This window comes from Phyllostomus hastatus, unplaced genomic scaffold, assembly GCF_019186645.2.
Source record: "Phyllostomus hastatus isolate PE091 unplaced genomic scaffold, TTU_PhHast_1.1 phas_scaffold_501, whole genome shotgun sequence".
Classification (NCBI taxonomy): Eukaryota; Metazoa; Chordata; class Mammalia; order Chiroptera; family Phyllostomidae; genus Phyllostomus; species Phyllostomus hastatus.
Window position 1 is genome coordinate 70,310,418 of NW_025334033.1, and position 276,125 is coordinate 70,586,542.

At 60.1% G+C, this 276,125-nt stretch overlaps 4 protein-coding genes and 1 pseudogene across 9 annotated transcripts; 3 read left to right on the top strand and 2 right to left on the bottom strand.

The window, feature by feature from the left end:
- The first annotated feature begins 57,827 nt into the window (after window positions 1–57,827).
- Window positions 57,828–162,764, top strand: PPP2R5C (protein phosphatase 2 regulatory subunit B'gamma). Of its 5 annotated transcripts, XM_045822538.1 has the most exons (16): window positions 57,841–58,022; window positions 58,947–59,012; window positions 68,341–68,503; window positions 115,580–115,779; window positions 134,055–134,165; window positions 135,052–135,144; window positions 135,229–135,359; window positions 139,489–139,548; window positions 141,557–141,665; window positions 143,035–143,088; window positions 145,029–145,199; window positions 146,743–146,870; window positions 149,036–149,137; window positions 150,483–150,555; window positions 154,576–154,692; window positions 160,070–162,764. In XM_045822538.1, the coding sequence occupies exons 1-16, from the start codon at window positions 57,996–57,998 to the stop codon at window positions 160,199–160,201; spliced, it is 1,737 nt and encodes a 578-aa protein (XP_045678494.1). In that variant the 5' UTR covers window positions 57,841–57,995; the 3' UTR covers window positions 160,202–162,764. The 5 variants fall into 5 exon arrangements, with proteins under 5 accessions (XP_045678493.1, XP_045678494.1, XP_045678495.1 ...); XM_045822537.1 differs by having other exon boundaries at window positions 57,828–58,022; window positions 135,052–135,359; XM_045822539.1 differs by lacking the exon at window positions 154,576–154,692 and having other exon boundaries at window positions 57,845–58,022.
- Window positions 162,765–173,997: 11,233 nt separating this feature from the next.
- DYNC1H1 (dynein cytoplasmic 1 heavy chain 1) lies at window positions 173,998–232,589 on the top strand. The gene is made up of 77 exons (XM_045822136.1): window positions 173,998–174,452; window positions 182,483–182,570; window positions 184,413–184,586; window positions 184,735–184,990; window positions 185,289–185,475; window positions 186,977–187,248; window positions 187,343–187,570; window positions 188,901–189,977; window positions 190,589–190,768; window positions 191,945–192,094; window positions 193,464–193,610; window positions 195,863–196,003; window positions 196,316–196,492; window positions 196,607–196,717; window positions 196,807–196,926; window positions 197,437–197,676; window positions 199,168–199,323; window positions 199,456–199,569; window positions 200,023–200,133; window positions 200,214–200,423; window positions 200,547–200,693; window positions 200,869–201,035; window positions 201,122–201,295; window positions 202,824–202,989; window positions 203,071–203,259; window positions 203,351–203,545; window positions 204,111–204,393; window positions 204,626–204,726; window positions 205,119–205,278; window positions 206,218–206,461; window positions 206,670–206,853; window positions 207,054–207,266; window positions 207,883–208,121; window positions 208,303–208,459; window positions 210,098–210,325; window positions 210,791–211,021; window positions 211,210–211,350; window positions 211,501–211,734; window positions 211,814–212,020; window positions 212,109–212,230; window positions 212,603–212,768; window positions 213,600–213,763; window positions 215,474–215,603; window positions 216,003–216,136; window positions 216,525–216,639; window positions 216,740–216,901; window positions 216,984–217,198; window positions 217,302–217,506; window positions 218,630–218,803; window positions 219,133–219,252; window positions 219,397–219,517; window positions 220,353–220,548; window positions 220,857–221,190; window positions 221,276–221,488; window positions 221,634–221,761; window positions 221,841–221,994; window positions 222,600–222,746; window positions 222,838–222,988; window positions 223,115–223,368; window positions 223,470–223,604; window positions 223,703–223,797; window positions 224,190–224,364; window positions 224,532–224,607; window positions 225,093–225,253; window positions 225,373–225,484; window positions 225,571–225,631; window positions 225,743–225,866; window positions 225,978–226,091; window positions 226,857–227,027; window positions 227,182–227,399; window positions 227,494–227,597; window positions 230,207–230,418; window positions 230,774–230,927; window positions 231,319–231,461; window positions 231,613–231,781; window positions 231,896–232,023; window positions 232,230–232,589. The coding sequence occupies exons 1-77, from the start codon at window positions 174,191–174,193 to the stop codon at window positions 232,356–232,358; spliced, it is 13,947 nt and encodes a 4,648-aa protein (XP_045678092.1). The 5' UTR covers window positions 173,998–174,190; the 3' UTR covers window positions 232,359–232,589.
- Window positions 232,590–232,702: 113 nt separating this feature from the next.
- LOC123807989 (U1 small nuclear ribonucleoprotein C-like) lies at window positions 232,703–241,934 on the bottom strand. 2 transcript variants are annotated; one of them, XM_045822138.1, is made up of 6 exons: window positions 241,893–241,934; window positions 240,681–240,890; window positions 235,257–235,415; window positions 234,531–234,581; window positions 233,894–234,388; window positions 232,703–233,765 (listed from the first exon to the last, which is right to left on the bottom strand). In XM_045822138.1, exons 3-5 carry the CDS (start codon window positions 235,365–235,367, stop codon window positions 233,900–233,902), a joined length of 651 nt encoding a protein of 216 aa, XP_045678094.1. In that variant the 5' UTR covers window positions 235,368–235,415; window positions 240,681–240,890; window positions 241,893–241,934; the 3' UTR covers window positions 232,703–233,765; window positions 233,894–233,899. The 2 variants fall into 2 exon arrangements, with proteins under 2 accessions (XP_045678094.1, XP_045678093.1); XM_045822137.1 differs by lacking the exon at window positions 241,893–241,934 and adding an exon at window positions 241,693–241,818.
- A 6,792-nt stretch (window positions 241,935–248,726) lies between these two features.
- On the bottom strand, window positions 248,727–254,001 carry HSP90AA1 (heat shock protein 90 alpha family class A member 1). The gene is made up of 11 exons (XM_045823400.1): window positions 253,869–254,001; window positions 253,222–253,383; window positions 252,766–253,132; window positions 252,156–252,289; window positions 251,551–251,871; window positions 251,275–251,440; window positions 251,000–251,190; window positions 250,745–250,892; window positions 250,339–250,607; window positions 249,725–250,058; window positions 248,727–249,429 (listed from the first exon to the last, which is right to left on the bottom strand). The coding sequence occupies exons 2-11, from the start codon at window positions 253,381–253,383 to the stop codon at window positions 249,320–249,322; spliced, it is 2,202 nt and encodes a 733-aa protein (XP_045679356.1). The 5' UTR covers window positions 253,869–254,001; the 3' UTR covers window positions 248,727–249,319.
- On the top strand, window positions 253,498–266,353 carry LOC123807923 (annotated as a pseudogene).
- The last annotated feature ends 9,772 nt before the right edge of the window (window positions 266,354–276,125 follow it).

Here is a 276,125-nt window from a genome sequence, read left to right on the forward strand (position 1 = left end):
CAATAAAAAACAATCTAGAAGTAGCCCTGGCTGGTGTGGTTCAGTGAACTCAGTGCCAGCCTGAGAACCAAAAGGTTGCAGGTTCGATTCCCAGTCACGGCACATGCCTGGGTTTCGGGCCAGGTCCCCAGCTGGGGGTGTGTGAGAGTCAACTGATCCACGTTTCTCTCACACAGTTATGTTTCTCCCCCTTGCTCCCCACTAACAATAAATAAATAAAATCTGAAAAAAAAATCTAGAAACAGATTTTACATCTTTCACAACAAAATTAACTCAAATGGCTCCTAACTCTAAATGTAAAATGCAAAACTGTAAAACTTCTCGAAGAAAACACAGAAAATCTAGGTGACCTTGGATTTGACAGTGCGTTTCACCAAAAGCACAATCTGTTAAGGAAAAAAACTGATGAATTAGACTTTGTGAAATTGAAAACTTCTTTGTAAATGACACTGCTGCAAAGAACGAAAACGCAAGCCATGGGCCGGGAGAAAATATTCACAAAACACATCCATGACAAAGGCCTGGCATTGAAAATATGCAAACAATTCATAAGACTCAACACACAACAAGAAAACAACTCACTTTAAAAATGGGCAAAAAATCTGAACAGACATCTCACCAAAGAAGATCTACAAAGAGATATACAAAGAAGATATGAAAAAAAAAACCCACTCAAAATCTTTTGTCATTGGGAATTACACAAATAACCATGAAATAAAATAAAGCAAGGAGATGCCACTACCCACCTACTAGGACGGCTAAAGGATAAGAAAACCTGACTCTGCGAAACGCCGGTGAGGGTCCGGAGACAGGGTCTGGGTCTGCCGGCCGCGGCCGCGGAACCGCAGGACCACACAGCCGCTCCGAAGACAATGCAGAGGTTCCCCACAAACCTGAGCACGTCTCCCCACGTGATGCAGCCGCCCTCGCAGGCATTCACCCCAGTGGTTCGAAGATTCCGGTCTCCACAAAGGCCTGTATGCAAATGCTCACACCAGCCTCATTCATCATTGCCAACGGCAGGGAGCAGCCAGGGCGTTGCAACAGGTGAACGGATCAATAAACTGCGGTCCATCCAGACAGCAGAATGTCATTCAGCAATAAAAATTTTTTAAAAAATTAGTTATCAAGCCATGAAGATGTAGACAAGACTCAAATATGGATCACTAGGCAGAAGAAGCTGGTCTGAAAAGGCTATGGACCATATGATTCCAATTCTATGACATTCTGGAAAAGGCAACACTATGGACAATGCAAGAGCGGTGGTTGCCAGGGAGATGGGGTGGGGGGGTCCAACAGACACATCCCGGGGACAATGACACTGTGCTGTGTGGTACTGCACTGGGGAATACGTGCCACGATGCATTTGTCAGAGCCACAGAGCTCCGCGGCACAAAGAAAGGACCTGAGCACATGCAAATTTAAAACATCGTCTAGAAAACCGGGGGGTCCCCGAGAGGAACGCAGACTGTGAGAGAGACGCTAACCATGTTCCAACCGCCTGAAACCGCCTGGTGGAGGGGGTGGGGTCGGGGTGGGGGGAGGACGCCGAGCCCAGGAGCTGGGGGCTGCGCGGCGTCTGTGGGACTGACTCAGGAGGAAGTGCCGTCAGCACTGGGCTCTGCCTGGTCATCGTGTCCCGGGGGCGACAGGTTGCTCCCGCTGCCACCGCCAGACGTGCCCGCTGGGCCTGAACGGTGAAGTGCACGGCCGAGGCCGGCAGAATCCGGTCTCTGCCTGCGGGGGCGGGAATGCACACGTGAGCAAGGGCGGGCTGCTAGGATGGCCCGCGAGCTAACCCGCAGGGGCTGGAGACCGCCATGTGAACGCCAGCGTGGCCTGGGGGCAGACAGAGGCGTGCACCGGTGCGTGTCCACAGGTCCCCGTGCACGGTCCCCGCTCAGCCGGCTCAGAGGACCCGGAGGCAACACGGCCCCGAGCCGCCAGCACACCCAGTGCGCAGGTCTGGGCTTTGATACCATGTCCCGGCAAAGGGATCCGCGCTCCTCCAGAGGAAGTGGCTCAGCACTGGGGCAGGAGCGACACCAGAGGAGGGTGGGAGCTGCCAGCGAGGGAGTCCCCGAGGGGAAAAACCCCGCACACCGTGGGGAGAGTTTGAGCAACAAAATAAATCGCACTGGACGGACACCCAAAGGACAGAGTGCATATCCATGAGTCCGAGCTGACACAGATAAACGCGTACATCCAGGGTGTGTCAAAAGCAGCTTTGCCGTGGTCCCTGTGGAAAACACGTCGTGCAGGCGGGGGTATCCGGTGACACAAACACTGTGTTAGCGCTGTGTCTCGCCCACGCACAGCCACAGGCCTCCTTTCTCCCCACCCTGCGCAGAGACATGGGGGGGAGAGACCGGTGGCCCTGGAGGAAGAGTTCCTGGTGGTGTGTACAGACAGTTTGCCCTCGAGAAGGGGGGCAGCTCTCCTCCTTGGGGCAAGTGGCAGAGGGACAGCCGTCTACGAGGTACAGTGTAGAAACCAGGCGAACGCCTCAGCCAGGCAACCGGGGTCCACAGCAGCAGCGATAAGTATGCAGCATTTTCCCCCCAAATTCCACCTCTGCTCCCTTCTGAACAGAGCGCTTCTCCGCCTCGCAGCCCGGAGGGTGTTGTCACGGGGGCTGTGGCGCGGTCCTCGCCTCATTCCGTTCCGTGTGCGTCTCTCCAGTGAACCCTAGTCCCCCAGGGGAGGGTGCCCTGGGAATGGCGCTGCACCTCCGATTCTCACCCCAAAACCCGTAGTTCCAGGGCGACCATCAGAAAAACACCCCGCAGATCCCAGCTGAGGAACGTTCTGCAGAACACCCACCCATACCCCCCAAGGCACCACGGCCATCACCAACAAGGGAAGCCCCAGAAACCCTCGCTGCCCAGGGGAGCCCGCGGAGCCATGGTGAGTGGGCGGCGGAGGATGCTGGGACGGGGGGACACGCTGGGCAGAAGCCTGTGAGGTCTGCGCGGACGGGACTCATTCGTTAATGATAACGCACCGGTTCTCCGGTGGTTCGTGAACAGGGCGACAGAGGACAGAGTCGGTGACCTCAAAACAGACCAGTGGGAAATATCCAGTCTGAAGAACGGAGAGGAACAGAGTTGGAAGGACACGTACAGAGCTCCGAAGACCTGCGGGGCAGTAGCACAGCGCCCACCGTACATGTCACGGGAGCCACAAAAAGAGAAGGAAGAGAAAATGGGGGAGAATGAATATTTAAAGGAATAATCCCCAAGATTGCCCAAACGTGGGAAAAGGTAAAAATGCCAGGATCCGAGCGAGAAGCTCCGCGAACCCCGGAGCAGGACAGAGGCGCCCACGGCAGCCGGACTGCTGGGCACCAGAGGTGAAGGAAGTCAGGAGGGCGGCCGGAGGGACACCACAGCCACCCGGAGTGCAACGGTCGCTCCGACACTGCCGACCGCTCGTCGGGAACTATGGAGACGGGGCGACGGTAGAACCACACCTTTAAAATGCTGAAAGGAAAACCTGTCAACTCAAAACTATAGCCGGTGCAAATATCCTTCCAGAAGGAAGGTGAAATAACATTTCAGTTTTAAAAAAACAACGACGAAGAGAATCGGTACCCAGCACACCTGCACCACAAGAAGTCTGGCAGGGTTTCTCCGTTTGGGCGACGTGGCCGGGCCAGCCCGAGCCGAAGGGTCTGGAAGGCTGAGACCCGCAGCTGGGGCTGCGGGAGGCTGGCGCCCGGCCGGGCGGGAGGCTGCAGGGGGAAACCACCACACACGGCCTGGAAGTCAGGGCCCCGGACCTCGGCGGGGAGGAGGCAGCCCCGGGCCCCTGCATCCTCACTCGGGGGGACAGATCAGGGGACACAGAGAGAGCACAGGGCAGAACCTCGGAGGGAGGGGTGCCCCCGCTGCTTCAGAAGTCCGTGCGCGGCAGCAGTGGGACCTCCCGCGCGGGCCCCGGGGGCATCAGACTGCCCGCTGGGCAGGCAGAGACGCGAGACGGGCACACACTATGTGAGGTCCGGCCTGCAGGGGACACAGCGCCCCTGGAGGTGGGTCTGGGCCTGTTCCCAGCGCCCAGCTCAGGCTCGGCAGTCAGCGGCTGGGCCGCGGGCCCCCGGGGGGGTCGGGGGTGCACGGTACAGGCCCTGCCCAGAGAGATGTTCGTTTGGACCAAAGGGCCCAGGGGCCGCCTAACACACAGCTGTTCCTGCTCACGGCCGAGCGTCTCTGGATGCCCGTGTCCTCCCGGCGAGGACGGCTGTGAGTCAGAGGCAGATGCTGAGGCCAGTTTTGGGGGCCAGGACCGACTTCCAGGGAGCTGGAAACGGGGGAGGCCCAGTAGCCTGAGGCTGGGCCCTGGGGTGTCTGAGGCACAGGAGTCACGCCTCAGGGGTTCACAGGCAAAGACGCAGCTTCTGGGGGAGGCGACGGCTGGGGTCGGGTGACCCCCACAGAGGGTACAGCCCCAGGCCCACCCACAGGCCACACCCTGGGGCTTTGGGCAGCGGGGCCTTGGCCTTCCTCCCAGGTCCCTTCCCCTACCCTCCGGCCCCACACTCTCCTCTGGGTGTTTCTGCTGCTGGGATCCGTCCCAGCCTGGAACGGCGGGAGCCGGCGTGAGTCACCGTGCGCACTGGCCGCGTCCAGGCGACCCCTGAGCCGGGGCTCCAGGCTGGGGGCCCGGGGGGAGCGGCCTCAGAGACAGCTCATCTGCCCCAGCTCTTCTGTCACGCAGCCCTGCCAGCCTCGTCCCCGCGAGGGCCCCAGGGCTGTGCAACGCCCGGGAGGGAGGGACCTGGGGCCCACGAGCCAGAGAGGAGGGGGCAGGGGACCAGGGTGGCCCGGGCCCCCAGGAAGGACACGGAGGGAGAGCTCGTTCCGGCTCCACGCGAACAGCTGAGTGTGCTGTCCACGTGCTCGGCGAGGGGACCGTCCACCCTCGCCTGCAGGAAACGGGCAGGTGGACAGGCCGGAAACCCACAGTGTGACTCTGGCCTCGCTCGGGCCCACTGCTCCCCTCCCCCACCCCACACTGCAGAGGTGTGGGCTGCTCAGACCCCGGATGCATGCCTCCTGAGCCCGTCGGAGTGTTGCACAGGGTCCTGGCCGCCGGCCAGATGGCAGCATCCGGAGTCCAGCCCCCGGCCCCGCCCCCCAGCCCCGGCCGCCCGCCAGGGGTCCCGGTCTCTGGTCCGGGGAGCCTCTGTCCCCAGCTCTGGAAAAGCTTCCGTTTTTCATCACGAGGGTGACACCATCACCCCACCCCTGCTGCAGACTCACGTGGCCACCTGCCTGCCACACACCCCATGGGACAGGGAGTGGGCAGCCCCAGACTGACCTGCCCCCCCCCGCTCCCCATCCCCTCCCAACCCGCTTGGCCTCCCCACCCCCCGTCTCAGCAGACGGCACCACCTTCCCGCCAGGGCTGAGACCCAAACTTGAGGGTCACCTTGCCTTTGTCTTTCACCCCAATATCCAGCCCATCGTGTACTTCTGCTTTCCCCTCCACAGCCAAAGGTCACCCCGAATCCGGCCAGCCCCCACCGGCGCAGCCTCCACTCCGGTGTGAGCCGCCCCTGACCTCGCCCACCACAGCCTGTTCCTCAGCACCCAGGAGCACCCTCAAATCCGCTCAGAACCCACCAGGGACGTCCCCATTTGCTCCACAGTCCCCACCCCAGGGCCGCACCCCAGAAGCAGCCTCTGACCCAGCCCTGCCTCCCTTTCCCCTGCCTGGGCCCCTCCCAGCCCTCACACTCACTCAGCAACACCTGCCGCGGGGCCTTTGCGCGGGCTGTCCCGCGCCCAGCACGTTCCCTCCTGAAACAGCCGGTGCCTTGCCCTCCGCTCGTCCTGTGTGACGGCAGCTCTTGGGCCCCTCAGGGGCCTCTCTTCCCGTTACCCTCGGCCCCGCCCGGTTCCCGCAGCGCCACCCAACCTCACCCGCCACATCACACTGGGCCCTGAGGTCAGGGTCCCGACCTTCTGAGCCCTGCTGGAACCCCGGTGCCTAGAAGGGGCTGGGCACACAGTAGGGCAGAACAGACATCCGTCGAACGAATGAGTGAACACGTGGATGACAGTTGCGCTTCATCTGATGCTCCTGGCGCTCTCCCACCGCAGTCCCGGCGCCCCTCACGGCTGTGGTTTCCCGGGCCAGGATGGCCCTTGGGAAGGGCGGGGCTCAGAGAGGGTGAGAGACCCCCGCAAAGCCGCCCAGCTCCGATTCCACCCCGGGGTCTCTCTGGGCTTTCCCTCCCCCTCTCGTGGGGGTCAGGGTGTGTTGCAGGGGTCCCCGGGCCTGTGGGGGGAGGGGACACACTGTCCCATGCTGGATGGAGGCAGGGAGCCTGCCACTGGGGCTCTTCCAGGACACACACGGGGCAGGAGGGGCCTGCAGAGCGCCAGACGGAGCGTGCCGCGGGCCTGCGTCACCACTGGGCCCCTGCAGGTCGGGCCCCGAGGCCCTGGTCCTCCTCTGTAAAACAGGGTGTCGGTGACAGGACCTGGGCCGAGAAAAGCACACGCACCACTGCAGGGTCGGGAGCACGGGCTCCGGCACCAGGCCGCCCGGCTCAGGTCCCGGACCCCACCTGCGGGTGGGACCCTGGGCCGGTGACAGGGCCGCTCCGTGCCTCGGTGTTCTCGTCTTTAAAGTGGGCACAGCGATTCCCACCCGCCTGGCGGGCTGGTGGGGGATTAAACGAGTGGGTACCGGAGAGGGCTCAGCCTACGGCTGGCCCGTGACACAGTCTCAGAGGGCACTAGCAGCAGCAGCAGTAATAATAACAACAACAACAACAACAATGGAGAGCTCGGGGCCCTTTGGGGACCCCTGGTGAGTTCTCCCTGACTTCAGGACCCCTGAGAATAACCACCACACAGACGTCGGCACAGGGCCGGGCCTCCCGCCAGCCCCTGCCCTGCCTCCGCATCCCCACTGTCCTGCACATCACGGCCTCCCAGGGAGCAGGCACGTCAGGGCCGTTCCCACTGAGGGTCAGAGCAGCGAGCAGGGCGAGAGGCGTGGGGACTCATCCAAGGTCACAGAGAGTGCCAGTGGGGGCCAGGATTCATCCTCCTCAAGAAGGGTCCCCTGACCCCTGCCCCAACTAGCACTGGCTTCTCTGTCATATGCCCCTGTAACAGCCTAACCCCCCACCCGTGCACATGAGTCACACCCCAGGGTCATTTCTTTAAGGCCTGCCTGCCTGCAAGAGCCAGAGCTGTTCGCACAAAGTCCCCACACCGGCCCAAGGCAGAGCTGGTTCTCAGGGAAAAGCTACTGAATGGCTGAGCGGATGGACAGACGGATGAAGGGATGGATGGGTGGATGGATGGATAGATGAAGTGATGGTGGATGGATGGATGGGTGGATGGGTGGATGGGTGGATGGATGGATGGATGGTGGATGGATGGATGGATAGATGAAGGGATGAAACAAGGGATGGGTGGGTGGGTGGAAGGATAAATGGATGGATGATGGATGGATGAAGAGATGAAGCGATTAAGAAATGGGTGGGTATATGAATGGGTGGATTAAGGGGTGGATGAAGAGATGGATGGAAGGATGGATGGATGGGTGGATGGATGGATAGATGAAGTGATGGTGGATGGATGGGTGGGTGGATGGATGGATGGATGGATGGGTGGATGGATGGATGAAGAGAGAGATGGATGGATGGATGGATGGACAGAGAGATGGACGGACGGACGGACAGAGAGACAGAAGGATGGCGGACGATGGGTGGAGAGTGGGTTGGTGGAAGGAGGCTAGGTGGGTAGGTGGGCGTGGGATGAGTTCCCTGCGGAATGAGCGGATGGGTGGGCGGGCTGCTGGAGAGATGGACTCTCGGGACAGCGCTGTCCCTGTGGCGTCATCCCCATTATCTGAAACACAAGGAGGCTCTGCTCTCCCCTGAGGTCTAAGAGAGACTCTAAAATCGTGTGAGGCAAATGAACTTGACCTCAGTGGGCCCCGGTGTCTCCACGTATGCAACAGTGAGACGTATGCAAGCAGCCTTTCGGTATTTCCCGCTTCCCCGGGGGGCGACCCTGTGAACGGAGGAGCAAGGCAGCCCCTGGGCGATGCCGAGTGCTGCCCAGCGCTCGTCAGAAGGTCACGCGGGCCCTGGCGAGGCGCCGGGCGGGCCCCGGGAGCATGCGCAGGCGTGCGCTGCGGCCAGGCGCGCGGGCGGAGGGAGGCAGCAGCCTTCGCGGCCCGGTCCTCGTGCTCTCCGACCAGTCATCCCACTGCTAGGCACGGGCCCTGAGCGGGCAGTCCCGGGTTCGCCCGGGCGGCGGCGCAGTGCCGAGCGCCGCGGGGGAGCTCCCAGCAGGGACGGAGCCCAGCCTCGGCCAGGCGGCCTCTACTGTGGGACGCCCTGCAGCCGTGCAGGCCGGCGCCTGAAGGACGGCTCGGTGGCCCGGGGAAATGCTCCAACCAGACCGTGAGCGAGAAAGTCGGACAGGAAACAGCACGTGGAGGAAGACATCCCATGACGAGGGGACGAGAGTCTCTTCCGGAACACGGGCGTGGAAAAGGTCCTCGGTGGACAGACGCCCAAACGCCCGGTCATCTGGGGAGGGGGCGCTTCCCGGCAGCTCTCCATGTTATGCATCCAGGGGGGCAAACCAGAGGGCTGGCCCTGGGCGGGCCCTGGTCTCTGACCTTGGACAAGCAGGGACAGGCCCCCCGTGCCCTGTCCTCCCAAAAGGAGGGGCACCGAGTTCAGTGAAGCAGGGGAGACAGATGGCGCCCCCTCCGGCCCCCTACACCCTTTCCAGCAAGAGGGTGCGTCACCCCCAGGCCTCCCATGCGCCTCTGGGCAGGAGGGTGTGGAGTCTTACTCACTTGCTTTGCTCTCTCTCTCTCTCTCTCTCTCTCTTTCTAAACTTCCCACATTTTCTAGGAAGAGTGAGGGTAACTTTGCTGATGGGAGAAGCAAAGCCACAGGCAGCCAGCCAGCCAGGGCGACGGCTCGTTCTGGATTTGCCAGGGGTCTGCTACAGCCTACCCTGGGGCAGCAGCAGCAAGAACAGACAGCAGGGGCTGAGGGTCCTTGAGCCCCTCAAGGCCAAGACTCAGTTTCCCCGTGGGTGCACAGAGGGTACTCACACGGCTCAGTGGGTATTTGTCAAAGGAAGGAGCGAGGGAGGGTTGGGGGGGCACGCGCTAAGGAGGGGCCTCCTGCGGACTCGCACTGCACAGTCCGCCGCAGATGCCCGCTGCCCTGCCCGCGGCCAGCCCTGGGGCCCCGGGGAAGGGAGAAGAGGGCGGCAGATGGAGAGGGGGCGGGGGCGCTGTGCCTGCGGGTTACAGGTGGCTGGGCATCCGCGCTCCGGAGTCTGAGGCCCCAGGGCGGCGCCTCCTACCGCCACCTCCCCCCCCTCCAAGTGCCGCCGGCTGGAGGGGCGGGGGAGCAGCTGGTGCGGAGTCAGGCGGGGGGGGGGGGGGGTCCGGACCCCGGATCAGAACCCGGTCCATGCGCGAGTCTCTGTAATTAACACTCTGCTGTCTCAATTTAGGGGAAAACATATAAGGCATGTAATTGCCTTTGTATTTTGGCCACTCATTAGGAGAATAATAAATGTTATTATTTATTAATATGGTGATGAATCATTCAGTTTTCAAAATTAAACACTGAACCGCTCACAAATTAAATGTAAATTACTGGGCCCGGCGTTGATGGAGAAGGCTCCCCAGGGCAGGGCTGCGCAGTTTCTCTGCAGAAAGGAGCCATGTGGCCCTTTAAGGAGGCGCGGGGGTTGGGGGGGCTGGGGGGCTGGAGGCGGCGGGGTGAGGCGAGGACACGGCGGCTCGCAGAGACAGCCTGCCCCCTGCCGGCCGCGCGAGGGAGGGCCGCGGCGCGCGCGCGCGCGCGCGCGCGCGCGGGGGCTGCCGGCGAGCTTGTTTGTTCCGGGGGCCTTTGCAGAAGCAGCCCCCACCCCACACCCGTGCCACACCTGCGCTCCGCAGCACACACCTGTTAGGGCTGGGTGTTTGGACCCCCAAAACTCGGCTCCCCGAGGGGAAAACGACAGCTCCCACCTGCGTCAGACTGGGCCAGGGCTCCTCACTGTGCTGTCTGCCCTCATGCCCGGGCTCAGCGCCCCCGAAGGAAAGGAGTTTTGGCCCCGGTGGGACACAGGTGCGCGGTGGAGCTCAGAGACGTTAGGTGATGGGCTGACGTCGCCCAGCCAGAACCTGGCCGGCCTGGCCTTCCCGCCCGGCCGGCCTGGCCCCCAGGGCCTCCCTCTCTGCTGCTGGACGGCCTCCTCCGTGGCAACTGGGTGCCCAGGCCTGCCTCCCCCCGCCCCCCAGCCCGATCAGGCGCAGGGATGTAAACAAACAGGGCAAGGTTGTGAACGCCCCGGGGCTGACTCTGCGAGCCTCCCCAAGCCTGCGCAGACGCTGCCTGCGGTCCCCGCGAACAGAGGAGACGCGCCCCTGTGCCCACTGCACAGAGGGGAAGACCGCGGCGCAGACCGGCGGCCTGGCTGGCCCGGCTCCCCGGCGAGGACGCGGGGGCGGCGGTGGGAACCAGGCCCCGCAAGGCCAGCCCAGCTCCCTCCGGCGTCTGTGTCGGTGGCTGCGTCTCCGGCCCACGCCGGGCGCACAAACCCGGTGCCTGATCCGGGACTTCTTTCTGGCGGCTGTGCCAACGACGCCACAGCGGCCTCTCGGTTCAGGATCATGTCCCCGGGAAAGATTCCCAGAAGCCAACCTGCAGAAACCAAGGGCCGGGACCCCTTTAGGTTTGGGGTGCATGTTGCTAAGTTGCCTTCTAATAAGTGTGTCCCGACCTGCACACCCTTGGGGAGGGCCTTCCGCCGGGGGCAGGTCCCCAGAGACAGCCTGCGGCAGGAGCCACGTCCCCTCCGACACACTTGGCTAGGGTTCAGCCCCTCTGGGACCGGTCCCCGGTCTTTTGGGATGGGCACTGCACCTCGAACCAGCTCCTTGGGGGTTGGAGGTAGACGGGTACAGCGAGGAGTGCTCCTGGGTCCCCTGACTCTCTCTCGGCCTCATCCCCGAGTAATCCCAGCCCAGTGCCACCCTTTGGTCCTTGAGTGCAGCCCCCCTGCCACGCCAGCCCCCGCCCTGGCCCCCCTCCAGGCTCAGACTTGGCGGGTTCCCTCCCTCACCCCCATCAGACTCTGCCCCTGCCCCTGAGTCTGTTGCCACAGCAACAGCCATGGAGCGCTCACTATCCCCCAGGCCCAGGTCTGAGGCTGTACATCAGTAGCATAACGTGTCACAGGGGAGGAGCCTGCCAGGTGGCCAGGCCCGGATCTGACCCCAGAGCCCATGCTCCGTCCCCCTGGATCTCCACTGTCTGCCCAGGCCAGGCCACAGCCCCTCGGACACGCTTGGGAAGTGTCTGCGGGCAAATCGGGCAGGCTGTGTTGGGAGGTAGCGCTGGGAGCCCCCTGAGGGCCTGTGGGGTCTCACTGTTGGCCCTGCGTCATCCCTGGGCAGAGCTGGGGCTGGGGCTGGGGCGGCTGGGGCCGGGGCTGGGGCGGCTGCGTGCCTGGAGCCGGCCACAGCTCCTCTCCGCACTTGGATTCCCCGCTGGGTTGATTGAGGGATGCGGCCAGCTGCCCCAGCCAGCCGAGCAAACACCACGGGAGCCCAGAGCAGCCGGGGCTGCCCGCCCACGGGCCCTGGGGGCCATCCCAGGTTCCGCCCCCACCGCCCTTGGAAGCTCAGGTCCCCGGTCTTGTCTCCTGCCCCTCCTGCTCCAGTGTCTGGTCTGGGGAACAGTTTCCTCTGCCCTCCTGCCCCCTGCATGCCAACCTTGGATGGAGGAGCCCTCACACCTGCCTCTGGCCACACAGCTCCCGCCACCCGGAGAGGGACAGAGAGAGACTCCTTGCCGTTGCTATTCTCTCTCAGGGCTGCTCAGGCGCCGACTAGTTTGTTTCCATCTTGCCCCCTCCCTCACTGATCAATGCTTTAACCTAGCCGCTGTGTTAAATGACTTGTTCCCATAGCAACCATCTGATACACGCGTGGATGTGACTCGTCTGTTTCCTGAGCCAGAGCGCCTTCTAAGAGCTCATCGGAGGCAACAAACCTCCTTTCATATCCGCTCTGTTTGCTGAAGGCGCAAGGTATTGTTCGGAACAAGTCATTTTTAAAAACAATATTTTAAAAAAAGAACTTAACCAGGTTTCTCAACAGATATAAAGTTGTTTCATAAGGTGCATCACTCCCAAGCAATATGAAATCAGATATAAAAAGGAAGAAAAAAAAACCTTTGGCCACGTTCATCTTTCTTCTGAGACTCTCTCCTTAGCAAAGAAGCTGAAACATGCAAACAGTTTTCTGCATGAAGATGTCAGCTGCCTCGTTTATAAAGAGGAAAATCACAAACAGCCTGAAAGTTCAACAACAGAGGATTCGAATAAAGCGCGGTGCACACACTGCAGGGTATTAGAAGAGATGTTTACAGTGTTACCTAGAAAAGGGAAACGCCTGTGTCAAAAGGTACAAAGTGGATAGAACGGGTTGAAACACTGCCTGCGGGGAGGGGGCGGGGGACGCGATCCTAACCAATGGAAACAAACCTAAACCTTGTGAGGAAAATCTCAGCGAAAACACACGCGCCCAGATGGCGACAGAACTGCCCCTGGGTGGGGGGGGGGGCGCTCACGGTAATTTTTTCCGTGTTTGTTTATTCAACAGATACCCTTGGTGCCCCTCCTGACCCACCCTGTTCAAAGCCCTGGGAACCCAGCAGGCTAGTTGCACTTCCTGTCGTTTCCCAAATGTGTTTAATGAAGATGTTACTTTTCAATGGGAAAAGGAATTATTTTTAAAGCTAGGGTATGTTTCATCTATCACGTTGACAACAAAATAAAGATAACATATTCCCTCGCCTGGGAGAGGCCGTGGGGACACGCCCCCTGCTGGTGGAAGTGTGAACTACAGCTACCAATGAGAGGCATTATTCCTCCCCAAAAGGCCTCTCTCCCCTTCAGGTAATTTGGGGGTGAAGCACCCCCACCTCCACATTCACTTCTCTTCCGGGAGGCCTGAGCCTCGACCACCACCCTCCAACGAGGAGAAGAAAGTGCTGAAAAGCAAGCAGCACCCACAGCAACTCCTGCAGGGAATCTCAGGGTGGGAGGCGCAGGGGGACCTGGGTTCTGGAAAGTTCCCGGTCCAGCCCCGGCTTACCTGGAGGCTCCTGCGCATGTCCCCTCACCTCTCGGGCCTCAGTTTCCTCATGTGCACAACGAGGGCGATGACGCCCGCCTGCCAGGCCCCCCACGCTGATTCCACGGGGCCCAGCACGTGCACCGCCTCCTGAGGTGGGAACGACAATGAGAGCTGACTGACGGGCGGCCTCCAGCAAGCTGCGGACTGCCCGCCCCCTCCCCCCTTCCCGCAGCCCCTCCGGAGTCCGGGAGAGGGGCCTCGAAGTAGGAGGTCTCCGCCCGCCGCCCCAGATAAAAGGCTCCCCTCCTGGGGCAGGGCCGCAGCTCCGGCTCGCGGCGCACACAATGGTGGCACAGCCGGCAAGTAGACAGACGCCTATTCTCCAGCCCAGTGTTCTCCAGCGCCGAGGTGCAGGGTCTCGGGGCAAAGAGCCCCTCGTGTATCCCCAAGGCTGCTGCCTTCTCCAGCCCCAGATTCCAGGCCCGCCAGCCTCCACCACCAGCCCCCGGCCCCCCAAAACCCACCAGCAGGGGCCACCGGGGGCCCCTTTCAGGCTTAGTTCGTGCAGCTGATGCAAGTTACTTGAAAACTTAGAAAACCTTGTCTCTGAAAAAAGCAAGGTCCTGTCTTGAAGGGGAACCCAGTGATTTCTCGGTAGTCCTAACTCAGCAACTCAAGGAATTTTCCAGACTTGAAAAAAGAGGAGAGAAACAAGCAAGAACTGCTCACCTCTGGTTTCTGACGGAACGTGCCTAATCCTGGCGGCGTTCCAGGTCTGGAGTGAGCGGGGCGAGCGGGGCAGGGACAGAGATGGGGAGAGATTCGGGCCTCCGGACCAGCACCCCACCGTGGGACGCTGAGGCCCACCCGGGCAGTGGGGGGGCCTCCATCCAGGCGCCTGAGCCCACCCCCAGCAGAACAGCAGGAGGGTCCTTGGGGAAAGCGGCGGAGAAGGTGGTTCCGTTTGTGTTCCCCGAGTCTGTCCCACCTAAGTGCGTGACCAGGACCCTGTGCGGGTGGGCGGGGTTGCGGCGTGTGCACCTGCCTTTTCACTGCAGGGAGACGCTCAGGAGCGCGTCAGGCGTGCGGGTCCCTCTGCCCTCCCGGGAAGGCTCTGCGCCGACCCAAGCCCCAAACCCAGCGTGGCCTTGGACCCAACAGCGCCACCTCCAGGGGTGGGTCACCGGAAATAAGAAAAGGCCGGATGGACAATTCGGCTCCTCCCACACCCATTGCTACAGTTTGACGTGCCCCATGTGGAACTCGCCTAACTCCTTCTTGGTGGGGCTGAATGAAGCAAACCGTGTCCCGCCCGTACCCGGGAATGGAAACAAAAAAGTCGTTGTGCACGATCCCATGAGCAGGCGGTCTAAGCGAGCAGTTCCCTGAGAAAAGCAGGCGACAGCCCGCTGCGGACGGGATGCGGCGGGCCTAGTCTAACAAGTTTTGTTCATTTCTGGGCAGGGTCTGGGGGCAGGTTGCCCGGGCCCAGCCCCTCCTGTGTGTTTGTGGGCACGTGTCTTAACCTCTCTGTGCTTCCGTGTCCCCGCCTATCCGACGAGGACAGCACCGGCCTCACAGGGAGGGTGGCTGGGGTGAATTCACGCCGAGGGCGCAGCTCGCTGCCTAGGAGGCAAGAAGTGCCCAGCGCTAGCTGTGTTCATTATCTGCTGGTTGTTCTGCGTGTGAGCGCGTCTTTGGTGCCGAGAGGAGGGCGCAAAGCGGAACGCCAGGAGAGAAGGGACTTTCGTGGAGCCTGTGCGTAATTCACCGCGGTCAGAGCGACGCTGCGAGGCACTCGGAGAGCACTCGCTGCGCAGGGGTGCCTGGCTGAGGATTTTGGTCGCTGTCCTCAGAGCGGCGGGGGGCCTGAGAGTGGAGAGTCCCACGCAGGGCGGTGTGGTCGGAAGTGCGTGGCTTAAACACTCGCTGTGTCTCTGCCGTGGACGGGGAGCGGCCCTGGGGAGGGGCCCTCCGAGGAGACCGCTCTGGGAATGTGGGCCGGGGAGGGGCTGCCGCTGGGACTCCGCTGGGGCCTCGGCAGGCGGAGCCAAGTGGCAGAGGTTTGGGAACCTTGGAGAGTCCGGCTCAGGTGCTGCCAAGCCCGGGTGGGGGTGTCCTGGGGGAGAGGCCCTCGAGGCGGCGTCCTCCGCGGTTGCTTCGAACTCAGGACCCCGCCACTGCACCGGGGACGCACCCCAGGTTCTAGGGGTGGTGACTCCCCACAGCTGGAAGGGCAGCGACCCAGAGCCCGTCAGGGCGAGGGGCCCCTGGGATGCCCAGTGGCTCCCAGGGCTGGGCAGGGATGGGCGCCAAGGCCACCACCCGGGGCAGCTGGGTCCCTGCAGGCCTGGGCCTGTGGTGGGGGTGGGGGCGCTGCCTCCCTTGAAGGTGGCACATCCTGACCCTAGGTGGCCCTGAGACCTCCTCCCGGGCCTGGGTCCCCCACCCAGCGCCTCTGGGTCCCCACGAGGAACCCCATCCCTGCCACCTCCCACCCCGCCCCCTCCAGCAACAGGGGCCACGTGCTGCCCCTGACTGCCCGGCACGCCGGCTCCTCAGGACCTCTGCTGGGATGGCTCCCAGAGACCCCGAGGGCTGCCCCCTGCCCCCCCCACCCCCGGCCCCCCCTGCCAGCCCGGCCCCACGCCCAGCAGCACCCCGTCACCCCCCACCGCTGGAAGCCAGGGAGGAGCCACGCCTGGGGCATAGTAGGTGCCCAGGAAGCGCTTGTGGAATAAACAGGAGGGCGACAGATGGAGAGAGGGGGTGGGCGAGACGAGGCCCACGCTGTTTTCGGCACTTCTCCGGGGGAGGGGGAGTGACTGCGCGATCGCCCTGCACAGTCGGCGCTCTCCAGGCCTCCGGGGCCAACCAGCGTCTCTGCTGGAGGCGTGGCTTTTCCCTCAGGTTTCGGGGTGTGTGAGAATACCGACTGGGCACCGGGTGCTCTGGGGGGGCGGGGGAGCTGGCCCAGGTCTCATGGGGGGGGCGAATGGGGATGCTTGCGGGGCCGGTGGTTGCCCCTCCTGGTACTTCCCTGCCCAGAGGCTCCTCCGATGGCCCTCCCCAGCCCCCCCTCCCCCAGGAACAACATCAACAAGGGCCCTCCCCTTCCTGCACCCCAGTTCGTTCCCAGGCGAGACCTGGGCACTTGTGTAAATACCCCGGGAGCCGGCCCGCACCTAGAACACGTAAGCCCCGCCCCCTGCCCTGGTGATGTTTGTCTGTCTGTTACACGCAGTGGGGGAGGGGCTGGCCTCTTCTCTCGCGGTGGCCGGGGGCCCAGCGCGTGACCCCTGGCTGGGAGCAGCGTTGAGTGTGGCCGGTGAGAGCGCGGATTCTGGGTCCGTGGACCGTCCGGCTCTGCCCTCCGGCCCTATCTGCCCTGGCGGCCGGGACGCCCCTCACCTCCCAAGGCTGCTTTCCGTCAAGTGGGACTCCCCACGCGCACCCGCCAGTGTCGGGAAAAGCAAGTGCCAGGAGGAGCCGGGCACAGCGCTGTCAGGGTCACTCTCTCTGAAGCTTTAGAATGAGGTGCGTGGAGTCGCTCCCCCCCGACTCCCCATTGCGGGGCGGCCTCCCCGTCCGGCCTGGCCGGCTCGGAAACCACGGGGGACCGTGAAAGTCCCGCGGAGGGGCGGCTGACCGGCTCGGAGCCGGCGGACGAGGCAGTGAGTTCCGCGGCGGTCGCCCAAGGCGGCGTCCGGGCCGCGCGGCCCGCCGGCCGGCCTGCACGCTGACCTTTAAAGGCGCGCGCTAGTGCCCACTCATCATCACCCAGGGCCTGCCCGAAGGCTCGGGAGGAGAGGAGGAAACCTGTCTGGGAGAAGAGCGGCCGTCCCCGCCCCCACCGCCCCCACACCCAGACACCGCCCCTCCTCTCTGAGTCACGGGGAAACTGCGCGAAGCGGCCGGGCCTCTCCGGAGAGGAGCCCCTGCTGGAAACCAGAGGCCCGTTCTGACGCACCTGCGGGTGAGCGCCCGCCTGACGTCAGTCTCCCGCCAGCTCCCGCACCCGCCACCCCCGGGGCGAGGGGGCTCCGGGCCTCTCTCCATAGCCACAGCTTGTATTTTGACCCCTTAAGAATCCTCTCGTTGCCCCGGCTGCTGTGGCCCCCGGGGACTGAGTGCTGGCCTGCGAACCAAAGGGTCGTTGTTTTGATTCCCAGTTGGGCCACAGGCCTGGGTTACAGGCCAGGTCCCCAGCAGGGGGCGCATGAGAGGCAGCCACACACGGATGTTTCTCTCTTTCTCCCTCCCACCCCTTTCTCTAAAAATAGAAATAATTTTTTTTTTAAAGAATCCTCTCGTTGAACTTCCTACCTACCTAGGTTCAAAGGTTCACTAGTGAACAAAGGTTCACTAGGACCCCTCAGTGTGGATGTCTTTGACTACCAAAAAACAAACAAACCCAGACACCACCAACTCGAGCTAAAACGAGGAGAGCGCGTACTGGGGCGGCCAAAAAGCCTGTTACACTTTTCCCATCCGCCGGCTCTAGCAGCACTCAGTTGCATTTAACTTCATTCGAAACAATTTTGTTAGATTGCATTGCAACAGCTGTCATATTGGGGTGCATTTTTTTTTAAATTTATCAGAATGGGTGGATTTTTCTGCAGCCATTTTAATATTGAAGATGGAAGAAGATAGGCAACATTTTCAGCGTATTATGCTTTATTATTTCAAGAAAGGTAAAGATGCAACTAAAAGGCATCAAAAGATTTGTGCCGTGTGTGGAGAAGGTGACTGATCAAACGTGTCAGAAGTGGTTTGTGAAGCTTCCCGGTACTATTGACATTTGGGCCAAACTATCCTTTGCCGGGGGCTGTCTCAGGCACCAGAAGGTGCTGAGCAGCGCCCCCCCCCCCGGCCTCCCCCCACCAGAAGCCAACAGCGGGAGAGCGCCGGCATGCTCAAAGCATGCAGATCAATAAAGCTATTGGTGGGAATGAAAAAGAGTCTTACTGAATGGAAAAAACCGTACGCACTCCGTGGCCACGCCGATATCATGACTTCACAGGACAGGGCGCCCGGAGGCGCTGTGGGCTGCAGGTGGGCTCCCCCAGCAGGTGGGCGTTGTCCTCAAAGACCAGCTCTTTGCTGGGTCTCCGCTCTGTGTCCCCGCCTCTGCCTCAGCCTCGGTTCTGTCTGCAGACTGGAGCCCAGGTGTCGGCCACCTCCCGGCGCCTTTGGGAGGAATCTAGGCCCAACGGCGACCTCCATAACCTTCCTGGGTTCGGTCGCTGTTACTCTGGCCCCTCGGACTGTGCGTGGAGTGCATTCCCCAGAGGCCGCGCCCAGTGGCGGGAGCCTGGCCTTCCCACCGAGTGCGCGGAGAGTCAGACGGCCACCTCGGTGACCCGCTGTGACCGGTGAAACTCTCTGTCCTGCAAAGATTTTAAAATGTCGACTTGTACTCTTGATTGCTTTTATTTTTCACCATTTAAGTTATACCATCAGAAGTCTCTGTCTTTTTTTTCTTTTTCTTAATGGTGGCGAATTTAGGTATTAGATGTTCCCCATAAAGCATAATTGGCTTTGTTACCTTTCCTGATTGCTACTTCACTTGGTAATTTATTCTTAAAAACAGATTTTACCATTAGCCAAAACCTGATTCTTCATTAAATTTCATAATGAATTATTATTTGGTTTTAGAAATTAAGAAGCAATGCTCACATGTTTAAAAAACGATTTAACGTGCCTTAAGCAAGTCAGTTCTTTTGAGGAGACTGCAGACACTTACAGCACCAGGAAACCTCTTTTCAGAATGTGTTTATGTGGGCTCTGGTCAGGGGGCTCAGTTGGTCGGAGCATCGACCCGTACACCATAAGGTTGCGGGTTCGATTCCTGCTCAGGACACATACCTAGCAACCAATCCATGTTTCTTTCCCATATTGAAGTCTCTCTGTCTCTCTCCCCCTCTGTCCCTCTCTCTGTCTCAAATCCATAAACATATTCTCAGGTAAGTATTTTTTTAAACGTATTTATTATACATTTTGTGTAGGTAATAGTCCTATTTTGTGAATTTTTCAGAAAGCTAATTCCTGAATTCAGTACAAATCCACATTTTACTTCACCCTGTTTCGTTCACCCCGTGCTCGCGTTCATTTTCATTTTTACATGTATATTTTTAACATTTAATAATGCAGGCAACCTTTAAAAAAAAAAACAACAACCTTGAAAACCTGATTCTCAGAAGCTTCAAAGGCCTGAGTTCTCCCTAGGGACTTCGTACCAATACGGACGTGCTTTTCACAGGCATTGCCACTCCTTCCGCCACTGACGACTCCTTCACTGAAGCTAGAAAGTTAGCAGAGTCGCAAAACAAGCAGTAATCCCGCCCCCTCCCCCTCCCCCCTCAAAATAAGTCTGAGTCGGTAATTAGGCAACATAATGAGGACATTGGCACCTGGGCTCCGCCCCGCGCCCTGGAGATCACCCCGCCTCGGCCCGAGGGTCGCGTCCTCGCTGGAAGAATCACCCCGCGCGCAGGGCGCCGCCAGCCCTGGCCAGCACCTGACCGCGCGCCCTGCGCGTTGTACGGGGAAAAGCTGCGACCTGGCGTCAGCCTCCACCTGCACGAACGAAGAAACCCAGTTCCTCGCCGAGATCGACGGCCCTGCTACGCGTCGGGGCCCAGGGAGCCGGTTCCAAGGCGGAGCAATTAAGGGCTGAAGCCGAAATGAGCGGCATATAATTGTGGGATCGCTCGTGGTAACAGCCTGACTGGAAGCTGTCCACACGGCGCCTGGGACTCATGAAGCAAAGGAAACGGAAAAGGTGACGCTCTCGAATTATATTCTTACTGAACGAACTGACGACACGTCACATGACAAAGACAGTTCCGAACCAGGGTTTATTAAGTCCGAAAAAGTTCTCCTTGCAGATTGACGAATTGAGATATTAACGCCTTGCTAATTGGGCTCAGTTAACAGCGCTAATTAGAACCCCTGAAGGAAAGAGACTTGGGAGGCCCTGTCTGCAGTTCAAAATAGTCCCTGAACAAATTACTGGGGACGAAGCATTCAAGCCGGTAAATTAATCCTTGCAGATGCCGAGCTCGGTATGGAGGCCGGGCTGCGCCTCGCACGCGGGCCCGCCAGGTGTGACGGCTGCACCTCCAGGGCAGGCCCCACAAAGCCCTGGGTGTCCAGGAGCGCAGGGCGGGTCGCGCAGCCCCTCCTCGCAAACGTGCGCACGCCGATCTGGCTTCCACGTTGAGTGACAAGATCAAACGGCGACTAAGTCCGGGCCGTGACAGTACCCTCTGTCTCCACGCGATGCGGAGGCGGGCCGGGGGCGGGGGAGGTGGCACCAGAATGGGGGGCTCGGCTGTTCCGTCCCCCCAGGGGCCGTCCAAAGAATGACAGCTGTCGAGAGCTGAGGAGCGGAGAGAGGACTTGGGAAACTGTAAGTGCCTCGCTTAGCGACGACCTCACTTAGCTTGAGTGAATGGGGCACTTACCCTGCCATCCGGCGACGCCTGCGCGAGCGGCGCCCGAGGTTGCAGAGATGATGGGGCCGAGCCAGCCTCCCACCACCCAGGCCGAGGAAAACAGATCCCCGCGCCCCAGGACCCAGGGAGGAGCGTGCTCTCCCGCGCTCCCGCGCTCCCGCGCTCCCGCGGGAGTCTGCAGGGGGGCTGGGGCCGAGGGTCCGGGTGTTGCACTGCGGGCCTGCGAGGATGGCACGTGGGCGGCGTGCGCCCTGGCGCAGCCGGAAGAGCGCGGCTTGACGTGGGAGACGCGAGAGAGACCGGAGACCATGGAATAAACTCACTGAGTGTCCCCTAGGTAATAGGTGGGGGCACAAAGGGCGTCCCTTCACATGGACAGACCAAATGGTATCAGTCAGCACCGTCTGAAATTGCCACCATCTGACCATTTTGGACCCACATGCGCGAGTTCCATAGGACTCGAGCTAAGTAGACATTACAAAAGATACTAGAGTAGAAACAGTCCATCCAACAAAAACACAGACTCACTCCCCTAACTTGCCAAAGAAACGAGAGGGCGGAGGCGCACCGCGGTGTGGAGGAACCCTGAGACCACTCTGCGCGGTCAGGAGAGGCGGAGGAGCAGGTGAGTGCTGTGAGGCTCTGCTGGGCAGGGGTCCGGAGAGGGGCTGGAGGGCGCCAGGGGCTGGGGGGGGGGGGTGCCTGCTTTGTGGGGGCAGAATCTCCGTCTGGGGGGCTGAAGAAGTTTGGGAGACAGTGGTGGTGGCGGCGGCCCAGCATCGCAAAGGAACTCCATGCCACCGCACTGTACTCTTTAAAGTGGTTACAACAATAAATTTTATAGTGTATGTTTTTACCACCATTTTTTTTCAAATTAATAACATAATACACCAGAAACCATTGCACTGCACCCTCACAGCGGGTGAATTCTATGGTCTGTGAACTACATGCCCACGAATCTGTTTACCACGAAAACAAACGACGTTGTTACGCTTTTACAAATAAGAACCAAGAAAACAGCTCACGCAGGGAAAGAGAGCGCATCGATGTAACGCAGCACACGCAGGAAACACCCTGTACACGACAGCGGCGGAGCGGAGGCCGGCACGTCGGTGGCGGCGGGGACGCGAGCAGGCTGAACCCACCGGCTCCGGAGAGAGGTCTCCCACCCCGCGCTCAGAGCGGCCGCCCGCTCAGGCCGGAGCGGCTGCGAAGGACGAAACCCCGTGGGGCCGGCGGAGGGTGCAGCAGGGCCGGAGTCTGACGTCAGAGAAGGGAGAGGGCGGGCCGAGGGCGCTGACCGGGACCCAGACGTCGTGTCGTCGGGCCCACGGGGCGGTGGCCGTCAGGAGTGCGGCCCGCGGCCGCTGTGGAGACAGAACTGCAGGGGACGGAAGGAGAGGAGGAAGAGACGGGGAGGGCGCTCTGCTGGCCGGAGGCCCGCAGCCGCTGCGCTCAGTTGGGCGAACGGGGGGAACCCCGGCGGCTCGGAAAACAGCTCCGTGCGAGCGACGAGGAAGATCTCCCATCACAGCAAAGGAAAACAGTCCTCCCTCCCAAACACACATGAAACGGTCCCCAACACACACACACTCGTGGTCACAATGCTTTGCGTGAAGCCGAAACGACACAGAGCAACCTGGTGATCACAGCAGGCGCTCAAAGTGAGAACGGAAGACAAACTCTCTGGCTGGAGAGGTCACGAGTGCCCCCAACAAGCCTCGGGCGAAAGGCGACCCGTGGAATGGCAATGCCACACACCAGCATCTCGGGGACGGTTTTACGACAGAGACGAAAGTCATGACTCCAAACATGTCCATCAGCAAACACAAGGATGGACATAAGCGACCCAAACTCCCAACTCAAAAGAACTGGAAGATGAGCCCTGGCTGGCGTAGCTCAGTGGATTGAGCTCGGGCTGTGAACCAAAGCATCGCAGGTTCGATTCCCAGTCAGGGTACATGCCTGGGTTGCAGGCCACAGCCCCCAGCAACCGCACATTGATGTTTCTCTCTCTCTTTCTCCCTCCCTTCCCTCTCTAAAAATAAATACATAAAATCTTTTTAAAAATGTTTTTAAAAAGAACTGGAAGGTGAAGAAAGTCACCGAAAGACCTCTCAGTAAAGGGATACCGGAGCAGTGGGAAGTGAGGGGCGACCACGCAGCCACTGGGCAGGTCCTCCAGAGCCACCCTGCGACCGAGCGTTCCCACCCCGGCGCCCACGGGAGAGGAATGGAAATGCACATCCGCCCGGAGGTTTCCAGCAGTGTTTTCCGTACGACGGGACGATGACAGAGTTCGCCACCAGAGAGAGCGGCGTCTGCACACCATGGCGAAGACTGAGTTCCACTGAGTTACACGCTTCGAGGTGCTTAATTGAATGTTACGCCACTTGCACCTCAATGCTTTAAGGAGAGTTAGTGAGGCAGAAAGCAGAAGAAGCTGTGAAACGCATGTGTCTAAATTCTGATCCTTTGGAAAAAAAAGTAGCAAAGTCGAGAAGCCTTCTATTACGAAGAGAAAAGGGACAAGGCGCAGGCGTGGGAATCAGACCTGGGGGAGAGCGGTGGTTAGGAGCCGTCATGGACCACTTTGCCCAACTCTATGAAAATAAATGAAAACTTAGATGAAATGGATATTTTCCTAAGAAAGCACAATTTGCAAAAATTGGTCCCAGCAAAGACAAGAAGTTTAAATAGCCTATTTTCGCAAGAGAAATTGAGAAAATTATGAAGGCCTGCAAAAAGAAATAGAAAGAGAAAAAGCAGAAACCGGTGAAATTGATAAGCCATAAGAGCAAAAAACTTAATATATTTTCAGACGCTCAGATTCACTCATTGTAAGGGAGACTGAGACTTCTCTGAATATGCCCTTTTAAATTAGTTCGACTTTTGACCGTGTTATTATGTAACACATTCATAAAAGTAAGTTAAATCAACAAGATGTGAGGGGAAACCCTGAAATGCAATGCAAACAGAAGCAAGCGGATATGAGTGTGTATGTCGGTTTGATAACATAACCACATAGAAGACAAAAAGCATTAGTCCAAGTACTTTGTAAACACATTAATCTGTTTAAGGATAAGAAGAACTAAAAGAAACCTTGAACTTTACTGAGAAGTTTATTGTTGGCTGCTGCAATTCTTCAGCTGTTTTCTGTGCATTGTAGGATTGAGCAAAAACTGAACACATGGTTATTATTGAAAACCAGGGTTCTTTGTAGGAGAAGGGGAAGCAAACATGCAATCGGAGACGATGGGAAGACCCCCACGGTGTTGGAATGAAATTGGAAGTATCAGTATGAGCTAATTTTTAAATGTTTACTTTTTAGCTCTTCCACTGAATCTCTAAGTTGGTAACAGGCCTGGGACAAAAAGAGCCCTAATTATCTGTGCCAGAGAGTCAGAACGCATTCAAAACAGCCCTGGCTGGTGCGGCTCAGTGGATTGGCACTGTCCTGCAAACCAAAAGGTCGCCAGTTCGACTCCCAGTCAAGGCGCATGCCTGGGCTGAGGGCCAGGTCCCCAGTGGGGGGCATTCAAGAGGTAACAGACCAGTGTCTCTCTCTTGCACATCAGTGTTTCCCTCCCTCTCTTTCTCTCCCTTCCCCTCTCTCTTAAAAAATAAACACATAACATCCTTCAAAAATCTGATGGAGACATGGTCATCTCACAACCACCAGCTTGTGTATTCAGATCACTAACATTTACGGGGACTAAACCCGTAGCTTGGGTGAGGTGTGAACTGACCTTGCTGTTTGTTTTCAATTCCGTCCATTCTCCGTGCTCGTCACCCCCTTTGCCCTGCCCTCTTTGGGGTTACTCGAGTACTTTTCATTCTATCATTTCTCCTCTTTGCCTGATTAGGTCCCTCCATAATTTTTGTGGTGACTTTGAAGATTGTCGATAGCACGCACCTTTCATTCACCGCACTCTACCTTTAATGATGTGCCATTTGTGTACAAGATAAGAAACTTAAAATAGCAGCCTTTCGTGTCTTCGGTCATGGCTTCTGTGCTGCTGTGGCCACACATTTTTCTTTTATAAACGTATAAAATCAACAACGTGTTGTTACGGCCTTTCTCTTTGCAGGGTGTAAGTCATTTTCTAAACCCTCTGTGTTTACCGATGCAATTAGCGCGGCAGAGACCCCTGTGTGCCCGGGAGGGCTGCGTTTCCGCGCGGCCTGCTTCTCCATCATCCGACACTGGCCTCAACACTCCCCGCAGCGCGGCCGGGCGGCGCGTGGAGCTGCTCAGCGTCGGTCCTTCTGCCGAGGTCTTTATCCTGCCGTCATTTTTGAAAGATGTTTTCATTAGCTCTGGAAGTCTAGGCTTTTTCTTTTCACGCTTCCGGCATGTTTCTTTGCTCCACTGTCTTCTTGCTGTGATTGTTTCCGATGAGGAATCCGCTGTCATTTTCAGTTTTGTTTCTCTGGAAATGCCTTTTTTGTTTTTTTTTTCCTCTGGCTGCTTTTCCGAGTTGCTCTCTATCACTTGCTTTTGAGCGGTTTCATTATGAAGTGCTTTCAGGTAGATTGACCCAGGTTTCTGGTGCTGAGAGCGCCTTGAGTTCCTCAGGGGGGCTGAGTTTATCGTTTCCATCCAATTTGGAAACAGTTTTAGCTATTACAGCTTCAGATTTTTGTGTGTGTCTTTTCCCTTCCCCCTCTCCTTCCAGGATTCCGGTGACCCATACATCAGGCCATTCGAAATTGCCTTACAGCTCACTAATAGTGCGTTTCACTTTTTCATTCCCTCTCCCCTGTTTCCTTTTAGATTGTTTCTATTGCTATCGTTTCAAGCTCCTTAATCTTTTCCTCTGCAACGCCCGAACGCCGGCTAACACCGCTCAATGTATTTTTCATCTGACAGATTGTTTCATCTGTGAAAGTTGACCTGCGCCGTTTACATGCTCCGTGTCTGTACTTAGCTTTTGGAACATACGGGGTGCAGTAATAACAACCGCTTTAATGTTTCTGTCTAATTGGAACGTCAGTGTCAGTTTGGGGTTGGTTTCCATTGATTGATTGATTGATTTCTCCATTGTGGGCTGTATTCTTCTGCTTCTTTGCCTGCCTGGTGAAGTTTGCTTAAATAACAGGTGGAAATCTTAACTCGTTGGGTGTGGGATATTGTTGTGCTCCTTAAATAATCTTGAGCTTTGTTCTTGGATGCTGTCCAGGCCTCAGAAATATTGGAATGCTCCTGGGTTTTCCTGTTAAGATTTTTGGTTTTTGTTTTATTTTACATTTCATTTTATTTCATTTTCTTATTGTTGTTCAAGCACAGTTGTCTCTATCCCCCCCATAACTCCCCCCTACCCCAGCCACGCCCACTTCCCACTGGAGTGGACCAGAGCCTGCTCCGCGTGGGGCTGCTTGCTGCCCACGACTGAGGCAGAGCCCTCGCGTGTGTGAGCACGGCCTCGCGAAGGTCCGAGCTCCCCAGTGCGGCTGCTTGGAACAGGCTGTCTCCCCAGCTCTGTGGGCGCACTGAGGCCCGCCCTCGCTTTTCTTCGGGGGACTCTCCCTAGACGCAGGCAGTTTCTCGCATGCGCACGCTAATCACTGCGGAGCTGACCGCGCAGGAGGGGCCCGCGTCCTCTGGGGTCCCCTGTCCCCCGCCCTGAGAACTCTGGGGCCCTGTCCTCCTCACACCCTCCCTCCACGGGGCCACCAGGCTCCACCGTGGAACCCGTGGAGGCAGCGAGCCGCGGCGACACCGCAGCTCACCTCGGTGACTCTCACCACTGCCCTTTGCTGCCTGGTTCTCTGAGTCGTGAAAACCACAGCTTTGCAGAGTTTGCCCATTTGGGGGACACATCTGATCCCCGCCGTTCCATGCTGGTTGGAAACGGAAGCCTCTAGTTCATATATAATGCACTTACTCATATAGTTAGGTTTAAACACACGTGATTACTGAGCTATGTGGGTTTAATAAGTTCCTTACACTATATCCCTTTCTCTTTTACAATCTACTTTCAATGAATTATTTTTTATTATTCCTTTACTCTATGAGCCTGGAAGTTAGGCAGTCTTTTATTATTCTTTGAGGAGTTACCCTAGAGATCGTCACAGGCTTCCTGAGCTTATCAAAATCTCATATTAAGTGACACTTTTATGAGCAATGCAAAACCGCGGAACGCTTTAACTCTCTTATCTACCCGCTCACAAATAATAGGCCGCCGCCGCGCGTCTCCGTGCCGTCCCCGCTGTATCCCCGCAGGGCGCCGCCGCGGCCCGGCTTCCAGCGCTGATTATATGAGCCCACGCAATTCCTGCTTTATTGTCTTAGGCCTCCCCGCGCCTCGGACCGCCCCCCTGAGCCTGCCCTGTTGCCTGTTTTAATATTGTCTTCAGTGCCGGCCTTGTCACGCCAAGCTCTCCCTGCTTCTGTCGGAAAACGTCTTTATTTTACCCTCAGTCTTGAAGGGCATTTTCTCTGCGTAGGAAAACCCTCGTTCGGCGGCTGTTTTTCTTGGAGCATTAGTTTACAGACACCGTTCGAGCGCCTCTGACTCCCCTTATTTCTGTCCAAAATCAGCTGTAAGACTAAGGAAGAAGGGATGGACCCCCGGTGGCTGCGGGAAGGGGAGCCCGGGAGCACCCCAGCCTTTTGGGGCGCAAGGGGGGGAATGCACCTTGGCATCATCTGACTGCCCAGGCTGGGGGAGGGCGCCGTGGAGTTCTGGCGCCCTCTGGTGCCCGCAGGCGGACTTCCACCTCTGCCTGGGAGAACTAAGAAAACAAAACCAATGAGGTCTGTCCTGCAATAATCCTGCAAAGAGACCAAAACGCGTGGGAAAACAAAACAGTTAAAAAGCCCACGGGCACCTAGATATTGAAATGACCGTAAAACCTAAACTGTCACCCACCGGTCTCAAAATAAATCTGTTTAAGGAAATAAGAGGCAAGACAGAATTTTGGCAGAGCTCTGAAAATTCTAAGTAATAGAACTGTAGCCTCGGCCTCTTCCGACCCGACCCGTGCAAACTCGCTCTGCAGAGCCTCCGGCCTCTCGCTCCGGCGCTCACCGTGGTGCCCGGGCGGCGTGGGCTCCGCCGGCCGCTCAGCCCAGGTCCTCCCGGTTGCCCCGGGACTTCACTCACACGGTGCACAAACCTTTGCATGCTAGCCCATCCTGGACACCTGTTGTCAAGTGACGTCAACCCTGAGAGGCTCACGGGAATTCGTTTCCGTTCCTCTTCACCACCGACTCTGCGGTGCTGGGAACAGGGCTTTGGAGCCCGCGGGCCACGCCCGCAGCGCGGGCCTCCGCGGAAACCCGTGCGCCCCCGGCCTGCCGCCCCTCTCCGGATTGCCGGTGAAATGATGGCGCTGTGAATAAATGGCAAGGAGGGGGTTCTTTCTAAAATTATACTAAAAATACTGCAAGAAACGGAAATGTAGACTCCTCAGAAAGTAAGATGGCACTGGCTGGTGTGGCGCAGTTGGGCTGGGCGCCGGCCAGAGAACCAGAAGGTCAGTGGTTCGATTCCCAGTCAGGGCACGTGCCTGAGTTGCAGGCCAGGTCCCCAGTAGGGGGCGTGAGAGGCAACCCGTCGATGTTTCTCTATCTCTCCCTTTCCCCTCTCTTTAAAAATAAATAAATAAAACCTTTTTTAAAAAGTAAAATGATCAACACTTAAGAAAGGCCCCGTGACTCCGTGACATATGTGCAACAAAAGGTGGGGGGCGCGGTCCGTGGAGTGAACCGCCGACCCGACGGAGGGGACTGAGCGCCGACTGCTGAGTAAACTCTTCCCTGGTCCTGCTGGGAACCTGCTGATACTTGGTCACGTTATGGCCCCTGGGGAGACACCGCTGTTGCCGCCGGGAGAGAACACGACCCGCACACTGGTCCCCAGCCCCGCCTCTGTCGCACCTGGCCACCCCAGCCCCGCGCTCTCCCTGCCACCACCCCTGTGGCGCCAAGCCGGCTCATTGTGTCTGGTCTGTGGCCGCCGTAACAAAGCACCACATCCGGGCGGCTGAAACCACAGACATTCTTCCGGCAACTCCGAACGCAGGGGTCCGCCACCCAGCGCCGGCCGGCTGCGCTCCCTCCGGAGCCCCCAGGAGAGCGCCCCCCCTGGGGGGAGATGGAAACTGCGCGAGCTGGCGGGGCGGCCGCTGCGCTGTTGTGTTCATCCTCCCGCCACGTATCTATACGCGTCTCAAAGCGTCACACTGTGCGCCTTAAACTCACATGACCTTACGTGTCAGTTATGTAGAGGGGGTTGCTGAGAGGAATAGAGGACTAAGAAGATCCATCACGTATGGGAACGCCGTCTTCATACATGTAAATACATGTGAAAAGAGGCAAAAGAGTAACGGACAGTAGATATCAGTGGGGCAGAATGGCGAGTGAAGAAATCTTGGCCCAGAATGTGCCCAAATGGACGGAAGGGAGCAAGCACAGAGTCAGGAGATTGTTAAGCAGAAGCAGGAAAAACACAAGGACGCACACGGACTCCTGGACGCGTCCTGGCGCCGCTGCGGACAACGGAGAAGGGAGGAAACATCCAGCATGATCACACTGTAAGGCCGATCACTCGTGGCCCTGGCTGGCGTAGCTCAGTGGGTTGAGCGCAGGCTGCGAACCAAAGCATCGCAGGTTCAATTCCCAGTCAGGGCACATTCCTGGGTTGCGGGCCAGGTCCCCAGTGGGGGCCACATGAGAGGCAACCACACATTGATGTTTCTCTCTCTCTCTCTCTCCCTTCCCCTCTCTAAAAATAAATAAATAAAATCTTTTTTAAAAGAATCTGTTTTTAAGATTTTTTTTTTTTAAAAAAAGGGTTACTCGTAAAGAAGGCATCCTCCAGTCTCTCAGCACCGCCCACCCAGAATTAGCTACCCCCAATGGGGGGGTGGAGGGGGGACAACCCACCTCCCTGGTTGATCGCATCTTCTTCACTGTCTCATTACGTCTCCCACGCCTTCAAGATGACTTGTTAATCCGGGTTTTCTTGCTGTCATCGAAAGCAGAGCTTTTCCAGATTACCTGGGTTTCAGGGTCGCCAGAAGCAACATCCCAGTTTTAAAGTTTAACATGTCTACCTGGCCCTGACCAGTGTGGCTCAGTTGCTTGGGTGTCGTCCCGCAAAGCGAAAGGTCGCCAGTTCGATTCCCGGTCAGGGCACAGGCCTGGGTTGAAGGTTCGATCCCCGGACGGGGTGCGTATGAGAGGCAACTGAACAAGGTTTCTCTCCTATGTCGATGTTTCTCTCTTTCTCCCTCCCTTGTGCGCGCTCCCTAACAACAACAAACAAAGTCTTTGAAAGAAATGTCTGCGTGGTGGCGGGCTCCATGACAGAGCTCCAGGCCCAGGTGGGTCTACAACCGAGCGCGGGCTGACGTTGGACTCAGGGCCAGGTCTGCGCCGGTCAGAGCCGCCCGAGTCCCAGGAAAAGCCGGGGTTTCCTCAGCTCCTTCGGTGAGGGCGATGAACCCCGACACCGGAGCTTTCTGAAGTCACTCTTCAAAGAGAAGCAAATGGACAACCTTTCTTTCTTAAGATGGATGGAAAAGTAAGGAAAGCATGACAAAATTAAACTGACCTTGTATTAAACAAACACGATATGAATTTATTTTTATTTCAGGAAAACAAGGCGGTGCCGATATGAAGTAAAGAGCAGATAGAACGAGTTAAAACAATGAATTTGGAGGATGAGAAACTCAATTGGACTGGAAGGAAACTCCTCAACGGAATAGACTGTTTGGCGAAAGCCAACAGCCAGACTCTGATCACAGGGTGAAATTCTGAAGCCCTTCCTACAAATACCGAGAATCCGGCATCTCCACTGGTACGCAACGGTGTTCTGGAGGCGGCCGCCAAGTTACGAAACGTGAAAACTAAAAACCAAAATTCTGCTTCTGGCTTCACCTCGCAGAACGAACTCTCTGAGGCCTCACGGGCCTCGCACCAAGAGGAGGAGAGGAAATCGCTCTGAAGTGGAGGCTGAGCCTGGACACGAGTGTGGGGGGCGGGGGGGGGGGTTCCCAAGGACGGGGCGTGGCAGCAGCGCCGCAGGGAGGCTCCACTCCGGACGGTCCGCAGCGAGCAGCTCCCCCCGGGCGCCCTGCAGAGGCCGCAGGCCTCCGAGGGAGGTGTGGGTGACCCCGACCTGGCGCCGTCACTTGCCTCCCGAGAGGACGCCTGTCCTCTCAGGAGGAAATCGTCCCCACTTCGGGACAGAGGGTGTCCCCGGAGGGAGGGAGGGCGAGCCACAAGCTCGCAATGGAAGGTCTCCAGGCGCAGGAGGCACACGCGGGTGACGGGAGAGGGGCGAGCCGCCCACGGGGACTCCCAGGAAATCGGTGGGGTTGCGTCGGCAAACACAAAGCACGTGCAGAGTGGCCAGCGGAACCCGGGCGCCCTCGCAGCTAACCCAGATATCACCCCGGGGGCGACCTCGACGAGAGAAGCGGGGGGAAAAGGGGACACGGGAGGACGCCCCCGTGACAGTGAGCACGGAGCGCCCGGTGTTGGCTCTGAGAACGGTCTCCTGCAGGGGGCGCCTCCTCTGAGGAGCGCGGGGCCCGCGGCCGGGGGCGGGGCGCGGCGCGGAGCGGCCCGGAGGGCGGGGCCAGGAGGAAGGCCGCGCTCGAACAGTGTCCGGCTACCGCCCAAAGACAGGCGTCGGCTGGCCCTCCACCGCACGTCCGGAGTAAGTAAAAGTTCAAGTTCACATCCGCGTTCAGAAAAGGAGAGTGAGAGGAGACGGGGTCCCCCGCGGAGGAACCCCAGCTCCTTCGCGCAGCAGAAACGCCGGGTTCAGGCTGTCACACCCTGGAGACCGCCCCCTGCGGGTTAGTAACCGATCGGGTCGTTGGATCGGCAGCGGCAATCACCGGCTGCGCGGGTGGGGGAGTCCGTGGGTAATGAAACCACGAGGTTAAGCAGAGCAGACATCACCTGCCCCGCCCGTTTGCCTGAGAGGTGACCTGTCACTATGTCCCAGGTGACTTTCTACTGCCACTTCTGCCCGCCTGCCCCAGCGGCTCTGGGCCCCGCACGCTGGGGACAGTGGAAGTGCCGGGGTGTTCGCGTGGAGCTGTCCAGAGAAAGAGAACAGTCGGAGCGAGGTGGTAGGTAGACACAGGCAGCTACAGGTGCAGGCGCAGGTGCAGACGGAGACAAGGAAGGGGATTGCTAACGAGGAACTGGACCACGTGACTAGTCCGCCATCCCCAAGCTGGACCCAGAGCAGCCGGTGCGTGATACGGCCCAAATCCCAGAGAAACAGGAAAGGCGAAAATGTAACCATCCGCCAGTCCGCAGGTGGGAGAGGAAGAGCTGAGACGCCTCTGCTCGAGCGGGGGCAAATTCCTGCCTCCTCCGCGCTGCGCCGCCCTCGGCCTCTCCTCGGACTGGATGCCGCCCACCCACCTTTGGGGAGGGGGGCCCTCTAAGTCTCGCCTTTCAAACGACCATCTGTCCTGGAACCACCGTCCCAGACACCCCTGGAAATCGTGTTTGACTTGTAAAAACGCGTGTGCAATACTGTGGCTCCCCACGGCCAGTCGACACACCCACTAACCATCACAAGTCCACCCGTTGCCTCCTAAAACCAGGCCTGATCTCCCAGTAAGGAAATGACAAGGGCACAGTCCTGCCTAACAGTGCACAACGATGCCGCACAGAAACCAAAACCCGGGAGCCCTGACCCGGACGAGGGGGGGAAAGCACTCGAGAGGAGAGACAACGAAGACGCACCCACGCGAGGGGCGGGTCCCACGGCAGACCCCACCTCCAGGCCCCAAACCCCCTGCCGTCCCCGCCCAGCTGCCGTGGGAACAGTTTGTGAGTCAGCCCCGCTGGGGGGCGTCCCCAAGGCTTCAGAGACAGGAGTTAGCGCCAAGGAGTCCAGGACCAGATGGGAGAGAGAAGAATCCTGTCCCGTCGAACCCTCCTGTCCTCTGAGGAGGCTGCGTCCTGCAGGGACCCAGGGGCTGGCATGGGGGGGGAAGGCGGGCAAATGGGCCCAGCAGTCCCCTGGGGGTCCGTAGGCCACAAGTGGACACATACCGACCTGGGCACAACCTGGGGTGTAATGACACGTTTTGACCACCAGATGGCAGACAATGATCATCTTTGCTTTCAGTATCTCAAAATTTACGGAGTATCCAGACGCAGAAGAAAAAAGCAAGAAAGGCTCGTGCTATCAGTCATTGAGTACACGCCAGACACTGTTTCGAGTGCATTCCTTACTCATTTAGTCTTCGCAGCCACCTGGGAGGTATCGGTTGTCATTTTACAGAGGAGGACTCCCAGGCTCAGCCTGAGTGACCGGCCCGAGGTCGGGGCGCCGCGGCTCGGAGCGGCAGGATCAGACCCGGGCCTGTCCGCACTCCGCCTCTGCGCCCACTGCACTGTGTCCCCTTCGCCCGTCGGACTTCCCCTGCCCTCGAGCTCGCGCGCTGGCGAATGCCCTCGCTGGGATGCCAGACCCTCTGGAAATGCCAGCGGCCAGCAGGCTGCATGCAACACGGGGCTTGCGGGGTCCTGACAGCGGAAGGAGGGAGGAAGAGGAGGAGAGAGGAAGAGGGCCAGGCAGGGAGCCTCAGACGGGGCAGCGGAGCCCATCTGGGGACGTGGGAGAGCGTCCAAGGAGCTGGCATGGGGCGAGGGGGCAGTCTGTGGCCCCCACAGGGCCTCCCGGGACGCGATGGGAGAGGCCTGGGGTTTGCCCTGTGGGGGGTGGGGGGTGGGGGGCCTGACCTTGCTCCCAAGAGCTGACTTACAGGCTCAGGAATTTCGTCGTCCGGTTGTTAAGCACAGCCATTGTTAAAAAGTAATATGTAATCTTATTAACCAATGTCACCCCAACAGATTCTATTTCAAATAAGTAACTGATATAAAGGTACAGTTAACTATTAGAAACAAAGGCGATGAACATTTAAAACCACTAGCACTGTGCTGTCACCTCTGCTCTCGAGGTTGTTTCCGTCCGTCCCTGTGTGGAGAGGGGACACCCTGTGACCGTTTGCTGCGTGTCTCTCTTCCCCACCTCGGTGCGGTGCCTGCAGGTTGGCGGCTTGCCACGGGCCACGGCGGGCGTACTTCCACCATGGACGTTGGCACACACTGCCGATCGGGGCCTTTGACCCCGAGAGTGGCAGGTTTACACACCAGCGTGCCACCGCCTGCGGGGTGTGCCTGGTGAGCTTTGCACTCTCCGGAGATCCTCAGGACAGGGGAAGCGGGAGGACGCCTTCCAGGGTCGGGCTAGCAAGCGGGGCTGGGGCACGTCCGTCCGGGGTTCCAGCGCTTTGTGAGGAGCGGCCCACTGACGCCCAGCCTGGGGGCCTACGCCACCCACGTCCCAGAAAATAACGTGTCTACTGTATAATCTTAAACCTCATAGCAAAAAAACACAAACTACTACGGATTCTGGATGGCTGTAAAATACATGTTTTTAAATATGTGTATTTTAAATAAAACACAAAAGTAGTAAAAAGAAAATCGTGGTCAATATTTATATAATCTTGAAATAAAGTTGTTGCGGAGTACCACTCTGAAGGCAAAAACCACAACAGAGTTCTGGCGATACAACGTGCAACCCCTGCCCGGCCAGCGAGGAAAGGGCACAAGCCCTAATGGAGAAAGCAAACAGTTGTCTCGCATTCGCCGTCTTCCAGGCCGTTATACGCATTTCGTTAACTCACTGGATGCCCGTGGCAAGCCTGCCAAGTATCACCCACAATTACAGGTGAGAAAGCAAAGGCTGCGTGGGGTGCAGGAAGGGCCCCGAGCTCCATGGGTAGGAAACGGTGGCCCGTGCCCCTCACCGCACCAGACACACGCCGCCGACGGGGGCACCTGAGGACACTCCGTACACCGTGCGCGAGAAGCATAGAGTAAAACCTTCGTGATGGGCGCTGGCTGGGTGGCTCATTTGGTTACAGCATCGCCCCGTACATCCCCACCCCCAAAATGTTGCAGGTTCGATTCCCCGTCAGGGTGCACATGGGAGGCAGCCAACCGATGTCTCTCTCTCACATCGATGTTTCTCTCTCTCCCCCCTCCCCCACCCTCTGTCTCTAAAATCAATGAGCATGCATCTTCAGGTGAGTATAAAAAATCTTTATGACGGTTTTGTATGTACAGCACATATACACACACACACACCCTTATCAATAAGAACAGCACCTCAACAGTAAAACAGAGAGAGGAAGTGGTTCGAGCAGACGCTCCATGAATGAAGAGACTCAGTCAAAAGGAAAAGAACCAAAGGCCCGGCCTCAGCCCCCAGGGATGGGCGAGGCGCCTGCCCCCAGGCGCCTGCCCGCCCTGGCACACCGGCCATGCCCAGAGGAAGGGGTCTCTCTGGCGGGGGGGGGGTAGGTGGCTGGGTTCTTGGGGAAGCAGCGTCTGACGGACTTAGTGAGCGATGGGGTGTCTTCTGGGGGCTGGCCGTGGGACCCCAGCTGCGGGAGGGAGAGGAGAGAGGCACGGGCTGGGGGGGGCAAGCACCCAGGGACAGCTCCCACGGGGGGAGGGCCTGTGCAGGGGGCTTGTTCTCCGAGGGGCGGCGCTGGCTGACCTTTGGACCCCTAGCCACTCTGGTGCATCATGGGATGAGGCCCCCCGGGGAAGGGTCGTGACCTCGGGCGAGGTGGCTGTGGGCAGCTGAGCAGACCCTGAAGGGGCTGACAGCCGAAGGCGCTCCCGGTAGCCGAGGTGACCAGGCGCTTCCCGGAGGAGGGACCTGGTGACCCGTCACAAAGATACAGAAAAACGCACATTAAAGGTCATTTAAATGGGCCACCCCTTTCTCCGGACTCCATGACAGGAGCGAAGAGGGATGGGAGTTCTCCGCGCCTCCCTCCCCACCCCACCCCCACATCCCTCCAGCTGTCTGCTTTAGAGACCACCAGGACCCAGCGCTTTGCGGCCGGAACCGGCTTGCCCCGGTTTTCCAAGAGCTGACTGGTTCTCGGGCATTCTGCAGGCCAGTCGTTCAACCCTCGGTGCTTGAGTTGAGCCACGGGGGGAGCGTTTACACCATGGAAATGGGCAAGATCCGAGCCAAAAGAGTGTGGTCAACTCAGGCCACCCCGAACCTTCTCCGCCAAAGACGCCTGGGACTCTCAGGTCATCCCTTGGGACCCTGATTCCCATGAGCCTCTGCTCCTCTCCTAATCAAGCCCCCCCCCCCCACCCCCTCCACTCCCAGGGGAACTTGAGACGCACCCACCGCAGTTCGGAGCGTCTCCCCACCGCCCACTCTCTCCACCACCTTCTGGCCCCGCGGGAACCGGCTCCCTGCAGGGCCCTCCTCGGCCCCTCCCTCCCCCGCGGGGACGCCACGGTCCGTCCTTGCAGCCCACGCGCGCGATCTCCAGCTCCCTGGCCTCTCCCTGGCTTCACTGTCTTCACGCGCAGCGAGCGAGCAGCCTTGAACCTGGCTGGCGTAAGCGCCGCGCCAGCACCTGCTGCTGCGTGGAGTGGAGCTGAAGGACACGCCGCTAACAGGGTGGCTGGTCCCACTTCACTTCCCGCCGCGCGGCGGCCTGGCAACCCGACGGCTGCCTGCGAGCTCCCTCCACTCTGCTCGGACCCCCCTCCCGGCTTCCTTCCAGTCCCAGGACGCCGCCCCCGGCCGGCCGGTGAGCGCACGTCCTATTTCACTGGGAACGTCAGCAGGCCCCCAGCGCGGCTCCCAGCACGACTGCCTGCCCCCGCCACCCGCACCGCCGCTGGGCCCGCAGGCTGAATCCACCCTGCCGCACCCCCGCACCCCCACCCCCCGACTCCGGCCGTCCTCCGGCGCCCCTCACCTCCCTCGCTGGCGGCCGAGCCCCACTGCTTTCCTGTCCCGTCAGGAAAAGAATCTCTTCATTCCCCACTCCATGCCCCTCCTCCTCCTCCAGTGAGACTCTGGAAGTATCAATTCTTGGTCTCGAACTTCTCTCTTCCCACCTGCAGTCGGGCTTTTGGCTTCCGCCCACCGCCGGGAAACCGCCCCCGGCTGGTCTGTTTCCCCGGGGATAAGGGCCGACCTGTGCGGCCTGGCCGCCCACTGCCGTGGCCCTCGGCAGCCACCATCCCACGGGGCAGTTACTTGCTGCCCAAATCCGGGCGAACCTGGAGGACAGGTGTGGGCCAGAGGACCCCTTCTTCCTGGCTATCAAGAGGACCCAGAAATCCTACAGCCCACCCCCCAACACACACACACCCCAGCCACAATCTCAGCCGAGTAGGGGGTGGGAACAGTAAGAACTCGGACCGGCCACGCCCTTCAGCCTACGAGCGAGAGCTTCTCAAGGAACTGTTTACATTACTGTGCTCTGGTAAGGTGACCAAGGCTGTGCTCCTTTCCCCTTCCTACCACTCAGCAGATGGCACCTGTCAAGAAAGGCCGGCTTAATTAAGCAGGGAAATAAAGAAGCGCTGCCTCCTTGCACAGCTGATGCGGCGGAGTGACTGGTGACCCTGCTACACGCACACATACGCACAGAGGGAGCGAGAAGATGGCAGGCCAAAAAAAAAAAAAAGAAAAGAACACAGACCAAAAAAATGCTACAGTGGTTAGGAATGAGTGAGGCCATTAGGAGTGACTTCGTGTTCTTCTCTACATTTTTGTTATTTCCTAATTGTTTTATAACAAATGTGAACTAATTTTATCATTGAAAGTGTGTTTTTGATGTCAAAAGAAGACGAAAACTTTCACTCCCAAACAAGATTGAGGAACAGTAACTGGATTTACCCTCCTGCCTGGAACAACCAAAATAAACTGGACTAAACATATGACACAGGCGTTCTCAAACCACGGGGTGTCAGGCAACAAAACACAATAACCCCTGGGAACACGGAAGCAAATCCGTGAACCCCCCGTTGCCCAGCTGACTCCCCTGAGAGCGCCCCCAGGCCTCGGCGTGGGAAACGGTGGCCAGGCGGGAGCTCGCAGACTCCTCGAGTGGAGAAGACAGAGTGGAGAGTCCAGGGAGACCAGGATGGACAGAACTCTCGGGCCGGAACACCGGCAGGCACTGCGGCACAGAGACAGGGCCCAGACTCCCCACCCACAGAGGGCCCCTCCGCATTCAGCGGAGGCTCCGTCCGCCCAGGCCTCCGGGGAAACAGCCCGGGGCTGGGAAAGAACCAGGTGTCGGGGTCAGTGGTGACAGCGCCTGGCACTCTCCAGGGCTGGGGACAGTGCCTGGGGCGGGCAGCCAGGCGGGAAAGCGCGACATTCAGGGGGCACTGGGGAAAGGGCTCGGGAAGGTCTCACCTGTGTAGTGGGCAGAAATCAGTCCTGGAATAAAGGCTGCCAGTCACCCCCCAACACATTGTACAAGCAAACCCAGAGGTGGTCAGACTGTGTACAAGTAGCGCAACTGTTCACCAGACAAAGTCCAGGAATGTTTATAGCAGCAAAGAATATCCAGGACCCAACAGGATAGAATGGACACTATCTGGCATCCAATCCGACATTCCCAGACGTGCGAAAAGGAGAATACTCAGCCAATCAAAACCAACTCAGACCAGAGACAGGTGTTAGCATTCGCACCAACATTAAAAGTTATTAAAACGGTGTATCATATGTTTGAATGTTCTGCAGAGATATGAAAGACACAAAGAAGACCCAAGTCAGCTTTTGGGACATGAAGCTACAGTGTGTGGAATGGAAAGACCACTGGGATGACGTCAATGGCACATTGATATTAAAGAAGAAAAATGTAATTAAGTCTAGACATAGCAATAGAAGTTAGCCAAAATAAAACAAAAAGAGAAAAACAAATTTTTGAAATGTATTTTATTGATTATGCTATTACAGTTGTCCCATTTCCCTTCTTTATTCCCCTCCACCCTGTACACCCCCTCCCACCCACATTCCCCCTCCCTTTAATTTATGTCCATGGTCATACATATAAGATCTTTGGCGTCTACATTTCCCATACTATTCTTGCCCTCCCCCTGTCTATGTTCTACCTACCATCTATGCTACTTATTCTCTGTACCTTTTCCCCCTCTCTCCTCCTCCCACTCCCGTTGCTAACCCTCCATGTGATCTCCATTTCTGTGGTTCTGCTCCTGTTCTAGTTGTTTGCTTAGTTTGTTTTTGGTTTAGGTGTGGTTGTTAATAACTGTGTTTGCTGTCATTTTACTGTTCATATTTTTTATCTTCTTTTTCTTAGATAAATCCGTTTAATATTTCATATAATAAGGGCTGGGTGATGATGAACTCCTTTAACTTGACCTTACCTGAGAAGCACTTTATCTGCCCTTCCATTCTAAATGAGAGCTTTGCTGGATAAAGCAATCTGGGATGTAGGTCCTTGCCTTTCATGACTTGGAATACTTCTTTCCAGACTCTTCTTGCCCATAAGGTCTCTTTTGAGAAATCAGCTGATAGTCTTATGGGAACTCCTTTGTAGCTGTCTCCTTTTCTCTTGGTGCTTCTAAGATTCTCTCTTTATCTTTAATCTTGGGTAATGTAATTATGATGTGCCTTGGTGTGTTCCTCCTTGGGTCCAACTTCTTTGGGACTCTCTGAGCTTTCTGGACTTCCTGGAAGTCTATTTCCTTTGCCAGATTGGGGAAGTTCTTCATTATTTGTTCAAATAAGTTTTCAATTTGTTGCTCTTCCTCTTCTCCTTCTGGCACCCCTATGATTCAGATGTTGGAACATTTAAAAATGTCCTGGAGGATCCTAAGCTTCTCATTTTTTTGAATTCTTGTTTCTTCATTCTTTTGTGGTTGAATGTTTCTTTCTTCCTTCTGGTCCACTCCATTGATCTGAGTCTTGGTTTCCTTCCCATCACTGTTGGTTCCCTGTACATTTTCCTTTATTTCACTTAGTATAGCCTTCATTTTTTCATCTAATTTGTGACCATATTCAACCAATTCTGTGAGCATCCTGATCACCAGTGCTTTGAACTGTGCATCTGATAGGTTGGTTATCTCTTTGAATTTATTCTGGAACTTTGATGTGTTCTTTCACTTGGGCCTTTTTTTTTTTTTTTTTGACGCACCTGTTATGTATGAGGGGCGGAGCCTTAGGCGTTCACCAGGGCGGGGCAACCAGTCTCTGGGTTGTGATGCTGTATGTGGGGAGGGGTCCGAGAGGGAACAACGGCACTTGCTCTACTCTCTGCCAGATTTCAGTCACTTCCCCCGCTTCCCACAAGCAAAGTGGGCCCTTCTGGCGCTGATTCCTGGGTGGGTGGGTTTTGTGTACATTCTAGGACCCTGTGGGTCTCTCCAATGGACTCTCCCGTGGGGTTTGGAGTCTCTTCCAGCACCTCAACCCCCACAGGTGTTTTCACTCAGAGGTTTGAGGCTTTACTTCCGTGCTGGGACCCTGGATTGCATGATCTGTCTCACTCCCCAGTTGTTCCTCCCAGTTTATCTGCATGCAAATGTGAGACCACCTAGTCTGCCAGCCGCTGCCTCACCAGGTCCTCTAGCTGCCACCTTGTCGCGACCCCTGTCCACCCGGCTGCCCGCCTCCACCCCTCCTACCCATCTGGATGAATATTTCTTCTTTAACTCCTTGGTTGTCGGACTTCTACACAGTTCGATTTTTTGTCAGTTCTGGCTGTTTTTTTAAAAAACAAGTCTTTTTTAATGAAAAGAGTGTCAATGAGCTGTGGGACACTTTAAATGGCCTAACACCCCTACAACTTGTGTCTCCAAAAGAGAGGGGTTCAGAAAAATATTTAAAGAAATAATAGCCCCCATCTCCTAAATTTGACAATACCTATAAACCTACAGATCCAGGAATTACAACAAATCCAAAGTCCAAAGAATATGATGAAAACGTCATCCAGGCACAACAGAATTAAATTGCTCAAACCAGCGATGAAGAGGGAACCTTCAGAGCAGCCGGAAGGAAGCACAGCAGGTCGGGAAGAATGGGGGCGGGAGCGGTAGCAGACCCCCGACCACGAACAACCCGTGCGGGGAGACGCTGGTTAAGTACCGAAGGGGAAAACTGCCCGCCGGGAATTCCATACCCAGCAAAAGTGGCTTCTCCATGAAAGCAAAGTTATAACTCCAGACACACGCAGCCTTACAGGGCTCACCAGCGTGTCTGTGCCGCAGCCCTCACTCGGGGGACCGTCCCTGCAGAAGGCAGGTGAGGTGGGGGAAAGGTGCGGGTCTCCACAGAGCAACAAAGAGCGCCGGAAATGTTAACCACGTGGGTGAATAGCTAAGATTTTATTCTTATTTGATTTGTTTAACTATAATTTACTGTCTAAAAAATAAAATACTATGGGATTTCACCATGTAAGTGCAAATAAAATGAAGAACAACAACATAAAGGCTAAGGATGGAGATGTGGTGGTATACTAATTATTACAAGGTTTTTGTACTCTCTGGGAATATACATGATATAACATCACAGGAAGGTAAACTGTTGATGCGGACCCCGGCTCGTGGGGTCCGCGTCATTATGGATGAAATATGAGACAAATGCACACGGACTACTGAGTCCTGTGGAGGAAAAGGGACGTCAGAGTTTTCTCTCAAGGGGAGCAAACGCCTTGGCCCTTGCTCTAATGAGCTTTTACTGTCTTACTGGGCACATTACAAGAAGGTCCTCATTAACTATGCAAAGGCTCAATTTAGGTGGTTACCTCTTACAGAAAACAAAGGAGCCCATGCTGCTAATCACATCACAGAAGAGGGATGTTTGCAAATGAAAAGGCAAAAGTGGTTGGACTTTTACACTCATTCTTGGAAGGTTTAGCATAGTTTTTAGAAAGTTGCTCTGCAGTAAATGTCCTCAATTCAGGGTGAGGGAGTTTTTGCAAAAAGCAAGACTCATAGTGGCCTAGGCACATTGCAGGCCTGATTCCCCATGGGAAAACCTATCTGTGGGCGTGGGTCCTGTGCATCTCCCAGTGAGAGCTGGGCCCACGCCACGCAGAGTGGCCTCCCACAAACTGCGACAAGTTAAAGATGCATGCGGTGAGCCTTAACATGACAAAACAAGGGCTGAGAGCTAAAAGATTAACAACAGAACTAAAACGGAATCATAAAAATTACTCAACATAATAAAAGGAAGAAAAGGAAAAGAGAAACAAAGAACAGATGGACAAACAGAAAAAACAGCAGGATTATAGACTCAAACTACCCATATCAATCCTCACATTATTTGTAAATGGTCAGGCTGGATTAAAAATCTACATCCAACTATTTGCTACCTACACAAAATGTAGTTTCAATACAAAGAAATTAGGAGGCTGAAAGTAAAAGGAAGGAAAAAGACATCCGTGCCTGGTCAAAGAGAGCTGAAGTGATTGAGTTAGTATCAGGCAGGGTGAACAATGTGTCCAGTGATCACAATCATTCCCTAACAATAAAGGAGTTTATTCACCCTAAAATCTGATGCATTTAATAACAGCTTCAAAATGCATGAAGCAAAAAACCATTAGAACTGCAAGAAGAAACACACAAATCTACAATTATAGTTCAAGATTTCAGCAACACTTTCTCAATAATTGATAGAATAAATAGACAGGAAATCAGCAAAAACATATCAGACTTTATCAACCAACTTGAGCTAATTGATATTTATCTAACATTTCACCCAACAAGATGAAAAATGCTCATTGTTTGCAAGTGCGCAGAGAACACTTATCAAAATAAATTATATTTGCCCTGGCTGGTGTGGCTCGGTGGATGAGTCCTGGCCTGCGAACCAAAAGGTCGGCAGTTCAATTCCCAGTCAGAGCGCATGCCTGGGTTGTGGGCCAGGTCCCCAGTGGGGGTCCATGAGCGGCGACCACACACTGATGTTTCTCTCCCTCTTCCTCCCCCCCTGCCCCCTCTCTAAAAATAAATAAATAACGTCTTTAAAAAAAAGAATTATAGAAGGGAGTAGAAAGATTTAAAAGCAAATAAGTGAAATACATTGGAAGGGATTCATATAATTCCAAGTGTGTTCTCTGCTACAACAGAATGAAATGACACGTCAATAACAGGAAGCTGTCTGGAAGATCTCCAAATATTTGGAGAGTAAATAACATACTTCTGAATACCCAGGGATCAGGGGAGAAATCGAAGGGAAATTAGACAATGCTTTGAGCTGAAGGGACATGCAGACACAGCAGATGAGGGTTTGGGGGTGCTGTTTGTAGCTGCCCGACTGGGTTCCTCCAGGGCTGTGTGTTGAACCCCGACCCCCGCGGGGCTGTGGTGGAGACAGAGCCCTCCGGGAGGTGGTTCTGGTGAAATGAGGTCACAGGGTGGGGCCCTAACCTGGCAGGGCTGGCGTCTCTCTCCCTCTTCCTGCCCCTCCCCTCCCCCTCTATCTCCGCCTACAGAGGAAAGGCTGTTGGTCGGCACAGCAAACCGACGGCTAGCCGCCTACAGGCCAGGAAGAGAGCCCTCACCAGAAACCAGCCCCGAGGGCACCTTGGTGGGAATCGGGAGAAAGTCAGTTTCTGGTTTTAAGCCACCCGGTCTGCAGCATCTTGTCAGGGCAGCCTGAGCCGACAAGTGACACAGTGACAGCAGCACCTGGGGGACAGGCGTGCCATCAAACCCCCGTAGCAGAAAAGAACAATTTCAAATCGGTGACCTCAGCATCGACTCTCGGACACCAAAGACACAGAAGCAAATCGAACACAGAAGAAAGGAAGTGATCGTTATCAAAGTGGCAATCATCCAAACAGAAAACAGGGGGAAAAATAGATAAAACCAATGAAACCAAAAGCCGATTCTTTGAGAAGACCAATAAAATGGAGACACCTCTCCCAAGACTGATCCGGAAAAAAAAAAAGAAGAACAAGGAGGAGAAGAAGAGGAAGAAGAGGAAGAAGAAGAAGGAGGAGAAGCCACAAATCAGCAAAATCCGGAACAAGACGGAGGACAGCCGCACACGTGGGAAGGGCTGTCAGGGAGCAGAGGGAACAACGCCGGGGAACAACGCCGTGCCCGGGACACGGATAACGCAGGCCTGACGCGCACACCCAACAGGCACAGGCGGCCACGGTCTCTCAGGGACGCGCAGACACCTGGCGTCGGTGCGCCCCTTACCTATTGATCCATTGACTACCTGTTCGTCACCTTGGTTAAAGAAATGGCGTTGACTTTGCAAAACCTTCCCTTCAGAGAAAGTTCTAGGCCCAATGTCTCCCCTGGTAGACTCCATCAAACATTTAAGAAGAGCGAACACTCATTCTACCAAATAAATAAGTAGAACTTCGGAAAATGGAAAAGGGGTGACTATTTCCCAACCCGTATTGCTTGGACATTACCGAAGAGGATGGAAGGAGGAAGGGCAGGAGGGAGGGGGGAGGGAGGGGGGAGGGAGGGGGAGGGAGGGGGGAAGGGCCGCAGGCCTCCTGCACACAGACACAAAGACTCAAGCAGAACTGTAACCGGTAGAATTCAACAGCATACAAAGAAGGATGGTACCTCTGACCGGGGAGGCTTATCCAGAATTCAGGGCTAAACCGTAGGTCAGGGCTGCCACACGGACGAACCTCAGGGCCACAGTGGCCTGAGAAAGCAGCCGTGAAAGGAGTGCCTGCCGTGTGATTGCGGGTGTAGACCAGCCTCGGAAACTCCACCTAAGGCGCCGCAACAGAAAGCGGGTCTGTGGTTGGTGGGGTGGGGGGCAGGAGAAGCATGGGGAGGACTCCCAACAGACACCAGGAAACTGGGGGTGGGGGGGTCTATTTGTTCTCCGGAAACGGGGAGGGTTTCCTAAGAGTGCGTCTGTGTCTGAGCGCACTGAGTTGTGCTCCTTAAACTTGCGCAGCGGATGGCCCGTGGGTGGGTTAGACCTCAGGAAAGCCGTCCGCCGAGAGAAGACGATGAAAGGTCTCACACGGGAGCAAGGGCTCGCTCCCCTCCGGTCCCCGACCTGCCTCCGGGCGCCCTGCCCCTGGCCGTGGCCTCCCCATACAGGCTGGTGGTGCCGGAGCCGGGGACAAGCTCCCCACCGCAGCCTAGCGCCTGCAAATGGTTGCAAACCCCTCTCTTGGACCTGGGTGCGCAAAACAGTAAGCGCAGCGTTGCCCCTGAGCGCCGGGCGGAATAAACGGGCCACGCGCCCCTGAATCCTCCCCAGTGGAGGCTCAGAGGAGGGGCCCAGGCGGGCAGTGGTCCGCAGCGAAAGGAAGAATTGCTTCCGTGGAGGCCTTTGAGGCGGTGTTATCACCGGGGCGTGGACCGGGACCTATGGGAGGAGGAGGACCGGCTGCCCTGCGCCCCGGGTGCCCGGCAGGGACCGGGCAGCCCTGGCCGGGCGGACAGAGCCTGCTCCTAGTTTCAGAAGGAAGGGAGGCCGCTGCCCAGGCAGAAGCACCGCGTCTCCCCGCGCCCCCTTAGATGCTCTCCAGCATGGGAGGGGGGAGCTGGGGGCTGGACAACGGGGTGGGGGGCAGGCTGGGAGGGAGGGAGGGAGGGGATGCAGAGGGAGCCGCCCCAGGTGGCAGCCACCTTGCTGAGGGCTCCCCACGGTGGGAGTCGGCTCTGGAGACGCGGCGGGCCACCCTGCCCCCTGCCGGGCGCGCAGGGAGCTCCGGACACCGCCCCCTGGCCTGCTGAGGACTGGAGGTCTCCTCGCAGGAGGCCACATCCATAGTTGGTCCCCATCCTACAGGAAGGCCGTCGTGTCACGGAAGGACCTCGGACTTTGGGGCTCCAATGCCAGCGTTATCGTGTCCTGCGTTATCTCATTTCAGGTTCAAAGGTGGATCGACTGGGAGACTGGGAAGCCGACCCAGCTGTCGGGCGGGTCCCCCGCTCCCAGGGTCTCCCCCCACACCTTCACCTCCCTTCCTCTTCTTCTGCTTTTATTTTCTCTCTTAAAAGTAGGAGACAGCTGATATTCTGATGAAGTTCAGACATCCCTTAACTCGGTTCCAGTGAATGGGGGGTGAGGGAGGGATCCTTCGTTCCACATTTTACTCAGCCCTTCGGCCCTGGCCGGCGTTCTCAGCAGACGCCTGGAAAGCAGCTCCCCTTCCCGCCTTGTGCTGGGAGGGGGGGACATGGCTACGTTCAGCCCCCCACGGAGGCAATTTATAGGCCAGTGGGGAAAACCGGCTTCCCACCAGCAAATGTCACTCGGTGAGAGGAATTAACACTTAGAAACATGACTTTTCGGCGTGACCACATAGACAGGAGAAATGCGTTAGAGGAAAGTGCCTCAGTGCTTTCAGAGCTTCCGGTTCAGGAGTGAAACCTGATACACTGTTTCCACAGGAGAGCAGGTTCGTGGGCTAAGCGATTCGTTAATTACCTTTGTCTTCTTGAGTGTGTTCTTTCCCTGCAAGGAGCCTCCCTAATGCGAGGCCTTCCGGGCTCACAGACGGGACCCACACCCCGAGGTCCCCGGGTCCCCATCGCCGGGGTAGCACCGGAATCACCGTCCCGGAGGCTTGTTCTAGGGGTTCGCAGGGGCGTGAGTGGCCACCGTGCACCCAGAAGGCGCCGAGTGCTGGTGCCCGGTGTCTTTCCCGAGCGTGCTGCGTCACCTTGACCAAGAGGCCCTGTGTCATTCGGGTTTCTCTCTAAACCGGGGACTCTGAAAAGAAAGTCATGTCAGTTTGCCAGCACACCTGAACGGCTGTTTGAAGGAAAGTATTTCAAGATTTAGACACTGCGGTTGTCTCGCTGGTGCCAGGGTCCAAACGAGAAAAACTCAGCCTGCAGGGGCCGAAGGCGGGGGACCAGCCCACTGACCGTCTCCCAGACCGCTGCCCGCAGGCGGGCACGCCCAGTGGGGTCCGCTCACCCGATGAACGCCGCGCCGTCTCTGGGGCCCCAGCGCTGCCGGGCTCTGGGTGTCCGTGCCCCCCACGCCCACCCGTCTCTGGGCGCGCTGCTGAGAAGTTCGTTAATAGTCACGTGTCTGAAATGCCATGTGGTGTGCATGTGCTGAAGCATGTCGCCTGTAAACAACAGTGTGCATGTCACAGTAGGTGTTGTGTCCTATCACCCCCCGATTCTGGGGGGGCCGGCTGGGCTCAGCCGGGTGGTCCTCCCTCGGGGTGTCCCACACGGTCCAGCCAGTGGCTGGGGGTGGAGTCATCCGGAGGCTTCCGCACCCACGCGGCTGCTCTCGGCGCCACCAGAACGCCCACACCTGGCCTCCCCCTGGGCACGGGGCTTCTGCACAGCGTGGCGCCTGGGCTCCGTCCTGGGGGGGGGGGCTTTTATGGCCCAGCCTCTGCAGTGACATAGCCTTCCAGCCACCAGAGTCACAGGCCTGCCCAGTTCAAAGTGGGGAGAGCATAAGTCCCACGTCTAGACGCGAGGAACGTCATTGTCGGGTTGTAAAAGAGAGAGTGTGGGATGGGGGACCTCGTTGGGGCCGCCTCTGGCGTGTGGTCTGTCGCACGTGCCGTCCGGGCACAGACTGAATCACTGCAGTTTCCCCTGTGTCGTGTCTGTGAGGTCTGCTGGGCAGTTCTCCGCGAATCTGGGTGTCACTGCTGTCTGAGCTGTGAACTTTTCACTAACGAGCACGCATCTCTTTGACTAACAGCCTTTCTGATTTTCCCTAGGAAAAGCGTTCGGCTACATGCGCAGGCAGGTCCATCCCCAAGTCACTGAGGCTGCTCCTGAGGCCCCCCGACCCTTTCTCCGACCACACTGGGTAGCACTGGGGGCGTGTCTCTGCAAGCAGGGAAGCCGACCACGCGGCTGAAATGCAGACGCAGTGGCCTGGGGCCTTTGCCTGTTTAGAGTCGAATCAGCGGGGATGTGGAAGGATGTGGGGGGGCTCCACCGGCAGAGCCCCCCATCTGCCACAGATGAGAGTAAGCCCACCAAGACGTGATCTGCTTGGGGAGGAAAGGCGGCCGATCTCTCAAACCGTCATTGGCTAACCAGTCATGCACTGGGGGCCAGGAGAAGGACCAGGAGCCTGTTCCTCAGTCGGCTTTTATTGGGTTCATGTCGCACAGGAATGCAGGTGAAGCTCATCAGTCAGTGTCAGGCAGTGAGGATCAAACAATCGATAACACAAAAAGAACTATGAGGGCTTATTCTGAGTCAGGCTCAGTTAGCTAAAGGGCTACGAAATTTTGGGAAACAAACTCATACCCTGCTCAGACCCTTATCAGAAAATTGAGAGAATTCTTAGCAAAGCAGGTTTCACAGGATTTTATGCATTCTTTCTCAGGCCTGATCACACCAGGGAACCTGCCCTTTCCAGCACAGGGCTGCACCGCCCTCCGTCATTGTTTCAGGCTTAAGTCAGGCAGGGGAAGAAAGGCAGCCAAGAGATCAGGAAACTTCTCGCAGACAGAACGAGGACTCAGGCTTTGTCGAAGCTGAGGGGCAAGGGTCCATCACCCTCTTTTGCTATAGCCCCCCAAATCCTTCCCTGGGGGCCCTGTGATCGTGCCTATCTTAGGTCGTCCCTCCCTTGAGGAATCTTACCCATCACTGGCTAACCGATCATGCGTTGGGGGCCAGGCAGGGGGAAGTAAAAGGGGCAGAGGCAGCACCTCTGCCAGGGAGACAAGCTTTGTCTCCTTAGTGGCTTAGGGTCCCAAAGTGACTCACTCAGCCTTAGCCATGGGGGGTTACAGCTTCTGAAACCAGGCAGGGCGGTCCCCAACAGAAGGAAAGGAGGGGGTCCACAGCACGCTCCCGGCACTCTGAGGACACTGCTCGGGCTGCAGCTGCCGTGGGTGACAGGTCCGACATGGCATGGCCCAGAGTGGCAGTTGAGAGTCCTGTAACCAGCCCCAGGTTGAATGCCAAGGCCATTCGCTCCCAAAGGAAACCCATTCAAGATCGTCATTTTAGGCAAGTTTCTAGTCTTCTAGGTTGTGCTAGAAGAGTTTAGCTCAGACCATCCCACTGAGGGTCCACTTCTGGGCAGGCCCTGAGCTGGGCCTGGGGCGGGGGCATGATTCCGACCCAGAGGGGCCGCAGAGCGTGGCAGGCAGTGGGTGGTGGGGGGGGGGGTGGAGGGAAGAACGGGGACCTGGGGAGCCCAGGGAAGCGTGGCAGCCAGGGGTCGGAGGAGAAGGCCCGAAAGGGTCAGCAGAGGGGCCAGAGGAGGTGGGGAAGGCTGGGATGGCCTCCGGTGCGGGCAGGGGCTTGGAGACACCCAGGGCAGAAACCGGGGTGCTGTCATTCAGGCTGGAGTGAGGGGTGCGGTGGGGCGAGGTGGGGTGAGGGGTGAGACTGAGGAAGTCAGCGGAAGCCGATGGCCAAGGGCCTCGGAAGCCACGCCAGGGGTTTGGACTGCGTCTTGAAGGCGCTGGTGAGCTCCCAAAGGACCTGGAATAGGAAAGCAACACGGCCGGCTTTGGGTTTTCCTGGTGGGCCTGGCTGCCGGCTGCCGTGGGGCCGGAGGGGAAGGGAGTGAGTTCAGGGCAGTGTGGCCGGTGCCCAGATGTGGGGAACCTGCCCGATTCCCCGAATGGGGTCAGGCCTGCCCTGTACCTGGGCTGCCCCGAGGCTGGCTGTTTGCTAAAACTCGCCCCCACCCTGGATGGAGGCAGCACATGTTTACTGCACGTCTTCAAAGTAACTTCCCAAAGTCGGTGCTAAACCTCCCAAGTATGGAGTGTAACCAGTTCAACCACTTCTCCCCTTGATCTGCAACATTCTTCTCTTTGATGTAATTAGCAACGTTCTTTCCTTGGTTATCTGTAGAAGGCAATCACCTACAGCGGACCTGTGCGTAGGAAATGAGGACCATCCTCCATGAATGCACCCAGAAAGGCAATAACAGCCTGTCCAGGCGGGGGTCGGGGCCTCTCTCTACAGAGAGTGGCCGTGCTGTCCCTCCTTCTCCACAGGACTTCTGCAGTCCACATGCATTTGTCAGCCACGACACACGGACCCCGTGGGCCGGAGTCCGCGTGACTCGGAAGCAGAGGGGCTCTCAGTGCGAGAAGGGCCCCCCGTGTGCATCGGATGCGTGTTCGAGCACACCCGCCGGCTACACGTGTGTAACCCCATCGTGTGGTCGGATGTGCAGGGGTCCCCCTCAGCCGCTGTTTCGGTTACCCGAGGTCCACCCCGGCCCCAAACTACGAAATGGAACACACCGGAAATAAACAGTGCCTAAGGTGTGAACTGTGCACCGTTCTGAGCAGCGTGATGAAATCTCGCCCCATCCAGCTCCCTCCCCCGCCCAGCACGGGAATCGCCCCCGCACCCAGGGTCTCCGAGCTGTGGACTCGCCCCGCCTTCTGGTCGCTCGGTGCCCTCACGGTGCTTGTGTTCAGGGCACACTTGCTTCGTTTGACGACAGCCCCGAAGTGCAAGGGCCGTGAGGCTGGCAGCTGGGATACGCTGCGGAGAAGCCAGGGCGCGCCCTTCGAGTGAAAAGGTGAAAGTTCTCGACTCAGTAAGGAAAGGAAAAAGGCCACGTGCCGACGTGGCTAAGGGGCAAGGCAAGAACGAACCTTGGGCCCGTGAAACTGCACGAGTACAATGAGGTAACTGGAGAAAGAGAGCGGCCGCATGCACACAACTTCCATTACGGTATATCGTTACGCTTGTCTGGGCTTGTCTGTTGGTCACTGCTGTCTTCTGCTGTCCCCGTTCAAGTCTGTAAGCGAAGCTTTACTGTAGACGTGCACATGCACGGAAAAACGTGTCTAGAAGGTTCGGTTGTACCCACAGTCTCAGGCGCCCACCGGGGGCTGAGAACACCCCCGCCCCCCCCTTGAGTAAGGACGGACTTCTGCGTTTAAAAGATTTTGCAGAAAACTTGCTTTTGAAGTTCGTGGCTGGTGAGTCTCACCGACGCACTGACCACCTCACTGACTCCGGCTGTGACTTGTTGCCCTGCTCCGTGTGCGCCCACAGGCCGGCTCCTCACACTTGGGGCTGGGGCCCAGGAGCCCAGACGGAGACCGGCCCGCGTCCGCCAGGGCTCCGTGCGCACGGCCGCACTCGTCCCGGCCCCCCGGCCACGCCCCGGCCAGCCCGCCCCTTACAGTGTGCCCCCACCCTTCCTTGGGCCTAGGGGTGTGCACCCAGCGGTGTGATTGGCCCTTGGAGGGACCCTGGAAAGAGTCTTAGATCGGGGTTTGGGGACAAGGAATTCCAGGATCCCAAGGACCCCGAGCGCAGTCCAGAGGGGGTAGGGTGGGCTCCCGAGGGGCCCGTGTCCTTGGCCTCCAGAGCCAGGGGGCTCTGCTGAAGGCACTGGGCCAGCAAGGGGCCCTCAGAAGCTCGAGGCCCTGGGCGGGGACCCCCCAAGTGCCCAGGTTCTGGGGTGGTAGTGTGTCCTCAGGGGTCCTCCCAAAGTGGGCAAACCTAACCCAGCAACCAGTTTCAGGACAGTTTTACATTAACACTCAGTTTAATCGACGAATAAAATGGATATCACTTCAACCCACGGCATATAGGTGTTTTTTCTGGTCCCAGACTCTTGTGGAGGCCCCAGAGACCCCCGGCCCTGTCCCCATGGAGGCAGCAGCCTGGATGGGACCCCGGCGGCTGAGAGGCTGCCACGGTTGTCTAGGGGAGGGGCGCGGGCAGGGTTTCACCAAACGGCGCTGAGAACCCCACCGGCCCCTAACCTCCGCCGGCTTCTTTGGGGGCTTGGACTCAAGTCACGGGCAATTTGCTGAGGTGCCGTGTGTCCCCGCTTCTGCGGGCGGCGGCCGGCCTGCCCGGGTGCGGAGAGACGGGCCCCAGGGCGGGGGTGGGCAGGGGCCTCTCCCCAGGCCCAGCTGCTGTCTGGACCCTGGGCCCCCAGCGCAGCCTGCCCCTGCTAGAGCAACGGCCCCAAGGTTCATCCCAGCCGACGCGCTCATCCTTCGGCCTCCTTGCATTGCTCTGGAAAACCTTGCTCAGCTGCCAGGTTGGTGACTTTGAACCCTCCCAGCAGCGCCTGCAGCCCTTGAGATTGAGGGAATGACCTATTTTCTCATAAACTCGCCCCACCTCCACCTTTGGACTCCTGGTCAGTCCCTCCCCACCTTTCTCCCTCACCAAACTGCCCGGTTCTTCTCCCCCAACCCCGCGTCCACACCTTAGGGCCTGACCATGAAGCATTTGATGCCTGACAGATACCATCCCGATGGCCCCAGGCTCAACAGGGGCCAGGGGCCCGCCTCGGCATCTTGGGGGTCTCACGCTGCCCCCACCGCCAGGGCTCCCCTCTCGGAGGGGCACGCTGCCTCCCGGCACCGCCTTCTCCCTGCTCCCCTCTCTCCGTCCCTCGCCTGGTCTGCGTGGAGGGGCCTTACGGGACGGTGGGAAGAGCTCAGGGCCCCAGAGTAAAATGCTCCAAGGCAGGCTCACCCAGTCCTGCGACCCAGAGAAGCTGTACCCCCTCGGGCCTGGGGTCACCAGGTGGCCTCTCCTGCTGTGGGGTGTTCGCTCTGCCCCCGCCCCCACAGCAGGCAGACTGGAGCCCCAGCCCCCAGGCCTCGGGATGGGCCCCCACAGGGTGACCGGGTTAAAGTGAGCTCGTCGGGGTGGGCCCTCACCCAAAGTGACTGGCGTCGTCGTGAGAAGGAGAGACTGGGACGAAGAAACAGACACAGTGAGGAAGAGATGTGAGGACACGGAGAGCAAGCGGCCGCCTGCAAGCCCAGGAGAGAGTCCTGGGCTGGGTCCCCCCTCCCGACCCCTCGGAGGGAAGCGACCCCACGCCTGGATGTCAGACTTCCAGCCTCCAGAACCGCGTGGCACCCGGCTCGTGGCACTTCGTCACAGCAGCCCGAGGACACGGACTCGGCCGCCCTCTGAGTTTCTGAAAGGCAATGACCACGTGGAGGTTGTGCGTGGAGGGCGAGGGCCGGTGACTCACCGTGCCGTGAGCAACCACTGGGCGCCCGCGGCGCGCAGGGGCCACGCCCGAGCGCCGGGGTGGGGACAGCGCGGCCACCTTGTGTCGGGACCTTTATTTGCTTCCTCTACTCCCTCGGCCCCCCTTCGAGTGGAGCCCACCTCCGAGACCACTGCAGTCCTCACGGGCCCTGGTGAGTCACTGAGCACGCAGTAGGTGCACAAGGAATGCCCGCAAAATCGTTTGACGGTGGATCTGTAACAGCGGCAAAGGGTCCCAGTCTGCAACGGACGAGTCTGCACTCGGGGGGCTGAATACTGTCTAGTGGTCAGCAACGCCCAGAGGAACCAGTCACAGTCTGGGCCCCGAGCGGCCTCATTTGTTTCCTGCCACATCTGGCCCGTCTCGCTCTGTGGGGTGCCGGGTGTCGCGCCCTAAGTGGCGGCATCTCCTGGGCTGTCACGACCTCGTCCCTCCGGGCATGGGCGCAGAGCTGCGCTTTGGAGCGAGTTTTGAAGGGAAGTTACATTTTCCGGGTGTGGCCAGAGGAAGTGTGCAGAATCTTAATCCCAATAACCCTGTAAGTCGTGTTACACGGACCTTTTGAGAGCTCTGCTTTAGTCTTCAGTAGGGAAGCAAGGGAGGGAGGGAGCGAGGGAGGGAGGGACGCCCCAACATATTTGGGGCAAAAGCAGTCCCTCGCAGTGTGTGGACGTCAAGTGACGCTGGGCAGGGGTTTCAGCACGCAGAGGGTGCGCATGCCAAGCACACACATCAGAATGCCGTCTTTCCCTGCAAACAGTGAATGATTACAGACGCCGAGGGTCTCAGGGAAAATACGCTGGGCCCGTGGCTTTTGTTCCCCTTCGGGCCATTTTCCTTTGCCTCTGCGGGGCCCAAAGAAACCGGCGTGGATGTGCGGCTGGCGGCTGGCCGCGGCACCCCAACCCGTACGTGCGGACGTGTTTTCAAGTCCCAGGGCACGGGCTCCAGGTTCGGCCCACACACACTTCCTGAGGGGCTGAAACACGCCAGGCGCCGTGGGAACGCACGAGGGGCCCCTCGGGAAAGAAGGGGACAACCTCGCAGGACCCCCCAGTTGCATGACAATAGGTGGAGCGTTAGGGCCTGCCAGGCACGGTGCCCAGCTGGGGGATGGGCGGGAGCGGGAGGGAGCAAGGGAACAGCCCATCCCTACCCCTGAGGCGATCGATTGCAAATTCCTGAGGGGGAGAGGTCACAAGGGCCCCATCTTCTCTTTCCTTCTCGCGGCAGTCCAGAGCGGGGCAGGTCGCCACACCCATTTTATGGATGTGGCAACCGCGGCGTGAAGGTCAGTGCCTTCCCCATAAAACTTCTGGGCGTCAAAGGTCGCGGTCGGCGGAGAGAAAAGGCAGCCCATGGGACAGGAGAAGATGTTCGCAAAAAGTATATGCGGTAAGGGGTTCGCATCCAGAATATATAAGGGACTCCAATGAATCCAGAAAGAAAAAACCCCAAGCCTAATTAAAAAATGGGCAAAAGCTTTGACTAGATATTGCTCCAAAGAGGATAAACAAATACACGGCAAGCTCATGAAAAGATGCTCCCCGTTACTAGTAATGAGAAAAATGCAAATCTAACCACGAAGCGTTGTCACTGCCCACCAGGCAGGCTGGCTAACTCTCAAAAGGGAAAAGCCAGCCCTGGCCGGAGTAGCTCAGTGGATTGGGTGCCGGACTGCCAGCCAGGGGTCACGGGTTCAGGTCCTGGTCGGGGCATGTTCCTGCCTGGGTTGCGGGCCACGTCCCCAGTGTGGGGGGGCGTGAGGGGCAACTACACATTGATGTTTCTCTCCTCTCTCCCTCCCTTCTTCTTTCCGGAAACACATAAAATCTTTAAAAAGAGAGAGAAAGGAAAAACCAAGTGCTGGTGAAGATGCGGAAAAGCGGACCCCCGTGCGCTGTCGGTGGGACGTGGAATGCACACGGACAACAGTGTGGTGGTGAGTGAGGGGGTGCGGGGGTGGAGGCGGAAGAGAGTAGAGTGGAGATAAATAGTCATGGGAAAAGTACAATAAAGATTAATTTAAAATACTTCAAAGGGTTTTTTAGGAAGGCGGCCTCGTTACTTTCTGGTTGTGGCTTGCGTGGCAGTGCCGGCCCAAAGGTGGTCATTTCCCGTCTCCCGAGACCGAGGTTACGGCGGGGGAGGGAGGGGATCCTGCGCGCTTGCGCGGGGACCGGAGCGTTCTGTCGGGGCAGGGCGTTCCTTCCCAAACGAAGCCTACACAGGACACAGTACCGGCCCTCACGCCCATCCCCCTCCGTGAGGCCCACAGCAGCCACAGAGTGGGCAGGGCGGGCCGTGTCACGCCCGTTTACCCGGGTTTAGACCAGGGCTTCTCCACCCGCGCACGGTTGCCATTCGAGGCTGGAGGACTCGTTGTCGTGGGGGCTGTCCTGTGCACCGTGGGACGTTCAGCAGCGCCCTGACTTCTAACCACCAGATGCCAGCAGCACCCCCCCGCCCCCCGAGCTGTGGCAACCAGAATCTCCACAGACCCTGCCGCACGCCCCCTGGGAGGAAGCACCGCCTGCTGGAGAAGCACTGATTCACGGGGTCTGCGCCAAGGTCGCACAGGGTCTGCGTGGAAACCGGACCTTCTCATCCCACGACTCCTGCACTTGAGGTCCCTCGAGACTCACCCCCACCCTTCTCTGCCGTGTCCCATGGCCTGGAGCAGAGCATCCAGGGAACATCACTGGCCTCACGGACCTCTGGCTCCAGGTGGTTGGGCCAGTGGGAGGCACAGGTGAGGGAGGGGGGCAGAGGAAAGGGGTGGGAGTATTCAGCGCCCCTTCACTGCCTCCCTCCCTGCACATGGGCTCTGAGGGGGCCTCAGCCAGCCGGGCCCTGGCGGCACCAGTGCCTCCCTCTCCCCAGTAAGGCACGGGGTGGGGGCGGGTCCAGGCTCAGGGCAAGGACTCAAACTCAACACTCAGCGCGCTGCAGCCGTGCATCAAGACCTGGCCTTCCGCAAGCTTTCCGCCGCCTGCCACCCGCCCCATGTGCCCTCCTCCCTCCCAAGCCCTCTAATCCCGGGTCAGTAATGCTCCTGCGCTGTGCCTCTCCCCACCTCGGGCCGAGTTATTTCTGTCCTGTCTTATCCCCGCCCCCGGGCACAGGGATTCGGGAGGAAAAAAGAAAGGCATTGCATTTCATCCTATACACATGGACATGGAATTATATGAGGGGATACCCCCCAAATCAGAGTTTATTGATTAAAAATTGTGTATTCATTCTTACATGTTTAAACTTCAGTCACCTTTGAAGTACTACTCTCCATTTGATACAAAAATACACCTTTGGAAATGTTCTTGCACTGCTCCAAGCAGTTTTGAACTCAACAATTTTGATGGTTTCTAGTGCTTCTGCTGTTGCGTTGCACCTCTTCCATAGCAAACGTTTCCTTTTGAGGACTTTTTTCATCCAGGAAACGAAACAAAAGTCACTAAGGTGAGATGGGGTGAGTATGGGGGGGGGCACTGGGGGAAGGGTCGTGCATTTTTGGTCAAAAACTGTTAACACTCAGTGCGGTGTGGGCAGGTGAGTTGTGAACTGGACGAACGTGCTGTCTTCCAGAAAAGCTCACTGACGCCCCGGGCAGCCCCTCACAGCCACACCAGCTGGCGCAGGCACAGATGGGCGCCGGAACACGCACCTGGGGGGGAAGCCTGTCCTACAGGGGCCCGCCCTCCAGAAGATCATTCCGGGGTGTTTTTGGTCCCCCCTCGTACTGTGTTTTTCCCATTTTCCTTCAGTACCTGGGTATAAAATTTATTAAAGTAGCTCTTAAACTTTTTTTTTTAGAACTTTCCTGGACTGTCCATCACAGGATCCCTTGCAACCGCGCTTTGCACGTGACCGGCATCCAGCACACGTCTGCCGAATGAACGGATGCCCCGCCACCCCGGCACCGCCGGGGGCTGTGGCGCAAGGGTCCTCCTGGAGGCACGGGCTTATCTGGGAGCGGCTCCCGGTCGCCTCAGAGCTCCGTGGTCACAAACTAATAGCTTCAGAACGACTGCTCCTTGACATGGATTTAAACTGGGTGCATTACACTGACAGCATGCATTTTATTTTTAAAAATGAAACGGTATTAAATTAACTAGGGCAGTGCTCTACACGTCATATTTTTTAACCGCTTGTTTTGGAGAAACCGTTAACCCACTTAAAATACTAATCATCAACCGCTCCGGGCTCCTCCTGCACATAGAGCCTTCTCGATTGTTCAGCAATTATTCTCCTAAAAGCGCACATTTTGACACCTGCAGGCAGAATTTACTTTCAGGGCCTCCCACGACACTCCTCACTTTAGATCTTTTTTTTCCCCCTCCTTCGGTCTTTTCGCTTTCCTTGCGCAGGGCGGCACAGAATAAACCAAAAATGCTTTGCCTGCTAACTTTCAACGAAATGCAAAGCCGGGGCCAGAGAGAACGCAATGATTTGCAAGTGCCGGTCCAGATTCGGCTCCTTGGGCATCACGGCGATGCGCCAGTGCTTCTCACGCGCGAACTGTGTCCACTCCAACGGTCTCCCTCCTGCACCCCTCCAATCCCGGTGCCTGCCACCGGGGCTCCTGCAGGTTTGGGCACTGGACACCCCGGGAAGCAGGATGCATGTCAAAGTTAACCTTCCCCCGGTAAGCTCCTCTCTCCAGAGCGATCAGCGAGGGGACAGAATCACGTGACTAGTGGTGCACATGCAGGGGTTTCCTCCCACGGTTCATGATCAAGCCAAACCAAAGAATACAATAAAAGCCCATTGGAGCCGGTGGAGCCTCGGGATAGGCACCGGTGGGCGGGGTCTCCGCGGGACGGGCCCCCCCGGTGGGCGGGGCCTAGCGGGGCCCGGGGAAACCGCCGCTCCCGCGGCTCGCCGGCTCCCTGGCCGCCCCGCGCACTGGCGCGCGGGTGCTTCCGAGTTTCGCGAGCACCGCGGCGGCGACAGGACGAGGCCGGGAGGCCGCCGTTGGGGCCGGTCGGCGCCGCGCACACGGCACTAGTTGTTGCCATCCGCTTCGGACGTGCCGTTTCCGCGCCTCTTGTGCCCCGTGTTCTCTCCGTCCCTCACCTCCACCGCCGGCACCGGCCGGTCGCCGCACACGCAGCCCCACGCCCGCTCGTCTGCCTCGGCCCGGCTCTCGCGGCCGGACCCTCGTCGCCACCGCCACCCGGCCTCGGACCGACGCGAGCCGGGGAGAGACGCAGGAGGGAGCGAGAGACAGGACCCGCGCGGGTCTGGGGAGCGGGAGAGCGTTAGGGCACGTGACGGCGCGTTGGCCAATGGCAGGGCGTCTGGCGGGAGGCGGGGCGGGGCCTACGGGAGAGCGGGGTGGGCTGCACGGGAGCCGCGGCCCGGGGGCGGGGAGGGAGGGGAGGGGAGGGGAGGGGCGGCCCGGGGAAGGGGTGGGGCGGCCCGGGGGAGGGGCGGAGAGACGCCGCCGCCGCCACCGCCGCCGCCGCCGCCGCGGCTGCCGCAGCCTCTGGGAACCTGGAAAAGGGGAAGCGCGAGCGAGCGAACGGCTCAGTCCCCGGGCGGCGGCGGCGGTGGCGGCGGCGGTGGCGGCGGCCGGGGCGGGGGCGCTGCTGCTGCTGCTGCGGGGGGCCGGCGGCGGGGGCGGCGGCGGTGACGGCCCGCACCAGCCATGCCGAATAAAACCAAGAAGGAGAAAGTGAGTCGGGGCCCGGGCCACGAGACGGACCGGCGGGAAGGGACAGGGAAAGGGGCCGCGCGGAGGGCGGCGGGGAACTGCCCGGGAGCGGGGCGCGGCGGGACTCGGGGTTCTGTGCCCGGACCCCCGGCGCCGGGGTCCGGAGGGCTCTGGGGGCGCCTCTCTGCCCGCTCTCGGGGTGGGGGCGGGGGTGGTTCGCGCCGGGCGGGAGGTGCTCGGGCCGGGGCGGGGGTCCCGACGGCCGGCGTGGGCGCCGGCGGCGGCGCGCCCGGTGGGCGTGAGCGGACAGGTGCGGCGGCGGAGGTGGTTGACCCGGCCTCGCAGACCTGGGCCGGGGCTTCGGGGTGGGGGCTGCAGACGCCTCGGAGGGACGCGGGCGGGGAGCGAGCGGACTCCGCTTAATGCTTAGGAGGGTTTGCTCCCCAGAGGGCCGCCCTAGGGCTCCGAAACACTCCTCTTCGGGGTGACGGCGGCGATGGCTGCGTGTGTTGCGTTTTTACTGGGTGTGGGGCGGGGTGGGGGGGTGGGGGAGAATGTTTCCGCCTCAGGTGGAGCTCTGGAGCGTTTCGGTGTCACCCCAGAAATCCCCGCTCACGGGGCTTAGCTGGGAGCGAAGAAAGGAGTGTGGGGTGCATCCTTCAAAATGCTGACAGTGCTGTATGAATTTGGGTTTGTCTGTTTCTGCTTAAAGTTTTCAACCCCAAACACATAAAACGGGAAACCTGAATTTGAGTGGCCAGGAGGGTGGCGTCGCAGTCTAGTATAGTATAGCTACCCTAAGCAATATGATGGAGAATTTCTTGATGGTATTAATTAAAACTATCACGAGTCCTTGTTAAATCGGTTGTAAAACTGCATTTTGATTTATCTGTTGTTTAGCAACCTCAACTTTGGGAAGCCTAACTAATTCTTGATGTTTCCCAGGAATTACCAAAAGCAGGAAAAAGTGGGAAAAGTTCAAAAGAAGGACAAGACGGAATAGAGCCAGAGGTAAGTATTCTCCAATACTCAAAATGTTCTGCTTTTTCGTGAGCAGCTTCGAACACAGGGCAGAAACATCAAGGCCGATAAAATGTATGGTTTTGTCATGTTTCCTGTACGAGGTTTTTTCCCTAATGTCTTGCGTCACTCTCACTTTTAGTTATTCTGGTTTTCACTATTCTGCTTTGGGTAAACACGAGTGTTGTCGCGCCTCTGCGTGCCGCCAGTGTTTGCAGACTCCCTCCCCTCCCCTCAAAGGGAGCAGCTGGGCGGCTCCGCCCGCTGGAGTTACCCGGGTTCCTTTCCGCTCTCATCCTGCCCCGTCCTCTGCAGGCACCAGGTCCTTCTTCCGGTGGCTCATGCTCCGGCCACCCCCCTTGCTGTGCTGGGTGCTGCTGGTTTCCTGGGCCGGCTCCCTGGTGTGTGGTCCCCTGAGCCTCTGTCCCCCATAGTGTCCGTACGCGTGGGTTTACCTGGTTTGGGCATTTTTGTACAGTGTCCAGTCTTTCACATGTTCTTTCTGTCTGTACTGGCCAGTTCTGACTCCCTTTGCTTCTTGACGTGGGGCTCGTAACGGGACAGCCGGAGTGCGGGGTGAGGACTGCGGCTGCCCAGCGGCGGGGTTCACGTGGCCCCTGGCACGGTTGTGCTTTGAGGGCACGTGCAGAGCCAGCCCCCGGCTTTGCCTCCTCGCTCCAGGCAGAGCTCGCAGGCGCTTCTGAGTCGTGTGCAGAGCGGGGGCCGCCTGGTGTCGCCGTGTCGGGCTCTCCAGAGCCGGGTCATGGGTCCCGCAAATCTGTCGCCCTCCCCAAAGCCAGAAGCAGAAACCCAAAAGGGCTCCTTCACAGCCAGCAGTCAGTGGCTGTTTGTGCCCAGCCTCTCTCGGCCCTTTCTTTATGGCAGACAGTCAAGCTCTGCGGTGGCATTCTTGCGTGCGACTTGCCCACGTCCCTGTCACTCTTTTGACCACACGGACTCACGTGAAGCTCAGTCCCTCCGGGAGGATGTCCGCTCTCTGTTTCTCTTTACTGGTTCGCTGGTCTCCCGTTGAGACTGCGGAGACTCCCTAGCGCGCCCGGGTCGCTCACGGCCAGACTCCGCTCACTGTTCTCGTCGGGAAGGCGTATCGACGGGTTTGGTTCATTCGTGCCTCTTCTGGCGGAGAGAACCCACCTGGCTGTGAGGATGGCCGACCTGAAGCTTGAACCTGGAACACCCATCAGTAACTGGAAGGCACCCAAACCGCCCGTGTGTCAAATGCGTGTGGTTAAGGGGTGCCCGACTGTCAGTTGCTGAGGACCCTCAGGGTGGGGCCTGCGGCGCTGATGCGAGGCCCAGCTGTCTGTGTTTTTCCTGGCGCCGCGGTCCAAGAGCCGGAGCTGCAGAGCTGGAGGTCACCCTGCAGACTCTGACCCGCGGGACCCTCCGCTGCTTCCTCCTGAGGGTGCCCGAGGCGACCTGGCAGCCTCGGCATGACGCGGGCGGGTGGCTGTGTCGGCTCCTCTGCAGGAATACAGATGGAGGCCCTGAGTCCGTCGGAACTCGGAGGCGAGCCTTACTTTTCCATTGCTGTTCTCTTGCCTCCGTCTCCGTCTCGGGTCTTCCTGTCGAGTTCCGCCCACTCGGCAAACGTGGTTGACTCGGGCTATGGCTGCACGCTCTGCCCCTCCCGTCTCTCAGGACCCCTGGGACCCGGGCACGGCCACCTGGACGTGCACGCTGGTTTGCCGTCCCCATGCTGCCTTTCATGTCGCGCCCCCCTCCCGGCCAGCCTTCGCTCAGCCACCCCATGAGCGCGCCTCCATCAGGGCGGCTCCCACGTTCGGCTGCACAGGCCGAGATGCGCAGGCACTGCCTGGCGTGGCCGGCTCTGGGTGTCATCGCCACAGAGAAGGTGTCCCAGAACGTGGCCCGCCTGCAGCCACCTTAGCACACGGCCCCAAGTGTGGGCTGTCCCCGTTGGCTGTGAGCTGGCCGCGCAGAGGATGCAGGTGGCGGCGTGCCTGCGCCGCACGGTGCTCTGGGTTCAGACGAGGACAGGCTGCCTGTCGGGTTTCGGGAAGGAAGGACGTCCATCCAGGGGGCAGAGGGCGAGGGAGTGGAGCGGCGTGGGGAGAGTGTCTGGGCCCCGAGTTTGGGAGTTTGGACGAGGAGACCGCTAGCTCCTGGCGCCCGAAATCCATGACCTGACCCTGTGGCCCTGTTTCCTCGTCTGTAAAGCGATGTGGACAGTTTCAGATTTGGCTGTTTGTAACTCCGTGGGACAGACTAGGGGTGGGCCCCCCAAAAGAAGTTTTCCCTGCAGTATGTCTGGCAGGATTTACCCTCCAGTATAACAAAATACTGGTCACAGTTTTTGCCTTTTCCTTGGAAAGGAAACCTAGAAGTTTCCTAGAAACTTCTGCTCCTTGAATAATGTGTATTGGTGCTTCTTTTTCTTTCCTCCAAGTAGAATGTTTACCCACAGGCGTCCTGGAAACAAAAGTTTCTGCCCAGTCCCTACTGCCGGTTTATTCCATGGCGCACTTTTAAGGAGCGAGGCCGCAAATGGGCCGAAGGGCCAGTTGGAGAGGGACACTCTGGAGGGACAGAGGGAACTCGTCTGGGAGCTGCTGTTCTTGGTATGACACTCACGTCGGTGGAAGCGCGCCCGGGGACATCTCGTGGATATTTAGAATCTTAGTCAGTTGCTCGGCGAGCCCTAAAGGCCACCTGGGGGGCCAGGCCAGGCCACGCAGCGGCGGTTTTGTGTTGTAGTTCCTGCGCTGTGTCTGCAGTGGTTCGTGTTAAGCCCGTGAAAGGTTGTGCAAGAGTCGGCCTCTGGTTGTGCATTTTACGTGTCCTGCCTCGGCTTGGTGTTTGTTTGAAAGTCTCTACAGCAACTCTGACGTAATATTTGTTGCTGTGAAGGAAGCTCAACAATCTGTTCTCCATCTTGGTAGCTCCTTTTGACACCTACCTTTAGGAATAACTTTTCTCTCTCTCTCTCTGTAACCTGTCCCCTTACGTGTCCCTGCCGCTGCCCCGCCCCACCCCTCACCCTCGAGTCTAAGACAAGGAGCCAGGCTTGCTTGGCTCCTTGTACAGGGTGGGTGGAGATTAAAACAGAAATGTTGAAAATATTGATTAACTCATCTAATAGTAACAACGCCCATTACATGGCAACATAAATCACACGCTAATGAAAAATACCCTTTCAAGAAAATCTGCTTGACTTTCTAGCCACTGTCCCCACAGCAGGAGTTTTGGTCGGTTGGAAGGGGACAGGAAGGTCATTTTGTCGGCAGGTGTGTTTCTGGGGTGGCATCCGTGATGAGCACCCCGGGGAGGGGAGTCCCCGACTCCCTGCGCCCAGAGCACCGAGAGCCACTCCGCAGGCCCCGGCCTGGACTCGGGCTTCTGCCGGGGGCCCCCTCAGCACATCCCCCGCGGTCCTCTTCCCAGCTCTGCCCGTGCAGCCCTGGACCGGACTGCAGAGAGACTCAGAGATGACCCAAGGGAATCCTGCTTTAAATTTTTTTTTTTAAAAGATTTTATTTATTTATTTTTAGAGAGGGAAGGGAGGGAGAGAGAGAGAGAGAGAGAGAGAGAGAGAAACATCAATGTGCGGTTGCTGGGGGTTATGGCCTGCAACCCAGGCATGTACCCTGGCTGGGAATCGAACCTGGGACACTTTGGTTCCCAGCCCGCGCTCCATCCACTGAGCTACGCCAGCCAGGGCCCTGCTTTAAATTTTTAAAAAAATTCTTGTGTAATTACCATGTAGGAAATGGAATTCTCCACTTTCAGTTGCCGCCTTTTGGTTCACTCCCCCCCGAGACTCCGCTGGAGAAAGATGAGGGGGGTCAGAAGGCGTCGCTGCCGGGGGAGGAGGGCCAGGAGCCCGCCTCCCCGGGGGTAGTGGGGAAGCAGCTCTTCCACAGCTGTCCCCTTTCTAGCGCCCACTCCTGCCCTACTTACCAGCCCGGCTCTTGGCCGGCCCCGAGAGCCTCCAGTCGGATCCACTGCTCCGGGGGCAGGGGCGCCTCCTCCTGCAGCCTGTGTGGGGCCGGGGCCTCCCCGGGCGGCCCTGTGCTCTGGGGGGAGTTCGCCAGCACCGCCGGCCTCGCCCGGGAGAGGCCGGATGCCTCCTGGAGGGCGGGATGGCCCGCTGCCGAGACCAGCGCTCCGGGAGGTCTCCTCCGAGACGTACGTGCAGCACGCCAGCTCGCAGGTCCTGCCCGCCGGGCACGTGTGCCTGAGAGTAGCCCCGTCGCCCGGAGCAGCAGTGCTGGGGCACCCGGGGCGGGGGCACCGCCCCTGCGCAGTCTTCAGAGCCCGCGAGGGTCCCGGAGAGCTGCGCTGAGTGGTCCGTGGCTGGCTGATAGGTTTCACAGTAGAAATTAAAACGGAAAGCGTTAGGTTACTCGTGAATCCATCTAGAACGACAGCAGCACACCCGTCACACGTTAACACGAGCTGCACGTTTTCATGAGAAGCCATCGCAGAAACGCACCGAGAACGTGGTGGCAGAGCTCCGTTTCCGCAGACCCCTCCGGGTGTCTGATTTAGCGGACGGCAGCTGGCCTCCCAGGTGTGCTTCCGAGTTCAGGCCGTCCGGCCACGTGCCTGTAGCCAGGGAGAGTTGACGTGACGGTGGGCGCAAAGGCAGCCTGTGTCTCAGTGTTGTCACACACCCGGCAGCCCCCGGGAAGGGCCTAAGGGACCCCGCTCTGAGGACCGCCGGGGATCCTCTCCCGGGCCCCCGCACTCCTCCGCTGAACCCCTTCGTCCTTGTGGCTCCAGCTCACGTCCACTTACTCTGAAGTTTAAGGAGGATTGCTGAGCCCATCGTGGGCCACACTTTTTCCATCTTTCACATTTAAGTATTGGCTCTGGTGACTAGCACTCGTCCTGCCTGGGACCACTCCCTTTACCCGGGACCTGCCTCCCTGACTAGACTGAGCCCTCGAGGGCCGCTGTCTAACTCGAGGCTTCTCTGCACTTGCCATTTTTGTCGGAGCCTGGTGTCAGGGAGCGTGCGGGGGCGGAGAGGCGCCCCCCTGCACCTAGGGGAGCTGGGGAGCCGGTCTGCCACCAGCATGAGTCACGGTGACATTTTCCTAAGTCACAGGGAAAATCCGGCTGAACGATTCCGGCTGTAAAACGTCTCCGAGGTTCCCGAGAACACTGGGGGCCCCCCCAGCGCCAGGGCACCGGGGGTGTCTGGTTCAGCACAACCCCGCAGGCGACTGTCTTGCATTTTCTCGCCTGCGGCTCAGTGTCCGCTCCGCGGCCGTCCCGGTCCTGCTTCCTGCCCAGGTCTGGGAGCAGCCTCTGCGGAAGTGCGGCTTCCCCGCCCCAACACGCGCCTTCCCCGCCGCCGCCGCCGGGGGGAGCCAGAGGACGCGCCGGGAGTGCCGCTGCCCGGGGCTGGGCCGTGCCGGTCGGGGGACCTCGGTTTTCCCTTCTTCTTAAAGGTGTGGGTTTTAAAGGCGGGGCTACCCCTGGCTCTCAAGGAACGCTGCTCTGACCTCAGGCCGTGTTTCCCCGCGGGATTCCCAAAGTACCTGGCAGCCCTGGGGTGGTAGACCTGCGCGGTCCAGGAGGTTCGCCTCGGGCCGCTCGCGTCTGTTTAAATCAGTGAAGAGTACATTGAGTTTGGGAGTTCGGTTCCCCGGCCACAGCAGCCACATTTCCAGTCTCATTGGACCATCTCCCACTTGACAGAAAGGTGGGGCAGACAGAGCTGCCCTACTCCCCGGCAGTGTTTTCCAAGATACTTCCAGTGGGAGCACGTTGAACTTCGTCAGCTTCTGCTTTTTAATGTGAAATGTCAAGTTTAAGGTTAAATTTAAAGGAGGAGAAGACGGATTGGCGAAGGGACGGAAGTGGACGAAGCGAGCGGAGGGAGGAAGGGGAGAAGGAAGGGGAGGTCGGTGGCGAGATGGGAGGGAGGCCCTGTTCCCACGTGGCCTGGGACCCTCCTGCGCTCCCAGGGCCTGACCCGCGGGCGGGAGGGCGGGGACCGCCACTCCCTTAGGAGGGGCCTGGAGACCCAGGGAAAGTGCCCTCCTCAGCTTCCTTTTTGGGCGTTTTGTCTTCATTCATCACAACACACACCTCGTTAAAACACAACGTAGTACAGAAGTGTACCTCGGGCTCCGAACGTTCTCAGCTGAGCTCATTTCTCCCCGTGCTTCCCTGCCGTCTCAGCAGCCCGTCCCACTGTCCCCTCCCCGCATCAGCCAGAGGTCTGGGAGGTCTCCCTGACCCCTCGGCCTCTCCATCTGCATTTCCACTCTGTTGGCCAGCGCCTCCATTTCCCCCGGAATTCTCTGCCTTGTGTGGTGCTCTCCCATCGGCCGTGCTCGTCTCTTGTCTGGGCAGCTGTGGCTCCTCTGCTGCCCTGCCCCCCCCCAGCCCACGCCCCCACCGAGGCCTGCGCAGCCGGTCGGGAAGGAAGACGGGCCCCTGGCCCCGTGGGCTAGGGCGTTGTCCTGTAACCCAAAGGTGGCGGGTTGGATTCCCAGTCAGGGGCATCCCTGGGTTGTGGGTTTGACCCCCAACCCCGGTCTGGGTCCTGGGCACCTGCAGCCCCCACCCAGGCGTGCACGGAAGGCAGCCGCTCGATGGCGCGCTCTCACACCGATGTCTCTCTCTCTCCCCGCCCCTCTAAAAGCAACGAGAAAACGTCCCCAGGTGAGGACAAAGAAAAGGAAGATGTATTGGTGTCATTACCACACTCAGACCCTCTCCCTGAGCTTCAGGTTTCCCTAGAGATCAAGGTCAGGTTCTCTAACCTGGGCTGGTGGCTCTGAAGGGTCTGCGGCCACTCCAGGCCCACCCCGTGCCTCCCTGTCTCCCCGCTGTGACCTGTGGCCATGCTGAGCCCTAGGCTCTCGGTGACACCTGCCTGGACATGGCTCCTCGCACGCACACACATGCACACGCACACAGGTTCATGCGCACACTGCTGCCCTCCTGCGGGTGCTCACACCCACCCCCCAGAGGGGCCTCCCTGACCTCGCAGGCCCCTCGGGCTGCTGCCAGGCATTGGGCAGCCTCGTGTTTCTCACAGAGCTGGCAGCCCTCGCTGGGGGAAAGACACGCACCTCATCATCCTCACGAGGTGAGGACAAGGTGACAGCCGCGCTGGGTGCAGAGGGGAGGCGGACTCGGGGCCCCGGGCACAGGGAGCCCCGGCTCCTTGCGAGCAGGAGGGGGCGGGCGGCACAGCAGAACAGAGAGGGTGTCAGCGGGCCCCTGCCTGGCCCCGGGCCTGGGGTGCTTCGCAGACATCCTTTGGCTGGAGGCACTGGGGTGGGACACATGGGGGGGAGAGGGGGAGGGGCCCAGGCCATCTTTTCTGGAGTCCACTCTGCCTGCCCTGAGGGGGCGCGCGCTCAGCAGGGCCCGTGGGCCGAGGCGGCGTGGCCTGGGGAGGGCGTGGCTTTCTCGGACAGGCGCAGCCTGCAGCGGGCTGTGGGGACGGTGGGTCTCCTTCTCTGCTCCGTGGCTCGGCCGGGTCGCCGCTCATACTCGGGCCGTTCCGTCAGGGCGGGGGCGCGGGGTGACCAACATGAGCTCTCCTCTCGCGTGTGGGCCGGGCACCCACGACGGTTGTCAGGTGGGCAGAGCTGGATCCGACGTGTGCACGTCCATCTGCTGGACACCGGTGTGTGAAGCACTTACAACAGGCCGCCTCCCGGGGGCCTGTCTGCGGCTGTGCAGTGAACACACCCACACCAGGCTTCTCTGAGACCGTCAGGAGAGCTGAGCAGAACGCTTCAGCGTGGGGAACCCCGGGGTGGGGGGGGAGTCGTGGTCGGGGCTTTTGAGGAGGAAAGACCCAGGCTGTCGCGGTCAGGTGGGAGGTGGCAGGTGGCAGGGCCGGAGCTCTAGAGAGCCCGTTGGGAGGAAGAAGCCGCAGGCTGTTGGGGGGGTTGGGGCGGGGCGGGCCCAGGAGGCCCTTGCTCCCGGTCAGACTCACCTGCATGCGGTGCTCTGACACCTGGGAAAACCTCCCAGGCACGGTGCTCTGGAGCACCTTATTAAAAAGTAGAGCAGCACTTTTCCTAGTAGAAGTTCTGTTCAACCGTGAGAGTGAATAGTTAGGGGTCTGTCTGCGTCGGCAGGCCTGCTCTCCTCGGCCCTGCAGGACTGGAGGGGGCTCGCGGGTTTGCGTTTCTGGGACGCGTCTGGCCCCCACGGAGCACGTGGGGTGGGTGCGAACCCCACTTCCCTGGGCAGACTGCAGGGCGGGGAGGGGGTCGCCTGGGCTGCACAGAGCACCCGGGTGGCCGACGCCCACCAGGGCCGCTGCCAGCTGGCCCCGCCCCGCCCTGCTGCCGTGCCCCCAGCGCTCACCCACCTCCGCCTGAGCACGTGCGCTGCTCCCCACCTCGAAAGCCGGCTGCGTGTCAAGGGACAGTCCAGGGGTCGTGCGGCCTGGGGACAAGCCCTGAGTCCGGAGCCCAGAGGCGAACCCGAGAGGGAAGCTGGAGCGAGAGTTCCCGAGGCTGGAGGGGCAGTGCTGCTCGGTAGCCGGTGCCGACCCCGGGGGCCGAGCGGTGGTCAGGGAGGGACACTGGTCGTCGTGGGTGCGGCATCCGTCATCCGTCGGTTGTCCTGCTGCTGCTGTGCAAGTGGCTGCAAACTTAGTGCCTTAAAAGAACAGAGACTTTTCATCTTACAGTTCTAGGGCTCAGAAACGGGGCCGAAATTAGGGTGTCGGCATAACCAGTTGCTTCCGGAAGCTCTAGAAGAGAGTGTGTTTCCCTGCCGTTCCCAACCTTCCAGAAGCTGCCCGCGCCCCGTGGTGCGGGCCCCTTCCCCCGTCTCCGCAGCCAGCAGTGGGGCGCGTGCAGGTCTCTGCCGACCCCGCTGTGTCGCCGCGCTGCCCTCTCCCGCCTCGTGAAGCCCTGTGTGGCCACGCGGGGCCCACCCCGCCCGCCCAGGGCCGTCTGCCGCGGCGGGGTTCTGCGCCGCCTCGCGTCTGCCGAGTCCGCTTTGCCGAGTGAGGTCCCGGGGCTTGTGTGTGGGCGTCCTTGCAGGGTCGTCACCATCGGCCTATGCACACACACACACACACACACACACACACACGCGTGTGTGTCAGCCTGCATGGCAGATACCTAAAAGCCCAAAGGGAGACACAGGAACTCAGGTTCGACTGTGAGTCTCTCGACAAGAGGTGGTGGGGCCCCCACGTCCAGAAACCACCGAATCACGTTGTTCGCAGTCGGGTGGAAGGGACGCCCCCAGAGCAAAACTGCCGTGTGCGTTTTCCATGTTCTAAGTGTGCTGTCAAGGCAGACCACCTGACGCGTTTGTTTCGCTTTCATTCCGCGAGCAGGTCCCCAGCAGGAAGAACAGCCTCATCACGGTGCCGTCGGCGGTGTCCGCCAAAGTCAAAGCGCTGACCCCTCAGCCCACGGCGAAGAAGGAAAAACGGCAGAATTCCTCCAGGTTCAGCATCACCTATAACAGGGAACTTCAGAAACTACCGTCTCTAAAAGGTAATTTTTACTATTTGTCTTTCAAAGTGAAATTTTGCCTGTTTAGGGAGGAGGAGTAATGTTTCGGCAGTTTATTAGCTTCTCTTACCTTTGCTGTGTGTTCGGTCTGTAGGGTCCCCTTTTCTTCGTTACTGGCTTTTCTCTTAGATCGAGTGCCATTAACGGATTTACTCAGCTGATACTGTAAACTCCAAGCCCGTTCAGATAGAAATCTACCGTGAATGTATTATAGGTACTACGCACTCAGAAAAATAACAGGAAAGACTTAAAAGCCTCTCACATTAATTGTAATTCTCTGGCCGATTGGTCTTTAAAGCAATTCTTCTCTTCCACGTGTCTCGGAGCTGTGCGCCTCAGAGAGCCGCCACCCCGAGCAGAGCAGCCGGGAGAACTGGGGGGCACCCTGGGCTTTCCTGGGGGTGCAGGGGCGCGGACTGGAACCGCAGTCCTTGGTGGAGTTTTTTCGGCCCGTGAATCATGGGTGACCACTCTACCCGGGGGCTTCCTACTTGAGATGAGTCAGGAAACAGAGCTCCTCGCTTCGAATTTCCCCTGAAATGGCCCAGTTGCCCCTTTCTGCCTGAGGGTGTTCGGTCCCTAAAAGTGGTCCTCTAGGAGGTTTTGAGGTCGAAGTACATAAAATCTTATTAAAGAAAATAGAGCAAGAACCCTGAAGTCAAATGTGAACCTCTGAAAAACTGGGTTTCCTGAAGCTAGCGTAATATATATAAAGACAATGTCAGATATTTTTTGTACCTCAAATGGGTAATAAAGGGGTCTTTTACGATTAACTTTTGTTTTGGGTGAGCGAAGGAGCTCAGTGCGGATGCGTGGGGCAGGGGAGTGCAGGGGCGGCAGAAGGGAGGAGGGGCAGGGCTGGTCAGGGAGGGACTCAGCAAGCTCTCGCGGGCACTTCCCGCCCCTGGGTCTCTAGGAACCCACTCCGTGCCGTTCGCAGAGCTGGTGTCCGACTCGTGTGGGGTTTAGCTTCGTGGGAGACAAGGTGCGCGCCAGGTCGCTTGTGAGGAGCCGGCCCCTCCCAGACAGTCCGTGCCTTTCTGGTGCTGTTCGCCCGTCCGACAGGCACGGTGCTGAGCTGCAGCAACAGGCCCTGTTCTAGGTCCTGGGGCTGCAGCACCAAACAGAACCCAGCTGGAGCCAGCATCCCGTCGTCCTAGGGGGACGCGGCCAGCGAGTGGGGAAAGGAAGGTGTGCCGTGACGCCCTCCGGAGGCTGGCTGCAGGACACAGGCTGTCGCGGGTGGAGAAGCTGTCCCATAGCCATTCTTGAGCTTCTGCGGCTGCCCAGGCCCTGGCACCCATCAGGGGCATCCGGCCTGGCTCCTGCAGTGAGGGCCTGTGCCCGCCCCCAGGGCAGGAGGCAGAGGCCCAGCCCCGCAGGCCCTGCCCGGCTTCCTTCGCCCCCCAAGGACTCGCGGCCCACCCTCTGCCTGCAGGCCTCAGTTTGCAGCTCCCGGCCCCCATTCCCCTCTCTTCACACCGAGAAAGAGCGGCGTGCCGCCTGCCCCGCCTCCCGCCGCCTCTCCCGCTCCGTCTCCCGGACAGCTGCCGGCCGCTGGCGTGGAGGCTGCGGACTAGGTCTCTCACGCCGCTCCCTCACAGACTGCTTTGGGGCCTCCAGGGGTTTCTCCGTTGGTTCTTTGGGGTGCTGCACGTCACCAGTTAGCTCTGCACGTTACGACAACCTCACCTCTTCGTTCCTGATTGTTCTGGCGCCTCTGGTCCCTTTCTCTCGAGTTGGCTGAAGGTTCCAGTAAGAGGCTCTGTGTGGTGGCCAAGTGCACATGTTTGTCTTGTTCCTGATTCTCGTGGAAGGAAATGGTAGCCCGGTTTTTAACAACCATTTATTACCCCGTCCCGTGGGCACCCCAGGGTGTCAGCTGCCGTGAAAGGTAACGCCCTGACCAGTGCGCCTCTGTTGGTCGGATGTCGTCCCGCACGGCGAAAGGTCGCCGGCTCGGTTCCCGGTCGGGGCGCGGGCCCAGGTCGTAGAGTCCCCGGTCAGGACGCGGGCAAGAGGCAGTTTCGATGTGTCTCTCTCACACCAGTGCTCCTCTCCCCGCCTTTCTCCCTCTCCTCTCCCGTCTCAAAATACGAATGAATTTAAAATGTTTTTTAAAACTGTGCCGTGACGTGAAGCTTTTGTCCTTGTCGGTTGCGTCTTTGAGCCTCTCCTGACGCTCAGTTCAAGGGACGGAGGCACGGCCCCCAAGACCGTGCGTTCTCAGGAGTGGGCCGTGCACGCTGTCCGCAGAGGGGCGCCGACCAGCGCGCTCCGCCCGGGGCGTGCGGGATGCCTTCCGTGGCGCCTTCCCGGCCCTGGGTCACCCAGGGGCTTCCCCGATCGCTTGCTAAGCGGAAAAGAGTATTCCTACTTTTATTTGTTTAACAGGCTGCTGAAATAAGTCAGGAAAACACAAATACCCTACGACTTTGCTTACGCATGGAATCTAAAACACAAAGCAGGAGCAGACGCACAGACACCGAGAACAAACTGATGCTGCCGGAGGGGAGGGGCGAGCAGGGCAGGCACAGTGGGTGGGAGGGACTGAAAGGAACAGAACTCCAGCTGTACAGCGAGTCAGTCACGGGCATGTACTGCTCAGCACAGGGAATGTAGCCAATAATATCGTAGTAACTCTGTATGGTGATGGATAACTATTAGACTCGTCTTTGTGATCATTTTGTAAGGCATAAAAATGTCAGATCCCAGCTATACACCTGAAACTCATACTATTGAATGTCAACTGTATTTCAGTAATTTTTTTTTTTTTAAGTAAGGCTGAATATAGTCTCCAAGCCCTGTTCATTCAAAGATTTTTCTGGATTAGTCCCTTTGTTTAGCGTTTCTGGTCTGGAAGCTAGAAGTGTTCAGTGTCGAATGGAGAGCCCTGGCCCGGTCGCTCCGTGGGTTGGAGGGCCGCTCCCGTGCGCCGGGGTGGCCGCTTTGATCCCCGGTCAGGGCACACGCAAACGCCAGTCAGTGAATGCCCGGATGGGGGGACAGCCAACCGGTGCTTCCCGCCCTCCCTCCCTCCTTCCTGAAAATCAATCAATCAGTAGATAAATAAAAAATAAATGTTAAATGAAGAGAGCACTTTTTAAGGGTGACTTATGGGAGGAATAAATTAACTGTGAACTGGAGACCCTGGGGCAGAAATTTAGTTGCGAAGTATTTGGCCTTTTGTGAAAGAAGTTGCCACATTGTTCTTGGGAGAATTTACTGGAATTTTTAAAAGTTGGCTTTCAGATGGCAGTTAAAATTTGTTTCTTGCCCCCCACCCCCCCGAAGTACTGAAAATACAGTACTTCAACCTCACTCAACACAACTTTTTTCCTGATACGGTTGAACCTTTTGCCGCCACCGGGACTGCCCTTCGGCCTACAAATGAGTGCTGCCGCTGCTCAGGGGCACTGGGCCCCTGCCGGTTGGCCGGAGAGGGACGGCGCTGCAGAGGCGTCCCCAGAGCGGGACCCGCCCCCACCAGTCTCGCCTTCCGTGGTCCAGGCGCAGCTCCTGTTGGGTTCTGATTTCCGCGTCTTCTGACACAGCCACGAGAGGAAGCAGCCCGGGGTGATGGGGCAGGTGTCGGTTCCCCGCTGACACCTGGGTTGTGTGGGGCCTGGGGAGGTGGCCAGGACGATGCCAGGACCAAAGATGGCGCCCGTGCCCCAGGAGCGGCCAGACCCGGACGACCCTCCCTTCCGTGGCTCCGGCCCCCCTCGGCCGCACGGGGCCAGCAGCTGGGCGGCAGAGCAGCCCCCGGGGCTGCTGTTGTGAGTCAGTGAGTCAGTGAGCGCTGGGCTCACGTCGGACAGCCTGAGCCCGGCCCCTCCAGGGCCCGCTCCTGCCCACTCTCCTCGGGCCGCAAACCGGGCTGTTACTCCAGCGGTGGGTCTCGGGCCTCTGCTGGCTGTACTTGGGGAGACCCTCTGGGCAGAACCTGGGGTTTGGCTTCAACTGGCAGCTGCAGTCACGCACTGAATGTTTAGCTCGGGCCTTCGCCAGACTCACCCGCATCCCTCCCATCAGCTCGCTCCCTCCCTCCCTCCCCACCCCCGCCTCTTCGCACACGCACACCTGGCTGCTAGGGTGGTCCCTTGGTCCGCCTGGCCCCCCCAGGCCCCACGGGTCTGTGTTTCCTCGGCGCCCCTCCTCCTGCAGAGGCAGCCTCCCCATCCTGCTGGATCCGTCTCCGGTGTCTCCTGAACTGCCCAGACTCGAGCCTGCCTTCTCTTTTTAACTTGTGGCAAACTGTACGTTGCATAGCATTTGTCACTGTAAGCATTCCTCAGTGTGCAGTTCGGTGGCATTAACGACATTTAAAATGCCGGGTGCCCGTCCCCCGCTGTCCCTTCATCCCCCCGGGCTGCTACCTCACCCCCCGGCCCCTGGCAGCCGCCCGCCTGTCTCTGTGAGTCCGGCTCCCCTCGTTCCCTCGTACGTGGGCCGTGCAGTGTGTGCCCTCTGTGACCGGCTTGCTCCGCCCGGCAGGAGGCTTGCACGGCTCACCCACGCCGCGGCATCCGTCGGAGTCCCCGTCCTTCTTAAGGCTGAGGGACGTCCTCTGTGTCGACGGACCGTGGCGGGCCCCCCCATCCGTCGGGGACGCTGGGTTGCAGAGGGCTGTCGCCTCCCCACGCGGGTCGCCGTTGCTGAAGCCCCCTCGCCCGCGGGCAGAGGCTGCCCGCTCGTCTGTCCTGATGCCCAGTGCAGCGCCTGCCAGGGCCCTGGAAGCACGTTTGCCGAAGGGAGGACCAGCACTTCGGGCCTCCTGCCTGGGCTTTCTGCAGAACTGCTGCGGGGTCCCCACCCCTGCCCCAGGCTCTCCTCGAGCCACGGGCTCGCCCCTGGGGGTGACGGGAAGGCACCGTGGCAGAGCATGCGTGTGCCCCGTACGCTCCGTGTGCATTTCCCACCCCCTCAGGCCGAGGGAGGGCGGTGGGGTCCTGTGTGGCCGGAAGGGCCCCCCAGCCGGCTGGGGGGCCGCAGAAGCAAGCTCAGGCCCCCGGCTGCTCTCGGGAAACTCCCGTGTCCACTCCACGGACCTCCGCCGGCCCGTCCTGGGGATCCGCTGGCCCGCCCTTCCCAGTCACTCGCGCTGCTCACTCACATCAACGGGACAACAAACGCGTGTCCCTTTGTCCTTGCTGTTGGCAGCAGGAAATTCCCTGGCAACCTTTGAACGCCGCTGAACACCAGGTATCTTTGATCTGCCTAAGGAGAGAGTCTATTTTAAACCATCAGCAGTGCCAGGTTTTTTAGGTTAGACCCATACCTGATGAAACAGTGGGCGCGATCAGACGGTCTCCAGCTACAGCGGCACCAGCGCCCGCGGTGCCCACGCCAGCTCTCCGGGTCCCGACACGGGTGTCTCCCCGAGAAACGACGTAACCGTCTCCACCGAGAGGCGGGCGAGCGGGCGGGTCTCATTTGCCCGCAGGATGGCCTGGGGATGTGAACACTACAGCCCTTGGCTGAGTTTAGAAATGAGAATGTGGAAGCTTTATCCAGAAATGTTCCCCGGATATAAAATCAGTGGGAGGTATTTATAGGCCCCTTGCTCTTTTTTTTTTTTTATTGTTAAGATTTTATTTATCGAGAAGGGAACATAAGGAGAAAAAGAAGGATCGATGGATGGGTCGCCCCTTGCGTGCCCCCAGCCAGGGGCCAGGCCTGCAACCCAGGCTTGTGCCCTGACCCGGAATCAAACCAGCGACCTCTGGCTCCGTGGGAGGACGCCCACCTGAGCCATGCTGGCCAGGGCAGGCCCTTTGCTTTTAAATAGAGACCAGAGCAAAGTGACAGAGGGACCAGAGGATAAAGGAGAATTCCCTTCTAACCCTTGGTTCTGTGCCGTACAGAGGTGCTCCGTTTGCTGTGTCAGGCGGAGACACGCAGAACTGGCTCTGTGTTGCCCACGGTCTGTTCTGGAAGGCTCACTGCCCTGAGCCCACGAGTGCCGTTCCTCAGAGTGAGCGCGAGCCCTCCCAGCATGCCGCAGCGGCGGGCAGGGGAGCAGCTGCTGTCTCTGACAGGTGGCGAGGCCACCGAAGGCAGGGAGGGCCCGTCGCGGCAGTCCTGACGTGCGTGCGGGGGCTGGACCGGCCCGGGCGGGGTGGGCAGGGAGCGCCGCTCTGGCTCTGCGGGTGGTGAGGTGGCGCGTTGTCTGAGTCCGGTGCCGCGGGGGCGTCTGAGGATGACGGGGGGTTCGCGGGGTCAGAGCTGGGCATCGCTGCTTGACTCGCCCGCTCGCCCAGCGGCGTTGGTCATATGCGGCTGTGCGCGGCGCTGTCGGGGGCTGGGCTGGACGGGAGCCATGGCCCTCCGCACCCCACACTGCCCCCTGCTCCCTGCGTCTCACCTGTCAGGGGTCAGGGCCGGAGTGACAGCGTGTGGTCGGACCACAGCCGCCCTCACCTCAGTAGGGTCGTACACTCCCCCCCCCACCCCCCCCCGTGACGCCTGCGTCTGTCCCCCAGCCAGCGGGGAGGCGGGGCGTGCCCACAAACCCCTTTCACAGGTGAGCAGGCACACCAGCCCCAGGGGTGTTCAGGGCGGCCTCTCCCGGGCAGGTGACACGAACTTGAGTCCCAGCGCCAGTGACACGCCTGCACGGTGAGCCTCTCCTGGGCGGCACTGCGAGTGCTTGCTTCTCCCGGGGAGGCCTGGACCGTGGAAGCCAGCGGGGCACGTGGGCCCCACGCCGCGGGCACAGCCTGGCGGGAAACAGTCGAGCGGTCCCTACTGGGTCCTGCGGGGCAGGGAGCTGGCGCCCTCTCCCTTGCCGGTGCGGTGTGTCTGCCTGACGCAAGGCCAGCGTTCGTTTGTGCTTTTACACACGCGATCTCCTTCGTGTGCTGCAGTGGCCCTCCCGGGTCCCATGTCCCGGGTCCCCATCACAGCCCTCCCCGTTCTTCGCCTGCCCCTGCGAGGGGGCCCTCAGAAAGGGCGTCTCCTGCTGCAACTTCACTATGCAGCTTTTCAGAAGTTGTTACTTTTCATTTTCATGGAAGTATTATATGCTTATTTTACCAATACCAAAAATATAGAGAGGTTTCAGAAAGAAAAACCACTTGTAGCCGTGATACTCAACAGTGACTACTGTCGATATTTGGGGACTATTTATTAATGATTATACTATTTCTGCAAAATTACACCTTTTCACTTACATTGTCATTTTACAAAATTATGAATATTTTTCATGGACGTGTAGTGTTTTACTGTGTGGTATAATCCCTTTGAATTGAGGTATTTTAGAATCATAAATAAAAACATGATGCTGTTGAGGAGAAGAAAATACTTGGTGTTTCCCCGAGGTGAGAGCTTGGACACTGAAACCCACGCAGCGCTGCTGAGGTACGTTGAAGAGGACACAGATGAATACACACCTGTGTCTGCGGATCCGATCTGGAGATCAATGTTGTTCAGATGTCAGTGCTGCCCGGAGGGGTCTGCGGGCTCAGTGCAGTCCCCATCAAAAATGTGGGTTTTTTTTCCAGAAACAGGAAAGTCCGTCCTAAAATTCACATAGACTCTCAAGGGACCCTGATAGCCAAAGCCATCTTGAAAAAGAAAGTTAGAGGTTTTATACTTCCTGATTTCAAAACTCACTGCAAAGCCACAGTAATCAAAACAGCATGGTATCGGGGTGAAGACAGACACGTAGAACAACGGAGTAGCACAGAGAGCCCAGAAATAAACTCACGGTCGAATGGTCTTCAGCAAGGGTGCCCCCGCATGCGCAAGGACGGCCTCTTCGAGAAGTGGTTTGGGGAGAACTGGATGCTCACATGCAAAAGAATAAAGTTGGGCCTGAGCTTACACCACACACAAAAAATGTCTCAAAGGGGACAGGAGACCTAAATATAAGCGCCAAGACCATGAAATCTTAGTGGAAAACATAGAGGTAAAGCTCTGTGGCGCTGGATTCGTCGGTGGCTTCTCGGATGTGACGCCGAAAGCACAGGAGGCGGCGGCAACACGAAAAGGACGAGCTGGACTGCGTCGAAGTGCAGAGCCTCGTGCGTCAGAGGAGACAGTCGGAAAGTGGAAGGCCGCCCACGGGGCAGAGAACATATTTGGAAATCACTTACTGATAAGGGGTCGGTATCCAGAAATTATGAAGAGCTCCTGCAAGTCAACAATGAGAAAACAAGGACGTAATCCTATTTTAAAACGTGCAAAGGGCTCGCATAGACATTTCTCCAAAGAGAGCACACAGGTGGCCAGTAAGCCGGGTGAAATCAGGATCAGCATCGTTCACCGTTAGGAGAACGCAAACCAAAACCACAGTGAGACGCCGCTTCGCTCCCACGAGGTGGCTGCTGCCGGGGAGAGGGGAAAGGAAGAGCAAGCCTCGGCGAGGGCGTGCCGAGACCGAGCCCTTGCGCACTGTTGGGGGGGGCGGCGGGGGGGGGGTGCACGCACAGTGTGCTGCCTCTGCAGAGAGCTGCAGGGCGGCTCGTCGGGAAATCGGAGGCAGCATTGCCGTCTGATTCAGCGCCGCCCCTTCCTGGGACGCGCCCAGAAGAACCGAAAGCAGGGACTTGAACAGGTGTTGGTACACCCGTGATGCAACAGCATCGCTTCCACCAGCCGGAAGGCAGAAGCACAGCAGTGTCCACCGAGGGACGAATGGGATTTTATTCCGGACCTGGAGGACATGCCGTGGAGAGGAGTAACCCTCTCCAAGGAGGGCAGATCCTGTATGATTCCACTTACACGAGGTCCCTGAAAGACCCAACTACGTAAACAGAAAGTAGGGTGGTGGGTGCGGGTGCTGGGGAGGGGATGGGGGTGCGTCTTCGTTGGGAGAGGGTCTGTTTGCGGCAGGAAGAGGGTTCTGCAGGGGGAGGGCGGTGGCGGCTGCGCACCGGTGCGGATGTACTTAGTGCCGCCGGGCTGTGCGCTCAGAAGCGGCTCAGTGACGGGTTTTATGGTGCGTGTATTTTAAAAGTTAAAAAAACGTGATGCTTGCCCTGGCTGCACTGTTTAGTTGGCTGGAGTGTCGTCACGTATACCCAGCGTTGTGAGTTGCAGGTTCAACACCCAGTTAGGGCACATCCCTAGGTTGCAGGTTCGATCCCCAGTTGGGGCACGTATGGGAGACAACTGATCGATATTTTCTCTGACATCGATGTTTCTCTCTCCCTCCCTTTCCCTCTCTTCTAAAATCAATAAACATATACTTGGGTGAGAAATACATACACACACACACCCACACCCACACCCACACACACACACACACACGGTGCTCCCTCATGGCTACTACATTTCTAGAATGGGTTCTCAGAAGGAAAATTACTTGAAGAACCTTGACACACATTACCAAATTATTTTCCAAAAGGATCAGAACAGTTTATGGATTTGTTGGCAGGGTTACAACTTGCCTTTACCAGTATTGAGTAATTATCGTTCTTAAAAATTACTGCTGATGTGATAGGTGAAGAAATACTTTTCATGCAGTTATTGATCAGGTTACAGTTCTTTTTTGAACTGAGTCATTTGAACATTGAGGCCTCAGTTTTTTTCTAATCAGTTGTAGTATATTACTAACTCCTTCAACTTGTAGCATTTACATCGCCTTTTATTTTTCAGAGGGAACATACAGAAATTTGTAAATTTTTTAATGTGAGCAATATACCCCTTAGGGACTCAGTTTTTTTAAATGTACTTTTCTGCTTCAGAGCTGATGTTCACTTCCCTTTTCTTCTAAAGGCTCTGGAAACTTAGGGTTATTGCCTCAATATGTTTTTTATTTTTTAATTTACTTATTAATTTTTATGCATGTATTTTTAGAGAGAGGGAGGAAGGTAGAAAGAGAGGGAGAGAAACATCAATGTATGCGAGAAACACTGATTGCATGCCCCCAACCAGGGACTGGCCTGCAACCCAGGCTTGCGCCCTGACGGGGAATCGAACCAGCGACCTCCTGTTCTGCATGCCAGCGCTCAACCACTGAGCCACACCAGCCAGAGCTCAATCTGTTTTTTAATTAACTGTTTAACCCAGCTCAGATTTTATTTTGGTATGAAGTTAAGACTTAAGCCCTGGCTGGTGTAGCTCAGTGGATTGAGCACAGACCCTCAAACCAAAGGGTCACTGGTTCGATTCCCAGTCAGGGCACAGGCCTGGGTTGCAGGCCAGGTCCCCAGTGGGGGCCATGTGAGAGGCAACCACACATTGATGTTTCTCTCCCTTCCTTTCTCTTTCCCTTCTCCTTTCTCTAAAAATAAATAAATAAAAATCTTAAAAAAAAAAAAAGACTTAAAATGTCCCCACATCTAGCCAACCAGTCACCTAACAATCTTCCCTTCCCTTTGATTTGAGATTCATTCTTTTTTTTTAAGATTTTATTTATTTATTTTTAGAGAGAGAGAGAGAGAGAGAGAGAGAGAGAGAGAGAGAGAGAGAGAAACATCAATGTGGGGTTGCTGGGGGTCATGGCCTGCAACCCAGGCATGTGCCCTGACTGGGAATCGAACCTGTGACGCTTTGGTTCGCAGCCCGCATTCAATCCACTGAGCTACGCCAGCCAGGGCTGAGATTCATTCTTTATCATAATAATATACTTGTGCAAATCTGTCTACTGTTTGGGGGGCTAATGCTTCTGTCCCGTGAGCCTGCCCCTAAGTACGTCACACTGTCATTAGTTCGGATGCTTTGTATTTGATAGGACCGGCCTGTTTTCATCAGAAGTGTTCTCATCCTTTTTCTTATTTTTCCTGCTGAATTTTAGGAGTGTTTTGTGAAGTACTCAGAAAAATGAAGAGACAGAGGTGGTTTTTGACTGTAAACCAGTTTGGGGAAGAATCCACACCAGCCTGCTTATAGGATTTATGCTTCCAGTTCAGAAACACACCGTATCTGTACTTGTTCAAGGGTTTTTTCCTTCTCCATATTATTGATCTGTTTGCTTCTATTTTAGAGTGTGCTCGTGGGTGATTTCCAGATCACAGTCTGTCCATCCTTTAAAGAGCTTCTCTATATGCGTCCGGCTTCTGAAGAGCCTGGGCAGTAGCCACTGAGGAAGTGGAGACCCTTTGGCCTGGGACCGTTAGGAAAAATGCACCAGCAAGCGCCCTCACTGTTCTTTACTTCCAGGCTGGGTTTCGTATAAAGATTCTCCCTCGGAGCTTCTTGGCCTGCTTCCGCATTCCGGTTCATCAGCACAATCTGGGAGAGTTTCCAGCTCGTCTCAGGTGAAAAATGGAAGGGTTTGAGGGCAGGTCTCTATGTTCAAGTACAGACCTGCAGTGAGCATGTGCTTCTGGGCCTGCGACCAGGGACCAGGCCCCTCCAGCCTCGTTCCCCACGCGCTTCGGTCCCAGTTCACCTGGCCGCGCTCCCTGGGTGGGCGGGGAGTCCCGGGAGCCGTCTCACCCGCCTCTGAGGAGCCCATTAGGGGTCAGCGGCCAGAGTCCGAGCTCCCATCCCCTGACTCCACACTCCACGCGCACGCTGTGTTTGTCGGGCCACGTCTGCTGTTCGGATGGCAGAGGAGCCAGGCAGGTGCGAGGGCCCCGCAGGGGCGCCCACCCCCCACGTGCTCGTTGTAATGCCACGGCCAGCTGTGGGCTCCACGGCCTCTCAGCTCTGCGGAAGGAGGGGGCAGGGTGGGATTTGGTGTGCTCTCCTTCACTTGTTTGATTTTTAATGGCCGTTGATACGCATAGTTAAAAGTGCATCCTTCCTAGTGAGTGGGGCCTTCACAAGCACCCCTGAACCGTGGCACGGTGAAACGGGAGCCTGCCCCCACAGGTGTGGCCGCTAGCCCGAGTCTTGTTCCAGGTGCTCCTCCCCGCTGTGAAGTATGTTTAGGAACCACAGGGTTTTTGTCTTGTTAATAACTGAACAAGTGCAGGGGTGGGGTGGGGGGAGTTGTGGGAGAAATTGTGAAAAGAGAAACACGGTTCAGACAAACTTAGTTGCACGTGTGAGGAAGTGATGAATTTCTTCAGTTCTGCCTGCCAGAGAGATTGCTCTTCGAGTTTACTTGTCTTCATTTGGCGCTCACAGTAACATTTCTTTCTGTAAGGCTTCTGTCCAGCCCACCCCTCTCCTCCCACCAGATACTCCAGTTCGGAAATGATCTCTTTCTCCTTGGAACAGCTTCTTCATTAACCTTTATTTATTTTTTTTTAGATTTTATTTATTTATTTTTAGAGAAAAGGAAAGGGAGGGAGAAAAAGAGGAAAAGAACAACGTGTGGTTGCCTCACATACACCCCCTACTGGGGACCTGGCCTGCCATCCAGGCTTGTGCCCTGACCGGGAATCGAACCAGTGACCCTTTGGTTTGCAGGCCGGTACTCAGTCCACTGAGCCACACCAGCTAAGGCTTTTATTAAGCTTTTTTTACAGGTAGGAAATTAAGATCTGAATCATAGCTTTTAATACTAGCCCCATAAAAATAATTGAAATACATTTTTAATTTAAAACTTCTAAATGAAATGTCTAAGATATAAAAGTATCTGATATGTTGACATCTTTGAAATACAAAAATAAACACTGAATTTTATTTTATGACTTTAAAACTTTCTGGCCATTAAATTTAAAGAAGCTTTTATTTTTCATATAATTTTTAAGTTATTTTAAGTTTAATGAATTTTCCCATAAATTAGATCTCAAGAAGAACCAGTGTGTGAGGGTCATAAGTGTATTACCCGGTGGTAGGAGAGGCTGACAAGAGTCTAACCCTAGTAATTGGGACTGTGTCATATTTGAATAGTCATTTGCTTAACAACAACAAAAAAAACACCACATTGCCAAAATGCTAAATAAGATACAGACACCAAAGTCATTACAACCAGAAAATCAAAGGCAGCCAGGTAAGTCTAAAATACCATCGACTCTGGTGCCAGCGAGGGGACTGCTGAAATTTCAGGTTCCGGCGGCGTGCCCACACTCGCCGCGGGGGAGCAGGGGCAGCGCTCAGAATCATCTGTTCGCAGTCTGGCCGGGACTGGGGCCTCAGCCCTGCCCCCGGGAGATGAGCTGGTGCCTGAAAGTTACTGAGAAACGATCGCCGCAGAAAGCCGAAATGCCCAGGCTTCCCGTGCACGCTGACAGCCAAACAGAAGGCTCTTTCCATTTGCAGTTTTTTTTAGTGTCATTTTAAGTTGCAGCTTCCGGCCAATCAGCGGGCTCCCTGCCTGCTGACATCACGCGGCAGCCAGTTCCCTCCAGCTGCAGAGCTTCAGTTTGTCTTTTTTTTTTAAACTAAAATGGAGGCTGCTTTCTTGCCTTAAGGAGCCCATTGCCTTCCCCGCCGAGTCTAGATGTTGACATGTAATAAAGCGGGGGGCAGGATGGTGGTGGATGCGGCCAACTCCAATGGGCCTTTCCAGCCTGTGGCCCTTCTCCATATTCGAGGTAAGTTATTGTGCGTCTCCCTGAGTCGGAGCCTGCCGTGGCTAGTTAATAAATGGCTATTGTGCTTCAGATAAGGCAAGCAGGAAGTGCTTTCCAGCAGAATTCTCGAGTTTCGGTGCAGACTTAGCCACGGGAGGCTGGGCGTGTCCTGCAGTTTGGTATTTTATGAACTACTCACGGAATTTGAGTCTTGAGAGAGGCCTTGCATGCACAGTTCAAAGCTGGTTTTTCTGCTTTCGGCTCGCGCTCCCATCCCCCTCCTCCGAGCTGTGCTGATGTCAAAGGATGTGAAGTCACCGCCGGGGAAGGTGTTGGGTGGGGGGAGGAGGGAGAGGCGGGCGGCCGCGCCGGGCCAAGTTGCCTGTCCGCGGAGTTTCTGTTGCATCTGTGTCGCCTCACACCGCACCGGCTGCACCGGGGGCACGTCTCTGGGCTGGAGATAAGTCGCAGCCAGAAAATGTGCGGAAACCATTAGGAAAAAACTTCCTTTAAAAGGACTGTTTTCATTCTCACTGCGGAGCCTGAAAGAGACACAGGCTGGTGCTGTGAAACGTTCAAATCCATTGCGGGTCATGATTTCTGAAATGTTAGTGCTTCCATGCACTCCTAAGGAAATAGTTTGCATTTAAATTGGGCCTGTATTGCCATTTGACTTTAAAATTGAGCATGCCAACAAGTTTTCTATGTGCATATAGATTACTTTTAATAATTACACTTCACCTCTTATAGTTTATACAAAATCTGGCTTAAAAACACAAGGTTAGCTTAAAAGGCACTTACTGTAGTAATTCATAATAGTAACATTAAAATGAGGGTGGTAGTATACTTATTCTTAGCATTTTAAAATACTTGTTAAGCAAATTTTGTTAAGAATTGGATGACATAGAAAATGGGTGTTAAGCGTCCTCCAAGTACTTAAAAAATTGATCCCACAGCTGCACCTTAGCAAGACGGTCTGGCCGGTCGGTCTCCTTTGAAGCCCACCCAAGGGAGGCCGGGCCCATGTCCAGGGGAGGTGGGAACGCCGGGCAGGGGCTCTCGGATCCCTGGGTGGACCCAGGGACGGGACGCGCACAGGAAGTCCCCCTCCGCTGGAATAAATGGGGGTCGCTCTTCTCTCCGCACCTCTTCACGGAAGCTGACGGACCCCGGTGTCCACAGTGACCAGCCAGCAGGGCGGGCCGAGTGCTCGCGGGTGCGCGGTGCGCCCAGGAAAGCCAGTGCTGCCTGGGCCTGGCGTGTCGGGGGCTCAGCCATGGGAACCACACGGGCAGAAACAAATACAAAATCGGGCTTGGATTTCTAAAGCTAGTTCCGAAACACTGACTACTGAGCAATAAGATGATTGTGTTGTGTATAAAATGTCTTATTTTTATACTCTTAAGGTATCATAAGTAATAGACAAGGGTTTGTGGATTTTCTGCTTTTATTAGACACTCACTGTCCCAGTTATTTTTAACTATGAATTCATTCTGAAATGAAGTCATTTGATTTTACATCTTATACCACAGTATTAATTTTTTTTTTTTAATTCCAAGACCTTGCTGTGGCCGGCTTGTGCTTTCTGCTTTTGGTGGGGGGTTGGGTTGGTGGGTCGCCCTCTGCCCACGGAGGGAGAGGGGAGAAGCGCCTTAACCCGGATGAGGCTGGAGGTGCTCAGAAGGGGTAACCTTTAGGGACCTAAAACTAATTTCTAATTCAAACGATAGGGACACTTTTCTAATTTCAAAACTCGAAGAATACTTGATTTGCTCATAAGGACTTTTTTTAAGAGAAAGCATGTTCATGAGAGGTTTAGCAGAATGTTTTATTTATATTGGCTGTTAGAGTCTTGGTCAATTTCACATCTGGTTAGCGGCTCTGCTGTGAGCCCAGGGCTGAGGCTCACTGCACACAGGGGCCGGGGTTCGGTGGGGAGACCCCGCGGGGGCCTGCTGCAGCAGAGACATGGGGTGGGGGGGGCCGGCTCGGGGCAGGTGCGCCAGGGGGCTGGCTGGTGGCCTGATGCCGGGCCAGAGCCGAGGGCCAGCGCGGAGGTTCCCCCACCGGGGCCCTGCAGAGCTCCCGCGCAGGGGGAGAGGGTCTTCTTCGGGGAGGGAGGAGAGCCTGCCCGGGGCGACACGACCTGTGAGCGGCAGGGCCAGGACCCAAACCAGGGTCTGAGTTGCGTGGCTTTGTTGGACCTTTAAAAAATACCTATTTTTTGAGTGGAAATTGGGGCCGTTTGTCGAACCTTTACTACAGGATTGACAGTGTTTTTTTCTGCCGCTTATCAACGCCCGTCTGTCTCGGTCGCCTCCTTCGTATGACAGTGTCGTGCCCAGGGCCCGCCTCTTCAGTTGTCACAGAAGTGCGTGTCCCGGGCCTACCTCTGTGTGCCCAGGAGGGTCCTAGCCGAGAATGTCAGATGGCCCAGCTTTCCCAGAGGTTATGGTCCCCCGGCCCCTCCCCCCACCAGGGGGCGGGGCCAAGTAGGCAGATGAATGCTATCGCGGCACTGATTAGCAGTTCCTACTGCAGTGCTGGATAGCTCCCTTCTATCAGACAGTGTGACCTTGAGTTTTCCACTCACACGGTGAGGGAGCACCGTGTGCTGAAGGGTTCAGGTGTGACAGGGACGTGCCGTTGAAACTTGGGGTGAACTTTTGCCTGCCGAAGGAGGAAGGAGCCTGGAACTCGGTGGCTGGGAATTTAGCCTGATGACGTAAACCCCCCACTCCCAGCGCCATCCGGGAGGACTGTCTGCGGCCGCGGGACTGTCCCTGGTGCGTCCGTCCACTGCCGTGGCCCCGGGCCACCTGTGACTGTCAAGCACCTAAAAGTGTGGCTAGTGCAACTGGGCGATTGAATTTTAAATTGCATTTTATTTTCCATGTAAACGGGCACAAGCCCGGGGCCGCTGTGTTGGCCAGCACGGCTCTAGGTGGGGACGGACGGTGTGTCCGGTTTCGGGGCAGCCACTATTTCTGGCTGTGACCGACGCAGCCCCGGACAGCAAACAAAGGGCCGAGGGTGCCCTGGCAAAGCCGTATGTACAGAAGCAGGGGCAGGCCAGAGCGGGCCCTGGGCCCGCAGTTCGAGGGCCCTGCTCTGGACTGGGGCTTGGATGTTTTAGTGGCCTCTCAGGAATAGTAAAATGGGCGTCACGCAGCCTTGCCTCTGCTGGGTACCTCTGCTGGGTGCCTCTGCTGGGTGGCTCGGCGGGTGTGGGGAGCTCCAGGCAGGAGCAGCCACGCCCCGAAGACAGTAGTGGCCAGAGGAGGAGAGCTGTCTGACCCTTTCCCAGCTGGCTGCTGTCGGGCCTCCAGAAATGTGTTCCCCTGCCCTGATCTGGTTCTGGTCCTTAGCACGGTCTGTGGTCTGTGGTCTGTGGTCTGAGTCTGCCTCTGGAAGGCCGCTGGGGAGCCATGGCAGCAGGGGGCTCCGTCCGGTGAACCCGCTCTCCCTGCGAAGCGGGGGTCTGATGTTAGAAGAGTTCGTTTTCCCACGAGTGCTCCTGGGTCACCAGTTAGAGCCGGTGAAAACCGAGAGGAGGGCGGACGGGAAAGCCGTGGAGTCACTTCGGGCCGCGCTCCATCCTGGGGCTCAGCCGGCCCTACTGGTCAGACCTGCCCACGCGTGCGTGGGCCCCTGGACCGAGGCCGCGCCTGCGCTGCGGGTGGTCGCTGCACGCCAGCGAGGACGACTCCTGGGGTTGTCCTCCCTCCCGGACTCGGGCAGGAGGAGTGTTTCCGGGAGGACCAGGAGGAACCCAGGGCCCTTCGGAAGATCGGGCCGATGACCCCCTCGCTGAGCGGTGCGGTGCGGCCACTCGGGATCGTTGCGCAGACACCTGCAGGCACCTGCGTGTCCTGTGCCCATCGCTGCGTGTCTGTGAGGCGGCTCCGCAGAAGTGCGCCTGCAGAGCGCACCTGCGGGGACCCTCTGCGTGAGGGTGCTTTTTCGGTGCCCCTGAGGCGCGGAGCCTAACCAAAGTAACCAGGGGGGAGAGGGGTGCACCTTTGTGCAAAGTCTGCCTGCCAGGGTTCCTTGGTCTGCCCTTGACCTTGGGTACAGAGTCTGCCCAGGTTCCTGATCATGATTCCTGCCTTGCACGAAAGCTAAACTCCTAAATTTTTTTCAAGGCAGTGTTACTCGTGTTAAAGCATAAGAGAAAAATAAAGAGGTGAAGTTAGCCAAGAAAAGGGGGAGTGTGTTTAAGCCTGGGAAAAGGACAGGGACGTCACAGGCAGAGTGGTGTGGGGTACACGCTGCTTCTGCCCCCCGTGTCCCGGGTCACGGCAGGGTGGCTCTGCAGCCCCGCAGCGCTCTGACTGGCCTGTCCTCTCAGCATCCCTGCCAGGGAGGCGAGCAGGGTGTGTCCTGGTGTCTCCCCCCAAGGCCACCAGCCTGAAAGGCTGAGCCGAGGGCCCCTGCCCCCGCCCCAAGACTGTCCCAGGAGCAGAGGCAGTGCTGTGCCGGACTGGCCTCGGCCTCCCCCGGCGTGCCCTCGCCGAGTCGCTGGTGCTGGCGCTGAGGGCAGTGTTCTTTGGTCTGTTCCGGAGGAGCGCGGGCAGGCTCTTGCCCGGGGCCACAGGCAGGACCGAGCTGGGAGTCGGCCCAGCCCCTCTGCACCAGGGCGGGTTCGGGGGTGGTGACAGCTCCCGTCGTGTGTGCCTTCCCATGTGTTCTCTGTGCTGGCGTGTGCTTCAGGGCCTGCAGTTCGGACGCGCCGCAGGGCTCAGTGAGAGTCTGTGGAACTCCAGGCGCGCACCCTCGGTGTGGGGGAGAAGTCGAAAGTGTCCTTCCCTGCTGTGCCATTTCACTTACCAAGTGGGCCAGGTGTTCGTCGTCGCCTTAATTCTCTTCCCTCCTCCCTGAATCGGAAGCATCCCAGGGAAGGTCATGGTCAGCTGGGGGTTTCTCACGACGTCCGAGACCACCTCTGCATGTAAGCCCTGCTGGGTGGGAAGTGAAAAGTTACTTCTCTGAATGCCCACTCAGACTCTGGTTCCTTGGTGTATTTCTTAGCCAACTACTTGGTCAGGTCGTTCTGCTCAGGCTCAGGAGAAGCTGTGCGAGGCACCTGGGCACGAAAGCAGACCCAGGCAGCCGTTCTGCCCCAGACCCCTCCTCGCACCCGGTCTCCCTTCCCTGCTGGGTGGGAGTGGTGCCGCTGAGGACCGGGGACGGGATGGGGAGAGCTCGGAGACGGGGGCTCCAGAAGGTGTCGACTCTGGGGCACGAGGAAGACCGCTGGCGCCGCGAGGGTGGCCTGGGGTCGCTCCCGGCCCCTGAATCCCCGCCCGTCAGCCCAACCCTCCAGCGCAGAAAGCAGCACTGACGCGATGCAGCAGTGAGAGACAGTGAGTGCGCCCGTATCGGACCTCTGTTCTGAAAGAACCCCAGCGAGCCGCAGAGGACGGCGTGGGGCGGTTGGGGAATGCTGGTCCTGCTAGCCCCACAGGTGCCGCAGGAGGGGGCGGGGCGTCCACACCTGGGGGGCTGCAGACCGAGTCCACGGGGAGGCCCCCGCGCCGTCCCTGCGAGTGGTCTCTGAAGCGCGAGCGCCGGCTGGGGCCGGGACGCAGCCGCACGGCGGCCCCGCAGCTCTGCGTGCGCCTGAGCTGCTCCCTCACGTCGGAGAGACGTGTCTTTAAGCGTGCTGCCTCGGGGAAAACGTGCAACGGAAGTGCAGGTACTTAGAATTGTTTCCTGGATTGTGGGCAGTGGGTTTTCGTGTTCGAGCTTTGGCTTTTCCTGTGTTTTCCCTTTTACTTCATTGTTGACAGATTAGTGGCCGGCAGCGGAATAACCAGGCTAAGCCATCTGGATGGGGCGAGGGTGAGACCCTGCAGCCGGTGCTGCCCGCTGCCCGCTGCCCGCATGCCGGGGCCGGGCCCCTCGGCGCGGCAGCCTCTCCTCTCGGCAGGGCCGCCCCGTGCCTGCCGGCTCGGCCCCCTCCTTGCGAACTCATCGTGGCTGCGCAGACCGCCGCACCGTCTTACCAAACGGTATTTTGGGGGGTGTGCACCTTTTTTGATGTTTATTGGCATTTTTATTGGTCTTTTAAAGGGCAACAGCCTTTGAGGCACACTCTAGGAGAGCGTGGTTGAGGGCGGGCTCTGAGGCCCTGGCTCTGGTCTCCGGCCAGCGACTCGGCTCTCTGAGCCTGGAGGAAGAGGTGCTGGCTGTGCTGCGAGGCGCCCGGCGTTGGGGGTCGCCACGGCCGTCCCCCGTCTAGGTCACGTGCAGCACCTGGAGCCCGGTGCCTTATCCGCACACACGTGCCTTATTTCTCTCCTGCTGTGTCACCTGCGTTTGTCCCTCTTGCCACCCCGCCTGTGAGGAGACCCGCGCACCCCGTCTCCGGGTGTCGCTGTCCAGAGCGTGCGTGCTGCTCCCTGGCTGGTCCTCCAGGCCCATCGGCTCCGTAAAGTAAGATGCAGGCATTTGCACACACTCCTCCCCTCCCCGGTTTAGCTTTTGAAGAGAAGGGTTTTTGCATAACCTTCACCAGGAATGGTATTTAGAAGTTAGACACATTGTACGTGATTGTCACAAATAGGATGACTTCACCGGCCCCTCCCTTTCCGTTGTTTTTAATGCGATGTTGCTTTTTGTTTGTGGCAGTTTGACTTCCAGAAATTTGCTGTCTTATTGTCAAATTCTGTAATACTAAACTCCTGAGTTCCTTTTTCGTGTTGAGATTTTTTAACAGAGATAGTGGTTTTTCCTTTCAACTGTGTTGTTGTTCAAGTACAGTTGTCTGCATTTCCACCCCACCCCCGCCACCTCCTCCCACCCCTGCTCCCACTCCCCCTTTGCTTTTGTCCGCGTGTCCTTCGTGGATGTTCCTGCAAACCCTCGACCATCACTTTGACGACAGAGTTAAGGGGAGCAGTAACGCGCACCCTGGGGAGCGAGCCCGGCTCTTCGGAGTTGCTGGGGCTTGATTCTGGGCGCGAGGGTGGCACCTCCCTGTGTGTCTGCAGTCGTCCGGTGTCCGCACGGCGACGCCTCGGGACTGGTTTGTTCCCACCTTTATGATGTGATGAGCTGAGGGTGCCGGGGGCAGCCCCGGGTGGCCGTGGTTTCGGGACTTGGAAGCTGTGGGGGTGTCTCCAGTCTTCACACCGGGCGGCGTCTGCAGGTGGAATCCCAGAGACGCCCCACAGGGGTCAGCAAGGCCTCAGCCGCTCTCGCGCCCCGTGGCCCCTCGCCCGCCCGGTTCCACGGCAGCGGTCAGCTCCTGCCGCCGGGCGGGGCGGGGGCGGGGCCGGGGCCTGCAGCCGGTGGCCAGGGCGTCTCCAGCAGGTGCACGCCTGTCTGACCTCAGAGTTTCTCGGTAAAGCCCGAGACGGTTCATTTTTTTGCACCTGAACCCTGCGTGCGTCACTCTTGGGCATCGTGTGATGAGTGCAGAGCCCACGGGAAGCCCTCGGTGAGCCCGGGCACAGGCTGTCTCCGGGAAAACTGAGGAGCTGTTTGTGTCCCAGGCTGAACTAGCCACTTTTTTCAGGAACGTTTTTTACTTGAAAGAACAAAAGGCGGACAAACTGGTTATTAAGACTCGAATATTTAACAGCCATTTCCTGGAAAAGAAACGAAGCGAGCCTGTCACCTCAGGGGAAACCACAGTGACATCACTCGTTGCCCGGGATAAAACTCGAGCTTGCAAGCAGAGACGTGAGTTTCCGAGAGCTTGGATCCGTCGGCGTGAGCGCGGCTGCTGCCCGCTGCCCACGGGGAAGACGAGCGACGTCGACACGCGGGCTCCTTGACAGGGATGGACAGGAAGGCCTGCCTGGTCCCACCTAGCACCTGCCGAGTGCCGCCACAGACACCCGCGGGCGCAGGCGACCTCGGAGTGCAGGCGCGCCCAGGAGCTGCTGGCACCGAAACGCCCCCGGCGCGGCGGCTGCGGGTCGCACGCTGCAACTGCTCTTTAAGAAAACGACCACTTGTCGCATCTCGGTGCAGCGCCAGAGAACACCGCCGTCTATCTCAGCGCCGCTGAGGTGCCTCCCTGTCCCCGCGGAGCACGCCTGCGTGCGGCCGGAACACGCCGCTGCGCAGACCGGGTGCAGAAGCGGGAACACGGGTCCCCGTCTTCTCCCCCCGCGGCACACCTGGAGAGCGGTGCAGAAGAATGCCATCCTTCCCGGTTTTCTACAAGAAAGTTATTTTCGTGGGGGTACTTAGAGTAACATGGAATGATCCCATTCCTGTGACTTGGGATGAGGTAGTAAGGACGTATTTTAAACATTCTCTGACCTGGTAATCCCATAGGTATAACCAGGTTAATCCCACAGGGATAACCCGTGCACCCCAAGCCCTGCAGGCTCCCCCGCACTTTCTTAGGGGTGCATGGGTCCTGACACCAGAACCACTGGCCTAGGAAGTCTCTCTGGCGTGGCCCAGCTGTGCCCCGACCCTGGTTTCGTTAGCCTCTGTGTTTTCTCTCCCTGCCCTCAGAAAAGGGTTCTCTTTCGCACTCACTCGCCAGCTCCGGGTGTGGACAGGCGCCCGGCCTTGCGGGTGGGGGCGGGCGGGGGCGGGGAGTCATGCGGCCGGGCCTCCCTTTCTGCCTTAGTCAGCTGCCCTTGATCGTCTTCTGATCTTTTTTTCAATCCATGTGTGAAGATAGCCGCTTAAAAAAGCATTTTTAAGTCACAAATACACCGAAATTCTCCCTGGCCTCACGCCCCACGTCCCCGCCCTTCCCGGCCGCGGCGCGGGGTGCTCTGGGGTGTGCCCTGCGCCGCCGCAGGCGAGCGAGTGTGCCCGTGTGCTTTCACGCAAGTGCGCAGACGCGCACTCACAGGAAGTGCGCGGCGGCCCTGACCGGCTTCCCTGGGAAGGACGCTGACAAGCAGTTTCAGGAGCTCTCTGCGGCGCCGGGTGTCCTGGCGGTGCTCTGAGGCGGCCGAGGTGCTGGGACTAACCCGTGTCACACTGTGTCGCCCAGTGCTGCCCCTCGCACACAAGCGCACGACGGCGCGGACTCTCCCTGGCCTCCCGAGTCTGCGAACCGGGTTCAAACTCCCAGACCAGGTGGGCGTCTGGGAGGAGGTGGCCAGTGGGGCCCGAGCACCTGCTCTGTGCCCGGGACGGTCCCGGGGCCGTCACAGGTGCCGGACGCCCGCAGCCCGGCAGCAGGGAAGGTCCCCGCGTGTTTTAGGGTTGTCAGGACGCCTGTCCACTCGTGGGCCTGACGAACAGTGAGGGACGGGCCAGGAGCTGCCTGGCACTCCTGCCGCCCCGGGCCGCGGGGGCCGCAGGGGGTCGTTTCCCGTGGGGGGCGGGCCTGGTCCTGGGGGACTTTCTCCCTCGGAGAGCATCGCCGGCGCTCCTGCGCCTGCTCTGAAAGGTGTCCCACGGCTACTGGGGATACAGTCAGTGATAATGTAGTGACCGGGTGCGGTGTCGGGTGGGCGCCAGACCTACCAGGCCGATCGCTTCACAAGGCATGTAAATGTGAAATCACGATGTTGGACACCTGAAAGTAGTATAATGTTGTGCATCAGCTGTAATTGGAAAAAAATGTGTAAAATATATTTTACTAGATTTGAAAACATGGAGGTCGTGTTCCTGTGTGACCTGCTTCCCCCACCCCCTGCACACATAGCCCGCCCTGAACCAGTGCCCAGTTACTCCACAGTCTGGAGCTGTCACAGCCAAGCTGAAGGCAAACAGCGTCCCTTCCAGGGGCCGTTGATTACGTCTCCGTCCCTTGTGGAACCTGTGAGTACGTCAGGTTTCAAATTGCCTCTGGTGGCTCTGGCTGGGTAGTTCCGTTGGCTGGAGTATCTTCCCGGTGCCCCAGGGCTGCCGGTTCGATCCCCGACGGTGCACACGCAGGAGTCAGCCGATGAAAGCGTGGGTGGGTGGGCGAATGAGTCGACCTTTTCCTCTCTCTTTCTCCCCCTCCCTCTCTCTCGAAAATCAGTTGATAAATAAAAACGTTTTAAAGATTACATCTGATTAAATATTTTCCAGAAAGAAAGGAGCTTAGATTCCTGTGTAGTCCGCTGTCCCTGAGGACAGAAAGCAGGATGAGCATGCACGGGTATCTCCTTCTGCTCTGTCCTTAGGTCAGAGAGAGGCTGTGCCTGTAGCGGACACAAGTGAGTGCCCAGCGAGTGAGGGTTTTTTTAAGACTAATAGATTCAGAAGCTTTTTTCTCTATAAATAAAGTCACAAGTGACATACCGACAAAGTGTTATCCATCTTCAACAGAGGTTAACTTAAATTTACACTTGAAGCCAAAGTTAAATATAACAGTGTTTTGAAACTTTTTACTTCCTCCTCCCTACTTCCTCCCCTTAACTTTTTCATCTTATTTTCCAGGTGAGGACTTCAGGTAGTGAAACTGACCTTTTTCTAAGACACATGAACTTTCCTATTGAAATAATATTAGCGGTTATGAGTCCGGCATTTTTTACTAAGTTTTGTGTACTGGTTAAAGGTAAACTTCCACAATGTTAATCTTGAATATTTGTATTTAATTTTGGTAGGAGTTGCAATTATCTATCAGTATCCAGTTAGACGAACACAGACTGTCCTGCCTGCGTGGGGTGGAAAGGTATATGGGGGGGGGGTGCGTGTGCACCTACGTTTACGTGAAGCCGGATGTCAGCTACAAAAGTCAGCCCGGTCTGTGGCCCTGTTTAGTGTGACGGGCGGGCTTCAGCGCGTGTTTGTTGTTTGTTTGGGCCTTTTCTCTGTTTGAAACAGAGGAAAGCCCCCGGGTGGAGCGGGAGCGGACCCGGGAGCCCCTGGAGGGATTCTACACCGGCTTCACGCTCAGGCGTCACAAACAGCACCAACGGGAAGCGGGAGCGGCGCACTGCGTGCAGCGCGCTTCGGCCGGAGACAGGAACTCGCCGGCCGGCGGGCCGGGTGGCGGCCTCGGCCGCGGCCTCCTCGCGACTGCAACCTGCCGTGCAGGAGACGGCCGGCCCAGCCGCGCCCAAGGCCCACGAGCGCGTCCGCGTGGGCGCCCGCCACCTGGCACTGCCGTCGCCGGCCTCTCGCAGAGTGTTTCCCCGTTGCTCGAGGAGAGCAGCTCACGTCCGGGGAGCACCCCGGCACCCCGTCCGCGGCAGCAGGCACCTTGGCGGGGTGCCCGGGGGAGAGCAGAGGGACGTGCCTGTCATTAGCTCCGGGAGCCCTTTTAATCTTCAAAGCTCCTGGCAAGGGCTCATTAGCTGCCCTCTTCCCTGTGAGGCTGCGCACAGGTGTGATTAGTCCCCCTTTCACAGCTGTGGGGCCAGAGCAGAGGCTCCCGACCCGCCTGAGGTCCCAGGAGGAGTGGGTGGCCGAGAGCAGACCCGCGCGGGGGGCCACCCCTGCAGCCCCTCGGTCGCTGAGATCTAGCCACAGAGGACTCGTGCGCTCTCTGCGTGCCGTGGCGTGCAGTGCTCTGCGGCGGGGACCAGCTCAGTCGGTCTGATGGTGTCATCTAGAAAAACAAGAGATGCAGATTCTGGGTCACGGAGGTAAGGCCGCCCCTTGGGGTTTGTGGTTATGGAAGAAACTGACTCAGCTGAGCCCCAGATTGTCCGGCGGCCTGCGGGGCCCCCTTGCCCTTAGGGTAAGGGCCCTTGCCCTTAGCGGGGCCCCCGTGCCCTTAGTGGGGCCTGGCAGCCGGGAAGACGCACGGACCCCGTGACGGCGTCCCACCCGGCGTAGGGACCGTGCGCGTCCTGCGGGGTTCGCACTGACGCTGCGTTTTCAGCACGGCCGCAGACAGTACCTCGGCGCAGGCGTGAACTTGCTGCCACTAAAGGGTCCTCGGGAGCAGTCTCAGAGTCTGGTGAGAGACGTCCCACCGGTGCTGGCGTGGTGCGGAGCTCCTGGAGCTCGTGGGGCGCCGGGGGGGAGAGGGGCTCCTCGTCTGCAGACCGGCTGCTCCGGGACAGGCGCTTGCCCAGGGGGAGCCGGCGCCACACAGGGCCGCTGTGTCCCGAGGCTGTGACAGCCGAGGGGTCGTTCACACCGTAGTGAGAACGTGCAGTCAGCGTCTCTGATCGTGTTCCCGGTCCACGTAAAGCTCCACCACGAATGCCTCCCTCCCGTTCCCCGCGACGCGCCCGGCGTGCGAGCGTTGCCGAATTAAGCCTGGGAAGTGAGTCCAGCAGCCCCCATGCTCTTCGTTGTGCCAGAAAAGGTCACAGTCAGACCAAAAACTTGTAGTTACCTGAGTCCATCTCAAAAGGCAGGAGCGCTTTGGGGAGTACACCGAACACAGAAAGGAGAAGAGTTTCGTTTTCGCCCGCCCCACGGCCGCCTAGAGCCCCGTTCCCTTCCCGCAGCCCGCGTGGACGCTGCCTCCTGGGGGGCTGGCTGTGCTCGGCACTGGGCACCTGCCTCGTCACAGGCGCGGAAGGGACATTCCACGTCTGCCTCACAAGGCACAGGCGTGACCGTGGCTTGTGGGCAGGGGCGGGGACCTCCAGGAGCCCCCTCTATCGGCTCAGTGTGGCCCCAGAAAGCAGTCGGGGAAGAGGCGACTCTCGCACCAGGCCGGGGAGTGTGCAGGGGATGGGGTGCGGTGAGAAGGACCCCGGGGAAGGGTTTGTGTCGAGGAGGCGGCCTCACCTTACAGACTCCTTGTGCAAGCGGCTAAGTGGGGTGTAGGTGCTGAGCAGGGTCGTGATTGGGACTTTGTCTCCGTATACAGGGTGGGGCAAAGTGGGTTTTCAGCTGTGTGTGTGGGAGATGGTACGGAAACTGGTGAATAACAGCACAAGGGTAATCCCGGTCCCGTGCGCTCGCGGCTGCGTTCGCCACACCTGTGTCGCCACGGCAGCCCCCTTACCGTGCGCACAGGTTGCAAACATCTTTCCCAGTCCGCGGGCTGGCTTCTCACTGTCCTGATGGTTTCATTTGCAACACAAACAACTTTAATTGGATGAAATCCAAGTTATCTAATTTGTCTTTTGTTGCTGTGTTTTTAGTGTTATATCTGAGAAACTATTGCCCCATCCAAAGGTTTGCTTTTATGTTTTCTTTGTTTTATTTATTGCTTGAGAGAGAGAAAGAGAGAAACCTTAATTTGTTGTTCCACTTACTGACTCAGTCGTTGACTGATGCTTGGATGTGCCCTGACCGGGGATCAAACCCACAACAACCATGTGAGCTGCCCAGCCAGGGCCTGCTCTTATGTTTTCCTCGAGGAGTTTCCTAATCACAGCTCTTACACTTGGTCTTTAATCCATCTTGAGTCGACTGTGGTGTTAGGTAAGGGTCCAAGTTCATTCTTTTGCCCTTGGATATCCAGTTTTCCCAGCACCGTTTGTTGAAAAGACTGTTCCTTTCACTTTGAATGGACTTACCACCCTCCTTGAAGGTCAGCGCACAGAAACGTGCGGGGTCGTCTCTGGGCCCCCTCCTGTGCCTTGGCCCGCCTGGCTGCGCTCATCTGATTCCTGTGGCTTTGTCAGGACTTCCAAAGTCAGGAAGTGGGACTCCCCCAGCTTCGTTCTCCTTTTCCAGCGTCGTTGTGGCGTTCGGGGCCCCGGCATTTCCACGCGGCCTGGAGGGCCCGTCTGTCAGCACCCCGGGCTTCTCTCCGGAGCCCTGTGCGCCCGCAGATCGGACAGAGCAGCGAGGCGCGGCCCAGACTCCGCGGGCAGAGGCCCTGGCGCCGCAGGGAGGCGCCCGCCGTGGGCAGCCGGGGCCGGGGCCGTGGCCAGGGCGGTCCCCCGAGCACCCCCAGAGGGAGTGTTTCTGGGGTCTCAGGAGTTGTCGTTTACCAGCTGACTGAGTTTTGTGTTCTAGGTCACAACTGGTATGGTTTAATGTAAAAATATTCAGTGTGGTTGAGCTACATGTAAAACCGGTATCCTAGGAAGGGCACCGTGTTTACCTCCCCGCGGCCTCGTGCAGCCCCAGAATGCACGGCCCGGTGTGAAGGCCCCGCCGGGCCGGAGCCCGCCCACAAGAGCCCCGTTTCCGCACGGGCGGCCGCCCTGACCGAGTCCGCCTGCCCTCTGCACCCCCCGGGCCCGCCGGTGTCCACACGGGGCGAGTGTGGTTCCCAGCGCACAGCACGCCACGGGCTCTCGCAAAGCTGCCGTCTTTCCTGTTGGTTCTTGAGATAGATTTAGATCCTGTCAGCCTCGGCTGTCAGAAAGATTTAATGCTTACAGGAGGAAGTCCGTTTATTCCTAAGTTCTGCTTTGGCAAATCAGGCCCTTGGCCAGGGCGCACGCTGCCTGGTTTATCCAGGCTCGGGTGTGCGAAGGGCCGGCCCGGGAGCAGGTGTCCGAACCCCGGAGCCGCTCTGCGGCCAGGCCGGCGCCTGTCCGTGACGGAGGCAGCGCTGGCGCAGCCTGTGCTCTCATGCAGCCGCGTTCACGCAGTTTGTGGGACCGCCGTCTCGTCTGAGATGGCCCTTCCGGGCATTGAAGTATCTCTTCTGCCAGGGTTTGTGAGTTCTCCTCTGCTAATTAGTGTGGTAAACCAGTGTCAGTCTCCAGGATTCCTCACGGCACGTTACTGGTCTGCGGAATCCTAGCTGCAGAACGTCATGTTAAACCACAGACCCCAGACTTTCGCCTTGTTCACGTTTAGAATCACCACACAATATTTTGGGTATTTTAATGTAACTTAAAAGCCCATGTCTTTTTCTTACTTCTGTGTGAGATGTAAATGTAAGCAAATCCACGGACAGAAGGCAGATTAGAGGTGTCGGGGCCTGAGTGGTGGGGCAGCTGGGGAGGGGTCACTCGAAGGGCACAGGGTGCTCTTCTGGGTTAACTGAAGGAAAAGGTGAAACTAGAGAGAGGGCTCGTTGTACAGCGTCGTAAATGCGTTAAATGCCGCTGAGTTGTGCACTCTAAAGCGATGTATTGCACTTTATGTGAACTTCACGTCCGTTTTTCGAGCCCACTCTGTTCACAGGTATAATTCTGTGTCCTCCTCAGGCTCTGCGAATCCAGGTGAGCACGCGGCGTGTGCTCACACACGCACCTACGTGTGCCTCGTCCGTTATTCTCAGCATAACCATTAGAAGCTATTAGGGAGACAGACTTTCTGCTTTGAAGAGGAGAGAGGTTTGTTACAACACTCCACTGAGACTCAGATTTTCCCTGCTCTCAGCCCAGAAACAGTACACATCCACCAGCTCTTTACGGCCTCTCCGCCTGGGAAGGTGAAGTTTTGAGGTCGCCTTCCAGAGGAATCCGTGTCAAGTTTCTCGTCCTTGCTCTGTCTAGTGGCTCGTTCTCCTTGTTCCCTGGGCCGCCGGCCCCCGGGCCGAGGCAGTGAGCCCAGCTCCGTTCTGTGCACCACCAAAGGCAGCCCGAGGTCGGTCCTCCCTCCCCCGGGAAGGAAAGGGAGGGGAGAGAAAAAGACCCTGCGTTCTGTGCAAGAGACTAAGAATCCTCATTACCTCATTACCAGTTCCAGAACAGCACTTTTCAGTCTTTCTCGGTGCTGCTTCCAGAAGGAAAAGGGAAAGGCTGGTTGGGGCCCCCCCTGGACTTGGGGGTCTGGGGCGACCCGAACACCCACTACTGTTCAGGTTTCCAGTTCCCTAAAATAGTGGAGCCTGTCACGTGAACTTCACTTAAAATGCTGATTATGCTTTATTTTTCATTGGGCATCTCTTAGAATATTCCATAATGTTGGGTATTTTTCAAGAAAGATGTTTTTTCCCCTAAACCCGGACTGTGTCTGTGAATGTGTTGCGTGTTGTCGGCGTTCCGATGGCTTTTCCTGCATCGGCCCCGACCGCAGGCCAGCCTCGCCTGCGCTGGTCACACGGGGGACAGGTTCAGACTCTCAGCTCCGCGAGCCGGTGGGTCCTGGCCCCCCGGCCCCTGCCCACCACCCCGAACGGCGTCTTCCTTTTGCGTCTCTCCGGGAGCGAGCAGCTCGGCCCCACTCCCGTTGTTGCTTTCTCGCAGGGCTGAGGCAGCGCCCCTGGGAGCCGAACACGGGCTTAGTGCCCACAGCGACCGGGCAGCTTCCTGCGGCCGCCTCGTCAGGGCCCTGTTGCATCGCAAGAGCTGGAACTGCAGTTGGGACATGCGCGGTGTTATCCGAACCTCAGGGTCTGTGGACAACAGTTTTGTGCAGAACACACTTGCACTTTCAGGCCTGTCGCTGAGGCAGGAGATCCTAGGTAGATGCATTTATGCCCGAGAAACACTGAAGCAGAATTCCTAATGGTGCCAGATTGCTCTCCACTGGCTCGTGAAGGCTCACTGCGCTCAGTCCACAGAAGAGAGAGTTCCCGACTCCGTCACCCGGGTGCTGCCACCAGCTCGTGTTCGCGGCCCCGGCCCACGCAGTCCGTTACGGCGAGGGGAGCTGCGCGGGGCCTGCAGCCCCACGGTGCTCCCTCCGGACGAGCCCAGGGCCACTTCACCTGGCGGGGGACCGTCCCTCAGAACCAGGGCATGGTCTCAGTTGGGCTTTGAAGGTTCTGACCCATTCGGCCCTGCTGTGGGGCCGACCCGGCTGAGGGGAGCCTGGGTCAGTGGGGGTCGGAGCAGCAGGAAGTGCCCGGGGCCGGGACCCCCGACGGGGCGTCTGGAAGGGGCCCGGCAGCAGCGTGTCTGATGAGGGGGGTCACGCTAGCAAAGGCACTTAGGGAAAATTCAACATACTGTGTTAGTCTCCTAAACACGATTTCTGTTAAGTTGGCTGAGATTGTAGGTACTTGAGTTTAAAGGCATAAAAGGAAAATTTAAGACTATAAAGCAAAGAACACAAAGACAAGCCCGCGAGCCCGTCCTCGGGGAGTTTGCAGCCGAAGTGACTAGACGGGCACCGATGTCTGCGCTGGGAAGTCAGCTGACCGCGGCCAGGGGGTGAGAGGCTGGGGGCTGCTCAGTGTCCCCGTGGGGCCAGGGCTGTGGGCAGCCAGGCGAGACACACCGTGCGGACGGACAGGGCCCTGGCAGTGGACGTGTGTGCTCGGCACACGTTCCTGAGCACCGGTGTCCAGCGGCTGTCCCAGGGGAGGGTGTGAGGTCCGTGGTGCACGTGCAGAGGACAGCGTGTGCAAGAGGACGGCATGTGCAAGAGGACAGTGTGTGCAAGAGGACGGTGTGTGCAAGAGGACGGCATGTGCAAGAGGACAGTGTGTGCAAGAGGGCGTGTGCAAGAGGACAGCGTGTGCAAAAGGACAGTGTGTGCAAGCAGGAGAGGCGGCTGTGCTGCTGGAAGTCTGTCTGTCTGTGTCACCACGGACAGGGGGAGCTACTGTTCTCCTGCTCCACGCTCCTGCAGGACATCGTGTATGTCTTAGCTACTTCCAAAAAAACAGTTTTGATATGGCCTAAAATGTTAGAATATATGCAACAGTATATTAAAGGGAAAAAAGCTTAGTCGAAGCCAGTTTTGGGGGCCAATTTAACTTCAAAACGGAGTTTACTCAACAGTCTCAAAAAAAAGTTTATGCTACTCGTGGGCCAGTGGGCACGGCGCCTTTTCAGCTCCCGCCCAGGTGGCGGTGCTGACAGCGCCACAGGTGCACACGGAGAGACGCTCGCCCCCGTCTGGGTTCGGGTTCACGCCGCTCTGTCGTGGTGCGGGCCTTGAGTGAGTAAAAGAATCAGCCTGATGTTTGTCCTGCGTAACGCTGGGTTTCATTTGTCCAAAGATGCTCTTAAGTTAACGGCAACATTATGGTGTAAAAACAAAGGCAAAACAGAAAAGAACCGGTTGGTAGCCTGAGACAGATAGAGTCCGACGCCGGGTTTCTAACCAGCACTTAGCTGACCGAACCAAACACTCGGCAGGGCGTCGGCAGAGGCTGCGAGGAGCTGCCTGTCTGTCTGTCCGTCCGTCCATCCGTCTCCTCGCTGAGAGAAACAGGACGCACACCAGGGGTGGGATGGCCCTCTCGGTCCCCTGTCGGGTGCATAAGGGCCCCTTGTTCTGTCCGCACCTGCGTTCTGCGGGTAGCCCCGGGTTCCTCCGAGCCGGGGGCACACGCCCCACCTGTGGCGCAGGCGATGATTTGCTGATTCAGAGTTGAGCATCATTTTAATAACTATACACTGATGAATATAAAGTACATAATTGGCACGTCAGAACTGTGATTTCTTAGGTTACTATTACTTGGGTCAGAGCTTAGTAAAAAGTGTGTTTGTGGAAGAAAAAGCACCAAGTAAATAAAGGGCATGGCTGCGCAGAGTTGCGGCAGAGAGGGAGGGGCCGCTGGTGGATGCCCGCAGCGCGGGGAGCCCGGGAGCCCCCGGCTCCGAGTCCACTGCTTGGAGACTCTCCGAGGGGCCCTTCGGTCTCCTGCACTTGGCTTCAGGCACGGGAGCCCGGGCGGCTGCACCCGGAGGCGCAGGGCCAGCATCCCGGCGGCACGGCTCCGGCTCCCCTCTCCCTCCCCCCTGCGGCCCCCGCCCTGCTGGCAGCTTCTCTGCCTGCCTCTGCGCCTCTTTCCCAAGTGTCGTGGCCGGAGCCAGGTGTCTAACCTGCTGAGTTACCTGTCCCTCCTTTTGCAGAATGGGGGCGTGACCGTTCTCCCCCAAGGAATAGCTGTGGGTGTTTGATGAGGGAAGGGTGCCAGAGCTGGGCACAGCGTCTGGGGCGCACTCGGGTCAGCGCGGTTAGCGGTGACGAGGACTCTCCCTGCCCAGTTCTTCCCGGGCTCCCAAGTTCAGGCTCCAGTTCGTGACAGCTGGCGGCCGATCGCTTCGGCCAAAACATTGCCCTCTGAAGGCACTGTTCGCTCTTGACCCGAGCAGCCTGGGAGGGGCTCCAGGTGTTGGCAGAACTCTGCGGCCTGGGCCTGCCCCTGAGGTCCACGGTGGGCCGGCGGCTGCTGGCCGCTGCTACTGACTGGCCGGTGTCCAGTTCTCGTTAGCGTGGGTAGGGAGGGGGCTCGGCCCCCAGATGGCCTCCACCCTGGGGGGCGAGCAGTCTTGCCCGGCGTCGTGGCACTGGAGCAGATGTTTAAGAAGGTGGGTTGCTGAGGGTTGGTCTGTCAGCTAAGAGGCCCCTGGACTCAGAAGTTTGGCACAAGTCGTTACAGGGTCACGAAGCTGCCTGACACCTTGATTCAATGTTGCGGTGCTGCCGTGTGGCCTGGTAACCCCGTCCTTCAGTTTGCTTTCTCTCCCAGCTCGCTCGCCCAGCCCCAGGGCCCCTTCCCCCTTCCCTTTGGTGAGGACGCGGTGCGGCGGAGGTGGGGTGGGAGGACCTGAGCCTGAGCTCCGGCTCTCCCGCTGCTGACAAGCGAGTGTCTGCTCCAGAACAGGTGCCGTGCCGGGCCTGTGGGCGTTCCCGCAGATGCGCTCTCTGGTGCTTTGCCCGGTGCTCTGCTCCGGTAGGGACAGTCGTGTCACCGGGAGGGCCACCTCGAGCATCTGAGCAGAGTGGTGCATCGGACCCCACAGGCCTGGCTCTGGGGCTGCACAGCCCTTGACCTCGTCTGATCCCCCTCGACCCCTCACTCGGGCCATGAGGTCCTCTGTGGGGCTGGAAGCAGTGACAGCGACACCTAGGCCGGTGTCAGGAAGACGTGATCTTTCTGAACCGCACAAAAAGTAGTCTCCACAAAAAAGGAGGTGACCAAAGATTATGACACGAAGTGATCCCTGATAAGGCATCGAGGCGTGGCTGCCGATGCCCACCAGCCACCAGTGATGTCACCTGCGTGGGTGCGTTCCTCTGTGGTTCATCCCGGCGGCTGTCCAAGGATGGGTGGCTCGAGGGAAATGCTCTTCCCAGACGCAGCGTCCCGTGGCTGAAGCTTCGGCCCTGGCGCCCGGTCCCTTAGAGTCACGTGGTCGGGGGATGGTTGCTTCAGGCTCCCGGGCCGTCAGGCTGCCTGGGGGCTGGTGCACAGAGGGTGAATGCACTGTGATTCCAGTGTGGCTTTGTCAGAGTCTGCGTGGGCGTGGGCGTCCAGGAGGGCACCTTGGTGGAGTGCTGGGAGCATCAGACCCCAGCCCCCTGACTGACCGTCCCTGGCCTGTCCTCTCCCGGGTGACCTGGCCGGAAGGCCCTGAGGAGAAGTCCTCAAATCGTGGCCCTTCTTTTTGTAAACCCCGCTCCTGAGAGCCCGTGGTTAAAAAAAGCCTCAGAGAAAGGTTAGGTCTGGCAAGATCCTCTGTTTTGCTTCCCGTTCTTGCCAGGTTCCCGGAGGAAGCGTCTCACTCCCAGCAGCGTGTTCCGAGCGTGCGAGCGGCCAGGGAAACACGGCCTTTGTCGTTCGGGCTCGAGGGTCTCGGGTTCTACCCGGCCCATGGGCCGGCGGCCGGGACTGTCCCTCACAGCCCGGGGACCACGGCTCCTTGGCCGGGGCCGTCGGAGGGAGACTGGCGCCTAGAGGAACGGCGGTGTTCCTGGCCCTTTAGGCTAAAACCACGGCCTCTGGGGTCCTGCCCACGTTCGCAGCCAGTTTTTGGGACGTGCAGCCATTCGTGAACGACTCACTCTGCAGTTTGGAAATTTGTATCTCAAGGATCGGAAGGTCTTCTTCAAAATGCTATGTAAAATGGATAAACTTATTTAAATATAATATCTAATTGGATATTAAGTACACTTTTCTAGGCTAGCAAACTAGGGATTGCTTCCATAAATTTAAAAATGACCCTTGGCACCGGCCGGGGGGCTCAGGCGGCCGGAGCGCCGTCCCACACGGCAGAAGGTCGTGGGTCGATTCGTGGTCAGGGCACGTAGGGGGGGTGGGGGGGCAGCCGATTGGTGCTTCTTCTTCTCTCCCTTCCGCTCTCTCTCTCAAATCAGTAAACTTATCCTCAGATGAGGGTTAAAGAAAAAACTTTAAAAATGAAAGTTGTGTTTACCCTTGTACGTACACCCTTGAGTGTGACATGTTGAGCAAGTGTGGTTCTGGTTTCAGCCGTAGACCCTGGAGCGAGATGGTGACACACAGGAGGGCGTTGAAGAGAGCAGAGAAGAAATGGGAAAACGGACCCACGCTAAGCACGCTACCCTAGAAATCAAAGGCCCTTCAAAGTGAGAGGCAGCGAGTGCTCGCTTGAGATCACGAAGAGCCGCCCGGGCGCACCGGCTCCGGCGGAAGGGCCCGCGGTGTTCGGGGAGGGACGGAGGCCGAGGGGGGGGGCAGCCACACCCGTGGGAGGGGCCTGCCTGTCGGTGCAGAGAGGCTGGCACAGAGTGACGCGCCGTCTGAGCGGCCAGTTCTCTGTCCGGCACCCGTCGGTCCCGTAGTCGTGGCCCCTGGCCCTGCTCTCTTGTTCTGCGGGCACCGGGTGCTTTGCCCGCCGCGAACCTCCCCCCTCTGCCCGGCAGCTCGGTTCTGTGTCGCAGCGGCCCTGTCCACGCGGGTTTGGTGCCAGGAAGACGCCGCGGAGAAGCAGGGCCGTGGCCTTCCCTCTGGGCGAAGGTGAGTCCTAGGCAGAGAGGACTCCGGCAGGCAGGACTGCTTCCTCGCGCGGAGCTGCCGTCCACAGGACGGCACGGCCACCGTGAACACACGTGACCTAGTGTTGGAGTGGCCAGAGCTGGGGGCACGCAGTCCGTGAGGCCGGGGGTGCAGGGAGCAGGTGCCGATCTGGAGTCCCAAGAGCGAACCGCGGAGACTTCCGGAAACCGCTGTGTGCCGTGATTTCAAGTTGGACAGACAGCCGTTAGGAGAGAGAGGCCCCGCGGTCTCTCGGGACCTGGGATGAGCGGAAACCACGTTCCCCCGGGTAGTGGGTGAACATGGGGGTCCGTGTGGAGGTGGGCGCTGGCCTCCCCACTGGCGCTGGCCGGCCTGGCCGCAGCGCCCGTGGCCTTGGCCCTGCCCCGTCTGACCCGTCGCTGGGGTTTCTTCTTTCCTAAATTGTCCACTGCTGTTTTGGTTTGTTTTTACTTACCTCTCTCTTCACTCGAGTGAGCCCGCCGTGAAGGCAGGCACCTCGCCCCCTGGGGTGAGAGCTTTACCCTCAGAGTCTGACAGATGGCTGACAGCTAGGGACAGGCGCCAGCGGGCTGCCCGAGGGCTGCCCCGGGCACTGACACTGTTATCACAGTCACCCTTCACCCTTGGGGGGGCGACACGTGGGCTCGGCGAACCACTACAGAGTGGCAGCGGGTGAGGGGGGGCTGCACTCTGGGGGGGGCTGCACTCTGAGCCCGGCTACCCGAGGGCCGCCCTCGGGGGGCTGCGCGCTCAGACCCCAGACCCCCGCGCCTCCAAGAATGGCCCGGTGAAGTTAGGGGGGTTCTCACAGGGGTGATGTGCAAAGACTGTGATTAAATAAGAATAAGAAGAAATTCTTTAAATACTTTTTTTTTCTTTTTTCTTTAAAGATTTTATTCATCCATTTTTAGGGAGGGAAGGCCGGGGGGAGAGAGAGAGAGAGAGAGCGAGAAACATCAATGTGCGGTTGCTGGGGGCCATGGCCTGCAACCCAGGAATGTGCCCTGACTGGGAATCGAACCTGCGACACTTTGGTTCGAAGCCCGCGCTCAATCCACTGAGCTACGCCAGCCAGGGCTAAATACTTTTTTTAAAAGAGAGAAAAGAACCAAAGTAAAAAGATTCCTGTATTCTGTACAGACAATTAGGAAACTGGAAACAAAAACAGGTAAAGCCCACGGCCGCTCTGGAGGGTGGACGGCGGAGGGAGGGGCAGACGGAGGGGGAGGGGTCAGCCGGCCAGAGGTCAGCTGGCCAGAGGTCAAAGGAAAGTGCGTGGGAGCGTCTCCATAAATCTGAAGGTGGCGTTCGGGAAAATTCAACTTCCATTCCTTATCTTTGCGGTATGTTTGTTTTTAACTTTTTGAAATAAGGTCAAATATGTGGGAAGCTGAAGAAAGGTACACAGAACTTTCTTCATCAAGTTTCACCCGTTCGTCCAGGTCCTGCCCCGTTGCCCGTCTCACAGGGCGCCCGGGGTCCAGGCCGCTGCTCCCGCCACGGCGCGGGGGGCGCGGGGGCCTGGGCTCCTGTCCCCCGAGGCCGGGCTCCCCCTGCGGGGCCGTGGTCCTCTCCTCGTGAGCCTGCAAGTCCTCACCGTTTGGTTGATGCCTTTAAGCACAGTGTTTTAAAAAACTGTTTTCTCAAGTTTTCCTTGCTGCAGAGGAGAGGCTTCTGGTTTTGTGGTCACGGGGCAAAGGGGTCTGCCTAGGACGGCTGAGACGGACCTTTCCTTCGGTCTGCCAGCCCTGCCTCTCAGGGCCCGCGGCCACTCTCGCTGGGGCCTTGGGGGCCTTCGGGGTGTCACCGGTGCGTCCCAGGTGGCTCCCCTGCCACGCCACTGCCCTGCCCCGGCTCCCGGCCGCCCAGCCAGCCTCCCGCCCCCACCCGCCCTCCGGCCGGCAGTGCCGTTGCCTTGAAGGTGTGAGCCCTTCACAGAGTTCACCGTCCTTTTCCTAGATAAGTGTGTTCCATCTTCCTCCTGTCATTTCAGAGTAAAGCATTACTTATAGCTTTTTTGCTGCAAAAAGACTGGTTTGCTTGGTTAAATCATAGCACAGAGATACAGTAGAATTCCAAACAATTGCAAATGATGTTGGTCTCTGCATTGATCTACAGGGCATGCCGAGGCGGTCGAGGGCAGCAGAAACGGGAACGTGGGCAGCCCGGCGCCCGGGAGCCCACGGGCGGGGCCGGCGTGTGTCTGCTCTGCGCGGCGACCGGGTGAGGGTGTGTCGGGCGGGTGGCGCTTCTCTCCGTGTTCCCCACTCTGTGCTGTGCGACTTCTCTCGTTTTCATTCCACAGCAAACGTGTGTCATTTTTCTGAAAACAAAATTCTTCAAAAACATCTAATGTGTGTGAATGCATCAAATAATTGGCAGTGCAACACTAAGTTCCAGTTTTGGGTTTTTTTGTAGTTTTATTTTTAGACAGAGGGGAAGGGAGGTGGAAAGAGAAAGAGAGGGAGGGAAACATCACTGTGTGGTTGCCTCTCGCACACCCCCCACTGGGGACCTGGCCTGCCGCCCAGGCCTGCGCCCTGACTGGGAATCGAACCAGCAACAGTTTGGTCCATAGTCCAGCGCTCAGTCCACTGAGCTACACCAGCCAGGGCACGAGCTCCCGTTGTATTTAAAGACCAGTGGTTGACTTACGCAGAGAGAACGATTCCAAGGGTGTATAGGTTCCCACCCTTGGCCCTTTCCACGCCCCCGCCGTGGGGCCCACTTACCGGCTCCCGTCCTGGATTTGAAGAGGAAAAGCCGTGTGCCCTGCCCCGCTCCTGTGTGGAGACCCGGCCGTGCTCGCCGGACTGCCGCACGGTCTCTCAGGGCCAGAGGGAACCCGGTCTTCAGGTGCGGGGACGGGGGCCCGGAGACCTCCCGCAGCCGGGCGCAGCCGGGCGCAGCCGGGTCACCGCAGTGTGCCCCGCCACCCGGGCGTGCTGTCCACTTCCCAGTGTCATACACCATCTGTCCCTGCGAGCTTCTGGCCCCCAGCCCCCAAAAGACAGTTGCACCATAACCCCTTACGAGCCTTAAAGCAGAACTTCAAGGACATTTCCCCACGTAAATCTAGTCGTGTCACGAATCGACGGGACCAAAACGTCCGTGAACCCGCCGGAGAGAGTGGCTCCTCGGTGACCTGGCAGACGCCCGTGCCGTGAGTGGGTCTGGGGTTTGTTCCGCCTCTTCCGGCCCACGTGAGGAGTGCGCCCTTGCGCCGCGCACGGCTCCAGAACCGGAGCAGCGGCGGCTGGAACAGCCCGTGGCTCGCACTGCACACGGCATACGCTGTGTTTTTCCTGTGAGTGCGCTGGTGAAGCCTGACGGGTAAGTCGCGTCGTGAGAGGCGACGGTGACTGCCAGGGCGGAGCCGTTGTAACGGTGTGCTGCAGTAGGTGTGTGGCTGTGTTCTCTTGGAATCCCGTATCGTCCCGCTCTCACCCTTCTTGGGACGGCGTGAGGGGACCGTGTCTGTGCGGTGAGAGGGGTGAGCGAGCGTGGGCCTTGGGACGGGGCGTCCGGCCACTGCGAGGGCGGCTGGAACACGAACGCCGCAACACCACGACAGTCGCTCTGATAACGGAGACAGCTGCGGGCTGACTGCCCGGCGGGCAGCACACACGGGCGAATGCTAGCCCTGTCCGGGGGGCGGGCGGCACACGACTGAGCCGCGCTACTCAGAGTGACGCACAGCGGGAAGCCTGTGAATTGTTTGGTTCCAGGATTTCCCGCTGAATACCTGTGCACCGTGGTCGACGCAGGTGACTGGAACCACGGATGCGGGAGACCACTGCAATGTTCTCGTTGATCTCTGTGGTCAGTGCCCCGACGGTGCCTGGCGTGTGTGCTGGGTACACGTTTTTAAATTAGTTCCCATGACGCAGGCCACGTGGGCGGGTGGAGCCTCTTCTGAGACCTCAGTGTCCATGTCTCAGTGGCTTCGCGCCAGGTGCTTTTAGGTTGATGCCGTGCCCTGGTTATGGTACGCATTTGGGATCACAGTTGCCCACCTTTTCTTAGGGCGGGAGGGGGGGAACTTTATGTAAACAGAAAAAATTAGAGATCGCTTAGAACTTCATTCTGAGCGGGAAATTTTTTTTCCGTTAAAAAAAAAAAAAAGATACCCAGGACCGAACTCTTCAGCAGAAACACTGTCTAGAGGAATGTTCGAGGAAGTGTCGGAGGTGAGTGTGTGCGTGTGTGTGTGTGTGTGTGTGTGTGCGCGTGCGCGCGCACATGCCCCTGAGTGTTTCCGGTCCCGAGTGAATCGAGGTGAGTTTGGGGCCATTCGTTGCTGACTCCCACCCCCACCCCCGCGTGTGGGAGATGCTCACGCAGGTGTGTACGGTCTGCCGGGGCTGCGCGTCGGGGCGGCTCCGGGGACACGCCAGCTGGGGCCATGGCGGCCTGCGGGAGGAGGGAGGGGTTTGTGTGTGTGTGTTTGTCCTGCCGTACGCACACGCTCTGCTTGAGATACTGCTCGCCCACCGAAACCCGTGAGACGAGCGTGATGGGCCGCTGCACGGCTAGTGCTCAGGGACACGCCAGCCGGACCAGCCACCCTCGAGGCCCCGCACGGGTCCAGGGGGCCTGCGGCCACGCGCCGCGTAAACGACGTCGTTCCGAGTCAGTCCGTCACACCCCCCCACACACACACACACACACACTCCCCGGCGCCCCGCACCGTTGGCCCCCTTCGCCTGCAGCTGCGCGTCGCTCGGCTCCGTGGTTCGGGGGCACCGTGCACTGTTCACTCACTGCCGCTGGGCCGTGGGGGGCGGGGGCCGCCACCGACGTTCTCTCCCACACAGTACGTTGCGGTGCCCGTGTGTGAGAGCCTCACTGGCTTACACGCGTGGGCCCGTGTCTGCCCTGCACTCGGCCTCCGCCCCCAGCACTGCGTCCTCAGACCGCCGAGTGGTCATCGGTCTCTTGGGCGTCTCACGGCATCTCGCTGGGGTTTCCACTCACGTTCCTCTGGTTTCGGTGTTGACGAGCGGCAGTCCGCTCCTGCATGTGTGATCCGCCACTTGGGCGTGTTCTGTGAAGCGCCTGCCTGGTCAGGACTCCTGCCTGCTTCCCTGTGGGTGCCCGGGACCTTCCCCGCCGGTCTGCTGGGGGAGTTGGCGTGTCTTCTCCCTCTGGGTGCCCGGGACCTTCCCCGCCGATCTGCTGGGGGAGTTGGCGTGTCTTCTCCCTCTGGGTGCCCGGGACCTTCCCCGCCCATCTGCTGGGGGAGTTGGTGTGTCCTGCACACGAGTCTGTGGCCTGTGTGTGTTCGGGCAGCTCCCCGCTCGGTGGCTTGTCCTTTCATTCCCGGTGGCGCCTCGGTGAAGGGGAGAGTTCGACTCCATGCAGTCCGATTCATCATCTGGAACGACCCCTTGTTCTGTGTCGCAAGTCCTCCTCCCTCTCTCTCTCCCTTCACCTACGACACTTGTCTGTATTTTCTGATAACGTCAGAGCTCCGTCTTTCAGATGCCAGGTCTAAGCCTCTAGGAGCTAATGTTTTATTTTTGTGTGTGACGGGATCCAGCTTCTTTTCTGCTCCCTCCTTCCCTCCTCTCTTTCCTCCTCCTTTCTCCTCCTTTTTTCTCTTCCTTTTTTCTCTGGGTACCTCCGTGTTCCGCACACGCGCACGACGTGGCCTTTCTTCGCTTTCCGTGATCCGGTTGTTGCAAGTCCGGTGTCCGCGTGCGCTCGGGCCGCTTCCGGACTCTGTTCCCTGCGGCACGGCCGGGCTCGGCTGCGTTCGTGACTGAAGTTCTTCCCGGTCATCCTTCCGCAGGGGCCCTGGCCAGTGCTGACCCCTTGCGTGTTGGCGCACATTTCAGAACCCGCTGATCCCGTTGGGTGGTCTCTGTTGGGGTGGGGACCAGGGTAGCCCTGGGCCCGTAGGTCCGTTCCTCAGTCTGGGACGTGTTGCCCACAGAGTCCTGGGCGAGCACCTGGCGCGGTGGCGGGCGGCGAGCGGTCCCTGTGCGGTGGGGAGGCGTGAGGCCGCCCGCGCTGGGAGGGGAGGAGAAGGGCGTTGGCGTCGGCAGGCGAGAGGACGGTGCACCCCGAAAACTGGAGGGATGGGCGGGGAGCCCTTAGAGGTGATGGGTTAAGCAAGCTAGCTGGATAGAAAAATAATACCCAGAAGCATTTTTTTCTGTATCACAGCAGCAGCCAGAAAGTTTTTTTAAAGGTACTCTGTACAATAGCATCAGAACACAACAAACCCCGAAGAATAAGTCTAAAAAAGGATGTGTAACACGTTTCTAGGAGAAAACTGGAAACCTGTGTTGGAAGACTCGGAAGGAGAACTTGTTTGGAGAAACAGGCCGCATGCGCAGACGGGAGGGGTCAGCGCTGCAGAGACGCCGCTTGCCCCAGATGCACGGGGGTGCTGCAAAGCCACGAGTCGTGGAGCCGGGAGCAGAGCCAGGCGAAGGGCCGGCTCTGGCCGACAGGAAGTCTCGGTCTGGGGCCGTGCGGAGCTGCCGAGGCGAGCCTGCGCCCGCGGACGCCGTCTAGGACAGAGGGCGCACGGGAGCGGGGCGAGGGGTCAGGGAATGGTGCGTGGATTCACTCCTTCCAAAGCAGGATAATATCGCTGAACTCCTGTTTCGTTGGTGGGGGAAACTTGCCATCTGCTGAGTTTCCTCATATAGGAAACAGAGCTCAGTGGAACCGAGTACATGCTAATGAAGCGTGCCAAACTTAGGCCAGACTGTTCGTGGTTGGATTGAACCCCACTCCTGCTCACTCGGTGCCAAGAATAACCGCACCCGAAGACAAGGCGACGCCGTGGCTGAGGGTCTGGCCCTGGGCTTTGGAGACATCGCTCGTTTGTTTCCGTTCTGTTCGAGACGCCTCTCGTGGGCTCGCGACCCGCACACTGTGGTAGACCCTCCTGAGCCCCACGCGTGCTCTCCCTGGAAGCCGAGCCGCTCCAGCTGGGCCGTGTGTGGGGCCGGGAAGCGGACTGCGGCCTCTCGAGGGGGCCTCCCGGGCGCCGTCCCCGGACTTGACGTTCTCTGGGCCTGCCGCTTCTGCAGCCCTGTCTCCGTGTGTCGCTGGGGTCGCGGCTACTTGGAAAGAGCCGTCATCTGCGTACCAGGACGGTCTGGTTCTGCTGCCTCTGCACAGCCGTCATGCAGAAGCTCGGTCCTCCTCGTATCTCGGAGTGTTTCTTTTCACCACCGAGACTTGTTACGTAGAGGTGTGCTGGGCTTTTTTTCATCCTTTTTCTGTCGGAGAGTTCACGCGACGCTTCTTCGCGCAGAGCGACAGTTGGCCATTCGGCCTCATCGTACCCTATCCGGCGGTCTGCTGGCTCCGGCGTCTCATGCCACGTCTGTCAGTCCCTCTGCAGGCGCGGCGCACGTTGTGTGCAGGCGCACCCACCTCTGCAGGTGGCTGTGATGGGATTGGCCGCTTCAGGTTCCTGTGGACACGCCACATGGCTCCTTACCACCTCGCGTGGTCTCCAGACTCAGGCGCACACACCTGCCACAGAGCAGGCTCCAGCACCACCTCCAGCGTGTGTCAGTTTGTGCAGTAAATGTTAGCGCGTCTTTTCCATTCTTTACAGCAGAAGAAAATATAAGTAGAAGTGTGTTGTCACCTTGGGAGTCCCCGGGGCTCGTCCCCACCTTGGCGGTCTTGGGCCAGTGGACTGGGTCCACTCTGTGCGCTGCGCTCTGTGCCGCGGACACCATGAGCCCCGGAGCACTTACCGAGACAGAAGTGGCTGTTCCCACCTGCTCTCAGGGTAACCGTCATTATTTACTACCTGCAGGCATCCCTTTAGTAAATCTTTTTAAAAGAGCCCTGGCTGGTGTGGCTCAGTGGACTGAGTGCCGGCCTGAGAACCAAAGGGTCACTGGTTTGATTCCCAGTCAGGGCACACGCCTGGGTTGTGGGCCGGGTCCCCAGTAGGGGGCACATGAGAGGCGACTACACACTTTTTCTCTTTCTCTTCCTCCCTCCCTTCCTGTCTGTCTAAAAATAAATAAAATCTTAAAAAAAAAGAATAATACATATGTTCTTATCTCCATCTTCTGTGTGGTATTTCTGATGCCAAGGTCAATGTCGTCTCCTCCTGCAGGTTTTCCATAGGATGTCCATACATTTTGCCCCAGCTTTCACTAAGGATTGACCTTGAAATAATTGGGTAGTATCCTGAGTTCACCACAGCAAATCAGTGAAAATACCAGGGGACGGGGGAGGACAAAGAGATTTACACAGACATAAGGTGCCTGTGATATTATTTGTGTAGAGGAATGTTACAGCTCTTAACTTCGAAAACAAGGAAAGGAAGTGTGACTGTTCAAACCCTTCCCCTAAACTGTGCCGGCCCCTTTGCTGCTCTCGCTCTCTCTGGTCAGCAGTGTCAGCGTGGTGCTGGACTTTCGGTGCTGTCATGGGACTTTTCCTGGCAGGTGGCCTCTTACAGCCCTTTCTGGTTAAAGAGCCTTGACCTTGGGCAACTCCGACAGGCTGCACTTGAGTTTTGTCTCAGGTCGTGCCGTTTAGCTGGTGCTCTCTTGGGGTCAGCGCTGTCCACTAACACACTGTGAAGCAAGCGTGTCTGCATTATCAGTCTGTGTGCAGTTTAAAATTAAAGTGAGCCATGGTCGTTCGTGGGCAGGACTCAAAATCTGTTGTTTTGTTTATTCTGCTCCAAGAAGTAATTGTAAGATTTGGGTCAAATCTTAGGATCATGATTTCTTTTCTTCAAAGATTAGTAATGCTAGCTTATAAAGACTTTTCTGTTTCATCCTCACCGGAGGACATGCTAATTGATGTTTAGAAAGGGGGGAAGGAGGGAGGAGGAGAGGGAGAGAAACACTGACGTGAGAGAGAAGCAGATCGGCGCCTCCTGTGTGCTCGGTGACCAGGAATCGAACCCGCAGCCTTTTGGTTCACAGGGTGACGCTCCAGCCAAGTGAGCCACACCAGCTAGCGCAAGGCTTTTTGTTTTGTTTTGTTTTGTTTTGATTTTATATTTTTTCCATTACTGTTTATCCCCAAGACTTTATTTTTAATTACAAAAATAACTCCTTTCTACTGTTAAAAACTCAGAATACATAAAGGCCTAAAGCGTATTCTTTCACCACCTCCGCTGGTTTTTATTCCCTGGTGGCACCGTCCTGTTAACACAGCAGGGGGTGGAGATTTTTTCAAACCGTGACCAATAAGAAGCTAAACTAAGTTGCATTGCAAACACAGGTGGAGCCCCGGCTGGTGTGGCTCAGTGGCCTGAGTGCTGGCCTGCGAACCAAAGGGTCACCGGTTCGATTCCCAGTCGGGGCACAAGCCTGGGTTGCGGGCCGGGTCCCCAGTAGGGGGGTGTCAGAGAGACAACCACATATTGATGTTTCTCTCCCTCACTTTCTCCCTCCCTGTCCCTCTTTCTAAAAGTAAATAAATAAAATCTTTAAAAAAAAGAAACATGGAAATATTTTATAGTAACTAGGGATGTAATGTTTTTATTATTGTGTTCAATTTGATTGTTACGATAGAGTGTTTTAAAACAGTGAAATTGTAAAAATAGCCAGACGAGGTTTTAAAAAGTAAAAAGAGTTTATGAGATTATAAGCCCAAACCTTTTGTATAAACTATGAACAGAAACAGTATAGTAACATCTTCACTGTCTGGAACCCTGAAAGAATTGACATAATTTCTACAAAGTTAAGATTTTCTTGCCTCCTAGAGGAAGTTTGGATTGAACTTTTATGGGAGAAAGAGGTTTTCATCTGTTCTTCCTTTTTCATTGTGGTGTGTTTGTCCCGCTGTCTTGGTGACAGCTGAGTCTTTTTCCTGAATGCCGGTCACGGTCACCGTCCTGTCTTTAAAAGGGGCGATGCCTTCAGGGCTTCTGGTTCACGTGGGACTTCTTTGCCGCCCCCTGCAATGACCCCGCACCGACCACCGCACCGCTTTGCGCTCCCACGCCCTTGGGTTGGAGAGAATCGCGCAGCAGTCACGGCTGTGCTGTGCCCCTTAGCGCAGGGGCCGTGTGCTCGTCGCCTCGAAGCGCAGCAGCGGCCCCTGCCTCAGGTGGGTCGTGGGGTGCGCCTCCAGGGCTCACCTGCCACTTCTTAGAAGCCACGCTGGCTGACGAGGGTAGGTCCCGGGCGAGGGGTTTCAGGGGGCCCTTAGGGGTCAACGGGGGTTTCTGAGTTATCTGCAGCGCCGAGGGCCTGAGAATGCCGCCCGTCCCAAATACACGAGCTGTGACTGAGAAAGGGGTTCGTGAGGAGACCCCGCAACCTGGGGGGTGGACGAACAAAGGGTGTGGGAGTGGGGGAGGGTGAAGACAGGTGAGAAGGCCATTCAGAAAATGAAAGCTTGTCGTTGAGAAAGACGGGGTGACTGACTGTTAGGAGACCCAAGCATGGCAACGATGTTATTTAAAATCGTTGAGCCGTCCCGAGTAATGAGTGTTTATGAGTCAAATTTTGGTTCCCATGTCTCCGAAGTACCCTGTGGGCGTACGTCCCAATGCCCTCGCCGTGCCGCCCACAGGGCAGGGACTAGAGGAGCACGGTGGTGCCCCTCGAAGTGGGTCCCTCCGGGTTTGGGCGTCCGGGGACGGGGAGCTGGAAAACCATGCATCGCCTGGCACCTGCCCTCCACACGTGTCCAGGGGGGGAGGGGGCGCCAGGTGGCCAGCTCCGGGCAGTGCGTCTGCCCCCCTGGGAAGGAAGGGGGGCCTGCGGAGGAGCCTGAACGGGAGGGGACAGTCGGGGGGGCGGGGAGGGCGGGGGCTGAACCGGTGGACGCCCTGCAGCGCCAGCACCCTGGGGTGTGGGGTGGGCATGACCTCGGTGGCCCAGGACCCCGCAGAGGTTTGCGGTGTGGGTTTCGCCGTCGGGGTTGGCCACGCTTGAAGTGAAACCACTAAGAAGTGTGAGCGTCATTCATGAACTCGTTACCAAAATGGCAGGCCTACTGCATCCTAGCAGAAGTAACGTACTGCCAAGGAAATAACCGCGTTTTCCGAGACAGAAACGAAGTTAGTGCGAGGGCGGCAGCAGGGTATGTTCTCGCACATCCTTCCCGTCCAGCTCGGGGGAGGTAGCTGGGTCCTCCCCGTGCCCCTGAGTTCCGTCCTCCGCCCTGCTGTGGGGGCGGCGGCGGCGGAGAAAGGCCTGCTGGGGAAGAGGGGGTTCCGATGGCCCGTTCGGATCGCTGCGGATGTTTTCCTTGACGTTGCGCTGACTCAACAACGTGGAGTCGGAAGCCGTGCCAGCAAGCTCTCTGTGCGTCTCATCACACGAAAGCCCGGGGCTCTCCGGCTCTCTGAATGGCTCTTTTGTCCTTGGACGGTTTTGAAGCGCCGTTTATTGATCACTTGGAAAATGCTGGTCACTGAGTTGCACAGATCCTCTAGGCCAGTTTGCAGATAGATCATGGACAAGCTTCAATATCTATCAATAAATCCCATTGTTAGTATCACCCTGATCTCATCCTCACCCCAGCGAAGCTATCAAGCTCACACTGGCAGGCAGGAATTTTCCAAGCTCCCTGGGATTCTGGAAAGTCATGCGGGGCTCCATTGCTTTCCGGCCCTACACGGACCCTCTAGACCTGTTTCTTAATCTTGTGTCGTCGTGAAGATTTCATGACAAAAAAATGTAAATATGTGTGAAGCTTTCAAGACGTTACCTGACCCCGGTAAGCAGGAGTCAGGAGCAGTGGTGGTTACTGGCCGAGCTCCCCCGTGCTGCTGCCGTCGGGTGTGACGCGCGCTGACCGTGGCCCAGAAAGAGGAATGGCAGGTGCGCCGTGGGCGCCGGGCGGACGCTCCAGCCGGCCGGGGAGGGGGGGTGGCAGCTCGTTCAGACCGGCTCCGGGCTTCCCTGGGGGGCCGCGGCCGCAGCAGCAGGCCTGTGGCGGCGTCCTCCTGTGTCTCTCCGTGCCCCGCCCGCTCCTGCGAGCCCAGTTCCCACGCTGGTGTGGGTGTCCGTGCCGCGCACCAGGCCTTCCTGGCCTCGCGCTGCCCTGCCCGCACGGTGCTGGCGTGTGGCGACTGGCGCTCGGGTGCTGTCGGAACGGGTGCGTCCAGAGGGGTTCGTTCCGAACCGTGCTCAGTGTGGCTTCAGGCGTCGGCGTGTGGAAGGAGGCCTGTGGTCTGAGCGGTGACCGGTGGCTTTTTCCTGTTCATTTTCCTTAAGGGGTGTTTAACCTCTGTCCACCCCATCCCATCTCTCTGTTTCTTGAATATCTGTTCATTCAAAATAAAAATAGTGGAAGTCTCTAGAGTGCTTCACAGTAATTTGGGGTTCGGCGTTTTTGCCCTCACTGTGCTCTGCGTTCTGGTTTCAGATGTTCCCCCTGCTGATCAAGAGAAGCTTTTTATCCAGAAGCTACGCCAGTGTTGTGTCCTCTTTGACTTTGTCTCCGACCCCCTGAGCGACCTGAAGTGGAAGGAGGTGAAGCGGGCCGCTCTGAGCGAGATGGTGGAGTACATCACCCACAATCGCAACGTGATCACGGAGCCCATCTACCCGGAGGTGGTCCACATGGTGAGTGCGCGCCGCGGGGCCCCGGCGCTGCCCTTCCCACGAAAACGTTCCCCTGTGCCGGAGTTTGCGCTCATACCTGGGACAACGAAAGCCTCTGAGGCGTGTCCTGGACGGCGGCGACTAAGGAACAGGGAGGGGTCAGGCGCCTTCTGGGGCTGCGCACGGACCTCACCCATTTCACCCTCACGGTTTCCAGGTGGGCGGGAGTGGTAAAGCTCCTGTTTGGACTTGCTACCCACGTTAAGTTTGTTTTGTTTTTTAACACATGTAACATTCATACAGTGATTCCATGCGTAATGTACACGTAGACGTGGTCTACATGCATGTACAGGGAAATTCTGGGGGGGCGCAGCGAAAATAGGGACGGGACCTAGCTGGTGTCCGGACGGGCCATCCCGGTTGGCTGAGCCGGCCTGTCTGTCAATCCGCGTCAAGACCCACCAGCTCTGCGCTGCAGTCGGCCCGCGGTCGGCTTCCGGTGCCCTGGCTTCTCGGTGCCCTGCCGTCTCAGGCTCTGCAGCCTGTCTGCAGGCCCTCTGCAGGGTCGCACTGCGACCTCAGGCAGCACCGTGGGAATCGTCTTATGTGGGGTCTGGACTTACTAAAACTCTTGCTCTTTGAGCTCCAGTTTTCCTTTTTTTCCCTTTTTTTGTTTAAATAAGGAGAATTCTTTCGTATGGAAAGAGTTAGTACGTCGCATATTTGAAAGGAGAAACAGTAGGTATTGCACCAGAAGGAAAGGGCGAAGGGTGAGTGTGGCCCCAGGGCTCGGAGATGCCATTTCCCATCCCAGGTGTACGCGCCCCAGAAACAATGGATGGACGAGCTGCACACTATTACACCTGTAGACCAAACACCTGGTCTACATGAAAAGACAGAGAGGAAAGTCCAAAATAAAAACAACCCTCTAAAACAAACAAAAAAAACAAACTCTCTTTACTATGCAAGGCATGAGGTCAAAGCTTACGGTACGCACCTCCTTGAAACAGTGGGAGAGAGCCGTCCGTCCCCACAGACCCTGGTGGACACGTCCGCGTGGAGGCTTTGTAACAGGCTGCGGACAGGGCCGCGGGACACCCCCACCGCGCGGAGGCCGCCCAGCCCGGGCGGGGGACGGCGAACAGCAGGCCGGACGCGCCTGGGAGGTGACTGGCCAGATACGCGCTGGCGGTCCGCGGGGAGAACGCAGCGGCAGACCCACGGGGTCCGACCCCTGCACTGGGTCGTCTCTGTCCCGGGTGACCTGTGTGTCCTGGTTCCGCCTCATGTTTTCACACAGGAAGCTCTGGCTTTGTGAAATTCACATTTTCCTTTTCTTTTTAACTGTTGATATTTACCTGCCTTTGAAATTAACACTCCCCTGTTACTAGGGAGTCCTTGTTGCTTAATACAAAATTTTTAATACTTATTGTCATTGAACTCCTTAAGTTCAGTTATTTTTCCCCAAAGCTATATATTTCAGAATTTATTAGACTTAACTAGAATATGTTTATTTCTCAAAACGTGTTTGCTTTGGGAGAGAAGATGAAAGTAACGTTCATGCCAGGAGTTGAGGTCCAATTGATTGTTTTAATATGTTACTGTTAACTCCCGAAGTTCCGAGTTGACCAAGTGTCCAGCCAGCCGAGGGCTGCGAGGGCCACTCGGGTTTCCCCCCTTGCCCACTCCTGGAGGACGGTCCCCAGCACATGTGCTGAGCAGTGAGCTCTCGAGACCCTCACCCACTCAGGTTGGGGGAAACTGGGGAATCTTTTTTTGTTGTTTTCTCTTCTTAATTTCAACTCTCGGTCACTGTGGAAGGGTTCCCAAGCCCTAGAATCACAGGAAAAAGAATCACAAGAAAAATCTCTGATATTTTCTCCCAATCCTTTCATATTTTTTTTTTTGGTCACTATTCACTTTATAACCCTCCTAGGATTTTTGAGTGGTACAGGGTAGGGGTATAATTTTATTGCCTTCTAAATGATTGAAAAATCGTTTGTCCCTATACCATGTATTGAATAGTCCATCTTCCCCATTGATTTTAAATGCTTTTTATTATCTATTAAATTTACTTTAAGTTTATTAGTATATTACATATTGAATTTCTAAACACATAACATTTGTTCTGTATTAAGTTACACGTATGGAAGGTTTGACTCTTCTTGAGGAGCCTTGGCTGCCAGCAGCCCCCGAGTCCCACTCTTACCCAGGAGGGAGGGGGGAGTCTGCGGAGAACAAGACCCCGTAGGCCAGGGTGGGTCACGTGCCTGCCCTTGGCCCCGGCGCGGCCGCCTGCTGGCAGCAGTCTCTCACCGCCACTCCACAGTGGCAGTGCACGCTACCGGAACCACTCGGGTGCCGAAGCCCTGAGGACGTGTTAAAGTTTTTAATTTTTTTAAATAATTGTTACTACTTACTTTTTCTTTTTCCTTTTCCCTTTTTCTTTTTTCTTTTTTAGTAGCTGAGTAGTATTCCTCTGCATAAATGTCCCGTAGTTATTTTATTCACTCATCTATGGATGGACACTTGGGCTGCTTCCACACCTTGGCGATTGTAAATAATGCTACAATGAACACAGGGGTGCTTATACTCTTTCAAATTAGTGTTTTGGGTGCTTTTGGATATATTAGCAGAAGTGGGAACGCTGGGTCAAAAGGCAGATCCATTTTTAGTTTTTTGAGGTGTCTCCATCTGCTTCCCACAGCGGCTGTACCAGCCTGCACTCCCACCAACAGAGCACCAGGGTTCCCCTTTCTCCCCATCCTCTCCAGCACTTGTTTGTGGATTTATTGATGATGGTCATTCTGACAGGTGTGAGGTGGGGTCTCATTGTGGTTTTAATACAAACTTCTCTGATGATTAGTGACACGGAACATCTTTCCATATGTCTGTTGGCCATCGGTCTGTCCTCTTTGGAGAAGTGTCTGTTCAGGTTCTTTGCCCATTTTTTTTTTATTACTTTATTGTTCAATTACAGTTGTCTGCATTCCACACCCCACCCCCAGCCAAACCCACCTCCCTCCCTTGCTTCCTCCCTCGCTCTTGGTTTTGTCCCTGTGTCCTTTATAGCAGTTCCTGAAAACCCTTCTCCCCACTCTCCCCTCCCTCCCTCCCCCCTCCCCTCTGGCTATTGTTAGCTTGTTCTTAATTTCATTGTTTTTGGTTATATTTTGTTTGCTTTTTTTCTTTTGTTGATTATGTTCCAGTTAATTACTATTTATTTTTTATTCCCACCTCCACCAAAACTTTCTAGATTAAATGGCCACTGCTTCTCATCGCCCTGTTAGAAGTCCTATCCTAGCTAGGGCCTCTCCCTGCTGTCCTGTGTCCCTGGCTCTGAACCTCGGGTCAGCCTTCCGGGCTGGGCAGTTCGCCCTCGGACACAGCTGCAGGCACCCAGGGAGCATCCACCGAGGGCTGGACAGGTTTTTTGGTGGGAAAACAGAGCAGTGGCCCACATTTCTGCCCGCCCCAAGCTCTCCTCCGCGTGCAGGACGGGCCTCACGAGAACCGACCAGCGGTGTGTCCCTTGAGGTCACGGCTGTGCCGTGGAGGAAAGGAACGGGGGAGGGACACCTGCAAGGCTGCCGTGTGCCCGTGTGGGGGGCGCGGGGTGCAGGGAGAAACCTTGTACGTGGAGAGCTGGGTGGTCCCATGAAGATACATGCTCGTGAGGTGCTTTTCCGTGTCACTGAGAGAGCGGGGACCGTGTGTCTTGCCTCCCTGCTCGGACTAGAGGGCGTGCGGGGTGGAGAGTGGCCTCTCCCTGCCCTCGAGTTTGTCTGGAGCAAAAGGGATGGAGCGGAGGGCCGGGAACCGACACGTCGTGGGGTCTTCCTGCTGGCGGTGCTCTGTGCCGTGAACCCAGGGGGCGTGGGGGAGGGAAGGGAGGAAAGAAAGGTGGGGGCTGCAGGCTCGGTGCAGCCGGTGGAAGGCTTCCGGCCGGCAGGGCCGCCCCGGCCCGGCAGGGGAGACGGGGGCCCCGCGGTTCCCTGGGCGCCCTGGCGTGCTGGCCGCTGACATGGCACTTGGCGGGCCCCCTGGAAGGGTTGTCTGGTGTGCGTGTGTGTGTTTGTGTGTGTTGTTTTGTCGTCGTGTTTTTAGACACTGATTTCCACTGTGAAGGACCCAAAGCTTACACACCATACAGCTCAACCGTCTAAAAGGTACAATTCGGTCATTTTTAACATGGCCCCAGGAATCTGCAGCCGTCGTCACATACAGTGTTGTCCCATTCTCACCCTTTTAAAGGAAACCCCCACCCACTGGCGTCACTGGCTTGTCTGCCCGCCCCGGCCCCCGGCCCCCGGCCCCTGGAGAGCACTCACCTCCTGTGACTCTGTGGACCGGGTGCTCATGAAGGCGGAGTCACGCAGGGTGGGCGGGGCCGCCTCGCCACACAATGTTTCCGAAGTCCGTCCTCCTCGTGGCACGTGTCAGAGCCCCCTGTGGGCACCGAGTGGCGTTCCACAGTGTGGCATCCACCACCCGCTGGCGAGCGTCTGGCGTGTGCGGCGTCTGGGCAGTTCGGAGTAGGGCTGCCGCGGGCGCCGGCCCGTGGGCTTCGTGTGCGGGGGTCGTCGCTCCTCTGGCTCACCCGCCGAGGAGTGGAGCTGCCGGTCACGTGTCCGTCACACGTGGACTCGGCGTCTCACCTTCGGGCACCGCCAGACTGGCCTCCACAGTGGCTGCGCCGCTGGCGCTCCCAGCAGCAGCGGGCGGGGGTCCCCGGGTCTCCGCGTCCTCGCAGCGCTCCCTCCTGTGCCTGCCTTGCCGGGCCATGGCTGTCCTGGTGCGTGGGGAGGGCTGCCTCCCTGCCCTTGACCCTCACAGCTCTGGCCTCACCCTTGCGTTTTCCAAAGGTAAAAACTTAGGCTCAGCCCTGGCCAGTGCAGTTCGCACGGTTGAAACTGTTTCTTTCCTCCCCTCTCCACCCCCCAATTCTGCCTACACCCACCCAGCCAACTTATATGTATTCGTTTTTTCAAAAAGCTGCTGAGAAAGTTTTGGAAACGACAGATGTGTTGATTGTATGGTGGTAACAGTTGTATGCACATGTACCAAATCGTACACTTCAAACGTGTACATTAGTTATATGTCCATTATAATTTAGTGAATCTGAGCGGGAGGGGGGGCGTACTGTTTAAAGCCCCTAAGTGGATGCACATTTCCCCTGGTCTAGGGGTGCAGTGAGGGAGCCGCTGGCCCTGGCTGGGTGGCTCTGCCGGTTCGAGCACCAGCCTGACTTGCCAAGGTCGCAGTTCGGCCCCGGGTCAGGGCACCTTCAGGGTTCAGCCCGGGAGTGCCTGCAGACGCAGCACAGCAAATCAGTGTTTCTCCCTCTCCCTGGAAAACACACACACACACACACACATATTACTTAAACAGTTAAGGACATTGTGCACCAAGAAGGTTTGGGGACTTAATGCCCAGTAAATATCTTTCCATAACATTTTTTTATTGTCATTCAAGTACAGTTGTCTCTGTTGTCCCCCCACCACTGTCCCCCGCCCCACCTACCCCCACCTCCCACCCTCAATCGTGACCCCCTTTGGCTTTGTCCGTGGGTCCCTTATAAATGTCCCTTGATGACCCTTTCCCACCTCTGCCCTGTTACTCCCCTCCCATCTGGTCACTGACAGTTTGTTCTTTATTCCCATGTCTGTGGTTGTATTTTGCTTGTTTCTTTGTTTTGTCGTTTAGGATCCTGTTAAAGGTGAGATCATGTGGTATTTGTCCCTCGCCCCTTGGCTTGTTTCACTCAGCGTAATGCTCTCCAGCTCCATCCACGCTGTTGCAAAGGGTAGGAGCGCCTTCTTTCTTTCTGCTGCATAGAATTCCATTGTGTGAATGTACCGTAGTTTTTTGATCCACTCATTTACTGTTGGGCACTTAGACTGTTTCCAGCACTTGGCTATTGTAAATTGTGCTGCTGTGAACATTGGGGTGCAAAGGTTCTTTTGGATTCGTGTTTCAGGATTCTTAGGGTATAGTTCCAGCAGTGGAATTGCCAGGGCAAAAGGCAGTTCCATTTTTAGTTTTCTGAGGAAGTTCCATAGTTTCCCACAGTGCTGAACCAGTCTGCATTCTCACCAACAGTGCACTAGGGTTCCCTTTCCTCCACATCCTCGCCTGCACTTGTTTGTTGATTTATTAATGATGGCCATTGTGACTGGTGCGAAGTGGTATCTCATCGTGATTTGCATCTCTCTGATGGCTAGTGATGCTGAGCATCCATTCATGTCTCTGGACCCTCGGTATGTCCTCCTTGGAGAAGTGTCTGTTCAGGTCCTTTGCCCATTTTTGTATTGGGTTGTCTATCTTCCTGGAGTGGAGTCGTGTGCATTCCTTACGAATTTTGGAGATTAAACTCTTATCCTAGGTATCATTGGCAAATGTATTTTCCCATATAGTTGGTTCCTTTTTCATTTGCTGATGTTTCTTTAGCTGTGCAAAAGCTTTTTGTTTTGTTGAAGTCCCATTTGTTTATTCTTTCCTTTATGCCCCTTGCTCTAGGGAACATATCGGTGAAAATATTGCTGTGTGGAATCTGAGGTTTTCCTGTCTTTGTTCTCCTTTAGTAAAAATAGCCTCTTCAACAAATGGCATTGGGAGACCTGGACAGCTCCATGACGTTTTTTAAAATTAATGTTTCATTCATATACAGCAAACATCACTTTTTAGTGAGCAGTTCTCTGAGATTCGGTAAATGCATCTCACGTAACCAGCACCACGGCCAAGACCGAGAGCAGCCAGCACGCTCCACAAACGGGGCTCGTGCTGCTGCCCTGCAGCCCGGCCTCCGCGTCCCCGTCATCCCTGGCCGCGGCCGGCCTGTCCTCCGGCGCTGCCCTCTTGTCTTTTCCAGAACGTCGTGGAAATGGGGCTGTACAGTATGTGGGCTTTGAGTCTGGCTTGTGTCACTTGGCATAATGTGTTTGGGAGTCATCAAAGGTGCTGATACATCAGTGGTTTGGTTCCTCTGTTTTCTTTCTTTCAGGGGGGTGGAGGGAGAGACAGGGGGAGAGAGACATCAATCAGTTGCCCCTTGTACACACCGCAACTAGGGACCAAACCTGCAACCCAGGCACATACCCTGACCGGGAATCGAACCTGCAACCCTTTGGTTCCCTGGACAGTGCTCCAAACAACTGAGCCACACCAGCCTAGGCAATAGTTTGTTCCTTTTAATTGCTTAGTAGTATCTCATTTTATCAAAGTACCGCAGTTCATCCATTTCCCATTTGAGGGATAATTGGTTTATTTCAAATTTTGGCAATAAAACTATAAGTTTCTATGTACAAATTTTGGACACAGGTCTTTATTTAACTTGGGTAAACACGTAGGCGTGAGGTGGCTGGGTCGTAGTGCAAATACGTGTGTAACTCTCTGAGCAGCTGCCAGACCGTTGCGCGGAGCGGGCGCCCTGTTGCTGCACTCCTGCTGGCCGTGCGCATGCGCGAGCTCTGGGTGCCCCCGGCCCTCCATCCTCGGCGTCCGGCATCCGTGCCGTCAGGCCTTCCTTCTGTCTGCCTTCAGCTCCAATCCGCACTTCCCTCATTAGCAGTGACGCCGAGCATTTTGTCCCTTGCTTACTTGTCATTTGTATGTCTTCTGAGTAAAGTGTCTGTTCCAGTCCTTCGCCCGTTTTTTAACTGGGTGGTTTTCCTGTTACCGAGTTTGACTGAGACTTCTTTACATATTCTGGATAAAAATTGTTTTGCTGGTTATGTGCTTCACAAATATTTTCTCCATCTGTGACTTGGCTTTTTACTTCAACAGTGCCTTTTACAGAGTTTTTAATTTAACTCAATTTAAATGAAGCCAATTTACGCTTTGTTTCTTCCACAGGTAGTAAATACTTTTGGCATCACATCTGAGAAGTCTTTGCCTCCCAAGGTTACAAAGATTTTCTCCTACGAGTATTAGAGTTTTGCATTTTACATTTGGGTCTGTGATCCACTTTGAGGTTCATTTTCTGGTATGTGGGTGTCCATGCATTCTGTTTGTGGAGAAACATTTATTAAAAAGACTGACCACTCTTCGCTGGATTGCCTTTGCCCCCTCCCAACGGTCGGCGGACCACACCTGCGAATCTCTCCGTTCCGCCCCGTCGGCCGCGGGACCCGCTCACCCGCGCCGCCTCGCAGGGAACACGGAGACGGTGCACTCTCCAGCCCTCTGCTTTGTTCCGGAGTCGTTTGTCTGTTCTAGTTGTTTTAACTTTCCCTATAAACTCCAGAGCCAGCAGCACACCCGTGAGAGGTGTTGATCGGGCTGGACTGAGTGTGTGCATTTGGGGAGCACTGACGGCTCGGCAGCATGAAACCCCCCACCCCACCCCACCCCACCCCCCCGTCCAAGAACACAGTGTGTTTCCTTCCCCGGGGCGCTCTCCTCCGTTCCATGGTTTCCAGCATTCGGGTCCCACATGTGTCTCTTCAGATGCATGAGGAAGGGTTTCACTCTGGCTACTGTTGGAATTGGGGCTGTTTATTTTCTGTCTCCAGTTGTTTATGGTCTGTCTTGTCTTGAAGGTAGTTCTATCAGGTTTTACTTCGTGCATTTGGTACATATATATCAGTATTAATTAGTTGAATAGGCTGCTTTGTCATTATAAAATGATCCTCCTTATTCCGGGCGGCAATGTTACTTGCTTCAGACCCTACTTTGTCTGATGTGAATACAGCGCCCCCCCCCCAGCTGTCACCTGACGGGCGTCGGTGCGGTAGGCCTTCTTCCGCTCTCACGTGGTTGGGTCTCTGCCGTTTGCGTGGGTGTTAAGGCCACCACGTCCCGTGCGAGCACCGCGGTGTCGGGTCGGAACCTCCGGCCTCGCTGTGCTTTCCCGCTCGTCCCGTCTGCCCTCCGCGCCCCTTTTCTCTCCGTCTGCTCTCTTCGGGGTCCGCGGAGTGCTTCTCGTGACTCCATTTTATCTCCTTCGTTGGCTCTCCCCCCGCCCCCCCGGCAACAGCACATGACTCCGCGCAGACACGAGGGGCTCTCGGCGGCGCACCTCCCTCCCGCCCCTCCCGGCCTCGCCACTGCTGCCGGCGTGCACTTTACTTCCTTGTGCGTCATAAACGCCACCGTGTGCTGTCTTTTGTTTTTAACTATCCTTTAAAGAGGTTTTAGTAGTTTTTAAAACGCTCTGCCCTCCCCGGATGCCGGGCACTCCCGGCGTGCTTCCCTCCGTCGGGCAGGCACGGAGTCCGCCCGGCGTCGGGCCCCCTGGGCCGGGAGGACGTCCCTGAACGCCTCCCCAGCACGGTCTGCTGGGGGCTGGGTCGTGCCGTCCCCGTGTGTTCCCAAGGCCTTTCCTGAGCTTCGGCGCGGAGATGCGTGCTCGCAGCCTCCGGAACTCCAGGCCCCGGTTTCGTCTTTTGCGAGTCTTGCTCCACTGTCGTCTCGTTCTCATCGTCCCAGCGAGAAATCTGCCGTCAGTCCTGTCTTCGTTCCTCTGCACAGAACACGTCTTCATTCCCCTCTGGCGACTCATGAAATTTTTTATGACTTTTAAGCAGTTCGATTATGATGTGCCTTGGTGTGGTCCCCCTCTTTGTGTTTGGAGTTCGTGTGTCACTTTCATCGACTTTGGGAAAGTATTTGGTTCTCGTCTCTTTCAATGTTCTTTCTTCCCTTCCTCTGTCCTGCAGAGACTGTGGTCATATGTGCATTAGGTTTTCTCACGTTGTCTTTTTTTTTTTCAGCCTTTTGTTTGTTTCATTTGGTAGTTTCCTTTGCCATCTTCAAGTTCACTGATCTTTCTGCAGTGCTTATCTGACGTTAATTCCCACCTAGAAAAGTTTTATCTCACACATTGTAGGGTTTTTTAAATTTTATTTATTTTTAGAGAGAGAAAGGAAGGGAGGGAGAGAAGGAGAGAAACATCCGTGTGTGGTTGCCTCTCACGCGCCCCCCAGCAGGGACCCGGCCTGCAACCCGGGCGTGTGTCCTGGCTGGGAATCGAACAGGCCTGCGCTCAGTCCACTGAGCCACACCAGCCAAGGCTCACACATCGTAGTTTTAATCTCCAGTAGTTTATTACTGTCTTTTTACATCTCCGTGTCTCCCCCTAACCTTTCTGCACACGCGGAATGCTGTTCTGGTGTCCTTGTCTGCTGATTCTGACGTCACGGCAGCGCTGGGTCGGTTCAGCCGAGTGGTTTTCCTCTCATCACGAGTGGCATCTCCCACTCCCCCGCACGTCTGCTCCTTTCGTGTTGGACACCTGACGCCGAAGCTCGGCTCGTCGACTGCCATCTCCTCACATTTTCTATTCGTGACCTTGAGATTCGTGTTGGGCTGCAGTTACGCTGTTTGCGAATGGTTTGATTCTTCTAGTTCTTGCTTTTAAGATGTGTTAGGAAGGACCGGAGCCACAGCGATTCTGTGGTGTATTTTGCCCACGACTGAACAGGCATCGCTCCCACCCTGAGAAGTACTGACTGGTCCCTCTGGTCTTTCCGGGGGGCTCTTTTCCCAGCCCACCGGGGTTTCCTCACACAGACGCGGGATCCATCCGCTCTCTGCAGGGGGTGGGGGGCTCCACAGTCTCAGTGTTCTCCCTCCGCAGCTCCCTGCTCCTGGAGCCTTTGCCTTCCGTCTAGCCACCGCTGCGGCTGGGCTCCCCGTGCTACAACCTGGGAATGCTGTCTGGGCAGGGACCTGGGCAGCTGTGGGGCTCACCGCCCTGTCTCCCCATTCTCAGGGGCCCTGTCCTCCACTGCCCGGAAGCCAGCGTCTTCAGAGCCATAATTCCATGTATTTTCCCAGTTTCTTGATCAGGAAGTCAGGTGAATCCTATCCATTTTACTCTAAGTGGAAGTCTCTGCTTCACTTATAATAAGAAATTAACACAGCTCTAGCCAGCAAGGATTCTAAACAGAGGTGTGCCCAGGTTATCGGTGTGGTCGGGAGCTCCATCACTGTGCACGCCCAGCTGGTGGCTAGGGGCAGGGCGCGAGAATGGTCGGCTGTACACACATGGCCCTGAGAGGTCCTTTCCAGTGTGCTTACGCCTGCTGGGCTGCAGAGCCCACAGTTCTGCTGTTCTGAAGCATTCCTAAACTCTCTCACATTTTACTGCCAGGAAAAAAAAAAAAACCAGAATATGTGGTAAAGCAATTCTGTTAGAATATAAATGTATTTTCTAGCTGCTGGCTACACAGCTATTCCTTACAATATTAGACTGTTTTTTAATCCCCACCTGAGGACATGTTTTCCTTGCTTTTAGAAAGAGAGGAAGGCGGGGGGGTGGGGGGACAAACAGAGAGAAATATCAATTGGTTGCGTTCTCTATGCACCCAGACCAGGGATCGAACCCATAACTTAGGTATATGCCCTTGCAGGGAATCAAACCTTTGGTCTATGGGACGATGCTCCAACCAACTGAGCCACACCAGCCAGGGCATAAGATTAGACTTTTTGATTGGTATTTTTATAACTAAATATTGGGCAATATACATCATTCAGGATCTATGCGTAACTAAACTTTGGCCCAAAGTAAATCACTTGAGAGAAACTTCCAAATCCAGTGTTATCTTTAAATAACAGTAATTTAATTGAATAATAAGTACAGTAAGTCCTCACTTAATGTCATCAGTGGGTTCTCGGACGCCGTGACTGTAAGTGGAACAAGGTGTAACGAACCAGTTATTCCCTGGGCTAATTGAGGCGAACCAAAGTTAAGTTCTTGCAGCATATTTCTGGTCACAGAAGTATCACCAAGTTTCCAAATGAAGACCCAGAACATTTCTAATTTTAAACATGGAGATAAATGTGAGCTGTGCAGACATCTGAGAAAGATGAATAAAAACGAGATAAGGATGTTCCAGCCCGTTCAGGGTCCCAGGTGGCTGGAGCCTGTCCCGGCTGCTCAGGTGTGAGGTGGGATCATGCCGGACGCCCTGCCCTTGCAGGTGAACTCACACCCACTCACACTCACCGTGGACGGCGTAGACACGCCGTTCCCCTCCATGCACAGCTGTGCGAGGAGGGAGGAAACCGGAGCCCGTGGAGAAAGCCCGCCCAGACGTGGGGACCCCGGGCACACCCCCGCCCCGGACAGCACCCCGGACAGGACACGGTTTTGTTTCCCGAAAAGCATTATAACGAGACGGTGTTGAGCAAAATGACATTGTTGAAGGGACTGCTGTATCATAAATTATTGTTGGTCTTGTACAAATAATATTTTTATTTCCACAATATCTTTAAGAATATATTTGAGGAACTATAAAAATAAGCTTTTCTTTTTAAAAAAAGATTTTATGTAGTTATTTTTATACAGAGGAAAAGGGAGGGAGAAAGAGAGGGAGAGAAACATCAATGTGTGGTTGCCTCTCGAGCGCCCCCTAGTGGGGACCTGGCCTGCAACCCAGGCATGTGCCCTGACTGGGAATCGAACTGGCCACCCTTTGGTTCACAGGCCGGCACTCACTCAATCTACTGAGTCACACCAGCCAGGGCTAAAAAATAAGCTTTTCAGAGTAAGCATTTAACTGTGGTTCTTTTCTTAAATACCACACTGTGGCATCTGTTTGGAGATCAGCTGCGTTCTCCGAGGGCTCTTGCCGTGGAGAAGGTGGGGACGCTGCCGTGGAGGGGGGCCCTGCTCCTCTCCCTGTGTGCTGGCCGCCCGTCTCTGTCAGATGATATGACGGCCTGGGAGGTGGTGCTGGAGAAAGATGTCACCCCAGAGCCACCCAGCCGTCAGTTACGTCAGACAGATGTCGTGAAGAAATCGGACGGCCTGACCCATGAGCTTAAAATGAGGGGCCTGGTGAGGCCGGGGCCCGGGCCACGCCCCCAGCGAGAGCACAGTGCAGCCGAGAGCGCAGGTGCCAGTGCTCGCCCGGCGCTGCCGTCCCCACGGCGACCGGCGGCAGGTGTTTGAGGGCCTCGTCGGTGCGGCCCCGCGGCAGGTGCCGGGGAGGAGGCCGTCAGTGAACTGTGGCGCGTGGGTCCCCAGGATGACGGCTGTGCGGGAAAGCCGATTTGGGCTGACCGTGCAGCTAGGAAAGGGGCGGCCTCTCTCTGTGAGATTGCTGCTAGGACTTTTACTGTCCACCTGCATTTCAGCCCCATCCATCGAGGTAACAAATCCATTGGAATCCTGTTTCCATTGCCGCCAGTGTGCGAACGGCCCTGCGGGGAAGTGACGTCCTCTAGCCCTGGCAACGGCCGGTCCCTGCGCCCACCAGGGACCCGTCAGCCCCTCCATCAGGGCCCGCGTGCCCTGGCCACTGCGGCCGGTCACCGGCAGCGCGTCCCTTGGTCGTTTTCCTGCCTGTGACCCGGGGGGGGTCGTCCTCTCAGTTATGTCTCTGTGTTGCTTGTGCGCGGAGAGGGGGCCGTCAGGTATCACGTTTGGTCTTTGTTGGGTTTTGTACCCGGGGCCAGCTGAGATGGCCTGTCGGTCTTTCCACATACTGTGCGCTATATTATTTACAAGCAGTACGATTTTTTATTTAAAAAGAAAGGTAGATGGGCTCCCACTGCCCCTCCTCCCCAGAAGGGTCACTTAGCAACCTGACCCAGAACCCAGCGCTTCTGTTCCGGGAGGAAGGGTGTCTGGGGAGGGGGGCGTACCTGGGCCTGTGGTGGGCTCACCTTTCTAGACCCTGTGCCGGCACGTAGAACAGCGTCAGCGTCACAGCGGAGCAGCCCTTGCGGTTTTGAACAAAGAACTGAGCAATCAGCCTTTCTTTCTTGTCGTCTCGGAAATGAGATCATTGGCATTACTCCTTGGCGTGAGCCCCTTCATGTCTCGAAGCCCCATGTGCACCCGTGTCCCCTGTGCTGCAGGGGTGTCCGGCACGGGCACTGTATCGCCCCTCTCGGTGGCGACCGCGACAGGGACGGAGGGTTCTCCGTGATGTTGCTTTCTGGGCCACTTTGTGTTACATCTAACTCAACAAACCTAGCGATTTGGTGGCCCGTTTTAAGTCCTGACGGTGGAAATGTCCAGAAAGCTGTGAAAGCAGGTGCCTCCTAGCGTCCCAGGGTCAGAACTGTGGAGGCCACAGGCGCGCCCACACACGTGGTGATGCTCCTCCGTGCCCGGGGCCTCTCCCCTCCTTCCCCCGCGCCCAGGTCCTCTCCCCTCCTTCCCCCGAGCCCGGGGCCTCTCCCCTCCTTCCCCCGTGCCCGGTGCAGACAGGATCCAGGCGAGGAAGCTGAGGCTTGGGCAGAATGTTCAGTGGAGGGTCCTGCTCCTGGATAGAGACAGCCCAGGGAGGCTCCCCCAATGGCCGTGCCGCACTGTGTGACCCAGCTCTCCCCGCGTCCGCCCCGGTCAGCACTCACGTCAGGGGGTTTGGGCCAAGCAGGGTGGCAGACCGGTGTGATCGAGTCCGACCTCTGGCCTCCAGACCACTGGGGGACACGGGCTCCCTTCGGCGTCCGCGGCCTGATGTGACAAGATCACGTTCTGTGTTACTCGCAGACGGAGCCCCACGCATCTAGACGGCACGCTCCCTTGCACGCACACGGACAGCAGCACCACGGTGCTCAGCAGATTTGACCCTTGAACTTCTATGGGCTAAGACGTGTTGCTAGGGCCCCAGCTGGTGTGGCTCAGTGGATTGAGCGCTGGCCTGCGAACCCAAGGGTCGCCGGTTCGATTCCCAGTCAGGGCACATGCCTGCGTTGTGGGCCAGGTTCCCAGTAGGGGGCGTGTGAGAGGCAACCACACACTGATGTCTCTCTCTCTTTCTCCCTCCCTTCCCCTCTCTAAAAATAAATAAATAAAATCTTTAAAAAAAGAAAAAGAAATGTTGCTAGGATGGAGACCCAAGAATAACTTGAGATGGCCTCCTTTTTGCCTTCTCTCCTCTAACCTTCCTTAGACACGAGCATTAGGTTGATGCAGTGCAGCGTGGTGGGGAAGGTGGGTGGGAATTACAGTGCAAGGCTGGCGTGTGCACCTGAAACCTGTGTAGTTTTGCTAACCAGTGTCCCCCAACGAGTTTAATAAAAAGGAGAAAATGCTTGTTGCCTAAAATAAATAACTTCCATCACAGAGAGCCGGCGGACCATAGAGCATTCTGGCTCTAGGGTGGCCGTCCTGCCAGGGCACTGGGGAGGGGGCTTCTGCATTGAAAGCAGCTTGGTCCGTGTCCCCTGCCGCCTCCCGGCTCAACGTCTGGGGCCGGTGCGGGTGCCAGGGGTGGGCTGAGGCCGGCCGGACGCGGCTCGGGGAGCCCGACCAGCCCTGCGGAGTGTCGGTCCCAGCGCCACCGAGAGCAGACCAGCAGGGCAGACGCGGGGGTCGCCAGAGCGGTTGGGGACTGTCCCAGGCCTGCGGAGGCCTCTGGGCGCGGCGGGCCCCATGGGCCCCAGGAGGGCTAGACTAGGGCGGGGTGGGGGGCAGTGGGCAGCCAACCACGGGGCTTCCCTCCACCTTAGGGACCCAGTGTCACTCCTCAGGCTTTCCAGCAGAGTGGGTGGGGCTCGCCCACGGTCCCCAGGGCCGTCTCCTGCACTCAGGTCAGCCACTGGTGGGTGTCAGCCCGGCCGAGTGCCTCACGGCGACCTCACAGCACGGCCCCACTGAACAGCGGGCCCCCGCATGCCAGCCACTGCACCGCGGTGCGCCTGACTCTCTCAGCCGTCACCCGGGACCATGATCTGTGGCCCTTCTCCGCCCCTTCTCCGTCACCCCGGCTGTAGCAGTCCCACCGTGTGGAGCGTTTCAGCTCCAGGCTCAGAGGCTCATTGGCACCCCCTCTGCGGGCAGCCTGGCGAGGCGGGGAGCCTGGGCTGGCCCGGCCCCAGCAGGGGAGGGCGGCCGCTGGGCGTGTGCTGCATGCTCCTGGGGGCCTGGACCCGCATGGCAGTCCTCTCTACGGGGTACCTGTGCTCTGGAGACCCTTCCAGAGGGGCAGCCCTCTGCCCTTCGCCCCAGACCGGCAGTCCCCGTCTGGGTGAGCTGACTGGTAATTTGGCAGGTCCTGGGGGTCCCCACTGCTCCCCCCACTTGCGTGTTCCCCTCCGATGCAGCGCGCCCAGAGTGACAGGCTGCCCCGGCCGTCTGCTTCTGGCGGCTCCGGGAGAGGCAGGCAGTGGGCGTTCGCGGACCCCTCCGCCAGCAGGGACACCGGGCCTGCAGCTGCCATCACCAGGGCCCCCCCCTCCACCTCTTGAAGGTGACCCCAGTCTCCGGGCGACTCTCTTGGAGAGGATAGAACTCCCCAGACCACCAGTGCCACCCTCCCCGTGAAAGCAGTGGCCTCCGACTCTCCTCCCTGCACTTGCATAGCCCCGAGAGGACAGAGGGCTCTGCTCCTGGCGACAGTGGCATCTGCCCGGGTGGCCTTTCCCCAGTGAGGGGCTGTCTGCAGCCCCGTGGTGTCTTGCGTGGGCCTTGGGCTCCGGGTGCCAGGAGGGTGTGCCGTCCACTCGGCCACACCCGTCGCGGCGTCTGGGCGGTGTCGCCCGTTGCCCACACTCAGCCTGTGCCCAGGCGCCGGACCTCACCCTCCTGCCGCCGCACTGAGGAGGCGCTGAGGAGCGGGGCTCGCGTCTGTGCTGCGCGTCTCCCCCTGCCGCTCGCTTCTGGGCTTCCAGACTTCTCTTCCATTCCTTCCACCCCTGCCCCCACCGTCGTTCCCCTGCCCCCGCCCGTCCCCTGGGCGGCACAGGGCAGACTTGATGCTGCGCTGTCGCGGCTGGGCACTTGAGGAGGGGACGTGGCTCTTCGTGAAGAACGCTGTCGAGGTCTGCAGCTCAGCGTCGGAAGCAGTGAAGGCAGGACGGAGCCCCACAGGCCCTGGGCTCTCTCCCTCAGACGCATTCTCGTTCCTGCTACGGAGTCAGGTTGATCCTTCAGGTCGGGCGTTTTGGTTTCGTGCCTTCACTGGGGAGTGAAGGGACCGGGGGCTTCTCCTGACCGCCCGCACAGCCCCGCTCTGTAACCGGCAGATGCTGGGTCCAGACTGGGCAAGGCAGCGGACCCCGTTTGAACCCACTACCAGAGAAGTTGGCCGCAGAGAAAAAGTGAACTTTTTGTTTATGTCACGCATCTGTCCATTATGTTTTGCTTTATTTAGAAAGCGAACTTCATGGTAACCACACGGACGTTAAAACGTGCCTGTGCTTTGCCCTGGCCAGTGTGGTTTGGTTGGAGCGTCGTCCCACAGACGAGAAGGTCGCAGGTTCGGCTCCTGGTCAGGGCGTGGGCCAGCGCTGTGCGCTCAGCCCCCCGTCCGGCGGCCGATGCCGCTCCCCCCCCCCCTTCTCTCTCTAAAATCAGTAAGTGTGTCTTCAGGTGAGGATTTAAAAACAAATGCACCTGTGCTCCAAAGAACCCTGGACTTTGTGTGGAAAACGTCTGTTTAGGAGACACTGAGTTTTAGGGCGCTGAGAGTAAAAGGAGCCTGAGGGGTGGGGGGCTGGTGAAGGGCCATGCGGAGGCAGGGACCAGAGAAACGGGGTTCGGGGTCCTGGGAGGGAGCCGCCCAGACTCCAGGGAACGCCCTTCTCCCCGAGCCACTTCTCCGTGAGTCCAAACATGCTTCAGGAACGCGCAGCTGTCGGGTCCCCAGGCATGCGGCCGTGCCCCGCCGCGGTTCCTTCTGCCGGCGTGCAGCGTGCCCCTGGGAACGCTCCCCGGCCTGCACTCGGAAGGCTCCGTCCTGGCTGCGGCCGGCGTCGCTGACTGCGGCGAACTTGTGCAGCAAGGTCACCCCCCGGGGCGTCCTGCGCAAAGCGGCGTCGGCCGTTCATCACCGCTTTCGGTTCTCAGTCTCTGCTCCTCCTCGGTAACCCCGCCCTTTTCTCACCAGACTCGGAGCGGTTTTCTCGCCCTCGCACTCACTGGGTATAACGAGGGCCTCGGGGGGTGCCGTCACTGCCGTCAGTGTTTGTAGGTGCTGCTGGTGGAGACCGGCAGCTCACAGTCCAGGGGAGCCCTGGCGGTCGCCTGCCCACAGCCGTGCTTCCTGCTGCAGTTCTACTGCGGGCCCACACTGCGGCTGCTTTTTTTTTTTTTGAGGGGGGCAGAGGGCGAGAGAAAGGGAGAGAAGCATCGGTGGGCTGCCTCCTGTGTGGGCCCAGATCAGGGACTGAACCCACCGCCCAGGCATGTGCCCTGACCGGGAACAGAACTGGCGACCGTCCCCTTTGCGGGACGACACCCACCCAACCAAGCCCCACCCGCTGGGGCTGCTTCTGAGTTTTGACAGAAAACCACTGAAATCAGCTCTCGTTAGAATTACTTAAGATCTTTTAAAAATGTTCTTTGTGAATATCTTTGATGTCCTGGTTATAATCATAGCGTATATGGATTTTAGTTTGCAGTCAACATGTTTCGAACGTTACCACCTTCCTCCAACCCCACGGGAGCAGAATTTGACCCAGAGGAAGACGAGCCAACGTTAGAAGCAGCCTGGCCTCACCTACAGGTACTGAACTCGGGGGTGCGCCAGAAACACAGATGTGTGTGTTGGCGGGGCCCCCCCTAACGCGGGTGCACTGGCCCAAGGGCTCACTCCAGCTGGTCACGGGTGGACCTCTGGTCGTTAGGGGCATAGCCCTTGCACACTTGTGTGTACACGGAAGCGCTGTAGCAGAAGAGAGAACATGGGATGGTTTTTGTCCGGGGGGGTGCTGTGTATCAACTACAGCGATACGGGGTTGTCAGTGTGTTTTTTATGGAAACGACCACCGTGCTGATGGCCTGGAGGACTCACACGGACATTGCCGGGTGTGGGGTCTGTAGATTTGATGTGCACCTGTTCTGTGCCCCAGAGCTCAATTAGGAGGTCCGGGTGGTCCTGGGGGGGTGGGTGGATGGGAAGAGGTGAGAACCGGGAGGGAACCAGGGGCAAAACAAACAGAAAAGGAGGGCTGTCTCAGGAGCGGAGCGCCCCCTCCCACGGCCTCTGGGACCTCCTCGCTGACCAGTCCCAGCGTCCTGTCCACCCGGCTCCCCTGACACTTGGAGGTGACAGGCTGCGAGTCCCACCCAGAGTTTGGTCACAGCCCGGCTCATGGCCACTCTGCACAGTGGCCTCCAAGCAGTGTAATGTCAGCGTTGGTGACATCAGCATGGCAGTTACTGGGTTTAAATGCCATTTAAGGAGATAGTCTGTGGTTCTCAGCCAAACCAGACAACTACTGGCATCAGTTATAATTGAATGGGCCATGTAATTTGGCATTAGCTGTGTACGTATACGGCTCTTTTAAGGCTAGTGTTTGTGACAAGACTCAATGCATGGTGTATGTTTAGTCTCCATTTAATAAAATGCCGTGTTTTTTGACTCGGTCTTTTTTTTTTCTCCCTCCTAGCTTGTTTATGAATTTTTCTTAAGATTTTTAGAGTCTCCAGATTTCCAACCTAATATAGCGAAGAAATATATTGACCAGAAGTTTGTATTGCAGGTAAGGTGCAAAACTGCTGAAACTACAAAAGCCCTAATTTACAGGGAGAACCTCCAGTCACTAAGTGTCTTTTTCTTCCTGAAGCTTTTAGAGCTCTTTGACAGCGAAGATCCTCGAGAGAGAGATTTTCTTAAAACTACCCTTCACAGAATCTACGGAAAATTCTTAGGCTTAAGAGCTTACATCAGAAAACAGATAAATAATATATTTTATAGGTAAGTCCGTGCGGGTGGCATTTCTCTCTTCACACGGTGACGGTCATTTCCATACTCCTCCCCCCGCCCCCTTGTTCCCTCGACAAGGGACCGAGGAGCCGCCGGCTGGGCGTGTCCAGCGGCCCTCGTCTGCACCTGCACCCCCGTGCCGGGCTGCAGCTGGCCCCTCCTCCTCCCTGCCCCCGCCCGGGCCCACCCCCAGCACCTCGTCACACACCCCCTTTGTGTCGGTGTGCACCAAAGCCAGGGGTCCGTCCGGGGCGCAGGCAGTGATCTGCCCAAAGCCAGCCCTCCTGTCCTCCTACAGTTCCTCCATCCTCCCCACTGCGTCTCAGTGGGGGGAGGAGGGGGAGGAGAGGACCTCTGGGAAACCTCAGGAGACTCGCGTTGGAGACTTGGAGACTCCCCGGTGCTCCCTGCTGGGAGGCGCACGTAGAGGCCGGGCGGCTTTCAGCGGCCACGGCCGCCCCAGGCCTGCGGGAGCACGGGGCCAAGGCAGGCCGGGCTGGCCGCAGCGCCACAGCTCATTAGAGAACGTTCCACAGCATCCTGAGCGCAGGTCCTGAGCGCAGTGTCCCCCTTGACCCCTGGGCCCCAGCCCTCCCCGTCCCAGCCTCAACACCCCTCTGGCACCCCTTCGTCTCTGCTGCTGCCTCCGGTCACACGACGGATGTCCCTCGGGTGAGCAGGTGTTCAGTCCGGGGTGGGGCCCCCTTACGGCCGCCTCCCTGCTCCGCCCCAGCTCCTGCGAGTCGGTGCCGGCAGTCTGGTTCCGTCTCCTGCGACGTTCCTTTCCGCCAGCCCTTCTCCTCAGCTCCCTAGGCCTCCGGAAGCACCTGCGCGCTGGGAATGCCTCCCCGGCCCGGCGGGCGGGCCCAGCCGCCCTGCCCTGCGAGGGCGGGCTTCATGCCAGCCGCTCTGGTGCCCGTCCCAGTGCCAGCTCGCGCCCCGCCGTGGTGGCACCAGACAGGTGCTGGTAGATGAAACAGCCGCTGTGCTGCGCTGCCCCTGGAAGGCCCACTGAACCCGCAGTGCGTTCTGTGGGCGCTGGCTTCTCGGGAAGGCTTCCCCGCGGCCCCGAGTGCAGAACGGCCCAGGGCAGTGACGGGCCCTCACGGCGACAGGCACGGTGTGCGGGTCCCTCTGTGAGGCGGTGGAGCTGCAGTGCCCGAGGGATGCCCCGACTGAGCAGGGGAGAAGGAAAGGGCCGGGGTGGGCGGGTGGACGGGAAGCAGGATCCCGCAGCCGAGACCGACAGCCTCTCTGGGGAGTCTGTCACCAGTGTCTCGTGCTGTCTGTCACCAGCCTGGCCCGCCCTGGCATGCAGCCCAGTGCGTGAGGTCCCCCTGCCCCGCACTCCTGTGCTCCCAGGGTCTGACCCTCTCCCTTATCCCCACACTGGACGCGGCGTTCCAGGGGCAGAGACTTCCCATCTCTGTGTGAGGGTGGCTTCCCTCTGAACGCCTTCGGGCCCCCACACCCATCTCGCACACTCAGGACAGTGATGCCTCGCTGCCTGTGCCCGGCCCTGGCCGGTGTTCTTGGTGCTGACGAGGCCGCTCCCTGCTCGGCTGGTGTGGCCAGTCACCTGTCAGAACATGGTGTACGTGTAGGTCCTTTAGGCCTAAAATTAAAGCCCCCCCCCCCAAAAGTAGGTGTTTTGTTCCTAAACACAGGTCTCGTTCAGATAACAGAGTCACACATCAACACTGGCATTCAAGAAGCAGAAAGTGTTTCATCCCTTGAGGAACCTGAATCTAGTGACTGAGACACTCTCATAGGTTGCGGCTGAAGAGTTACCGCCGCACAGTTTAGTTCAGCTCGCACTGAAGGGTCAGGGCGAGAGTGGGTGCTTTTCTCTTGTTTTCCAGTGAGCTTTTCTGCAGTGACCATCCCTGACACACACGCTCAGAAGTGAGCACGTCGCGTGGGCCCCACAGCTGGCCGGGTCTCCGCCCTCCGCGGCGCTGCCTCCTCGTTTCCCGCAGTGGGGGCGGGGGGGGGGCACGGTGACGGCGCGAGGCCTCGGGGGGGCACTCAGCTCTCAGGGTTCCTTGTGGCGCAGGCGCGTCTGAGGAGGAGAAGAGCATTTCAGACCTGCTTGCTCCAGTTCACTGTATCTGTAGTTTCTCGTTCCACTCGGCGTCTTCAAGGTGTGGTGTAGAGAGAGCTCTAGATGCCCGTGGTGCCTGTTGTGGCAAACAGTGGGCCCCAACGGTTAGGCGGCTGCGGCGGGCCGGGCTGCAGTACCCTACTGCGCGACAGGCCCGCCCACCTCTGAGTGGCTGAAAGCCGTGTACTCTTGCCCACACTTCTGCGATCCGCCCTGGGCTCGTCCGCGGTTCTGTGGGGCGTCCATGCACCCCGTGTACCGGTCCCAGCCCCTCGGGCTGGGACTCGGGAGGAAGCCGTCTGCCTGTTCAGAGGAGGGCAGCTCGCGCCCCGCTGGGAGGAGAGGGGTCCCGGCCCAGTTTGGGGACCGTCTGCCGAGCATCCTCGGAGCCCAGAGGTTCTCGCTGAGCGAGCCAGCGGCCCTCCGGCCTCCCCGCACCGACCTCCAAGGCTTCTTCCCCACTCCACGCCGGCTCTTTTGTCTCCTGCGGGAACGTGAGGAGGGAAACTGCGCTCATTCTCTTTCTGCACCTACTTCAAGTAGGGTTAAGCTGATTGGAGATTAAGAAAACAGCAAGGCTGACTTGGGAAACCAAGATGGCTTATACAGCTAAAAGCCGTCCTTATTGAAACAGTAAAGCTGGTGGAGATGGATCAGAAGCATGGTGGGGGGTGGGGGCGGCGCTGGTCAGGCTCCTCTGTGTCTGGGGCTCAGAGTCCCCCCAGAGCTCAGTGAGAGGAACCGTAGCAGAAGTTGCTCGGCGGCAGTGTATGCAAAGCTGTGGCTTTGGCCATGTCACGGTTTCGAGCGTCTGAAACAAGTGAGGCACAGGGGAGCCTTGCGGTGGAGTTCCGTGGACTCGAGCGCTCCGTGGAGTGGCTGGCCGCGGGGCGGCGGCCTCCCGTGCAGCGGCGCTCAGGCCCGGCAGGTGTCGCGGGGAGGGTGGTGGCAGCAAAGGGCCGTGCCCGCTGGTGGCTCGGGCACTTCCGTGGGCCTTTGTCCTCCCCCGCGGCCCTGTCCCTCCAGCCTCCACGGGCCGCCTCGCCTGCCCTCCCGCCCCGCCGCCCACCACCTGCCCCGCGTCACAGACCTCTGTTCTGGACGAAGCAGCTCTCTCCCCACTGCGCACCCCCTTGTCTGAAATCCGGGGAGTCCTCCCTCAGGACGCCGTTCGAGCCCCGCCCGTGCGGTGACGGGTCACCTGGAAATACACGTGCCAGCGGCAGACCCGCCCTGCAGGGTTCCTTGGCACCCCGTGGGTGCCCGGCCATTTGGTTTCCAGACACGGACGATGGAGTTCGAGTCCCACTCTCTGTCCATCACCCACTCTCATCGTGGCTGGGGGCGGCTCTCAACTCCATTCCCGCCGAGAGGCGGGGACCCTTTTCTGACACCCTCGCTTCGGGCCGAGTCAGCCCGAGTTGGCTTCGACGCCCCCGGGCGAGCAGGTGTGAGCCGGGCAGGTGGTTCCCCACAGGCCCTTGGGGGAAGGACACGCCTTTCTGTGTCCCACTCGTCGTCCCAGCGCGGGAGCTCGGTCCTCCTCAGCCGGCACGGCGTGGGGGATCCCACAGGGAGGACGTGGGGCGTTCCCAGTGGGGGCGCCGAGATTCAGGCGTCTGCTGCCGACGCTGGAACGCAGCCGGGAAAAGGGTGGACGGACAGAGGGGTGGATGGGTGGATGGGTCTGATAAAGCAAACAGCACGTCGCTCGTTGTCGAGTCTGGGTGGTTGACACACCGGTGCTCACTGTAAAACGCGTCCAACTTGCCTTTTTGTTGGAAAACTTTCTAAATAAAAGGGGGAGCGTTTGAGCGGGCCCCACGCCCTGCCCCCCAGGCCACGCGGAGTGTGTCTGCAGACAAGGGGCGGGCCCCTCGCCGCGCTGTCGCCGCCTGGCTGCGTGCCCTCCCTCCTGACGGCGCGGGTTTTTGTTCGGGGGGGGGGGTGGGGTGCGGGTTTCAGCCTCTCCAGCTGTTTTCCCACTAATTCCAAATGACACCTTGCCTTCTCCAGGTTTATTTATGAAACAGAGCATCACAACGGGATAGCAGAGTTACTGGAAATACTGGGAAGGTAGGTTGTCTCTGTGTGTGTTGGCAGGGATCGGGCGGCCTTGGGTGGGGTTCGGGCCCGGGGGTCCTGTCGCCAAGTTCGGCGGCCCCCTCCGGAGCAAGGAGCAAGGAGCAGGGCGAGCGGCACCGCCCTCGGGAAGAGCCGGCGGGAGACGGGGCGGGGCGGCAAGCCCCTGCATGAGGGTGCGCCCAGGGACAGATGTCGTCCGTCTGTGCGGCTCTATGGGTAGACTCCCTCTCCTCTGCCTCGGGGACATTACTATGGAAACACCAGTTCAATTGTTTTCTCGAGAGCACCGCTAAAAATAGTTACATTAAGAGAGTTTATATTTGACACCTAGAAGAAGAATAGATCATTGTACCTTTGAGGGATTGAATAAAGGCTAATATTTCAAATTGCTTTGATTTTTATAAATTATTTGTATGTGTACTTAAAAAACAACTAACATTTCCAAAATTTTATCTTAATCCAAGTAAGGTTCTTGCTGCTATCATCGCTTTAATTGATGGCTGGAGATTTCGTGTCCGGTCTCCTAGCCCACGGCCTCCCAGGGCCTCCGGGCTCCACCGCCAGACTAGCCCGAAAGGGCTGTCTCTGGGCTCCCTGCTGGGAGGCGCTGTAACATGGGCAGCTAGCGGTTCTGCAGAACCCTGCAGTGGGAGAATCCCGCGTGGTTTTTTAAAGATTTTACTCACTTATTTTTAGAGAGAGGGGAAGGGAAGGAGAAAGAGGGGGAGAGAAGCTTCGATGGGTTGCCTCTCACGGGCCCCCCGACCGGGGACAGAACCCACAACCCAGGCAGGTGCCCTGCCCGGGAATCCAACTGGCGACCTTCACTCCACAGGACGATGCCCGACCCACTGAGCCACGCTGGTCAGGGCAGGCCTGTGCGATTGTGCTTAATGCTTCCCAAAGCTGTGCTTGCTCTTCTAGATGTAATTTGAAAAAAACGTTAGTCCTCACGGAGACCCCTGTTTTGACCAGTGTCAACACACTCAGCGGGTCTCTCTCCTGCACAGTGAGCGGTTAGGTGGGTGCCCCTTGCGGGTGGTGCGACCTTGGGCAAGGTCCTTACACTCGATCTGTTTCCTTTTCCGTGAAGTGGGAAGATAATTATATTCATCAGCTGGGTGAGCTCTTGGCAGTGTCTAGCAAAACATGTCTCTCTCTCTCTCTCACGCACACGCACACGCGCACACACACGCGTGGTCTCCTTCCACGGCTGGGCTTGATCCCTTCGTCTTCCCACAAGAGGGGTCTGATCCTGAGGGTCCCCCCCATGTGAAGGAGCACACTGTCCTTGAGGGCCACTTGGGACTAACCCTGCCCGCAGCGCCCTGTCCCCGAGGTTCACGAAGGGTGGGGGAGCGGTCTAGCGGACGCTTTAACCGCTTCTGCAGCTCTGGGTGACATTATCTGCACCTGCCCGACCCTAAAACCAAGCGAATGAACTGCTTGATGGCACAGGCAGAAACTTCGCTTGGCAGGTTACGGGTAGGGCCCTCAGACCCTCGCCCTTTGCTGAACCAGGAAACAGGTTTCCTGCTGATTCTTACCCGAAGCCGTTCTGCGCACACGCACTCTGCTCTGTCGGCATCCGAGTGAGGAGCCGGGAGTTTCTCCCGGGAAGTGCAGTCCCCCAGACGGGTGCAGGCCGAGGGGAGGTGCTGGGCGCGGCACACGGAGCTGGGACCGCCCCCCCCCCCAGCTGCTCGTGTCTGTGGCCTGAGGGAGGGGCTTCTGCCCCCAGAGACTCCTGTACTGGGTAACACCCTGCAGACCCAGAAATTCAAAATCACCCTGTAGTTCAAAAGGTGCAATTGACCGTGCTTCCTTGACGATACTAATTTTTTTTTTCTGCTGATACGCTCCTTTTATCTCAAACGTATCTTTTGCTTGCTGGTTTTCATGCTAAAAACAAAAATGGAAAGAAAAACAGCAAGATACCTTTTCTTAAGCCTGGAACTTGGAAGTGTTCAAACCTGGCACCCACTCTGCTCTCTCACAGCATAATCAATGGCTTTGCCTTACCCCTCAAAGAAGAGCACAAGATTTTCCTACTGAAGGTGTTGCTGCCTTTGCACAAAGTGAAGTCTCTGAGCGTCTACCACCCCCAGGTAAGGCCCCGGCGCGTCTTCCCGGAACGTTCCTCACGCAGCAGCGGCCCGTCCAGCCGCCGGCCGGGGAGTGCTTCCTTTCTCTGCGTCCTTTCTCGCCGTGTCGTCGGTGACTCGGGTGTCGGGGCTCTGGCGACCAGTGGAAGGGTGAGAGGGCAAAGAGAGGCTCCTTTTTAGGAAAATCAGAAAAACCTCGGGAATGGAGGGTTTCAGACTGAGGTCTCAGCGTAGAGAAGGTGCGAGTGGTGTGGCGGAAGAGCCGAGGGCGACCTTGCAGAGGAGAGCCGTCTGCAGCGGCGTGTAAAGTCCGGTGCCTGGACGGGAGCCTGTGCTGCGTCCGTGGCCAGCGGAAAGGCTCGTTTCTGTCACCTGGACTTCTACGGCTCTGAAAATCTGGCCCCTGAGTGGGGACTGACCACTGCATGTATCCAGGAGACCTGGCGTTGCCTTCGCTTTTGTTCTGAGTTCCACGTAGACAGACCCCAGCGAGGCTGGCGGCAGGCACTGAAGACGGGGGGCTCCCGCCCAGCTGGGGCCCGTGGGCTGGTTCCCGGCAGCCAGCGAGCCGGCGCCCAGGAAGCCCCGCCCTGAAGGCCTCACTGGGGCGTATGCGGCGCCGGGCACACTGGAGAGCACGGCGGACGCCTGTTCCGAACGGGCGTCTGGACGCCTGGGCGGGTCCCCTCGGTGGGGGCGGTCCTCAGCGGGCCCACACGGGCTTCGGGCCGTGCTGTTCAAGGGTCAGCGGGCAGCCAGGGCCCGCCCGTCCTGAAGGCCCGGGCTCCCGGGGGGCTTCCGGCGGCACGGGCAGCGGCCACTGTTCCAGGGCCACCTCCCTCTTCCCCGGACGATCCCAGTGACACCGGCTTCCTGGGACGCGTGTCGCCCAGAGCGTTTTCTCCGACTGCTGTTAACCGGCAAGGTCTTTACTTTACATTCAGCCCCGATGGTATCATATTAGTTGTTCTGTATTGGAAATCAGTAGTTCAGAGGTTTAAGGTGGAGTCAGATTTAATTCCATTTTTCCAAGTTGTCAGATTACTCGTTCGTTAGTTTCAAAAAAAAAAAAAAAACGGCAAGAGAGGCCCCCATCAAACCCGAGCTGATGTATCGGTGTTGGCCCAAACGACAGCCTCCTGGTCTCTCTAGCTCCCCTGGTCCTTCTGCAGCTGATGAGGGAGACGAGTCCGTCCTGGCCTGCGCTGGGGCCTGGTGCAGGGGGGGCGGCCCGCCCCGCCTGGCTGGGGGCACCCCAGGCCACGCCCCCTCTCAGCGGGGCGTGGTGTTCAACAGTGATGCTGGGGTCCTGGAAACCGAGGTGTCACTGTGGTAGAGCAAAACGCTGACACTTTTCTCCTTCCCCTGTCAGCTGGCGTACTGTGTCGTGCAGTTTCTGGAGAAGGACAGCACCCTCACGGAACCAGTAAGTGCCCCCGCCCCGCCCCACCACCGGCCACCTGCAGGCCAGCCTGCCCACAGGGTGCTCACCGCCCACCCCCCCACCCCCGTCTGCTCGGCGCGCAGCCGCGCAGCCCTCCCCCGAAGTCGCAGTCCTGATGAGCACACTGGGTGCACCCGGGCACCGCAGGGGCTCAGGGGCAGCCCGCTGGGTGACAGGGCCCTTGACTGCAGTGACGACGTGTGCCCTGGTCGTCCCCTTGTCCCTCATTGTGCCTGGAACCCAGGGCACCGGCCGTTGTCGCCACGAAGCCGTGTGCAGTTCAGCACGTGCCTTTCTCTCGGTTCATTCAGCAGCACGGGTGGCTGCCCGCAGGCGGGGGGACCGCAGGAGGGGGACCGCAGGCAGTCAGGGCCCCAGGACCGCAGGTGGGGGGACCGCAGGCGGGGGGACCTCAGGCAGGGGGACCGCAGCCAGTGAGGGCTCCGGAACCGCAGGCAGTGAGGGCCCCAGGACCGCAGGCGGGGGGACCGCAGGCGGGGGGACCACAGTGAGGGCCCCAGGACCGCAGGCGGGGGCACCGCAGGGGGGGGGACCACAGTGAGGGCCCCAGGACCGCAGGCGGGGGCACCGCAGGCAGTGAGGCCCCGGGACCGCGGGCCCGAAGAGGCTTTCCTCTCAGGAGAGTCCTGTCCGCACGGGAGCGTGACTGCTCTCCGACCACTGCATCGCAAGTGGACGTTACGTGGCTGCTGCTCTGTGTTTAGATTTGTTGGGGTTTTTGGCATTTTATTTTTATTAAAAATACAAAATTTGCCCTGGCTGGTGTAGCTCAGTGCCGGATTGAGTGCCGGCCTGCAACCTAAAGGGTTGCCAGTTCAGTTCCCAGTCAGGGCACATGTGTGGGTTGCAGGCCAGGTCCCCAGTAGGGGTCGCGTGAGAAGCAACCATTGATGTATCTCTCACACGTCAATGTTTCTTTCCCTCTCTTTCTTTCTCCCTTGTCCTCTGTCTAAGAATAAAATAAATAAACTCTTTAAAAAATAAATAAGAATACAAGAGCTATGGTAGCCTAGATTAACAAGATTGGGCATGTCAGGTGCTGGGGCAAGCATTTAAAGACTTTTTAAAAATCACTTTATTAAGGCATAATTCACACACCACACAATTCACCATTTAATATGAACAGTTCACTGGGTTTTGGTATATTATGCCTTTAACTTTTTTTAATTTCCAGTTTTTATAGAGGACGGACGAGAGGGAGAGACATCAGTTTGTGGCTCCACTTGCTGATGCATCATTCCCTGGTTGATTTCTTCCGTCGTCGTCCCCGTGTCCTTGTTGCTCTCCCCTGCCCCGCCCACCCCGCACCGGCTGACTCTGACACGTTTCCTGACCGGGGAGTGAACCTGCAACCTCGGCGTGTTGGGACGATGCTCTAACGAACTGAGCTACCCGGCCAGGGGTCAGCCTTTTAAACTGTGGTAGAACACACATGACGTGAACTCTGCCTTTCCAGGTGTAGTTTTAGGTGTGCAACTCGTGGACAGTAATGACACTCACAAAGGCGTGCAACCGTGGCCACTGTTTGCAAAGCATCGTCACCGCCCCCGTGGGAAACTGCACCCACTAAACCCGCACTCCAGCTCATTTCATGCCTCTCAGAGGTTGCAGCACCATTGAAAACACTATACACACACATATGTATGTATGTGTGTGTGTCCCCTGGCCCCCTCCCTGAACGCACTGACTGACTGCCTGCCTTCCCTGCCTGTTTAGAGGGCCTGGCCCTGGAACTGGCCGGTCTCGGTGAGTGCGTGGGTCACGCCCATTGAACTTGCTGTTCTAAAGCGTTTAAAACCAGACCGGCCACTTTACAGCCAGCTTCTCTAGCTGTACAGCCCAGGCAGCGAGTGGCGGGGCGCCAGCCCCGGGACGTCACCCGCCGCGTGCTATCCCCCCAGGTGGTGATGGCACTTCTCAAGTACTGGCCCAAGACCCACAGCCCAAAAGAAGTGATGTTCTTGAACGAGTTAGAAGAGATCTTGGACGTGATCGAGCCCTCGGAATTTGTCAAGATCATGGAGCCGCTCTTCCGGCAGCTGGCCAAGTGCGTCTCCAGCCCGCACTTCCAGGTACGGGCACGGGGGTGCGTGGGGGCAGCCAGTGGCTGCGGGGCGAGCTCCCCTGGGGGGGCGGTGACAGGTTCCTGGGTGCGGCCGGTCACGCCGTGCTGCTCGTGTGATTTGAGGGTAAACGTCGAGGTTTTAATTTTAATCGTACTTCAAAATAAGATGCTAAGACTTTAATTCTATGCACCACACTTCAGTATCTTGTGCCCATTACTGGAAACATTTCTTGATAAGAACAGTTAGAAACGACCTCTCTGGGAAGCCGACTCTGTCTGCATGTCCGGCTGCTCCAGAAGGCGTACAGCCCCGTGCTCGACAGCTGACAGGCCGATCGGTGTTCACACAGCCGACGCCACGGCGGCACGGCCTTCCCTCTGACTTCGCGCCCGCGTGAGGCTCGCGGTTCCTGGCGCCGTATAACCCCGCCTCCCTTCACCCTTCAGAAAACCCTTTAGTCCCGGTTTTCGTCACCACGGAACTCTCAGTTGGGCCACTTCCCGCTTCCTTTCCTGGTTTCCTCCTTAAATGCGTCGGGCTTCTTCAGAGATTGTCCCCAGTGGCTCTGCTCTGTTCAGCCCCCCGCCCCACCCTGGCGTTCCCTTGAGCAGACGCCTACTGTAAACCGACCGTGAACAAGGTAAAACCCGAGGCTCAAAGCGAGCACGCCCCCGCGGTCCCCAGGGGGCCGGTGACCCCGCAGAGGGGGAAGCCGGGCCAGCACAGCTGCACGGGACGTGAGCGCACACGCCGCCCTGGCCCTCAGCCCACGAGGGAGGGCCTGGGTTCCTGCCTCGCCCTGCCCCCGCTGCGCCGTGTGTGCGTGGGCAGCGGCCGCTGAACGGGGCCCGTGTGACCGCGTCCTGGGCACGCCGCCCAGGGTCTGGCGTGAGTGTCCGCTGAGTGAGCGGTGCCGCTGCCCTGGCCCTTCAGCGTGACGTCCCGGGCGCCGACGTCCAGCCTTCTTCATCGCGTGGCACACGCGAGCTGCTCGCTAAAACCGTGCAGCACGCCGGAACATGCATTCTGCTTTTTGCCAGTCCGATATAAACGTGTAATTCTGATTGACTTACAGAACAACAATAACAGTAGTAATGACCACCTTTTTGCTCCAAAGTGACTTTTTAAAGAATCAGGTGCCTGCACCTGTACGCAAGGGTTTCTGGTACCAAGAACTAACCAATCAGACGAAACGTTTTTAGGCAGCGTGACCAGTAAGACACAACCACATCATGTGACCTACATGTTTGTGGTTCGAGACGGGGTTCACACTGGGTGGCCGTTGTTGCGCTGGCTGTTGTCAGTTTTTTATTTGACAGTCTACCAGGAGAAGGTCAGTGCCCCTGAATAAATAGCTAAGTATGGCGTGCGCTGAAAATTCTTGCCGCACACCAGCCAGAAATCACTGGCCGAAGGTGTCGTGAGTTTGTGGGAACAAGTTTGCTGACACAGCACACACTTCATCGTCCTGCTCACGGGGGTAGCGGGGAGGGTATCGCGGACGATTCCCGTCACAGCCGGAGTAAAGCGTGCGCTTCCTGTCCGCCAGGTGGCGGAGCGAGCGCTGTACTACTGGAACAACGAGTACATCATGAGCCTCATCAGCGACAACGCCGCCAAGATCCTGCCCATCATGTTCCCGTCCCTGTACCGCAACTCGAAGACCCACTGGAACAAGTGAGCAGGGCCGGCGGTCTCCGCGTCTGCGGGTCTTGTTCTTTGCTGTTTAACTTCTTTTCTGAAGGTTTTATCGATTTACTTTTAGAGAGAGAGGAAGGGGGGGGGAGAAGGAGAGGGCGAGAAACGGCAATGTGCAGGAGGTAATTCCACTGGCTGCCTCTCGCACGCCCCCCAGCCGGGGGCCCGGCCCACAACCCCGGCCTGTGCCCTGACAGGGATCTGTGACCCTTTGGTTCGCAGCCAGTGCTTAACCCACGGAGCCACACCAGCCGGGGCTTTAATTTCATTTTTTAATTACAGTTTGCATTCAGTGTTACGTGTAGTAGTTTCAGCTGTAGCATCTTCTGCTCATGCTTCAAACCGCTTACGGTCGAAATCCAAGTCTGAAATATCTGTTACGAAACAAGACGTTGATTTCTCTGCGGCCTCGTGATTAAGTGGAGGTGCGGTCCGTAACTGGCCTGCCCCACCGCCTTCTGGGCCCACGTGCGTTCACGCCCGCTGTCCCTGGCCACCGTGCGAGCAGCAGTGTCTCGATAAGTTCCCCCCAGAGGACTCGGAGGTCCCTGCAGAGCTCACAGGGCTCTGCCCCTGCGGGAGCACAGTGCCCCCCACCCCGCTCCTGGGGCCTGGAGCCCTGCCGGCCCGCGCCCCGGTGAGCCTCCCTACGTGACCGAGAACCACCCGCTGTGCCCCCCCGTCCGAGAGCAGGGGATGCGGACGAGGCCTGAGGAGCCTCACGCGTGCTCCCCTCCTGTCGGTTCACGGAGGAGGGTGCGTGGGCCGGTTCTCACCACAGTGCTCCCTGAGACCGTCTCAGTGTGGGCGCCGCCGCCGCCCTTTGCATGATAACCGTGGGCACGGGCGGGGCTGTCTGCTCACATTCCCCCCCGTTCTGCGTGCGCAGAGCAGTAAGTGGGGATTTAGAGCAGGGCGGGGAGCTGAGCGGGGACCGCTGCTCCTGCCCCTCGTGCACAAGGGGGCAGTGGGCTTGGGGGCAGCAGCCCGGCCCGCAGTCCGCCAGGGCCCCGGCCGCTCCCTCCCCTGGAGAGCGGGGAATGTCGGCGCCCAGCCTGGTGTGCCGTGAAAGCCAACCGAGACAGCAGTAACGCACAGGCACGCCGCGATTTTTGCGCCTCACACACGTGTTGTTTGTCGGCTGGAGGCGGGAGACCCCGCCAGCGAAGAGGGGCCCGCCCACTCTGGGCTGGCGGTCGGGAAACCCACCCGCTGTGCGGCCTCGCTGTGCCTGGACACACGGCGCTCTGCCTGGCAGTGACCTTCACCTCGCTGTGAAGGGGGATTGGGGAGAGGTCAGCTAGTCCTAACACCCGACGGGCCCCCCCGTAAACACTCACCGCAGTCCTGGGCGCGGGAGCGCCCCCGACTGGCCCAGTCGAGGTTCGCGCGTTCGCTGGGAACCGCCGCTCCAGCGCCTTCCCTCTCCGAGCCCCGCGGTGACGGCCCGTTCCCGTGCGCACCTGAGCGTGACTCCTGCCCCGCGCACAGGAAGAGAGGCTCTTTTAAGTGTTGCCCGCGTATGATGTGGGTTTTTATTATTATAAAGTTAACTAAAAAGTAGTTACGATTTGAAAGTTTAATTTTTTGTTTCGGGTTTTGGTTTGACATCTCTCCGGCTGCTGCTCTCAGATGTGGGGTGGGGGGAGGCTCTGCTGCGCAGCCGTGCTGCCGACCTCACGGGGCCCCGCCCCTCCGAGGTGCCAGAGCCCGCAGCCGGGTGCGACTGCGCTGCCCTGCGGTGATTTCATCCTCCGCCTGCCAAAGCTCTGCAGGCATTACTAAAGTTAGTTGTTTCTGTCCTCAGTGAATGAGGTGGAAAGGAAACTGGCATTTATAGGAAATAAAGTGTTTCCATTATTGTTCTCTGTATAATTAAGTTCGTCTTAGTTATACTTGTTCAAGTTTAACCCAGGGCCGGTGAGCAGGGCCGTGAGGGGGACTCAGGACCGCGAGGCCGGCTGTAGCAAAAGGAATAAGTGAATCCGAAGCCGCAGCCTCTTCATTTTAAAGCTTGAGAACTTTGCAGACTGTTGACGTAGCCTGATAGGTTTGGAGGAGAAATCGGCTGTCACCGCGGATCGGGGGGGCGGGGGTGCAAGTGATGAGGCGTTCTGAATCTCGACACCGAGTTTCACTTCCAGGACAATCCACGGCTTGATATACAACGCCCTGAAACTCTTCATGGAGATGAACCAAAAACTGTTTGACGACTGCACTCAGCAGTTCAAAGCAGAGAAACTGAAGTAAGTTGCTCTTCTCCAAAGTTGCTCTTTCAAGGGCGATTTTTTTCCTTAATCCTGAATAAACTTCTGTTGGTTTGTCCTAATGTCATTCTTCACGTTAAAGCAAAATCAGCCCTTTCATACTTCGAAAGCAAATAAAACGTTTGTTACGATAACCTTATTTTCAGAGAACACACCCTTAAAGTTAGCTGTTTTCTCCACTTAAACGCTCCTAGTTTAAGTGTTTTTGCGGAAGTGCACGTGCGGCCAAGAATTTAACGGCCAGGATTTCTGCACCTTTCAGGGACACTGGGAGGCCTCGGTGCGCCGCGGTGCGCCGTGGCCTCCGTGCTCGCCGGACGGGAGCGGGAGTCAGTCATCGTCCCGTGAGATTCGGGCGGGGGCACGCGCCCTTCCCCTTCCCACAGCTCCGCTCGCGGCGCTGACCCCTGCTCCGCGGGCGCCCCTGGGGTCTGGCCTGTGTCCTTCGCAGAGCCACGCCCCCGTCCACACTGTCTAGGGGCAGTCTGGGTGACAAGGCGCTCTGTATCCTTCATAGTTGTGTGATTAGTCGGGGTTATGAAAACCCCGACTTCAGGGTCAGTGTGAACTGTCGGAGCTCTTGTCCTTTGCTTGTCCCTTGGAACTGGCTACGGTAGATCCCCTTGACTGAAGGTCATTCGTTCAGATCACAGCCTGTGTGACAGCAGTCACATCCACCCTTTGCGCACCGTGAGTGTCTGCCTGTGTGCCAGGCCGTCCTGGCTTCCGGCAACACCGCGGTGACCGGAACCAGCAAAGGCCGGCTTCCCTGGGGCCTGTGTTCTGGGTCGGGGGCGGGGGAGGGGTAGAGCGAGGCAGCCGGCACGCACAGGGGAGCTGTGGAGTGTGGGCCGGTGGTGCGCAGCAGCGGGCTCGGGGAGGCCGCGCCCACACCCTCCGCCCGGCCGCAGCTCAGCTGCTGGGCGCAGGGCTCAGCCACGGTGGCGGGCCCGCTCTCCCAGAGTGTCACAGCTCTCCGAACGGGGCCCTAAAAGTCGTGTTGCCGGTGTCCTGGGCTCACGAGCAAGTTGAGCTCAGCGACGGCCTGGAGGCCGTGTGACTCCCCGGGGGTGGCGTCAGACAAGGCCGCTGCTTTTCAGCGTCAGCCTCGGGGTGGGGGCCGCCGGCTCGCTGCGGCGCTCCAGGTCTCCCCCCTGAGTGAGTGACGGCTGCCTTCTCACCCACCGTGTTTCCCGCGTCCCGCCCTCGCCGCCCCACGGCGAGGAGACGGGGCCGGGGCGCTGCCCCCACAGTGGTCTCCCTGTGGCGGCTCCCTGGGTTTGCTCCCTCTCTCTAACCCCAGTGACCTTTTACTGTTTTCCAGGGAGAAGCTAAAAATGAAAGAACGAGAAGAAGCGTGGGTTAAAATAGAAAACCTAGCCAAAGCAAACCCGCAGGTACTACAACGGAGAGTGACTTGAGATGTCTCGGGCGGGGCCGCATGTTTCTGTGAGACGGGCCGGTGGCGCGTCACGGGTGGGCGGGCGGCCGTGCGCACGGACGCCGTGTGTGAAAACGTCCGCAATAAAAGTGCTTTCAGCTTCCGGACAAGCGCTCGCTTTGCCCCAGGGCGTCGTTGCCGCAGGACTGGCGTTTCCCTCCTGCCCTTTAAGTAAGGCGTGAAAGCGATGGGTGTGCTGTGGTGAAAAGAGGCCGGGACACACAGGCTCCGTCTGGGCCAGCATTGCGATGTGCTTTCCCTTGCAAACGCCGTAGATGCTGTAGCTCAAGCCGTACTTCCGTCTTTTTAATAGCAAATTCTAAAAGAAAAGGAATGAGATTTGGAATCTATCGAGTATAAAGTTTATCGCTTCTTCCCTAAAACCGGGTTTCTATAGGCCGAGCCTTTGTCATTCAAAAATTGCCAGACCCCTGTCCTCGAAGCAGCTGAGCCCGTCCCGCGTCCGAGCGGGGGGGCCTGCGCATCTGGCACGCGGCACCGACGCCCGGTCTCCCGAGCAGCCAGCCTCGGGGCCCTGGGAGCCGTGACTCCCGGGGTGGCTCCGGGGTGGCCGGGCTCCGGGGGCGTGAGTCCTGGTCCTCGGGGCCCCGTCACCGCAGACGGTCCTGCGCCTGCCGCCGCAGTGCCTGCCGCTCCCCGAACGCCGTCCGTGTGGGTCTCTCTGTCACGCTGAGCGTGCTCGGGTGTCCCCGGCGCCCCAGGAAGGAGGAGGCTTGACTTTGCACGGAGGGGCGTCCCCGGAGCCCAGCCAGGCCCCGCGAGCCGTCCGCGCGCCGTGCTGGGGGTGCGCGAGAGGAACTGTCGTCTCAGCTGGTGGGGAGGCTTGCCAGTCTCCGTCAGGTTTCACAAACAGCGAGGCGCGAGTGCGGGGGGAGGAGTACACCTTGCCTCTGTGATAACACTGCTTTGTGCTTCCTCTGCTGAAACTACAATCAGGAGACTTACGCCATGGGGAAGTTGAGTGACATTCTTAAATGCTCCCTTGAGTCCGCCTAAAACGAACAGCCAGCGGTGTCTGTTCCGCCCTGTTCCACCGCAGCGCCATCCTAGGACGCCTGCGGCGCCGCGGGGCGCTGGCCTCGGGCGGCAGCTCGGGCAGCGGCTGCGCAGCCTCGGGCTCCCGTGTCGCAGGGCAGGGCGTCGGCGGCGCGGACGCACAGTAACGCCGCAGGTCCGGGCGGTGGGCGGCGTCTGCACGTGGCGCCGGCAGATGGGGCCCCCGCGAGGGCTGGCGAGAACCCGTCACACGCACTCCAGATCGACCCCCTGGAGAAACACCGGAGACACGGACCAGTCAGTGTGTCGCACTGGTTTTGCCGAGAGCACAGACGGGACCTCACGAGAGGCTGCGCGAGCTGTCACGTGACGGAGGGGAAGTGCTGGGGGGGGCGCACAGGCCCGGCTGGGTTCACCGCGGGGCCGTGACAGCCGTTCCTCCCGAGACGTGGGCCGCTGTGGGCTCCCCTGCGCTGTCTTGTGTTGCGTCTCCGTCCCTCTTGGCCGCTCTCCTTCCTCACCCATGTCTCGGGCGCCGGGGCAGCGTGCAGGGAGTGCCTGCGCCCGGGCGCCGCCCTGCGGGGACCCGCCCTCCATCCGAGCACCGAGCGCCCCCTCAGCCCTGTGTTGACACATCTGTGGCTCCACCCCGGGCGCCTCTCTGTGCGAGCAAGCGGAGCGGACGGAAAGTACTTCGTGGGCGGGGCCCGCCGGCTGGGGGCGGGGTCTGCGGGGCTAGGGGGCGGGGCCTGCGGGGCTGGGGGTGGGGCGGGTGGGGCCCATGCCTGCCCTGGTCCTCTCCAGGGAGCAGCGCTCCGGAACTCGAGCCCCCGCTCGCCGTCCGCCACAGAAAGTCAGCGAGTCGTTTCCTGCCTGTGCGACCGGGACGGCTGGGTGTCTGAAGCTTGGTTCTCGGGCTCAGACCCGCCCTTTTCAGAGTCGATTTAACGGCTTCCCCTTTGGGGGCGGGTGCTCCGGGGTCCGCCCTCTGTCCCCTGACGCGCGTGGAGGGGCCTTCTAGACGGTTCCTCCGGTTGTCTCACGGACCGCGTGTTTCGTGTTCCCACGGCCGTGGGCCCCGGGAAGGGGGCGCCCCCGCGGAGCTGAGTCTGTTTGTTCCGGCGGTGGTGGCAGCTTCGCTGGGCGTTAATGCCGGACGTGACTTAACTTCTACATCGTGAGATGCTGCTCTCCGGCATCGCTTCTCCTAATCAACCAAGTGGGGCCGCGTCACGGTCTACTGCTGCCCTCTCCGGGGACGTTCACGGGGCCGTGTGAAGTGACCACCAGCACTCCCAGGGGCTCTGGGCGGGGCTCCGGCGTGCCGTCCGCCCGGGGCAGCAGGAGGGGAGGGGGCGGCCGCCTGGGCTCCGAGAGACACGGCTGCCTGGGGGCCGTGCGCTCCTCGGCCCTGCTGTGAGCTTGAGCCTGCACGGAGGCGTCTGTTCCCTGGGCGACCCCGCCCTGCCACGTGACGCTCGTTTTGCCGTGAGCGTGCTGTGGCGCCCTCGCTGACCCGTTCTCTGCAGGGGCCCAGCGAGGACCGGGAGCCCGCGCCGCCGCCGTCATAGCCCACCCCCCGGGTCGGGTGGGCGCTCCGTTTCTGCTCAGAGGGGCCAGGTGCCAGCCTGCTGGTTCAGTGTCAGTCCCTGCGCCGCCACAGGAGGGCCGCAGCTGCTGTCCCCTTGGTCTGGCCCAGCGGCCGGGAGCCTCGTGAGGACAAGGCGTTGTGCCGTGTCCCCATCTCCCCCGTGGCCAGTGGGGCACAGCCCCAAGTCATGGCACTTTCCCAGGACAAAGATGGGGGGCGGTCAGACTGCACCCACTGCACACTGGGTGAGGAGGGCTGGAGGCCCGCACCCGCTGTCGAGGGGGGGCCTGGGAGGAAACGGTGCCGCTTTGGGGTCCCGAGGGGCCTCGGCCCAGCAGGAGTCTCAGCCGAGGGACTCGGGCCGTCTGAATTCCCCGGAAGGGGCTCGGGGCAGAGCGAGGACGGCAGGGACGCTGCGTCCTTCCGCGCTGGTGGGCTCCAGACGTGGGGGAGGGCCGGGTGTGCTCTGCACCGGAGGAAGGGGACGGAGGTGTGGGTTTCGCCCGTGTGTGTGCTGAAGTGTCACGAGCAGCCGAGTGACCTCGTCAGCCCTGCGTCTCAGACCGCTCGGGCCGCCAGCAGTGCGGGGGGCACGCAGGGCCTGCCGCGTGGGGGCTGTGCTGAAGAGCGAGTGAGGGTGGGGCTCCAGGGGGCGAGCGGCCTGCAAGGATGGGGTTTGGGGGGTGGGGGGGCACAGGCGAACGGAGCGGGTTCACGGGCGTGAGGCGCAACCCCACGGGACGCGTGAGTTGGACAGGGCCTGTTCTGAGGGGCCGGCAGGAGGTGACGGGGGAAGCCGGGGGCAGGGGGCGTTCTGGCTACAGACAGGCTCAGGAAGCCGCTGGGAGGCCCGTGGGCCCCGGGGACACGCTGTCCCTTCGCTGCAGTGCCAGCTCACCGTGGCAGCTGTGCGGGTGGGTGTGGTCCGTGGTGGGGCCGAAGCGAGTTAGGAAAAAGAGCAAAGGGTCCAGGAAGGAGGATGCGAGAGGAAAGGGAAGGGCCCTGGGTCGGCAGGCGGTGTGTGAAGGCTGGGAGGTTAGAGGCGCAGGCCCCAGTGACCGACCCAGGGCGCGCCCTCGCTGCTCCTGTGGAGCCAGGACACCAGGGACTGCAAGGTGCTGGCACCACCTGTCCCCAGCCCCGGGGGGCTGGGAGGGTAGCGTGACCACTGGGGCCAGCCCTGCCCTCCCACCCGCGTGTGGCCAGAGCTGTGGGGACCACAGTGGTCCGCGGCAGGGCCAGGGCGCTGCCGGAGGAGGCGGTGGAGGGCCCTGGGTGCATTGGAGGGAAGCCGCGTCCCGCCAGGAGGAGACCCTGGCGCCCGGCCCCGGGCGCTGCCGGAGAGTGACCCCACACTTTGCATTGCAGTACACAGTGTATAGTCACACGAGCACCGTGAGCATCCCGGTGGCAATGGAGACAGATGGGCCCTTGTTTGAAGATGTGCAGATGCTGAGAAAGACAGTGAACGAAGAGGCTCGCCAGGTAAAAGTGCGCAGAGCTCCGCTGGGAGGCGCGCGCTCGCTGGAGATGCGCTTCCGAGGTGCACGCCCCCGTGAGGGGTGGCGTGCTGCCCGGCAGGGGCTGCCGTGGGAGCCAGGGTTCAAGTCCAGCTGCAGAGGCTGCACGGGGAACACCTCACCTGCGCATCTCAGGGTCGATTCGCTGGAAACGGTCCTGAAGGGTTAAGCGTGTGCCTGTGGCCTGTCTCTGCCTCCCCGTTAACAGCAACGGCCCCATCCTTACCTGTTCTTTCCATGTTAACTTGAGCCAAAAGTCGAGAGCTTCGCAGTAACTAATGTCTTGCCGCTGTCCTCTCCTTTTGCCTTCCTCCGACTTCCGCACTGGCCCAGCGGGTCTGCGCGAGCCCCCCCCTCCCCACTGCACTCACAGCCCAGCTCAGCCACCCAGACGTTGGGGGGCCCGGGCGGGGCCTGCGCCCCGGTGGGGTGCCCAGGCCTGCCGCATGCAATCCCTTGCTCGTGTGGTTTGCTTCTGCCGTGGTGGGAACACCTGTGGTGGCCCCCACTGGCCCACAGGTAGACCCGTTGCTCAGTTGAGAACACACATGACGTGGGCGCCAGAGAGGGTTGCACAGCAAGCTCCTGCCTGTGCTCGAGGGGCCTTCCCGAGCCGTGCCTCCCTGAGGACGCCCCCCGTTTCTGCTCGTGTAAGCTGATGTCGTGCTGGCCAGGCTGGGGACCTGGCCTCTGACTTCAACCCGGGGAGAGTTTCCAAAGACGCCAGCGCTGGAACTCTGACGTGTGCGAGGCCGGAGTGCCTGGAGTCACGCTGTGTGCCGTCTGCAGACGGCTCACCAGTGCTGGCCTCCTTCAGAGCTCCATTAAGTGGAGGGGCCTTTCGGTCGGCTCGATTTCAGTTCAAGAAAACCGCACTCGCCGCCTGGTCAGACAGGACTGGATGTTTCCCGGAGCGCTGGCCCAAGGGCCATCCAGACCGCGCAGGCCACGCTGTCCGGCCCGCAGCCACAGCTGTGTGGCCGCCAGCAAGAAAAGCACGTGGAAGTGTCTCATTCCGCACTTTCCATTTTTTTTTTTAAGATTTTATTTATTTTTTAGAGAGACGGGAAGGGAGGGAGAAAGAGAGGGAGAGAAACATCAACATGCGGTTGGCTCTCATGAGCTCTTCACTGGGGACCTGGCCCACAACCCAGGCATGTGCCCTGACTGGGAATCGAACCAGCGACCCTTTGTTTCGCAGCCTGTGCTCAGTCCACTGAGCCACACCAGTCAGGGCTCACTTTTAATTCTTGCCCATACATAGAAATGACAATATTTGGGGTATACTGGGACAAAGTAAACATCCAGATTAATTTTGCCTGTTGCTATTGCTTTTCACTTTGTTGACACGGCTACTAGAAAATCTGAAATTACGTATGTGGCCGGCGTGACTTTGGATCGGGCGGCCCTGGTCTGGACCCCTCTCTCGGGGTTGCAGGAGGTGCCCGCTCTGGACATGGCCATGCTGCTCCTGCTGGCCGGCTCCCAGCTGCAGGCTAAAACGGAAAGCAGGCAAACGCACGCTCCGTTGGCCTGTCGAGACTGAAAACACGAGGAGTGCGGTGGGGAGCTCAGCACGCCCCTGGTGAGCGTCAGGAACTCAGTCTTTACGTAGTCCGCGAGTTCCGTGGTTCCCTCACAGTTAGTGATTTTATCAGGGAGACAGACCTAATAAAAACCATAGAAATTCTCATATTTTTCTCTGTTTGTGGGAGCATTGATCTTCCTACTTGATTTTTTTTTAACTTGGAAAGCAATTTGAGGTCCTCGTTTTGCTTACCGTTTTGATCTGACAGCTTAAAGCGTGCTGAGGAGCGGACTGCCAGCCTGTCACCTGCAGACAGGCAGACGAAATCAAACTGTTGCCCTTCCCCGGGGGGCCCGCCTGTGAACTTGTAACCATGTGCTCGTTGTTAATCTGTCCACAGGTGAGGAGGAAATTGATGGTTTGCAAGCCAATGCTTTCACAGTCAGTGTCTTAGGGTTGGAGAATGTTTCTTTCTGGTACATCCTCTGACTTGATGGTCAAAGCCAGGAAGAAAACCAACTGCCCCAAAAGTAATGAGCATCGTACGTAATTGTGTGACCTATGGACATGTGTGTGGCTTAGGGCCTTCTCTGCAGGAGATCACGAACTTGATCAAGAACGCAGGCTAAGCTAGTGTTCTCTTCTGGAGTAAGACCTTTGGAAGCAGCACCAGCCCCGGGGAGACAGCCAGGACCCAGGAACCCTCCCGACCGGGTGATCTTGGCACAGGGCGGCTGTCCTCCCCGGGAGGAGCGCTGCCCGTGTGCTGGGGAGAAGCCCGTCCACCCGTCCAGTCCCAGGTCACGGGCGTGTGGACAGGGTGGTTTCGGGGGGCTCAGAGCAGGTTTGTTTTCACGGCTCTTGACATTAGAGTGCACGACACAGGTTCTTCATGTAGTTGACAGTCTTTCAGGAGTGACGCCCCTTCCCTTCAGATTTCCGCGGGCCACGTTCCAGGGCTGGGAGACTCCGTGCCTTTAAGAAGACACCGCCAGTTCTCCCCAAACGAGCACCGTCTCAGGCGGAGCCCCGGCGGCAAGCTGTCCCCAAAGTCACATGGCACCACAGAGGACCTAGAATAGCCAAAACAATGCCAAAAGAACAAAGTTAGATGGTTCACAACACTCCCCAGCTGCAGGACTTCTTGTGGGTTTCTGTGGATCAGCCTGTCTGGACGAAGACCTTCATGGTGCAGCCTGCTGGGCGTGACATGTGATGTGCGGGAACCCTCTTCACGGGGGACTGTTCGCAGCCACGTCCCGGGAGTCGCAGCGACTCCGCGGTCGGGGCACAGGGGGCACCGGGATGCGGGGGCAGCGCACGTCTGTGGCTGAGGGCCAGCACCGACAGAGGACGCGTCAGCTGAAAATTAAGCCTTTACTGTTTCCAGTGCCCTTTTAGTTTTACTTTCAACTAATTTTACTTCCCAACATAAGTCCACATTTCTTTAAAATGACCCCCGTGCATTGCACTGACTCTGAGGGCCGGGGGGCGGGGGGGGGGGGCGACTGGTTGGAACTGGGTGGAGAGTCTCGGCGGTGCGTTCGCGCGTCGGTGCGTTCGCGCGTCCCAAGTCCGTTGGCGTTTCCTTTGAGGAAGGTGCGCAACCCCATCTAGAACATCCTGGGGACCTTGTGCGAAGGGCGTTTACACCAGACATTTAAAATGTTTGCCGTTCTGGTTTTTAACAGTCGGTTGGGACAAAAGCCGCGGCAGCCGTGCAGGCCAGGAGAGTGGGGCTCAGGCAGAGGAGAGGCGGGGAGCTCGGGGACCTGGGGCTCAGGCAGAGGAGAGGCGGGGAGCTCGGGGACCTGGGGCTCAGCCTGCAGAGTGTGTTGGGGCTCTTGCACCGAGGGAGAGAGTCGACACGCTCGTGTGCCCATGAAGTAGTGTCCCTGTCACCTAGCTCGTTCCTGGTGGTGAGGGTCGTAGTGGCGAGGGCTGGGAAGTCCGCCCCGCTCCGGCAGTGACGCGTGCGCAGGGTCCCTCACTGTGCGGGTGTGGCCTCTCCCTTAGAGCTGCCATCAGCTGCAGAACCGCAGAACCGGCCACCTCCTCCCGGGGGCATCCCGCACAGAGACGTCCCAGTCCTGGCACGCCATCGTCTGTCCGTCTGTCCCGCCCTCCGCCAGCATGCCGGCAGCGCGTCCCCTCCACCGAGCGTTGCCCCCTGAGGGTGGCCATCTGCACGGCGTCTCGTGCTGTCCTGCTCCCGTTCCTCCGAAGTCACTCGCTGCTTCACACAGGGACCGAAAAGGCCCGCGCGCCGGCCCACTTGGGGGTCCGGGGCCTGCGTGTGCTCTCTGACTGCATCTGCCGGTCCAGCGGCGAGGTGCCCGCCGGTGCCTTTTTCTAGCAAAACGCTTCCTCCCTCCTGGGAGTGCTGTCTCCGCGGCCGTCACATCCCTCGGGCAGGACGTGCTGGGTTTGGTCTGACTCGCTTTGCTTCGTTTTATAGCTCGCCCTGCAGTGGGCGTAAAACTCGGGGCGGGGTTTCCCTCTGAGGGTCCTGTGGGCCGCCGGCAAGCCCCCTCACAGACGAAAGCACTGCGACCAGTGCCGCGACTGTGACGGACCCGGCCCCACAGTCCCTGGCATGCGTGGCTTTCGGGAAGCCGCTCACAGGGTGTCCGGGGGAAGACCAAACCCCCTGCCTTCACCGTGAATGACTGTCAATATCCAGTAACGCTTCAGAAATAATCTTGAAGTGATGTCACTCAAAATTGTTTCCAAGCTTCGGTATTATTGCTGTTTGAGGAGGTAGTATGCAGAGAACCCTAAGAAATGCCAGCTCTGCAAAAAATGTGCACTTTCCGTGTACGACCTCTGCAGGTTCTTGAATGTTTTTCATTAAAGCCAAGAGTACTGTTCCGACTGCACCGAGCTAGGCACAGGCTCGAGTTTCTGGGCGGCCTTCTGTGTGCACGCGGCTTCGGTGAGTCCGACGGCTCCCCGTCGTCGCGCCTAGGCAGCGCTCTGTTAGCGCAGCGGCCCCCCCTGCGAGTGGGATGCCTGGTTTGCCGGCCACTCCCGGAGACGGGTGTGCGTGGGTGTCGGCCGCCTGCACTGGGCCCCTTTCCTTTGCAGGCACAGGTCTCCGAATCCTCGTGCAAACGTGAGCTTTATTTATTTTAAGGAAAGCCCGGCTGTTCTAAACTTCAGGAAGAGAATGGGCTGGAAGAGGGAGTCCTTTATTTCTTACAGTTACTGTTGGGAGATCTTACGTAAATAAAAAACACTTTTCTAAGTTTTAGAGGGTTTTTCCCCCCACATGACCCATTTAATACCTCTTAAAGTATCTCTTTTCAAGTTTTATAGAAGTTTGAGACGTTTTAAATTCAGTTTAAAATAATCCCTAAAAAATTTGAGTTCGTTTTTATTTACCTACAAAGGAAATGTCAACGTTATGAAATGTTTCTGGAAGGGCCAGAGCCATAGAATGGCTCTGGGGACATTTCATCAAATAGGAGGGTTTGACGATGTTTGGGGTTGACGAAACACTGATGCATTTGCCCGGGGGAGGCGCCGAGTACTCTGGGTAAAACTGCACGTTTGAGAAGACAGAAACGCCGTGTTGTGCGCACCGTCCTTCTCGCCGGCCATGAGACTATTTTTAACGTGCCGGTCTGGGGTGACTACCGCAAGAGGAGGTGCTTTGCCCCTTTGCACGTCCCTTAGCGCTCAGAGGGGCCGGGTGAGAGCCGCCCCCCACCGCACACTGCCCCGCGCCCTTGAGGCGCGCACGCACGCGCACGCGCGCGCTCCCGCTGGGACAGCGCAGTCCGTAGTCAACGCCCTGCCTTTGTACTTCCAGGCACAGAAGGACCTGAAGAAGGACCGGGCCCTGGTGCGCCGCAAGTCCGAGCTGCCTCAGGACCTCCACACCAAGAACGCCTTGGAGGCTCACTGCAGAGCCGACGAGCTGCTGTCCCAGGACGGCCGCTAGCCGCCCGCCCTGGCCGCTGGCGCGTCCCGGGTCCTGTAGAAAACACACACTTTCGTGCCATACAGATCAGTCACACTCAGAGTCAGAGCTTTCTCGCCCCGTCCTCTAGGCAGTAGCGCGCCCCGCCCCCGCCCCAGAGCAGGAGTTCGAACGACGGTGCCGCGGACGCAGGCAGCGCCACCGCAGCCGCCGCGGCGGTGTCCCCGATTCGGAGCTAAGGCGAGCACCCTGGTCATCACCCTCACCTTCTCCCCGAACGGAACTCGCGATCGTTGAAAATAGGTGGTTCTTTGAGAATATCAATGTTTTTCAAATCAAAGGAACACTTTTAAAAAGTATTTCGTATTTTTAAGATTCTACAACCTTTGAAATTGTTTCCATGTGATTGTTTACACCAGCAGTTTCTTCTTTCTTTTTCTCCCACTGTCATGGAACTGCTTCTTTGCTGTCATTGCTCTAACGTGGACGATGGCACATAACTGTCCCCGGAGCAGGTTTTTCCTGAGTCTCCTTTACTTTGAGTAGCGACAGGGGCACCGTGTCCGACTCCTTTCGTGTCTTTCTAAAGCCATAGCTGCCCGTCTGCCCACACCAGGACTCCAGCAGGGAGCTCGCGGGAGGGGTTTGTTCGACACGGAGCTTTCTGTCTCCCTTGGCTAGAATTGGAATTTTTAAAACAATGTGTTCATCCTGGGGTTTGCCGATGTTTTTTTTTTTTCACTTCTTACACAGTGTGTCCTTTAACAAGGCTCTCGAGTTAGTATTAACATTAGAGTCTTAAGAGCCCTCGCGCTTTGTAGAAAGCCGGGATGAGCGCATTTCGAGAAGCCAGTGCTCGGCCGAGCGCGAACCGCAGCCGCCTCCGGGCCAAGGTAACAAAAGTCACGCCCTGCGCGCCGGGCGCTGGCGCGCGCTCGGGGCTCCGCGGGCGGGCCGGACGGCGAGGGTGGCCGCAGCTGAGTCCTGCTGAGCCGAGCACACGCCCCACACACGCTCGAAAGGAAAACCTAGTGTCTGGCTCTCCTCCAACGCTGCTACCTGTCTCACGCCTTCCTTGCATGTACTGAGCTTTCGTTTCGATGGAATAGCACGAGGAAATATCCTTTAAACTTAGTACTTTGTCTGTTCTTTATTTCTCTCAGGGTGGCCAGTATTTTGACTTATTTTATCCTGCTTGAAAGCTGTTTGAGACGTGCACTGCTATTCTACACAAACGACCCTAGTTTCTTTTGTCTGCGGCATAAGATTGTATAGGCTGATGATGTTAACTGTCTGGATGCACAAAAGATAAAATGTGGCTTCTTTTACGATCCGTCTTCTAGTCGAGGTCTTGGCATCTACTCACGTTGTGCAAGCAGACGTCGTCCCCGCCACCGAAGCCCACGGGCGGGCGGCGCGCGTGTCCTGGGCCTGGGGGCAGGGCCCCGGGGGTGGGGGGAGGGGCCCCTTGCGTGGGGCGCACGCGCCGCCTCGGAGAGAGCCCGGCGCAGGCGCGGAGCCCGCTCGGCGAGCAGACGCACTTCCTGAGACACTTGAGCAGCCTCCGTCCGTTTCACCACGATGAAATTCGCCGTTTTTCACAAGTCTGGATGCCTTCTCCTCTCGAGGGAAAAAGGGTGCTTTCTACTGTATGCAGCAGTGTCCTGCGTGCTCCGACGCACCGTCGTTTGAACCTCGTCCTCGGCCGGCGCGCGCGGACAGCCTGGGCCGCGGTGTTCGGGTGTCTGCCCGCGGGGGGGCCCCCCGGGAAGGCGCTTGGGACCCCCCCCCGGGGGGAGGGGCAGCAAAACGCCGCTGTCCGGGGGCCGGCGGGATGCCCAAGGCATGAGAACGTCCTCCGTCTAGATTTCACTTCTGCTCTTTATCGAAGACAAACATTCACCAAAAAGGGGGAGAAAAGGTTTTGAGAGAAACTAATTTTCTTTGACGAGAGTATTATTTAATATTTTGGCCTATTCGAGTTTTCCTAGTTAGTATTCAGGTTTCCTGTGCTAATTGTTCAACTTATATATATATTATTATATAGATACACTGTTTATTCTGTACCAGACTGATTCCAAAAGTACCACGTCGACAATAAACCGGTGACTGTTTTTCTTCATAAAGCTCGGGTTTGGCATCTCACTCTTTCCGAAACGTGTCTGTACGTCAGGAACGTCGCTGTTCCGAGTGTCCGTTTAGTGTGGCTTTAGTATGGCTTCCTTTTAATATTGTACATACATTGTATCTTTGTTTTATGGTAATAAGTAATAAAATGTAGACTTCATATTTTGTACAAAATGTCCTATGTACAGAATAAAAAAATTCATAGAAACAGCAAAAATAGGTAAGTGGCACAATTATTTTTCTTTAGAAAATATCTGTAACTTTATGCTTTAGTGAAATGTTAAGTACCTACATATTTTTTAACATTTTGTAACTCAAAACTTTTGGTTTTGACATTGTTTATGAAGAGAGACTTCATACACTTGCCATTTAATATGCTCTTTTATCTAATTTTAAAAGACTCTAAAAACGGTGTACTATATGGACTGAATAAAGAACATGTGAGTTTTACTGCTCATCATGGAACTAAATGTGGCCTTGGTGTTGGGCACGCCGGTTCTGGCCATTGCCGAGTCATGGGCAGGGCGGGCAGCCACGCCAGGGACGCCGGCTGCAGGGCGCGGGCGGCACCCGTGTGCAGCCAGGGCGCCCCCTCTCATTCCTCCGAGGGAAAGAGCAGAGGTGTCTTTGCATGGACCACCTCTCGGTTTTGAGTAGGCAGATGTGAATCAGAACAGATTTTGCAGAAATGGAGTTCTTGAGCCCTAATTGTGTTTAAAATGGATCGTGAAAGATGTTAATGTCTTGGAAGTGGAGTCGCAGAGCATATGACTGGGGGGGCCCTAGGGGGCCCACCCCCGCCTCCCGGAGCTGGCCGCCCCCCACCCCCCATGCTGTCACTGAGCAGTCAGTGAGAGGAGGCCTGGGATCAGCATTCCAGCAGGCGGGCTGCGACCCGCGCCCCTCCGTGTCCTTGTGTGTCAGATGGCATCTGCGGCTCCTCCCATGGCGGGAGAAGTCGCTCTTGGGGCTGGGTGCGTGGGAGCGACACAGCCCAGGTAGTGGGTGGCCCTGGGGCGTCCGTGGCTGTCTGAGGCCTGAGCATCTGGGCACCCCGTACAGTATTCTGGAGAACCACACAGTCGCCACGTCCGCCCGGGAATGGGGGCGCTGCTCAGGAGACCTTGGAGTCTGCTGCACCTCCCAGAATCGATCGCTGTTCCCTCGGCCGGGTGTTCGTTGTGCCCCGTCGTGAAACTGGAGGAAGCTGCCGGGTCCAGCAGCCTCCTTCCGCTCGAGATTTCCTGCGAGCACGTGGGTCAGAGGCACGCCACACTCCCTCGAAGTCAGAAGCCGCACTTCCTTCGAGGTAGCCAGGGCCTGAAAGCAAAGTTGAACTGGCTTTGGGTCACCCTCCGTGAGAATTGGTCTGACACTCTCAACAGTGATGACAATAACTAATTTCTTGCCCTGGCCGGTGTGGCTCAGTGGATTGAGTGCCAACCTGTGAACCAAAGGGTCGCCGGTTCCATTCCCAGTCAGGGCACATGCCTGGGTTGTGGACCAGGCCCCCAGTAGGGGGCGCATGAGAGGCAACCACACATTGGTGTTTCTCTCCCTCTCTCTCTCCCTCCCTTCCCCTCTCTAAAAAATAAATCTTTTTAAAAATAATTTCTTACCTTTATGCCACAGGCTATTGTAGGTGTGTTTACCTGCATTAGCTCTCACCACCCACCACAGTATTTGTCCCTGTCACCATCGTGGACACACGAGGAAAGGGACACGCGAAAGTGAAGTCACTGGCCCAGGTCACACAGGTACTGAATGGAGCCAGTTTTAACCCAAGCACTGCAGCCCAGGGGGCCCAGCCCCTCCCCACTACGGAGCACCTGAGAAACCCAAGAGCATTTCAGGGGAAGGCCTGGAGCACACGCACCCTGGGCCCTGCATCCACGAGGGGTGGCCGTGAACTTGTGAGGGCTTCTGCCGCTGCAGCTGTAGAACCAGAGGAACCTCAGAAACCAGCCAGCACAGCGGCCCGTACCCACACTTCGGGGCTGCTTTATGTGAGTTCAGTTCTGTGATATTTTAACTATTGAAAACACTCAACATTACACCAAATTTCAACACTTTAGAGAGCAGAGTACTCACTAGCTTCTGTTTTCATTAATTTTGTTGCCATTACGAACCTGTAAATTTATCGTGTGTGTGGTAGGTGTGGCTTACTTAAGGTCTCGCCGTGGACGGGGGTGGGGCGCAGAATGGGTTCCACTACCAAAAAGTTTGAAATCCACTAAGAGTAACAGTTTTCTGGAGAAATAAATCCAAGTACTTCTGCTCCCGCCCCCCAGGTCTGCCATGCTGTCTCATGTTCTCGTTCTACAAAAGCATTAAGTTAATTCCATAGAATGGAAGCGGAAGCGGGGTAAAGAAACTATCTCTTCTGTCCAGAGCTTTTCCTAATGATGCCCGGCTCCCAGTGGAGGTGGCCTAGGTGACCACCCCCGTGAGCCTTTCCGAAACACTGTTACATACAGGCTGGAGCAGATCCAGGCGCTGCGATGTGTGAGAATCCGATGGCGAGTGAAGGGCAGGAGTTCGCTGACCCACCGCTTCCCCGTGTTACGGATGCAGCAGGCGCACAGCTCTGCGAGGGCGGGGCGGGCCCCAGAGCCCGGGTGCGGGCGCTCGGCTCCGCCAGCATCCAGCAGTCGGGTGCCAAGGACACGCTGGTGAGTGTACTGACTTGGCACACGCACCACGAGGTGATTACTACAGGAAGTTTAGTTAACACCCACCTTGTGTAATTACAAAAACAAAGGATCATTCCTGTAACGAAAGCAGCCAGTAGCAGACACTTTGGGTGAGCTGGGCACAGTTGACATAGAGGAGCAATTTCACCGTGAGGCCACACCCTGGACCTGGGAGCTTCTGGGGACCCCCTGGAATTACACTTGCATTTATTTTCTGCAGGAAACAGCTTTTGTCAGGTGGGTCTGTGCCCCAGAAGTGTCTAAAACAGTCCCTCACCCTGAAAAGCACTTTGTATTTCATATCAGCATTAAGTAAATATAAGAAATGCATGTACACCTGGCTTTATTTTTCCCCCTTCAACTCAGAGTCCGAATGAGGGGAAATACATTCATAGCTCCACTCGTGTTGGTAACGAGTGGTGACATGGGAGTCTTTAGGTAACCATGTGTGCCCGGACTATCTATCAGTGTGAGAGCCCAGGCAGAGCCTCAGGAGTGCACTGGGCGAAGGGGACTTCTTCCTCCATTCGTGACACTGGGCCCGCTGCCGCAACCAGGCAGTCCGGGAACTGGAACTGGCTGGCATCTGCCTCTCTCCAGCCCGAAATCTGCAGGACTTCACAGCTGGCTGCTTCACCAGAGAGGGGCCCCAAGCCCAGATCTCCCACCTCCTGCCCCACTGCTGTGTCGACGAGGTACCAAAGTAGAGACACTAAACCTGAGTGGACAGCACCTGAGTTGACACCAGGGCCCTGCCACCAGGCTGCACTTGGACGCAGCAAAGCACTTCCACCAGAGGCGGGGAGAAGCGCCCCCAGTGCTCTCACCAGTCCTCCCCTGGAGGCTCAGCCATTTGTCAGACTGCATTGTACGGTGAGCACCCTGTGCCTCTACCTGTTCTCCCAGCACCACAGACTGGAAAAGCCTTTAGGTAAAATTAAACTCTGGGATGAAAGAAATAGCATTGCCCTGGCTGGTGTGGCTCAGTGGCCTGAGTGGGCTTGGAACCAAAGGGTCGCCAGTTTGATTCCCAGAAAGTCTCCACACATGCTCAGATTTCTAAGTCCGGCCTGTGCTCAGCTGTTCCCTCTTCCCATCTCTGCCTGACCAACTCCCTCCCCTGCACACGGCAGCCAGAGGGATCAAAAACACCTCATCAGTTTGCACCCTGCCCAGCAATCCCTCAAGGGTCAAAACGTCAGCCCTGCTACTTTCTGTAGTCCCCTGTGACAGACGGAATCTTACCCATGAGCCTTCCAACCTGCTGTCCCCACTCTCGCCCTGACTTGGTTATTAGCTATTTATCCTTCAGTCTTTGTGCCCGGTCCTGACGCTCTCACAGCGTCTCCTCCATCTTCACCTTCACGGATTGCCCTGCTAGGTGTGAGCTCCAGGGAACGGTGCCTGGGCTTGTGTGGTTCCCCGTGCTCTCCAGTGCCTGGCGCGGACCTCCATTCCTCCCCCAACTCATAGGCTCAGGAGGTATTTGATGGGAGGATGAATGAATGAGCCCCAGTAGGGGGGCGTGCCATCAAAAGCTGTGTGCGGGTAATCAAGTATTCCTGCGGGACTACATGAGGTATGCGCAGAAAGTAATAGGGACAAATAAAGTCAGGACGTCTCTCCGGCCTACGACGCACCCCTGTGAACACCTGTGCCAGGCCCTGCGCTGGCAGAGAGCACACGGACCGACAAAGTAGGGCCCTGACGGCCCCGTGGGGGGTGCTCAGCACCTGAATCTCATGAAATCCACTGCCACCCCCAAATCCACAGAAGCACCTACACAACCTATTGTGCACATAATTTGGAGGCGGTCACAGCCCCCGGAAGCCCAGCGAAGGACCACGGCTTAAGCATCCCTGCTCCAGCTGGAACGAGAGCGATCAATTGAGTGCTTGGAGCGCGAGCCAAGCATGACACAGTGAGGAAGGCACCGAGGGCTTCAGAGGTCGCGAGGACAGGGACTTGCGGCAGGGAAGGCTCGGCGGCGGGAGGCCCTTGGGCCTACGTTAAGAAGTTTGTCCTATCCTCCACGCCACAGGAAGCCGTGCCCAGGCTTCCGAGCGAGGAGCGCCGGAAATGCAAGGCCGACTCAGAAAGATGACGATAGCGGTGAGCGAAGCTGCGCCAATAGGCTACGGCCCCGCCCCCGCCCGGTGCCTTGTGGGGCTTAGAGGCTCCCGGCCTCGAGTCTCGCGAGCGAGCGAGATTCACGCGGATGACAGAATTGAGCCGGAAGGCGCTGACGAGGCGGAGGGCTGGGTTGAGCCAATCCCAAGGCCTTCCGGTCCTGACCGCGGGGATTGGTCTCTGGCCGCACAGGCTGGAGTGCGCCGTGCGTCACGTGACCGAGCTGTGGCCAACCCCCAGGCACGTGGCCGAGGTGGTGGCGTCCTTGAACTTTGGTGGTGTCTTCCGCGGGAAAGAGCTGGGGTGACTTAGACCCCGAGCCAGGGCTCGGGACGCCGCAGCTCGCGGGCTGCCCGCGGGTCCCGGCCCCCGCACGCGGCTGTGGGCAGGGCGGGCTCGGGCACGCACTAAAGGCGGAAGCCCGCCTGCTGCGTCCGGGTCTTCCGCTCCCAGTGGTCTGGACCTCACTCGGTTCCCTCGCCCTTAACGTGGGCACGGTGTTGCCCGAAGAGCTAGGCGGTGCGAGGGCGTGCACGGCCCAGCTGCAAGCGGGGGCCCGCGCCGGCAGCTCAGGGGCTGACCGTGAGCCCGGTCGTTGAGTAGAGCAGGGCACCTGGCCTTGGCCGACCCCAGCGACCCGTCGCGGAGAGTAGGTGAAGGGCGGCGCTGCGCCCCGTGGGCGCGGGCCACCAGACAGTTGTAGTCTGGTTAAGTCTACGTCAGCGGGGAGGGTTCAGTAGTCTCCGCGAGGCCCAGAGAAGGGGGGAGACTTTGCGGAGGCCGGTGGTGGACCCTCCGCCGGGTGCTCCTCCACCCTGAGAGGAGATGGCGGGCGAGCCACCTGGGCGCACCACCCCCTTTCTGTACGGAGTCCCCGGAGCCCCCGTGTCCTGCGGAAGGTGTGCGTGGCTGGAGGATGGAGCCGGCGGCTTCCCAGTCCGCCCTCCCCACGGGGCAGAACTGTCTGCGTCTGAGCCCATCGCAGCAGGGGCAGGAGGGTGGCGGGCAGCGACCCGCGGAGAGGAAGGGGACGCAGTGAGGAGCCTGGAAGACAGATCTAGAAAGAGGGGCTGAGAAAGGGGCAGAGGCCCAAAGGGAAACCACCCACAACTTGGTTCAACTCCACAAGGACCTACTCAGCACCTGGGGGGTGCCAGGCGCTTCCCTAGGCCCAGGGGATCTGGCATTGAGCGAGGGAAGCGGAAATACCTGCCCTCATAGAACTGTCAGTGCAGCGAAGAGACAATGAACGAGATAGGGCGCCGGTTCGATTCCTGGTCGGGACTCAAGCCTGGGTTGTGGGCCAGGTCCCTGGTGAGGGGTGCGCGAGACAACCCACCGGTGTCTCCCTCCCTTCCCCTCTCCCTAGATAAATAAAATGTATTTTTTTAAAGAGTGTTCCCCTTGTGGTGGAGAGCAGTCTGCAGGCAGCTCTGGCAGGAGCCCAGGTGACAGCCAGAGGGGTTTGAACCAGGTGGAGAGGAGAGCAGCCGGGTTTGCTGTTGGACCAGACAAAGGTGTGAGGGCACCGGGGGCCTCCTGAGCCGCAGGTGCGGGGCAGCGGGGTTTCCGAAGTGCGGGAAGGGGTCTGAAGGGAACTCACAAAGAACTGTGAACAAAGAAAAAGCGAAGGCAGTGAGGCGCCCAAACATAGCACAAAGGGCTGCTCGAATTTTTGAAAAGTAGGAGCCGGCTGTAAGCTGCCTGTCAGAAGCCAATTTAAATGTAGAGGCCCAAACAGGTGCAAAGTGAAAGGTGGAGACGGCAGCCACACTAACGCCGGACGGAGGAGTTGGAGAGCAGCCACTGCCGGCCTTCTCCATCTCCCGGCACACGCACACTGATGGTTGCCGATCCGACAGGAAACGGGTGTGATCTGGATGCATCCACGCCAGACGGCTGTTGTGCTGGCTGTCGTTTTTATATTCGACCATCTAAGGGAAAAGAGGTCAGTGGCCCTGACTCAATAGTCAGGTATCGCGTGGCTTAAAAATTACTGGGGCACACCATTTGAAAATCATTGTCATGGAGCAAATACTACTACTGGGAGTAAAGAGAGACATTTCAAAATCATAAAGGGGTCAGTTCATGAAAAGGATATAACAACGCCTTGTGTTTATGCATCATGGGACAAAAAGAAGCCTACTGCCAGCTGAGAGAGACAGGGGCTTGATTATAACCCGGGAGTTCGGTGTCTCTTGGTAATGGACAGAACAAGTGGGCAGGCAGTCAGTGAGGATGGGGAGGACTCGAAGGGCACCTTCCACCAGGGTGGTGTGCTGGCGTTTCCTGGAACACCCCACCCGACAGCAGCGGAAGGCCGGCTGAGCTGGCGGTCCCATGGCAGAGATGCACTGAACGCCCCGGGGCCCGAAGCCACCTGGGGCGGGAGTGTTGCTGGAGCACAAACGCCCTTGAAGGCTGAGCGTGGGCCAGAAGCCAGGTGAGGGACTGAAAGGGGGGGTGCCCTCCTCCCCAGTTCACACGCTGGAATTCTTTCCTATTAATCTAGATCTTTCTTAAAGATTTTATTTTTAGAGAGGGGAGAGGGAGCAAAACATCGATATGCGCCCCCTACTGGAGACCTGGCTCACAACCCAGGCATGTGCCCTGCCTGGGAATTGAACTGGTGACCCTTTGGTTTGCAGCCTGTGCTCAGTCCACTGAGCTGCACCAGCCAGGAAGAATTCCAAGCCTCAGTGTGATGGTTAGAAGGTGGGGCCTCTGGGGGGATGTGATTGGGTCATGACGGTGGAGGCGGGTTCGAGCTCGTGTGAAGGGTCCCCTGGAGCCCCCTAGCCCCTCCTGCTGTGTGAGGACGCCAGGAGGGATCTGCAGCAGGGACTTGTCTGGCTGCGTAAGGACTCTTCAGTCCAACCAATCACGTTGACACCCTGATCCTGGTCTTCCAGCCTTCAAAACTGTGGGAAATACATTTTTATTTTTTAAAAGCAAAAACAAAAGCAGGGGCTGGGGGTTGCCCATAACCCTGGTGGGGTAGCTCTGTTGGTTAGAGTGTCCAGATACACCAAGGTTGCAGGTTTGATCCCCGGTCCGGACATAAGTAAGAATCAACCAATGAACGCATCAATAAGTGGAACAACAAATTGATGTTTCTTTCTCTCTCAAATGAATTAAAAGAAAGGACGGGCGGCTCTGCTGTGTCATGCTGTCTGCAAGGCGAGGTCTGGGAGCTGGTGGCTGGATGTGGCCCCAGGGAGGCCAAGGGCGACCCCCACAGGAGTGCTTGCCCAGGAGGGTGGACTGGAGCGCCCATCAGTATGTTCAAGATGGGTGAGAGCACACCCCCCCCCCGCCCATAGACTCATTTTCAAGGCGTTTTGCTGACAAGGGCAGCAAGAGATGGAGAGGGCCTGGCGGTTTGGGCAGGGGTTTCTCTTTATTCTTTAAAGATTTTATTTATTTACTTTTAGAGATGAGGGAGAGGAGTAAGAAAGGGAGAGAAACATCAGTATGTTTCCTCTCACAGACCCCCTACCCAGGGACCCAGCCTGCAACCCAGGTGTGTGCCCTGGACTGGGAACCGAACCGAACCCCCGACCTTTGGGGTCGCCGGCCCGCAATCCACTGAGCCACATCAGCCAGTGCGGCGTTTTTCTCTAAAGGGATGCGCTGGGAGGGGCTGGGCACCACTGGGTAGAATTCAGGAGAGGGACAGCACGTTTGGGAGCAGGGGGAGAATTTCAGAGCAGTGTCCATCCAGGAAGGGAGGGGGTCCAGCACACCCAGGGCGCACCTGCTGGTCTTGGCCGGGGACACAGCGGTACTTACATAAGAGAAGGGGCCAGGGCGCTGTCAGGCATTCAGAGAGCCTTTACAAATGGGCGGGCGCTTGGGATCAGGTTGGGCCCCGGGCTGACATTTCCCTCTGGTCATTGCCACTGCTCGCTCTGGGACCCTGGATGCGTGACTCGGGTGACCTTGGGAAGGTGAGCCGAGTGGCGTCACCGAGATGGTAGGGAAGCGGGCTGGGGTGCGGCCTCCCGCAGCCGGAGGAGGTACCACTGTGTGCGTCCTCCCTTTGCCACCAGAGGGCGCGAAGAAACCACGCTGCTCCTTTGGGGGCGCACCCCTCCAGCTCCGCAACTGCCCGCAGCTGAGCTCAAAGCCTCCAGGAGCCCTGTTGAATCCCTGAGGCTCCCGACTGGGAACCGAGACAGAAAAGGGGGCGGATCCTGGGAGGAGCTTCACCAGAGAGTGCCCGGCATCCCGGTGCCGGGTGATGGATGGATAGGTGGAGCCCCGTGCTGGCAGCAGCTGGAAAGGTCAAAACCCGCAGTGTGCCCTGCGGACCGGCTGCCGCTGCTGCCACCGCCAGCACCCAGCTCCCCGGGCAAGGCATTGGATTCGCAGCCATAACCAGACCCTGCCGGGAAGGAGCCCACGGAATGAAAGTGTGAATGAATGGGCCAGCTCCACGGGGAGGGGATCTCAGGCGCAGAGCCTCAACGTGAGGGGCCAGAGGGATTTCCACCCGGAGAGGAGACTGACCCGTTCAGACTTGAGGAGCCGCCAGCACAACATCTCAAAGGGAGGGGTGCGGAGTGGCTGCGGTCTCCTCCTTGCAGACGGTTTATCGCTCATTTCTGATAAAATGCAGGTGCCTCTTTAGCAGCCACTGTCATTCCACAACAGCTTAGAATGAATTCCGTCTCCAGCACCTGCTGCCCACTGCCGGTTGAAAGATGATTTCACTAGGGACAGGAGGCAGCTGAGATGCCGAATCCAGCAAGCAGTGGGAGCAGCCCGATTTGGGCGAGGGGGCCACCCCACCCAGAGTCAGCTTGGGGCATGACGTGGGGAGGGGCAGAGGTGGGCAGCAGGAGGCCTCGGAACACCTCCCAAGAAGACTCCCTCACCTTTCAGCTCCGGGGCAGCCGAGCCGACCTCCAGGACGGGAGCCGAGCTCGCTCAGCACCTGTGCACAGCAGCATCCCACCTGTGTCAACCACGCTCGTTATTCATTACACGCAACAAACACCTTTAGGAAACAAACACGTGGATCTTTGTAGATTGGTGGATGTAAGGATCCTAGCGATCAATTGTTCAGGTTCCCGGATGTCCAGCCCCTCAGAGATAAACACTTCCAGTCTGGAGCCTGTCGTACGAGGCTGCGCATCCAGGGGCCCCGTGCGGCCCTGTTGTGCTGGCTGGGGGCCAGGCTGCAGGTGTCCGAGTGGCTTGGATGCTGGAGCGGCCGTGTCTCCAAGCCAGTGCTGACTCATGGTGCATCCCTCCAGCTGCCTCTCTCCCTCCACCGAGTCGCTGCTGGATCCCTGGGTCTCAGATGCTGGGTGGTCACTGCAGACTTCACTGACCTGCATGCAGTAGGTTGTCCTCTTTGTCCCTGTTCCTGCCCCGAAGGACATGGGGAAGGGGAGAACTTAGCGGAGAGCCTAGCACAGAGGAGCAGTGTTGGCTGTCGGGAGTGTTAATATTCATTACGGTGGTGATCATGGCACAAACTCATCACAGGTGCTTTTATTGTTCCTGGAAGGTTCCATCTGCTTGGGCATACCCCCCAAGGGTGGCCCACAGGTTAGCAGCATGCGGGGTATTAATCTCTTTCCTCCTCCAGTAGCTATTTAAAGACAAGAACCATCTGATTAGTCTTCAGGTTCCAGCAGCCGCTGGGACCTGGCACCTGGTAATTGAACAAGGATAATTTTATGTGTGGAAGTTTTCCAAAAGATGATTTGGGGAAATCAAATCATCCCATCATCCTTCCACCAATCAGGACTCAGCCCTCTGACTTTGCACTTTGATATAAAACTAACACCTTTGGCTTCCCTCCCTCCATGCAATTTAAGAAGCAAGTCGTGAATTTGAACTATCAAAGGCCAATTGAGAGAAACTATCACCTCTAAACCAAGAATGTGTAAAAAATGAAAAACAAAAATATTAAACCAAGAATGTGGGCCACCTGGATGCTGGCCGGAAAGTCATTTCAGCAGAAGGAAGGAGGGGCAGGTGGGTGGGGGGTGGGAGCTGGGAGCCCTTCGCCGCAGGCCTCTCCGCCCCTGCCTCCTGTGGGCCCAGATGCGAGGCCCACAGATGACGGTGCCAGCCCCAGCTGCGAGCAGGGCGTCACTCTTCTAGGTGGAGGCCCCCACGTGGGTCTCCGTCTCGGTCCTACAGCGTCCTGGAGGGGATTATTTTGTCAGCAGCAGCCCAGGACCCACAAAAGCTTGGCCTCACCCCACTGCTCGGGTGTCACCTCCTAGCTTGACCTAACACTGCACAGCAGTCAGGGCTCCAGCTGCGACCTTCAGACCCTCCGCCGCGGTGGAGGCTCCTTTCTCCTCCCACCGGAACGCCCGTTCCCGACCTGCCCCTTGGCAGCCCGGCCACGTGACCCGTGCCCGGCCACGCCCCTCAGCTCCTCCCCCTCGGATGAAAGTCCTCGCTTTCCCTCCCTATATAACACATTATGTCATGACTAGGTGTTTTAGCCCTTACCGCGTCGTAGTCATTCATTCGTTCAACGGGAGAACACGGGCTAAGTGCTTAGAACAATGTCGGGAACAAGCTCGCGCTCGAAAAACGTTAGCTCTCGACATTGACACGCATTCATTCATTCATTATTTGTGGAGTGTCTCGGCTCCGCGCTGTTCACTGCGGCCACAGCGGTAAACAACACAAAACGTAACCACTGACCACCCCACGCCCACCGACGCGCCAAATTGTCATCTTTAAGGGCTTGGAGTGCGGAGACTCGGAGAGGTCCCGCCCAAAGCTGGGACTACAAGTCCCAGAAGGCCGCGCGGTGGCACCGCCGGGGCCCGCTCGGGCGCATGCGTAACGTCATGACGCCTGGGCCGCGAGCGGGCGCCAGTGGCTGCGGCGGGCGGCCGGCGGGCGGGGCGGGGCCGGCGGGCGGTGGCCTTTAGGGCGGAGCCGGTGCCGCTAGTCTCAGTCCGCCGCGGGTTAGCGGCGGTCGGCGCCCGGCTCTTGTTTCTCCCGTTCGCCGGCTCCTTCCCTTTCGTGCGGAGTCTCGGCTGCCTTCTCAGCGCTGCCTGCAGGTCCTGAGCGCGGCGTCATGTCGGAGCCCGGGGGCGGCGGCGGCGGCGGCGAGGACGGCTCGGCCGGCCTGGAGGTGTCGGCCGTGCAGAACGTGGCCGACGTGTCGGTGCTGCAGAAGCACCTGCGCAAGCTGGTGCCGCTGCTGCTGGAGGACGGAGGCGAGGCCCCGGCCGCGCTGGAGGCGGCGCTGGAGGAGAAGAGCGCGGTGGAGCAGATGCGCAAGTTCCTGTCGGACCCGCAGGTCCACACAGTCCTGGTGGAGCGCTCCACGCTCAAAGGTGCGGCGCCGGGCAGCTGCTGGGCCGCCCGCCTGGCCCCCGCCGCCCCCGGCGCGGCCGGAGCCCCGGGGCGCCCCTTCCGGGTGACGGGAGGACGAGAGTGCCCCTGTCTGGCCGGCACCCGCAACAATGGGCTCGCTTTGTCTGCCGGGCCTCAAGATGGCCGAGCTGGGTGGAGACAGCGTCTCCCGGCCGAGCGCGGCGGGCGGAGGCCGCATCCCGGCCTCCAGTGTCACATGAGCCTTTAGGTTTCGATTTGTGTGCAGGCCAGGTCGGCTCGGAAGGGATGTGTCAGGGCAGACCCGCGGAGCCGGGGCCGCCTGGGTCCCGGCCCTTCGTGGTCTGGGCGGAGGGGGAGGGCCAGGCGGCGGGAGCTGGGGGAGCAGTGGCCGGCGCACATCCTCGCCGCTGCCGTGTGCGGACGCGGATGTCGGGCCCGCGGTGGCAGGGCTGCCAGCCGGGCACCACTTCTGGGTGGACGCAGGCACGCAGGTCTGCCTCTCGGTCCCCACAGCGTCCCTGCCGAGTGGGTGTATCTCCCCCTGCCACTCGCGAGGAAAACTGAGGCTCGGGTGAAGTGAGCCAAGGTCACCAGCTAATCCTCGTCCTTAGAGTCTGCGGCTCGGTTTGCAGCCCACTGCTTGCTTTCGCTGATCATGTCTTCTAATTTGCGTGATGCTTAGATGATCCTCATGGAGACCCTGTGATATTTGAGTCTGTTTTACAGATTTTTTAAAAGATTCGTTTTAGACAACTAGCAGGGAGAGGAAGGCAGATGGTGACCTCCCAGAAGTAAGGCTAGATTGTCTTCAGGGTGGAGCTTGCCTTCAAGGAGGGTGTCCCATGGACTCTTTAAGACCGCTGGGTAGAGGACGGTGCCAGCACACGGATGGGTGTGGCACCGCCCATCTGGGAGCCCAGGGATGATGTGCTGTTTCATTTCAACAGTAGTACCCAAGGGTGTGCATCGCCTGAAAATGTTCCCAAGCACGCTGCATACAGTTTCAGAGAGCGGTGTGGCTCTGTGGCTAAGAGGACCTATGCTGTTGGACTCCCCCGGCACCCTGGATGCTTCCTTCTGATAATTTGTTTCTTCCTGAGCCGCCTCTTCTCCGGAGATGCTTCATTGTAGCCTCTGTTTCTGCAGGAGGGTTGGAGGGTCAGAGAGAGTGAGAGAACACATCTCTTAGATCCACAGGGAGGTTGAAGCAAATAAGCCACTGGGGCTTATTTATAAAATATTACTATAATGTATTAGTGCAATACATTACCATGTATTGATGTTTCAGGGCTGTATTGTGATTGGGTTTATGTTTTTGTGAATGGAAACCCACTAGTGGTTTGTTTTTTAACGCATTTAACTCATCTCCTCTTTTTGGAAAAGGGTACATACATAGTCATGGTAGCAAATGTCAGTCACCTGGAACCCTTCCACCCAGCCACGACCATGGTCAGCATTTTTGGTGTCTGTCTTTCCGGCCTGTTTTCAGTGACTCCACATTATTTTATTACAGTGTGTTTTAACCTAGGTTAAGTTACTGTATTTTGAGTAGTTTGACCTTGGCTAATTCATGATCACATTTTTCATTGCACAGTTCATGTATTGTAGTCAGTGATTTCTGTCTAAGTCTTCAATTTCTTTTTCTTTTTTTTTAAGATTTTATTTATTGATTTTTAGAGAGGGGGAGGGGAGGGAGAAAGAGAGAAAGAGTAGATGACCCTCACGTGGCCCCCACTGGGGACCTAGCCTCAACCCAGGCATGTGCCCTCACTGGGAATTGAACCAGCGACCCTTTGGTTCGCAGCCCACACTCAATCCACTGAGCTACACCAGCCAGGGACAGTTTCTTTTTTTGTTTGTGGTGGGGGGAATGTAGGTGTTGTTCTGTGCTCCTAGAGTGTTCGTAAGCAAGGCACTTTCCTCAAACGTCCTAGAAGTGGACTTGGCTGATGACCGGGTGGAGCCCTGTTACTGCGGTGTGCTTCCCAGCCAGCGCCGACCGCCCACCTGGGACTTGCTGGTGGGCGCGTCCCTTTCGGCGACACGGAGGTCCCGGCGTCCACGTCTTGGCTCCACGATGACTTGCACTTTTGAACGCCGACTAAGGAATGAGGCTGTCTAAAATTGAAATCCGACCTCATTCCTGCATTTGTAAAAACCCCTGAAGTAGTCCACGTAATTCTGCCTACCTGTAACTTACGTTTCACGCACAAGAAACCCAAGGAAAGGCTGTGGTGTCGCCGGTCAGCCTTGCTCCTGGAGAGGGGAGTGCGGGCGCAGGCCCCTGGCCGGGGCTTTCTCCGGGTGGCCTCACCGGGCAGCGTGGGCTTCCATGCCGTTGGACAGATGGGAGCAGCCGGCGGTGGCCGCGGTGCAGGGTGGGCTGGCGTCCTGATACGGAAAACGGCTTCGGCCCGTTTAAACTGGATACAGACCAGCAACGATGAAATCCCATGACTTAGTCAATGAACGAACGAAGTGCTTTTACTTCACCAACCCCCACACACACTTTATGAAGAGAATCTGCCAAACACTGTGATTGATTTGAATACAGAAGCATTTTCATACGAAGATCTCTCTATGCTTCTAACTATCCCAGCTACATATAATTTGCTGTTAAGTACAGCAGTCCTTCAAAGGTAGAATAAATTGAGAATTTAACGGTTTGTTTTGATACACTGTTAAATTTGTGGAGGATTAGAGAGTTGACAGGAAAGGGAAAGTTAGATTGTAGCTCCTCATTAAAAAGAAAGAAATCTGTCTGTAATCCTGACCCATAGAATTGTTTGATTGTTTTAAGGTTTTATGTATTTTTTAGAGAAAGAGGAAGGGAGAGAAACATTCCTAGCCGCCCCCGCGCTGCCCCAGCCGGAACCCGGCCCACAGTGCCGGACGCGGCAGGCCGGGCTCGGCCCGCCCAGACACACCTCCCGGGCCGTTTTTTTAAACCGTTTTCTTCGTAGCGAACTTCTGAAATTATGGCGGACTGGGGCTCGCTACCGAAGAGGCATCTTACAGAGTGAGTGATGTCGTGCAGCCCTTCTTGTTCGGGTGCGTTCCGGGTTGTGCTCCAGCCCCGTGGGGGGCGAGGCGCCGAAGCAGGTGGCCGGTGCCCCGGGTGGCACGGCGGGGCTGGCGGTCCCAGGGCCCGCGTGCCGTCCAGCCTGTGCGTGCCCGGGCTGGGGTCGGGGCTGTGGGTGTGGAACTCGGACTTGGAACTTGAGGACGGGAAATGGAGGGGCTGCTGCTGGCCAGCACTTAGCCCGTACCCAGAACTCCCGCTCTCCCTGAGACACACGCCTGAGGGGGTCCCATGCCGCCCCGCGGGCCGGAGAGGGCTGGGGACGGGTTACGAGGGAGGGCTTGTCTCGCCGGCCCCGGCTCCGGAGAGCTGTGACGCCGCAGGAAGTCGTGGGCGTTTCTGTGTGCGCTGGTTTTTTAAACCATTTGTCTGAGGGCCGAATTTCCCTGAAAGGTGAAGAAACAGAGTGGAGAGATGACTAAAAACCATCTGTTCGTGGCCCCCATGTAGCCCCCGACGACGGCGAACGAACCCGTTAACAGATTAACGGGAGAATTCTCCACGGCGCAGCACCGCCTCGGTGCCCCGGTGCCGTCAGCCTGCGGGCGGGCCCTGCACCCGCGGGACACACCAGCCTGCATGGGGCCGGGGGCGGGGGTCAGATGTGCGCGAGTGTGTATGTGCGCAGATGGGAGACCGTCCCAGCTCCTCTGCAGAGACCGAAGCTGGGTGGGAACTCTGTGCATCAGCCCGTAGGCTGTCGGGCGGGGAGCAGCGTCCGTCCCCGCCTCTGCCCTGCAGGAGGGACCCGAAACCCGGGCCCTTACAACGCACTTGGGGAAAGATGCCTGAAGGGGAGGTCAGCTCCGTGGTGCCCATCAAAACAGGAACCCTTGTTTTCTTTCATATTGATTATTTCTTTTGAATTAGCATTAGCCTTAAAGTATTAAATCTTAAATCCCTTAGGCATTAGTAACTTACTAGTTTTTCAATTCCTTATTTTTTTAATATTTTATTTATTTTTAGAGAGACGGCAAGGGAGGGAGAAAGAGAGGGAGAGAAACATCATTGATTGGTTGCCTCTCACACGCCCCCTACTGGGGACCTGGCCCGCAACCCAGGCATGTGCCTGGACCGGGAATTGAACCAGGGACCTTTCGGTTCACAGGCCAGTGCTCAGTCCACTGAGCCACACCAGCCAGGGCTCTTATTTCTCTTTTTTTCTGGAAATATAACGAACCCCAATTTTACGTTGTGTAGAGGTGCTGTGTGAGGTGCCCCCCCCCCCTTCATGGTCCTAACAGTGTTACAAATGAAAGCCCTGAGGTTGGAGAGAAGCCCAGACTTTCTCGCCAGCCTGTGGCCTTGTCCCAGAGCCGGGGCCGGTCCTGGCGCCGGAGTCAGAGGAGGGCGGCAGGGTGGGCGTCGAGGTGACAGGAGAGAGCACCAGAGACGGGGAAGGGGGAGGCTGGAGCCAGCACCCGCGGGCCGAGGGGGACCGCGTGCATGGCAGCGGCCCGCCAGAACCCCGGAGAGCCTGCGCGTTTCTGTTTGGGGGGGAGGGGGGGAGGAAGAGAACCAGGAACAGGCGCGGGTAGTTTGGTGCTGTGCGCGGGCCTGCGGGAAGAGCCACCTCCGCTCACAGAGCCAGGGAAGCCGGCCCTGTGGCCGGGAGGAAGTGGGGGGCACAGCGAGGGGGTGCCCACCGTGCGGGAGCCAGGCAGCCTTGCCCAGCCCTCCCCTGGCTGGCTTTCCCCCGTGTCCACTTGCTCTCCCACCCGGCGTGGCGGAGGCATCCCCGTCCACCCAGGAGAGGTGGTCCCAGTCCTGCGGTCGCTGAATGTGCGCCCCGTTCGGCCTCGTTAAATGAGGCGTGCTGCCCACCTGGTTGGCGGCGGGAGGATGCGAATCACTTGCAGTTTGAGGTAAACTCGTCCTGCGACAGAAGCACACGCAGGCTGGTGCGAGTGGCAGCACTGGCTCTCCAGATGTGTCCAGAAGGTCGCAGACGCGCAGAAGGGGGCCGAGGCGGCGACCCGGCCCTTCCGTCGTCCTGGCTCTCTGGTCCCTTGTTAACGGGCGGGGCGCTGCCGGCCGGTGCATGTTTATTAACCCGTGATGCTCCGAGCGCCGGGGAGCCGACTCCGACTTGGCTGAGAGGTGCTGCCGGGTGAAACACGCAGTTTGTGTCTGAGTGTAAGCCTCTGACTGCAGCGGGGCCGACAGCCTCTTCGTTACTAAGAGTTAACTGTCAAGTGTCTTTCCTCCTCTGAACAATTTCTCATGTTTCTGCAGAAGGAGAATGTCCAGTTACTGTTATTCAAAAGATGAAATTAATTTGAGAGGCAGAAAGACTGAATTACTTGATGGCAGTCTATGAAATAATGTTACAGATTCTTTAACTCTGTGGAAGTCACACATCTAGTCTGACTTCATTCAGCCTCCGTGTTTATGGGGAACGGGCATTAGGAAATGAATCCAAAGTGTGTTTAGCCAGTGACCACTGGTAACTTCCACTGGTCACCACCGTCAGGAGGAGGCAGCATGTTACAGAGCCGGGGGGGCGCGGTCCGCCGGTCCTTCTCCGGGGACGACGTCATGGGGCGTGCCTCCCGAGCCCCAGCTGCGCTCCGCTGCATTGCAGGGGCCGAGCGGGCGCCGTGCCAGCAGAGCCGTGACTCATCGCCCGGCCTGGGCCTGGCCGGCTGGCTCGCCACCCGGCCCCTCTGGCCCGGGGTGCGCTCGGAAGCGCAGGCAGCACCCTCGGGCGCTGTGTCCCGTCGGCCCCTGTGTGTGTGCAGACGGCGAATCCCGAGCTGGGGGAAGAGAGGACCCTGAGTTAACGTGCCGTATTTTCAGTTATGGCTGTCATTTCCCTCGGAGATTCTAGAATGTTACTTTTACCGTCTGGATGCCATGTGGAGGTTACTTTGATGATGCATCGTGCGTAAATTACAGAGCAGGATGTGGAAAGCTCAGACCATGAAGGGGGAAGATATTCCATGACCGCCCCCCCGGCCTGGCCGCTGTTTCCCGTGGGCCGTTGCCTCGCTCTCTGCACCCGGCCAGCTGCAGTCCGTGTGTGGTCGGTGTCAGGTTCACCTCGCCGGCGCAGACGCACGTTTCGGTGGTTAGAACACTCCACTGATGTGTTTAATAGTTTTTTTAAGGGTTTGCTTCTTTATTTTTAGTGCGGGGGGAAGAGAGGGAGAGAAACATATCTTGTGCCTCGCCCACTGGACGCCTGACCCGCAACCCAGGCCTGTGCCCTGCCCGGGAATCAAACTGGCGACCCCTTGGTTCGCAGGCCGACGCTCAGTCTGCTGAGCCACCCCAGCCAGGGCTGTTGAATAGTTTTGTTTAGTTTTTTATTTAGTCATTTTTTTAAATCAGCTTGGAAGCACCTGGCATAGTAGACCGTTTTGCTCCCCCCTTCCCAGAATTATACCGAAGACACCAGAAGAGTTACTGTCTTTTTGATACAGTAATAACTTCACACTTTAAGTGTGGGTTTTGTCTCCTCTTAAACTAATGAAGCAGATGGGTTTTGCTCGGGCCCCACAGGCCCAGGTTTGCTGGTTTTTTGCGTTTGAAGGGGCCGTGCAGACCCCTGGGTCTGGGCCCCGAGGCAGGGCGTCGGCTGCCCCCCCGGGGTCCCAGCTGAGCCTGCTGCTGCCTGGGGAGGCGAAGGTGGGGGCTAGCCACGAGGGCCTCAGGCGCTCACCCCTCGGGTGCTGGGTGTCGCCAGCGCGGGACATCCGAGTGGCCTGACACTGTGTGACCAGCAGGGACATCCGAGTGGCCTGTCGCCGTGTGACCGCCCGGCAAGCGCAGCTGGGCCTCTGCGGGCTGGTGCCGGCGCTGGCGGTTCGGACCACCTCCCGTTCTTACACGGTGTTTACCTCGGTTTTCCAAGGTTGATTTTGCACTGCTCAGAAACTTTGTCCACACGTGTCTTGGGCTGCTTACGGCTCCACCCGGGGAACGCTGGAGTGGCTCCCGGGCTCCCGCAGGCCCCTGCCCGCCCCTGCCCGCCCCTGCCCGCCCCTGCCCGCCGTGGGGGGGAGCGCGTCCCGGAGTCCGCCCCGCAGGCTCTGCGGTGCTGCGGGGGAGCAGAGGGGGCGGCCCTGCAGACGCCTCTCCGGGGCCCTGGGGGTGTGTCCTGGTAGCAGTTTTTACAATATTTTACTCGTTTGTCTAGAAAGGGGGGAGGGAGGGGGAAAGAGAAGAAGGGAAACACCAACGTGTGAGAGAGCCGTTGGTCAGGCGGCTCCCGCACGCCCCGGGCAGGGGCCCAGCCTGCAGCCCTGGCATGGGCCCTGACCGGGAATTGAACCGGCGATCCCCTGGTTCTCAGGCCGGCACTCAGTCTGCTGAGCCACACCAGCAGGATGATAGCAGTTTTCTTCGTGGGGGCTTGTCCTGGGGGGCCTTGGTGAGGGAGGGGGCTGCCCGTGAGCTGGCGAGGACCCGGCGTTTGAAGTCACGGACTCCTGAACCCCTACTCGGCCCCCCCCCAGCCACGAGTCTGAGGGCGGTTCACTTGCATTGCCCACCCGAAAGGCGAGGATGGTGACAGCGGTGCCAGCCCCTTAGCTTGGTCGTGCGCCTTGAAGGTGTGATGTACCCGAGTACTTGGAAAGGTGCCTGTCCCTCCGCAAGTGCTGAGTCGGCGACTGTGGGGACTGCGCGGGCGGAGGTGGCCTCCGAGCCTGCAGCCCGGGGGGGGCCAGGAGGGGCTGGGAGGACGGGCCAGGAGGCGCGGCACCCTGCACCCAGCGCCGTCGTGCTGCCCACAGCCCAGGTGTGGTGGCCACCCCGTGTGCAGGCACGGAAACGGGGGTGCAGAGAGGTGAGCCTTGTGCCCACAGTCAGGCAGGCGGCAAAGAGGTGCCCAGGTCAGGGGTCGGGGGTCGGGAGAGCGTGGGTCGGGAGGGAGTGGGTGGAGCCACTTCGGAGCTGGCGGTGCCGGCAGGGGCGTGACGCGATGTGTGTTGTGATTTGCAGAGGATGTCGGCGACGAAGGGGAAGAAGAGAAAGAGTTCATCTCCTACAACATCAACATAGACATCCACTACGGAGTCAAGTCCAACAGGTGAGCCGTGCGCGTGCGTGTGACTGTGCCCACTCGGCGTCTGGCCCCGAGCCAGGGCGAGGCGGCGGCCGGCCCTCCCTGGCTCCGACGCAGACAGGAAGGAAGCACTCGGGGTTTCTCCTCCATGCGCCCAGGACCTTCTCTTTGATCCATGAGTCCAGGTCAAGGGGCTCCCCGAATGAGTGCCAATTCTGAAATATTTTCCCTTTAGTCTCTATCTCACGGCACCCGTTTTAGGTGTGACTGCAACGCACTTACCGTGCCCAGTAATCCTGTCAGAGCGTGTCTGGGTCCCCACTGTCATGACTAACTGGTGAGCGCGCGCGGCCGCCGGTGGGTGCGGTTCTTCGCAGGACGGGCCCCGAACGCAGCGGCGCGGGCGTTTCTAGGGCGCGGGGCTGCCCCCCCCCCGCCACCCCCAGAAAGGCCGCGCCAGCTTGTGCTCCAGCAGATATGCCCAGATGCAAACACATGCTGTCGTCACTGGTTCTGCGCTGGCTTTTAACAACTGTTTATTGTAGTAATTTTAAGCCTACAGGTTCCGTGAAAAGTGTGCAGAACTCCCAGCTGTCACTCGCTGACATTGACCCCATTCCCCCCCGAACCGTGTGGGAGTCGCTCACACATGGCCTGCCTCTCCCCCCTGCCCACTGCGGGGCGTCCCGAAGCGCGAGGACAGTCTTGTTCTTGAACTCGGCGCCGTGACCGGGTTCAGGGGGTGCACTGGTGTTGGACCGACGCCGCCCCCCGGGTTGTCCCCCCGGGTTGTCCCGGCAGTGCTCGGACAGGGGTTCTCCCGTGACCCCGAATCCAGCTCTGCGTCTCTCTTCCCATGTCGCCTTTCAGTGTCTCTCGTGACGCTGACGGTTTTGGTCCCTGCAGACCAGGGGTCATGTGGCACGTCCCCATCGGGCTGGTCTGACGTCTGTCTGTGCCTAGACTCAGCCTGCGCCCTTTGGGCAGGGGCAGTCCTGCCGCGACTCTGTGCCTTCTCGCTGTGTCACGGCAGGAAGCTCCGGTAACTTCTTAAATACTAAGTATCAGGAAGCACCGGCCTGGGAGCTGGAAAGTTCAGATATTAGTTTTCTTAAAGGCATTAATCAGCCACCTTCGAGCACTGCTGGATGTAAGCTACGGCAGTAGGCGTGCAGGAAACGAAGGCCTGGGTCCTGCTCCCGAGAAGCCTGGGGTCTTCCGGGAGGGAGGCGGGCCGACCCCCGCAGCCGGCTGTGCCTCGGGTCGGAGCCTGGAGGCGTGAGCGGCCGGTGGACGGAGCCATGCGGGGGCCGGGTCTCGGGCGCCACAGCAGCCGAAGACGGGTTCCTAAGCTGAGGGCCCAGAAGCACATGGGACGCCTGGAGATGGGGACGTGCGGCTGAGCCGTGGCTCGTGGCTTGGGTGGGGGGAAGGGTGCGCGGCAGGGGCGGGGCCTGGGACGCCCACTTTCACTCCGGCCTGGGGCTGACGCTGCTCACGCGGGCCGGCGTGCGACGCGGTGCGGCAGGAGGTGGTGCACGTCGGTGTGAGGTCAGACGTGAGTCTGTGTGGCTTGTGACCTGCCGCCGCCGCCAGGGAGGCTGGTTTCACTGAGGCCAGGGTTATGCGACGGCGAGCTTGGCCTGGGTTCCTGGCCCCCCGCTGTCACCGGGTCCTTGGTTCGATCAGTTCCCACGGGACGCGTGAAGACAGACACGCACTGTGTCTGCTGTGAGCAAAGCCACGGTTAGTCCGTGCTTCCGGGGTTTTTAACCGAAACGTTCGAGTGCGCTCTGACTTGAGTGGGACACGGAGGCCCGTCGGGATGGGGCCCTCCGCCCTGACGGCCCCTCTGCGTCCCCGCAGCCTGGCCTTCATCAAGCGCACGCCGGTGATCGACGCAGACAAGCCGGTGTCGTCCCAGCTGCGAGTGCTCACGCTCAGCGAGGACTCACCCTACGAGACCCTGCACTCCTTCGTCAGCAACGCCGTGGCCCCCTTCTTCAAGTCCTACATCAGGGAGTCCGGCAAGGCCGACAGGTGGGGGCCGGGCGGCTGTGGCGCGGTCAGGGGCTGGGCAGCGCCGCCAGCCACCGGGGGCACGCCCGCTGCGCCCGTGAAACGTGTGGGGTTGGCGTCTGGCAGGCCTGCGGGGCCCTCGGGCCTGAGGTGTTTCTCGTCTCTTTAGGGACGGTGACAAAATGGCTCCTTCGGTCGAAAAGAAGATCGCAGAGCTGGAGATGGGGCTGCTGCACCTGCAGCAGAACATCGAGATCCCGGAGATCAGCCTGCCCATCCACCCCATCATCACGAATGTCGCCAAGCAGTGCTACGAGCGCGGAGAGAAGCCGAAGGTCACGGACTTCGGAGACAAGGTCGAGGACCCGACGTTTCTCAACCAGCTGCAGTCCGGCGTGAACCGCTGGATCCGCGAGATCCAGAAAGTAAGAGCACGGGCTGAGCGTGTGCGCCGGCGCTTCCCCTTTGGGGGCTGGTCCGAAATACCGTCGGTGCGGTGAATTCTGCGGCGGGGCTGCAGGCCCCGGGCAGGGGGAGGCTGCGCGCACCCCCACCCCCAGCACACTGGGCCCAGCTCTCCCACTGGTGAGCTCAGGTCCGTTCGCAGGCGGGACTCCCCTCGACGTGTGGGGATCCCACTGTAGCGTGTGGGTGTGGCCAGTGGCACTCTCTCCGCCCGCCTCCACGCAGCGCCAGCCCCTCAGTGCGCTCTTGTGTTTGAAGGTGACCAAACTGGACCGAGACCCGGCCTCGGGAACCGCCCTGCAGGAGATCAGCTTCTGGCTGAACCTGGAGCGCGCGCTGTACCGCATCCAGGAGAAGCGCGAGAGCCCGGAGGTGCTGCTGACGCTGGACATCCTGAAGCACGGCAAGCGCTTCCACGCCACCGTCAGCTTCGACACCGACACAGGTGAGGGGAGAACGGGGCCGGTCCTCCGACCGGGCATCAGTCTGGCTTCTGTGAAGTCTTGCTTGTCCCCCAGATGAAAATTAACCTGTGCCCCCCACCCCTCCGACCCTGTGTCCCCTCCTGCATCCTGTCTCCCTGTTCGCCCAGCCCCAGCTGCTGGAAGTGGCCTTCCCACACGGCTGCTCTCCCCTTCCCGGGTTTCGGGGACAGGAGCCAGGGTCTCTCCACAGCAGTGCCCACCCCCCCCTCGGTTACTCGGCTCCCTGAGCAGCAGGCTGCACCGCGCCCCCCGCGTGTGGAGTCGGGTGGGCTTCAGCCCTGTGGGCGGGACGGCGGTTCCCACCAAGCAGAAGTGGTCGCCCGCAGGGCTGTGGGCCGAGAGCTGCTGGGCGCTTCCCCTTCCTCCTCCCGCCTGCTCCGCCCAGTTTGGAACGTGGGCGAGCTGCCTCCCGTTTTCTGCGTGGCGGCGGCCGTGTGAGTGGCGTCGCACTGGCCTGCAGTGGGCCCACGGGCGTCGGGGCGGCGGGCGGGCACGGTCAGCAGGCCTGTGCCACCGCGCCCGCCGACTGCTGGAACCAGCAGTGAGGGTGCCGTCCTGGCCGGGCTCCCAGCCGGGCGTGGGGCCCGCGTGTGAACGTAAGGAAACGCCAGGCGGATGTCGTCCCATCGCCTCGGTCGTGCTGCGGGCGTCGCCCGGGCGTTTGTTGAAAAGTGTACCTTGCGCCGTAGCGATGCCTCTGCAGCCGTGGCTTCTTCCTGGCCCGTTTGGTTTGAAAAACAGACTAGCACCCAGGTGCTTCTGTGTCGTGTCAGCAACACACTCGCCTGACTTGAGCTGTGGGCACAAAATTTAAATTTTAGCGATTTTAAAGGTGATAAAATTCTGGTGTTTCTGAGATTAATTTTTATTAGCAAAACATTTAGATAATATAGAAAGCAAAGAAAGGTGACGAGGATGCCCCCGCGGCCTTTAGAGGGTGTTAGCTGACGGATGTGGAAGTGAGCCCACACTGGGTCATTCTGCCGATGACAGAAGTTTTTGGGGGGGGGGTGGATTTTTTAATTTTTTTTATTTTGGGAGAGGGGGAAGGGAGGGAGGGAGAGAGGGGAAGGGGAGGAGAAACAGGGGGAGAGAAACATCAATGTGTGGTTGCCTCTTGCATGCCCTCTACTGGGGACCCAGCCCACAGCCCAGGCATGTGTTCTGACTGGGAATCAAACCTGCGACCCTTTGGTTTCAGGCCTGCGCTCAGCCCACTGAGTCACACCAGCCAGGACATAGCTTTTTTAAAAACCAAACAATTTCTGTGTCACTAAATCTTTTGCAACATTGAAATGCTCCATGGTGAGGACACTTTGTAGGTCACCCACCAGTCATTGAGCCCGCACAGGCCGTCCTTGTAGCTGAGTTCCTTTTCAGTCGAGGTGAAATGGGTGTGTGCCATTGTAGCAGAGTTGTGTTGCTTTGTATGGAAACCATTCGCTCTCTCCCGCAATCTAGGTCTAAAACAGGCTTTGGAAACCGTGAATGACTATAATCCTCTGATGAAAGATTTCCCCCTGAATGACCTGCTGTCTGCCACGGAGCTGGACAAGATACGGCAGGCCCTCGTGGCCATTTTCACCCACCTGAGGAAGATCCGGAACACCAAGTACCCCATCCAGCGGGCCCTGCGCCTGGTGGAGGCCATCTCCAGGGACCTGAGCGCGCAGCTGCTCAAAGTGCTGGGCACCAGAAAGCTGATGCACGTTGCTTATGAGGAGTTTGAGAAGGCAAGTGTCGGCGCGCGGGACACTAACCAGCCTCAGGGCGCCGAGGTAAAACCGCGCTGTGATAACGAGCTCCCTCTCCTGCGTTGCGTCCTAGGTCATGGTGGCATGCTTCGAGGTTTTCCAGACCTGGGACGACGAGTACGAGAAGCTCCAGGTGCTGCTGAGAGACATTGTCAAGAGGAAGAGGGAGGAGAACCTGAAGATGGTGTGGCGGATCAACCCCGCCCACAGGAAGCTCCAGGCCCGCCTGGACCAGATGCGCAAGTTCCGGCGCCAGCACGAGCAGCTGCGGGCTGTCATCGTCCGGGTGCTGCGCCCGCAGGTGCGGCCCCCCTCTGCGCCGCCCGCCTCTGCGCGGCTGGACGAGGCCTCCCGTTCTCAGACTTAGAACTGACTGCTTCGCTCTGTTCTGCGCCGCTCACGCTCCTCCCGCTCCCTCTCCTCGTGTCTCTGCCGCCCTTCGGACCCAGGGACCCGCGGTTACACTGTTTCCGTCCGAATCCCTCCCCTCCCCATCCCTCCACCCTTCCCCTGGGATTGCGTTGAGTGGGGCCAGGCTTCCTGGGCTGCAAACCGCGAGGCACCGTGGAACGAGCTGTGTGACTCGGACACGTGGTTTAGCCTTCGCGCCAGACGCCTGGCCTGCCACGTGCGGACGGCAGTGGCGTGCGCTGGAGACTTACTAAAGTGATCGGCTCCGTTTCGTTGCGCATGCTTTCTTCCTCTTCTCAGTTCAGCTTTCTCCTCAGCGGTGCTTTTCTTCCCTTACGAAGCCCAGCCGCCTGAGACGCGCTGAGACGGGTGCATGGAGAGATTGGTAGACGGTGTGTGACACAGCACGCACCGACTGGCTGGGTGTTAGTGAGACCCTGGGTGGGCTGGTAATTCTTCCCCCCCCTGCAGTTTCACGGTTTGTAATGAAGTGTCAGGGGGTCTAGGAAGCTTCCCTCGCCGGTCGGGGTGCCCGCCGTTCGGGGCTGAGCACGTGTCCACCGTGAGGCCTCGGCGCCTCTCCGCTCGGGTGGTGCTGGCGTGTGGGACATGCGTGCTGTGCTTCGCGCTCACCCCCCACTCCCCGCGGGAGTCCCTCGACCTCGGGTCTCTTTGCCCCTTTTTGCCCTTTGCCTCTCCTCACCTCTGACGTTTTCAAAGAGCGCTGCGTGTCTTCTTTCTGCTCGTGGACTCCGCGGCCACGCCCTTCGGGTCAGCACGGCTTGTGGTGCACATGTGTGCACGTGTGGCCGCCCCACCCATGCAGCAGCGGTCAGCAGAGGGCTGGGTGCGGGCGTCCGGTATCACCACCGCACTGCCACTGGGCCCGGGGGTGAGCTCGCCCGCGGTGACGGCCTAAGGGCCGAAGCACCGGAGAGGAAACGGCCGGGTGCTGAGTCTATGTGTGGCGCCCCCGCGGGTCACCACGCTCTCGTGCGACCCAGGTGTCAATGTGCTGTTGCCACTCAGCTTCCAGGCAGAGAGGCCGCGAGGTGGGAAGGTCCGCACGGTGCAGAGTGAGCGTGCACGCCCCCTGAGCTGCCTGTGCTGCCTGCCTTGCGGTCACGCGCCGACGGCCGATGGGCAGGCATGCACTGCAGCCGCGCCACCGAACACGAGTCTTCGCTGGTAACCGCTGGTCTCAAACCCTTCCCATGCAGGTCACAGCGGTGGCGCAGCAGAACCAGGGGGAGGTCCCTGAGCCCCAAGACATGAAAGTGGCCGAGGTGCTGTTTGACGCCGCGGACGCGAACGCCATCGAGGAGGTGAACCTGGCCTACGAGAACGTCAAGGAGGTGGACGGGCTGGACGTGTCCAAGGAGGGCACGGAGGCCTGGGAGGCCGCGATGAAGCGCTACGACGAGAGGATCGACCGCGTGGAGACGCGCATCACCGCCCGCCTGCGCGACCAGCTGGGCACGGCCAAGAACGCCAACGAGATGTTCAGGATCTTCTCCAGGTTCAACGCGCTGTTCGTCAGGCCCCACATCCGCGGGGCCATCCGCGAGTACCAGACCCAGCTGATCCAGCGCGTGAAGGACGACATCGAGGCGCTGCACGACAAGTTCAAGGTGCAGTACCCCCAGAGCCAGGCCTGCAAGATGAGCCACGTGCGCGACCTGCCGCCCGTGTCGGGCTCCATCATCTGGGCCAAGCAGATCGACCGGCAGCTCACGGCCTACATGAAGCGGGTGGAGGACGTGCTGGGCAAGGGCTGGGAGAACCACGTGGAGGGGCAGAAGCTGAAGCAGGACGGCGACAGCTTCCGCATGAAGCTCAACACCCAGGAGATTTTCGACGACTGGGCCCGCAAGGTGCAGCAGCGCAACCTGGGCGTCTCCGGCCGCATCTTCACCATCGAGAGCACCCGGGTGCGGGGCCGCTCCGGCAACGTCCTCAAGCTCAAGGTCAACTTCCTGCCCGAGATCATCACCCTTTCCAAGGAAGTCCGCAACCTCAAGTGGCTCGGCTTCCGGGTGCCGCTGGCGATCGTGAACAAGGCGCACCAGGCCAACCAGCTCTACCCCTTCGCCATCTCCCTGATCGAGAGCGTGCGCACCTACGAGCGCACCTGCGAGAAGGTGGAGGAGCGCAGCTCCGTCTCGCTGCTGGTGGCCGGCCTGAAGAAGGAGGTGCAGGCCCTGGTCGCGGAGGGCGTCGCGCTGGTGTGGGAGTCCTACAAGCTGGACCCCTACGTGCAGCGCCTGGCGGAGACCGTCTTCAACTTCCAGGAGAAGGTGCGTCCCGGGCCCCGCTCCCCCGGGAGCTGTCCCGTGGCGGGCATAGTCCGTAGCGGCAGAAGACGTGGGAGCCGGGAGGGAGAAGCACCCCTTTTCTCGCGGGGCCGTTTGCCGGGGTCGGGGCTCTCGGGGGCGTCAGGGAGCTCACACCCGAGGTCGGGGGTCAGTGGAGAGACGACGGGCGGGTCCGACAGCAGAACGAGAGCCTGGCGGCCGGCGGGGCCGCCCTCGGAGCTCGGCGCTTGGGCTGCAGCCAGGGCGCCTGCCGTCGCTGCCCCCCAGGCGGGGGTGGGCCCCCGCCCCCGGCTCCCGCACACTGGACGGCGGCGCCTGCACGCCCGGCCCGCCCGTGCGCACTGGCCCCTGGGGCAGAGAAGGCTCCGCCGAGCGGAGCGTGTGTCCTTTCTGCTCCCGGACCGGACGGTCAGCGGCCCTCCTCCCTGAGCAGGAGGGGCCGGGGCGGGCGATCATTTCGTGCAGTTCCCTCCCTCCCTCCCCAGGAGGGTTGGCTGTTTATGGGAGACGCCCTCTGCCTCGAGCACCAGCCAATCAGGTGAGGAGAGTGTACATCAGAACCAAAGGGTTTTAAATATTAAACTTTCCTTCAGGTGGACGATCTACTCATTATCGAAGAGAAGATAGACCTGGAAGTCCGCTCCCTGGAAACGTGCATGTACGACCACAAGACCTTCTCCGAGATCCTGAACCGGGTCCAGAAGGCCGTGGACGACCTGAACCTGCACTCCTACTCCAACCTGCCCCTGTGGGTCAGCAAGCTGGACCTGCAGGTGAGGCCGGCTCCTGGGCCGCGCTGCCCACGCAGGCCTGGGTCCTGCTTCGGACGGACGCTGGGTGGGTCAGTCACCGAAAAGCCTTCCTCCATAGGCGTGACTGCTGACAGTCGGTTTCCCTCCGGAAATCTCCGCTGACTCACGACATCTCACGACAGAGCCGAAGTGTGGCGGCGGGTGGGGTGCTGTGCGGGGATGGGGGGCGCCTCTCCTCCCCTCCCCTGCAGGTGTGACAACCTGCCTGCCCTTCCCTGCCCTTGTAACACAGGGTGTCCCTCCTGCCCCCCTGAGGCTCCATCTCTGGTGACCCTGCCCTCCCCCCCACGCACTCAGAGGAGAAACGCCCAGCAGACCCCGGGGCGGGGCGCGTGTGGGGAGAGCGGGTGTGTGCAGCACCCTCACCAGCCCGGGTGGCCTTCCTGTCGGTGGGCATCCCAACGGCCCTCAGGGAGGGGGACGTGGAGGCCGAGGTCACTCAGTGGACAAGTGGCTGTTGGCTAGTTCCGAAGCTGTCTGTGGTTCACAGCTCTTCCCCCCACCTTCCCCGTTAAGGTGGGTGAGTCGGCTGCAGGGTGTCCGCGTGGGGGGCGGTAGAGTGGGAGCCGACAAGGCCCGCCCTTCCGCGCCCCTGGGGGCGCCCGGTTCTCTCTCTCGGCCACCAGCACGCGTTCCCAGGGCGGCCGTGCAGCCCGAGGGCGGCTCCTCCCAGAGACGCGCCGATGTCCGTCTGTGGGGGGGGGGTGCTGGTCTCGTTCTGGGTCAGCGGGAAACTGTCCTTCCCTGGAACGACGACACAACGGTCACTGTGTGGGGCACTGGGACCAGACCCGCTGCGGTCGCCTGGAACTGACGTGATGTCGGTGTCCGTCACGCCTGAACAGCAAGGGGGGAGGAAGACGGCTCCAGCTGCGGACTGGGGGCCGCCAGCCTCACCTCCGGGGCGAGCCGCCTGCCGTGCTGCACACGAGACCCGAGCTGCAGCTGCTGCGCTCTGCTCGCCCCGGTCGCTGGCCAGTCGGGAGGCCGGGGAACGTGGTGCCGGAAGTGAGGGTCGGAGCAGGCCGAGGCAAGGTCGCGGCTGGCAGCTCTCGGTCCGGGACCTGCGGCCTCTGCGCGAGCGCTCGGGAGAGTCACGGCTCCTCACGCCCCCCCCCCCGCCCCCCCCCCCCGCAGATTGAGCGGATACTGGGCGTCCGCCTGCAGGCCGGCCTGCGTGCGTGGACCCAGGTGCTCCTCGGGCAGGCCGAGGACAAGGCGGAGGTCGACATGGACACGGACGCGCCCCAAGTCAGCCACAAGCCGGGGGGCGAGCCGAAGATCAAGGTGAGTGTCGCCGGAGCAGCCGTGGGCGCGTGGGCACGCGTCTCCCCTGGAGCGGGCCAGCGCAGGCGCCCCTGACCGTGCAGGGCAGAGACGGGGCCGGCCCGCCTCGCCCGGTGACCCCGCCAGCACTGCCCGCGGCGCGGGGCGGGGTCACGCGCGGTGCGGGCAGAGGGCGCGCCCCTGCTGTGGCCTCCCGGCTCGCCCCCGAGTGTCTGGTCGTGAGGGGAAGGGAGGGAGGAGCCCGGGAGGCACCGTGTGCCCAGTGTCCGGAGCGGCCCAGGAGCGGGGGGGCCGTCACGGGCCCTAGGGGACGCCTGGTGCCTGTGCCCCCGTGACCCTGGGCCACAGCGGGCAAGGGCAGGTGGAGGCTCTCGTGCTTCCTCGGGGACTCTCCTGTGAGCCTTGCCCCAGAGTGGCTGTCGGAAGGTGAGAAACACGGTCACGCAGAGAAACGCCCCCCCACCCCCACCCCGCTCTCCGAGCGCTCGGGCGAGAAGCCAGTCCCGGGACTGGCGGCCGTCTGCATGGGACAGACGTCCAGTGGCCGCCCGAAACGGCCCCGTTCCCACGAAAGTGTGCTCGGGGTCTCACGGAAGACGCAGGCACGGCGCCGCGGTCGCACACGGCAGCAGCCTGTGTCTCCACACGCCTGTCCCCGTGTGTGGAGACGTGGTCAGCCGGAGCCTGGCATGCGTTCTAGAAATTTCTGAGAACTCACGCTGTGCAGGGAGGCCCGGTCTCCTGCAGTGGGCGGGGGGCAGGAAAGGGTCACCTCACGGGGACTCACTGAGCACTGCCGCTGCCTCTGCCTCTGCGGTCCGGGAAACACGTCTCGGCGGGGAGGCCTCGCACACCGGAAGCGTGTGGGGGCCGCCAGTGAAAGGGTGGCCTGGGGGGCACGTCTGGCTTTTTCCCCTTCCCAGACTTCACCTCCTTAGTGTTTTCTCTTGGCCCTGGAGAGTGTCTTCCCGTTTGAACGGTGCAGACCCTTGTCCCCAGAGCACACTGTTCGAGATACGGAGATTCGGGAAAGCAAACGAGTGTGTCCGGGGGCAGCTCGTCCCGGGGCGACCAGGGGGAGTCCTCACGCCCTCCCAGCACCGGCGGGGGCACGTGTGCCCGATGGGGGGGCCTGCCCCGTGCGTGCCAGCCTGACGACCCTGCTGCCGGGGCCCGGGCCTCTCGGCTGCGTGTCCCCCCAGGTGGGGCGGCCCTGCGCTCCCGGGCGCGGGACGCGGGAGGAGCCTCCGCAGTGTCGGGCCCCGCGGCTCAGGCGGCAGCAGCTCGGACACTGAGAAGGGGGGTGGGTGCGTCAGAACCGGGCGGCTGGACTAGATCCCCGAGTGAGGCCCGAACCCCCTCTTCGCAGAACGTGGTTCACGAGCTCCGGATCACCAACCAGGTGATCTACCTGAACCCGCCCATCGAGGAGTGCAGGTACAAGCTGTACCAGGAGATGTTCGCCTGGAAGATGGTCGTGCTGTCTCTGCCCCGGATCCAGAGCCAGAGGTACCAGGTGAGCCTCTGGCCAGCCGCCCCACCCCCGCCCCGGTCTCTTCGAGTGCAGCTCCTGACGCGTCCCTCAGGCCCCAGGCCCCAGGCCCCAGGCTCAGCTCTAAGGGAAGAGGCTGCGAATGCCCCGACTCTCCCGTCTTTGTCTCTTTCTCCTCCGTCTCTCTCTTTTCTATGTTCGAGAGAGAGAGAGAGAGAGAGAGAAACGTCCGTAGAGAGAGACAGACAGACAGATCCACTTGTCGTTCCACTCACTGACGCACTCACTCACTGGCTGCTTCTCGCACGCGCCCTGGCCGGGACTGAACCCACAGCCTGGGCGTGTCGGGACAGTGCTTTAACCAGCTGAGCTACCCGGCCAGGACACGTTTCTCTTTTCTTAACTTGGAACACAAACTCAGTTTTTTCGGGGCTTTTTGTGCGAGCAGCTGCCCCTGGACGTGGTCTCGGCAGCATCGGCCAGAACGTGGCGACGTCCCCATGGGGCAGGGCCTGAGTGGCTCCCACCCTGGGGCGGGGTGGGGGGGGTCGGTGCTGCCTGCCAGCGCTTCCGTTCATGGCGTTCTCCTGTGTACGCCCCCGCCCCGCCTTCACGCACCAACGCCAGCTCCTCCCTCTCTTCTGAGTCTTCCTGTCGGCAAAGAACTTGACCCCGTCCCCCTCCCACCATCGAATCTTCCTGCTCCTCTGGTGGCGCATGTGGGAGGGCTCCCTGCACAGCTGCCCCAGTGTCCCCTGCCCCCGGGTGTACCCATCTCCCTGCACGACTGCCCCGATGTCCTCTGTGCCCCCGCCCCCGTGCACCCATCTCCCTGCCAGCCGACCCGGTGTCCCCTGCCCCCGGTGCACCCATTTCTCTGCCACAACAGTAGCCGGGCGGCCTGGGGGCTCTGCCCTGTGGGCGTGGCGTCTCGGCCCGGGAGAAGCGTTCTCGGTAGGACCGACCGGTCAGGGCTGCTGCGCACCCTTCTCGCCGCACTTCCCTGCTGACTCTCCTGGTGTCCTCCCGCTCGCTGGCCGGCCTCCTGCCCTGGCTCCTCTCTGTCCCCTCGGCCCGGCCCCCAGGTGTCCGGGAGAGGTCCCCCCACAACACTCCGTGTGTCCTCCAGGTGTCAAGTAGCCGGCAGCCCTGGCCCTTCCCACCCGGCTGCCTCCTCGGTGCCCCGTGGCCCTCTCAGGGGGCCGTCCCGTGGGTGTGGTCCTCGGCCCGCCCTCAGGGTCGCCCCTCCCTAGTCTGTTCCGTCCACCCTCAGCCCACCCGGGCCAGGGCGTCCTCAGGATCCACAGTGGGCACTGCCTGCCTCCCACAGCCCCTGCTGCGGCCTGTCACCTCCCACCTGGGCTATTGAAAGTCCCCCCGACTGGCCACCGGGTCTGCCCTGCCCCTAAGATCTGTTTGGAGCACAGCAGCCAGAGTTGGCCCTAAATTACACGTTCATCCGGAGGCCGCTCTCCTCGGGGCCTGTTAGGGGCTTCCTGTCCCACTCAGCACGAAAGCCCACGTCCCCAGCGGCCCGCCGGGCACACGTGATGGCTGCTCATCGCTGCTCTGCCTCAGCTGCCGCCCCGCCCCACCGCGGCCCTGCCGCGGCCACACGGGACCCGCCCTGGTCCTCGGGCGCCAGGCAGGCTCCCACTGCCGACCTCGCTCGGCGCCCCCTGGTGGCAGTTACGTGTGTGGCGCCCTCCTCTCGCCTGGGCCTGCCCTGCCCTCCCCGCCCGGCCCTCCTGCCTCCTCCCCTTCTGACCGTCTGTGCGTTTCCCTTCGTTGTCTCCCCCTCCCACGTGGCGTGCGTGGGTGTGAGCAGGGACCTTTGCCCGCTCGTTTCCTGCGCCCACGGCGGCACCAGGCCCGTGCCAGATGCCCACTGACTCTGGCCCGTCCGTCCCCCCAGCGGGGGCGAACCTTGGTCACGTTGCCGTCACGTGCCTAGACGTGGCCTCAGTGTCCCCCTCGGGGGGGGGGGGGGCTGGCTCCGAGGGTCTGCTCGAGGCACGTGCCTGCACCGGAGGCCGGCGCGTTCTGGCGCGGCGCTGAGGGGACGCCGTGTGATCCCGCCTGCGGCGCTCCTGCCCTCCCCTCAACCGGCCTGACGCGGTGGGCTCGAGCCGGCCCTGGCCCTCGTGGCCGGGGGCGTGGGTGTTTCCCCCAAACACCGTTTCTCCCCTGGGCGGCTCTCGGCCCGTGCTCAGGGAGCAGGGACGCGGAGCTGGGCCCCGCACGCACGTGCGCTCACCCCCGGCTCCGCCTGGCAGGTGGGCGTGCACTACGATCTGACCGAGGAGGAGAAGTTCTACCGGAACGCGCTGACGCGGATGCCCGACGGCCCCACGGCCCTGGAGGAGTCCTACTCCGCCGTCATGGGCATCGTCACCGAGGTCGAGCAGTACGTCAAGGTAAGGCGCACCGGGTGCCCCCGGAGACCCGGCGCGTGCGGGCTGCAAGCGCTGGGCTGCGTGGGGTGCGGCTCACTGGGCAGCATCTGCTGCTTCCGTGCGGAGACCGAGCAGCTGGACAGGTCTTGGGGGTGTTGACCGTCATTCTGGAGAACTGTGCACGTTAGTCTCTTCTGGTACGAAACTCCGAGGATTTGAACTGAGATTTTTCTGACGGCGACGAGCGGGCGTGAGCCGTCCCGGCGGGGCCTGGGAGCGTGCGCCGGCCGTGCGCTCGGTGGGACGCCCACCGTCTGCCTGGTCTCCGCGCAGGTCTGGCTGCAGTACCAGTGCCTGTGGGACATGCAGGCCGAGAACATCTACCACCGGCTCGGGGAGGACCTCGGCAAGTGGCAGGCCCTGCTGGTGCAGATCAGGAAGGCCCGGGGGACCTTCGACAACGCGGAGACCAAGAGGGAGTTCGGGCCGGTCGTCATAGACTACGGCAAGGTGGGCCCCGCGGCTGCCCTGGGAGGTGCCGGCCGGCCCCGCTGCTCGGCCGGGAAGAGGGGGAGGGCAGGCGCCCGGCGCGGAGGGACAGGGTCTGGTGCTTGCCCCCCGCAGGTGCAGTCCAAGGTGAACCTGAAGTACGACTCCTGGCACAAGGAGGTCCTCAGCAAGTTCGGGCAGATGCTCGGCTCCAACATGACCGAGTTCCACTCCCAGATCTCCAAGGTGAGGCGGCGGTGCCCGGGCCGCGCAGGTGCCCGCTGCCCCCTCCCCCCCACCCCGACGCTGAGCTAACTCTCTGCGCCCCCCAACAGTCCCGCCAGGAGCTGGAGCAGCACTCGGTGGACACGGCCAGCACCTCTGATGCAGTGACCTTCATCACCTACGTGCAGTCTCTGAAGCGGAAGATCAAGCAGTTCGAGAAGCAAGTGGAGGTGAGCTCTCGGGGCAGGGGAGCCCCCTCTGTGTGTGGCCCGGCTCCCCAGCCCTGGGGGCCAGTCCTCGGGGGTGTGTCCAGATCCCTGTGCCGAACCACCTACGTGCTTGTGGGCGCGCCGACCGGGCCTCCGGGCCTCGGCGACGTGCGGAGCTCTGCAGGGCGTTCTTTGCCGCCGAGGTTTGAGAACCACTGTTGCTTGTCTTGCAAGAGCTTATGTTTTCCTTGTTGATCTTCAAGTCGTGAATTTCCTTTTTCTAACTTGCGGTGGGGACAAGGCACAGCGCTGACACGCAGGGGTCCTCTCCAGAGCCCCTGGGTGCAGCCGGGTGCAGAGCTGGCTTGTGGGCAGGCTCCCAGTGGCCTCGGGGCGGGAGGCGGCTGGAGGGGGCGGACATGTTGATGGTCTGTGTTCTGTGGCCGCCGGGGCTTCTTTGCCGCGGACGCTGATGGTGGTTCTGTTACTCTTAAAGGACTTTAACCTGCTCTTTCCCTTGAACTCGCCCAGCTCTACCGCAACGGCCAGCGCCTGCTGGAGAAGCAGAGGTTCCAGTTCCCGCCGTCCTGGCTGTACATCGACAACATCGAGGGCGAGTGGGGGGCCTTCAACGACATCATGCGGCGGAAGGACTCCGCCATCCAGCAGCAGGTGGCGAACCTGCAGATGAAGATCGTGCAGGAGGACCGGGCCGTGGAGAGCCGCACCACCGACCTGCTGGCCGACTGGGAGAAGACCAAGCCTGTCACGGTGCGCGGGCCCCTGCGCCCCGAGCCCCAGACCGCCAGCGGCGCAGCCCGGGTCTTTCCGTCGTAGCGAAAGGCCGTGCCGTGGTTTAGCTTTCGAGTAACAAAGAGTATGTCTTTTATAATTAGAGAAGCAGTGCTTCAGAATGGTTGGAAACGTGAACGCCAGCTTTGACCTCTTGACCCCCAACCCCTCGTGAGGGTCCCTTCCATTTTGGGAGATGTGGCCTACGGCCACGCCGCCCTGACCGCGCCAATCGTGCCGTCAGATAGGATGGTTCTAAAGACGGGAGACTTTCGGTTCTTAGGCTGTCCTCTCACTGAGGCGCACTCAGAGCTGGGTCAGCTCCCCGGGGACGCGGGCCGAGCCTCGGCTGCTGCTGGCTCTGCTGTGGGGGCGCTGCTTCCTGTCGCTGGCGTTGCGGTTGTTCACCCTCGGTCCCAGAGCCCGCCTCTCGCGGTCCCCTCGTCCTGCCCAGCGTGGGTCGCACTCCGACTGGGTTGCAGGCACGGCGCTGGCGTCCGAGACCAGCGGCGCCCCCAGAAGGCAGGAGCCTGCCCACGCGGCCTGTGCTCCTGCGGGGGAGGCGGATGGAACCGGGCAGGGGGATGTGTTTTGAGTCATGGTGACGGAGCCCTGGGGAGGGGGCGGGTGGAAGAGGGTGCTGGCAGTGCACGGCTCTGTCGGGGAGGTGCCGTCTGCATGGAGCCCTGGCCGAGGGCGGCTGGCAGGTCACAGGGGGCGGGGCGGAGGGCCAGGCGGAGGGGCTGCGAGTGCGAGGCCCGAAGAGGCACCCGAGGGCCCAGTCTTCCTCGCTGCAGAATGCCGTCTGCAGAGGCGCAGACGAGGAGGCCGGTCGGAGACCCTGACTGCCCCCGGGCCTGGTGGTTTGCAGACGCAGGCTTTGCACACCTGGCCGACCTGGGGGCCGGGTGGGGCCCTCTCCTGCCCCCAGTGCCGCCTGAGCAGCCCGGCGGAGGTCCCTGTCTGTATTGGGGTTCGGTTCGGGAGCCTTGTGTAAAGACGGCCTCTGCAGAACGGTGCCTCTCGGGGACTGAGGGGTGACTGGCGGGCACGGCCCCGGTCACCAACCTGGAGAGGACCCTGGGCGTGTGTCCCAGTCGAGACTGTGACCGGAGTCTCTCGGTCGTGGTCAGGAGTCAGCCACAGGGAGGGAGGCGTGCGAGGCCGCGGCCAGACGGACGGCGCCTGGCTCCTCGGGCCCTGGCCGGCGGCTAGGTGGGTGTCCGGCGGCTGAGGCGCAGACCCGAGTCTGTCCGGCTCCTGTTCCGTCCCCCGAGCACTCGGCGGGCTGGCGGCTGAACTGAGAGGTGCCCCCTTTCCTCGTTCACACTTGCACTCGCCAGAGGCGGGGACAGTGTCTCCAGGGCCCCAGCAGGCTAGGCTCCCCCCTCCCCCCACACCCGCTCAGGAGCCTCAGCGTCCGTCCGCCCTGGCCCAGCCTGCAACTCTCCACGCTCCGTCTGCTTTCAGGGCAACCTGCGCCCAGAGGAGGCGCTCCAGGCTCTCACCATCTACGAGGGCAAGTTCGGCAGGCTGAAGGACGACCGGGAGAAGTGTGCCAAGGCCAAGGAGGCACTGGAGCTGACGGACACGGGGCTGCTGAGCGGCAGCGAAGAGCGCGTCCAGGTACGAGCCCCCTGAGTGGGCGGGGGGGGGGCCAGGGCGCGGCTCCTCGCCCCCGCCCCGCACCTGACCTGGGTCCCCTTCTGACTGACGTCGGCTTCCACAGTCTCACCGCTTGACTGTGCTTGCCGACAGGTGGCCTTGGAAGAACTGCAGGACCTCAAAGGCGTCTGGTCGGAGCTCTCTAAGGTCTGGGAGCAGATCGACCAGATGAAGGAGCAGCCATGGGTCTCCGTGCAGCCGCGGAAGGTGCGTGTCCTCGGAGTCGGTGTCGGTGCGCCTGCAGGGGTGCGCGGTCTCGGGGCCGCCTCAGGGGACTGCAAGCAGGGAGCCGTACCGGGAGCTCACCAAGTGTCCGCAGCAGTCCCGCGTGTCACTGACATCACTCACCCAGCCTAACGTGAAACCACTATTTACGACGTCGAAAGAATCAGCCCTGGCTGGTACAGCCTGGGCTGGTGTGGCTCAATGGATTGAGCGTCGACCTGCGAACCAAAGGGTCGCTGGTTCGATTCCCAGTCAGGGCACATGCCTGGGTTGCGGGCCAGGTCCCCAGTAGGGGGCGCGTGAAAGGCAGCCACACATTGGTGTTTCTCTCCCTGTCTTTCTCCCTTCCTCTTTCTAAAAATAAGTAAATAATTTTTTAAAAACGGACTTTGAAAGGAGCATGCATGAGCTCTTGCCGCCGTGTCTCTCCTGCAGCTCCGGCAGAGCCTGGACGGCCTCCTGAACCAGCTGAAGAACTTCCCCGCGCGGCTGCGGCAGTACGCGTCCTACGAGTTCGTGCAGCGGCTCCTGAAGGGCTACCTGAAGGTGGGTGGCCGCCGAGGTCGCGGTCGCGGGCGCCCATCCGGAGCGCAGCAGCCCGGCTGACGCGGCGGCTCTCCCTGCAGATCAACATGCTGGTGATCGAGCTGAAGTCCGAGGCGCTGAAGGACCGCCACTGGAAGCAGCTGATGAAGAGGCTGCACGTGAACTGGGTGGTGTCGGAGCTCACCCTCGGCCAGATCTGGGACGTCGACCTGCAGAAGAACGAGGCCGTCGTCAAGGACGTGCTGCTCGTCGCCCAAGGGGAGATGGCCCTGGAGGAGTTCTTGAAGCAGGTGAGTGGCGGCCGGGCGGGGGGACTTGAGCCTCGTGTGGTCTTTTTGTGCCTGCACGCCCCGGCGGCCCGTGCAGCTGGCGCTCGCGTGCACGCGGTGACGTGCTCTCTGGCTCTGGCGCAGATACGGGAAGTGTGGAACACGTACGAGTTGGACTTGGTGAACTACCAGAACAAGTGTCGCCTGATCCGCGGCTGGGACGACCTCTTCAACAAGGTCAAAGAGCACATCAACAGCGTCTCGGCCATGAAGCTGTCTCCCTACTACAAGGTACCCTTGTCGTCGGGGGAGCCCCCTCCCTGCTCTGCACAGCCCCTTCTGCGGACAGCTCCCGGAGGCCTGCTCTCCGGAGCGCCGGCTGCAGGCTGCAGGCTCAGTGGGCGCAGCTGTGTCTGTGCAGGAACGAGAACTGCAGCTCTGCCCCCCCCACCCCCCTGCCCGCCAGGTGTTCGAGGAGGACGCCCTGAGCTGGGAGGACAAGCTGAACCGCATCATGGCGCTCTTCGACGTGTGGATCGACGTGCAGCGGCGCTGGGTCTACCTGGAAGGCATCTTCACGGGCAGCGCGGACATCAAGCACCTGCTGCCCGTGGAGACCCAGCGCTTCCAGAGGTAGGGCCTCCGCGCGGGCCGGCGGGCTGTGCTGGGAGCCGCTGCTCCCCGGGCCCAGGCTGACCTCGCGTCTGCCCGGTTCGCAGCATCAGCACGGAGTTCCTGGCGCTCATGAAGAAGGTGTCCAAGTCCCCCCTGGTCATGGACGTCCTCAACATCCAGGGTGTGCAGCGGTCTCTGGAGCGGCTGGCAGACCTGCTGGGCAAGATCCAGAAAGCGCTGGGCGAGTACCTGGAGAGGGAGCGGTCGTCCTTCCCCAGGTGAGGCCCCGGCTGTGCGGAGGTGACATCCGCCTTCCGCTGTGCTTTCTCCCCCTCCCCTCCCCCCACCCCCGGCCTGGGAGCCAGTCCCCTCGGGCATCGATACGGACAGTCCACCTAACACCACCTCCCTTTCGTGCACTGATTCCCGGGTACAGCACGTAACCCTCCGTCATTCCCTGCCTTCTCTTCTTTGCTCAGCTTCCTTCAAGTTCCCATCGCCCTCCCAGGCAGCTTGAATCTCTTTGAAAATGTGTTTCTCGAGGTTACGTATACACTTTTTTGAGTAACAGTTGTGCATTACAGCGGTGACACAGCCGACATCTGGGGACTCTCGAGGCCACGCCGGGCACCGCTCTGAGTGCTTCATGTGCGGCCTCTCGTTCAGTCCTTACGGCGGGACTGGGGAGTCTCTTACCCCCACTTACACCCAGATAGCACAGTTTCCACTTAAAAAGGTTAAGGAGCCCTGGCTGGTGTGGCTCAGTGGACTGAGCACCAGCCTGTGAACCAAAGGGTTGTTGGTTCAATTCCCAGTCAGGGCACACGCCTGGGTTGTGGGCCAGATCCTCAGTGGGGGGCGTGTGTGAGGCAGCCACATATTGATGTTTCTCTCCCTCTCTCCTTCCCTTTCCCTGAAAATAAATAAATGAAATCTTTTTTAAGGAAAGGTTAACTTGACATGCTTGTACTCCAAAGTTAGAAAGAGGTACCAAGCAGTGGCCACTAAAGAAGTGGTAGGAGTCTGCTTTGGTGCTAGCAATAAGGAGATGCATTTCCTGCAGCGAATTTATTTATTTTTTATTTTTAAATTTCATTTATTTTTAGAGAGGGGGAAGGGAGAGAGAAACAGGGAGAGAAACATCAGTGTGTGGTTGCACCTTGCATGCCCCCCACTGGGAACCTGGGCCACAACCCAGGCCTGTGCTCTGGCTGGGAATCAAACCAGCAAGCCTTTGGTTCACAGTCCTGTGTTCATTCCACTGAGCCACACTAGCCAGGGCTTCTCTTAAAAAATCTAGCTCTGATTATTTTCTGAATGGCATCTCTTCCTTTCGGAATAGTTTGCTGAGTATGAATCAAACAGGTTTCATAATGGTGAACTTGTGAGTCCTGACCAGCGTGGCTCAGTGGGTTGGGCATTGACCCGCGACCCGCAAAGCGAAGGGTCGCAGGTTCGGTTCCCAGTCAGGGCACGTGGCTGGGTTGTGGGCCAGGTCCCTGGTTGGGGTGCATACAAAAGGCAACCTATGATGTTCTTCTTCCCTTTTTCTCAAAAAATAAATAATAACAAAAATGAAAGGTAGTTTGTGAAGTAAGGTGAGTGATGTGAAATTTACGGAGTTCCTCTTCAGCGTCTTGTTAGGCGAGTGGGCGCGTCTGGCTGAGGCTGGGAGGGGCGGGGACGAGCTCAAGTGCCGCCGAGTTTGCGGGCCCCCCCCCCACCTTCCCTCCCGCACCCGGGGGTGGTGCCTGGAGTCCCCTCCTCTGTAACACTTTAGGAACTTGGGTGCTGTTATAATTGTAGGTTCTATTTTGTGGGTGACGAAGATTTGCTGGAAATCATTGGAAACAGCAAAAACGTAGCCAAGCTGCAGAAGCACTTCAAGAAGATGTTCGCCGGCGTCTCGAGCATCATCCTGAGCGAGGACAACGCCGTCGTGCTGGGCATCTCGTCCCGCGAGGGGGAGGAGGTGCGTCCGCTTGCGCCCGTCGCGTGGAGGGTGCCTCTGCCCGCCCCGCACACCCTAACGCTCACACTCCGCCCGTCCCAGGTGATGTTCAAGACCCCCGTGTCGATCACCGAGCACCCCAAAATCAACGAGTGGCTCACGCTGGTGGAGAAGGAGATGCGGGTCACCCTGGCCAAGCTCCTGGCTGAGGCCGTGACCGAGGTCGAGATCTTCGGTAAAGCGACCTCCATTGACCCCAACACCTACATCACGTGGATCGACAAGTACCAGGTGACACAGCGCGGGTGGGCACGGGCCGGCACCGGGGGCGGGCCGGTCTCCACACACTGACCTCTCAGACCTCCTGTCCCGTGCCCCCCAGGCCCAGCTTGTGGTCCTGTCGGCCCAGATCGCCTGGTCCGAGAACGTGGAGACGGCGCTGAGCAGCATGGGCGGGAGCGGGGACGCGGCGCCCCTGCACTCGGTGCTGAGCAACGTGGAGGTCACCCTCAACGTGCTGGCCGACTCGGTGCTCATGGCGCAGCCCCCGCTGCGCCGGCGGAAGCTGGAGCACTTGGTTAGTCCCGGGCCTGGCCCGTCCCCTCCCCTCCCCGTGGGCTGGGTGGTGCTGGGAGGAGGTTCTCCTGCGTCAGGGAGAAGGGACGGCGGTGGCAGGGTGGGCCCTGGGTGCCCACGGCAGGGGGTCTGGGCCAGGCGCAGGGGCTGCGTCCACGGCAGCGTCCTGGGGAAGCTGGATTTCCGCACCTTCTGTCGTCTCCACCCACGCGGGCGCAGTGTCAATGTCCTTGGCCCGGCAAGTGCAGCATGGCTCCAAGCGGGGTCCTTGTCACTGGGTTCTGCACCCCAGGGCGAAGCAGAGAGGCTGTGGGGACGGAAATGGCTGTTCTCCGTCAGTCAGAGTTTTTGCTGGCGGCAGAGCGTTTACTCAGCGAGGTGTTTCTGAGTTTGCTGCCGCTCCTGGTTCTGGCTGACCGCGCTGCATGGAGCACGCATCAGGAGCGGATATGCCTGTCGGAGCGTCATGGAAACAGACGCAGCTGCCCGCATCGGTCTCCCAGGCGCCCCCCACCGTCCCGGGGCGGCTCACGCGGGCGCAGGCACTCACCGCGGTCTCTCCGCAGATCACCGAGCTGGTCCACCAGAGGGACGTCACCAGGTCCTTGATCAAAAGCAGGATCGACAACAGCAAGTCCTTCGAGTGGCTCAGCCAGATGCGGTTCTACTTCGACCCCAAGCAGACGGATGTGCTCCAGCAGCTGTCCATCCAGATGGCCAACGCCAAGTTCAACTACGGCTTTGAGTACCTGGGCGTCCAGGACAAGCTGGTCCAGACGCCCCTCACGGACCGCTGCTACCTGACCATGACACAGGCCTTGGAGGCCAGGCTGGGCGGGTCCCCCTTCGGTGAGTCGCCCCCCAGGCTGGACACGTGGGGCGGGGGAGCGGCGCCGTCCCAGAGACCGAGTCTGTGGTTTAAACGTGCTCCTTAGTCACTCGGCTCCTGCGCTCCACAGACTTTAAGTTCGCTCGCACTCACCACGTCTACCGTTTAAGACAAATTGCTCCTTACAACCGTCTGAACGCCGGAGCTGAGTCCGGCCGCGTAACGGACTCGGTGCTTCTCTCCACACCACAGGCCCCGCCGGCACCGGGAAGACCGAGTCGGTCAAGGCTCTTGGCCACCAGCTGGGACGCTTCGTGTTGGTCTTCAACTGTGACGAGACCTTTGACTTCCAGGTGAGCGGCTCTGGGGACCCGCGCAGGGCCGAGGCCCGCGGGGGTCGGTGGGGAGCCCGCGCCCGCCCTCTCCCGGCCCGCGTGCCGTGGGGCTGAGCTGGACGTTTGCGAACCCCCTCTCCGGCGAGACCTGCTTCCCCTGAAGGGCAGTGTCCTGGAGAAGCGCTGGTGCCGAGTGTGTGGCGGACAAGCGTCCTGCGAGAGGGTTCTCGGCAGCGGAAAGGGGGCGGGCACAAAGACGCTGGCGACGGTGCTGCCGTCGGGATCTGAGCACGTTGGGGGGGGGGGGCGGCCGCCCCCATGCACCGGGCGGCCCTTCCCAGGGGACCCTGGGTGGGGGCCTGAGCAGGCGCCCGGGGTGACTGTCTGCACCCGCCCCCCCCCCCCCCCAGGCGATGGGACGCATCTTCGTGGGGCTCTGCCAGGTGGGGGCCTGGGGCTGCTTCGACGAGTTCAACCGCCTGGAGGAGCGGATGCTGTCGGCTGTGTCCCAGCAGGTGCAGTGCATCCAGGAGGCGCTGCGGGAGCACTCCAGCCCCAGCCTGGACAAGGGTGAGGCTTCCTCCTGCCTCGGAGGCTCGGGGCGGGGGCCGCCGCCGTGGGCCCTGGCCCCGCTCCGGGCGGGATGAGTGGGACTTAATCGGGGCAGCGGGTCCGAGTGCGGCTGGAGGGCCAGACCCGGGGCAGCCCCGGGTTAGCAGTTTGCGCGTCTCGGCCCGGAGCAGCCTCAGCCCCCGCGTCCCCTGCCCTCCCCGGGGCAGCCTTCGTCCGTGGGGCGTGGGGCGTGGGGGGACAGGACGGGAGGAGCTGCGGCAGGGAGGCCCCCGGGGCAGACCCCTGCGCGCTCCGCACCAAGCCCAGGCAGAGGGCGGAGGCACGTGGGGTGGGTCGGGGTGGGTGCACCCACCTGCCGACGTGGGCCAGGCCATGTGCAGTGTAACTTTCAGCGTGTCCTCTCGCTCCAGAATAAGAGTGTCTGGTCCCACCAGACCACTTCCAGGTCCCCCAAACAAAACAAACAGCACACCAAAGACGTCAGCCCCCGCGTGCTCCAGTCACGCCCCAGAGCGGACACCCGTGTCCCGCGCGGCTCCATCGCAGGCGGTCATGGATGAGCCCGGGAAAGGGTGCCTCTCGGGCCGCGGCCCACCAGCCGTGTCGCGTCCACCGGTTCCTATTCCTGTGCCTGTCGTGGGGCTGCACCCTAGTCCGGTGTCGGCCGGGGGGCTCACAGGGCCCCCCAGGTACAACGGTGGGCTTCCCGCCCTGTGCCTGGGTCGGTCACAGAGTCGGGCACTCCGCCTGGGCCAGGCGTGTGGACGGGGAGCGCCCAGCCGGCTGGACGCGCCGGGAGGAGTGCCTGCGGAGCGGCCGGGAGTGGCGCCCGGCGCTGTGGGCTGCGAGGCCGGGGTGGGGGCGGGGCTTGTGCTTCCGGGGAGACTCGGGCAGAGTTTGGAACACCCCGAGTCTGACGCCCCCGTCCACTTCCAGCCTCTGCCCCCATCACGTGTGAGCTGCTGAACAAGCAGGTCAAGGTGAGCCCGGACATGGCCATCTTCATCACCATGAACCCGGGCTACGCGGGCCGCTCGAACCTCCCGGACAACCTGAAGAAGCTCTTCCGGAGCCTGGCCATGACCAAGCCCGACCGGCAGCTCATCGCCCAGGTCATGCTGTACTCGCAGGGCTTCCGCACGGCCGAGGTCCTGGCCAACAAGATCGTCCCTTTCTTCAAGTGAGTGCCCGCTCGCTCGGGGCCCCGCCCCTGGCCCCTGTCGGGAGCGCCCGTCCGCAGCCCCTCTGGCCGTGGTGCACCCCGACTTCCCGATATTCCCTGGTGCCCCCCGACTCCCCGGCGCCCCCCGACTCCCCAGTGCGGCACAGCAGCGGTGGCTGCTGCCGCTGCCGGCGCGCGGGTCTCTGCCAGGACGCTCTCCCCCCAGGCTGTGCGACGAGCAGCTGTCCTCGCAGAGCCACTACGACTTCGGGCTGCGGGCGCTGAAGAGCGTGCTGGTGAGCGCGGGCAACGTGAAGCGGGAGCGCATCCAGAAGATCAAGAGGGAGAAGGAGGAGCGCGGCGAGGCGGTGGACGAGGGGGAGATCGCGGAGAACCTGCCCGAGCAGGAGGTGCGTCCGCCCGCCCGCGCCCCCGTTCAGACCTCCTTCCACACCCTCGCACGGCGGGCCCGCTGTCGGCAACGCCGGCCCCAGGGGGGCGGGGGGGGCGGGTGCGTGCCTGGTGGCCAGCCCCCCGGCCCGAGCTCACCCCCAGGCCCGGCCCCCCGGCCCGAGCTCACCCCCCGGCCCCCCCCCCCCCCCGCACGCAGATCCTGATCCAGAGTGTCTGCGAGACAATGGTGCCGAAGCTGGTGGCGGAGGACATCCCGCTGCTCTTCAGCCTGCTGTCGGACGTGTTCCCCGGTGTGCAGTACCACCGCGGGGAGATGGCCGCCCTGCGCGAGGAGCTCAAGAAAGTGTGCCAGGAGATGTACCTGACCTACGGCGACGGGGAGGAAGTCGGCGGCATGTGGGTGGAAAAGGTAACGGCTGTCGCGTGGCGGGGCCGCGGTCCACGGAGGCCGGGCTGCCGCGCCAGCTGGGGAAGGCTGCCCGGGCCTGCGTGGAGTCTTTGCTTAACTCGGGTGTAGAGGTGGCGAAACTCGCCTGAAAAGCTCACTTACGGGGCGTAGTTCGCCCTCTGAAAATGCCAGCGACGGGCGTGATAACAGCGGAGAGTTTGTGCCCAGCCCCGCAGGTCGGCGACCTAACTCCGACGCACACGGCAGCAGCTGCTTTTCCCTCCCCCGAGACTCGCGGGAAGCGGTCACTCACCCAGGCTGCGGGTGCTGCCCCGGGGGCTGCTGTGGGCGCGGAACCCACGGCTCGGCCACGGTCCTGCCCCCGGCGGGGTCTCCTGTGCCGGCAGCTCCCGTCCCGTTGCCCTGCCCCACCAGTCCCAGCCCTCCCCACGGCGCGGAGAAGCAGGCTGTAAGGCGCTCCTGTGCGCGCGGCCCGTGTGGGCGGTCTCCGGCGGGAACCCCAGCACCTGCTGTGCACCGTCCGCTGGTTCACACAGGAAGGGGCGGGGCCCTGCCCGTTCTCTCCCCGGAGGTCAGGGGGCTGAAGGTCAGGTGCCGGTCTGTGTGCCCCCCGCAGGTTCTCCAGCTGTACCAGATCACCCAGATCAACCACGGCCTGATGATGGTGGGGCCCTCGGGGAGCGGCAAGAGCATGGCCTGGCGCGTCCTGCTGAAGGCTCTGGAGCGACTCGAGGGCGTGGAGGGCGTGGCCCACATCATCGACCCCAAAGCCATCAGCAAAGACCACCTCTACGGCACACTGGACCCCAACACCAGGGAGTGGACCGACGGGCTGTTCACCCACGTCCTGCGGAAGTGAGTCCCCTCCGATCGGCGTTGGCGCCCCGGTGCCGACAGCACATCGTGTGTGTGTGGGGGGGGGGGGGGCCCGCCTGGAGTCTGAACGCAGTCCGTGGTCGCTGAGCGACCGCTACGGGGCGGGCGGGCGCGGCGGGCGCGGACACCCCGAGTCAGGCCGAGCTGTGCCCGCCCCCAGGATCATCGACAACGTGCGGGGCGAGCTGCAGAAGCGCCAGTGGGTCGTCTTCGACGGCGACGTGGACCCCGAGTGGGTGGAGAACCTGAACTCCGTGCTGGACGACAACAAGCTGCTGACGCTGCCCAACGGGGAGCGCCTCAGCCTCCCGCCCAACGTACGCAGCCCCCGCCACGCTCACTCCGGGGCCCGGCTCTGGCGGGGGGGCGGGGGGCCGCGGGGACTGTTGTCGGGGTCGGTCGTCTCCGCGTGCCGGCCCAGCGCCCCTCCCCCGGCCGCTGGGAAGTGGGGCTCAGGAGTCGCTTTCCGCTGCGTGTTTGTCAGGCACACTCGGCCCGGCGCCCCGCCGAGGGGCGGGGTGGAGTCAGGGCCTTGGAGGTGACTGAGCCCTCGGGGACGCCCGGGGGGCGAGCCCAGGACCCGGGTCCTGCCGGGGAGGGGACGGCGGGCCTGGCGTGGGCACACGCTCACTCCCGACCCGGCCTCTGTGCGGCGCCATCACGCACGGCCCCTGGTCAGGCGCTGAGGACGCTGGGATACGCAGCACAGACGGGACCTCGCTGCCCTGGGGCTCTCTGTCTGCTGGGAGGACGAGCGAGCAAGACAGGCAAGGGGTGGCGGTGCTGAGGCCACGGGACACCGTCGGCCGGGGGGCGGCCGAGGCAGCCCTGGGAAGGTGGGCTTCACTGAGACCTGGGCGGGGGGGGGGGCGAGCCCGTGGGCTTCCGGCACTGTGGGTGAGAGCGCCGATGGCAGGGGCCATGGTTGGGGGTGCCCAGCGGGTGCCAGGTCAGGAAGGGCAGCAAGGGAAGTCGGGGAGACCACCAAGGGCACAGATCGTGTTAGGTCAGGCCCCCCGGGTCCTGGCGAGAACGGAGCTTGTCCTCTGGGGGAGTCGGGGTTGGGACAGTGCCGCTGCTGACCGGACCCTCTGGCTGCTGCTGCACGACAGCTGAGGCAGGCAGCTGGGAGCAGGGGCCCCGTGGGGGCCGCGTGGTACCCCAGGCCCAGCGGTTGGGGCGGGGGGTTGGAAGTGAGGGTGCTGGAAGAGGCCTAGTAGTTGATTTGAAACTGGAGTGGGCAGCACCCGCTGGTGCACCGGAGGTGGGTGTGGGGGCGGGGGGAGCAGGCGCGACCCGGGGCTTCGGCCGGAACAGCTGGAGACCATGCGCCTTTGTCACGAGGGCTCCGCATCTGTGAGCATCGCTGCTTCGAAACCAAGCCCAGGCGCTCGGGGCTGCTCTGGCAGTGCGCTCTGCGCACATGAGGGTCTCGATTTGGCCCGTCAGGGGGTCCTTCCTCGGAGCACGCCGTCCCGCAGGTCCCAACTGTTGTCAGGAAGGGGGGTCTGTGGGCCTGCTCACGGCGAGGGCCGGGCCCCCGGACCCGGGCATCCGGGTTGGACCTCAGCCCCTCGACCTGCCAGCCCAGGCACCGGGCAAGGCCCCCAGCTGGCCTGCGACATGGGGCCCCTGCGGGCCCGCCCAGGCAGAGGCGGGCGGCTGAGTGGGGCCCACGGGCGTGCTCGCTGAGGCGTCCCCTTCGAGGAGCCCTGGCTGCCCCCCGGCCCAGAGCCCGCTGTGCAGCCGCCACTGCCCCGTCGCACAGCCCTCCTGCCCCGGCTCTCCAGAGGGGTCAGCAGGGGCCGTGGGGGTGTCGGTCGTAGATGTTTTAACTTTTCAGCTAAATGTGGGAAGGCTAGACTTAAATCACCCTTAAAAAAAGAAAAAACCCTTTCCATCCCGGCCTCGGTCAGACCTGCCTCATTCCGTCCGCTCGCTGCGCTTTCTCTCAGGTGCGCATCATGTTCGAAGTGCAGGACCTGAAGTACGCCACGCTGGCCACGGTGTCGCGCTGCGGCATGGTCTGGTTCAGCGAGGACGTGCTCAGCACCGACATGATCTTCAACAACTTCCTGGCGCGGCTGCGCAGCATCCCGCTGGACGAGGGGGAGGACGAGGCCCAGCGCCGGCGCAAGGGCAAAGAGGACGAGGGGGAGGAGGCCGCCTCCCCGATGCTGCAGGTGCGCGCCGCGCGCTCGGGCGTCCGGGTGTGGTCCTGTCCCCCTCGTGCGTGCGCACATGCACACGCGTGTGCACACGCGTGCCTGGAAAGCATGGGCGTCGGGGTTCCGTTCAGAGATGGCCACCCTCCTCTGCGGGAGCTGGGCACTCTCGAGGTCTGTCTCACCCCAGCCTCGGACGTGGAGACTCGCAGGGAAACCGGGAAGCCCGTGTGGTCTTCCTTCCTGCTGCCGGCTGGTGGGCGGAGCCTGCCCTCTGGTGGTGGCAGGAACCAGTGTTGCTAGGAAACACAGTTCTGGGGACCACCCGGTGAAGGGAGGAGGATGGGTGCTTGGAGCTCCGTCCTTCGTTTCCGAACCCCACACTGGCCTCCCGAGGCCCCGCGGCCTCCCCTGGGCCCCGCAGAGAAGCGGTGGGCACCCCGGGCTCCGGAGGGGAGTCGAGCAGCGCTTCTTCTCCCGCAGATCCAGAGGGACGCGGCGACCATCATGCAGCCGTACTTCACGTCCAACGGCCTGGTCACCAAGGCGCTGGAGCACGCCTTCAAGCTGGAGCACATCATGGACCTGACCCGCCTGCGCTGCCTGGGCTCGCTCTTCTCCATGCTGCACCAGGCCTGCCGCAACGTGGCGCAGTACAACGCCAACCACCCCGACTTCCCCATGCAGATCGAGCAGCTGGAGCGCTACATCCAGGTCAGGGCGCCGCTGCGGCCGGGAACCCCCAGGCGCATGCGCTGCGGGGTGTGGCTCTTTCCTGGGGGCGGGGCCATCCAGGATCCGGGAACCGCTAGGATCCCCTCTCGGGGGTGACGTCTGCCACGAGTGTCTGGTTTGTTGTTGTTGAACCTCCACGGGAAATTATTTGCTCCCTCTCTGCACAGCGGTACCTGGTCTACGCCATCCTCTGGTCCCTGTCCGGGGACAGCCGGCTGAAGATGAGGGCGGAGCTGGGCGAGTACATCCGCAGGATCACGACCGTGCCGCTGCCCGCCGCCCCCAACATCCCCATCATCGACTACGAGGTGAGCGGGCGGGCGGGGCGGCCTCTCCTGCAGCTGTAGGCCGCACGGGGGGCGGGGGCTGGCGGCCTGCAGGTTGCGGTGTGCGTGGAGCCGAGCACCCCCCGTGAGTGCGGACGCGGGGGTCGGGTGACCGCGCCCGTCTCTCTGCAGGTGTCCATCAGCGGGGAGTGGTCGCCCTGGCAGGCCAAGGTGCCTCAGATCGAAGTGGAGACGCACAAGGTGGCGGCCCCCGACGTCGTGGTGCCCACCCTGGACACGGTGCGCCACGAAGCCCTCCTGTACACCTGGCTGGCCGAGCACAAGCCGCTGGTCTTGTGTGGCCCCCCGGGTTCCGGCAAGACCATGACGCTCTTCAGCGCCCTGCGGGCCCTGCCCGACATGGAGGTACGGAGGCCGGGAGGGGGCGGCGGGCGCTGCGGCGGGGCCGGCCCCGCAGTGCCTGACGGTCTGCGCCCCCGCGAAGGTCGTGGGTCTGAACTTCTCGAGCGCCACGACGCCGGAGCTGCTGCTGAAGACCTTCGACCACTACTGCGAGTACCGGCGCACGCCCAACGGCGTCGTCCTGGCTCCCGTTCAGCTCGGCAAGTGGCTGGTGCTGTTCTGCGACGAGATCAACCTGCCCGACATGGACAAATACGGGACGCAGAGGGTCATCTCCTTCATCAGACAGGTGGGTGCTCCGCCTCCAGCCCGGCGCCGCCTCCGCCCCGGTTCGTGCTCCCGTTTGTGCCTGAGTGCTACCCTCACGCTCCCTTCAGATGGTGGAGCACGGAGGCTTCTACCGAACCTCGGATCAGACCTGGGTGAAGCTGGAGCGAATCCAGTTCGTCGGGGCCTGTAATCCACCCACGGACCCCGGCAGGAAGCCCCTGTCCCACAGGTAACGCACAGCTCTGCACGCTTCACGGGCCACACACACCAGCCCTGCGGGCCTAGACACAGCAAATCCGTGTGTTTACAAAAAAGAACACCCCCAGGTCACCTCCCCGCCCCCATCTCCCGCGCCCCGACCCCTGGCGCCGCTCCGTGATGCTGAGCGACACTGGGAAGGGCCGTGCGGGCTGCCTGGGCAGTACGCAGTGCGCGGCCCACACCCGCGTCCTGTTCCGTCTTGGCCTGGTTTCCCCCTTCGAGGGCTCCGCATGTTCCGCTGCGTGTCAGACCCAGGCCTGGGCGGTTGGGTGTGGCCTCGGGTGCCCGGCCTGCATCGGGGCCGCACTGGGCGGGGCTAAGCCGGGCTGTCCCTGTGCAGATTCCTGCGCCACGTGCCCGTGGTGTATGTGGACTACCCGGGCCCCGCCTCCCTGACGCAGATCTATGGCACCTTCAACCGCGCCATGCTGCGGCTCATCCCCTCGCTGCGCACGTACGCGGAGCCGCTCACCGCCGCCATGGTGGAGTTCTACACCATGTCCCAGGTACGGGGGCTCCTCGCTCCTCCGGCCAGGGCGGGGCTCCGCTGGGAGGCGGAGCTGCGTCCACGCCTTCCTCCCGAGTCTGCGTGCAGTCATCTCCTGCGCAGGCTCTGTGGCTGCGGCGTTTTCACGCCGCTCCACGCTGTCCTTGTCTGCGCATTTGCACGTGTGCTGGTTTCCTCCCGGACGCGGGGCGGGACCGCGCTGTGCCATTCCGCACAGTGCAGACAGGGCCCGTCTGCCCCGCTCCCCAGCCACGAGGCCTCTGCCCGCGTCCTCGTCAGCACTGTGGACGCGCATTAAAAACGCCACCCCCCGAGGTCTCTCTGAGGCCCGGCCCAAGACGTCCCCCCTCCCACGGGACCGCAAGAGAACCCGGACCCCAACGTCAGGTCCGCGGCGCCGAGTGCTCGGGGCTGCCCGCCCGTGGCAGGCACGTCCCTAGTGCTTGACCTTCAGCTGCGTGTCGTCGCCCTTTCTCCTGCGGAATCTGAGTGCCGTCACTGGGAACCTTCTTCTCAGTCGTTTCTGCTCTCAGCCCCGGATCTGGTTTGGAGCCAGAAAGGCTTCGGTGCTCGGAAAGGCTCCGCCCACTTGGGAACCTCGCATCTAGAAACACTTCCAAGAGGAGGTGGTTTCTTTTCCCAGCAAAGGCTGAGCACCTTGGGTCTAACTTTGTTCTGGGCACTGAACCACGTGCTCCCTCCCTATTTCATTCACCCTTAAGGGTTCCAGGCCCTCTTAACGTAAAGATGTTCTGTCGCGTTGGACCTTTTCACCGCCTCTCGCGTCCTGAGACACTCCCACGCGAGCCCCACTTTCTGGTCCCCGCAGGAGAGGTTCACGCAGGACACCCAGCCGCACTACATCTACTCGCCCCGGGAGATGACGCGGTGGGTGCGGGGCATCTTCGAGGCCCTGCGGCCCCTGGAGACGCTGCCCGTGGAAGGCCTCATCAGGATCTGGGCACACGAAGCCCTCCGCCTCTTCCAGGACAGGTGAGCACTGTGCCCCCCTCTCTGCGTCCTCGGGACCCACCCCTCGAGGTCCACCCGGGGCTAGCCAGGCTGGGGGTGGAGGGGCGCGGAGGCGGCGAGGGCAGCCTCGCGTCTGGGCATCGATCACGACCTCCCCGACAGCACGGGGCCGCGGCACTGCTGCTGCCCACCAAGGTCACCCGGGACCTGGGGAGGGCGCTGGAACCTCTGTCACCGTCGTGCGGCGGGGCGTGTGGTCTGAGTCCGTGCGTCTCGCAGTTCAAGAGGCCAGGTCTTGTTCTCTTGGGAGGAAGGTCCTTGAGAGTCACTGACCGCAGAACGGGGGTCTTCTCCTGCGTTCTCTACAGTCCCACACAGTCTCTGTTTCACAGTGGATTCCTGAGTTTGTAAACCTGTTGGTTTTTCTCCTTGTGGTGGGTTGACCAAAAAGTCTGCGTAGTTTTTTCCGTAAGAGAAGAGACACGCTTTGCACATTCACCAGTAACTTTGTTGATTGGGGTGTTTGGAGTGTGTTAGGTGTCTCCCTTCACTGGCACCCAGCGGGGAGGGGCCAGGGTGCTGCTAAACGCCTTGCCATGCATGAGTCAGCCCCACGGCAAAGAATTATCGGGCCAAAACGTCAAAAGTGCCGAGAAACTTTGCACACCACTGTAGTAGACACGTTTGATCAGTCACAGGGCCTTCTCTGTCCCCTGCACAGGTGTTTTTTTGCTTTGCAGTTGCGTTTTTACCTTGAAACAAGAAAGCATAACATGTCAGGAACATTGCCTATCTTCTTCCGTCTTCAGTATTAAAGCGGCTGCTCAAAGGTTCACCAGCTTCGATGAGCGTGTTTCAAACACGTGCTGGTACGACAGCTGTCACAACGCAGTCTAACTGAGTTGCTTCCAGTGCAGTTAAAGACCCCTCAGCGCTACTAGAGCCGTCTCGTGGGAAGAACTAAACTGAGTTTTCGGCCGACCCGGTAGCTTTAGTTCCAGCACGTCAGCCCTGCAGTCCGCCACGGAAGTTTAGGCCCCTTTCGGGTTAACGAGAAAAGGCTCGAGTTGCTTTAACTAAGCGTCGAGTCAGCGACCCCTCTCACCCGACTGCCTCCTGTTGCTGCGGCTGCCCCTTTGGGCCACTTGGGGGCGTTGTGCCCGAGCACCAGCCCCTCGCCCCCGGGCCAGCGGGGGTTTCCCTGCGGGGGCAGGGCCGGGACCGGCTCCTCTGGCCGCTGGCAGCCGCGGGTGTCGGGCGTTGCTGGGCTCGGGAAGGCCCCGGGCCGGTGGGTGGCCTGCCCGGAGCGGCTGTCCCCGCCCGGGCTGCCAGGGTCTGCACGCTGCCCGGTCACAGGTCGGTGGTCAGTGGTCGTGGGGCCGGGGCACGCCCGCCCGGCCACCCAGGGCTCTGCCGCTGCAGGAGCGCGGTCCTTTTGTCGTTTCGTGAGCGGCCCCCCCTCTGACTTCGCAGGGACTGTCCTCAGTGGGGTTCTACCACGGTTCCCAGGGGTTTACGTTCACGGTGAAGTTTGGGATTACATAAGCCACCTCAGGTCCAGGTTCTTAGGTTCTCCATTTGTAGACGATGAGGGTTCCCGGTAAAGACTGGCCCCAGCCTTGGAGCCGCCCACAACACACCCCAGACCTGCACTCCCTCCGCATGCACGGCTCCAGACTCACGTGCGTGGCTCCCCCCCGCCCCGCCCCCACCCCGCCCCCACCCCCCCAGGCTCGTGGAGGATGAGGAGAGGCGCTGGACGGACGAGAACATCGACACGGTGGCCCTGAAGCACTTCCCCAACATCGACAAGGAAAAGGCCATGAGCCGGCCCATCCTATACAGCAACTGGCTGTCCAAGGTGCCAGCCCCCCCCCCCCCCCCGCCCTCCCTGCAGCTGCAGACCCAGCCGCCGTCACTCAGGGCACCGGGGAGGGGAGGGCACGCCCGGAGTGTGGCCGGTGCTGTCCTCCCGCCGCCGCACGTGGGGTGGCCGTGAACGCCTCGCGTGGGAGCGTTCCGTGTAGCGGAGAGCAGCGGGGGTGTCCAGGCATCCTGGAGCCCTCCGTTCCCTGGGAGGTGGGCGTCTCCGTGGGCTGCCCTCCGGACTGGAACTCCCCTCAGCAGGCGCCCTGGCCCAGGGACGGCGGGGGCCCCAGTCTGATTGGAGGGGGGGGGCAGGGGCCCAGGGAGGGGGCAGTGCCGGCGGCGCTGTGACTGACGCCTGGCGTGCCGCCCCTCCCCCCCCTCCCCCCCGCAGGACTACATCCCGGTGGACCAGGAGGAGCTGCGGGACTACGTCAAGGCGAGGCTGAAAGTCTTCTACGAGGAGGAGCTCGACGTGCCCCTGGTCCTGTTCAACGAAGTGCTGGACCACGTGCTGCGGATCGACCGGTGCGCCTCCTGGTGTCCCGGGCATGGGGGGGTGGGGGGGGCGGGCGGGGGGCAAGTGCCCCCTCCTTTCCAGTCCGGCCCTTCTGCCCCAAACTCGCCCGCCAGGCAGGCCTCCCCCAGCCCCTCCCGGCTCTGCACGCCTGCCGTGAGGACGACCCCCACCCCCACCCCCCCACGCTGCAGGCCTGCCTCCCTCGTGCTGGCCGGCCGCGTGTCTGAGGGGCCGGGCCGAGCCTTCCCGCGCCCCACATCCCCGGACCGTGTGGGTCCAGGTCACGGCCCGTTAGAAGCGTCGCAGGAGAGACCCCGGCAGAGCCCGGGACGTGAGTGTCCCGAGGGGGCTGCAGCGCGAAAGCCCCGCGATGCGCCCTCTCTGCTGCCGTTCCAGGATATTCCGCCAGCCCCAGGGCCACTTGCTGCTGATCGGCGTCAGCGGGGCGGGCAAGACCACCCTGTCCCGGTTCGTGGCCTGGATGAACGGTCTGAGTGTCTACCAGATCAAGGTGGGTCTCCTCTCGCCGCCCCCGGGGGCTGGGGGGTCTTCACTCCTGCACGTGGCCCCCGGGCCGCAAGGCGCCTGACCCCCCGCCACCGCCGCCGCAGGTGCACAGGAAGTACACGGGGGAGGACTTCGACGAAGACCTGCGCACGGTGCTGCGGCGCTCCGGCTGCAAGAACGAGAAGATCGCGTTCATCATGGACGAGTCCAACGTGCTGGACTCCGGGTTCCTGGAGCGGATGAACACGCTGCTGGCCAACGGAGAGGTAGCGCGGGGACCCCTGCCCGGCGGGCGCCTTCCCTGGCTGCCTGCGGGGACCCGGCGGGCATGGTGCTGTCTCGCCCCAGGTCCCCGGCCTCTTCGAGGGAGACGAGTACGCCACCCTGATGACGCAGTGCAAGGAGGGCGCCCAGAAGGAGGGCCTGATGCTGGACTCGCACGAGGAGCTGTACAAGTGGTTCACCAGCCAGGTCATCCGCAACCTGCACGTCGTCTTCACCATGAACCCCTCCTCCGAGGGCCTCAAGGACCGCGCGGCCACGTCCCCGGCCCTTTTCAACAGGTACCGGCCGCGCCCCGCTCCGGCCCCCACGGCACGCTTGCCCCCGGGCCGGCCCCGGCCCACCCTGCCCCCGGCCGTCCCGAGACACGCTCCCCTCCCGCAGGTGCGTGCTGAACTGGTTTGGGGACTGGTCCACGGAGGCGCTCTACCAGGTCGGCAAAGAGTTCACCAGCAAGATGGACCTGGAGAAGCCGAACTACATCGTGCCCGACTACATGCCGGTCGTGTACGACAAGCTGCCGCAGCCGCCGTCGCACCGGGAGGCGATCGTCAACAGCTGCGTGTTCGTGCATCAGACTCTGCACCAGGTGGGTCCCTGGGAGGACCCTAGCGCCCGGCCCCGACGCTGCGCTGCCCCGGGCGCCCCCTCCTGCCGCCTGGTCTCTGTCGGCGGCGCCTCCGCCCGGTGCACCCGCCCTTGTGTGCCCACCGTCCTGGTCCCGCCCCACCCGGTCTGTCCCGCGCGCCGCCCACAGCCGCCCTGTGCAGACCAGACCCTCTGCCCGCCTCGGCCAGGGGTCCGCATGCTTTTTCTCTGACGGGCCAGGCGGTCCAAGTTTCACACTCTGCGGGCAGACAGGCCCCTGGCCCAGCCCCGGGCTCCGCCGTTGCAGCACAGAGGCCCCGCAGCTGCGTGTGGGCGACGGAGCACACGGCGGGAGGGTCTCACCTGCCGTCGTGGCTGCTGGCCCTCGCTCTCGACTCTGAGGCGCGCGTCCAGGCTGCTTCCGTCTGCAAAGCCTGTGGAAGCCTCTCTGGGCTCGTGGGAGTCCCGTCGGCGCTGCCCTGCCCCCACCGCACCTGCGGGCCGCCCCCACGCGTCCAGACGCAGTCCAGCCCTGGCTCCCCTCTGGCCTCGTCGCCCACCCTGCCTCCCACGTCCCCTCGGGCAGGGGGGCCAGAGCAGTTGGTGACGGAGCCTGAGCGGCCTCGCCTGCTGGCCGGTCTCTGGGCTCAGTGTCCGCTGCAAATGCGCAGTCACCCTGGCTGGTGTGGCTCCGTGGACTGGACATCGTCCCGCAGAGCGGAAGGTCACCGGCTCTGTCCCCAGTCAGGGCACAGGCCTGGGTTGCGGGCCGGTCCCCAGTTGAGGGGGTGTGAGAGGCAACCGATCCATGTTTCTCTCACACATCAGGGAGTTCCTCCCTCCCTTCTCTAAGAGTAGATGAAACGTTTGTCAGGAAAAGCAAATTAGCAGGAGACGGCAAAGGGGGCAAAACTCACAGCTACTCGGCAGTTTCCACTTTGCGGTCGCCTTTCCCCGGGAAGCACGCCGCTGAGGCGGCCGTGACGCCTTCCTCCTCCCAGACAAGTTGGGGGGGGGGGGGCGTGTCCGTTTCAGGGACTTCGGGGGTGGGGGGGGCAGCGCTGAGGCCCCAGCGGTCGCGGAGCCCGTCCGGAGAGCGAAAGCGGTTCCCCCTCTCCTCCCAGGCCAACGCCCGGCTGGCCAAACGGGGGGGCAGGACGATGGCCGTCACGCCCCGCCACTACCTGGACTTCATCAACCACTACGCCAACCTGTTCCACGAGAAGCGCAGCGAGCTGGAGGAGCAGCAGATGCACCTGAACGTGGGGCTCCGCAAGATCAAGGAGACGGTGGACCAGGTGCCCGCGGGCGTGGCGGCAGCCCTGGGGAGGGCCTCGGGGGGCGGTGCTTGGCCTACCCTCCCGTCTCGCGGCACACGTGAACTCTGCCGCACGCCAGAACCGTGCTCTGCTCTCTGCCGGTCTGACCGGAAGAGCAGGGGTGACTTCGACTCAGCTGTTGTCCCGTCCCGTCCGGCCGGCCGAGGGCACTGCGTCAGCGCCCTGGCTGGGTGGTCAGGCGCCGCGTGCCTTTAAAGCGCTGGTGGCGCGGCCGTGGGAGGTGGGACCGCTGCCTGCGGCCGCCGGCGGCCCGTGGCCCCCGTTCCCGAGCGTGCGCCCGTCCGCAGGTGGAGGAGCTGCGGCGGGACCTGAGGATAAAGAGCCAGGAGCTGGAGGTGAAGAACGCGGCCGCCAACGACAAGCTGAAGAAGATGGTGAAGGACCAGCAGGAGGCGGAGAAGAAGAAGGTGCGCCTCTCGCCTCGGGCCCCGCCGGTCTGGGGGGGCGGGGCTCCCCGGTCTGGGGGGCGGGGCTCGGAGTCGGAGGGGCTCCGGGGGTCAGCGGGTCAGCCCCGCCCCTCTCACGGCTGAGCCACCCCCCCTCCGCTCCAGGTCATGAGCCAGGAGATCCAGGAGCAGCTGCACAAGCAGCAGGAGGTGATCGCGGACAAGCAGATGAGCGTCAAGGAGGACCTGGACAAGGTGGAGCCCGCCGTCATCGAGGCCCAGAACGGTAGGCCGCGCGGGGGCGGGGGGGCGGGGCCCTGCCTCCGAGGCGAGGGTGGGCGGGGCTCCCGGCGGGCCCCGGAGCAAGCACTTTGCAGGGGAGGTGAGTCCCGTCTCCGCAGGCCGGTTCCTGGGGAGCAGGGCTGGTCTGCTGCCGCCAGAGCAAGCCCCTTCCCTTGAGAGAACTGACGAGATGAGCTTTACGGTGACACACAAGTTTTTTTAATGACCCTTGACCGAATTTCAGCAAGAAGTACTCTTGAGTGCGCAGCGTTGCCCTCTTGTGGCCACTTCTGGGAGCGCACAGGTCGGGGCCGGCGGGTGGTTCCTGAGATGCGTTAAAGGGCAGCGTCCAGACTGTACGGGTCTGGGCCCGCAGCTGGAGTTAGAGAACCCAGCGGCCCTCCCCGGTTCGGGCGGACAGCCCTCTCCGCCGTGGGCACACCGGCTGCCGGTTGAGGGCGCTCGGGGCCGGCCCTCGCCAGCCGGTGGAAGGCCCCGTGAGGCGTGCAAGGCGCACTCTCGCAGGGCGCAGCCCCAGCCGGGGTGGGCTTTTTCACTTAAAAGTACTCCCAGGTGTTTCTGGAGACTTTGGGGGGCACTTTTTAAGGTGGCACGCAGCTTTCTGTAAGACGTGGCAGTTTGTGCTTAGCACGTAGTAGGGTGGTCACGCCTGTTCCACCAACGGCCGACTGAGATGACCTGGAGACTTCACGGCAGGAGCGCGCCCGTCCCGGGGCTGCTGTGGCCCCTGTTCTGTGACCACTGCAGGCGGGGCACCTGGCCGGGGTCGTCCAGCCCCTCCTCACCACCACCCTGTGTCCCCCCCCACCCCCGGGCAGCCGTGAAGTCCATCAAGAAGCAGCACCTGGTGGAGGTGCGGTCCATGGCCAACCCCCCGGCGGCCGTGAAGCTGGCGCTGGAGTCCATCTGCCTGCTCCTCGGGGAGAGCACCACGGACTGGAAGCAGATCCGCTCCATCATCATGCGGGAGAACTTCATCCCCACCATCGTCAACTTCTCCGCCGAGGAGATCAGGTGGGCCGCTCCGGCGGGGGCACTCGGAGGAGCCGTCGGGCTTCTTCCCCGAGGTCCGGGCTGGGGCGTTCTGACCCTTGACCCTGCGAGCCGGTTCCCGCTGCGGCCCGGCCAGGGCCCGGCCGGCCTGCTGTCCGGGCGGGGGGAGGTCAGGGTCCCCGGCAGCCGAGTCCGCCGGAACTCGGCTCCGTGTGGCTCACCCTCCCCGGTCCCCGGGCACGGACGGGGACCAGCCCTGCGGCTCCGTCCCTGGGGGCTGCGCGCCACTCGCCCCCGACATGCGCTGGGAAACGGCCCCTCTGTTGCAGCGATGCCATCCGGGAGAAGATGAAGAAGAACTACATGTCCAACCCCAGCTACAACTATGAGATCGTGAACCGGGCCTCCCTGGCCTGCGGCCCGATGGTCAAGTGGGCGATCGCGCAGCTCAACTACGCGGACATGCTGAAGCGCGTGGAGCCGCTGCGCAACGAGCTGCAGAAGCTGGAGGACGACGCCAAGGACAACCAGAAGAAGGCCAACGAGGTGGAGCAGATGATCCGCGACCTGGAGGCCAGCATCGCCCGCTACAAGGAGGAGTACGCCGTGCTCATCTCCGAGGCCCAGGCCATCAAGGCCGACCTGGCCGCCGTCGAGGCGAAGGTGAGGCCCCGGCAGCCCCGGCTCCCGGCGCGCCCGCGTGGCGCCCGCGGGAGAAGCGGCGCCCACTTCCCGGCTCCCCCCCCAGGTGAACCGGAGCACCGCGCTCCTGAAGAGCCTGTCGGCCGAGCGCGAGCGGTGGGAGAAGACCAGCGAAACGTTCAAAAACCAGATGTCAACCATCGCCGGGGACTGCCTGCTGTCGGCCGCGTTCATCGCCTACGCCGGCTACTTCGACCAGCAGATGCGGCAGAACCTGTTCACCACGTGGTCCCACCACCTGCAGCAGGCCAACATCCAGGTACGCCCTGGCAGGGGGCCGGCACGCGGGGGGCGAGGGGGCCGCCACGGGGAGCTGCTGGTGCCCCCGCCCCACCGCCACCACCCCACTGCGTGGAGGGAGGGAGGCCAGACTGAGCGCCCCGCCCCCTGCCCCCGCCCCGCAGTTCCGCACAGACATCGCCCGGACGGAGTACCTGTCCAACGCCGACGAGCGCCTCCGCTGGCAGGCCAGCTCCCTGCCCGCCGACGACCTGTGCACGGAGAACGCCATCATGCTGAAGCGCTTCAACCGGTGCGTGCCGGTCCGCGGGGGCGGGGCTCCGCGGGGCGTGGGGGACCCCATCTCAACCCCTCCTCCGCCCCGCCCCCAGGTACCCGCTGATCATCGACCCGTCCGGGCAGGCCACGGAGTTCATCATGAACGAGTACAAGGACCGCAAGATCACGCGCACCAGCTTCCTGGACGACGCCTTCCGGAAGAACCTGGAGAGCGCCCTGCGCTTCGGGAACCCCCTCCTGGTGCAGGTCCGTGCCCCCCCACCCACCCCGAGGGCCACATCGAGCGCGTCTCCGGCACGGCGGCGCGCGAGAGAGCGCCCCGTGTGTTCAAGCCAGGGCAGCGCCGAGACCTGTGTAAAAAGTAATACAGGAGTGGTGTTTGTCCTTAAGGTGACTCTCGGTTCGGGTCGTCACCGTCCCCTGGAACTTTCCGCGGTGGCAGAAGTGTTCTGTGATCTGGGAGCTTTCTCTGGCTCATGTGACGGAGAAATGGAATTTTTTAGTAATTTTTTTTTTTTAGAAAGGGAAGGGAGGGAGAGAAACAGCAGTGTGTGGTTGCCTCTCACACGCCTCCTACTGGGGACCTGGCTCACAACCCAGGCTTGTGCCCTGACTGGGAATCGAACCAGTGACCCTTTGGCCTGCAGGCTGGTGCTCAATCCACTGAGCCACACCAGCCAGGGTTGAATTTTTTAGTAATTTTTAATGAAAGGGATCACGTGCGGCTTGTGGGTGCCTGAGGGGCCAGGGCTCCTGGGCAGGGGTCTCTCTGTGGCAGGGGCCCGGCGAGGCCCCGCTTGTCACCAGGGGGCACCCAGCGTGAACCCCCCGAACCTCGTGTGCCTCTGCAGGACGTGGAAAGCTACGATCCGGTCCTGAACCCGGTCCTGAACCGTGAGGTGCGGCGCACGGGGGGCAGAGTGCTGATCACCCTCGGGGACCAGGACATCGACTTGTCCCCGTCCTTCGTCATCTTCCTGTCCACCCGCGACCCGACGGTGAGAGCCGGGCCCCCGCCTGGGACGACGGGGCGGAGTTGGGTCTGCTGGGCTGGCGTGACACGGCGGCCGTCCCGTCCCCTTCCGGCAGGTGGAGTTCCCGCCGGACCTCTGCTCCCGGGTCACCTTCGTCAACTTCACGGTCACCCGCAGCAGCCTGCAGAGCCAGTGCCTGAACGAGGTGCTCAAGGCGGAGCGGCCGGACGTGGACGAGAAGCGCTCCGACCTCCTCAAACTCCAAGGTGCGTCGCGGGCCTGGGGGTGGGGGTGCTGCGAGCAGGCGGGGGCCGCGTCAGCTGCTCCGGGCGCGTCCCTGTCGGACGGGGGGGCACGCCGCCGCTGACCCCGGACCTCGGCCGCCGCTGCAGGGGAGTTCCAGCTGCGCCTGCGGCAGCTGGAGAAGTCGCTGCTGCAGGCCCTGAACGAGGTGAAGGGGCGCATCCTGGACGACGACACGATCATCACGACGCTGGAGAACCTCAAGCGCGAGGCGGCCGAGGTGACGCGCAAGGTGGAGGAGACCGACATCGTCATGCAGGAGGTGGAGACGGTGTCGCAGCAGTACCTGCCGCTGTCCACCGCCTGCAGCAGCATCTACTTCACCATGGAGTCCCTGAAGCAGGTGCCCGCGCGTGGGGGCCGCGGCCGGGGGGGCCGCGGTGGGGGCCGTGGCCGGGCGGGGCGAACGGGCAGGCGCTCACGGCCGCGTCGCCGCCCCGCCAGATCCACTTCCTGTACCAGTACTCGCTCCAGTTCTTCCTGGACATCTACCACAACGTGCTCTACGAGAACCCGAACCTGAAGGGCGTCACCGACCACACGCAGCGCCTGTCCGTCATCACCAAGGACCTCTTCCAGGTGCGCGCCGGCCCTCGCCGGCTGTGGGCCCGGGGGGGCGGGGGGGCAGTGTGGGGGTGTCTCTCCGGAGCAGCAGTGTCTCCTGCCTTGGTCCCCAGGTGGCGTTTAACCGGGTGGCCAGGGGCATGCTGCACCAGGACCACATCACCTTCGCCATGCTGCTGGCGAGGATCAAGCTGAAGGGCGCAGTCGGGTAAGGCCGGGGGCCCTGCCCGCCTGTCCCAGGGCCGGGCGTTCTGTGGGTGGCACAGCAGCGTTTCAGGGCAGGATGAACTCTTGTGTTTTATTTAAGATTTTACTTATTTTTAGAGAGAGGAGAAGGGAGTGAGAAACATCAATGTGTGGTTGCCTCTCACGCACCCCCTACTGGGGACCTGGCCCCCAGCCCAGGCCTGTGCCCTGGCTGGGAATCGAGCCCTTGGCCCTTTAGTTCACAGGCCCGTGCTCAACCACGGAGCCACACGGCCGGGGCGGGATAGATTCTCTTCTTTCCCTCTGTAAGTCCCGGCTGCTCTGCCCACGGCAGCAGAGCGAGCCTGAGAGACCCTCCCGGCCCCTTGCCCCTTGCCCCTTGCCCCCTCCCAGGGAGCCCACCTACGACGCCGAGTTCCAGCACTTCCTGCGGGGGAAGGAGATCGTCCTCACGGCCGGCGCGACGCCCTCCATCCAGGGCCTGACCGTGGAGCAGGCCGAGGCAGTCGTGAGGCTGAGCTGCCTGCCCGCGTTCAAGGACCTGATCGCGAAGGTGCAGGCTGACGAGGTGGGTGCTCGCCCAGGCGTACCCCCCGCCCCGGGAGGTCGGCCTTGGGGCCGTGTGTGTCACGCAAACCCAGAGCCTCAGGTCTGTGCTCGTGCGTCAGACACCCGGTTCCTGGGCCCGCGGACACGGCCCTCCCCCCGCGGTGACGCTCGCCATTGTGTCCGCAGCAATTCGGCATCTGGCTGGACAGCAGCTCCCCGGAGCAGACGGTGCCCTACCTCTGGAGCGAAGAGACCCCCTCAAGTGAGCCCCCGCCCGGCCCCTGTGGTCTCCGCTCTGGGCCGCGCTGCCGGGGAGAGGGACGCTGCCGCCATGCGCAGTCGCTGTCCCTGGGGGGCCGGCGTGGAAGCGGGAGGGCAGTGCCTGCCGACCCCCGTTCTGGCTCAGGCTTGAAGACGGGGAGGGAAACAACATGGAGGCCCTCGCCCAGCACCCGGGGGCGTGGGGGCCGCTGTGGAGTGTGTGGCCTGAGGCCCCAGGCCGGTCGGGTCGGGGCAGGGTGCTCCCCACGCTGCCACAGGCCCCCCCGGAGGGCTGGGGGCGTCTCGGAGAGACTGGGTGCTCTGTGTGCGGCGAGCAGGTGTCAGTGGGGTCATTTGCAGTCGTAACGGCCCGGCACCCGCAAACACCTCGTCATGGGTGTGTCCGGGGGTCCCCTGAGGACAGCGGGGGGCGGCTCCCAGCCTGTGCGGTCGCCGACCCCCCAACCCTCCGCCGCCTCTCCGCAGCGCCCATCGGGCAGGCCGTGCACCGCCTGCTCCTGATCCAGGCCTTCCGGCCCGACCGCCTGCTGGCCATGGCCCACACGTTCGTCTCCACCAACCTCGGGGAGTCCTTCATGTCCATCATGGAGCAGCCGCTCGACCTCACCCACATCGTGGACACGGAGGTGTGCCGGCCCCGGCCGCAGGGCTCGCCTCGCTCCGGCCCCCCGGGGCCCCGCTGTCCGCTGGGGTGGGGGGGGTGGGGGCGGCTCTGGCTGAGCCCTGACCTCCCCCCCTGCTGCAGGTGAAGCCCAACACGCCCGTGCTCATGTGCTCGGTGCCCGGGTACGACGCCAGCGGGCACGTGGAGGACCTGGCGGCGGAGCAGAACACGCAGATCACGTCCATCGCGATCGGTAAGGGCGCTGATCCCTCGGGCCGAGCCCCGCGGAGCTCACGGGGCCGGGGCCGGCCGTGCTGACTCTCGGCCCTCTGGCACCAGGCTCAGCGGAAGGCTTCAACCAGGCGGACAAGGCGATCAACACGGCCGTGAAGTCGGGGAGGTAGGCCCGCCCGCCCCCGCCCCCCCCTCCCCCGCCAGCTTGCTTGGGAGGCTCAGCTCCGAGAGCGCCGGCGGGGCCCTGAGCGGGCGGTGGCTCTCGCTGTGCCCACAGATGGGTGATGCTGAAGAACGTGCACCTGGCCCCGGGGTGGCTGATGCAGCTGGAGAAGAAGCTGCACTCGCTGCAGCCGCATGCCTGCTTCCGGCTCTTCCTCACCATGGAGATCAACCCCAAGGTGGGTGGGGCTCGGGGTTCCTGCCGGTTGGACATCCTTCTCTGTTGGGCGGGGGGGGCGCCAAGCAGTGGGCCCAGAGCCAGGGTGGTGACGGGCGCCCCGTCTCCGCAGGTGCCCGTGAACCTGCTCCGAGCCGGCCGCATCTTCGTGTTCGAGCCGCCCCCAGGCGTGAAGGCCAACATGCTGAGGACGTTCAGCAGCATCCCCGTGTCGCGGATCTGCAAGGTAGAGACCGCACTCGGGGGCGGCCCACGGTGCCCAGCTGCCGGCCAGGCGTCCTTCCGTGAGGGGTCGGAGGGCTCGTGCAGCGGCTGTGGCACAGGCCAGCGACGCGCCTGCAGCAAAGCTGGGCTCCGGGCTGACGTCCCGGGCGTCTGGAGCCCCCCGGGCGGCTGGGCACCGAGCAGACGCTGAGGCAGGTGGGCAGGGGGCGCTTCTTAACTGCTGCAGTCGACCCTCAGCAACACGGCCTCCACGCCGACCCAAATCCACGTGTGACTCCTGACTGCCCAGAACCCTTCCTGCTGACCCTCGGTGTCTGCAGAGACCGGGCCCAGGTCCCCCGTGCCCTGTTTAAAGGGGCGCAGAACGGGCGCATAGGTGGCCCTCCGCGTCTGCAGCACAAGACCCAGCGGTGGGAAGGGCTGACCGTGGGGTTGCTGGGAGAGATCACAGTAAGAAACAAGTAAAAGGGGGACATGGGGCAGCTGGAACAGCACACGCAACACAACGGGGACTCCCCCGCGTGAGGAGACCTGTGCAGCCCGCACGCGTGTTGCTGAGCGTCAGCCGTGTTTGTGAGGCACCTGCCTGGCTTTCGGGGGGCGTTGTCTCCTGGAGAATCTCCTGTCACCCGAGCGGTTATCTCAGCAGTGCCAGCACCCACACAAGCTCGCAGCACGGCAGCCCTGAGACCCGGCGGCGCTGCCCCGCCGTCTCCGACGGGGGGCGCTGCCCTCGGGTGACGGTGCGTGCTGGCTCTCCCCGCAGTCGCCCAACGAGCGTGCCCGCTTGTACTTCCTGCTGGCCTGGTTCCACGCCGTCATCCAGGAGCGGCTGCGGTACGCGCCCCTGGGCTGGTCCAAGAAGTACGAGTTCGGGGAGTCGGACCTGCGGTCAGCCTGCGACACGGTGGACACGTGGCTGGACGACACGGCAAAGGCAGGTGCAGGCTGTGCCTTGTCAGATGTGGGGCGGGGGCACCTAGACACCGTGGTGGCTGTGGTAGCAGCTTATACAGGTGATGGTGGGAGTGACCTGTGGGGCGGAAGTGCCGGCCCCCACCCCACCGGCAAACCAGCCCTTCCTCCCCCAGGGCAGGCAGAACATCTCGCCGGACAAGATCCCGTGGTCCGCGCTGAAGACCCTCATGGCCCAGTCCATCTACGGCGGGCGCGTGGACAACGAGTTCGACCAGCGTCTGCTCAACACTTTCCTGGAGCGCCTGTTCACGACGAAGAGCTTCGACAGTGAGTTCAAGCTGGCCTGCAAGGTCGACGGCCATAAGGACATCCAGATGCCGGACGGCATCAGGTAGGAGCCCACCCCCCCACCTGCCTGACACGTCTGGACGCCAGGTGTTCCCGCCCTCACGCTGACCGCTCTTCCACTCCTGCTGGCTTTCCAGGCGGGAGGAGTTCGTGCAGTGGGTGGAGCTGCTGCCCGACACCCAGACGCCCTCCTGGCTGGGCCTGCCCAACAACGCGGAGAGGGTCCTCCTCACCACCCAGGGTGAGTGCCCGTGCGCCTGGCCCTCTCCGGCTGACCCTCCCGTCCCAACTGTGCCCCCGGGGTCAGCCGAGAAAGTCTGTCCTCGGTCGTGTCTCTTCTGCAGCCTGCGCCCGGCGCTGGGCACGAGGCGCGAGGTTTCTGCAGAAGAGTGTGTCGTCTCGCGTTCAGAAATAACGTGGTCTTCTCAGCACTGGGAAGTGCGTGGTTACGAAGTGGTGTTTTAAAATTAATATCCCATTGGTGTTTTAAAATTAATATCCCATTGGGGTTTAGTTCAAGTTTTTATTTGACTGTACAGAGAGAGGAAGGGGTAGAGATAGGGGTTTGTTGCTCTGTTTACTGACGCACTCATTGCTTGGTACTCGCATGTGCCCTGACGGGGGATCGAACCCTCCACTGTGGTGTATCCAGACGCTCTAACCAAGTGAGCTGCTCAGCCAGGATCTGGACTTTTTTTTTTTTTTTAAGACTTTATTTTAAAGAGAGGGGAAGGAACAGGGAAACAGGAGGAGACAGATATCAATCATTGCCTCTTACACACCCCCAACCGGGGACCTAGCCCCCCACCCAGGCCTGTGCCCTGACCAGGAATTGAACCAGCAACATTTCAGTTTGCAGACCAGCGATCAGTCCCCTGAGCCACACCAGCCAGGGCTGGAATATATTTTTTTGGACTTTTCTTTCTTCTTACCCACCAGGTGTTTTTATCAATAAAGCCACCTAATCCAGTGGTTCTCAGGTGACCCCCAGGGCTGCAGTGTTAGCCTCACCCGGAAACTCTTAGAAAAGGCGGGTTCTCACGTCCCGCCTGGCTCGGGACTGGGGTGCGGGGGCTCGGCCATCTGGTTTAGGGAGGCCGCCTGGCGTCTGGTACCCAGGTGTGGGAACGCTGGTAGAACCCCCCGACTGCTCTTGCTGGGAAAGAGGCGCAGGAGAGACTGGGGTCTGCCCGAACTCGAGCGCTGGCTGGCGGGACTGGGCCTGGAGGGTCCCATCAGGCTGGCCCTGGGCTCTGCGACGAGCGACCGCCGGGGGGCTGCTCCTTGGCTGAGGGTGGCCTGCCAGCAGGCCGGCTGGGGCCCCGCAGACAACCGCGGTGAAAGGAGTGAGGCCTGCTTGCTGAGCCGGTCTGGGCGCGGGTAAGAGCGGTCTCACGTGCAGTCACAGCCGCTCGGGGAGGGGCCGTGTGCCCGGAGATGGGGCCCCAGGAGCCTCCTCGTGCGGATCCGGTGCGCCCCTGCACGGCGCCGGGTGGCCTGGCCTGCGCCCCCCCGGGCTGCTGCGCAGGCAGCACGAGAGAAGCGCTGCCACGGGGAGACGGGGCGGACACAAGCGTGGGGCACTGCCGCCGGCCTGGTAGGCCCGCGGGGCAAGGGGCCCAAGAGGAGGAGGAGGAGGAACAGTGCCTGTAAACGGCCGCAGGCAGCGTAACACGGCGAGCCCGCGTGTGCTGCCGAGCTCTGCGTGGCGCCGTACATGACGCCGTACGTGGTGCCGTCCTGCCGCGGGCTGCGCAGTGCGTCTGCCGCGTCCCTGGGCGGTGGGAGGCTTTGGCCCCATGATGCTCTGCGGGGCCTGCGTCGTGGGTGTGGCCTGTTGTGCGGCCCAGGGCTGTGCCGGGTCGTTTAGGGTATTTGCGTGGGGTGCCGCCCACAGCAGCCCCGCCCCGCGCCATGCCAGGGGCGTGTCAGGGTCTGGTGTCGGGGTCTGCCGCTCGCCGTGCGGTGGTGCTAGCGGCTGGGTCCCTGCGGGCGCCCCGCAGCGCTGCAGTGACTGTCCTCCGAGCCCTGTCACTCCCGTGCTCCGGTCAGGCTCCACACCCAGGGCAGCACGGACGGCCATGCGCCCACAGGGCGGCCCTGGGGCTGGAGCCCACGTGGGTCTGGCTGTGGGGAGCCGACCTCGCAGCCCCGCTCCGGCCCTCCCCCTGGCGGGCGGGTCACTGGGCTGGAGGGACGTCTCACAGCTGAAGGGTTGCGGGTTTGATTCCCAGTCGGCGCACACCTGGGAGGCAACCAATCCATCTCCCTCTAAAAGCAATGAAAAAGTGTCCTCGGGTGAGGATTGGGGGGAAAAAAGAAAGAACTGGCCCCAGCTGGTGTTACTCAAGTGGGTTGAGAACGGGCCTGTGAACCAAAGGGTCGTGGGTTCGATTCCCAGGCAGGGCACAGGCCTGGGTTGTGGGCCAGGCCCCCAGTGGGGGGCCAGTGAGAGGCAACCACAAGTTGATGGTTCTCTCCCTCCTTCCCTTTCTCCCTTCCTTCGCCTCTAAAAGTAAATGAACAAAGAAATAAAAAGAACTGGCCTCTCGGCCCTCCAGTCCTGAGACAGGCACAGGGCGGGGACGCTGTGGTCCGGTGCGGCCCCCGCTGGAAGTGGCCGCGCGTGTCCAGTGCAGACGGCCTCCCGGCCCGGGGCCCACCCGGGAGCCCCTGCCGTCCTGCACCCTCAGGCCGGCCCAGTGCCCGCAGGCGTGACCTCACCTGGCGGCACTTCGTCCTCCGCGCCTGCCCCTCGGTGCTTTAGAAACGCACGCCCAGTCAGCGCCTCGCGGGCCACGCGTCCCGAGGCCCTGCCGTCTGAGTCCTCTCTGCCCGCGCCCCGCCCAGGCGTGGACATGATCAGCAAGATGCTGAAGATGCAGATGCTGGAGGACGAGGACGACCTGGCCTACGCCGAGACGGAGAAGAAGGCGAGGACGGACTCCACGTCCGACGGGCGCCCGGCCTGGATGCGGACGCTGCACACCACCGCCTCCAACTGGCTGCACCTCGTGCCCCAGACGCTGAGCCACCTCCGGCGCACGGTGGAGAACATCAAGGTGGCTGGGCGGGCCGGCCCGGGGCCCGGGGGCCCTCGGCGAGAAGGGGGTGGGGGCACCACCGCACGGGCACACGCCAGCGCCCGGCGGGAGGGCTGGCCCCGAGAACCGGCCCAGACGCATGTGGGACGCTGTCCATCTGCCCGGAGCCGTGGACACCACCCTCCAGCCCTCTCTACACGCTGTCGGGGCTGCTGCCGGTCGGAGGGTCCGACCGGCCTCCTGGGGGTCGGGTCCAGGCGGTGCTGCACCGTAGGTCCTGGGCTCCAGAGACCGGTGGGCCGGGCTGCCCCGCAGGAGGGGCCTCGGCCCTGCCCCCACCCGTGACCCCGGCCTTCCCTGCGAACCCCCGCAGGACCCGCTGTTCCGCTTCTTCGAGAGGGAGGTGAAGATGGGCGCCCGGCTGCTGCAGGACGTGCGCCAGGACCTGGCCGACGTGGTCCAAGTGTGTGAGGGGAAGAGGAAGCAGACCAACTACCTGCGCACGCTCATCAACGAGCTGGTGAAAGGTGCCCGCCCGCCCGGCCCCGCCCCGGTCTCCGTGCCCTCCGTGCCCTCCGCGCCCCTTGAGACACGTGCCGACGCCTTCATGCAGCTTCCGGAGTCTTCGGGGCGGGGGTGGGGGCAGGGCGGGGGATGGGGTGGGGGGCTTGAGTCCAAAGGTGCTGGGCGGCCCCAGGCCTCTGCTCAGCGGCGAGCGCGCGGAGCACGGGGACGCGGGGTTGCTGCCGCAGAGCCTGTGTGCCGAGAGGCTGTCCCTGGGGTGTCCCCTGGGGCGGTCAGGTGCTCCCGGCACGCCCCACCAGTCACACCGCAGGGGCTGAGGTGGAGGGCGCACCTCTGGGTGCGCCCAGGCTGCGCTGAGCGCCAGCGGGCGCCCGGTCTGCGCTCTCCCTGCAGGGATCTTGCCCCGGAGCTGGTCCCACTACACGGTGCCCGCGGGCATGACCGTCATCCAGTGGGTGTCCGACTTCAGCGAGAGGATCAAACAGCTGCAGAACATCTCGCTGGCCGCCGCGTCGGGTGGCGCCAAGGAGCTGAAGGTGGTGCCCGCGCCCCCGAGCGGCCTGGGGAGGGACTGGGGCTGTGCCGGGTTCGGGGGGCAGCCACGGCTGGGGGGACGAGCGGAGGCCCTGGTCTGGCCTGGGAGCGCGCGCGTGGGCGCACCCCTCACCGGCCCGCCTCCCCCCGCAGAACATCCACGTGTGCCTGGGCGGCCTCTTCGTGCCCGAGGCGTACATCACCGCCACCAGGCAGTACGTGGCGCAGGCCAACAGCTGGTCCCTGGAGGAGCTCTGCCTGGAGGTCAGCGTCACCACCCTGCAGAACGCCGCCCTCGACGCCTGCAGCTTCGGGGTCACGGGTGAGTGGGGCTGCGGCCCGGCCCCCGTACGCGGCTGCCCTCCCCAGCGCCTGGCCCTCGGGGGTGGCGGCAGGGGGCTCCCCTGACGGTGCACCCCCCCCCCCGCCCCCCCAGGCCTGAAGCTGCAGGGCGCCACGTGCGGCAACAACAAGCTCTCGCTCTCCAACGCCATCTCCACGGCCCTGCCACTCACGCAGCTGCGCTGGGTCAAGCAGACCAACGCGGAGAAGAAGGCGAACGTGGTGGGTGGCGCCTCCCGTCCGTTGTGGTCAGGGGGACGCCGAGGGTCTGCGCCTGGGACCGGGGCGGAGGGGGCTTGTGGCTGTACCTGGAGTCACCCAGGTCCCAGGAGCAGCCTCCCCGCACCTCCCCCCTCCCCCCCGGGGGCGGCGCCCCATCCGCGCCGGCCGCCCTCACCGCCCCCCCCCCCGCCCTTCCCCCCACACAGGTGACATTACCCGTCTACCTGAACTTCACGCGGGCAGACCTCATCTTCACGGTGGACTTCGAGATCGCCACCAAGGAGGACCCCCGCAGCTTCTACGAGCGCGGCGTGGCCGTCCTGTGCACGGAGTGAGGCCGCACGCCGTGCTCCCCCGCCGTGGGGAGGGGGCGACGCTAACTTCACTCGGTCTCACCGCCTCGGGGAGGTGTGGGCTTGTGCGGGCGCGGTCGTCGGCTGGAGGCTGGTGCAGCGAGAGGCCGGGCGGCCGGGACCACTGGGACCCGCTGGGCCGTGGGCGGGCCCAGCGCAAGTTCGGAGGGGCGAGGGCGTGGCTTGTTTTATGAAATAAAACACTAAGCATGATCCGCGTCCCCCCCCTCCGTCTCGGCACCCGGGTGAGCTCGGCTGCGGCCGGTGGTGGTGGAGCCCGGCACCTGGTTCCCGCAGACCCTGCTGGAGGGGCAGCGGGTGGTGGCAGCTGGCTCGCGGAGTGCTGTTTGCCCTCACGGGGCGTGGCCACTGCGTGAGCATGAACTCCCTCCCGGGTTGGGGGCTGGGGGGCGTGTGGGCGCAGGCGCAGGCCCTGCAACAAAACTCACGCAGCGGGCGCCCGTGAGCCTGGGACCCGCGCCCCAAGTGCTGCCCGGGCACTCAAGCCCTGACCCAACCCCAGCTTCTGTGGAGCCGCCGGGTCCAACGTCCCCGGGCCAAGACGGGAGCCAGAGCCCCACCTCATTCTTCTGGAACGTTCCTTGAGAGATGCCGGGTGGCCTGAGGGCTGTCACACAGCTGTGCTCTGATGAAAACCGTGCCCGTCTCCCCCGCACTTCCGACGCAGCCTAGGGGCATTCTCAGCATCTGTGCGGCAGGCTCGTCCCCGAGGAGGTGCGAGTCCGCCTGGCCCCCTCAAGCCCCCCCCACTGGGGGTGGGGGTGGGGGTCCCAGTTGCTGGGAGGGACATGGAGCTGTGCCCCACGGGGCCAGGACCTGCTGCAGCCAGGGCCCACGCAGAGGCATTAGGCTGCCGTGGAGACCCCCGCCCACCCCCTGGGTGTCGGCCACCAGGACCAGGGTAGCAGCTCCGCCACCAGGGGCTGCCACATGGGGCCCAGCAAGGAGCCCCAAAGTGCCTACTTGCCTCTCAACCAAACACCCGAGAGACCACACACAGGTCCGGCCCCTCCCTCATTCTGTCCATGGGGTCTGAGGGGGCCCCTCTGCTGGGACCCCCACTCGCCCTGCAGCAGCCACAGCCCTACCCGTCCTCGCCGGCAGGAAGGGGGACCCAAGGGGGCAGGGGTGGGGACTCAGAACCAGAGCCCTGGCCCGTGGGACCGGCTCCACTGCACCAGTGTCCCGTGGGGGAGAGGCACCACCCCCCAGGGCCCGTGCACCCCCAGGGCCCGTGCACCCCCAGCCGCCGGAGGGACCCATGGCTCTGTCCTTGGGAGGACCCCCTTTTATTGGTGCCAGGACCAGCGTGGGCTGTGGACCGCGGCCGAGCGGAGGGCGGGGCCGTGTGGCGCTCGTGGTGTGGGCCTGCGAGGGGGGGAAATGCACTGTGACACGGGGGGGGGGCACCAAAGCTGCCCCCCCCCGGAGCCCGTCCTGTTCAGGCCGCTGCGGCGCAGGGGTCCCGTCCCCTCCCCCCGTGGCCGCCCACTCGCCTGGGTCTAGGCTGCGTGCTGCCGCCGCCTCTTCCTCTTCTCGGGCTCGGAGAGGAAGAGCTCCAGCTTCCTCTTGGACAGGGAGAGCCGGTGCCCCTTGTCCCTCTCACTCCCGAGTCGGGGCGGCTGCCGTGACACCCGGGCCCTGCCCTGCGCGCAGCGGCCGGGCTCCGGGGACGCCGCGGCCGGGAGGGGGGGCCCCCAGTCTCCCTCCATCACCCCCGGGCCGTCCGGAGGCGCAGCCGCCCCGGGGCCGCCAGCCTCCACGGGCTGCATGTCCCCATCATCGGCCCCCGGGGGCACCGGGGCCCCCCCGGCAGCTCTCACGAGGGGGCCGGGCACGTCCGACCGGAGAGAGTCTTCTGGGTGGACCGGACTCCTGGGCTTCGGCGCGTGTGAAGGCCGGTGGCAGGGCGGGTCCCCCGGAGACCGGTCCTTGAGGCTGCGGGCCAGGGGAGCCGGGGGGTCCTCCCAGCCGGCGTGAGGATCTAGGAGCTGACAGGCAGGGGGGCCCTGAGCCGGCGGGGCGAGGACAGCTGACAAGGCGGGCCCTCGGCGGGCCCCGGGGACCCGGGGTTCAGGAGGGCCCCCGCCATCCCCTGGGCAAGAGTGGCCACCGGCTCCTTCTGTCACCCACCTCTCTCCAGACGCCGTCAGCCAGGTCCACGTGGCCCCTCTTGGGATGGGCCTGGGGGGAAACGGGCTTGAAGACGCCCCTCCCGCCGGGGAGGCAGATGCCTGGCCCGCCGCCCCGGCCCTGGGGGGACGGTGGCCCTGGCGGGGTGCGGGGGGGCGGGCAGGGTGGCAAGGACACGGCTCTCGGAGCCCGAGCAGGAGCGGACCCCACAGAGCGTTGGCTGAGGGACTCAGATGCACGGCTGGGCCAGTGCGAACGGGAGGGGCAGGCGGGAGCCGGGTCGTCGCCTGTCGTCCCCGGTCCAGTGCGTCCTCGGGAAGTGGCGGGAGGGCCCTTCGGCCCCCCAGGCGGCAGCCTGGCCCGTGTCTGGCCCCCGAGCCCGGAGGCCGTGGAGAACCAGCCCTCCGCCTCGACCCTTCCTTGAGGTGCAGAGGCTCAGGGCCAGGATGGCCAGGCACCCGATGTTCTAGAACCCTCCCCGGGCAGCCCAGGCTGATGGGGAAAGCAGCTCTTCCCTGTCTTCTTGGCCGGAAGACAGACTCCCGACTCCCGAGGGCGGGGATCTGAACACCTCTGACTCGGGAAAGAGGAAACCGCTGTGAGGGTGACACCGAGAACCACCGGCACCGATTTATCCGAGGAGGGCCGGCCAGGCGGGGCTCCAGGTCTCGGGCGCACAGGGCGCTGCCCCCTCCCCCCCACCCCCGTCCTCCGAGCGGGAAGCACCTTGAGGCGATGCAGCGCGTTTCTCCGCCTCCTCCAGAAGCCGGCCCTGGTGCTGGTGGCACTGAGCGCGGCCCGGATGCAGCAGGGTCGGCCGCGCCGCGGACTAGCCATGGCTCGGGGCCGGGGGTGCACTTGTCGCGGCGCTGAGACACATCCAGGCTGTGGGGACGACACAGCACGGGTCAGCGGTCACAGAGGGCGGGGTGCAGGGCTGGCCACGGAGGGCAGGAGGAAGCTTTCCGGAAGTGTGGCGGGGTCCCGTCTTGGCCGGCGGTGGCTCCACAGGGCACAGGCGTCAGAGGTCAGGGGTCAGAGCTGGGCGTTGAGGGGGGAACGTGACCGAGTCCGCACCAGTAAGACAGGTCCGGGGACCTTCCAACGCTTTTTCGGTTCAACAAAAACCCCCCAGGCAACAGCCACGCTGCCACCTCTGCGTGGGGAAAGCCCCTCACCGGGCAAGGCCCCGCACTCATCCACACCGAGAGTTCTAGAACATTCCAGTGCAGGCAGGAGCGCACCCAGCTCAGGTGTCCCCCTGCCTTGTCTCGTTTTCTAGCGGGTGAAGACATTTAAGCCCAGGCTGGGGACAGACTGACCCAAAGAGACAGAAACGGAGACCTTTTCCTCAAAAATTTGAAGTTGTTAGAAACAATTTTTTAAAAAACTATACACCCAGGCCCTGGCTGGTGCGGCTCAGTGGATTGAGCACAGGCTGTGAACCAAAGGGTCGCCAGTTCGATTCCCCATCAGGGCACAGGCCTGGGTTGTGGGCCAGGTCTCCAGTTGGGGGCGCATGAGAGTCAACCACACATTGATACTTCTCTCCTCTAAAAATTAATAAATAAAAACCTTAAAAAAAAAAAACAATCCAGCCCTGGCTGGCATAGCTCAGTGGATTGAGCGCGGGCTGCGAACCAAAGTGTCGCAGGTTCAATCCCCAGCCAGGGCACATGCCTGGGTTGCAGGCCACGGCCCCCCAGCAACTGCACATTGATGTTTCGCTCTCTCTCTTTCTCCCTCCCTTCCCTCTCTAAAAAAAAAATTTTTTTAATAATCAAAAATCTTAAAAAAAAAAGAAACAATCCTACACACAAAGAGCAGAGAGAACATCCACTCTGCAAACAAACAGGCCCTGTCCCGCTGCGCCCAGGTTGCAGGTTCGAGCCCCGGTGAGAGCCCAGACAGGACTCGACCGATGAGTGCATTGGTACACGGAAGAACAGATGGATGTCTCTCCCTCTCTCCCTCTCTCCCTCTCTCTCCCTCTCTCCCTCTCTCTCCCCCTCTCCCTCTCTCAATAAAAATTAAGTCACAAGAGAACAGAGCTAAGAACAAGGGACTACCGACCTCCGAGCAGCTGCATGTCCCTCGGCATCCGAGAACCCCGGGGACGCTCCGCGAGGCCCTGCGGGGCAGCGCCCGTCACAAAACGTGCCGCCTGCCACGGCTCAGCCTGGTGAACGCAGGATTCCCAAAGGGGGCTCCTCGGAACCCCCGCTCTCCGGCCTGGGAAGCACACCAGACCCCAAGCCACCCTCACCGTGCACGACACACATCAGCATTCTAAAGCTCGAAAGTCTCCCAGAGAAACACGCTCTACTTTTTCTAGTATTAACTGAAGTCTATAGTTCATTGCGATTTCTTCGGTTTTCCCCTCAAGTCCCATTTCTGTCCCAGGATCCCTCCCGGGACACCCCACTGCGCACAGCCCCCCCCGTCTCCTGAGGCTGTGCCTGTCACTCGGCCTCGACCGGTTTGAGGAGGACTTTGCAAGATGTCCCTGGGTCTGAGGGGGCTCTGGGGATTAGGGCTCGGCTACAGAGCGGGGGGGCTGTCTGGTCACAGGACAGCGAGGGCCTTGCCCTGCCCTCCCCAGCCGTCCGCTGGGGACGCGGCACCCTGCCCGCCCACACGCAGCAGCAGAGGATGGCCCCGGGGGCCCGGTCACCGCGCATCGCCCACACTGGGGCTACGCCCCCGCACGGCGTATCCATTTCCTGCCGCCGTGGCCGGGACAGGCTCTGTTGGCACCCGCGCCCCTTTGACGAGCCCAAGCCACAAGTGTGCTCTCCAAGGGACAGCACCCTGGGAGCACCTGGTACCCTCCGAGGCCGAGTTCGGACAGAGGTGCCAGAACGGTGAGATGACGACCAGCAGGGGAGAGGGACCCCTCTCCCCGCCCCACCAGGTTTGGCCCAGGCCTGCGCCAGCCTCCGCTTCCTAGAGCGGAGGGTGGGCACCCGGTTAGAGGGCTCTGACCCACGTTCTCACCCGAAGGCCCCTCACACCTGGTCAGAACAGACCGCTCTGCCCCGCCCGGGGGGCTCGGGGGTGGAGTGCCGTCCCAATGCGCCAAGGCTGGGGGTTTGGTCCCCGGTCAGGACTCGAACAACAAGAGACCAATGAGTGCATCCGTGAGCAGAACAACGGAGCCAATGATTCCCTCTCCCTCGAATCAGTAGAAAAATAAAAACTATCCCACCACACGCAGCAGCGTGCCGCCGCCCAGGGACCTCCTGGCCCCAAAGCACCAGCGGCTCAGCAGGTCCGCAGGCAGAGAGCAAAACCACAAAGCCAACCCTCACCGCCGCCCCCCCGGGACTCTCCTGCAGGGACTCTCCGGGACTCAGCACCCCCAGCCCCTCCTGCCTCCTCGAAAAGTGCAGAAAAAGCTCTCGCTAGTGCAGGACATTCTCTGAGACCGAGACTGTCCGTCCCTGCAGTCACCCTGTCACACCAACCCCTGCAACTCTGGGCGGCCAAGGTCAAAGTGGGCGGGAAGCTGGCTTTTTGCTCCCAGAATCCCATCTGCTTTGAATGGGGTCTCATTGGCCTCTTCACGGCCACCCCTCCCTTCCTGCTCCCCTCTGCGGAGTCCTTGACCCCCCGCCCCCGCCCTCCAGCCACAGGACAGCTCAGCCACAGCCCCAGCCCAGGAGCTGGAGTTCCAGGTGCGCACGCAGGTGAGGGAGACACGAGGGGCCGGAAACGGACGGCCGTGCACTGGCGGTCCTGGAGGCTGGGAGAGCGATTCTCTCATGCCGCACGTTTGACATGTCCCTAATGAGGGGCTCAGAGGTCAGCACCTCGGCCCCAGAGCCAGCAAACCTCTAGCTGCTAGCAAATCTCCATCTTGAAGCTCACAGGTGAGCGATGCTCCTAACCCGTGTGAATGACACTCCACACGCACTGGTCCTGGGGCCTGGAGGCTCCACCCACTACCTCTGGTGCCCCCAGGTTTTTTTTTTTTAAGATTTTATTTTATTTTTAGAGAGAGAAGAGGGAGAAAGAGAGGGAGAGACACATCAGTGTGTGGTTGCCTCTCATGCGCCCCCTAGTGGGGACCTGGCCCGCAACCCAGGCCTGTGCCCTGACTGGGGATCAGATGGGTGACCTGGTTTGCAGGCCAGGGCCCAATCTGCCAGGGCCACTCCAGCCGGGACTGGCGACCCCAGTGTCGTCTCCCTGCTCTACACTCCCGGACCCCAGCGCACGGCCTCTCGGGGGTCTCTGGCAGGCTCTTCCCACAGGACAGCGCTCCGGGACAGACTGCCCCTCGCGGCCCCCGGGGTGGGGGAGAACCCCCGACCCCTGCACTTCGGAGCCCCGGACCCCGCACCAAGGGAACAACAAATCTCCGCTGTTGGAAGACACCCAGCTCGTGGCCTCGGGAAAGCGGCACGCCCTGTCAAGTACCGGGGCTGGAACTCTGAGAAAAAGGGCACGGTCTTAAAGAATTCGTCCTTCCCGTTTGAACTGGGAAAGAGCAAGAGTGCGGCGCGGTCTGCTCTGGGAGGAGCGGGAGGCCCGCCGGTCTGGGCCGGAGCCCCGCATGGCAGCCCGCAGACGGGCAGAGGCCCAGCGGGGCCGGAACCGCCCTGAGTGCGGTTTCAGTCACCGGGACTCCAGCCACTACGCTGACACTGTTCCCAGTATGCGGGCAGGCAAACCCCGGCTGGGAGGAACCCAGAGCAAAAGGGAACAAGTCTGGGTGGACACGAAGGTCTAGTTTTTAAAGGCATCGTCATCCGACCTTAGGTTTGAGCTTTAATACAGCAAAAACCAGAAACAGCCCCAGGCCCCACCCCCCGGGGGAAGAAGTCGTTTTTTTAGACTGACCTCACAGGTGGGTGTTAAGAAGTCATAACCTGGGTCCCTGAAGTTTTAAAATGGAAAAGTTAGGGAGCAGATGACCAACTTCCCGCCAGTCCTTTGTTGTGCCCCTTGTCCGTCCTGGCCCCACCCCTTGTCCGTCCTGGCCCCACCCCTTGTCTGTCCTGGCCCCACCCCTTGTCTGTCCTGGCCCCACCCCTGCCCATCCTGGCCCCACCCCTGCCCGTCCTGACCCCCAACCTCACCCAGCTGTGATTGTGAGGCAGCGGGATGAGAAGCCCAAAAACAAAACAGAAATGGAGGGCAGGTGTGTGCATCTGACATTTGTTAAAAGGTGAACATTTGGCACATTTTTGTAATGAAGCTTTAAAAAGTTCACTTTGTAAATAGGCTGTCGAATTAACGTATTAGAAAAACTCTGGATAACAGCAAAACTATTTTTAAAAATACTACAAACTAAACGCCTGCCTACTAGGCAAGAAGAGGAAAACGGGGCGGGGGGGGGGGGGTCAGGGCTTCCCCAGACAGCCCACAGGGCGGCCCCTCCGTGCGGGGGAGGGGAGTCCCAGGCCCGAGCACCTGTGGCTCCTCCTGGGTCCGTGCCCAGAAGAAGTGGGCCCGGGGGGGACACGCCGGCCCCCACCTGGAGTCGGGGACACGCCGGGGCAGCGGCCGGTGAAGTCCAGGGGGCCGGCTGCGGAGCGAGGAGGAGTCGGGCAGCGCCGCGGGCCTGGAGGACAGGAGGGGACAACCGCGTGAGGCGCCCCTTTTCCCAAGAGACGCGTGAGCGCACACGTCTCTGACCAGGACCCCCAGACCTGAGCGGGCGCCTGGCCTCCACGCCCGGCCCGGGCCCGGGGGCGGCCGGGACAGCTCGCGCAGCCGGCCGAGGGGAGGTCGGGGGACTGACGGGCCCCTGGTCCTGGCCGCGCGCGGAAGGCCGCTCCGGGTAAGTGCGCGCCCCCAAACTCACGGGCTGGGGTCGCCCCTGGGGGGGGACAGTCAGGTGTGTGTTTTGGTGCAGAAAACACATCTTTCCTCTCCTTCCTTCTCCCTCCTTCCCCCCATGTTAGTATTTAAGGCGAAAGCCTTCATACGGCACTAGGTATTATTTTGACAAGACACTTTTTTTTGTACAATTTTTGATAAACAAATTAAAAAGGAATGACAGAGGATTTTTTTTTCTGTTCCGCAATTTCCTGTCCCGATGCCACCTGAAAAAAGGCCAACACTTGTAACTCCGGTTCAAGACAGAGTGGACCAAGCTTTAAAGGGAAAGAGCGGTTCCGGCGCGGCCCGTCCCCGGGTTACCTGGCAGTGCAGGGCGGGCGGGCGGGCGGGTCCGGCGTGCGGGGCCCGCGGAGTCCATCAGATCACAGCTCTGCGCCCCAGGAAAGAGGGGGGCCGGCGGTTCAGGCTGCAGGCACCCACCGCACGGCGTGAGCGCAGCTTCTCCCTCGCGGTCAACCGATTTCAGTCGATGTGCTTTGCAGGGGTGTCCAGCCCACGCCCCGCGGACGGCTGTGAATGCGCCCCGACACAAAATCGTGAATTTACTTAAAACACGAGATATTTTTTGGAGTGCATGTTGCAGTGTATTTAACGTGCGGCCCCGAGACGCCGGAAGCTCGGACACTCCTGCTTTCGAGGGAACCTCAGGTCCGAGGGTCTCGTTTGGGAGAAACACCGCGGAGCTCTGCCAGCAGGTGCTGGTTGGCCGCAGGCTGGTCCCAGGTGCCCCAGAATTCTCCCGTGGGCCCGGGGGAAGGGGGGGCCCACACCGCCCCACACAGGTTGGCTGTTGTCTGAGGGCAAAGCGGGGGTGCCCCCAGGACGCCCTCCCACTGCCGCCCTGGGGGCGCCCTGTGTCAGTCCCTCCTCATAACTGGAGGGAATCACCCATCACCCCCCACCTCACGCCAGGGTCTCCCAAGCAAGGACCTCCGCGTCAGGGGTGGGGCACCATCCTCACTCCGCATGGCAGGGACCCCCCCTCACAGGGTGGGAGTGGGGGGGTGATGTCTTCCCGAGGTGTAGGGACACCCCCCACTCTCGGGGGGGAATGTCCTCCTCGCCTCTATGGGGCAGGGACCACGCGGGAGCGAGGCTGTGGGCCTCAGAGCCCCTTCTTTCTGGAGGAGACACCCCCTCTCCTATCGCCGCCCACGTGGCTTTCACAAGCGCTCTCCCCCCGCCCCCCCCCCCCCCCCCGGCAGGGACAGCCACCGCCCCAGAGGCGCCACAGGTGGCCGCGCTTATCGCCGCCGAGCGCACCTGGCCGGCGCACCTGGCCGGCGCACCTGGCCTGAACGGCGGCGCCCACCTGGCCGAGAGCGGGCGGGGCCTAAGTTTCCCCGGCCCCCATTCAGCCTCCCAGGCAGGGGTCAAGGCACTGGGGCGTGAGGCTGACTCCGAGTAGGGGTGGTGTCACTAAGCTGGCGCCACCGGAATCCGCTCGGGGGAGGCTGGACCCGCATGGCCGCGTCCGGATGCGGGTGCCCGGGGCGGACTCCGCGCGCTCACCTTCGGAAAGGCACGGCCATCCTGCGCCCACGTGATCGTCCCGAGTCCCGAAGGAAGGTCGTGCGGGCCGGGCCTGCGCGGTGTGACGTCACAGGCATTTCCATGGTAACACAGCTCGCGTCGCCCTCCCAAAACTATGGATCCTTCCTCCTGCCGGGCCCGCGGTCAGGGCTCCACACGTGACCCGGGAGGCCTTCCTTTTCCAGGGCCTAAAGCTGCAGTGAAACCTGGAGGGACCACCCTGGGCCGGGGGCGTCCGAGCCCTTTCACGGGGCCCGCGCTGCCCGCCCCCCGCCCCCGCCGGCAATCGCCCGTGCCCCTCCCCCCGCCCCAGGGTGGTCGCCTGGCCCACCTCTTCCGACTCCGCCGCCAAGGCCCCTGTGTCCCTCCACCCAGGGCTCTGACCTTGGCGGGAGAAGCCGCTCACCCCGCCCCTACCCGGCTACCCTTGGCCGCCCAGTTTGGCACCTCCTCCGTGAAGCCCTCCTTGACCGCGGGCATCCCAGTTGGGACCCCCTCCTCGCTCAAGGACTTCCGGGCCCAGTCTTCCGCGACTGCGCCAATTTTGAATGAATGATGAACTCAAATGCTCAGTCACTTATTTATTATTATTAACTTTTTAAGATTTTATTTATTTTTAGAGAGAGGAGAAGGGAGGGAGAAAGGAAGAGAAGCATCAGTGTGTGGTTGCCTATCACGTGGCCCCCACTGGGGACCTGGCCCACAACCCAGGCATGTGCCCTGACTGGGAATTGAACCGGCGACCCTTTGGTTCGTGGCCTGTGCTCAATCCACTGAGCTATTTTTAAAGCAGTGTTTTGAAGTCAGAAAGAGTGGATCCTCCTCCTTTGTCCCTTTTCAAGGTCATTTGGCTTTTCTGGGTCCCTAGAGTTTCCATGGGAATTTTAGACTCGGTTTGTCCATTTCTGGGGGGGAACGCCAGGGGTCATTTCGATAGGGACTGTGCTGGGTCTGCAGATCACCTCGGGGAGTGTCGCTCCCTGACGGATTTGGGTCTTCCCGTCTAGGAACGTGGGGCGTCCTTTCTTTCAGTAGGTCTTCTTGTTAGAACCAGGTTCTGTCGTTTCTAGAATGTGAGTGGCACATTTATTTTGTTACATTTATTTCTAGGGATAAGTGTTTTTTTACTCCTCACCTGAGGATATATTTATGGATTTTAGAGAAGAAGGGAGAGAGGGAGAGGGGTGTGAGCGAGAAACGTCCATCAGGTGCCTCTTGCACGTGCCCCCGCCAGGGGGCGAGCCCACGGCATCTTCGTGTGTGGGACAGTGTGCCAGCCAACTGAGCCACCCAGCACCCAGCCAGGGCTATTTTTAAGTATGTTTGATGCTATTGTAAAAATAGAACTGTTTTTGCCCTGGCAGAGCAGCTTAGGGGGTTAGAGCATCATGCCAGTGCACCAAGGTTGCGGGTTCAGTCCCCAGTCGCGGCACATGCAAGCATCAACCAGTAAACACACAAATAAGGGGAACAAATAATCAATGTTTTTCTTTCTCTCTCTCCCCCTCCCTCTGTCTTTCTCTCTAAAAATCAGTAAGACAACATTGCACTATAAAAACAGAACTGTATTCTTAATTTTATTTTTGGATTATTCACTGTCCGTGTGTAGAAATGCAACTGAATTTGAATACTGATCTTGCATCCTGAAACTTTGCCGAAACTGTTCTAATGGGCGGGGGGGGGGGGGGTGTTCCTCACAATTGTCTTTCTTTTTTTCCTTTTTTCTTGTGCACGTATGGTTATTAAAGCTGGGGACCCGGAAACAAAGGAGGGGCTTGGGGTAGAAGTAGTAGTGGGAGCGTCCAGGCAGGGCCTCTGGGGTTCCCTGGAGACGCTACCGGGAGGAAGTGAGCGCAGGCGGGGCGGCCGCCGGCTCTCCAGGACGTCCGAGACAGGGGGGTCCTCGGAGACAGGATCGGGGTGAGCCGGGGACAAGCCGCCACTGCCTGCCGCTCCCCTGGTGGCAAGTCTCTGGGGACCCTTGGCGTTTGGGGGAGACAGGGGAACATGCACTCCTGGGAGGGAGGAACAGGAACGGCGTGGCGTGCCCTGGAGAGAGCCGTGACTTCCCAGAGCCAGGCCACGCCCCGCGTCCGCCCGCAGAGAGACAGGGCTCCTCCCCCCCCCCCCCCCCGCCGCGTCCCTGCCGGCTCCTCCCTGTCCTGACAAACGGCCTTGCTGCCTGGAACGTGCCAGAAGGGACATCCTGTCTCCTTCTGATGCGGGCACGTCATCATGGCCCCGAGCCCCTGGGGTGTGTCCGAGTGACAGAGACGGCGGAGGGGCGGGCGAAGCGCTCACAGATGCAGCCACGCGCTGGAATCCCCAGGGGCGCCTGCAGAAGCCGGGGTGGGTGGGGATGTTTGGGGGGCCGTGGTTCCGTCCATTCCGCCATTTAACAAGCGAAAGCTGATCTGTCCATTCCTGTTCCTTCTGATTTGTTAGGATTTTTGTGCGTTTTTTTTTTAATCTGGAATTTAAAAATGATCAGTGCTTGACTTGGGCCCCGCTTCCAGCTCTGGAACGCTCACTGGGCAAGTGCCGGGGCCCCGAGTTACTGGACGCGTGTGGTCCAGGCAGACCGACGCTCCGGCGGATGACCCGCTCAGCCCGTGGGCTCTGCGGTCACTGCGGGCTCTGCAGTCAGACCTTGACGATGCTGTTGGTACTCGGGGACTCCCCGAGAGCCCTGCTTCCTGGAACGCTCCCCCCATCCGCCCCCGCCGGGGCGGCCAGGCGATGTGCCTCCCTGCAGAAGGGCAATCTGTCCTCACACTGTCAAAGGCTGGAGCAGACCTCGAAGGCCTAGAAAAGGAAACAAGAGCTTCCTAAAGTTTACTAAACTATTTGAACAGATTGCCATCCCCACAGGAGGGGGGAAACGGCAGTTATCTGCACCAGCTCTTCATGCAGCTCCACAGGTGCGCACCGGGCGCACCAGACTGGAGGTGACCAACGCCACACGCCTCCTGGGGACCGGCGGCAGGGAGGCGGGAGGACTGACCGCGGACTCTGTCTTGCAGGGCACTGGTAGGAAATGCCCCCAAGGACGAGCGAGGATACCAGGGGCTTTTCTGAAGGAAAGGACTGGACGCCAAGGCCGGTCCCTCGGCAGGAAGACCAGGGCGGGCAAGCCCCTGCCGAGGGGAGGGGGAGGGTCTCGGGAACGTGCAGCGGTCGCACAGGCCGCACAGCGTTTTAAATGCAGTTAGACCGCCGCACTGCACATGCAAAGGGTTAAGTCGTCTGCCTCGGACATCTTTCCACAGAAAAGACCACCCCTGGATGGGTCGCCTGGTGCGGTGCTCGAAGGCCTGAGACGGGGTCCCTCGGGGCTCAGTGGACGACCTGCGTCCTGGGACCCTCCAACCTCAGGAGGCCCGCGAGAGACGGAGGGGGTTCGGAAACCTCCAGAATGAAGTTCAAAGGATAGAAGCAGAAATCAGAGACTGCACGTTGAAGTGTTTGGAAGTGGGTGCGCTCAGGCTGACTCACGAACAAATACTCAAGTGTGTGTGCCGTGTGCCGGTCACCGACCCCAGTGCTTGAGGCAGGCGTGCAGGTCTGTCCTCAAGGCCCAGGACTGGCCGGGACCTGCCTTCGGACACACAGCCGAGCCTCAGAGCTGACCCACCCAGTGCCGGCCCGGCGCTCAGAGAGGCCGGGAGGCTGCCAAGGAGACTGGACTATTTTTTTTTTTTTTAAGATTTTATTAACAAAGGGAAAAGGAGGAAGAAAGAGAGGGAGAGAAACATCAGTGTGTTGTTGCTTCTCACGCACCCCCTGCTGGGGACCCAGCCCACAACCCAGGCATGTGTCCCGACTGGGAATCAAACCTGCGACCCTTTGGTTTGCAGGCCGGCACTCAGTCCGCTGAGCCACACCAGCCAGGGCTGCCCCACTGTTTTGAGGAGGCCACCAGCACTGGCCACGGGCCCGCCCTCCAGAAGAGCTGCCGCTGCACCGTCCCACTCCGAGTGGGCCTGCAGCCCGGGCTACTGTCCACGTGATCCCGCCCTCCACTCTCTCGCCATTCAGTCCTACCGACAGGGACCCACCGGGCTCTCCAGCAGGGTCCTGGGGAGGCTCCCACTCCCTCTGTGTCGAGATGCGGTCCGCTTCACATCAGCAGTCACCCCCTTCCGGGAGCCCCCCCAAACCTTGCCCTCCTGGCTGTCCTCACACCTCCACTGGGCTCCTCAGGGCCGGCACCGTAGCTGCCATTGCTGTTTTCCTCCGCCCACCTTCCCCCACAACGCCAGTTCTCGCAGTACTGGGCTGGTTCGTTGTTTGTTTTTTTCCTTTTTAAGATTTTTATTTGTTTTTAGAGAGGGGAAGGAAGGAAGGAGAGAAACATCGATGTGTGATTGTCATGGCCCCCCTACCAGCCACTGGTGATCCAGCCTACAACCCAGGTGTGTGTCCTGACTGGTGATCGAACCAGTGACCTTTCGGTTTGCAGACTGGCACTCAATCCATTGAGCCACACCAGCCAGGGCTGGGCTGGTTCTTAGCAGGGGGTTCAATAAAAACTTGGTGCATGAGTGCCTGGTAAGGATAGCTAGTAAGTTCAGAGGATGAGAGGCAGTGAGTGGGAATAGTCCAGGGAGACTTCCTGGAGGAGGTGTGGCTTAGACTGGGGCTTGCAGGGCATTACACGGCAGGACACCATCTGTGGTGGACGGGAACCTAAGGTGACCTCATGGGACAACAGGGGGGGAAGGTCTCACCCTGGACACAGAGCTGAGTCAGATCTAGGGAGCCAGAGGTCTGGGCTGGGCCCCCTGGAAGTAATAGCTGTCAGTTTTGAGCGCTTGCTAACGCCGGGCCCCTGGTAAGCTGCTTACCTAGAAAATGGCGGCCAGCCTGGAGGTCTGTCCCTGAGAGACGAGAGGGAATGCTCGCTCCAAGGCAGGAGGCTGCTTCCTACATCTTTTTTCTCTCTGTTTAGGGGTCGCACACCACTCAATTCACCCAAGTTAGGCTCAATGGGTTTTAACAAACATCTGCACCTGCACCACTACCACCTCCAGTGCGGGGACACTCCCAGGTGTCCCCTGCTGTCTCACGTCCACCCCACGCACTCAGTCCCGCTCTGACGCAGTTCTGCCCTTCCTAGTATTTTATGCAGATGGATCAGACAGTAGCTTCTGTCCGGCTCCTCTCACTTCAGAGCTCAGGTGGCACACACAAGGCCCGCGGGCCCAATCCGGCCCCCCCCCCCCCCCCGGTTTTATCCGGCCTGGCACCTAGTTCCCGCCGCCAGGCTGACGTGGCCCTCCGTGAGGATGAGTGTGACACCCCCAACAGAGTGGTGCTTGGAGCACCCACATCTGAGCGCCGCGGGGGCTCAGCCCGTACCTCTGGCCCCCTAGATCTCTGACTCGGCTGTGTCCAGGTGGTGGAGAGCCTTTTGTAAAACTTAAAGCTACCGTGAATCTTGAAGACGTAATGAATGATAGTTGCCAACCAGTTCAACTGGTTTTTGTAGATTGGTCTTTGTGGAATTCACGTGTTAGGTTCTCAGACCGTGTCTTGTCGATTCCCTAACCGGGTGCCCACAGACGGCCCGGTGATCTGAAGTCTCTCCCCAGGCCGAGCCTGTCTGGGCCCTGCTGGCACCCGTGACCCCGACAGGAGAGCAAGGACAACAGGCGAGAGGCCACACTGGATCCTGCAGCGGCTGGAGAGGGGCTCCCGGCTGTCTCCGAGGTCTTCCGGGGTGTCACCCGGGTGTGCCAGCCTTGCCCCTGGGCGGGGGTCCTCTAGCCCCCTTCAGGGCGGACCCGTCTCCAGTGCAGGCTCCCTGGGGGCAGCTGCAGGTGCTTCCCCTGGTCGCTGTCCTGGTGACTCAGGAGGACAGATTGTTTACTGAGGCCCCGTTTGCCGGTCCCCTCAGAGCCCCCCACCCTGCCCTTGCCCTTCAGTCTGACTCCCACTGGAGACGTGCACCCCACTCCTCCTGCAGCCGGGAGCCTGTCGGCATAGCAGCAGGGAGACTGTGGGCACTGGGGTGACCTGTAGGCTCCGACACCCACCCGTCCGCTGGAGTTCTCCCTGGGCACCTCTGCTCCGGGCGCCCGAGCGAGCCGGGGCAACCTGTGTTCAGCAGGCCCTCGGTCTCCCCCCACCCCAGGTACCAGGTGCAGACCCGTCCCAGCATGAGACCCCACGCTGCCTCTGCCATCAGCCCGTCACCTTCCGTAGATGGCCTTGGAACCCAAAACCTGGAGGGACCCACTCCCCACATCAGCCAACTTTCGGGCAGGGGGCCGTCACCACCCCCACACTCACCCCTGCGCTCCCCCACCATCTGGCCTGCGGCCCAGGAACAAAGCAGCAGCAGCAACAGCCAAGGTGACCACGTGGCGGGGGCAGTGAGTGGACTCGGTGAAGAACTTGGAGGCGTTCCCGAGGCTGAGGTACTTGGGGGACATGGGGCTCACAGACTAAGCACAAGGAATGCATCGTGTCTGGCGCAGGGACCCCCCCCCCAACCCCCAGGTTCCACTAAGACTCAGGGCAGCCCTGGCTGACGTGACTCAGTGGATTCAAGTGCGGGCCTACGAACTGAAGGGTCACCGGTTCAATTCCCAGTCAGGGCACATGCCTGGGTTGTGGGTCAGGTCCCCAACGAGGTGTGTGAAAAGCAACCACAGACTGTTTTTCCTTCTCCCTCCCCCTCTAACCCCCGGGTCTTCTCCCAGGCGGGGTGTGCACCCCTCAGGTTTTCACGCTGAGCTGAGACCACCCTGTCGTCGGCACCAGCCCCTCACCCCCGCGGCCGCCCCACAGAAGACACCTCCACAGAACTTCTTTAATTCGTGTGTATTTGTCACAACCTTTTAAAGCAGAATGTGAGCTGAGCACTACGTTTCCATTCACAAAACTCGGAGCTACTTCCAGACGGCGGCACAGCATGCCCGGGCAGCCAACGGCGCCGTCCGCGGGCATGGGCCCCACGGAGAGGCCCCCGCCCCTCCTGGCGGGCGCGGCCGCGAGGCGCACCGGCGTCTAGAGGCTGTGCATGCAGCTGGCGACTACAGGGGACGGCAGGTTTGCGGAGTCGATCCTAGGGGACAGAAGCTGTTTACCTCAACACGTCAACAACCAAAGAGCAAGGACCACGAGCGGAGACTGTCAGGACCACACACACTGCACAGCGGACAGGACCGCGCCCCGCGGACACAAGCCCAACGGGGACCCGGAGCCGGCGCGCTCGGGGTCCGCACTGCCACAGCGTCACACGCCGAGGGAAAGAGGCCTCGTCTTTCCGAAGTAGTTACTGTCATGCCATACGGGTTTTTAAATGTTAACAAAAATAAAACAGTCCTTGAGAATACACCATCCAAGGGAATGAAGGTGAAGAACAGAACGCGTGGGCAGGCAGCCGCCTGCGGGCGGGCCTAGTCCACCTCCTCCATGCGCGAGGTGTCGTCATCCCCCTCCAGGGGCGGCATCTCCTCCGTCACCGCGGCGCTGCTCTCGTCCGCTGTGGGGTCGTCCTCGTCGATGCCTTTTTGGAGACAAGAGCCCCACATCAGCTTCCCTAGAACCGCCTCATCGGCCTAGTGCTGCCGGCTCATAACCACCCCGAGGGCTCCGCAGACACAAGGTGTGTGGTTTCCGCTGTGTTTTAGCACTCACGGAGCAGGAGGCCCACCCCACCCCCTTCGCCATGTGACCAGTAGATAAATATGCCCCAAGCTGCTCCAGAGACCCCAACTGGGCTCATCGAAGAGCTAAAAGGAACCCTCTCCCCGCAGTCACCAAGATCCCCCCCCCACCCCGGCCGGAGGCTGTGCACTCACCGAGGCCCAGCTTGATCATCCTATAGATCCTGTTGGCGTGCGTCTGGGGGTCCTCCAGGCTGAAGCCGGAGGACAGCAGCGCCGTCTCGTACAGCAGGATGACCAGGTCCTTCACCGACTTGTCGTTCTTGTCGGCCTCCGCCTTCTGCCGCAGGGTCTCGATGATGGAGTGGTCCGGGTTGATCTCCAGGTGCTTCTTGGCCGCCATGTAGCCCATGGTCGAGTTGTCCCTCAGGGCCTGCGCCTTCATGATCCTTTCCATGTTCGCCGTCCAGCCGTATGTGCTCGTGACGATGCAGCATGGAGAGGTCACCAGTCGGTTTGACACCACCACCTGCGCGCAGTTCAAAGCGTGCACCGTGAAGCGGTGCGTGGGGAGCCCCGGCCCCGACGGACCAGGGACACTGTGCCCCCGCTCTGCACCCCCTCCCGTGTGGCTAGGCCTGAGGGCCGTAGGAGGAGCTGCACCTGTCACTGAACCGGGAGACTGGCGGCCTCAACCACTCACTGAGGAGAACTTAATGAGAGGAGGCTTGTGTGGCTTCCACTTTGAAAACCTTATCCCGCTTCTAAGTGTCAGACATTAGGAAATGCAAATAGGAGAGCACACACACCTTTTCTACTTTCTTCTCCAAGATGTCCTTCATGATTTTGCAGAGGTTTTCGAACTTGGTTCTCTTCTCCTCCTGTTTCTTCTTCTCCTCTTCGTCCTCCGGGAGCTCCAAGCCCTCCTTGGTGACGGACACCAGCGTCTTCCCCTCGAACTCCTTCAGCTGCTGCACGCAGTACTCGTCGATGGGCTCGATCATGTAGATCACCTCCAGGCCGTGCTTGCGCAGGCGCTCCACGAAGGCCGAGTTGGCCACCTGGTCCTTGGTCTCACCTGGTATCGGAGGGTTCCTTTCAGACTTCTCAGGGAAGGGCTTTCGCTTACTGTCCCGTCAGAGCCCCCCCACCCCCCACCCCGTGCACGCAGAGCCCCACGGGTGAAGGGTGACCCCCGCGCGCCCCGCCCGGCACCTGTGATGTAGTAGATGTGCTTCTGGTTCTCCTTCATCCTCGTGCAGTAGTCCTTGAGGGACACCATCTCGTCGCCGGAAGCGGACGTGTAGTATCTCAGCAGCTCCGAGAGCTTCTTCCGGTTCTGGGAGTCCTCGTGTATCCCGAGCTGTAAGACAACAGGGCTTCAGAGAGACTTTTCCCACATCGGGAAAACTCGCGAGTTCGAGAAGCCAGTCTCATCACGGCCACCCACGCTCGTGTGTCTGCACCGACCTTGATGTTCTTGGAGAACTGCTCGTAGAACTTCTTGTAGTTCTCCTTGTCTTCCGCCAGTTCAGTGAAGAGTTCCAGACATTTTTTGACCAAGTTCTTTCTGATAACTTTCAAAATTTTGCTCTGCTGCAACATCTCCCGGGAAATGTTCAGAGGGAGGTCCTCGGAGTCCACCACGCCTCTAATGAAGTCTGGAAACACACAGACCGAAGTCACCCCCGGGGCCAAGCGCACTCACGCATAGAACCCCCCCCCGAGGGGCCCCGCCCACTCACTCAGGTACTCGGGGATCAGCTCCTCGCAGTTGTCCATGATGAACACCCTGCGCACGTACAGCTTGATGTTGTTCTTCTTCTTCCGGTTCTCAAACAGGTCGAAGGGAGCGCGTCGCGGCACGAAGAGCAGGGCTCGGAACTCCAGCTGCCCCTCAACGGAGAAATGCTGGAACGAGACACAGAGTCACAGAGTCAGCGGGTCGGCACGTGCAGCCCCGACTCACCAGGTCGGAGAGGGGCCGGGCGGGCCGGCTCGCAGCCCCGGCAGCCGCTCACCTTCACGGCCAGGTGGTCCTCCCAGTCGTTCGTCAGGCTCTTGTAGAACTCCCCGTACTCCTCGTTGGTGATGTCGTCGGGGTTCCTGGTCCAGATGGGCTTCGTCTTGTTCAGCTCCTCCCGGTCGATGTACTTCTCCTTGATCTTCTTCTTCTTCTTCTTGTCGCCGTCCTTCTTCTCCTCCTCCTCCTCGTCGGAGCCTACATCTTCGATTTCGGGCTTGTCGTCCGACTCCTTCTCTTCCTTCTCCTTCTCCTCTTCCTTCTCCTCCTTCTCCTCTGCTTCGTCGTCACTCACTTCTTTGTCACGCTCCTTCTCCACCTGCAAAAGGCAAAAACCTCATTTTATGACAAAAAAAAAACAAACTGGAGCAGTCAGGACTGTACAGGAAAGCCAAAGCAGCTGATAAATGGTAGCCAAGAAACTTCTCATCAGCATTCCATGCGTTCAGCAAACTCAGCCCCGGCACCGAGACAGTGAGCGCCGGACTCGGACTGGCCCAGTAACCACGGCAGCCAGGGCTCTGCCTCCCCGCCAGATCTCGCACTCAGGGTGGGCTGGGTGGTCGCTCCAGTTGTCTGCATGCACATCACCCAGAAACTTACGAAGAGCGTGATGGGGTAGCCAATGAACTGCGAGTGCTTCTTCACAATCTCCTTTATCCTCCTCTCCTCCAAGTACTCGGTCTGGTCCTCTTTCAGGTGCAGGATGACCTTGGTTCCACGTCCCATGGGCTCCCCTGAAAAGGAGGACAGAAACCAGCTCAATTTCAATCTCAAGTACCAACCAGATCAACAGCATGCACTTACAATCTTGCTCTGGCTGGTGTGGCTCAGTGAACTGAGTGCTAGCCTGTGAACCAAAAGATCACTGGTTTGACTCCCCATTAGAGCACGTGCCTGGGTTGCTGCCCAGATCCCCAGTTGGGGGCACGTGAGAAGCAACCAGTTCACTTTGGCCCTCCTTCTAAATTTAAAAAACATTAAAACCAACCAACCAACCTGCAACATCCTCAGCTCTACTCGCCCCACCTAGCCCTTCTGAAGCCGAGATGCACTGCAGGGCTCACTGCCACTGCCTAGCACTGGTCCCACAGCTAACTGCATCCCGCAAGATAAACCTCGAGGTCAGGCAGTTGCACTATCACTCCTCACCAGCCTGTGCCCCAACTCCAGCAGGACCGCACAGAGCCCCCCTCCTGCACCAGGTGCCCACCTGTGTCGGTCCGAACGGTGAACGAGCCTCCGGCAGAGGACTCCCAGGCGTACTGCTCGTCGTCGTTGTGTTTGGTGATCACGGTCACCTTCTCAGCAACCAGATAGGCCGAGTAAAACCCGACACCGAACTGACCGATCATGGAGATATCGGCGCCGGCCTGCAGAGCCTCCATGAACGCCTTGGTTCCCGACTTGGCGATGGTGCCCAGGTTGTTGATCAGGTCGGCCTTGGTCATGCCGATGCCCGTGTCCACGATGGTGAGGGTGCGCTCCTGCTTGTTGGGAATGAGGTTGATGTGCAGCTCCTTCCCGGAGTCCAGCTTGCTGGGGTCCGTCAGGCTCTCGTATCTGATCTTGTCCAGGGCCTAGGGAAGCACGCACACGATCAGGCCCGAGAGGCCCTGGGGGTCGGGGAATGTGGAACCAACAGCCGACGGGGCACGCGCGCACTTACGTCGGAGGAGTTAGAGATGAGCTCCCGCAGGAAGATCTCCTTGTTCGAGTAGAACGTGTTGATGATCAGCGACATAAGCTGCGCAATCTCCGCCTGGAAGGCGAAGGTCTCCACCTCCTCCTCCTCCATGGGCTGGTCGTGGTTCTGGGCTTCCTCCGGCATCTGCGGCGACACGAGCGCTCGAGACCCCGCGGCGCGGCGCGGCGCCCCCCTCCCCGAGTGTCTAAAAGCCCGGGTGAGCCACAACCAGATCAACCGACAGCCGCCGACAAAGCGATGACCTCATTCCTGCGTCCGCGCGGCGGTCGGGAGCGCGCCCCAAAGCCGCCCGAGCCAGCCGCCGAGAGGCAGCGCGCGCGCTCTGCCTCGCTGCGGCTCCAACCGGCGGCCCCGCCGGGACCGGCCCCGGGGCGGCCCCTCTCCCGGGTGGGCCCCACGCCGCAGGCCCGGCCGCGCGGGAAAGCCCGAAAGGGGTGGGGGAGGTGGGCCCGCAGCAGGCCCGAGGCCTCCGGGCCGACCAGGGCCGCCCCACGCCGGCGGGCCCCGAGTCCCCGCCGCTCTACAAACGCCCGCCCGCCGGCCCCCTCGCCCCCTGAATCCCCTGCCCTCCTGCTCCCCGCGACCCCGACCCCCAACGGCCCCCGCACCTTGGCTACTGAACCGCACGGGCTCCGCCACCACGCAGCTGCAGGACGACGCAGAGGCAACTGGCGCGCCGCGCTCGCTCCTCCCTTATATATACGCGGGCCCGCCCTGCGCGCGCGACTCCTTTTCCAGAAAGCTCCGGAACCTTCCGGAAGAACCCTCCCCAACCGCCGCCGCGGGCGCGCGCCCGCGCCTGCGCACTGGCCGCCGCCCGCGCCTCCCCCCGCCCCCAACCGCCGCCTCAGCGCGCCTGCGCGGCCTGGAAGTCTCGGGAAGGTATCGAGCTTTCCGGCGCCGCCCGGCGCTCGGCCGGGTCCCTGCGTCCTGCGCTCGGCTCCCGCGCCCCCGCCTCGGCGCGCGGGCGGACGGCGCTCCGGGGGCCCGCACTCCGGAGAAGTCCGCAGAGCGAACTTGTGGTCCTGGGCGCGCCCCCACGGTGGGGCCGCTGGGGAATTAAGGGGAGGGCGGACCCTCACATCCCCGCTGGCGTCGCTCGCGGCCTCAGAACCGGGGCGCCCGGCGTCGGGGGGCCGCTGCCAGGTTCAGGACCTTGAGGCCGTGGGTAGGGGCGGGGGGTCAGTGGGCAGAGGTTCCGGCCACGTTTGGGAGCCTGGGGGACGGGGCCGCCACGTGGAGTCCAGGCCCGGGGCTGGAGGACAGGACGGCGTCTCTTCCACCGGCCTGTGGGTACAGGTCCCTGGAATTGGGGCGGCGCGAGCCTGCTGCACGGGCCAGCCCGGGCCGAGCGGTCCCCAGCCCCCCGGTTTCCTCCTTCACTAGAAGGGGGTCCCTGGGGCCTCGAGAGGCGCCAGGCGCCGGCGGTACTGCGAGGGCCCGACCCCGCCCGGGCGGACGCCCCACTGTGCGCAGGAGACACTCCCCGGGGCGAGTGCGCTGTCCCGAATGAATACTCCAGACTTAAGGCAACCTCTGGATTTCTCTAAAGCCGCGTCCTTCACACTTGGGGCCCCTGAGGCCGAAATTCTGGCATTTGGTGAACAAACACTTGTGCCCCCAGCTACACCCATCGTGATAAGACTCTTTTTTAGTCATTTTACGTAATGTGAGGTATCCACGTCTCGAGGGGAATCTGCCGAGCGTTCTGAGCCACGCCAGGTGACAGGGGTCACACGGGGAAGGGGCTCTAGACTCTGCCGGCTCCACAACTGGGTGTCTCAGCGTGGGGACCTGAGCGCCCCCGCCCCGCCCCGCCCCGCCCCAGACCCTTCCAGACTCTTCCAGAGGTCGTCCCCCGCCCGTGGCTCCTTTGTCTCTAGGTCCTCCCACTGCGGGCCGCCGCCTCCTCAGGCTCCGGGCCTTTGGGAACAATCTAGAAGCTCCTTAGGATGTAAACAGACTTGACTGAACATCCCTCCCCTGGCTCATCTCCAGGGTAACCCAGCTTTTGCGGGAACGGGCTTCTCCAACTGGGGCGTAGGCCCGTCAGGAGAGTGTGACACGGGCATGGGGCGTCCTGACTCCCTTTAAAACAGGAAACGCAGGATGGAGCCCAGCGCCCACGTGGCGGGTCGTCAGGCTCTTGCGAGGCACGTTGCAGAGTGCGTTTCCGTCCCCAGCGGGGTCGGAGGTGCTCAGCCCGGGTTTTCCCAGCGGCCTGGGCTCGAGGGGGGAGGAAGAGGTAGGAGGGGCAATTGAAACTGCAGGTTTCCGGTCGCCCCTGCGGGCGGGGAAAGGTCACCACGCGGCGGTGGAGGCTGGCGCCACCAGCTGCCCTGAGGCTCTCCTGGCCTAGAGGCCTGGCCCGCTGTTTCCTTTCTGCCTCGCTTCTGCAGCGGCCCAGGAGGGTTCAAGATGAGCCATCCCCGGGCCACCCAGGCACCTGTGTCTCCCAGCAAGACCCCACTTCATCGTCCCGCCCACCTTCCAGATCCTCCGGCCCTCCAGCTGCCCCGGCTGCCCGCGCCTTGGTTACTGAATCCAAGGATGGTTTCAGGCCTGCCCTCTGACCCCTCGGGAACCACCCTGCTCTCTAACCACTCTGCTCTCTTTAGGGTCGCAGTAACAAGCCCCCCTCCCCCGCCTTCTGCCACATGGAGGCTCTGTCCGTCTCCTCTGCGCACTCGCCGCCCCCGCCCCCCTCTCCCCTCCCCCGGCCTGTAGCCTGAGCTGGTGGAACAGGACCTGTGTGCAGATGAGTCAGGAAAAAGGCCAGACCACACCTGGATGCTGAGGCCACCCTCCCACCCCCACCCCCACCCCCCACCCCCCACCCCCCCCACCCCCACCTGGCCACCTTCCAGGGCTCCCTACCCAGGTGATGAGCCCACCATCTTCTAGAACTCCAAGCATCCCCGCAGGGGATCTGGGTGGGTGAGTCCTGCCATTTGTGGTCTCTGCATGCCCCTGGGATCCCCACCTTCCCTGCTGTCGTTCCCCACCCACCTCGCCAGGTCCCTCACCGCCGTCCACAGGAGCCACCTCACTGCTCCTCTCCCCTTCCCAGCCCTGTCTCCGCCCTGGAGCCGGGCTGAGCTTGGAGAACACAGACCTGACCCTGTCCAAACCCCCGCCGACAGCCCGACACCCCTCCCCTCTGGGAGAAACACAGCTCCTTAGCCAGGTGGGCGAGCCCCTGCCGGGCACCCACCTGCCCGTCTGGCTCAGTTCCCATGCTCTTTCCTGCCTCTTTCCTTTTTTTTTCTTTTTAAATCCTCACCTGAGCATATGTTTATTGATTTTAAAGAGCAAGGGAGAGGGAAACATCAATTCGTTGCCTCCTGTGCGCCCCAACAGGAGACAGAACCTGCAGCCTAGGCCTGTGCCCTGATGGACTGGGACCTCTGCCCGCCCCCACCCCGCATGCCTGCCAAGCCCCCGATGTGAACAGGTTCTCGGGACTTGGGCCCCTCCTCCCCGGCGTGAACCACAGGGCTCAGCCACGTCATGGGGCCCTCCCACCCCCATGGGTCCACTCTGACCCCCATGGGTCCACTCTCACCTCACCCCCTTTTTACCCAGCTTCCTTAGCTCTGTATTTTTTTAAAGGATTTTGCTTATTTATTTTTAGAGAGAGAAGAAGGGAGGGGGAAAGAGAGGGAAACATCAGTTGCTTGCCTCTCACATGCCCCCCAACCAGGGACCTGGCTGGCAACCCAGGCACGTGCCCTGATCGGGGATCAAACCAGCGACCTGACGGTTCGCAGGCCCGCACGCAGTCTGCTGAGGCACAGCAGCCAGGGCCCAGCTCAGTATTTCTAACTCGTCTCTGAGTTCTGCAGAGTTGGCTCCTAATTCTTTGCTGAACTTGTCCTGAAGCGATACTGCGGTCAGGGGAAGCTGGCCGTTCTCCTCCTCCACTTGAAACCTTCCGCGTCCCTCCATGAAGCTGGGACACGAGGCGCGGACTCTGGATCCGGGTGCCCCGGGTTCAAGTCCCAGCTCTGCCACTGCCCGCCTGTGTGGCCTGGGCGGGCCCCCCAGCCTCTGTGCCTCCAGCTCAGCGTCTGTGAAACGGGCAAGGAAACAGCTTCCTCCCGGGGTCGTTCTGAGGCTGAAGTGAACTGCCTGGGGTTTGGAGACAGCCAGGACGCGGTTGCTGGTGCGCACAAGAGCCACTTGCTGGTTCCCCTTGGGCTGACTTCTTCTTTGACTCGTGGGCCGTTTACAAGTGCGTTAGTTCCCAAATATTTGGAGGTTTTCCAGATGCCTTCTGGGTATTGGGTTCTAATACTTAATTCCACTGTCACCAGAGATCACTTTGTGCGATTTAAATTCTTTCAGATTTGTGGAGAGTTGTCTCGCTAAATGTTCTGTACACAAAATCATCACGTTGAGGGAAAGATGCCGGTCATTTATAGAAAGTTTGCCAAAACGCAGACGAACCCACCGCGTCAGAAGGCAGATCAGTGGTTGTATGTGGGGGGGGGTGTGGGCAGGCCTGCAGAGACCAGTAGGGAGGGTGCAGAGGGCAGGGGGACGCTTGGGGTGACGAGTCTCCCCACTGGCTAGTTTGTGGTGGTGGATTCGCAGGTGCACGCCGGTGCCGAACCTGTCAAACCACACCTGCAACCTGCCCAGGTCACGGCGTATCTCAGCTGTACCTCTTCAAGCCGCTTGGGGAAAAAACTGACGTTTGGCAAAGACCTGTGTTCGAAACTGAGCTCTGTGGGGACGTTCGGTGGCTCGCTCTTCGGAAAGAGGCGCCGCTGACTTGGAGGATGGCGGCAGCTGAGGCACGGTGCCCCCGCCCAGGGCTCCCGTGTGTCGGAGGACGGCAGGAGACAGGGGAGCCCTTCCCGGGAACCCCGGTCAGACCCTCGGTCACTCTGATCGTGGGGTGTGCGGCCTTGGGACGGGCCAGTGAGACCCGGGGAGGCCTGCACCTTCGGAGCTGGTGGTGGAGAGAGCAGGCTGGCGGAGGCTGCAGAGTCCGCAGGGTCTCCGGCTCTGAGATCTCCCTCCCCTCCCCCCCTCCCGCCCCCAGCCTCTTGCAGGAGCCCCACCTGCGTCTCCCGCCCTGCTCGGGGTCAGGCAGGGCCTGGTGTGCACGGAGCCCCGCCCCCACCCAGCGGGCGGTGCCCTCGGGAGCTTCCGTGGTGGGGGGAGGGGGGAGGGGAGGGGAGGGCCAAGGTCTTTACACGTGGGAACCAGCAGGGAGGCCAGTCCGGTGGCTCTCCAGTCCCCCAGGAGCCAGCCGTGCAGCCGGACTTCTTCCGGCAGCCCCTCATTTCCCCTTGACCTCACCTCCAAACCTCCTTAGTCATCTGACTCCCCATTCCCCCTGCGCATTCTGACAGCTGCAGGTCCGGTGGGCCTTTCCTCTACAGCATCCAGTCTCTTCCCGCTCAGGCCCTAACCCGGGCCCTCGGGCCCTCGTGGTGGCCGCCCTCGGCTGGCTCTCACCGGACCTGTTCATTCTACGGTCCTGTTCTCGTCCCCCCCTTCCCAGCCCAGAGTGCCAGGCTCCGGGGACACGAGCCAGCCGTCCCTCTCCAGGGGGGAGGGCCCAGGAGCCCAGCTGCCCAGCCCCTCCTGCCCCTCGGCCCCTGGCTGCCCCAGCCTCACGCTCTGTCTGCACGCCGGCCTGGGTGCTCTCAGATCTGGAGCACGGGCTGCGGCCCTGCAGGCCCTCCCCCCAGCCCCCAGCCTGTCCTGAGCAGGAGGCACCCCTGCCGGCCCTACTGGGAGGCCTGGAATGGAAGAATGGAGCAGAGAAATCGACAAGGAGGGAGGAGAGAGAGGACAGAACCTGGAGAGAGGGGGTGGGGCGGGGTGGTGCACCCAGCATACCTGACATTGTTTCCAGGTCTGTTCCTTCAGCCCCACCCCTGGCCCCCGGGGGGCCCGAATGGACTGGCGGGCTACCTAGCTACCAGCACGGCCGCCCTCAGGGGAGCATCCCCCCACCCCCTGCGGCTGGGACACAGGTCTGGCCTGAGAGACCACCCTAACCCTTTCCTGTCCACTCGCAGCTGCTCCCTGAAGGATCGTGCCTGGAGCTGAGAGGCCTGTCGGGGGTGGAATCAAAACCAGCTTGCTTTCCCTTCCTTTTCCTTCTCCTCCGTTACAGCCTTCTGGGATTACTGGTAGAATGTGTAACAAATTAATCAAATGGGTACGTTTAATCTTATGCTCTGGTTGGGATTTGGTTGCGGTCAGTTGTCCAGGAAGGACAAAGGGACTTCTAACCCAGCCCTGACCCCCCACACACCTGGTCACCAGGAATGCAGAGACTGATCCCTTGCAACCCGGGAACACCGGGACCTGCCCACCCCGTGACCGGCTCTGAGATCCTTATCAGAATGCGGACCTTCCTGTCCCTGAAATCGGTGACACATTCACCAAGATTGAAACCCCTCAGGGCCCTGCCCCCTCCCACACGCCCCCCCCTCCCCGGGCTTCCCCTGGGAACCTTGCCCCTGACCCTGACACACTGCGGGGAAGGAGGGTGTTGGTGTTTTTATATCGTATTGGTAGGTGTGCACTTGTAATCCAGTCCCTGTCTGTGCTTTTTTGGCCGGGTGGGGACAGGCTGCAGGAGCCCTGGCTGGGCTGACCTCTGGGCTGGTTGACCTCCAGGCTGGGCTGACCTCCCGTGCCAGAAGCCCAGGGCTTGCTCCTCCTCCAACCCCCATCACCTCCTCTGCAGGCCCACCCCTGTCCACCGAGCCCCTCTCAGCTTGGAGTCCCCTCCTGAGGACAGACTCACTGGTGCCTCCTGCGTAGCTCCCAGCGCAGGCGCCGACCTGAAGTTAGACTTTGTCTCTGTTGTCTCTCTGGCCCAGGCCCGGCGCAGCCTTGGTGGTTCGGCCACGTCGTGGGGCTGGGTAACTGAGTACAGAAAACCTTCGCCCGACCTCGGCGATAGGTTCTTGGGAAGTGCCACGTTAAGGGAAACAATATATAACAAAATGGTGTTACCCTAAGCTAGTCAACATGAACAAGAGTGGAGTTCCGACAGCCCGTTGCTGGCCACAAAACCATCCCCGAACTTCGGGGTGAAGACCTGAAACATTTCTAATGTTCGACATTGAAATAAGTGGGAGCTGTACAGACATCTAAGACAGAAGAATAAAAACTAGAAGAGTGTCTAGCCCTCTGATCCCAGTTTGGGTCACAGGCGGCTGGAGCCTCTCCCGGCTGCTCAGGGTGCGGGGCGGGATCGCCCTGGACAGGAAGCCCTCCCATCGCAGGGCCCCTCGCACACACTCGCGCACACTCGCGCACACTCGTGCACACTCGCACACTCACACTGGACAGTGTAGACACTACGTTCCCCTCCCGTGCGCGGCTCTGTGACGAGGGAGGAGACTGGAGCCTCCAGAGAAAGGCCACCCAGGCACGGGGACAGCGGGTGCACTCCCGGACAGGGGCCCCTGCCAGGAAGCAACATCTTTCCTCATCGCATTACAAGATCTTTCCTCATCCCATTACAAGAAACGGTCTTGGAGGAGGAGACCGAACCCAGGACCCGCTGCACGCGGAGGTGCGGGTCGGAACCCTTCGGCCCGAAGGCAGTGGCGAGCCGTTGGCGCCATCTGGTGGCCAGGCGGCGGGTTGTGCTCGGGGGCCCCCATCTGCGAAGAGGCTTGGATGCCGGGGTTTCCTTCCTTCGGAACGGAGTCGGGAAAGCGGTAACTGTGTGCGCTGCATCCTCCGCTGCTCACCCTGACGCGTCCGTGTGGGGCTTCCGTCGGCTTCACCAAAACCGACTCTGTAAGAGAGCAGGAGGAGGCCCGGTTTTAAATGGAAAAGTGTGTGTGTGCAGGCGTGTGTGTGTGCGTGCAGGCGTGTGTGTGTGTGCAGGCGTGTCGGGGGCCCAAGGAGGGGACCCTGGGCGACGGCTGACGGCTGGGTCTCGGTGCGGCTGGCGGCTACCGGGCACCTCTCGGGGAAGGGCAGGCCTGTGCCAGGGCCCACAGGGCGGTTCTCGGGGCCGGGGGAGGCTGGGCGGGTGTGAGCGGCCCGGGCTGAGCGAGTTCCCTAGGGGGCCAGGCCCCACCGTGGTGGTGCCGGGGCCGGGGCCGCAGCCGGGACTCACCGCTCCGAGTGCGTAAGGACGGAGCCCCGCTCAGCTGGGAGCCTGCCGCGGGCTGTGTCCGCTTCCGTAGCAGCTGGGGCACACAGGCCCCCCCGGACCCCCTGGCCCTTGGGTGTCAGCGGCAGGGGTGAGGCAGCAGGGAAGGAGGCCGCTGAGGGCCGGCAACCTGGAGGACGGTCGCCCTCCAGTGTGGGCCCAGCTCTGGCTCCCCCCCCCTCTCCCTGCAGAGTCTGTACCCTCGTCTCTGTGGGCTGACCCGTAGCGCCTCACCCCTCGCAGGTGGGGCGCCTGCCCCTGTGGGGTGCATCGCTGCCTCCTGTTCAGGTCAGGGGACCAATCAGAGTCCTTCCCCTGTGGGGAACAGCCTCCTCTCCTGTTCAGATTCAAGGTTAGGACGAGGGTCTGGGGCTGTGGAGGCCACCGGGGAGAGTCCGGGAGAAGAGATGGACAGGGGGGAGCTTTCAAGAGCCACAAGGGAAGCCAAGCCCCCCCCCCCACCCAACACCCCGCATCCCACACCTCCTGGTTTGGCTCTGGGGCCAATAGTGCCTTTGTCGATGGGCTGCCGAGAGCTGGGCCCTGCCGCCGGCACCTGGAGATGTGAGTGTCACGCCACAGAGCGTCCTTCAGTGCCTGCAGGAATATGTGGGTGGGTGGGTGGGTGGGTGGGGCGACCTCGGAGGAATAATGAACTAACTGCCTCTCCCCAGCAGAGCCCAGTGTCCTGCACACTGAAGACATGGAACCTTCTCTGCTGCCGAGCGGGGCTCCTGGGCCCGACGAGGAAAGAACTGAGGGCCGTCCCGCGCTGCTTGTGTGCAGTGCGGACGCTCCTGGTTGTCTCTTCCGTCACTCCCCCGGCCTCCCCCTGGACTCCCCCGGCCTCCCCCTGGACTCCCCCGGCCTCCCCCTGGACTCCCCCAGCCTCCCCCTGGACTCCCCCGGCCTCCCCCCGGACAGCCCGCCGTGAGGCTGGGAAGCTGAACGGACGAGTCTTGGCTCCCCCAGGCCCTCAGCAGAGGGGCATGTGACCCAGCCCTGGCCAATGAGACGGGAGCACAGCCTGTCACCAGTGGGCGTGGGGGGACATGATTAATGGTTTGATGGCTTTCCTTTCATAGTTAAGTTGCCTCAAATAATACTTAAACGTTAGTAGAGGTATAAAAATAATGAAAAAGTTAAATAATGGACTCTCTATTATAACAATTTCTAGTTTCTTTTCTAAGATTTTATTTATTTATTTTTAGAAGGGAGGGAGAAAAGAGGGAGAGAAGCATCCATGGGTGGCTGCCTCTCCCACACCCCCCACTGGGGACCTGGCCCACAACCCAGGCATGTGCCCTGACTGGGAATTGAACTGGCCACTCTTTGGTTCGCAGGCTGGTGCTCAATCCACTGAGCCGCACCAGGCAGGGCTATTCTTGAATGTGCCTCTTGTACTCAACTACGCCTCAGCATCTGCTTCCGGGAGGACCCAACCCGTGGTGCTCGCTGTCTCTCGGAGCCCCAAACAGCCCCGCGGTTTGCAGCTCTGTGCCGTGTGTTGGGAAGATGACAGGAAAGGGGCCCTTGAAGGGAGCATTTGTTACGTGCCGACACAGTTGCGCTGGGGAACAGCCAAGCACAGGGGCTCAGGAGTTTGCAGCAGCAAGCATTTCTCTCTCGCCCGGGCATGGGGGAGCCCGCTGGGGCCGCTCCATCCGCGTGTCTCCTGCTGGGACCCGGGCTGAGGTTGTCCCAGGGAGGCAGGTCCCCGGACTGGGAGAGAGCAAGCCCAAACGCCGTCACAGGAGCCTCTGCTCCCGTCAGGGCCACCAGCAGTGACCAAAGCCCCGTGGCCCAATCGAAAGTGGAGGGGGAAGCCAAGCCTGACCCCCGAGAGGCCATGGCAGAGGGTGTGGGTGTTCACCATCGGGACCGATGACCCCCCTGCCGCCGATGACAGTTCTCGCAGGCTGGAGTAAGACTTGACCCAACTGCCCACGGTCGGCTCGTGACTCCAGGCCCCGTGTCCGTGCTGGAGGACTGCCCGTGTCCGCTTGCGGGGTTTTCTGGGTTTCGGGCGCAGACGGGGATACCTGGGTGCCGGAGATCTCCGGGGCAGTCCCGAAGGCTGTTCTGGCCAACGTGGTTTCTGGGGGCTTCCGGTCAGGGTGGAGGCGTGGGCAGGCACGCTTCACCCCCTCACGCAGCCCCAGAGGGAACTACAGCTGACCCTCCAAACACACAACACCCCGAGCGGTCAGAGAGTCGAACTGGGTGCAAGGCCGGCAGCCGAGCATTAAAGAATGCTTGGACGGGCACCTGGACGGGCGGGAGGGGCGGAGAGGCGAGAGGCGGAGACGGTGGCACGGGCGGTCCCGCATTCCCGTGTGGTGGGTAAAACTCGGGAGGGACGCCTCGGCGGGGTGCTCCCAGCCCCAGGCCGCACCGCACAGCCCAGGTTCCAGCGCAGGGCAGAGAAGTTCCCGTGACTTCTGGCTGCACAAACCGGGGGGGTCGGGGTGGCGGGAGAGACTGTTGGGTTTTCAGGAGACTCCACTGAAAGGGCCCGCGTGGGCTTAGAATTACGCGAACCTACCCACTCACGTTCGGCGCCAGGGCAGCAGCCTGAAGGGCGCCAGTCACATGGCTGGGGGTTGGTGGGGGGTCCGGGGGGAGCAAGGTGACTGGAAACAGGGTGAGTGCCGGGCAGACCCCCAGAAGCCAGGCAGCAGTGCTGTCCCCTCTCCAAGCCCCCCCCCCCTACAGAGCCACAGGGTGGAGAAGTGGCTGCCCCGCCCTGGCAAGTACCTACGTCTCCACCCCACACGGTTTACAGGAGCCTTTTCTGCAGCGGGCCCCACGCTACTAAAACAAGGACTCAGCAAGCAAGAACAGGAACAGAATCACAGAAATGGAGATCACTTGGAGGGTTACCAGCGGGGAGGGGGAGGGGTAATGGGGGAAAAGGCACAGGGAATGAGGAACATCATTGGTGGGCACAGAACAGAGGGGAGGGCAAGAATGGTACAGGACATGCAGAAGCCAGCGAACTCGTCATATGTACGACCCACGGACGTGGCCCAAGGCGGGCAGGGGAGGGTGCTGGAGGGGGGAAGGTACCGGGGGGAGGGGGGCAAAGGGGGGAAATTGGGACAACTGTAATAGCACAGTCAATAAGATACATTTTTAAAAAAATATTTTCTGGATGTGCAAAGGCAAAACCCACTGCTCCTCTATTGTCAATGTCATGTGAAGGTCAGGGATGCTTCTCAGTTCACTGAAATCCGGCTGGCTCCTTTGGCGGAGCGCATTCCGAGAATCCGTTTAAACGGCTGCTCCAGAGCACGGAGGCCACTCCGTGGAGGTGCGTGTGCCTGCAGGACGCTGACCGGGCCTGGAAACGGAGCAGCCCGGCCAGGCCGCTTCGGGGACTGGTGCGCGTTCCTCCAGGGCCGACTCACCCGGCCCTGCGTGCAGATAACGTGGGACTTGAAAAAATGCCGCTCGTCTTCTCGCTCTCCGGAGCCCAGCGTGCTGCGCTAGGGCCTCGGTCTCCAAATGTGTAGGATCAGGAAACGCAGCAGAACTTCCAGAACGTGGTACAGCTTTCCTCGTTCTCATCCAGTGTAAAACTACTTTAGAGGGTCCGGAGCTAAGGACCGCCGCCGCCGCGGCCTCTGCTGTGGAGCCGGGAGCCCACGCTGGGGTCTGAACCAGCGACGCGGGGTTCTCCCACGTCTCCAGAACCAGTTCTGACCTGGAGCTTTGATGGGCATCGGCCGGCTCCGGTGACTCCACAACCTCGATCGCCGAGTCGCCCCCCCGCGGGAGTCATGGAAATGAGGTCACCCTCACTTGCAGGCGGGTCACCACACAACCAGTTGTGCCGGCTCCTAAAGACGAGAGCAGAGCTGCGCCCGTGAGCAGCACGTGGGACGGCCTTTCCAGCCCCGGACTCGGGTCCACACCTTCCACTTCGAGAAGACAGCCCAGCCTGCCAGTAACGCAGAGTCCTCGGGGGGCGGGGGGGGGGGGTACGCCAGCTGCCCCTGAGACAGGGCACAGTAGGCTTTGTCCAGCAACGTTGCTCAGCCTCGAAAGACCTTACCTCCTGCCCAGTGGGGTCCTTTTTTTTTTTTTTTTAAGATTTTATTTCTGTTAAAAGAGAGAGGGCAAGGGAGGGAGAAAGAGAGGAAGAGAACCATCAATGAGTGGTTGCCTCTTGCACGCTCCCAACTGGGGACCTGGCCCGCACAACCCAGGCATGTGCCCTGACTGGGAATCGAACCAGTGACCCTTTGGTTCTCAACCCGGCTCTCCATCCACTGAGCCACACCAGCCAGGACGGATCCCTTTTATACTCCAGGAGATTCTCTGACTTCTGAAGATCACCCAGATGGCGCATGGGTAAGTGTGTTTGGTTTCCTCAAACATCCGCCTCCTTTGGATTTTTACAATTTGCACAACATGCGACTATCTTAAAACAGGTGATGTCTAGCGCAGGAAATCGGGTGCATAGGTGTTACCAGCCCAAACCGCGGCCAGGAACGCCTGAAGCAAAGATGGGAGGAGGTTCGGAGAGTCCGCCGTGGTCGGTGTAAAACCGTGTGCAGAGGAAAGTGCTACGGCCAACAGGGGCAAGTGTGCTTTGCTCACCTGTAGCCTTTACACCAAGGGTCGAAACCTCAGGCCCACTGGCCTGACGTGGAAGCACTCCGAGGATTTGCACCAGGAGACCTCTTGCCACCGCAGGCAGAGCTGCTACTGGTGACCGCCAGGGCCTTTCTGACGGGCAGACAGGCGCCCAAAAAGGGCGCCAGTCTTGTGTCCGGGACCGCGGATCGCGTGTTTGGCTGGCGGCGCGGGAAGAGCGGGGAGCCCCGTCCGCCGCAGCGGCGGAGGAGGCGGCGGCTCGCTCCAGGGCGGAGCGCTGCCCGGCGCCCGCGGCTGAGCTCCGGGGCCGCCCTCCGCGGTGTTGGTGTCCCACGGCCATCTCGCTAGGAGCCCTTTTTCCTTAAGGACGCAGCGTGTCTGCAGCTCGCACTTTAAAGAACACAGACTCCCTTTGCACAGGGCTCGGCGCCTTCCCGGGGAACGCACACCTCAGCACGAAAAACGCAGCGCCGACCGCTGCAAATCACACAGTTGCATCTGCGGTGGGGCCCGGCCGCCGGCACGAGTGGGTGGGCCGGGCCTCGCGGAGGGCTGCCGCGTGGCCGCTTCTGGCAGGACACGAGACCGCCGTTCACAACCTGAACGGTGGCCTTTTAGGTAGTGTTTCGTACTTTATTTACGTTTATTTTTGAACTTAATCTTATATTTTTCCATTACCCTTCAGTCCCCTTTTGCCCCCCCCCCCCGTATTTAACGTTTTAAGCATCCTTGTTGAATGCTTCTTATCGTGGACCGTCATCTTTCAGGACACTCGGAACCAAAACAGTCTTTTAAAAAACCTACTCAAGTTCTTGATGATAAACTTTACCAGTTGTATGTAAACATAAAATGAGTTTCGAAGCCTTTTCCCCAGTAAGGTGTAGTTTAAAGGTGGAACTGAGCCCCCCCGCCCCCCGCAGGGCTGGGCAGCCGGAAAGAAAGGCTGTGGGACACAGGCCCGGCCGCAGGCGGGGTGGCTCAGGATGCCCCGGGCCAGGGCAGTCCCTGACCCCAGCGGCGACCCTGGCCTCCCCCACTGCCCCGGAGGCCGTGAGGCCCCAGGGGAGGCCGGAGCCACAGCCTGTGTGGGTCATGGGTACTCCACGCCCCGGGCCGGGCGGATATGCCTGGCCAGGGCCTGGGGGGCACGCTGGCCCCAGCCCAGGCCAGGGAGCCAGCAGCTCCCTGTCCTCCTCATAGGGCCTCCCCATCGGCCATGGGGGCACAGCCACCCCTAGGCCCCCAGCCCCGCATGCCGGGCCCCATGGGGGAGGGTCAGGGGAGGGAGCTCCTGGGGGCAGCGGTCTTCTCACTGTCCGACTGCCTGGTGAAGCCCCTGTCGAAACCTGAAACTCCACCACCTGCTGTCTGACCAGCTTTCCCGGTGGGTTTGCCCTGAGTTTGCCCCTCGAGCCCAGGCGGGGAGAAGGGGCCAAGGCGGGGAGGGCCCCTCCCCTCCCGCAGCGCTTCCTCCCCCCCCCACAGTCTGCGGGGGCTGGCCCGGTGGTGGCAAGCGCCACTCCACTGCGTCCCTGCTGCTGGAGGGAGGGGTTCTTCATTGTTCGTGACCCTGAGGAAAGTCAGCGGGAACTGCTGGAAAATGAAACAATGACATTGTCCTAAAAGGCTCCCCGTGAGAACCAGCAGCGCCTGGGACTCGCTCGGCGAGTTCCCGCGGGGGCATGTGGGGGCCTGCCCGTGAGAAGGGCTCCCGCCGGCCCCTGGAGGACCGGGGGCCCGCTGTGCGTGGGCTGTGCTGCCGGTGTGGTCCACGCCGGACGCCTGCCGTCCCCCTGGGAGCTGGGCCTTCGGCAGGTGCCGGGCGGAGGTGGCTGTGTGACCGGCCTCCAGCGGAAACCCTGGGTGCCGGGCCTCTGCGGAGCTTCCCTGGTGCACACGCTTCGGTGCGCTGTTGCAGACCCTGTGGGGGAGGGGCGACACGTGTCCCGTGCGGCCGCCGCGTGGGGAGGACGCCTCGCTCGAGCCTGGTTTCCTCTGGACTCTGCCCGCCACCTTTCTCCTCCGCTGGTCTTCTGGGCGCCCCTGCGCTGTCACGCAGCAAAGCCGCCGGCCCAGGTGGGGGTCCTCCCCGCCAGTCAGCACACCTGGTGCGTCTCGGGCGCCCACCCAGCACGGTCATGCTGGGCAACGGGGTCGGCCCGGCTGGAGCGCTGGGCTGGCCGGCGGGAGGGTCAGGTCCAGCCTCCCTCTCAGGAGTGGTGTCGTGGTGCCCGGGTTTGCAGCGTTCTCTCCTCCCTGGAGATCTTGCCCTGCCTCCCGCACCCAGGAGTAGGTCCGACTATTTCCCGGAGTGAGAGGCTCTCGGTCAATTCCAGCAGGAGGGCGGGGGGGGGGGGCGGGATGTGGAAGGGAGGGCACAGGCCCAGGCCCAGGCCCGGGGAGTGAGTCCAGGTGGGAGCCTGGGCCGGGCTCACGGGGGCGATTGGCTTTTAGGAAAGACAGCGCCACGAGGCAGCGGGCACTGGCGACCTTACACTTCAGGCAGAACTATTATTACCCGGGGGGGTCTCTTCGTCTTCCTGGGGTTCCCTAGATCGCCCCCGGGGCTGGCTCTCCGATGCCCTGCACTGCTGGCCTTTCTCTGGGTCCCCTCACAGCTTCCCGAGAAGAGGTGCCTGCCTGAGACCTCACTTGGCTGAAAATGCCTTTCCGGCCCTGGCTGGTGTGGCTCAGGGGACGGAGCACCAGCCTGTGGACTTGTGTCGCTGGTTCGAGTCCCAGTCAGGGCACACGCCTGGGTTGCGGGCCGGGTCCCTTCTAGGGGTCATGCGAGAGGCAACTGATCGATGTTTCTCTCCCTGTCTCTCCCCCTCCCTTCCCCTCTCTCTCAACATAAATAAATAAAATCTTCAAAATGTCTTTCCTTTACCCCCCATAGTTGACTGATATTCCACACGGGTTTAGTTAGAGGCAGGGAGAAATTTTCCTTAGAATTTTGAGAGTATTGTTCTCTGTCATTCAAATTTTTATTGAGCCCCCCTCGCGTGCCTGGCACCGCCTCCAGCGCCGGAGACGCAGCGGCGAAGGCAGAGACCGGGGCACCCGGGGACGAAGTCCCGGCACCTGCGCTGCCGCCCACGCCGGCCTTTCGGCGCAGCCGCCGACTCCGGCCCCTCCGCGTGGCCTCCGCCTCTCCGTCCACGGGCGCGCAGGACCTTGTCTTTGTTCCGAGTGATCTGAACTTTCACAGCATGGTGCCTGGTCTGGACTTGTTCTCACCCCTCTCGCTGGGTCCGTGGGGGGCTCCTGGGCTCTGCGAGCTCACGCCCTGCAGCCCCGGACGTCCCGCTGCACGTCCCGGGACGACTGGGCGCCGCTGGGCCTCTCGGGGCCGCCCTCTGCTTGTTTCATCCTCCTGCGATGCCTCCCGGTCTTGCTGCTCCTGCCGGGAGGTTTTCTCCAGTTTCCTTTCCAACCCTTCCGGTCTTTTTACTCCTTGGATAGCTTTAAAAAATATATTTTATTGGTTATGCATTGCAGTTGTCCCATCCCCGCCTTTATTCCCCTCTGCCCTGCACACCCCCTCCCACCCGCATTCCCCCCCAGTTCATGTCCATGGGTCGAACTTGTAAGTTCTTTGTCTTCTCCATTTCCCCCCCGTCTGTTTTCTACCCACCATCTATGCTACTTATTCTCTGTACCTTTTACCCCTCTCTCCCCTTCCCACTCCCCCACTGATAACCCTCCATGTGATCTCCATTTCTGTGATTCTGTTCCTGTTCTAGTTGTTTGCTTAGTTTGTTTTTGTTTTTCTGTTTAGGTTCGGTTGTTGATAACTGTGTTTGTTGTCATTTTACTGTCTGTATTTTTTAACTTCTTCTTTTTCTTAGGTAAGTCCCTTTAACATTTCATATAAGTAGGGTTTGGTGATGATGAACTCCTTTAACTTGACCTTATCTGGGAAGCACTTTATCTGCCCTTCCATTCTAAATGAAAGCTTTGCTGGATAGAGTAATCTTGGACGTAGGTCCTGGCCTTTCAGGACTTGGAATACTTCTTTCCAGCCCCTTGCTGCCTGCAAGATTTCTTTAGAGAAATGAGCTGATGGTCTTCTGGGAACTCCTTTGTAGGTAACTGTCTCCTTTTCTCCTTTTGCTGCTCTTAAAATTCTCTCCTTATCATAGCCTTCACTTTTTCCTCTATTTTGCAACCGTACTCAATCATTTCTGTGAACATCCTGATCACCAGTGTTTTGAACTGTTCATCTGATAGGTTGGCTATCTCTTTGTCACTTAGATGTATTTTTTCTGGAGCTTTGATCTGTTCTTTCATTTGGGCCTTTTTTTCTTCTTTTTTTTTTTTTTGGTCTCGCTGTGCCTGTTACGTAGTAAGGGGTGGAGCCTTAGGTATTTGCCAGGGCGGGGCAACCCACGTTGCTGTGTTGTAGCGCTGTATGTGGGGAAGGGTCCAAAAGGGAACAGTGCCTCTTGCTCAGCTCTCTGCTGGCTTTCAGTCACTTCCCCTGCTTCCCCCAAGCAAGTTGGGCCCTTCTGGTGCTGATTTCCAGGTGGGTGGGCTTGTGTACCTTCTAGGACCCTGTGGGTCTCTCCAGTGAACTCTCCTGTGAGGCTGGGAGTTTCTCCTGCTGCCGCAACCCCCACAGGTTTTTACAGTCAGAGGTTTGAGGCTTTATTTCCCACACTGGAACCCTGGGTTGCGTGGTCTGTCTCGCTCCCCAGTTGTTCCCCTTGGTTTATCTGCATGTGAATATGGGGCCACTAGCTCCACCAGCCACCACCTCGCCCAGTCCGTGGCTGCCATGCTTGGGTTTAAATCCCAGCGCCAACCTTCCTCTGCCGCACCATTTCCGACTCCTCCCACAATTGGCCGCAGCTGCCAGCATTCCCGTATTTTTCCGGCTTTCCTGGGCTGCCATAGTAAGTCTGGGCAGGTGTGGCCCTGTGGTGTGGAGCCAATCATCTCCAAGCTCCTACGCAGGCTCTGTAACCAGGGCGCAGGGGGGGGGCGGGGGGTTGCCTCCCAGTTACATCATGGGTTGAAGTCACTCCCATCCCCCTGGCTCAAAGCATGGCCACAGCTGTTTAACATATCCATGAAACCAGTTAAAGGTTATAGATGTGTTAAATGACCTTTCTAGAGGTCATCTGCAAACCTGTTGCTATTCAAAACCAACTTTCAATGGCCCTGCTCCATGTGTCCCATCCCCCAGCTCAGACTTGTGGGCGTGAGGACATCCTGTATGTGTGTATTTTTCTAGTATTTCCTGGACACTGAGTTCTGGACCCCATTACAAATCCCTATTTGCCCCCCCACCCCCACCCCTCTTGGCTGCACCCTGTTACAGTTTCTCCAGAAAAAAATCTTTTAAAATTTCTGCATGGAGCCCTGGCTGGTGGGGCTCAGTGGACTGAGTGCAGGCTGAGAACCAAAGGGTTGTCGGTTCAATTCCTAGTCAGGGCACAGGCCTGGTTGCGGACCGGGTCACCATTGCGGGGCGCATGAGAAGCAGTCACAAATTGGTATTTCTCTCTTTCCCCCTCCCTTCCACTCTCTCTAAAAATAAATAAAATCTTTAAAAATAAAAAAGAAAGCCATATTTAAAAAAAATTTCTGCGCGGAGAGCAAGGACTTGGTTGTCAGTGTTCTGGGGGCCTAGTGGAGGGAAGGGGGGAGCCAGCATTCAGTAACCACGTGCTCACTTAATCCCGTTCTCCGGAGGCTGCTTGTGACCTTAATTTGGTTAGCGCCCCCTGTATACAGAAGCTCTTTGTTTCCCAGAGAGTAACCTTGCAGTCCTCTGCCAGGACGAGGAAGCTAGACCTGCCAAGACGTGTGTGGGGCGAACTCCAGGGAGTGGGGCTGAGGGGGGTGGGGGGCGCGGGGGAAGGCACCTTTGAGATCTGTGTTCGCTGCTCTCTGTCGAGCTCACGTCAATTCACACCACCCCCGGCAACGCGTGGGAGTACTTATTTCCTCATAGGTTGCGAACAGGGGTCAACCTTTCCAGCTGGGAGGAAGACGGCAAACAGTTTATCTATCTGCTTTAATTACAATGTTCTCAAGTTGGAGACCCGTCAGCCTTTGCCTCGGCCCGTGCCCTGGGGTGCTGGTCTGCCTTTGATTGCTGGGTGCTCTTTACCGCTTCCTGTTTCTTGTTTGTTGCTTTTGCTAGTAGTGGTTTATCAGGAAACTTTTTTTTTTTTTAAACAGAGCAAACATGTATTTTCCATGCAAAGGTGGTTCAGAGAATTCACATAAAGGCGGGAGGGGGCGGCGGAGCGGGGAGCTTCCAGCTCGAATTGCTTGTGTCTCTGTCCCTGGCTCGCTTTCTTCCCCTGCTGGGTTATTTTTCCTCGTCACTGATTTAAAGAGGCATTTTTATTTTTAGGGATGTTACTCCCTTGCTATATGTGTTACAAATATTTCTGCCAAGTTTGTTGTCTTTTTCAATGATGTTTTGTACCATGCAAAATGCAGAATAAAAGTATCCTATGGCTTCTGGGTTTTGGCCCATATTTGGAAAAGCCTTCCCCGTTTCGAGAATAAAAATAGATTTACTCAAGTAGTTCCTTTTTGCACTCTTATGGTTAACTTTCATATTTAAATCTTCGCTCCATCTGGAGTTTATTTTGGAATGAAGAGGGAAGTAGGAATCTATATTTATTTTATTATAAATGGCTAGTTGTTTCAATGCCTTTTATTAAATCAACCCATGGCCATCTTTATCATATGTCCATTTTTACTGGGGTCTAATCTTAAAGATTTTATTTATTTATTTCTAGAGAGAGGGGACAGGAAGGAGAAAGAGAGGGACAGAAACATTAATATGTGGTTACCTCCCACTTGCCCCCTACTAGGGACCTGGCCCGCAACCCAGGCATGTGCCCTGACTGGGAATCAAACTGGTGACCTTTCAGTCTGCAGGCTGGTGCTCAATCCACTGAGCCACACCAGCAAGGGCTCCATTGACTTTTCAAAAAGATTGTATTTACTTACATAGAGAAAGGGGAAGGCAGAGAGAAAGAGAGGGGGAGAAACATCTATCAGTTGTCTCTCGTACACGCCCCAACCAGGGACCAGGCCCACAAGCCAGGCAGGTGCCCCAGCTGGGAATCAGACAGGTGGCCTCCTGCTTCACGGGAGGACGCACAACCAAGCGAGCCACACTGGCCAGGGCTCCACTGATGTTTTAATTAAAGAGGTTTAGTAATACATATTAACATTTGGGAGAAAAGTCCTCTGCCAACAGTGCTCGTCTTTTTCAGGATTTTCCAGTGACTCTTATTTATTCTTCCAAATTTCAATAGATTTTCTTTTTAAAAAGGTTTTTATTTATGTATTTTTAGAGAAAGGGGAAGGGAGAAAGACAGGGAGAGAAATATCCATCTGTTGCCTCTTTCACGCCCCCTACTGGGGACCTGGCCTGCAAGCCAGGCATGTGCCCTGACTGGGTATCGAACTGGTGACCATTCAGTCTGCAGGCTGGTGCTCAGTCCACTGAGCCCCACCAGCAAGGTCATCAATATAGGGTTCATGGGGTTTTTTTTTGATACATTTATATTGCCATATGACTGCCATTGTAGCAGTATCTAACAGCTCTGTTTCCTCACATAATTATCATTTTTTTTCTAGTGGAAAGAAAGAACAATTAAGATCTCTCCTCTTAGCAAGTGTGAGGTTTATACTAAGGGTGGTGGTGTCTGTAATCCCTGTGGTGCGCACTAGATCTCCAGGACTCACCCACCCGGGAGGCACCGTGTGCAGCCTTAAACAACGCCTCTCCCCGCCCCCGCCCCCGCCCCCAGCCCCGGCGACCGCCACTCCACTCCACTCCACTCCACTCCACTTGGGTGTGTTTTCTTTCAGCTCAGTTCTCCTCATCCTCGCGTTTAAAGAGACAGCACACAGACTCGTCTTTCTCCGTCTGACTTACCTCCCTGGTTTCCACGAGCTCTGAGGAAACCCTGTTGGTTTGGAGTTGGGTTGCATTCAGCTAATACAGGGTTTCAGAAAGAGCTGGCGTTGTGACAGTGCTGAGTCTTCCTTGTCGAGAGCAAGGTCTTTGCACGCATTTTAGTTTCTCCGTGGAGTTTTACAGTCTGCCTCGCGTGGTTCCTGAACACTCGCTCAGCAGGTTCTGAGACGTCTCCAGGCTCAACCCCAGAGGTGCTGTCCGCACCACAGTCCGTGCCACTGGAGGCCCCACTGCCCGGGGGGGGTGGAGCACTGGCACCCTTCGGGTTTGGTCCACCCTATTTTGTTGTTGTACGACACTTTCTTTCTTTTTTTTTTTTTAAGGTTTTATTTATTTTTAGAGGGGAAGGGAGGGAGATAGACAGAGAGAGAGAGAGAAACATCAATGTGTGGTTGCTGGGGGTTATGGCCTGCAACCCAGGCATGTACCCTGGCTGGGAATCGAACCTGGGACACTTTGGTTCCCAGTCTGCGCTCAATCCACTGAGCTACGCCAGCCAGGGGACACCTTCTTTTTTAAAAAAGTTTTCATTGAATGTATTGGGGAGGCATTGGTTGATAAAATTATACACGTTTCAAGTGTACAAGTCTATAAGGCATCATCTGTATATTGTATCGTGTGTTCACCACCCAAAGTCAAGTCTCCTGTCCCCATTTATCCCACCTTGACCCTCTTCCCTCCGGCGATCACCATACTGTTGTCTCTGTCTATGAGGTTGTTGTTTGTTTTTTAAAGATTTTATTTATTTATATTTAGAGAGGGGAAGGGAGGGAGAGAGAGAAGCATCAATGTATGGTTGCCTCTCGTGTACCTTCTCCTGGGGACCTGGCCTGCCTTGACTGGGAATCGAACCAATGACCCTTTGATTCACAGGCTCGAACTCAATCCACTGAGCTAGCTACACTCATGGGGCGTATGAGCTTGCTCTTTGCTTAATCCCTTCACCTTTTCCACTCAGCTCCCCCACCCTCCTCCCCTCTGACAGCCGTCTATTTTCTGTGTCCCTATGGGGCTGTTTTTGTTTCGTCTGTTTATTTTGTTCATTAGATTCCACGTAGAATCGTATGATGTTTGTCTTTCTCTGGCTTATTTCATTCTCCATCCATGATGATATTTTCTTTCATTGTACTTAAATTAGTTACTATTTTGACATGAGAAAGTTACTGACGTTAGAATATTATTATTATTATTATTATTTTTTTTATTTCTAGGGAGGGAAGGGAGGGGGAGAGAGAGAGAGAGAGAGAGACAGAGAGAGAGAGAGAGAGAAACAGTTGCTGGGGGTTATGGCCTGCAACCCAGGAATGTACCCTGGCTGGGAATGGAACCTGGGACACTTTGGTTCCCAGCCCACGCTCAATCCACTGAGCTACGCCAGCCAGGGCAGAATATTATTATTATTTTAAAAAATTTCATTTATCTTTAGAGAGAGGGGAAGGCAGGGGTAAAAGAAGGAGGGAAACATCCATCAGATGCCTCTTGTATGACCCCCATCTGGGACTGATCTCGCAACCCAGGCACTGGCCTGACCAGGAGTCAGACAGGTCACCGTTTGCTCTGTGGGACAACACCCGATCAGCTGAGCCACACTGGGCAGGGCCGAATATTAATTTTGTAGCCTGCTACCCTGTGACATTGTCTTACTAAGAGTTTTCTCGTTGACCCTGTTAGGTTTTCCAATATCACTTGAGTAGTCATAACGATAGCGTCCTTCTGAACTTTCACTGACTGCGCTGGCTAGCACTTCTGACACAGCACTGAAGAACGGGATTATGGGTAGAACGATGGCATGCCTTTTCACCTTAAATCTGGTGCTCTTTTTTTAAACTTTCTTTTAAAAAATATTTATTTTTAGAGAGGGAGAAGGGAAGGAGAAAGAGGGAGAGAAACATCCTCGTGTCGTTCCTTCTCATGTGCCCCCTACTGGGGACCTGGCCCACAACCCAGGCACGAGCCCTGACTGGGCATCGAACCAGTGACCCAACCAGCCAGGACAATCAAATGCTCTTTTTAGGTGCATGTTCAACCCACTAAACAGCTGCTGACCACCAATTACCTGCACAGCACTGCTCTATATAAGACATGGTAAAAAGGAAAATAAGTTGTTCAACATCCAAATTCATAATATTTTTTCCCAGTAAACAGATCTAGAGCCACATATCC

Excerpts from the sequence above, each read along its gene's own strand:
- DYNC1H1 (XM_045822136.1), top strand. The coding sequence starts at position 174,191 with ATGTCGGAGCCCGGGGGCGGCGGCGGCGGCGGCGAGGACGGCTCGGCC. Across the intron at positions 197,677-199,167 it reads AGAAGACCAAGCCTGTCACG|GGCAACCTGCGCCCAGAGGA; the intron begins GTGCGCGGGCCC and ends GTCTGCTTTCAG. Across the intron at positions 207,267-207,882 it reads GCGGCATGTGGGTGGAAAAG|GTTCTCCAGCTGTACCAGAT; the intron begins GTAACGGCTGTC and ends TGCCCCCCGCAG.
- PPP2R5C (XM_045822537.1), top strand. The coding sequence starts at position 57,996 with ATGCCGAATAAAACCAAGAAGGAGAAA. Across the intron at positions 134,166-135,051 it reads CAGCCTGGCCTCACCTACAG|CTTGTTTATGAATTTTTCTT; the intron begins GTACTGAACTCG and ends TCTCCCTCCTAG. Across the intron at positions 149,138-150,482 it reads TTCAAAGCAGAGAAACTGAA|GGAGAAGCTAAAAATGAAAG; the intron begins GTAAGTTGCTCT and ends ACTGTTTTCCAG.
- HSP90AA1 (XM_045823400.1), bottom strand. The coding sequence starts at position 253,383 with ATGCCGGAGGAAGCCCAGAACCACGACCAGCCCATGGAGGAGGAGGAG. Across the intron at positions 253,133-253,221 it reads TCATCTCTAACTCCTCCGAC|GCCCTGGACAAGATCAGATA; the intron begins GTAAGTGCGCGC and ends GTGCTTCCCTAG. Across the intron at positions 250,893-250,999 it reads AGTTCTCCAAGAACATCAAG|CTCGGGATACACGAGGACTC; the intron begins GTCGGTGCAGAC and ends GTTGTCTTACAG.
- LOC123807989 (XM_045822138.1), bottom strand. The coding sequence starts at position 235,367 with ATGGCTAGTCCGCGGCGCGGCCGACCCTGCTGCATCCGGGCCGCGCTC. Across the intron at positions 234,582-235,256 it reads ACGCGCTGCATCGCCTCAAG|GCCCATCCCAAGAGGGGCCA; the intron begins GTGCTTCCCGCT and ends GTTTCCCCCCAG. Across the intron at positions 234,389-234,530 it reads CTGACGGCGTCTGGAGAGAG|CTCCTAGATCCTCACGCCGG; the intron begins GTGGGTGACAGA and ends CCTGCCTGTCAG.